The 222,824-nt window shown below is 37.6% G+C and overlaps 16 protein-coding genes and 1 long non-coding RNA gene across 37 annotated transcripts; 9 read left to right on the top strand and 8 right to left on the bottom strand.

The window, feature by feature from the left end:
• Positions 1–23,914: 23,914 nt before the first annotated feature.
• On the bottom strand, positions 23,915–25,174 carry LOC124412928 (forkhead box protein D1). Its single transcript, XM_046893157.1, has one exon. The coding sequence runs from the start codon at positions 25,076–25,078 to the stop codon at positions 23,915–23,917; it is 1,164 nt and encodes a 387-aa protein (XP_046749113.1). The 5' UTR covers positions 25,079–25,174.
• Positions 25,175–42,943: 17,769 nt separating this feature from the next.
• On the top strand, positions 42,944–70,325 carry LOC124412927 (SKI family transcriptional corepressor 2). Its single transcript, XM_046893156.1, has 7 exons — positions 42,944–43,089; positions 53,067–53,160; positions 53,702–54,003; positions 54,113–54,705; positions 54,788–55,119; positions 68,152–68,293; positions 70,181–70,325. Exons 2-7 carry the CDS (start codon positions 53,068–53,070, stop codon positions 70,264–70,266), a joined length of 1,548 nt encoding a protein of 515 aa, XP_046749112.1. The 5' UTR covers positions 42,944–43,089; position 53,067; the 3' UTR covers positions 70,267–70,325.
• A 7,007-nt stretch (positions 70,326–77,332) lies between these two features.
• LOC124413035 (endophilin-A) lies at positions 77,333–101,051 on the bottom strand. 6 transcript variants are annotated; one of them, XM_046893339.1, is made up of 13 exons: positions 100,956–101,051; positions 98,820–98,911; positions 91,591–91,659; positions 90,410–90,626; positions 89,682–89,815; positions 89,496–89,562; positions 87,363–87,434; positions 83,661–83,761; positions 83,050–83,153; positions 82,845–82,954; positions 81,310–81,402; positions 80,183–80,298; positions 77,333–80,019 (listed from the first exon to the last, which is right to left on the bottom strand). In XM_046893339.1, exons 2-13 carry the CDS (start codon positions 98,862–98,864, stop codon positions 79,900–79,902), a joined length of 1,248 nt encoding a protein of 415 aa, XP_046749295.1. In that variant the 5' UTR covers positions 98,865–98,911; positions 100,956–101,051; the 3' UTR covers positions 77,333–79,899. The 6 variants fall into 6 exon arrangements, with proteins under 6 accessions (XP_046749295.1, XP_046749298.1, XP_046749297.1 ...); XM_046893342.1 differs by having other exon boundaries at positions 83,661–83,746; XM_046893341.1 differs by lacking the exon at positions 100,956–101,051 and adding an exon at positions 99,762–100,029.
• Positions 100,034–101,696, top strand: LOC124413042. The gene is made up of 2 exons (XR_006929841.1): positions 100,034–100,127; positions 101,017–101,696. It is a non-coding gene; the product is annotated as an uncharacterized LOC124413042 (long non-coding RNA).
• LOC124413039 (uroporphyrinogen-III synthase-like) lies at positions 101,491–103,070 on the bottom strand. Of its 2 annotated transcripts, none has more exons than XM_046893353.1 (3): positions 103,033–103,070; positions 102,572–102,795; positions 101,491–102,418 (listed from the first exon to the last, which is right to left on the bottom strand). In XM_046893353.1, exons 2-3 carry the CDS (start codon positions 102,759–102,761, stop codon positions 101,784–101,786), a joined length of 825 nt encoding a protein of 274 aa, XP_046749309.1. In that variant the 5' UTR covers positions 102,762–102,795; positions 103,033–103,070; the 3' UTR covers positions 101,491–101,783. The 2 variants fall into 2 exon arrangements, with proteins under 2 accessions (XP_046749309.1, XP_046749308.1); XM_046893352.1 differs by having other exon boundaries at positions 102,907–103,063.
• A 1,109-nt stretch (positions 103,071–104,179) lies between these two features.
• Positions 104,180–108,239, bottom strand: LOC124413034 (zinc finger protein 888-like). Its single transcript, XM_046893338.1, has 4 exons — positions 107,930–108,239; positions 107,159–107,426; positions 106,319–107,056; positions 104,180–106,163 (listed from the first exon to the last, which is right to left on the bottom strand). The coding sequence occupies exons 2-4, from the start codon at positions 107,408–107,410 to the stop codon at positions 104,427–104,429; spliced, it is 2,727 nt and encodes a 908-aa protein (XP_046749294.1). The 5' UTR covers positions 107,411–107,426; positions 107,930–108,239; the 3' UTR covers positions 104,180–104,426.
• A 116-nt stretch (positions 108,240–108,355) lies between these two features.
• Positions 108,356–114,105, top strand: LOC124413041. The gene is made up of 6 exons (XM_046893357.1): positions 108,356–108,517; positions 109,070–110,800; positions 111,035–112,017; positions 112,139–112,361; positions 112,437–112,639; positions 113,028–114,105. Exons 2-6 carry the CDS (start codon positions 109,092–109,094, stop codon positions 113,411–113,413), a joined length of 3,504 nt encoding a protein of 1,167 aa, XP_046749313.1. The 5' UTR covers positions 108,356–108,517; positions 109,070–109,091; the 3' UTR covers positions 113,414–114,105.
• A 2,258-nt stretch (positions 114,106–116,363) lies between these two features.
• On the top strand, positions 116,364–129,863 carry LOC124413029 (dynein axonemal heavy chain 7). Its single transcript, XM_046893330.1, has 24 exons — positions 116,364–116,529; positions 116,630–116,903; positions 117,053–117,433; positions 117,542–117,635; positions 117,836–117,990; positions 118,139–118,424; positions 118,585–118,746; positions 118,908–119,119; positions 119,311–119,428; positions 119,568–119,808; positions 119,943–120,189; positions 120,281–124,350; positions 124,543–124,796; positions 124,874–125,170; positions 125,285–125,780; positions 125,883–126,024; positions 126,235–126,838; positions 126,933–127,289; positions 127,371–127,837; positions 127,993–128,150; positions 128,259–128,505; positions 128,583–128,988; positions 129,098–129,361; positions 129,445–129,863. Exons 2-24 carry the CDS (start codon positions 116,638–116,640, stop codon positions 129,793–129,795), a joined length of 10,275 nt encoding a protein of 3,424 aa, XP_046749286.1. The 5' UTR covers positions 116,364–116,529; positions 116,630–116,637; the 3' UTR covers positions 129,796–129,863.
• A 422-nt stretch (positions 129,864–130,285) lies between these two features.
• On the top strand, positions 130,286–143,806 carry LOC124413030 (histone-lysine N-methyltransferase ash1). Of its 6 annotated transcripts, none has more exons than XM_046893335.1 (15): positions 130,286–130,403; positions 131,452–131,689; positions 131,818–132,038; positions 133,503–133,553; positions 134,486–134,608; positions 135,749–139,164; positions 139,318–139,650; positions 139,850–140,130; positions 140,219–140,721; positions 140,892–141,313; positions 141,431–141,757; positions 141,842–142,014; positions 142,211–142,377; positions 142,497–142,718; positions 142,890–143,806. In XM_046893335.1, the coding sequence occupies exons 2-15, from the start codon at positions 131,518–131,520 to the stop codon at positions 143,031–143,033; spliced, it is 6,555 nt and encodes a 2,184-aa protein (XP_046749291.1). In that variant the 5' UTR covers positions 130,286–130,403; positions 131,452–131,517; the 3' UTR covers positions 143,034–143,806. The 6 variants fall into 6 exon arrangements, with proteins under 6 accessions (XP_046749291.1, XP_046749289.1, XP_046749287.1 ...); XM_046893333.1 differs by having other exon boundaries at positions 130,287–130,516; XM_046893331.1 differs by having other exon boundaries at positions 130,287–130,516; positions 131,273–131,689.
• A 1,506-nt stretch (positions 143,807–145,312) lies between these two features.
• LOC124413040 (ras-like protein 1) lies at positions 145,313–148,018 on the top strand. 2 transcript variants are annotated; one of them, XM_046893355.1, is made up of 5 exons: positions 145,313–145,469; positions 145,949–146,161; positions 146,298–146,441; positions 146,825–147,028; positions 147,112–148,018. In XM_046893355.1, exons 2-5 carry the CDS (start codon positions 146,033–146,035, stop codon positions 147,214–147,216), a joined length of 582 nt encoding a protein of 193 aa, XP_046749311.1. In that variant the 5' UTR covers positions 145,313–145,469; positions 145,949–146,032; the 3' UTR covers positions 147,217–148,018. The 2 variants fall into 2 exon arrangements, with proteins under 2 accessions (XP_046749311.1, XP_046749312.1); XM_046893356.1 differs by lacking the exon at positions 145,313–145,469 and adding an exon at positions 145,588–145,875.
• On the bottom strand, positions 147,523–154,420 carry LOC124413033 (ras GTPase-activating protein 1). The gene is made up of 15 exons (XM_046893337.1): positions 154,219–154,420; positions 153,616–153,797; positions 153,163–153,344; positions 152,549–152,946; positions 152,240–152,385; positions 151,826–152,159; positions 151,409–151,752; positions 151,095–151,286; positions 150,865–151,014; positions 150,518–150,566; positions 150,122–150,340; positions 149,767–149,999; positions 149,524–149,665; positions 149,284–149,427; positions 147,523–149,193 (listed from the first exon to the last, which is right to left on the bottom strand). The coding sequence occupies exons 1-15, from the start codon at positions 154,264–154,266 to the stop codon at positions 149,116–149,118; spliced, it is 2,841 nt and encodes a 946-aa protein (XP_046749293.1). The 5' UTR covers positions 154,267–154,420; the 3' UTR covers positions 147,523–149,115.
• Positions 154,421–155,109: 689 nt separating this feature from the next.
• On the top strand, positions 155,110–157,278 carry LOC124413037 (histone RNA hairpin-binding protein). 3 transcript variants are annotated; one of them, XM_046893351.1, is made up of 3 exons: positions 155,110–155,454; positions 155,752–156,353; positions 156,514–156,606. In XM_046893351.1, exons 1-2 carry the CDS (start codon positions 155,379–155,381, stop codon positions 156,348–156,350), a joined length of 675 nt encoding a protein of 224 aa, XP_046749307.1. In that variant the 5' UTR covers positions 155,110–155,378; the 3' UTR covers positions 156,351–156,353; positions 156,514–156,606. The 3 variants fall into 3 exon arrangements, with proteins under 3 accessions (XP_046749307.1, XP_046749305.1, XP_046749306.1); XM_046893349.1 differs by having other exon boundaries at positions 155,118–155,454; positions 155,752–156,346; positions 156,514–157,278; XM_046893350.1 differs by having other exon boundaries at positions 155,122–155,450; positions 155,752–156,346; positions 156,514–157,278.
• A 1,253-nt stretch (positions 157,279–158,531) lies between these two features.
• On the bottom strand, positions 158,532–161,713 carry LOC124413036. Of its 3 annotated transcripts, none has more exons than XM_046893347.1 (4): positions 161,370–161,713; positions 160,416–160,610; positions 159,926–160,205; positions 158,532–159,830 (listed from the first exon to the last, which is right to left on the bottom strand). In XM_046893347.1, exons 2-4 carry the CDS (start codon positions 160,580–160,582, stop codon positions 159,333–159,335), a joined length of 945 nt encoding a protein of 314 aa, XP_046749303.1. In that variant the 5' UTR covers positions 160,583–160,610; positions 161,370–161,713; the 3' UTR covers positions 158,532–159,332. The 3 variants fall into 3 exon arrangements, with proteins under 3 accessions (XP_046749303.1, XP_046749304.1, XP_046749302.1); XM_046893348.1 differs by having other exon boundaries at positions 159,926–160,200; XM_046893346.1 differs by lacking the exon at positions 161,370–161,713 and having other exon boundaries at positions 160,416–160,809.
• A 1,234-nt stretch (positions 161,714–162,947) lies between these two features.
• Positions 162,948–164,448, top strand: LOC124413028 (phosphoglycerate mutase 2). Its single transcript, XM_046893329.1, has 3 exons — positions 162,948–163,127; positions 163,504–164,001; positions 164,100–164,448. Exons 1-3 carry the CDS (start codon positions 163,028–163,030, stop codon positions 164,264–164,266), a joined length of 765 nt encoding a protein of 254 aa, XP_046749285.1. The 5' UTR covers positions 162,948–163,027; the 3' UTR covers positions 164,267–164,448.
• A 1,444-nt stretch (positions 164,449–165,892) lies between these two features.
• Positions 165,893–167,901, bottom strand: LOC124413170 (ras-related protein Rab-24-like). The gene is made up of 4 exons (XM_046893564.1): positions 167,515–167,901; positions 167,104–167,192; positions 166,684–166,958; positions 165,893–166,461 (listed from the first exon to the last, which is right to left on the bottom strand). The coding sequence occupies exons 1-4, from the start codon at positions 167,638–167,640 to the stop codon at positions 166,337–166,339; spliced, it is 615 nt and encodes a 204-aa protein (XP_046749520.1). The 5' UTR covers positions 167,641–167,901; the 3' UTR covers positions 165,893–166,336.
• A 2,501-nt stretch (positions 167,902–170,402) lies between these two features.
• On the top strand, positions 170,403–220,027 carry LOC124413485 (alpha-1,6-mannosyl-glycoprotein 2-beta-N-acetylglucosaminyltransferase). 5 transcript variants are annotated; one of them, XM_046894089.1, is made up of 9 exons: positions 170,403–170,566; positions 201,450–201,498; positions 208,380–208,412; positions 211,631–211,817; positions 211,932–212,351; positions 212,971–213,277; positions 213,818–213,988; positions 215,580–215,830; positions 219,762–220,027. In XM_046894089.1, coding segments are annotated over exons 3-9 (1,344 nt in total). In that variant the 5' UTR covers positions 170,403–170,566; positions 201,450–201,498; positions 208,380–208,405; the 3' UTR covers positions 219,763–220,027. The 5 variants fall into 5 exon arrangements, with proteins under 5 accessions (XP_046750045.1, XP_046750041.1, XP_046750043.1 ...); XM_046894085.1 differs by lacking the exon at positions 219,762–220,027 and adding an exon at positions 216,138–218,681; XM_046894086.1 differs by lacking the exons at positions 170,403–170,566; positions 219,762–220,027 and adding exons at positions 198,481–198,499; positions 216,138–218,681.
• LOC124413487 (protein D3-like) lies at positions 219,086–221,474 on the bottom strand. The gene is made up of 5 exons (XM_046894094.1): positions 221,389–221,474; positions 221,097–221,209; positions 220,883–221,003; positions 219,789–219,999; positions 219,086–219,656 (listed from the first exon to the last, which is right to left on the bottom strand). Exons 1-5 carry the CDS (start codon positions 221,405–221,407, stop codon positions 219,518–219,520), a joined length of 603 nt encoding a protein of 200 aa, XP_046750050.1. The 5' UTR covers positions 221,408–221,474; the 3' UTR covers positions 219,086–219,517.
• Positions 221,475–222,824: the final 1,350 nt, after the last annotated feature.

Here is a 222,824-nt window from a genome sequence, read left to right as displayed (position 1 = left end):
TTCAAATTAGTGCAGAGCAGTGTTCAATTCATTGGCTTTGATCGCGAAAAGGAATCACATTCACTTTATCGGACCCAAGAGAGAATAAAAAAAAACATCAGAGACAAATTATAGAGATAGAGTGGATGCTCGATTTGTGGTCACTGTATCATTTGTATCTATTTTTACGAAATTCTATAGATACTTCTTCGTTTGATTTTCAATCTCATGATTGAAATTCGACATTGAATGCACGTTTCGGATCAAAGTTTTCAGACTTGGCGCAGTTAATTGTTGAAAAATTAGCTTTGGCTGCACATTGAAGCACTTCTTACGATTAATGACTAGGACATTTACTCCGTCGTGCATCGTCTTTATTACCACAAGTAGAGATTCTGAGAAATTTTGTATTTTTAAAATCACGGTTATCATTTGAATAAAGATCATCATCGAAAGTTGATCTTTGTGATGAACAAAAATCTAATTGGACATAGCTGAAATAATTCATTCAAAAGTTTCCACATTTCTTCTCGTCGATTCTGACGAGAGAAATTTCCCTTTGAAAATATTAACCTCGAAATATGGAACGAGTATCAGATTGCTTCCTCTATACTTTAGCCACTTTCCACCCAGCCCGAGGGTCCCGTATATCGTTATAGACGATAAAAAGCCGCGGGTTCATCGAGTCTTCATCGTCCCATGAAAATTGGCGCAATGTAGTATTCGAAAGAGACGTTCACCGATCGGCACGTGACTCTTACAATACGGAAATCTTGATCCTGGTAGGCCTGACTAATCGTTATTCGTTAAGGTATTCTTATCGGTTCCCTATCCCCCGCGGTCTCACAATGCCGGGACAAATTTGTCGCGTGTGTGTTGGCCCAATAAACGACATGCGCCAGGGTGAATCCGGAGGAATCGACGGAGGGGTCGAAGGGGGAGAGACTTTCCGAGTAGGATAGTCAACTGTATCGCAAGCGAAACTGAACAACCGAACAACTCGACTCAATGGGCTGAATTGTCGAGGAGGGGCGAAGCTAACCTGTGAACGGAACAATGGAACCACTCGGGCAGGGGTATTTAATTATTTCCGGCTCTGGATGCTCCCGGAACCCGGTTGCTCGTTAGGGAGTTCCTTTCCTAGCGGAAGACGTACGCTTCCTCGCGAACAACTTCGCGGTCGGTACCGTTGCCTGACGGTATTTGAATACCTGCAGCAGTCTTTGCAAGGAAATTGCGCCTAGCTCGCATTCAACGTACCTACGCTTACCTTACCACGATCGTCGTAGCTTTGGCGATAAACGTCTCCTTTCGGACGTCAGGATCGAGGGCTTCGGTAACGCGACAAAGGTGTAGCAAAAACCCGTCTTTGACAGGCACTTGGCTGATGCAGAGGGAGAAGTTGATATCGGGGACAGAAACGGCAAAAATATGAAGCGTTTCGTGCCGGCGGAATATTTCATGAGGAGTTCTCAGCCCCTCGGGCATCGCGAGACGGAGGTTGGGGGTTGGGGTTGGGGTTGGGGGTTGGGTGAATTTCACGCGCCGATTCACACGCGAACGCGGTATGCAAATGTGTATAAAGCAGCAGGAACGTTTCACTACTACGGTGTTCTCTGTTCTCTGTTCTCTGTTCTTCTGTCTTCTCTACCTTGTCTGTAAATTTCGTGTATATATACGCGGGAATATCGGTTTATTCACACACTCCCCTGTTGGTTCGTACACAGAGAAATACAGACGTGGGTGCACGTATCCGTGCGCTAGATATGGTTGGTACAGGAGGTGGTCCACCTCCACCCTCGCGACGCCCGCAGGGCGTCGCTTTGCTCGAGACGCGCGCGCCGTTTCTACGAGTTATGAATAAAATATCACACTCCTACCAACGAAACGCGAAGAAGTTTCGGACGAACCTGCGGCTCGAGCCTCCGGCCAAAAATTTTCCCATTTCAAGGTATCGGCCATTTTTCCCCACAATTATTTACTTATTCATTTCTTGTTTGTCACTTCGAACCAGCCCGTGGCAGTTTGTATTAATGAAAACAGATGCAAACTCTGCGTGCATTGAAATATTTTCATGCTCTGTTGGAAGTTATTTAGCCCGATTGTAATATTCGGGAATCACTAAATGAAATTAACTAATTTGCGTATTCCGAATGAGGGATTCCAATAAATATTTTTGAATTCTAAGAATATTTTCAATTCACTTATATAGAGCAAAGAACATAGGTAGAGGAATTATAAAAAATATGGACGATGGCTCGGATTTGATAAGCTCTTATCGGATGCTGTTAATATATTTTAAAGGCACGCCCTATGAGACCGGCGTCAAAGCCGATGCAAAATATGATCAAATAAAGCGCTGGAAATTTAATTTCACGAGCTTTTCGCTGCGTCCTGGTACAGACTGTCAGCCGGCAAATTGTGTCAAAACGTTGTCGCCTCCATCCCCCCTTCCATCTACCCAACACCCACGAACGCCGCTCTCAACCCTCGTTTCGCCACTACCCTCAGGCTACTTACTGGTACACTAGGTACACCATATATACGTGTATATACTACGGTGCATAGGTATAAACGGTGTTGATGAAATTGTCAAACTGACGCTAGTAGGTATATATGCACAATAACGAAATTATGAAGGGACAATTAGTCCACCGTCCGCACGGTTGCGGTAAATGCGTTTTACAAATGCAAGAGTTGTTGTTGTTTTTTTTTTTTTTTTCATCTTTTTTTAGGCACATTTTGTATAACTAATTCCCAAGATCGGACAAATTCTATGATCAGAGTAAGTCAGAGAAATTATTTGAAAACGTAAAACTTGTTAGAGATTTTGAAATTGCTTATAAAAAGCGAGAGAGAGAAGAAAAAAATACGTGAAAATACTGTAATGGTTCAACGTCAAAGGTGAATGTAGGTATTTTTTTTTTTTTTTTTTTCTAAATCATAATATCTGTGCGAAGAAGCGTAAGTTGATTCTCAAATTAAAAATTCTCAATCAATTTCGCACTCTGTCCGTGTGAAATTCTCACTGTAAACTGACCACGGAAGAAATAGAATCTCAGTTCTGAACAGTTTAGAATTTTTATTTTCCCAATGCTTTCATGACTCGCTATCTTGGACTTCGATACTGCTCGGAAGGCATCGCTGATTACGACTTCCGAATCATCGAACCTAGATTTCACCTAGCACCAAGAAATAAAAGGATGTTTTTTTTTTTTTTTAACTATCTTTCAGGAACGAAGAATGCAGAACGATCGATCCGAAGGTGAATTCCTGAAGCGGTGTTTCGGGTTTGTCCGAACAAGAGAGACATATTCACCTGTCCATGTGCTGCCGCGTGTCGAGTGTGAGGTGAAAGGAGGAAGAGGACGAATGGTGTAAAAAGGGGGGGTGGAGGGTGGCGTTTACACGTTTACGCGTGTGTTCCACACTGTTATGTGTGAAGCTGCAGCGGGGCGCCGTCAAGTAGAGGGCGATGGGGCGAGTTGATGTAATTTTTGTCCGTTTGATGTCTTTAATGGAATCAGGCGCGTTGCCTGGCTGGCTCCACTCAATTTGCAGCGCGCGACTAATGGTTGGCGAGAGATAGAATATAGGTAGACACTTGGTTAGGCGTGCCTCGCTCCTCACCGTCTCCCTGACTTTCGATCGGCGTAAAACCAGCGCGATCTATGGGCCAGTGAAGGGTGTTGGTTGGTGGTGTCGATCCGTAATTCGCCAGGGAAGTATGATAATAAATTGCCCATGCCCACCTCGGCCCCCAGCAGCACTTCCTTTGTAATTATTCTACATCACAATATTTATACCAACCAACGCCTGAAAATTCATCTTGTTATCGTAACTCGGAGTTGTTGTTGTTTTTGTTGTTCAATTGCGCCGAATGAATTTCATCAAGCAGGATGATAGACATGTCGAAGACGTGTAGTTACGGTTTCCTCTGATTGTGACATCGAGATTAAGAAAGCTGTGGAAAAAAATCCCTCGAAAGGTGAGAACCAGTGACTCTGGTTATAATTCCCGATATATGCACGGAGGTGTTGGATGATTGTCAGTCGATTCCCAGGAACGTAATGGAACGTAGCAAACTGGATTCAGGATGAAACGTGGGAAAGCTCGAGTGGTACTGTCGAGAAGAGTGATTCGTTCTCTCTTTATCTCTCTCTCTCTCCTTCTCTCTCGTTATCGAGTGATTCTTCAGGTTCGATAGCGTGGAATGATAGGCCGCTGAGTCGAGTGAGTGTATTTAGCGCTGTTCGATCATCCAGATCGACGTTATATATCTATATAGACATACATACATACATATATATATACGTAACATAATAATGTTCACTTACTGCTCGTCGTCCGCCAAGTTCCGCGTTTCGCGTTCCTCTTCTTCCGTTGGATGGCCGAGTTCGGTGTTAAATGTTTGACATTGCAGCATAGGATGGAAGGTGCCCTCATCCCCGAGGAGTATTAGAGTCATGGTTCGAGGCGGGTTTTCACACCAATTTGTCCCCTCCTATCTCCCGGCCGTTCGCTTCTCCCTCCGGAAGCTTTCACGAGTCTTTACACGACTCTCCCATCCAGCATCCTGAAACCTGGCAGCAGCGATAGACACGTGGAAACTCACGCGTTGACCATGCGCCGATCGTGAAAGCTCCAAAAACCGAATGATGAAAGTTGAGAGGTTATCATGATCCGTGCAGGGTGTAGAAAATAGCCGAACTGAAAACCCCGTGCAGTGTGGGTATATTCCTCGTTTGCAGCAGGACTTGATGTATATTTCCCTTGGGCATGTATTTCCGAGGGCTTAGCGCCCTGCCCGACGTTCCGAGGCTTTCTGCCGGGCTCTAGTCGGTGCACAGAACAGATCATATCGAAGCAGATAATTGGTTGGCAATCCGCTTTAAGCCCCACCGCACCGGCGCGGCACTCTGCCTGCCATGCCGTTGCTGCTGCTTACTGAGAAATCACAGTAACTGCCGGTTTGTCTTTTAATTAAAAGCCATGTTCCATAGCTTGATCAAAATAACACGAGGGGGAATATTATTTCATCTTATATACGCTGTTGGACAGCGTTGTTGAAATTCAAGGGTAGGTATATAGGTACATAAATTATATCTAACATACGTCCGATTGAAAACGAGATAACTTTTATGTCTGTTCATACTTGTGTTATTAATTAAATCGACAAAGTGTATCTATGCCCGAGTCTAAAAATAAGTAGTCAAATAAAACTGGACCTAATTCTGCTTTATTAAAAAAATCACTTTAAAAAATAAATCAAGCCTTCAATTATTTATCGTCTCTGTTAAAAACCGATACAATACATTTTTTCTTTTTTCTTTCTTTCCTAATATTTGTTTTTTCAATATCTTTGATCTCAGAGATAAATCTGTGCCACAAATTGCAATTGCGGATTATTCCGTATTTTGTGAGCAATCGTAGTTCATTTTTCGCCTGGAAGATCGCTTCGCCAGCGTCAGCGGTAGAATCGCCGAAGCTGGGATTCCGCGGACCGTGACCTGCAGCTGAGGATAGAAGCCTAAGGTGCAGGCAGGCCGATGAGGGAAGAGAGGATGACTTGCAGCGGCGCATCGGCGAAATAGAAGTCTACAAGATGAGAGGGCGGCGCACCGGGTTTATTTATCCTGTCCGCTTCGCGCTGAGAGCCTCTCCTCCCCCTCCCCCTTCACCACCCCTTCCCCCTCTTCATCCTCATTTTTCCACCGCCTATTTCATCCTCCGCCGCGCCATCTCCTTCTCGCAGCATCTTCACGCCTGTTTTCATCTCGCTTGTTCTCCGTGTTTTTTCTCCTCGCGCTCTTTCTGCTTCTCTCTTTCTCTCTCCTCTCTCCTCTCGAGGCCCGGTTTGATAGGTATCGGTGTGTCTCGCGCAGGCATCTGCGAACACTCGAGATGCGTTGTATGCTCGCGCAATGGCGTTCCACACCGGCCTCTAATCATTCGAGATGCCGCCGAGCTCCTCATGGCACCAAAATCACCTCACGAACCGCGGTCTTTTCCACTTCTGCGATGTCAGCCCCCCCTCCCACCCTTCAAAGCCCCGCTGAAACCAACCAGGATCGAATCTTTTTCTTACTTGCTTGCTTGCTTTCTTTCTTTCTTTCTTTCTTTCTTTCTTTCTTTCTTTCTTTCTATCAGCTCTCTTGCGAATTAATTACCCACTTGTTTTCAGCAGAGAAGTTATCAACTGCTGCAGTTCATTCACATTGAAGCGTATTTGGCGAATAGCTCGAAGCACGTAACGCATATTCACTTACGATGTGATTCGGGATTTTATACATATACTGTGCATCTACATTGCATCGAATATCAATCATAAACATTCACTTGAAAACAAACTGTTAATCGCCAAATCATATTTAAGATTGACTTTCTGTCAATTTAACTTTTTACACGGTAATAAAATTGGTGTTGCACTTCTTATTAGAATCTCCAAGAAAATCGAGGAACCGTACAAAAAATTTATACTATCAAAAACTGTAGTAATATCATAAGCAAAAATGCATCAACCTCTAAAGCAATTTTTCCGTATAAATATTACAATTGATTAGTCAAACAATGTTTATATTTTCAATGCGAATATTGAACGCTATTCAAATGTAATACAAACAATTGATTATTCGCGTACTTAATAGATTCAACGATTTGTATAGTTTATTTGATCATTGCACGTAGTTGAGTTATTGACTATTTTCTCGAGAAGATACTGTGTGCTTTGCGTCCTCACAGGGATAGTTATTATCGACATAGTTAAACAAACTACGTTACGAATAGTCAACATAAAGCCTCACTAAAGTTTCTATACTTTAGTTAATTATTATTATTATCCGATTCTTTTCTATACACCCTGAACTTATTCATATGATGAGAACGTTTAAAAATTGTATTTATAGATGTGACCATAAGAAGCCGGATCAATAACGTCTCTGACTGATAAGAATTAAGATGAATCAGAGCCGCAAGTACAGTACTAATCGCTTGCATTGGTGGCAGCCGACGACACCTGCGGTTCGGACAAGTTGTTGACAGAGAATCGACGTGTTTGTAATGCGGAGAAATTAGTGCACGTCACGCCGTGGTACCTGTTGGTTCCCGCTGTCTATGGGCCGAGAAAAGCAGAGGGAACCTTTGAATTTTAAGCCGCATAATCGGCTTGTAGAACAATAAATTACTCCCCGGAATCCGTGAGGATTGTTCTCCCTACCCTCGGCTAAATAAATATTTCAACCCAAAGTGCAGCGACGGTCCGACCAGAGCCAATTTCGAAAATACTTAGGTAGTCGCGTAGATGCTGGTACGGTCAGCGACCAGCGCTCCGCGCCATTTTTACTTATCTTCGACTCGATCTATACGATCTCACCCCAAGATAACGGCCAAGTTAACTTCAACGATGTAGAAAATCGTGGCTTATCTTCATCTACCGCGAACTTCGATGCGAGCTACACCTTCTCTAAGAATCACTCGCTGCCCATTGACGCGGTCAAAACCTGACAATCTGATCGTGAGATCGAAAGTTTCGCGACTTGCAAAAAACGTTATCCTCAACTAAGCACCCCGTGCAGGGTTCCACGTCTGGACCAATGTTGGTTGAACGCTCGTGCCAAGACTATTATTACCGTCCAGTCTCTGTGGCAACAATGAACCATTGATGGTTAATCCCTGAATGATATGGTCGTACCAGAGTCTGTTAAAAATACCGAGCAGCCTGCAGCGGTGACGTATGCACCAAAGTTTGCCAAGCCATGAACCATTACAGTGTTAAACACCGAACGTCCAATATTGGCTTGGCCTTGACTATACCAGCCATATACTGAGCCAAGATGACGTTGCCAGGACTCGGTCAACAGCAGAGACTAATTTCAGACTGGTACTTCGGCAATAATATTGGACCACTGGGTCAGTACTTACAGTACCGTATATCCAACGTTGGATGCCAAAGCTGCGTCGACTTTGGCTTGGCTAACCCACCACGAGGTGTTGTAACATTTGCTTTATGCAATATAGTGTAACTCCATAAGTACCAACGATATGACGATGTAAGGATAAGGACATAAACTGCTTTGCGAGGAGCATGGCGTAAAAGGTAAAAATTCTCTTGCTCCGTACGAATAGCGTATGTACGACCGACATTCAGGCGATATTCGATATCGGTCTTCGGGTAATTTTCGTGATTATAGCGGTGTAATGAACCGCGTGGACACCGGGCAATGCGTGTAGGTACGAACCCCGTTGTTCGGTGACCAGCGTCCGGTGTCCGTACTCGATCCGTCAGAGTAGGTACGAGATCGTGCAGCGTTGGCGACAATGCACGCCTCATTATCGGTCGGTATTGGCCCATTGTTGCCGCCCGAATGCCGAGCCAGCCGGGCCTTACGGCGGCGGTCAGAAATGATACGGTGACCACACGTCCCGGTGGTCCAGGGTGCGGAGAGCCATTTTAAACGCGTCGAAATTCACCCGATAATTCTTGACTCCTTTTGCGAAATCCTTTTCGAACTAGCCTGTGATTCCGCAGTTATTTTCCGTTGCGTTTCCCGTAGATATTGCTAAGATATAGTTTCGATCGAACCAACACAAATGATTTATAATTTCTGATGAATTAGCTTCTCGCCGTCACCTCGCTACCTCGTAGAGACGGAAAAGCAAGGATCGGAAAACGCAGACGGACAGGGAAAGCCGTTACGGTTGCACCGCGAAGCGCTAAAACATGCAAAATCATGCAAATTACGTTCGTTCAGAGCCCCGACTCCGTCCTCCCTCCTCCTGCACCCTTCGAAATCCTCCGTTGGTTCCCTGCCGTCCCGAGCACCCCGGGATGAGGCAGGCCGTCGCGTCGACGACGTCGCCGCCGCATCATCCTGCACCCTCTGTCTCTCGCGTCAAAAATGTTTCAGCAATTGTGTGCGGCGCCGTTTGTCTTCCTTTATTTTTCGTCGGGGGAGGAATACTGGAAACGCGGAGGGTAACTCGGAATGGGCGGGGCTACAGCTAACGCCCGCAGGGATGAACCTTACCACGCCATATTTACATCTCTGGCGTGAAAATATTTCACCTTTTCAGATACGGTTTTCGCGAGTTATGTCTTCGAGGGGAATATCGTAGTGTAGAGGAACGAAACCTATCGCACGCAGCGAGCGGTATTGTTCAAAATTATGCCAATCACTCGTTTCGATCCTACTTCATACCTATAATAAGAATACCGATGAAGAAATATACACGTCGTGGGTATAAACGGTCAAATCTGTTTTGGTTTTAACCTGGAACTTGACAATATAGATCGAATTATAGGTCAAAAATTAGAAACATTGTGATTTACTGCTGCATGTTGTATGCATAGAATTAATATTAAGATCCTCTCTTAAAATCTAAAGAAAAAAAAAAAATGTGTGTATAAAATTTCTTCTTGTAGGCTCTGAAGAAGGTTGACCTTTTGCACTGACCGAAACGTCTTCAGCCAATTTAAATACAACAGATTTGACCGTTTACACCCAGAAAGTGTATCTATATTTCTTCTTCCTTATAAAGTATTTCTATGGTCAAGAAAAATTACACGTATAAGACTACTTAAGCAATGATCAGATTACTTTATATCCATCAGGTATTCCTGTGTGACCATATCGCGCCGTGATGGATGAGGGATGGCGTTCGTTTCCTGCGGCAGGCGCATCGATTGTGCTTAGAAAAGGAAGGCTTTGGGTATTATAGTTGGCACTGCGCGAATCGCAAATCGTATATTGCAAATCCCTGCTGCTGCTGCTGCTTCTTCTGCCGACTGAATCCGACGACCAATGGGAATTCAAGAAAAATTCACCGCGTATAGTTCATGTAACTGTAGGTATATTTATGTAGCTACCTTGACTATACATGTTGTAGGGGGGATTGGAAAAATTCGGTTATATTTCCTCGGGCACACAGTCACGGGCTGCGGCTGCTGCAGCTCTGAGGTTGACGTTATTTCAACATTTTCTAGGTTCTCGGTGCTTCGGTAATACCAAAGAGAGATCCGCCTGGATAATCCTACTGCTGTCCGCTAATGAAATAAAATATAAAAAAAAAAAAGGTTAGAAAATACAAAACGAAGAGTGTCCGTAAAAAGTGAAAAAGGCAATGCCGAGAGGATTTGCACCGCGTTGATTAAAACCGTGCCAGCGTATGGCTGCACGAGAGGATTGCAATTTTATTTTATTTTCCGTACCGGGACGTCGACGCGTTAATTATCTACCAAGTGCCATTGATTGCTCTCGAATTTCAATATCTTTGATCACTCGTATTTCGATATATATCTGATCAAATTTTTAATCAAAGATCGACCTCATTGAGACTAAATCATCGAGGTATAAGAATCGGCTTTAAAGCTGAGATATATAATAAATAAGCATGCATGACGATAGATATATAATAAGCAATGAGCTTTTAAAATGTCACTGGCCTTTCGACTGAACGAATAGATTTAGCGTGTGTAAAGTGTCAATTTGATAGATCTTAACGCGATAGAAGAAGAAGCTAATTGAATTATACCCATTGTGTTAACCGACAGGCGAATCCACAAGGTTGGACTGGCATAATATAATTTCTGATCACTTTTACAATATCCCCTTGTCCGTGCAATAATACGTATAATCATGGCGAGAGTTTTGTAAGCAGTGTCCTACATAGCCCAAGGCGTGTCTCTATTGTGCCCGATTCGAAACCCAACATGGTTGGACTACGCGGCATAATTCATAAAATCGCGATATCACCATTCAAGCCCGACACGCCAATGTTTAGCGACACAGTGGCCTCTGCAGTTGAAGTGCAAAGACACGCGTCTCCTTCTTCGGAACAACTGCACAGCCATCCGATCTTCAGTCTGAAGGGTGCTGTATACACATTGGGGCGTTTTTGAAAAAAATAATTTGCGATTTTCCACCTTGGCACTCCCTAATAAGTTTGTTTAGGTTGAAAGAAAGGCTCTGTCAAAAGGTGAGCGATCTACGTTAGGTGGAAGACCGCGGTCAGTTGATTTTTCATTTTTATTATACATTTCTTTGAATATATGAAGTATCGTGAAGAAAATTTTTGGTTTTATTGCTTAAGTCAATCGTAATAACAAGTCAAATCGCAAGAAAGACCCGAATTTGTAACATTAAGTCTGCACTTTTTCATTATTAATTCAATCTCATGAAATAGTTATATTTCGATATGAACTTTCAATTTAGGCGAATAAGATTCCAGGATTATATATACTTGTGTTAGGGATCGTGATCTTTAGGTTGAATATAAATGTCAATGAAAGAAATACTAATTGAAGTGCGGCAACGTGTTTCTTCAAAAATTCAAAGAAATGTGAAAATAAAGTAAAAAGTCAAACGAGCGCGATCATCCACGTAACGTAGAACGCTCATCTTTTCACAGAATATTTCTTTTAACCTAAACAAACTTTTTTTAGGGTGTGCCACGATGTATAGAATCGTAAATTATTATTTTTTTTTTCTGAAAAACCCCAATATATATATATATATATATATATTAGGATGTTCGTTAAATGGAAGATCATGTCGGATGATCATAAATCGGTTCGAAATATAGAAAAAGCTCTCTAACTAATTTGTCCAATTTTTTATTCCGAGTCCTTCTTAATCTCCCTGTAGATCGTATATTCCACACGAGTTGGGGGTATTTTAATTCAGCGTATTATTTTTTAATCATATTTCAAGCTATATACCATCGTATTTTATACTTTTTTTTATCATCAGTTAAATTTCGAGTCATCGTTATGTTCGATTGTATAGAAAAAATATGTCTGAGGAATTTAATTCTAGTGCTCAAGAACAAAGTACCAAAAATAAGAATCTGAAAAAATCAGAGATTCCTGAATTTTTTTATATTCAAAGCCGATCTACCACCGTCCAAAATTGAAACTCCAAAAAAACAAAAAGAAAAAAAACCATTTAACGACGACCCTAATATACATATAGATACATATATATATATATGTATATACACGTATATTGTAGGATATAGAAGAATAGAGGCGGGGAGCTAGAATCGAAGAAGGAATTCCACGCGTCTCATCCCGATGAATTACCAGCACTTTGCTTGTGCAGCGTTCAGAGTTACCCGAAATTAGTCGGGATTTTCTCCGCGCATTGTTCCGGCAGCCGCGCTCTGACATTGATCCGGGTCTCTCTCTCCTCGCGATCGCCGGTGTTGTGGGTGTCGGCGTCTGCATTAATCGTCAATCGTTGAACGGAGGAAGAAACGCCTTACGTTAGAAACGAGGGGAGTGCAGTGGTTGGGCATCGACGGGCGTCCCGGCGGCGAACAAAGGCTCTCGTGTTGTCAGGACACCGCTACATAACACGCGATGTTTATTTAACTAACAAACCTGCAGGACGGGCGAGCCCTTCCTCGGAGCGTGACGTTATAGCCGCGAGTTATAACTACGAGTTTTAAACGAACGGTCAACACGATCCTCATATTCTTCCTCCAATGCAGTGTGCTGCTGCTGGTGTGCTCGCCTTGGAAAGAGAAGCAGCTTCCCTTGGCCGTCGTATCGCGTGTCATATAGTTTTCCGCGCAACTATTAGCAACTATCGGCGAAGCTTGTAGATCGGAACGATTTTCGCTAATACTTAGTCTTTAAAGTTCGTAAGATGGTAAGATGAGAGATTAGGGGATTCGAGAGGATGTACCCTCGTTTCAATTGAGCTTGACCGGTTGAAAATCTGAAAATCCTTCCGCTCGATTAGCTCCGTCAACGTTGATCCGTCTTAACCTTAAAGGAAAGGCTTTAATCTCTGACCACCGGCTACCGTCAGTAGAGAGGGAGGATTTTTTTTCCGCGATTTTCAAGTATTTCAAGTTCAGGAAAGAGTCGAGGTAAAGATACACAGGAGAAGAAGAAGAAGAAAAAGAAGAGGAACGCGCCATGCAGGGCTGATTTCGAATCCTCGATCCAGGATCGAGAATCCAGGATGGCTGCCGGGCGGGGAAGCAAGTATTCGAGTATTTGTTGGGCTCTCCTGTACATATCGGTCTCTCAAAGCAGTGGGCTAAAGTTTTGAGCAAACAGAGGACCATGTTGACAACGACATACATATAAATATAGGTAAGGCTATACTATATGATGTATCCGGCCGAGTATAAGTCGGAGGAATTCGAGTGGACACTCCATTACGCCCAGTAGCAGTGACTGGTGGCACACAGCGTTACACACCGGTAGTCGGTATGTTCACACGTGTATATAGGCACATGCGTATGCCTATGTATATGCAGACGACATACCTACACAGTGTGTATGAGGGGTACGAGGTAGCAAGTACGCGGACGCCACAGCAGCATCAGCAGCAGAAGCAGATGACCGAGGCCCTTATATTCCACAACGCGGTCAAGCGATTGTTTGCTCGCCACACACCCCGGCATCGTTTACAAAAACTCCGACTTTTAGCCACTCATTGCCCTCTCCGGCACTCCATACCCGAGTCCGTCCTCCACTCGGGACCGAACCGAGCATTTAAAATAGGTATCCTCGTCTCAAGCGGTTCGGAAGAAATTCCCGGATTCGTAACGTTCGGTTACTTCGGAATCGGCTAAAAGCCAATTAAATTTAATTAAGCTTGTTTACCGAATGGTTTGTGACTCAGCACGATTAGTCGATGTATTTAATTAACGAATAAGCACTGCACGTCTTGCGCACATCATCGATATACCTAATTTCGATATGTGTATATATAAGAGGATACGGTCGAGCAATATTATGCTCTCCGATCACGTCAATGGCGTACTTTTACTCCGCGTAGTTGTGTTTTGAAGTAGAGCGTGCCAGAGCTGAACAAACATGATCCAGACTAAGTATAATAAGATTGAGTAATTCCCGAATATTTCGTGGGCACAAATCGTCTCACGGCTACCCTTAGTAAACTCAAAATTAGCTAAATCTTGGGTGGATTGAATTCAAGAAGAAACTATTAAAGACGGTTAAAAGCATCGAGGAAGAATTCTCACTGTACATCCATTAAAAGACATGAAAGTTATTTTACAGTCAACCATAGTTGTTTACGTATATATCCGGTAAAACGTACACGAGAGTTGATTCAACGTCACGCGTGTCGGTTTGTCCGTTGCGCGGAATCTGGAGCTCTTCGGGTCCCAGGATCAGGCTGTGGATGTGCACACGTAGAGACGAAGGCACAAGGGCGGGCACCGATTCATCCCTTTCGAGGTGACGTACAAGTTGTCTCGCCAAATTGTTCATCCACCGACCCGACTCCGCGTGAGCATGGCAGCAAGTTGTCGCATGTCGGGGTGAAATTAGTATTCAGAGCTACCTCCAACCGGCGTTTATTTTATACAAAGACGCGCAAATAGCTGTTCACCCCCTCCCAGTTGGCCCAACCCCTTCGTCGAGGTCCTCACACCACGCGACCTCGAATCATCCGGTTCTATTCCCCGACGAAGTAAACCCCGCCAGGTCTGTACTTCGAAGTGAAGCACCCCAAGCCTAACTTATGGGCTTCTGCTTCGCTCCTCCCGAGCGTAATGGGTATGTCGTCAAACTGTTGGGACGCCTAACCAACACCGAGCGCGTCCCGACGCCGGTATCTCTGCCCCCGAGAACGGGAGCGGCGAGAAGCGCGCGGTGCATGCCGGGAGCAAACTACAGCCGCCATCTTGCACGTGAACCGAATCTCCAAGCGGAATTTGGCGCCGAGTTGTTACTACGGCGTGACACATCCGTCATAGCGAAAGGTTTCGGGCGGGTCCATCGTTCGAAATTAGATTTTTCTAATCGAGATTAGATTGGAATAGACGAATACTTAATCCCCATCAATTTATCGCCATGTCGTTTCATCCTGTGCAAATTTTCGCATAATTGCGTGATTCCAAAGAAGTTTTCCAAGGCCTGCGGTGATAACGTCAGGTTTTGAATGGTGTCGTTATAATTGGTATCGATCCCATATTGAATTGCAGGTTAGCAAGATAGAGGGGTTGGACAACGTTATGTAAAAGTTGAGGCAATACATTCCTGAAACCGGTGATGAGAATTACGCGGACTCGAGCCTGTCCCTAAACACTGTACCCTATTTAAAGTAAGTCGGTAATCATCAAGGGTTCTGATATTCACTGAGGGTGAGTTGCCGGGCTCGTATATTGCCTAAGGGTAATTACAGGCCCGATGGCACTGAATGAAATCATTACATTTTTATACCCGTCTATACATATTTCTTCCGACTAATATTCATACTCTATGAAAATGGAAATGAATATTTTTCGGTAACGTTTGAAGTCATAAACAATTTCCCATATTTTGAGCTCTCTTTTTCTCTCTCGAAAAAATAAAAATAAAAAAAAAAGAATAAAAACCTCTCAGACAAATTCCGTATCGTTAATAACTTACGTTCAACATTACTCAGACTTTGGAGTTGTTTTCCAACAAACTCTTCAGCTAGAAACGCGAGGGATCAACTCAATTATTTATGAGCTTGCTTGACGCGCGGGTAAACATATAATATATCAGTACGTCAGATCTGTTGCTGTTGTTCGTCCTTGTAAAATAGAAAATAACATGGCCTATACGTGGAGAAAGAGAGAAAGGGAAGAGAGAGAGAGAGAGAGAGAGAGAGAGAGAGAGAGAGAGAGAGAGAGAAAGAGCCATAATAAAAAAGGAAATATGGACGAATTATCGTTTCATGTGGATGCAATTGAATTAAACCGGGCCCGAGGACAACAATGGGTGATAAGTTGACGCAAAATGTGTTAGCTGGATAATATATATTAGCCAGCTAAACGCTGCCTGTGGCTACCCCTCGGGATTCATCGAGAAATTTCGTACGGAGGATGGCAACCATCTTCTTCCCGAGGGACGCGTCACCTCGCTGAATCAAGCGATCAGGTTTCGTCGACGGGTAAAACTGCCTGCTCTTGTTACTAACCTTGTAACCAATCGGTAATGCTATTGCGTGCCGAAACTCTGCACTGCAAAATTAAGGCTCGCCTTAAGGTAGCCGGAAAATAAAGAAATTCCTTGCACTATATAGTTTCTAACTCGGCAGAGATCACTTTTTGATAATTTAATTCGCGCACAGCTTTGGGAGTCAGCAATTGAGACCGTAAGAGTGAAGACTGGTTATTATTCATCGATTGTTGTTCATGCGGAGGAAAAATACGACGAGGATTGTTTATAATATGCGGTTCGAGAACAGAAGTAGCGACCGTGGACGGGTAAGAGTTTTGAAAAGCCTGGCGACGGTGTTTGCGTCTGCAGAAGTAGTCTCGAGTGGATCCATTAGCCGAGAGTCTGGCTGTGTGCGCGTGTAAAAAATAGGGACGTGTGTAAAGAAATATTGTGGGGACACTTCGATCACACAGCTACTGGTGGCCGCAGTTCAAACAGGAGATGCATACAAAGGCTTTATAAATAGCACACCTTCGGCCCATTTTTTCTTCTTTATATTCTTCGGCTAATATTTTTACAATCGGACTCACTTCCAACAGACATCTTATACTCAGAGCGTAAGAACGTTTTGTCCATTTATTTTATGCGGACCAAGTACATAACTTGGCTAGGTATTCCTTATTATGCAGGGAAAAAGTATCTAAGAATAATAGTTACGGTTGAAACGGTTTTTAACTTAAAAATCATAAATTTGCTAAAGAAAAGAAGATACGGAACACACAGTCATCGTCCAGCTGATTTACAGTTTCTGCCTTCCTTCTACGTCTATGTGAATTTGTTTACATTGTGCTAAAAGTAAGGCGAGTGCTTCGATTTACCTAGATTTTAACCTCAGCCCCCTTTTACTCTTGTATCTCATATTTCATGTGTATAATATCAAACTTTTCCACATACAGATGTAATACAATATTGACCTATAATTTGAAACATCTTGAAATGTGGGATAACCGAGTTGTTTGCGTGGCTTGAAAATAAACAGGAAGACGATTCGGTGTCGACTAATTACAAACAGCGATTAACAATCACCGTTTGTTCCCATGCGTCTGAATACCGCTGACGACTATTCGCTTGCCATTTACTCGTCTTACTACGCTCGTCAGTATGGGATAGGAATGAATCAAAATTCAGTTTGCATCTGGGCAAGGGAACGCCCGGAACGCGTCACGGTCCTCAAGGCGAGACCCAAGAGGAATCCTGAATCCTGAATCCGGAATCCGGAATCCGGACTCCCGAAAGCCGAGTTCACGCACGAACGACCCGAGCGAGTTCTGGACGTGGAAAAAGCTGCGAAACCAAGTTTAGAATCCTATTCGAATTTGTTTCTAATTCAGGTTTGCCCGGCGGCCGATCGAGGACACTCGAGAACTCGAGAACTCGAGAACTCGAAAAGCCGCAGCTAACACAGACCCCACAACATTCGATCATATGCTCGGTTACACACCGAAGAGTCCTCACCAACCAAAACGAACACGATTGATACTTGATCACGTGTACCGTCTGTGCCTTCTACGTGTACATGCATATCGGACGAAACGAAGCTGCCAACGTTCTTCTCCCTTATCCATTTAAAAATTTCTTTTTCTCTGCACTATTACACACATGACTAATGAGTTCATAATAATTCTAGCACTATGAAATTGGTAAACAATAAAATTGGAGGTATCTAGTTTGGACTAATCGGATTCTTATCGGTTTGCCCAGACATCAGCGAGCATTTTTTTTACAGTAAGGATGTTATAAAATATTTTCTAGTGATATGCGGGAATTAGATATTTTTGGTAACATTTATGGCTTTCGGTGGAACAATGGCAAAAGAGCGTAATAGGATTTTATAATAATAGCTGTGTGTGGAATGGCCACATTGCTCACTACACCGCGGCTGCGGACGTGGTAGAAATTCACGAGTGAATGCTTTGGCACAACGTTGGTCACAGGTTTGCAAATTCGAAAGCTTTTAGCCAGGCATTACGAGCTTTGCAGTTCGCGCAGCTTTGTATAATATGATAATCTTCGAATTTTCGACGAGGTCGACGCTGTGCTGTGTGCGCCAATGCGTATTATATACACAACGTACATTATACACATTTGCCAAACTTCTATTATCTCCAGATCTTTTTTTAACCATAGTTTTTATCTTTCGCGTCAACAATAAATGTTTTATATTGTTCTACATTGAACTTGTAAAATTATTCAGCTTTATCTTCGTGGTGAAACTTGATAAAACAAAAAAAAAAAAAAAAAAACACAATCAACGATTCAACTTCAGAAATTTATGTTAAAAATATTGCTCAGGTTAGGATAAAAGTGTTGCCTGCAATCACCTGAACCGTAAGTTCGAAGCGTTGAATCCGAACAGGCGTATTATGATTGGTCCGATGAACGATAAAGTAGTTTGTAACAATTATTATTAAACTCTGACCGATTCCTTTAAATATTTTGATCCCATTGTCACCGGTTGTATTTATATTTGCACTAAAGAACAGCTGCTGTCGCCGCGGCAGGAGGTAGAACCTTAGAGAACGCTGCCCACTGTCGTTACCTAGGTAGTATTTCCACTGTTCGACACGGGGAATCGCGGTGTTAATTGTACGGATCTATCCGAGCAGCAAAGTCAGTCTAAAGGAAAAATAATTATTCTACTACTCACGCCCAAATATAATACCTATTGTGGATCTAATAAACTCGAGCCCAACCAACGCGTGTCGAGCATCCCATGAACCGAGAAACGTGCAGACTGCATTATTACATATATATATATATATATACATTTTTATCGACAACTGAAGTGAAAATAAAATCGGCCGTTTGTTGTGACTCTTCTCACAAGTAATACATCGTATATATTTAGTTCCAAAAATTTAAATCAATAAAAAATGTGCAGCACTTACCGAACGATGCACGTCGTTGGTCTTTGATTCTTCTTGCCTCCTTAGCCGTATGAACTGAAAAAGAAAACAGAAGAATCGAAAATGAATATTAAAGATTTGATTTGATCTGGCGATATAAATATAAGACCAGAAAGAGTGTTTAATGAGAATAGTACTTATATGCTTGAGAATCGGAATGCGAATTGTAGTGGGATTATTGAATGGGGGAACGGGACTGTCGGCGAGAGATTTAAGAGTCCTAAGAATACAACTGAGGTAGTCAGCCATTGAGGTGAATGCAGTACCAAAGACCCATAAATGGATTATTAGGCATTACAGCGTCACACGTGACACCTGACCTTCCGACGGTGGTGACGTCGAGGTTCGGTTGGGCCGGGTATACACCTTGATCTGGGAAATACTTGTGTCCTTTAAAGACCCGAGAAAGAAATGAATGAACGAGTGAATGGGAAGACCGAGTCCTGCGGTCTATCCCCAAGGCACTCGAAAATCGAACGGACCGTTTTACCTGAAACCGTAATGCAGTCGAGATTGCCACCCTTGGGGCTCAACAGACATCCAAGAAGCTCAAGAAGGATACTCAATGAGAGTTACGATACGTTTCCTACCTCCAGGATGACCGGTATTGTGTCACAGATAAATTCGTGGACAGGACTAATCACGGACAGAGAATAAACGTCGATCGATTCCGATGTGAATAAGACGTTGAGGGTTCGAGGACTCGAACGGCACGGTTTTTACGGAGAATCCATGTCGGATGTAATAATCGCATCGCGATACTCGGCGTCGGCGTCGAGGAGAGATGGCAGCCGAGAATCATGGTGGAAGATCGTAATCTGCGCAGCCGCAAATCCATTTACAGGCAACAGCGAGGGTAACGAGATCAGGTCGCCTGACGACACATCGGCCAATATACACAACAGCGGAACGACCGCACATGTCCGCCGATTCGTGGAGATTGATGCACTACCGTGGTGCAAGAAACATGCAACACCCGGTGAACCTGATCTGCATACTCAGATACCATCACAAAGAACGTTGGTCACGACGTGACGATTGGAAGGTTCAGAAGTGGGCCTAATTCGGAAGTGGCGTCTGGTTTTCATTCAGCGATGAATGACGTCGAAATAGCTTCAAGCTGACGGGCAGTTCCTGTTTACTCGATCTTGGTTGCTGTGTAAAGATGGGTGGCTGAGATACGCCGGTCGGGTGTTACAAGCATGCTATTTTGGAGAGCGTTGGTGAATTTTGAAAAATAAACGCAAGAAGAGGCTGGGAAAATCCCTGCGAAGACTCGGCTCTGCAAGGGTGGAATTTTTCACATGGTCCGTTGCATGCGTGTATGCATATTCAGGTATATAGGTGTGTGGATTCTGCGTATATTTATTAGGTATATTTGGTGCGAACCGCGTGATAGAAAAATATTGTTCCCTCGTCAACAAGCCTGCACCGCGAGTGAAGAGAAGCTGGATGTTTCCCTCCAGGTAAGCCGGACGAGGTAGTTTCACGCAAGTCGGGGCTCCGATCTGTCTGTGCAGTCCGAAGACCGGCGAGATCTGACAATGGCAGGTGAAGAGGAGCCATGCACGACTGCGCAGTCATTATTTGTTAAATATTCGAAAACTTGAAGACACAGTTCTATTTCGCGTGGAAAATCAACAAACGCGATGCCAGGATCACTGTGTACAGAGTTGCTCTAGTCCACAAAACGGCGGGTTATTTTTTCAACACCCCGTGTGCCGATCTTCAACCTGATCTGCAAGGGTGGATTTCTACGGGAGCGGATGCGAGGCACGATGGGAATTATACGCATTTCGAAAAACCGAAGTTATCGCGCTTTGAGGTTCGTTGCGCAAAACTCGAAGCCGATTTTTAGGCTATTTTGAATTCATCAATCGTTAGACTACCGCACGGATCAAACAACGCCCAAGTGCCGGTGGAAGTCTGTAGCTTATATTGTGTTAACATTGTCTTTCCGTTCATCAAATGAAACCCTACAAACGTAATATGGATGCTATTCCCGCACACAAATCCCAGCAGGGACCGGGAACTGCCGAGATGAAACCCGACGACCGAATGAAAGCAATTTGTTAAATATTGCTCGAAATACCGTAAACAAGAAACCGTACGTGTACGCTACAGCTCCAAAGACGAGAAGAGAGAGAGAGAGATAGAGAGAGAAAATGATACAGGCTTACGCTATCTACATAAAAGTTGAAAAAAAATTAAGAAAATTCTATATGATTGAAAATTGTAAATGACACGTCAGAAAACTCTACTTGAGAATGGAATAGGATGAACTTATTGTTAGCTATTCGACATTGAAGAGAATTGTCTCAAAGACGACGGAGTCACATAGATTTACGTTATTTCTGACAAATAGATCGTTTCATCGAAGTAAGAAATTTTCCAGGATCGAGGATTGGCAATCGGTAAAGTTTCGAGTAGATTGGAGTAAAGTCCACGATTAAGACTGAGGTCACGAATCGGACGAGACTCACTACTGATCCAGTCCAGCATGACGAGCAGAATTAGGAAAAACCAAATACTAGGTTGATTAGCCCGGACTGGGAATCAACTCGGGTACCTACAGGTTATACACTTAGACTTGTGAACGAAAAGTAAGAAGCTTTTGCCAACTTAGGATCCTCTCTCGGGGTGGTAAATGCCTCGACGACGCTACGAGACAAATCGGAAATCTAAGCCTGCAGGAGCAAACTATTTAGCAAAAATAAACAAACCAACGGAGGTTGGGTTTGGGCTAAGTGGGTAGGCAAGTAGTGATTAAACGATTAAATATGAACCACAAACCGTATTTACTGTCGCAAGTTTTTCGAGCAAATAAAAACAAACCATTAGGCGAGATCGTTAACTTATCCCGTTGCCAAACGAAACGTGCACATTTCAGTTAAAAAAATTGATAATAATATTATTGATATTATTGTTATTGTTATTATCATTATTAAAAATAATAATGGAGCGAAAGTAGCGGTTGGCGATGTCGGCCTTCGTGCCAGGAAATGCTGGCACGGGTAAAAGCAATGTTTAAAAAGTTATACGAAGCGAGAAGTAGCGCTTGGTAACAACGCGGTTTTACCATGCACGCAAAGTTTTCTACAGTTTTGATATTCACAAAGCAACGTTGAGGTTCAATATTTGAACATGACAAACCGCGGTGGCAGTTTGTACAACCTCGATGTACATAGTTTCTATTAGTTTTGGGTGGGCTCGATTATACGCATAAGCTGAATCATCTATATGCCCACGTATAGACAGAAATCAAACGATTTTACACGCAAAAAATAGATAATCAGTCAAGTCACTTAATGTTCAACTTTTGAGTTGTACACTTTTTGCATATTTACACTTCTGCCGTGAAAACGATGAGGACTTATACCGTATATGTTAAAAACTAATATAATTTATCGCGAACGCTCAACGATAGATACCTATCTACTCGCCTTTGGAGAAATTCTTATTTGAAACAGATATATTTTTATTTGAACATGAATCTGTGAAGATGCAATTCATTTTTTGTAAAGTACATTCTTCGTCCATTATAGACCCAAATTAATTTATCAAAATAGATGCGCAAGTAGGTAAAAATTCTATCGGTGAAATAAATTTTATAATAGCTTCAGGATTACATCAAATTTCTTCTAAACGTGGGAAGTTTTTATTCTTACATGCGAATAACGGACTGTTAATTCGTAATCACTCATTTAGATTCGGCGATGAACACGAGCTGGATATCGGATTATCTAATTTAAATCATGCATATCTTCAGCAAATTTATTCTAATCCTCCACTTGGTTTAGGTATAGTAGCTAAGCTCGTGGTCAAACAACGTGTCATGGTGTTTTTTTTTTTTTTTTTAATCTTATGTCCCGTATAATGGCAGCGGGTGTTATATACCAGAGATCGTAATCAAATATCAAAAATACTACATAAGATATCGAGTGTCTATATAGTTTTTAAATTTACAGAGAACGTTAATTCCGCTTCGATAGCTTAATGAATTTGAATCGAATCACTTAAAACTTAATCGCGCGAACTGTAATAAAACTTAGTTGGTTTGAAAACAAAGGCTTTCTAGTTAGAAAAATTACTTGTAGCGCACGATTCAGTTTTGTCAATGAAAAATGCGTAGGTAAGTACTTGCACATAAATTCGTTAGATTCAACGAGACTTTATTTAGATTAAATAAATAGACGATATTGCTCCGCCATTTTTGACAACGATAGTATAAAAACTTGACTCCATCATCAGCCAGTTGCAATTGGTTCGGATAAATTAAGGAGGAAAGAAGAATTCATCGAATGAAATATAAACCTATAATAATAGTATCTAAAGCTGATATCGTGTAATTACGAGAACAGTTTTATTAAATCTTTTCATATACATGTGCTTCGCGCGTCTACGGTGTCAAAGTAGTTTTATTATATTTAAAGGCTGAGCGGAGCGGACGCTCTGCTAAAGGTAATTCTAAATTTCAATTTTCTCATTGACCACCGCGTCACGAGCCGGAGTTTCGACGTCGCGTCAAATTTTACCCGATTATTATATTATAATATAATATAATATGTACATACGCATCTAGTTTGATATTATACACATAAGGATTAATTTGTACATAATAATAATAATAATAATAATAATAATAATAATAATGTATATATATAAATATACATTTTTCATACACTCGTTACCTAATTGTGAATTATACACACATATATTTGTATGTATCATATAGACAGTTAATAAAATCTAAAATTCTTATCTCCTTACATTTTATCTACATATATAATATATATATAACATTTTAAACAGTCAAGATCGCGTCAGTCTCACGTAACACGTATTATTATATACCGTCTTCTAGTATTTACATCGTGTATATAACCGCGTGTATCTATACAGTTTTTTCGAACAATTAATTTTATCTGTACAATCATTCATAAATATATATATATATATATATATATATATATATATATATATCGTCTGACGATACGCTGCACGAGTGTATTTCACGTCAACAATACCGCAAGCCAAGTAAAAAGAAATTATATACATATATCCGTAGATCTAAGATCGTTTAAATACTCGAACCCGAACCGGGATTAGTTGGTGTGTAATAATTCCTAACGTGTAAATGATTGTGAAGATGAATGGCGGAGAAAGGTGGCGACGTAGTCTGTCCAGGACTGGTCCAGCAGAGATTCGTCGGCGACGCCTTGGAAACGGGGCTGCTCGAGGGCGGGCTGGGTGGCAGGACACTGGGTTCGGGAACGCCGTCGACGTCCACGTCCTCCTCGTCGTGGTCGATCTCCTGTTCCGGTTCCTGAAGCTCGTGCTCGTCCTCGCTGCAGCTGAACCTCCGAGTCTTTACGGGTCTGAGGGCGTCGATCTGATCGTCGGGGGCGAGGAGCGAGGCGACGTCGAACTGGCGTTTCCTCGACGGTTGCGAGGCCTGCATCGACTGTCCATGGAAGTGATGGTGCGGCGTCCACATCCCGGATATCGCCTGGGCAGTTACCACCGGTGGTCCCAGCGCCGGGGGCGGCGGGGTTGCTGGCAAGGGAGGCGGGCTGGGACTGTCAGGTTCCTCGTCGACGGCGAGGCCCATGTGTCTGCGGACCTTGCGCTGGGCCTTACGCCGCCGGAAGTCACCGCGACGAAAGTCCTCGAGGTTGGCAGGGTGGATGGCCCAGTAGTGACCCTTGCCGTTGGCGCTCCTTCCGGACTTCACGAAGCAATCGTTCAGCGATAGATTGTGCCGTATCGAGTTCCTCCAGCCTGGTCCCCGCGTCCTGAAGTAAGGATAGTGCTCCAGGATGTGCTGATAGATGTCAGAGAGGACGAGCTTCTTGTCGGGCGACGATAGAATCGCCATTGCGATCAGACCGATGTAGCTGTGTTGAGGCTTCGGTTCCTCGGGGATCCGCTGGTGATGAGGGTGTAGCAAAGCCATCGACAACGCCAGTCGACTCGGGTATCCGGCGGCTGGATAGAGCGGCAAAGGCGCGGGAAAGCCCGCCGTCATTCCCAGGTGAGCCGACGGACCACCGGCCGATGGATGTCCGACGCCCGGATGCTGGGGGTGAAGTTGCTGGGCCAGACGCAGCCGCTCGGCCATCGCGTAGTAGTATTGGAGCCGGTAGTGTTCGAAACCGGGCAGAAATCCCGCCATGGGGTTGCCGACCCCGAGACCAACGGCGAGTGGCTCCTTGGTGGGCGGCGGGCTCTCGTTGCTGCACATTTCGACTTTGTCTTCGTGTCGCGAGAAGACGAAGCACAAGCACGCGGGTATCACACACCTTCACTGCACACGTCCTAATCCACACTCGCAACAATATAAACTATATATAATATCAACGTCCCGATGCGACGGTGATTAGAGTGAGGCAACGTTCATCGGTGGTAACATCGGACCATCACGAGATGCGGATTGATTGGAATAGTCGCTTGGACGCCGAGCGTCGGCCGTCTTCGAGGGTTGAGAGAGTTTAGACGATGACGGTTATCGAGGGTGGCTTTTCTCGGTGTTTTCGCCGGCATGCACCAAGCAACTGGATGGTTATGATTTACGAGCTGGCTCACCGGCACCACGATGCCCCTCCATCATCCCCGAGGCCCGGATGTCTCCGCCTCTTTTCCGGAACGGCAGCGTCGCCCGGAGGGACCCGTCGCCCAACCAGACCCGAGAACCACCGCGGTTCATGCCGAAGCCACACCCACCGCGTTCAGATATTGATCTCAACCTTTGCTTCTACCTGCGAAACGATATGTCCGACCTCTTATACTCCGGGAGCTTTGTGCCGGCCTCATATTTGCTCCTTCTATTTGCTCCTATTTGCTGCTATTTGCTCTTCTCTGCTCCTACTTCGAGCCCAGCTTGCGGCGAGCTCGATCCATGGCTGCTTTTATATGTCGCGTGTCCGGCTTGTACGGCAAGATGAAATCCGCCAACTGCAAATTAATGCTCTTCTGCATCTTCGATTACCGCGACATTGGTAGTCGGTCCAATACTCAGCCGCAATTCGTGCGAGGAGCATTTGCATCAGCGTTAAGCAACCCCAGGACGACGCGTGTCTTCTTACGACTCACGGAGAAGAACGACACTTACATATTGCTTTGCAAGGTCAGTCAACGTTTGCGACACACCCACCTTAAAAGTCTGAAGGCTGGAAGAAGCTGTTCGTAAACCTTAAACACACACCTCGCGATGAATTATTTATGATGGGAGAACGCCAGCGTCGCAATGGAGAACCTGGAACTTCCAGTTTCTGATTCACTGATTGCAGTTTTTTTCATGAACAGCTTTTACTTAGTGCAGCGGTTGTAGGAATACTTTCAATCAGAACACGTTCTCCGCGCGTATAAAACACGGCTATTGAAATCAGCTTAAGAGTTTTATTTTTATCGAAAATCGGCTCATCTGGACGTCTCCAATAGATGAGGAACTCGACGTTTCTGGTGGCTGCAATATTTATTCATTCCGTCAGCCTTATACCCGAATTAATTCTCAATTGATCCGATGAAAGTGAACTCACGTCATTGGGATTCAATTGACGAGTCTGACATCAATTGGTTTGTCTTTGCGTGTGAGTCAAGATACAAAATTCTAGAACGAAGGAAAGATCGGATATTCTCAGATGATCCAAGAATTAAATTACCGGAAAGATTAGAACCATCGTAAGTCATGGTACGAGACTGATGGCGGTTGAAAGGAAATACATGTGCCTTAATATAAATAGGAGTGAAATACGGTAGGTAGGGGAGGTGGGAGGACCCCATACCCCATACCCCATACCTTCGCATTCGTTCCCTCGCGCGACCTGAACCTTTCTCACCCTCTTGCTCAACCTCGTTTAATTCTTGCACAAAAGAAAAGTGTATTAAAAGCAGTAGCGTATAGACGGGGTGCCGCCCTTTAACTATTTGTAAGCATCCGCCATGCTGGTTTCATGTCTACCGCTCGACATTTACAAAACACAATTTTCATCCGGCAGGCGGCTCTCTCCGGCAAAGTTCATATACAAGCCTCGGATTGCAGCATATATCCAGATTTACCCCCCATATACATGCCGAACGGACCCGGGCGACTGTTACGTTTTGTTACAAATAACAGAGACTCACGCCCCACACGCTTGCGGAAATACAATGGATCTCTACCGGATATTAGCGCGGTACATGCGCCATGGTTACAGCATTTCACGCGTGTAGCAGGATCACGCGGACGCGCGTGATAAAAGGGTTGATATGTGTCAAGCATTAGGCAGGGATAGACTATTCTCGCGATCGGTAAAAATGATCGAGTCAAAATTATTACTGCTCTTGAAAAGTGCTTGAGAATGTAGATGTAGAGAGACTTTTCATTATCTTGTATCCTTTGATCTGGATAGAGCAGAAAGTAATCAACTTTCATCTTTTTCGAATCAAAGCGTAACTCATAGTTCTGGATAAGATTAGAAATTGAATAACTTTGGAGATACCTACGTTAGAAAGCAAACGTCATGCTTTTACTACTTACAATTAATTTCAATAGTCGGATACGAAACTTGAACTTCGTATACTATAATGAACAGGTTTCGAATCTATTCCGAACGAAGTAGGTAAGTGCCGTTGCCGGATGGTAACTAGGGATCAACGTCGTTTATTTTTATATGTATTCATCGAATCGCTGGGGACAGTGAGGTTAATAATTACCCACCATTGTTTTAATTATAATCACGGGGTCTTTGTTGGAGTTTGCTACCGTTTAACGACTCGACAGCCTTTCGTCCTTTTGTTAGGTGCCAATAATTTGATACATCAACGCGACGACGTATAAACTAATTAAACCCAATCGTAGCTAAAGTTTCGGGATCAACTTCCGAATTGGTTGTCAAAATTTCGTCCGTAACTTGTACCTTCACTTTAATAGATCATGCAAGTGATCAAAACCTGGATCTACTTAACCCTTGCTCAAAAGTCGTCAACATCGTCCTTCTCTTTCTATCAATAATGAAACTATAATCAATGGAAAGTAAATAAAAAAAATTAGTCAACGACGTATAGCTACGAGAACGAATAGAAGCTACTGGAATAATTTCTAAAGCGCGTGTGGTTCGTTCGGGTAGTGCGATAATAATATTAGGGCATATTAGAATAACAAATGTGTTTGTCGACGGGACAAAGGTTTGTGGGTAACACTAGCCACGATCAGATAAATAGAAAAGTAGTTCGGACCTAGGTATAAGGTACCTACCTACCTACTATCCGCCCAGGTTCACACGAGATTCGAGGTAGTCATCGCCGTTCGGAATCTACGGGGTTGCGAAGAAGAAGAGCGGACGAAAAAATCGAATGGTTACGAGAAACCAGACTCGCTACTGTCAAAACACAATAAAAATCTCTGAAATCACTAAAAACCAGAACCATAGGATGTTACGCGCGAAGACCTGGAGGTACATTGTGCTCCCAAAATGGGCTAAATCGTTCTCGCTTTGCTCCAATAATGGGGATAATTGTAACAGAATGGCGAGAGCCATTGTGGCTAAAAAAAAAAAAAAAAAAAAAAAGGTGAAGGAAAAAAAAAGTAAAAGTATTGTAACAGTCGAGAGAGGTTGGACGCGAGTAAGTGGCAGATGTATAGAGGCAACTTGGCACCTATCGAGTGTCCCATAGTCACTGGAACTTTAGAGGGGTTTTTACATTCTGCACCGGAGAAAACACCCATCCACGTGTATATATATATATATATGTATATATAATATGCATGATCTGTGTGCGCGTGTTTCGTTCGCACATGCGTGTTAACTGCATTGTATAAATTAGAAGCTATGAGGCAAAGGTATACTAAATTGACGAAAGAAATGAATTTTCAGATATTTCCTTTTTTATATGAATATACCGTCGTGCGGAAGTTGCAACATTCGAGAACATCTAGTCACGCGATTCTATGTCGAATTGGTTCAGAAGCATGATTATATGCTTAGAAACTTGGCAATAATAATCTGGAAAAGGACAATGGTTCGCTAATCCTAGCGAATAATGAAAAGGGTCAGGTTTTGTTTGCTTATCTTATATATGTTGTGAATCACGCGATTGGGGACGGGATTCAAGCTGCGGGAGTGTATCAAACTTCGGATATATTTCTATGATAAAAGATGAAGTTTTTTTTTTTTTTCATACAAAATGGACCATCCAAAATTGCATTGATCTATAGAAAAGAAACTGCGCGAAAATATAACTTTGAAGGGGGTTAATAAGTGAAATTTTTTACAACGGTTCGAACTTTATAACATTTAGATTGAATTTATGAATAATTTGATAAATTGATTTTCAACGAATTTTGGAAATAATAAAAAAAATTCTTAACTTCATTCTTCGTCAATTCCTGGTTTAAATCTTAGTGTCAAAGGTCAGGCAATGAATATTAGGAATTTGTTAATATAACTGAAATATTCGTTCATTTTACAGAGACATAGAATAAAATGAAATTTCATACACACAATCAGTAATACAATGAAGTATAAATTAAATGAAAAAACACTGAAAGCAAGAATCTATGTATTAATACACTGGTAAAAATAACTATAAAGTTGATACCTACAATATTGTAGATAAATAATACATTAAAATAAAACTAATGAGACTAGAAATGACAGTGAGAATATTTAATTATTTAAGTGGCAGTCGTCAACGGAGCTGTCAAGAAAAACTAATTTCAAGACAGTTACGACGATTAAAGAAAGAGAAAGAATCAGTTCAAAATTGTAGGAAATAAAAATTCACAAAATAAGGTGCCCTGGTTAAGAACCCATTTGATACACGGCAATTATGGTTTACGCGTTTCTTTTTATGCATGCGTTTCGTACGTCAAGTAATCGTTTCTACGGCAACACAAAAAAAGATCACCGAAGTATAAAAAAAGCGCGTTTATTATGTCCTGTACTACTAAAAATTGCTCTATTTTGTAGTCCACTGTGAAAAAACTTTGTAGACCATACTTTTGTTAGGTAATGTATCGCGTGCACCACGGAGGCAAAATCTTTTTGATCCCGCGTAGGTATTTGCAATACCTACTCGCCTTTGGCTTTATTATTGCAAACTCATTCTGGGTGTAAAAAGACCTGTTTTGCCTCCTTGATGCACGATCTATTATCATAAGGCAGCTTTTTTTTCACTAGACCGCTCCTTAAAAAATTTTCCATTCAAAATTTAGATACTGGGAAGACTCAAAAAACATGGCGTTAACGGAGAGGTGAACAAGAAGAAAAAAAGGAAGAAACGATCGGCTGCTATAATCAATAAGACGACTAGAATGGCCAGCAAAAAGTCTAAACAATAGCGGTTATTATCTCAAGACTCCGCAGGAGTTTTTGAATATCTATATATGTGTATTCTATACTAATACCTTTGTAATAAGATAAACGAATGTCTCAGTGTTTCTGAAGAAGGTTCCCTTCAGGACCAAAACGTAAAATATGTACCTTGTTTTTATTGCCTGACCGTCGACACGAACCGAGATTCAAACTAAGAATTTAAAAAGTCTGATAACTTCGTGTGATAATAACAATCGCGACTTTCTTAACCAAAAGCTTTTGCCGCTACGGTGTGGCTTTGGTCGATAATCCTGAAGTGAACGTTTCGGTAGACAGGTATAGATAGAAAACACAAGGAACTGTGATCCTTAGCGCAGGTACACATATACACGGAGAAAGTTAGCGCAGCCAGCGTGGTAGCGCCCCGCAGTTTTGATACCGTTCGTAAACTTTCCTAATCGGTTTTCAAACTTCGTAGTAAACGAAACTTATACAGAAGCAGACGAGGTGGCAACGTGGATATCTAGAGTCCCGCAGTGTTGCGGCATTGGTGATTATCTCAAGGTACAAGGGTACCGAGGTAGGCACAGATATGTATAAATAAACATGGAAATCTTGAATTTGCATATACATTATACAAGCTCAAGAATTTACGCGTATTGTGAACAATTGTACAACGATTATCATCAGTCTAGGATCGATGATCAAGTTTGTGTTAATAAATCCACTTGGGAATAATTTTAAATTGTGAGAAAGTTTTTTTTTCTTTTAATAATTATTATCATAATCAATATAATGTAATTTTGGTCAGTGGTTCATATATGTTGTCACCTTAACGTTGCGAACCAATCTTGTATCGTCTATGGTTCTATTTTTCTTTAAAACATCATCTTCAGGTAACGAAATCTTCACGTTCCAACACGCCGAACTATATCAGGAGTTTAAACAAAGAGCAGTGTAGTATACCATCCGCATAACATAAATTTATGTAACGCATTTTTGTTATAATGAGCTTGCGATCAACTGGGGCTAAACAAGTTTCGAGCTTCGCTTGAATCGCCGAGCTGGAAGTAGGCGACAGGCAGCTAAAGGGCGAAGACGAGGAGCGGAGGATTGAGGGATGGGGGAGTTCAAAGGGGGGGGGGGGGGGGGGCAGGGGGAGAGGGTTCCTTGGTGGAGTCCATTAGCCTTGATGGAGCTTTGGCGCTTCAAAGGGCTGTGCCGTTTTGACGCCGAGCTATATGTGTATATGATAATACATATACATATATATATATATGTATGTATGTATATATGTATGTATGTATAAATACGTATATACTCGCGCAATGTATATACAGGCAAAGGGTGAGCGCCGCCTAAGCACCTTATTTTCCAGCGTAAATATGTCTGTAAAAGCCCCGCGGCTTGGCGTGCTGCTGCTGCTGCTGCGGAGAGATGCTCCTTAAATATTCATAATTTATAAACTTTACCTTCCGTGGCGTATAAAAATTCTCCTCGCTTCGGTCCTTGGCTCGACGAAGATCATGTTTTCAGGGGAGGAGGATGTTATTTTTTTCCACCGTCTTAGAAGTAAAAACTCTCTCTCTCTCTCTTTCTCTCGGCACGCAACGTATAGAAAGGAATTGAGCCCCAACTTACTTACTAACCTACGCATATATACATATATATATATGCCATACTCTGACCACGGAGGGAGAATTTCCGGCAGTCACAATATTGCGGCCGCTCACGCACTAACCGGATAAAGTTCTGATCAAATGCTACGGACTCTGGGAGCCGTTGTTGGATCCTTGAGTGCTCTAGGTACTCCCGAAGTTAACAGGCGGTCAAAATCTCAGCGGGAATTCCAGGAGCCGAGGGCAGAGGGCAGAGAAGTGAATCGGCTCGTAAAGTGGTAAGTGTCCTTAAATTGGACGCGTTTTTGAGCAGTGCGTCCAACGTGTTTTGTGTGGTAATAAAGCCGGAACTAGATTTTCTTTGTCGCTTTTTCTCGGGAGAAGGCCAAAAGGCTCAGCCAACGAGCAGCGGAAGTCCTTCTGGACACCTTCTTGATTCCTCTAGGAGGAAGACCACTGTATAACCGAGACGTGACCGCTTGGCCGAGTAACAGGATTACCACGAACAATTGGAAATATTTCACGCTTCTGAATGCACGGATTTGCCAATATTTTGGGTGTTTAGCTTTGTCCTCAACTCGAGGCTCGGCATTGTCGTTCATTCGGGGCGGCTTCGGACTCCAGACCATGGTCGGGGCGTTCTTCAGATAACAGATCTGCACGTGGCAAAGGACCTCGAAATTCAAAACTCGATTCTACGGCACTTCACTGCAGCTTTCTTGTCACTTTTACAGTTTAGACTGCTGGTTCTTAATAAACGATATCCGTATTGGTTTCAACGTTTTTTCGACACAAGTTATTGGATGAAGATATGTTTTCGCTCAACATTACAGTTGAACAATACTCTAAAAGTGAAATGTGATTTAAACTGACTTCGATCTTCATTTCAGGTCAAGATAAGCCATTACGAGTCTCATCGTGACCATGAATTAGATAAAAACTACCATGTCAATGACATTTATACTCCTATTTTCAACCATTGTGAGTAAAAAAAAATCGATAAAACCAATCACGCGATATCCTAACACATTATCCAGATCCTAAAACACAATAAAACCTCATAAACCCAACTGCGGTAGATTTCATTTGAAACGATACGTTACACGTGAGGTGCGAGTAACAACACATGACGAAACATATCCATAGGCAGGCTATACAATTTTTGTTGATATTAGAAACGTATTCGAATATTGTAATTATAGCAGGCAGGAATCCGATCCTAGTGTGAACGGGACGCACCGGCAACGGCAGCGAGGATTCTTGGTTCAAGGCGGCTGTTGCAACAGCTTCGAGTGTTTTGATAGGTCGTCCCGCGAACAGACAGGACAAAGCACCTTTGGATTCTAAGCGGTATCAATATATCCCCATAACTGACGAAGAATAATATTTCTCGTCATTGTGATTCTTACAATGGCTCGGACGTGATTGCAGCGGTACGACCGCCAGCGGTGTATCCATAGGCTGGGTGAGTTCACGACTCGAATCCACCGACACGACTCCGTGTCAATGATTTGATTCAGCCAGAGAAAGAAGAAAAAAAAAAAAAATGTGATTCAGGCTGAACCGAATTCGTTGTTTGAATATTAAATCGCGAAATTAGTATGTAGTCGCGTAATGAATTAACAATTTTTTCAAAACTACGGCACTGCAGCCCAATTGCATATCATAGATAGTTGCATGTAATGTAAATCACATGCATCTGTGCATTGTGTGCACGCGTTATACACGTCCCAGTCGTTTCGTGGTCGGTAGAGTCCTTAAGCGGATTTTAAGGCTCTAACGTTCGGTGAAACGGAATCGAAGCCGAGCGTAGTTCGTGGCTATTATTACATATACAGCAGGGCCGAAACCCCCAGACCACCCTGGACCAGCACCCCGAGCTTAACCAACCGCATAAGCACCTCACACGACAACCAAAGGGCTTCATCCCGGAGTCCCACAGCGCGTACTAATAGATTACACAAATGGTCTTCGCTCGTTGACAGCGCCGAGGGCAGCTTTGAAATATTCATTCGAGGGGATCGCGGCGACGCGACACTCGGGTGAGAATTACATCCACGTGCTTCACTGGGCTCAGGCACTTCGCAATTACACCATCGAAAGAAATTTTTAGAGAATACTCGAGAATTGACGGTATAAATGGAGACGGGGAAGAAGAAACATAACGATCATGGGAACCATTGTTGGTACCTTTAACAAATGATAAGTAATGTATCTTGGTCAAAAGGTCCGATAAGAATCGGGTGACGAATGAATCTGAATCGGTTGATGAAAGTATCGGTAAAGCTCTCGATAAAATCGGACAGCTGTCGCGTGGCGAACCGCGATAATATGGTAGGCAGATAGGCAACAATGGATGCCGGTCGACGCGAAGTTGTAGCAACAGAGACATTTCATCCTGAATTATGAACCGACAGACAGGACGAATAGACCACGTGCAGAAGGGGTTTTCAGCCTGTAATAACGTCAATAGAATCCACAGGCATAATGGATGTATGCGGAAGCGAACATGCTGCGGGGGTGTAACTCTGTTTGAAATAATAAACGTTTACCGAAGGATATATGGAGGCTCGTGGCTGGCAAGGACCAGGCGGTAATCGACCCTGGAGCGACCTCTGATTGGATCAGGATTAGGGAAGGAAGGGTTCGTTTCGGCTGGTTCTGGCCAACTGCATTCACATGGAAGACCACAGTAGCCTTGCGTCCGCTGGTAGGGTTATCCGTCACTGCTCGTATTCATTTATATATTGATGGAACATATTTGCGTCATTGGAGGTCTTTTTGAACAAACACCGCAAGTTCTGACACATTTTTTGCTTCCCTTGTCTCTTCAACTATAAAACAAACATCGTTCAATATTACTTAATTAGTGTGCTACTCTTCCGATCTTTATCTTACTTAACTGTCCAATTCAAATGAAATTGATGGAAGAGTTTGGAAAGAATGGTAAGAGCAAACAGAAATATGTGCCGGACTAAAAATTGCGGCAGATCAATGTTTACCACGTGTTAACGGTTGGAAAGTTACACAACTTATCATTAATATTTTCATGGTGCTTTATTTGAGTCGCCTAATACTTTTTAATGTACAGTAACGTTCGTTAATGGGTTCCCAGCAACTCACCATTTTTTTTTATTAAAACGGAACGAGTTTTCTTTCCGGCAAAATTTTATATGTCAATCACTTACATTGTAAGTCACAGGAGAAACAAATTATACGTTGATCATAGACACATCAAATCTTCACAGAAAGAGAGCTTCTTTCTGTTTTGATTCCAAAACAAAAATAGCAAGTTTTCAGAAACCTGGGAACTTGGAAGTTATTTGATGGAAAATTCCTCGCCCATCTGTAAGTCCAATCAATCAAAGACGGAGCTTTTATTGTTAGTTAAGAGAGAGAACGGACTACCCGAGTTGATTATGCCATATTATCAGCGACATTATAAATGCTGTACCGTAAGCAATAACTGTAATTTCGCACGCTTATAGGACAGATGCAGCGCCATACGTGCTTGGTAAATCCACTAGTCCTGAACCAGTCCAGTTTCGAATGTGAGCCGCGTTTACTAGACTGTTACCAGATCCTTTACTTTGCCGAATGAAACTATACAACAGCGTATTTCTCGTATTACACCCACATACTGTTAGGTAATCATCACGTAATAGCTGCCAATACGTCCCGAGGGTTCGTCAAACGGAGGGCGAGAAGAAGGGGCCGCCGCGTTAAGTCCGCCACGAATCCGCCGCAGGCGATAGCCAATATGCGAGACTATCTTACGATTAGATTCGCCGTCGACACGTCAGAAGCTGACATGAACAGAATTAGACCTACACCTCAGTTCATATCATATTCAATTGCGATTTGTTCGATTTGCTTAATTCCGCTTTGGCAATTAATCTAGAAATTCATCGTACAATCTGTATAATGGCACGATTTTACCATTGCGGATTCCAAGCTTAAACTGCACTTTTAACTCCTCCATTTTAAGCGATAGTTTCACACTATTCCGGATCAAGTGACAAGATTGTACTTGTACGAAAAGGCATGTGATTTTCTTGTGGGTTCTAAGGATTTTGGAAGGCTGCACCTTCACGGATAAAAAAACATCTCAACAGCGGGGCGAAGGTAGTAAAAAGTAGAGCACCTCGATTCGTAGAGAATTTTTCTGTTTGGGCGGTCTTTTCTCCGCCATCGAATGCTCCTTGATACATTGTGGTGGGATAAGGAGGGTCCTTGGAACTTCACGATGAGCGGTAACCCAGCTGACGGCATTCTTGTAGCGAGAATAGAGCTTCGTTGATACTGTGGACGACATTTTTCTAGTTCTGATTGCGATTTTCCGTATTAGAATAGTTGAGCAACTGTAGCTCCCAATGGAAGTTATCAATGATCCTAGACTCTCGCAAACTCCATAAAATACGTCAAGAGAAAATAATAATTGATCAAAGTTCAGCTGGAGATGAAGAAATTTCTTAAAAGCGAAAGTATGATGAAATATTTGCACTGACATTGGCTGGTGAACGTTAAAGAGAAAAATTCGAGCTGTCTCTAACTCTAAGTATTATATAGAAAGGGTTGATCTAAACGATCGGCTGTTACAAGCGTCAGTAATGACTGTTTTGACAGCGCCTCGTGTCCGGCATTGAAAGAGGTATGAAGAAGCATTGAAGAGATGGTATTGTAGTGCCAACAGATTGGAATCAATATTTACACTCTATTCCGTGTAAGCCATGGATTATCAAGAGATTAAGAGATCCCTCAACCCTTTTTCAATTCGTATAGCCTATGCGGTTTCCGAAGGCGCAGTCTTTCGAAGGCCGTATTCTTTACAACTCTTTGCGCACCAAATCGATGCTACTGCAGGTATACTTTAGTGCACATAAGAATTGTACGAGTGGATGTGCGTGCATGTACACGACGTCCATGTGCTCCAGAGCCGCAGACATGAAACGTCAGGAACGACTGTCCCCATTAGAGGTGTAGGGCGTGCCGAGGACAGTATTTAGTTAGGGATAGCATTGAACGGTGAGCGTTGAACGGTGCACAGTGAATATTAACAATGCATCCCGTGCTAGGCTGAGTTCTGATTGTATTCCTTTGTAGCCGAGAGGGCTACGTGTGATTATGATGTCGGTTTAGGGTGGCCCAGCAATGCAATGATCGCTGGATGCGTACCATGGATAATTTTGAATTAAAATATCCAGATCTGTATCCGACGATCTAAGCTCACTTTCCCATGTTCAATACCACCCTCGAAAGGAATGGTATACATAGTATCCGTCCATGTATCAGCTATGGGTAGAACGATAGTTAGTATAAAAGTTTAGAGAGAAAGAGTGATTAGGAAATAGGTACTTAAAGACCTAATGAAATATAAGTTTGACAAAAAGACGATCACACTATTTGTTGTTCTATGAGGAAAAAAAGCGTAAACATAACGTAGATGCTATACTTGACAATATTTGACATTGGAGCATCTAGTAAACACATTTCAGCTTTCTAAATCGAGTAGGTATGTATACCAAAGCCAAAGGAGCCGGCTTACTGGCAACGTAGGTAGGAGGACAATATTAGAGTACACAACACTTGACTTATGGTTTCCATAGATACTTTGGCCTACAAAGGTAATAATCCAGCACGAGAAAGGAGATATCTACGTTATTGGTTGATGGTTAGAATTAACTGTCGAGTATAAACCTAGGGTGGATACAGTTCGTGACGATATGATCAGAATTACAGTCAGGAAACAGAGGGGAAGTTTTCTACGCAAGGGTTTACCAACACAAGGCCGTTGGGGCACCCTTAGGTTAGGTCATTTAATTCTCCACAGATGGCTCTGGCCACATTAGTCGTAGGTTCTGTTCAAGCTGCTGGTAAAGCGGACTACAGCTTTTCATTTTTTTACCGACTGATGATGAGCTTTTCTTGTTAATTCTCGAAATGCTGAGTCTTTTTTTGGTGGCACCAAACCGTGGCACTTAGTTCAAAATGAATGAGTTGATAGATTAAGGAAAAATTAGTTTCCACGATCAAATAACCCCTGACAATCTTTTAACATTACACTGTAAATCTTAATGTATAAATATATGTTATTAGCAGAGAGGATTGTTAGAGACAATAAAATTTAGTTTCCCTTAAATTCTACCAATGCTTGTGGTTCTCATCCTCTATAGAAATAGTTACGAGTCTATGGAATTGAAACTTTACCGCGCAGTACCCCGTATTTGTGCAATTTTGTGCAAAGCAAAGTCGATTAGACGATATTTGCCGCATAATAATTCTATTATGAAGCGGTTTGCATGCGGGCAGCCTAACACCAGTTATTTACGAGGAAAGGTGGAGTCACTCAACAATGGACCTAGGATCTCTTTATTATTATACGCCACGGCACGCGGCCGTCGTAACTCGCTATTGATGGTAATATTCCATTGTGGCCACGGCCCATTAGGGTCTTTACGGCCTTTCGAAGCCGAATATTGGAATAGTAAATACTTGTTACAAGCTAACTGTTATACTCTCACGATTTCCAAGACCAACCGTACGATCCTTTTCTTACTTAACAGAAACAAGTCATCGTTCCATGGATAAGAGAACACCTAAAAATTTATTTTCCGATCCATTCATCTTCACGCAATTTCAACAATTATAGACAGTTTGATACTTCGGATAAAGCGTTATACCTTCTCGTTATAAAATTTACGGTGTCTATAAAAGTGGACACCGTTTTGGTGTAAAATACACCATCAATCGAAAAAGAATGGACAGAATAACATCCATCGATACTTGTTTTGACATCAAACAGTGTTAAAATTAACACCAAATGGTATCGACTTACAAGGAATGTTTTCGGTGTTGCACTAAACACCACCGTTTTAGCCTCAGGCTAAATGATTGGTCCACCTCTCTGCAATAACGCCAATGCTTCCGAATAGATTTGTGGAAAATTAGTACGGGTCTAACAATGCGGCGTCAAAAAGTGCGACATATGTTTCGACCCTGATCTCTACCATCGTTTCGAGCGGGGATCACGTATGGGGAAGAATCCCCAATGAGGGGTGGAAGAGTGAGAGAGAGAGCGAGAGAGTCCACCCAAGGGGGTTTCACGAACCAGAGCTAAACCCCGGTTAAGTGTTAACTGTGACAACAACCTTGATCTATAACTCTTCCAACCCTAACGACTAGGTATTGTTCGCAAATGAACCCTGCACACACACTTGAAGTAAGAAGAGGTCCCTGCAACCCTCAAAAAATGATCTCGTTTAACGTGTCCATTGTTGACCTTTGGAGTAAAATGTCTGGTAGATATCGCACTTGATGTATAATTTAATGATTGATATTTTATGACGAATGACATTTGGATATTTTTACGTCACATATTGATTTTTAGATATCTTTAAGAGCAGGATCATGGACAGTTTTCTATTTCTTTGTGCATTTTCATTCATTCGTACAAATTCAGAGAATTTCCAAAGAATCACGTAACCACTCTACTACCATAGTACCATTCCTCCATTCCGTAGGACAGCTTATACTCAGCAAAAGACTAAATTGTAATAAAGAAATAATCGAAAATCCGTATATACGCTGACTGTGGCAAATGTATCGGATTGGGTTCGCGATTGTTTCAGATTGCTGTTGCAGAGATACACCTTACGCGGAGGGCTGTAATCTGTATTATCCTCTGACAATTAGTGTTGAGCGGATTCCAGATACACAGATTACTGTTATTACAGAAGTTACTCTCTCTCCGGCGAGTCCTCGACGCAGTCACCCGTAGTTCGCATCATGGAACCATGCGATAATGCTCAAGTTCCGTGAGTTCAAATATGTATCCACGATTTGCCAATAATAATTTTACCCCTCTTGACAGTGAAAACCTTCGACAAACCTCCCTTGCAACTTTCGACAAATAAAATCCCTCAACTTGGGTCTAAATTCGCACTTCCAACTTTTTTCTTTTCCGGGAATTCTATCTAAATATTCGATCTAAAAATAATATCACTTTGTGTAAAAGTTAATTGCGTATCGAGTCCCGCGATTTCCGTATAGATTACACTCGTCTAATGGCAAGTCGAGTGTGTATGCATAGCAGGCGCAAGTATTAAGTGAGCAAGTCAGGTCGCCGTTCCGGTGAGGCGTGACTCTGTGCCTCGTCAAGAAGGGACGTGGAGGGACACTGGCAACAACTGTCATCCTATTAAACTAATTGACTGAGCAGTATGTTCCCGATACCGCAGTGATTTTAGTTATACAGACGACGCGACGGACGAAAAATGCTGAAGCATTCTGTTCCTGGACAGCTATGGTATAACGTATACTAAAGGCACACATCATATACACGCCATTATAATTCACAGCCATTATACGATACCCCGGTATAAATACAAGTCCCGCAAACTTGGCACCCTATTACCGAATTATACACGCATCGTCGCTTTCACAAGCCGATTCCCTGCCCCTCCCCCCCCCCCCCCCCTCTAATTTTGGGTCTGATCCTTGTATAATAAATTAAATTCTGACGTCACAGGCACTGACCTTTGACTCATCTTGAATGATTATTTTTATTAGTCGAGTTTTCTCCGCACTGCGTAAATGAGTTGTATAAGACTGATTTTAATTCTAGTCTCTTGCTTGAATTTCGCTCCATTGATAGTGCGTGATACTTTCAGTATCCCTGATGCGAATACTGTCCTATTTGGTTAGCAATCAGTAAAGCACAGAAATTCTTCGGACTTCTAATTATTTTGATGTTATTTGAAGATCTATATAAACTTTTGTAAAGGATACTGCAGTTCGAAAATTATTATTTCTCACAAGTTCGCAACAATTTATTGATAGTAATTAATCACGTGCCGTTTATGGTATACGAAAAAAGCTTTTCTTACCACTGATGGTACACCATGCATGAGCCGCAACCCTGCGTGACACGAGTAGACACGTTGTTGAAGAACAATATCTCGCAGAATATATTGCATGAATATTCTTATATCGATATTCTGGTCGTGGAAGCGGGCTGAACGTGCAGGAGACATACGAATGCACTTTGCATGCATCACATACAAGCGGATAAAGGAGAGACACAGTTTAATCCATGGCACGCGACCCCAATGCGGCTTAAGCGAAGACCTTTCTGCAAGGGTCTATTGAAAATATACGTTCAACCACTTAAATCTCCCTTAATAACCCGAGGTCGACGATCCGTCGATCGTTGCTTGTTACTCGTAAATGTTCAGGGTGTTTACGCGTGTGTACAACACGTAAATTATATTATACACACATACGCGTACGTGTAAATCTCGCCTGGTATACTCGCTGGATCATTAAACTTTGCGGTGTACATAATAAAACCAGGTTTAATTTTATCACTGGGAATCAAACTTGTGCAATGGCATAATTGGGCGGTCAAGCCTGTATTATACAGTGGATAAAACTTTTATGATAGATACGTGTAGACTGTGATTTTTTTATTGCGTATTTCAGTCGCTGTTTCAACTTGAAACCAAATAAAATAAGGTTGTTTTAGAAAAAACATTTAACGTATCGAACGTAAGAAACTTTTTGTTATACATATGTTATACCCATCGTACATGACCCTCTTCAAGCTCCGAGTCACAATTTGATACTCAAAGTACAAAACCTACCCTATTCACAGTGACTTGCTTAAATGTGAACCGGAAATGAAGAGCTTTGATTTAATTAAACGGCACGCGTCGATTTGCGATTTCCGTCATACTGAGCCTGTATTCAAACAAGTTTTATCAAAAGTTTCATAACGTTTCTATAGTGAACGAGAAAAAAAAGTATGGAAACAAACATAGAATGAAACAGCGGCAAACGACGTTGATAAAATAATAAAGTCACGGTACTTCGAACGCACGATACATCCAGGGGGTGCTGCTATAAGGGAGGAAGGTAGGTAGGTAGGTAGGGAGGGAGGGAAGGAGAGATGGAGAGGAGACAGCGTATAGCTGACCGTATGTTCGCACATTGTGATTTCTGTATCGAACGCCTCCCTTCGCCACCGAATATAATTGGCAGGGGACAAGAAGCCGAGAAGGATATTTATTGCTTTTGAGGGTAGCGGGAATCGTAATAGGCTGTGAAGGGTGGCTATGGGGGAGTGAGGGACACCAGCCTCTTTTGCGGTTCGTCGAATTGTGCTTTCTTAAAAAAATTCACCCGTATGGTACCCACGCATGGAGTTATAATATTTTCCGCATTCAGATACTTATCATGATTCGTTTCGCGAAAAAAACGGCACTGAAACTAATTTACAAGATGAATTCCTTCAATGATCGGTAAAACTAAGTAATAAATAACGACAATCGCATATAGATGAGCTGTCGGATATAGACGATTTTCATAAAATCGTTCAATCTCAAAACTGTAATAGCTTGTTCTTCTACAATAAATTCAAGGCAGTATTAAATTAAATTAAAGAGCAAAAGGGAATTCGAAAAATTATAAAAACACTAACGTAAAAAACGAAACCTTGAAAATCGTAAATGGCTACATCAAGAATGACTTCCTTTATTCACTTATAGATAATTATTTTCCTAGGATTCTCAAGTCGTCGTTCTCAGATGCTGAAATAAATAAAGTATAAATAACCAATAATATGAGACAAGCTGCAAAGTGCAGGGACATAATCGAAGATGGTCTTGTCACAGTCATAGGTTTGAATTAAATTCTAAATCCTTACGCCCAGAGTTGACCCAATGTGCAATAGACTGGTATACAAATGTTGATCAATTGCAGCAAATAGGCGAAGTCCAAGAAAGTGTTGGTGGGTCTGGTCAAGCATCGGTGTGCGAAGTTACCAAAAGCATTGAGAGAGAACAAGAAGTTAAGGGACGAGTTCGTTCGGCGTTCCATGCCGTAGATAGCATGACGAGGATGATAATAATAACCGCGATCTTCTGTAAGTACGTGTTTGTAGTTACCCCGAAGACGATCTAGGAGCCACGAGCCACCCCGTCGGGTCGGGTCGGATCGACAGACTCCGCCCTGTCGCTATCGCAAGCCAAGGGTTGGTTCTCCCGGGGGTGGCATAATAGGGGGCGGCGCCTCGGCTAACTGCCGTCGAGGGTGACTTTGCGTCACGACCGGGGCGTCGGTGTTTCGCGAGGCGCCGCGTGGACAGTCGGTTTGACATCCGGGAGCGAAGGGGCCGTTCATTTTTCCCAATTCTTTTATCGAGTGCACTCGACACGGTCCCATTCCGAGTTGTCATCGGCCGTCTCTTTCTCTTATCAAGGCCTCAAATCGAATCAGTAATACTATAGTGATATTGTGATTTGTTTGCTCGAGTAATTCGCAGCCCTGGATTCCCCGCAGGCAAGGTAATTTTTAAGGAATCTATTTTTAAAATAATAATATTCTCGCTGTACTTCACTAAGAACTTGCAGGTAAGGGAAAAAAAAAAACTTATCGCATACTTCGTTAGCGTTAGTAATTCTTATGATACTATGGCAGTGAACTGAGTTCGTTGTATGTACTGTCAAAGTGTAAACATACATGTGAAGACTCAAAAGTTGAGTAAATAGATTTGCATTGTGAAAATTGTTTATTTATAATTCGCGGAATAATGATTTACGTAATTGGGGATCAAGAGTTAAAAAAAGGCTGTACCGAGAAAAGAGTTTATTTACTATTAACAAACATACCGATCCAGGTAAATAAATATTTCGTTAGATATTAGATCAAATTTGATAATAATAATAATAATGATAATGATAATAATAAATTTCTTTCCTCATATCCAAATATACATTTGTTAACAATAAATAAACTCTTTTCTCAGTGCACCGTATTATACTTAACTATAAGTTTTTTAATACGGTGCAGCGTTTCTACGAGAGGTGGTTTCCTAAGGGTTTGGTGATGTTAAAAATTTCTTCCCGAACGGTCCGACTTTCTGCAAACTAAATTGACCCCCAATAAAAAAAAGTTCCGGGGGTAAGAAACGGCAAACTGCACCCGAGGGATCGTCGAGTGAGCCAGGGTGCGTCCGTCGCCGCCGCCGGCGTCGCCAAGAAACAAACACAGAATTCAGATCATACGTCGGAAGACTCGAAAATTGGTTTCTATTTGCAATAATAATTATAATGAGACGCGTTAATTCTGAAAAATAATAATCGTCATAATTGATAGATAGTACAACGTCAATGGCATATGAAATTCCCTGAAATCTCCTGGGTTTCCAGACGAAAATAGACAATTGTCCAGGACTCGTTGCAACCTAACTTTACTAACAAACTCTCTTTTTCATGCAAATTAGTTGAAAATCAGACATCCAGATCTCTCCACCGTGAGTTGAAATAGTCCAATTTTTCTTTCAGTTTAATTTTCCGAAAAATTGCATCAATAAACTAACGGAAGATTAGGATTAGTCATTCTTTCGAAACACGAAGGTAGAAACGTCAATATGAGGATATCAACTGTTTTTGGTACTTGTTTATATTTTTCATAAATTTTACATAGCGTTTAGCATCGATTTATCGATTCTAAAAATTCCTTAAAATAGATTGTTTTCGTCACTTATACCCTTTTTACAGTAACCCCATCAATTGTCTCACGGACAATAATTTCTTACATATTAAAGAATCGTCCAGTAGTGAGGAAGAAAATACTAAAATTCCAGGATACAATCTTGAATTCCCTGACATTTCCCGATTTTTTCAGCCGCGTAAAAACTCCCTGAAAATTCCCGGTCTTACAGCTTGAAGAAAATTTTGAAAAATTGAAGAAAATGTAAGAAAATCTATAAAAACTTTGCGTGCGTTTCAAAAGCGTTCGAAGCTCCGTAAACGATGAATATCATCGTTAGCTGATTGTGAGCAAAGATTATGATCGTAGGCCAAAAACTGGCCGAGGATCACAGTAACCAAGTTTAGAGGGGTTCAGGTGATTCGAAAAAGTTTCTCAGGGGTATAGTTTAGGTTTAGGTTAAGTTATAGTTATAGTAGCAGAGCGAGCGAGGGGATCGAATAAGTTGTAAGTGGTTTTTATTTCTCCGACAAGGAAAGGGGAGAAGGAATCCTAGGGGTGAATTCATTTCTCTTCGCTCACCGATTGCAGGAGTTCCTCCGCAGTTTTTACCGGTCCAAGAAATCGTTGGATACCAACAATAAGGTGAATACCCAGGGTGCACCTAACCAATTTTCTTTATTCTATGACATCTTGTCATTGTACATAAAAAAATATGACCGTTTTCAAGTATAAGAAACTAGCCCTAAAGCTTACTGAGTAAATAGATTTTTTATGATTGCTTGATAATAATGTATAATTTTTTAGGAAAATCAATCGGAAATTGATCATTATCAAGACACGATAAAATAGATGCACAGTGTTTTCACAATTAGAGGTTGCATCCCTTATTTTTAGGGTAAGCTGTTAGCTTGCTTTTGACTTCTGAAACGGCTGAATTATAGTATCTACGTAAAAAGTAGGCGTCTAATATGTTTTCGCGTACTCTAATATATCACAGAAAGTGTGATCTTCAGTGAGCTACACTTCGGATACGTACTTAGCTTGTAAATTACGCTGCTGAATAACCACCATCTACATGAAATCCAAAAAGGTTCTGAAGAAACTTGAGGCGATGAAAAGTCCGAACCGGTTTTATCCCTCTTCAACGTTATCTTGTGAAATGTGACACGCTTATAACGTTACGTACACGCGAATGTAGAAATCCACTGCAAATACAAGAATCGGATTGATACGAATCGAAATGGCGTGCAGACCAGCGTTGAGGAATCAGCCATGCAACGATTATAAGTATTATAACACGTGCACCATGTGTGGGGATTCATTAAATAAACATAAAACTGCACACCGTACGCGAGCAAAGTTGTACCCTAACGATCATATCGCTTTCGTGCGATTATTCTTCACGCTAATTCACGGTTACACGGCATTGCGTCTCGAACAGTGGACGAGATGCATAAACGAGGCAGGCAATGCATAGACTGATATCTTTTTTTCTCTCTTCGCATCTGGATTCAGATTCAGCCTGCTGTTTCAGACATGAAGCTGAAGCTAGTAGCCAAGAGTTAGTAACCAAACGTGACAAACTTTTTGCAAATACAAAAATATTAGGGGTTCAATGTTTTTCATAAAATTTAGATATTCGGACTTCGCTACCTCATTCGAATGACCGTTAGAATATTTGCTGCTAGTTCCGTCTGCTAGCTTCAATCTCGTATTTCAGTCATACATATATCCTTCGCTTTGAGCTCATCTACAAGGACTTGTTTTTATCATCACACGTTCACACTGCACGTCCAGGAAAAAGTGACTTAGAATCATCCCTGGACTTTGTCCTGCTACTAAAGAAAAAAAAATCGAATGTGCTACCCACAAGTATGTTTCGTAGAAGAGCAATTTAATTATTAAATTTTTTCATCCGCTTGACTTAAGAGCCACTGTATATAGTTAATCTTTTAATTCCCTTGGGGGAAGCCACGGTATAATATAAGCCTTCGGACTTTGATAATCGTTGTTTGATACGAGTTTCTTCTTCCTAGAATGAAAATGCTTGTACGGCTAATGAACCGCCTTTTTAAACATGTATCTAAATATAGCGAACGCCGCATTTATATCACAACGATGATCCAGTTTCCTAGGGGATTGAACAGCGATTAATCAGTTACTTATCATTACACTTTCATTTCCATTCACCAGAGTAGTTAGGATCGAACAAAAAACTGCACAGAAAGAAAAATAATCCAGATTTTACATCTCCTGTAGTGAATATATGGAAAGCACTTTTTTGAAGTTGAATCTACAGCATTTGTGGCAAGATTTACCAATCGACGTAGATTTGACGCGTTTACCCCACAGACATAAAATCTGTATTAAATTATTTTTCCGCGTGTGAGTAACTCTGAGAGTAAAATATTTGTTAACGAAAGCGATCGAAAGACAGTTCTTATTCATTAAAAATCTCTTCAGAACAACAAGCAGTAGTATACCTAGTGAAATGGTTCAACTCGAAGAAGGAGTCATTAATTATACCCACGCAAGCAGACGTTGAATTGATGTGATCGAATTTTGACGTCCAATTTGAAGAATCGTGGGGAATCTAATCGTTGATTAATTGGAGTCAACAAATTAGCGGGAAAACGACAACACAATGGACGTCTGCCCGTTGTACGAAGAAAACAGTAATTCAAAAGAGATCCTGCATGTAGACGACGGTGCGTAACATCAAAGCTGTATAATTCTACGAGACGGTCTAGCGTGTGCGTCAATTTCATTACGCTAATTGTAACCACCACCCCAAAAAACCGTACAATACATTGACAGATACGATCGGCCCAGCAACGACCCTCCGCGGTAGCGAGTTAATATTTAATTGATAAAATCATCAGCATAATTGCCACCCTCCCGTGTAAGCACCTGTACGGAAAATACAGAACACAGCAGGCGGAAGGGGAGGAGGAGGGAAAGAAGAGAAGTGGGATGGGGTTGGAAACAAACGGCGTCGCGTAATTACCGTTAAATTGTTAATTTTCAACGCAATGCTTCCTCTCGCCGCGAATTAATCAAATCTGTCAAATGATCAGATCAATTCGTGAACGCCGAATCGTATTACGCAGCGTTTCCGTAAGACTTTGATAATTGAATTCTCCCCAGGCAACGTCCCTGCACCGCAAGACGACAATTGTGTTTTTAAAGAACCTGAAGGGGTGTCGCGATTGAATTTTTCGACAAAGCATTCTTGTGACAATATAATTTAGTTAGTGCTTCTCGATTTTCTTTCTTTTTTTTTTTTTTTTTTTAATAACAAATAAACTTGCAGTCGCAATAATATATATATATATATATATACTTATATTACATATTTTTCAGTATGCGTATAACAAAGTTAGAATTCTTTACTTCCGATCTGTGCATAGCGTAAAAAAATTTCGATCGCGAAAGAAGAGATCCATAATTTATCGACGGTATTTGAAACTCGTGCAATTTCCCGGGATTGATGATTAAAATGTCCAAAACGCGTAGCGTGTCGAGTAAGGGAGCGAAGAAGAGCTGCAGGTGCCACAATTGGTGATACGACGATCCTCGCCTCTGTTGTAACTCGAAGCCGGATCAGGTTTCGCCGGTAAACATTTTAAACTTGCAGAGTTCATCGAAACTGAACTCTGGATGTATAATTTTCACGAGCTTTCATTAGATTACCTCATAAACCCTCTTAGCGATTAAAGCGGATATTAAAAGACGGCGTGTACGAGAGACTTGGATAAATATTAAAAAACAGGTTACATAAAATTTCGCGCGTGTGTAAATCGAAATGATTTGTTCACCGCTGAGTCTGTGTGTACGTGTATGTGTATGTGTATGTATGTACCTGTCTTTAACAGAGTTCACCGTGTGTGCACGGACTGTAGGATATTCAAGGTAAACTGCAACCGTATTGGGATGTGACACTTTAGTGATTGAAACGTTTTCGGGGTTGAAAGAGAATTACTTTCTTAAGTATTGAAAGCTACTACAGGCAGCTTTGTATACGCATTTTCCGGGGTTAAGCAAACATTTTTATCGGTATTAAACGTACACACGTCAAATCGCCACGCCGCCGCCTGCTCTTGAACCTTTCATACCGTCGATGAACGCAAGTCACGGTACCAAAACAAAAAAAAAAAAAAACACCTTCTATATGTAGTCGGGGAATCTGTTCATACATTAATGTACAGGCGTATCGAAAATAAATTAAGCTAATTTTATTGTCCGTTCGATCCAAGTTCCGAAAATTATAAACGTCGATACGGCTTTGAAATAAATATGTTGTTGATGTTTTTTTTTTTTCAAATGAGACGCTATTTAATTTAAAATTGAAATCCAAATTCACTTTTTAATATCGGGTATGGAGTCTATAAAAAACGTTCATATGATATTCCGTAATATAGCCCAAAATGTTATAGAATTCTATGGTCCAAGTACAAGTGCCAACTCACACATTTTAGGTCTTGCACATGTAGGTTATAAGAATAAGGTGTGAGTCTTGGTTTACCTGTAATTTGGCAGAGCGGTGCAGCAAGACTGTTAAAAACAGAAGAACAAGAAGAAATGAGACATAAAGACTAAAGGCGAGGCTCTGTTTCCGAGTCATGCAAATACTCGAGAGAAGTACAATTACAGGGATGAAAAGAGAGATGGCGGGAGGGGGGGGGGGGGGGAGGAAGAGAGAGACGGAATCGGATGGAATATAAGAAAAAGAAGAAAAAGGCAAAGATTCCCGGAGGTACAGGACAGACTCATGATGGAGGCACGGAGACTTAACGACGTCACAATGAACGCTCCCGCCCCTGTCGACTTTTGCCGGCGGTGGAGGAGGACGAGGACGAGGACGAGGACGGGGCTGAGGTCGGGGTAGGGGGTGGAGGAGAGCTGGGGTGGAGTGGGGTGGGGTGGAAAACGAAGCCGGGCGACGAACGCGAGCACAGATTGAATTGTAAAATAACCGGGATGGAACAATGTGCCCCCCTCTGCAACTTTGTGTTTGCATTTAAATAATCTGCGAGCAGAAACTCGCTTATTCTCTAACTTCGTGTACATTGTGATCTACGGCGCGAGAGAGATTTCCAGGACAGTGGATCGAGATGGAAAAGACTGGGGGCGAAATATTTAACAGCGAACGTTCGTACTTGTGCAGCTTCTTCTCCAGGAAGCTCGACCTGGAAATTTCAGATGGATCGGTATTTCGCTGAAATATTTTAATGCGACTGATGAACCGAGTTACGTCTAATTGCTGAATATCTCATGTGATCACCTATAGTCTTCGTAAACACCAATTCAAGTATAAGCTGTGTAAAAATTGGTTGGGTTCATTTTTATAACTCGATTTTGTTATGTCAGTTTTTGCCGAAGCGGAGACTCCCGGACTTTATGCTGAAATGCATTTCAATATGTATTTTTCAAATTCTTGCAACTTCCAATTTCGAGTAATACAGTCCGTCTTCTAGCTAATATTCTTCTACTGCGACTGTTGAAATTATCGGAAAATTAGTGACTGGCAAATTTAATTAATATAATTTAGAACAGGTGCTGGACCACCGATAGGACTTGAACAAAATTAAATTTGATAAACATTGTTGGGTTGCAGAACTAGGTTAACCACCGTTTCAAAATAAGGATCAAAATATAATATTATACGTTTATTTTTCATTTCCATAAATCTCATCCAGTGAGATTGCTTGTGTTGGACGTTTTGCAGCTATTTACATTATTTGTTATCATTCCGAAATCAATTCCAGTTCTTTCGTAATCATTGTAAAAGTTCAATTTCTGTATACGGTCATAGCTGCGAGTGAGAAGTTTAGCTGAACTGAAAGAAATAGCTAAGATAGTTCATAAGGACAGAATCTGAATCATGGTCGTTCAATTATTACTTCCGTTAATTTTCACTCAGGTGAAATCACGATTTCGTATTTACTCTTTGACAGTCTGCTCTCGCAAGTAAGAAGATTCAAGGGAGTTTGAAGGACGTTCTCGAGTTAAACGAAGTTTCGAAGTACCGGATTGTAGGCAAAGCTCATGCAACATTTGTACAGATTTATATACAGTGTTCCTTCCGAATAGGGCCGCACGAAGGAAGGCTTCGAGGGGAATATGATTGTCGAAAATTACTCCCCCCCCCCCCCCCCCCCCCCCACCCCCCACCAATAGTCCGTAACGACTTAAATCGTCCGCCGGCTTCGCCTCTGAATACGGCTGAGTGTCATTTGCGTCAATTGCATTTTGTTTTTAAGGTGACAGTTTTTTTTCCACTTGATTGTTGGTGAGTATAAAATATGGAACGAAGAGTTTATATCGATCAAGAATCGATCAGTGAAATAATAATAGTTATTTACTATAATTCTGAGTACGCATATGTTTTACAAAATATGTGAAAAATAACATGACGGATCGTCAATAAGTGATGTGAAACGTTTTCCATCAGCGTCCCTACACAGAAGTGATCGTCGAAACACTCGTAAGCAGAAAGTAACGGGGAAAGCTGCACAATAATTCTTCAGCATTTAGTATAAAGCGAATTCGAAGACCTATACATGACGGATGAAACCTCATCAAGACTCCGAGTGGTTTTTAACTTGAAATTCCGTGCAGATTCTCAACTATAGGCTGTAACCTTCTTCCAGTCAACTCGCAGCCATTCCGTATATCAGTGTAGAATGTAGCCGAAGAATTTCCAAGGAAAAATTCACCCACCTCGCCACCCTCCCACTGAAACCGTTGATTTTAATTGAAAACCCCTCTACCAGGTCGGACTATCCAAGCATTTTACCCAGCCGACCACCCCGCGTATATACAGTATACACCCAGGGTATTACATGCATGCGCACCTCGACACAAGTACGAAGTAGGACGCGTGTATACGAGTAAGTTGTACACCTACCCAAAGCGGAGGTAGAAATACCGTAGACAACCCCCATAGAATGTCCCGTAGAGCGCTGGCGCGGGCGGGTTGCCGTCGGCATCCCTCGGGAGCGTTGGACGGGGTGGGGGATAATTCAATTTGACACCCCCACCCGCGCTTAAACAAGGCAGCACCCGTTCCTCCCCCTCCTTTTCTCCTCTTCGTCCCTCGCGCTCGCAGCCTTCCGTCCCTTTCGCGACCTCGTGCAAATTAAATTCTCATCCAGCGTGAAACAATGCAGCACACTGCCTGGCTTGGTGGTGGTGGACTCGTCTATGGGGTAGATTTTCGATGGTCAGTGAGCTTGCGTTGGGTGCGTAGGATGTAGGAATTATCCGAATTGACCGCATTAATTAACCGTTCCTTACACGATGGGGTGAACTCACTCTAACTGAGGATAATTAAATTGTAACGAAGGTAGATGTAACGAAAGATGGCTGATTGTAATTTTTGTAAGATAATGTACGATGTGCAACATGATAAATCAATTTTGTATAACGGTGAGGAACGGTATGTTGTAAGGGAAATTTTATATTTAAAATTGTTAAATTTGACGTGTAATGGTTTGAACAGTTTAGTTCCCAGATTTAATATAGATCTGACTGAATAATAATAAATTGGCGTTGCAAAACAAGGAACGTCACCGAAGTGAGATGCAAAGTTTAATTCGAACGCCCGCTTAATCCTACGGAGATTTATTTAATCACCGTCCAATCAAGAGATGATCAAGGAACCCGGTGGTGTAAGCTTTCCATGGACATTTCAAGCCACGACAATGTTATGGCTTAATCACATTCAATCAATTCACGCGTTTCCCGTTGCTCCGAAAGCTCTCGCGGACGCCCGGATCAATCCATTTTTTTCTCTTGTATAAGAGTTTGAATATTTCCAATCAGCATCGCCACCATTGAGCACTTAAAAATCTTTACCGAAAATCGGTGTAACGGAATTCGTACTTAATCAAGTGTAAATGCAAAAGAAACGCCTAAAGAGATCCTCCGTCTATCGTCACGGTTATAATTTATCGGAGCAAGTATTTGAGTATCAGATCCGCACTACAGTTGGCGTCTCAAGCGCGTCTCATTTGTACAGAAATCCGAAACGAGCTAATCTCAGTTTCGAGTCGTTCCCTAGGGTGTTAATTCCCTGGAGATCCAGGTTAGGTACGTCGTACGTGAGCTCATGGGACCGTTGAAGCAGCTCGTAGAATAAATTACACCAACGAATCGATACGCTTATGGGTCATTATATGAAATCCATTTAAGCTGCTTACACGTTGAGCATTTGAAGATGTAAAAAGGCCGTTTCGGTTAAAATATTTCGACATCTATAATTATAGTAGATACACATGTATACAATTGGAAGTTAAATCTGAAATTAATGTGTTCACTAAATGAGAATAATTGAAAAGAATTTCTAAAATTTTCTAGGATAACAATTAAAGCATGAACAGCTATACGCAATCAAGTTGAAAAATTGATTTGCGAACGCATATAACTTGCAACGTTTGTCGCGATTGTTATTCACATATTCCTGATTATTGCGACACGTCGATTCGATTCAAATTAAATGCACGAATGAGCTTTACATATTTAATAACAACGTGTGTATTTTACGGATTTTACGAAGCGTACTTGACAAAATATACCGAATATAAATAGCGTCGGGTTGAGGGGATTCCGATGGTGATGGTTCGATATATCCATACATGTGCATTGTGCAGTATTTCACCTGCGGTTGCAGAACGTATTACGCGAGAATAGTTCCGGGAAAATTCCAATTAATTGCTTCGCGTTCCATTGTCCTTTATACCTTTTGATATTTGTGCAGTTTTATTCGATGGAATGATGTGAAACTGATTTATTCCGGTTTTATACATCGTTTTTGTTTTTTCAGAATGGACGGGCCGGCGGTATTGTCTCTGCCTCCGATGTCCAACCAAAAACCAGTTGCGTCGCCGCAGCCCCAGTTGCATTCCAAACCGAATCAGGTAGCGACCGATTACCTCACGTTTCGAGTTACGCAATCCGAAAGTCAAACACGTTCATAAATATCAAACATGACATCCATTAGTGCCTCCATTTCTGTATACAGAGAATATCACAAATGTTCCGGAATGCCATGCAGATTGAATATATGTAATAGATGTTTTAAACTGTCTTCAGAAATCGCAAACATCATCGATTATTCACGCAGCCGGAACACTTGCGGAGTTAAATGTTTTTTTCTTACCATCTTCACACATCACGAATCTAATCATCAATTATCCTTGGACAAAAATTCCTGCCTGTAGTAATTATAATTACATCATTTGACCATAAAAGTTTGGTAACAGTACCTACACACACGAAACATGGCAACTGATAAATCGATCCAAGCACTAAACAGAGTTTCCTAAAAGTTCGAATAACTGCTCGTCACGTTTTACTCAAGACACATGATTTTTTGAAGCGAAAATTAACCTAGAAACGATCAAAAAGTCAATTTTAACCCAACGGCTTCAGAGCTGCGTGGTGCATCTAAGCTGATAGGAGTTGCAGGTGGGAACAGTGTCGTTATACGGGATCCACATCGTGTCTCTGGTGATCGAGGGTCAGGAACGATTATGCCTGGCTCAGATCAGCAATACACTGCTCAAGCAGTTCAGCTACAACGAGATTCACAACCGCCGTGTAGCCCTGGGCATCACCTGCGTCCAATGCACACCGGTGCAGCTTGAAATCCTCCGAAGAGCCGGTGCCATGCCAGTTTCCTCAAGAAGATGCGGGATGATCACGCGACGGGAAGCCGAACGACTCTGCAAATCTTTCCTGGGCGATAACGCGCCCCCCAGGTGAGTCGCCATTCTTGTACGGATCGAAAAACCGAAAAGGATGGATAATGAAAAAAAATCGACTTTATCCTTAATGTTTCCTTGACTCGTTTCCATCTTTGGACCGCAGACTTCCCGAGGACTTTGCGTTTTCGGTACACCACGAATGCGCGTGGGGTTGTAGAGGCGCATTTTTGCCAGCACGGTACAACAGTTCCCGAGCAAAGTGCATCAAGTGTGCTTACTGCGGTCTCTTCTTCTCCCCGAACAAGTTCATATTCCATTCTCACCGTATCGGCCCAACGGACAAATACGTCCAGCCAGACGCTGCGAACTTCAACTCTTGGCGAAGACACATGAAGCTATCAGGTAGCCCCCCTGACGACGTGGTCCACGCCTGGGAAGACGTGAAGGCGATGTTTAACGGAGGAACGAGAAAGAGACTGCTGTCGAATCCCACGGGACCTCGGTGCACGCCAACGGCCGTTAAGCGTGCCAGATCCTCGCCACCGACGCAATTGCCCTCCCCAATACCCTCGCCGACGCATCCGCGAGTTCCTCCGTTCCCTGAGCTGCCGCTTCCACTGTCGAGAAATTTCGTCATGGACTACGTGTGGCATCAGCATCAGCAGGCGGCGGCAGCAGCGGCGGTAAAAACTCCCGGCTTCTCATTTTCGCAGTACGCTTTACCATGGCTAGCAAAAAGACCCGTTCTTTTCCCAGGTAAGACAACAAGCCCAGGAGGTCCACGACGATCGAGGTTGCATCGATCCGTTACTCCATGGATCTCGTTTCACATTTTCAGGTCCACTACCTCCGCCGTTAACCGGAGCAACGACGACCGAACCCATGGCACCGCCAGTCACGTCGTCCTTACACCAGTCCGCTTTTCACCCGGTACTTCGGGCAGGACCCCCACTCAGTGAATCGGGTCAAATAGTCCAGGAGTCTACCCCTGAACCAACCGCTGAAAAGGAAGAGGATTCCGACGACGAGGTGGACATCGAGACGACGGAGGACGAGGTCAAGGCACCCTTGAATCACCCTCAGAGTCTCAACTCCGCGTCCAACTCTGCCCTGAGTACGCACAGTGGACACAGCACATCGCCCCAGTGTTGGAGTCCTCCGAGAGAAACGGTAAGTTCACATTACTTTACCATGTTTCTATGTTCTCGCAAGTTGTGTTCGCATCGGGTGTTGAGGACTATGTAGTATAACAGATTGCGGAACATTAACTAAGACGGTCTTGAATGTCAGTTTGATCATTCTTTATCGGTAAAAAAGTAAAGCGATCCGCAATGCGATTAGTTATTAATGATCGTGTTTGCGCTTAGGCTTGAACAGCGTAATAACGTATAGATCAGCAAACATTGTGCAAAAGTAGATGGGTAAGAAAGGAGGAAAGTATAGTATCCTGCATGCGCGAAGTGGGAAGCACGCCTCCTCCTCCATATCCAGTGCCACTCGGTCACGCGGCCATTGTGTGGCGGTGAAAACGTAGTTATAACACATTGTTCGAGACACGCGTCATTACTCCTGATTACTTTGTAAACACTCAACGTCAAATACGAGCGAATATGTTTAGCGTTCCACGCTTTGTAAGCCGGGCAGCAGGTCGCGCAAACACGTAACCCTGCGGCAAACACTTTGCGACAAATGACAATCACGGCACCCGTTCCGAGGTTCAACACGATGAAATATGTTGCCTGCCTAGAGTAGAATTTGTCGTTCAGGAACGGCGGGACTCGAGCCGCACGCGACTCCTAGACACGCGACGCGTCGTCCCTCTGGCAGAAGCGTTTTCGTCCTCGACAGAAATCGACGAGTAGATAGATAACGCGATTCGTGTGACACGGTAATCCACAATGCTTGTGTGTAACATTCATTTGTACAATTTCACTTCTTTTTACATGTCCAACCGTCCACGCTATGGAGGTTAACGTGATTTTCCCTCAACCTTTTGGAAATGACTGAGTTTCGATCTTTGACCGTGTCGAATTTCACCTGAGAAAAGGCGAGGAAATGTTTGCCTCTTAGGATATAAATATGGAAGAAAAAAAAAATCATGAAAAATATTCATAGTTGGCAGATTAATTATACAGCAATTACGTTCTCGTACCTTTAATCACTTAGTGGTGACTGAAAAGACCTCTGCCTACTACTGCAGCTAGTACCGAAGCAATAACAGAGTGTATTTGGATTGTAACTAAAGGAGCCAGGCCCTTATGTACCCTCCATGCTCCATACCCATCATTTTGCCTCATAATCTAACCCACCTAGTCCCACATTACCAAGTGTGCAAACAATTATACGCTGAAGTTAATCAAATTAACGGTCTCTACACGATACGAGTAGGATGTTTCCACCTATACCGACTGATTGTCGCTTTCGTATCTTTCAGATTCTGAAGTCTGTCCAGGTATAGAGCAATGCCAGTTTATGAACTGTATAAATGACATTGAAATTCACGAGAATCGTTTTGCGGAATCAATAAATCTGTAACACTTTCTAAATTGCATATAAAAAATCCTGTTTCAGTCAAAATATAAGGGTGAGCCAACAGCTCGACTTGCATACAGTAGTATGCCATGTAAAGGATCTACATAAATTTAGGCCAACGTCAAGCTGTTCGCGGTTCAGCCCTTCAGTTTGCTCTGCGGTTCGATTGTTCATTGACTGTTGGTCGACTGCTCACACGACCGTCCTTTCCCGTCAATCGTGATAATTATTGTGTCAGTAAATACCTGCGTACGTACCGTACTATGATCCTCAGTCGATGGCTAAACACGCGATCGTGTGTCGAGAGAGCCCCACCCCCCGCCGCCATTCTCTCGACTCGTGAGGCTCTGTAATATAATTAAATAAATGACCGCTACATTATTTTGACAGGGTTTCACGGTTCAACGAACTTATTATTTGACGTTGCCGATGTTCGCTGCTCTATGAGTGACGACTTGTCCAGTTTGGTCTAATCACTTAGTAGAGCGATTCTACTTGCCCCCCCCCCCCCCCCCCCCCCAACCATTCACACCCACTAACGCATCCCTATTTTCCCTGGTATATGACTACTATCGATCATTCGGATCATCATGATCCCTCTCTCTCTTTCTCTCTTTCTGCCTGTCACTTCAAGCATTGATCTTAACTTGTATACATCATCGATTCGTTTCTACGTGAGGACATTTAACAATATTTGTAAAGTGTAACAACAATTTATGTGGACAGTATTAGCACAGTCATTTCAAAAGTTCTGACCATAAGTTACACAAGTAGTGAACTGATAAAAAGTACTTCGGAAATTAATGAAGATGAAAGTCAAGTGATTTTTGGCTGTTACTTAGACGTCATATTGACAGTAATCGCACTCGATTTTTTTACAGAAAAAAAAAAAAAAAAAAAAAAAAAAAAAAAACTTCATACGTGTAAATACATTGCACTCTTGATGTTTCTACTCATTGTTAGACAAAATCTGAACTAATTTTGAAAAACGCTGCGTTTAACTGTTTCATGCGTGATACCGACGTATCGTTTGAGATAAAACGATTGCGGTGAATCCCGGATCGAACAGACAATGAAATAACGAATTGCAGCGAAAAAACTCGACGAACCCTCATTATCTTTCGTTTATAAAGAATATCAAATTTCTGGAAAACGCTAAAGGAACGAGAGACGCAGAATTGGGAATAAATTATTAACAGCATGCAGAAATCTTAAATACCCCTCAGTTGATACCAAAAAAGGCCCAAATTTCTGTTCAGGCTGATTTCCCAAGTTATCCTTGTTCAATTTATTTCTGAGAGTGCTCTGCCAACAGTGCTGCCAACACCAGCATAGCGATATACATAAACGAAGTATAAAAACGTTCATAATCACTTTTTATAGCATGGTTCCACTAACATGATGTACGTCAACAATTATTCATTGGCAACCGTAATTTTTGATCGTGATTGAGTCGACCCACCAATGCACACGGTGTCAAAGAAATACCTCCTCAACGTCTACTTTTCATCAACACAAGCTCTAGTCCGAAACTGTAATTGATCACGGTTCAATAATCTTGCAATACTAAGGGTCGATTCCAAGCTTTCATTCAACGAGCCAAAAAAGTCGCCCAAAAACAGATAGAAGCTCTCGGTCTCTCTTTCCTCGCTTCTTCCGTCTGTCCTCTGGCCCGGAGCCCGCGGATTTGACGAAAAGAGCCTGGATAAGCCTCCAGGATTGCTATAGACAGCTTTTCAATTCCCCTCGTTGGCGAACGTGTTGAGTGGGACGAGGGGCAGGGGTTCCTGTATTTTCTCCTCGAACCTGCTCGCCCCCATCTCCTGTTACCCGAACACCACTGCGTCGGCTGGTCCCACATACGAGACAGAGAAGGGTGCGCGATACAGACATAAGTGCAGACACTACAGACACGCACACAGTGAAAGGGACTGGTTCGAACCTAGTTACCACGATACAAACGGGAACCCCCCGCAACTGTGCTGCGGTGACTAAGTAAGTAATCCCCAAACGTTATTTGTAGTTATTTGTCGGTCTACTGGACCAGCAACCGAGTATTTTCATTTTCGCAACATCTGGATATATTCGCGTATCTTCTATGTATACGACGACTGCCAGAACTCCGGCTCTGCAATCTCAATATCAAACAAGTGGGGAAAGTGGTGTAAGATAAGGTTTCCTCAAGTCTTCGAGCCAAAATATCTTCTAGATTCTTCTAGGAGTGAAACTTTACGATTAAAATTATTTCACCACCCAGAAGAATATTGCTACACACTGATTTGAACATTCCGAACCCCCTATAGTTCAGTGTACCGCGTAAGTTGAGAAGCACTTCCATTCGAGAGCTTTGGACTCCAAGGGTAGGTTCTGGTGGAGAGCAGCTCAAACTGCGTAATCCGTAACCATTTCGAAGCTCAATTGTTTCCTAATTAATTACGCACCGGCACCAATTAAGAGAAGCTCGTTGAATTAATCAATTCAAACGACCAGCCCTTACTTTTGCCGATAAATACTAAGGAAATATCGACTGTGAATAGGATGTTTTTATAAAGAGTTATTTGGTAAATAAGCACAATAAAAAATTGATTTTCCATTCCGTCTTTATGTCAGAGGAAAGTATATCAACCCTCCTAAACTAAAGCCGTGATATACATTCCTGGCACCCGATCAGGTGCAATTAAATGACGTCACGTCCGGCTGTTCCGTACTCGAGAAACGTCCCGTGTTCAGCAATCCGGGAACTGGAAAGTGGCAACTGGGACAGCTCCATTTAAATCACACGATGGATACGTTAGTTAGTTTCGGCGGCAACTTTTAATTGCACCTCGACCGAGTGGAGGGTCGTCGTTAGACGCCCTCTGAGGACGGTAATTACTTTTTTTCTTTCCTACGTGACTTGTTTGGCGACAACGTTATCGGGAAAATTTAACAGTCAGAATCGACTCGCTGGTAATCTCTTGAAAATATTGCTACCTTATTTTTCCGCAAAACTGGCTGCTAGTGTAGTAATAACGTACAACGCGTTCATGATAAATTAGTTATATATATAAAGCTGGTCCAAGTTTTGGAGAGAGTCATTCAAGCCTGTCTTGCAATTAACCTCGAATGGACGCAACGTGGAACGAACTCGACGAGCCTGCGTTAACGTCGCGACAACTTGACGTAGAAAACAGTGCGCGTTGGAAATGTCATTGGGTTATTTGAGCCAAAGTAAAAGCTGGGTGTAGTCACGGCTTTCAATTTAATCACCGAGTCCCGAAGGGTTTCTATAAGGTCAAGAGTTGGCATTTCACGTATAGAGAGGAGGAACAGGATTAGATCGAGGAGGGACAATTTTAGCTGTGCTCACCACTATACCTTTAAAAATGCCAGCGAATTTTTTAATTAATAGTTACAGATGACTGAAGATAATCCCCAGACTAAATGCCACGAGCATATTATTGCATTCTCAATAAATTAGAAACACTATCGATATACTTGAACCAAGGAATAGTCATAAAGGTTCAATTCTCTGCTTTACATAATAAGTAAGAGGTTCAAGCCTAGAGGTTCGAGTACTTCATTGAACGTTAACTATAGTCCACCATTCAGAAAGTAGTTAATTCAGGACCAACTAGTCTACATTTCGAATTTACTTACTCACCTATAGCACAATGTCCATTACATTATATTTCCGGGTTATTTTTCAAATAATGCTACAGTTTTTCCAAGCAATCTGTTTTAATGTGACCTATGGAAAGGATTCTCTGGTTTTCCGTGACCACTCGATACCAGGAAACCCCTTTACGAGTGGTTTCAGGAAGCTGTGACACACTGTACCGCAAAACATGGAGTCGGGGACGAGGGCAGATGGGTTGCGGCATGGTGTTGCGTGGGCGTTCACCGTTGATTCAATTATGATCGTTGCAGCACTGGCTCCGCCCTTCGTTGTCTACCCAATCCAGATACTACTCTTGTAATCTCGCCTCGCCAATTCGAATGGAGATGAACTTCTCCGCGTATAACCGCTGAATTGTTCTCGAATTAATAATTCCACCGCAGAACATTCTCACTCCAAGTTCTATCCAATATATTTATCGATAAAAATGACTCTAGATTTCATTAAAATCCGTTTAAAGCTATGGCTTCGAACCTGTTTACTTGAACTATGAATTAGGAGAATCCAAGGCAATCAATTTAAATATAAGTATGTCTAGACCTGTACCTTCTACCGCAGTGATGCATGTTGCGAAGGAATTTGAAGAAAATTTAATAAAGCCAATACACGCCGTCTGTGATTCTCAATCGCTTTTCTATGCGCCAGTAAAATCAGGATATTAAACAGGAGCAGCGTATGATGGTATCCAATTTGTGCAAACGCCGTTTCTTCAATGGAAAAACTTTTTGCCTTGTAAACGTGGCAGGATAAGAGTCGATTACAGCGAAATACGCGAGTCTTTCAGATAGAGCGCCTTGCGCGAGTTTTCTCAGCCACGTAGATTTTTATTGCTACAAGACCATTCCAGCAGTTCTCTCCCCCTTTATCTCTTCGTTTTTTCCACTTCTTTTCTGCAACGAGAACGGAGAAGAGGAGACAGTATTCCGAGATACTCAGCCAAGCGTTCGATTCGAATCGAGTTGAAAATTTCAAATTAACGTTACTCCACGAAGTCGGTGGAACCCCAATTCTCGCCAAACAATTCGCTCAGTTTTGCAAGTTACGAAACTTTTCACATGGGACAAACAACAACATGATTCCCCCTACCGCGATAAATTACCGTTGCATAAATACGAGAGAGAAATCTGCAGTTTTAGTTCAAGCTCTTGAGTGTAGGAAAACTATCTTTGAAACGATTTAGGAATTCATATGAATACTAAAACGCTGCAAGGCGATGACTAAGGATTCCAACTTCCGGAAGAAGTGAACGAAATAACCCTTTGCACATGGATAAGCGTGGTGTATTATAACGGAACTAAGCCGTAACTTGGCAAATCCATTATAATCCAGAGTATAATCAATTTCCCACAATGATGCTGTATCTAGCGGATGTATGTAGTAGCTGGTATGCATGTACCACTAGCGAAGCTACGTGCTTCACTATTTCCTCCATCCGTTCGTCCCAGCTGTCTGCTGCCCACTGCGACGTCGAATCGTCGAGACAAGCCAACCGAAAGTGATGCGACTAACGCGATTGTGTACTAACTCCGTGCTCAACGAATACTCTGGGAATTAATTGAATATAGGGGATATGGGCTTGGCTAGCTACAATTGCATTGATTACGACCGTCGCCTATTACGGTTTGGCGAAAGGCTGCATGTCGAGCCCTAATTGACTCTACTTTTGCACCTATAACTTTTGCATGGAATAGACTACATACATGACACTATGATGAAGTGAGGAATGTATTATGTATATTGGATACACCCCAGACGTTGCACCCTCTTTTGTTTGATTCGTGGCTACGCTGATTGACAATTTTTTTTAAACTACGACAGTATATGTTTTTGCACCATGACGTTTTGAACGATGAATCCCGTCGGAGGTTATAAGATACCGTTTCATTTTCAAAATTGAATCAAAATTACTGCAGTGTTCATGAATCTTCTATGTCAAACGTCTGGATTATCGAAAATGTAGTTCAGAACCGAGCACCGGATCTACTAAATAGACAAGTCATGTAACCGACATATAAAAATCATCCTCATGGCCTAACCTTCGACTCCATGGCACCCGACAGGAAATTCCTCACAGGCATCACTGTCATAAGCGAGAGTTTGGACAAGATACCAACACAAACTACGAGAGAAAAGTACAAGTTATACTTGAAATTGATTCATTTGTCGCGAATCTTAGAACTGCGAACATTTCCTGAAATGCCAGATAGATAGATAGATAGATAGATATATTTCAAGTGATGATAAAGATCGCTTTCAATAAGTTTTTAAAGTAATCAACGTAAAAACTCTTTGTCATTATACGGTAAAATTTTTAAACTGTTTGTGACACTATATATTAAATTCATAGTTACGTTAACCGATTTCAAAGCGATCCGTAGTCCTGTTTTAGCGTTTCTTTTTGCGTTTCGTTTTACCAAAAGCCCGGGTGGAACCCGTCCTAAAACCGCATTCGTCTAGGATCCGCGGTGTCTGCGCCTACCTCGGAAGTTTGTCACGGTATAACACGCCGAACAAGTATCAGCCGTGTCCAGTACCTGAAGAACAGAATCAAGATTGCAGTGAAGGTATTCTGCGTTATACTCGAAAGCGGAAGAAGATCGAGCCGGAAGTTGATGCAACGAAAAGAAAGCTACGCTGCCGTCAATTCGACGACCGGCCACTGAACGCAACGTCTGCAAAATTGAAGCAAGCCGCAAATAAGGATGAACCGTGTTTATGTAGTACGACAACTACTACGGGAGAAGCAAATCCGCAACAACATCAGCCTAAACGGAAACAGGGTAAAATAAGGAATTCAGAAAAGGGCTCGGCTAGAACTAACCTCAGGATAAACGTGGGGTCGATGAAGTCACCAGAAACCAAGGCTCCAGCGGCTCCTCCCCCAACCCCTCGTGCAGTCCTGCGTAAGGACCGTCGCAATTTAAGCAGCTTCGTTAGGGCGGTGGTAAAACCGGACAAGGAACCGCGATGGCGTGAAAGCCAGAAAACTCCGAATGACACTCAGCCGCCAAAGATGTCAAGAATTTCAGCACCCCATCATGGTAAGAAGGCTGACCCCAACGATCCTGGTCAAGAGAGTAAAACGACGAAAAATAAGGTTGTCAAAGTGCTGTGGCACTCGAAGAATTTTTCTGACCCGGAGTAACAAGGCTCAGGTTAAGGAAGGAACAGCCCTGAGACGTTATTTGAAATTTGGACGTTGTAGTATGTCGGTGAAATAATAAATACATTGCACGGAACTTTCAACGACCAGCAGGATTAACGTAACTTTCAATATTGATTCTCAATGCTAGTAGTCTAACAGCATAAAATGTTTCAGTGATTTATTGCGGAAACACATTTTACCTCCCCATATACTTTGCTTTGTCAATGTATGATTAGTTTTTCCTTTTTGAATGTTGATACAGTAAAGTCTTTATGACTTCTTATCACGAAGAGAGTTTAACAAGCCAAAACTGAAGGAAAGTCTATTATATTAGCGTGAGAATTAGAGGAAAGAAGAAAAAAAATTATTAAAATATATGGTTAAAAAGATTCATTTTTGTATGAATAATTATCGGAATTTTGTTATAACAGTGGATGGTCACAGTAATAGTTTCAAGGATATCAATATCGCGAATTAAGCTCGAAATTCATTGGTTTGTAGAATTTTTTAAAACAACGATGAACACTGTGTAAAAATCGTGTACATAACTCTGTAGCATCACGGGGTGGAGAAAAAAGCGTCTAGCGATTTTGGCTGCGTAAAATCCAACACACGGTAGAGTTGTTTTACCCGTAATCCTTTATTGGATCAACGGGGCTGAAACAATTGAGCGGGCCATAACGCGCGGGTTGCCGCGGGGGAGGAAGGAAGGAGGGAGGGAGGGTTTCGGGCGCTGTTTGCCCGTTTAGAAAGGGAGGGAAAGGGATTTCTACCTACTTTAACGGCTGAGCGAAGTTACAAATGGGACCACGTGAAACTCATCCATGATACGCGGAGTTTGCGCCGACGTTGTTCGGTAGGTATAATCTGTGCGCTGGTGATTCAGTATGCTGTTGCTTTCCAGACTTTGCCTTTTCCGTCTCTCCGCATCGTTCATTCTATATCCTAACTCAAGGGTATACCTACCTACCTACCAACCTACCATAGTTTCCACGACTTATACCCATTATTTTTACAGGCGACAAAACCTCACGTACTACTTTGGTAAATTGCAGACAATGTAACGGCCTACGCGTCTTGAATTTCCTTCGGTACTTACAATCAATCTCACCCTTACACCAGGCGAGATGATCACCTGCCACTTTCTACGCCGCGTTAAAGTTGGCCAATATCTGACGCACTCAAGTTTCTCAAGCCAACGACGATGAGCTATTAGGTACACAATTTACCTCGCACGCCTCCGACAAAAACTTTTGCAATTTATACCGCAGCTATTTTAGCTATTCGCAATAATCGCGATGTTTAGTGTTACGCATGAATTCTCCTCTTGACACATAACTAGATGGTCGCAATTCTACTCCTGTACGTTTGACCCTACCAAGGTTCATATGAACCTACTCTGAATGTGAAGGAAACTGAACCTAGAAATTCTGTATTGACCCTCCAAGTCCTGAAAATTTAAGAACAAACCCTACGTTGAACCTCCAACTCCTAAAAATTAAGCTACCAAACCCTACTTTGACGCTCTCAGATCTATATCTCCTCCATTGGACCCATAATACCTCTTCCCTGTAGATATGTTATTACAGGGACATTCAAGTGTTCACGATGAATAATCCAAGAGCAATTTTAACATAATTTTGACAAGTTTCAATAACATTTGAAAATTGAGTATGGCATTCCCACTGTATTTAACAAACGTTCTTGATAATACAAAAACCCTTTCAACTGGTTAAATGTTCAGAAAATACGATTAAACGCATGTGGAAATCAATCCCTATTTATCGTGATTTTAATTTGATTTCATACGTTTCAATCGTGTTTTTGTACTTCAATCATAATCAATTCGAATCGATGGACCTATATCAGCGGAGTAGGATTTTGAGCGTTAAAGGAGGCTTTCGAACAAGCAGGTTCAACCCTACCTCTGGAAGATTCAAGGAGGTTCCAAACAGACTCTACCTCGAGTCTAAACTTGGTAAATCGGTAAATTTCGGAATTTTTAGCCTCAAATTAGGGTCTGATATTGCATTGAAATGAAGCCTACTTTGCTGTCTTTAAACCCTACATAAGAGCTCCTATTCATGGTTTAAACTAGGCGTTAAATTTCAACTCGGGTTTGTAAACTAAATCAGGGTTCGGAAACTACTTGTATAAATATTAAAGAAGCTTAATCCAGAACGAGGAAGAAGATCTCCTATCGTAACTAATCGATTTAGCAATGCCTAAGGGAGGGGGGGGCCTCGTCCGGGGGCGTCTGCTGTTTGCTGGTCCGTATTCTCGTCCCCTTTCCGCTCGGAGGCATGGTTGCATGGGTATTACTGCACATATGCCTAACCCTAATATTTTGTACAGCGCATAAACATAGGTATAGGCATACAGTCATACAATAGACTTGCCTTTCCAGCGACCACCTGTTCATCGAGAGGCTCCTTTCCAAATCCTGCCTTCAATATCCGCCTCTTCTTAGCGGGACGAATTGTCGACGAGATTAAACGAGCTGGTTAGTATATCGTAGAACACAAGAGGAGAAGAAAGGAAGTTTAATATTTCCACGACCATGCCCAAATGGAGGAGGAACACTCTCGAACTGACAAATCTGCCGATCCAAGGCTCGGTAACACTGATCGCATCTGCGCACACCCTTACATTTCCGGCCAATGTTTTACCTTAACGAATTGCTTCGCCACGCACCCCCCGCTGTATACACGCAGAATATAATTACTCTAAATCCCAAACATCATGAAACATTTATAGCGAACATCATGACGGTAGTCGTCAACACCCTTGAATGCTTGATAACAATTTACATATGAACAGTGTACATAATCCTTTCGCAAACAAAATTAAATCTCACTATATCTACACACGCCCTGCAGAGAGGCAAAATCCCCCCCCCCCCCCCCCCCACCCCACACCCTCATCTATTACAACTGGCATTATGAATAATTGAACACGATATCTGTGCAGGTGTATTGCTACGATTATATTGTTGCATCGTTATTTATTGTTACCGATTGGAATTCATACCGCGATTTCGAATAACACGGTGCTTTCTTCATCGCGTGCTGCATAGGTATATGCGACGTTCCGCATTTGACACGGTAATGTTTTATACGTGCGGCAGTCTTCTCTGAACTCTGAATATTTAATCACAGAAAAGTGAGTTACATCGACTATTATAACCAAGGCTCAGTGCGGCGTGTTTACCGTTGATAACGAATGCACGGCAACATCGTTTACCATCGTCGCAAATTTCAGGTTTCGTATCTCAATGCATGGATCTCGACGGGCATATAACATATGCAAATGGCACTGCATATGGAAATTGTGGAGAAATTTTTCAATCTGAGAACCTGCACAACATTGAATTTGACAATAGATTATATTCTTTTTCCTATATATAATATAACCAAGAGATGAAAACGTTGCTCATTCACCATCATGTCATGCATATAGTTATGAGTATCAGAAGAGGATTTTCCAACCAAGTGCTTTAGAGATTACGATGCATCATTGTATATTTATATTTAATAGCTAAAGCATTTGAAAAATTGATGACCGCATGTGATGCCGAACTCCTCGTAGCTGGCAGCGGTTTAGAGTTTATTCCTGAAGGGATACAAAAGTACAAAACACGCACACCTGCACATAGTACTTACAATAAACATCTTCGACTTGTATACAATAAACGATTATAAATTGCCTTGCACGTTTCTCCTGTAAATCGCACAGATTATTATGCAGCACAGTAAAAGTTATTTTTCTTTTAAATGAGTACGAAACGACACAAGACTCGTTGAAATTCTGAACATTAAAGCAAAATTCAGAAGAGACACGATACAAGGTGAATAATGTACCTACGAAAAACGTGAAAATGCAGTTTGCACAAGTTAACGCAATAATTACGTTTCAGGTGAACAAAAAAAAAAAAAAAAAAAACTTAAACGCAGAAACGAATCGCGAAGGGTTGTAGTTTCACTCGAGACTTACTCCGAACAATTACCACCCCGCCAACCCCCGCGTGATCTGACCCCTCTCCCCCGCCGTGCTGAAATATTTAATCCTAATCAATTTCATCGCTCGCGGCCTTAATTTAAGTAATTTCACGATTGCTATCTGAACAGGTTAGCCAGCAAGCCAAGGGTGTTTTAAATAAAGCACCGTGTCCCATTCCGCATTATGGATTACCTCGTCCAAAGTAGATTGCTGGCAAAGGGTCTATTGGACAATCGCAATAGCCCTGCCTAGAGGGAAACAATATCATAATAGTATAGGCATATGTATATGCAATGCGACGTAATACTCGAGACATAGACATAGCCTACGACAGTTAAACTACATCGTATAGGCGGCACAGGTGTAAGCCAGCTATTCGTCGGTGTAACACTACGACTTTGGTGGTCCGGAACACGCACAACCGTGTCTGTAGAATATCTACGGGTCGTAATGTAACTACGGCCATCACTGCATAACGGAGTGGGTTGATCGCGATGAGTGCCGCAGCGTAATAACGGGTTGAGGAAAAGCTATGCCTCACTTCCGAATGTCACGATATAGTCTAGGAAACAATTCATCCGGTCGTTCGAACGTAATTGGAAAAGTCGACGCAGAGTATTATATTGTAAAGTTGGAAAATTGACTGGCCTGAAAGGAACGATCCTAGATCGTCATGATACTTCTGTTATTTTGAATGTATAAAAATACAGGTCCGTGTACCCCAAAACGTAAAGAACTGTGAGAAAAACTCTAGTCCACCTATTAATTTTTACGTAAAAATTATAAAGCCCGTAAATTTTTTGTTGAATAAATATCTTATACCGATATCGGAAAACCATCGAACGAAACTTTTTTGTTCCATTTTTAGGAGCGAGAGGCAGAAAAAATAGCCGAAGAAGCCGCGGCCCTGAGAGAAGTGAAACCCGAGGTCTCTAGAGTGGCTACGACGACCGGAAGTCCAGAGAGCTGGCATGGAGGAGCACTTTATAGGCACCTACATTTACTCAGAGGTAGGTAAAAACACACGAGTATAGATTAAAAGTTCAAAGATTGTGATCTTTTATTGTTTATTTATACATATATGTATAGTAATAAGGATACTCAAGTGACATCGATATCTCTTGCAGACCGTGTCAAAGGAGAATGACTCTAATCCGATCAGAGAATTGATTACGTCTAGTTCACGTACAGCTTCACGATTTACTAACAATAAGTGAGAATACTCTGTTAAGTGAATTTCTATGTCGACTGAAGTAATTAGTCGGGAGTGAAGTGTTAACTGGGAATTCATGTTGTTGGGTGAATCGAGGTGGTACAAATTAACAGGAAGGAATCCAGACAGGGGTGCAGGCCAGCGAGGGATTCAAATGGCGGCGAGGGCGAGGAGTAGGCGGCTTAAAGATTACTCGAGGGCGTCCCCGACCTCGACGCTTGCGCAAAAGAAATATTCACTTCAACCGTTTCTTCCTCGCTCATTCGCTCCTTATTTCCTCCTTTCTTTCTTTCATGCCGTCATCCCTTCGTCCCTTCATTTTCTGCCAATTCGCTAGCAGCAACTGTTACGTTATTAAATCGCATCGTCATCCGCATTCATCTGACGTAATATTTCAACAATAATGGCCTCGAGTTGCAAAACCAAAAAACGAAAAAATGCACGACGAATGTGATTTTAATACTATTTCGAACTAATTATTTCAACGGTTTCCGTTGCTACGATTTTTGGTTTTCAAATCCGAACTGTTATATATTTATATATATATATATATATATAATAGATACGCGGTATAAGGGATCGAAAGAGAACTATTTACGTTAGCATTTTTTTTTTTTTCGTCTTCAAATTTGTTATGCTAACGTTTATTGCCGTTGAATATGCACCTGACGAGGACTTTACGTTTTCAAAACATGATCCTTAATCGGCCACGGACAGAGTTTCAATACCTGTCAGAGGATCGGCAGGCATTCAGTGCAGGCGTAAGCCGAAAATAACGAGGTAGGTGCTGCTGCGTGGTATCGTGCTGAATAAGCAACGACGGGGATCATTGCCAATGGCAAAGAGAGGTCTCGCAATACATGTAACGCCGTGTATTCAAGCCTTCAAACCGTACCTACGTTCGTTTGATAAATTATCCATATCGTAGGTATACAGCGGTCGACCAAAAGGCTACTTCTGTGTTTACAATTAGAGTGTTCACTATTCACTAGCCGTGTAGAAAATCGACGAGTACAGAGAGGAAAACATCAATTAACAATAAGATGATTTCTCAGGTGAGAGAAGTAAAAAATGATCCTTTTATTGTTACATTGTGAATAGACTAATGGACGGAATAGAATTTTGAAAAAATGCATTCAAAATTTACAAGATTCCGCTTTGAACCTAGAAAAAAATTCTTCAGAAATTAATAAAAGCGTTTTCGACAGTTTAAAAACGACACGAAATCTGGTGAAAAAAATCGCAGCCAAGCCAAATTTCAATTTATCAAAAATCCGTTCCGTAGAAGCCTAGAGGCTATATTGACGATTCTAAAAAGTCTCGGTTATTGTATTTCGGATATTTCGTTCGCCTACAAACGTGGTTACAGTCTTGCCAATCGAGTCAATTTTTAAGATAATTTAAAAAGTTTTTAGTGTTTTAAAGCGAAAATTCGTAACTTTCAAACACGTTTTGGTTTACTCTGTTCCGTCCGTAAGTCTAATCACAATAAAACATTGAATAAAACGATGATCATTTTCTCTAGCTCTTACCTGGGAAACTCCCTTAAATTCAACCGATTAACATTTGAGTCACAGTAACTTTCCTCAGGACTAATTGCAAATGAAAAATACGACGAAAATAAAATTTTCAGACAAAATCCAGCTCACCCTAATTTTCTACACCGGGTTGAAATCCGTTTCAGGTAGCGACGTGTCCGACTGCTCTGCTTGCAGGCCTCGAGGCGTCTTCTACGGACAAGTTCACAGCCCCTCAGCTCCCACAAATTAATTATTGTCATAATTATTCTCCACCGCTCTGTAGTGCGTTCTGTAAATTACGTATACATATATAAATAATATATACACATTATAGATATATAATTACTCGGTGCAGGTAATTCGTAAGTAATAAAAGTAAAACATGCCTGACGAATTACGTTCCATATAATAAATGTACAACGAATACGAAAAGAGCAACGCGAACACATCAAATCGCACACTTACGTGCAGGATTATAATAAGCTCCTCGTCCTTTCTGTAGATATATACTCTACAGTACTTAACTATGACCTCCGTTAAGCTGGATATTCCAATATAGCATAACAAGTAAATACAAACTCAAGAATCAATCGCTAATTAAACGCTTCTTAATTGTTGAAAGACGAAATTCTTCGCTACAGACGTTATTAAAAAAAAAAAAGGACAAAAACTTACAATTAGGCTAGCATCGCCGCATGGTAAAAATAGTGCAAATCAAGCTGAATTCGAAAAATTTCAACGTAAGATTTATTCGCTAATTAATCGCTGTCGATTGACAGTAGTTTCGTACTCCTAAAACCACCCTCACCCCTGATATTCTTACCCCCCCCCCCCCCTCCACCACCCAGCGAATCATTACGCAAAACTTTTTGGACGTACGTAAATTTATTATTATATCGACGCGTGGATTATTTGCTAATTAGCCGCTGTTAGTAGACGTCGATCTACAATTGACTGACGTCATTCGACAGCGATTAATTAGCGAATAAATCTCACGTTTGAATTTTTCTAATTCAGCTTGATTTGCACTATTTTTACCATGTGGCGATGCCAGCCTAATTGTAAGCTGGGTCTGCCGCGTTTTCTTTTTTTTTTCATTTTTTTTTTTTTTTTCAAAAACGGTTAGAGCGAAAAAATTTTTTTTTCCGCAATTAAAAAGTGTTTGATTAGCGACTGATTCTCCAATTTGTATTTACTTGTTATGCTACATTGGCATGTCCAGCTTAACTGAGGTTCAACTATGTTTACTATTGAAAATACCTATTAGATACCGCATTCAGCAATTGCGTACAGGATTATACACGGTCAGATTATAACAGGACCAACAATATTTCCGCACTTTAGTGGAGGTTTGATCTTTTTTGCAGTTTTTTAAGGTTAGAACCTCTGAGGAACTGTGACATCTCTATGAGGGAATATTTTTGGTAACGCATGACGAGTTCTATTGTATCGATTTAGAAGCGTTTGAAAATAATAACATCGATATAATGTAACGCTCGCGAAAAATAATTGTTGTACTTGATCCCTAACAATTTGGATTTGAGCGAATTTGGGGTGAAAACGTGTGTTAATCTCACCGAATGACTAAGTACATACATACCTAGATCTGAATTATGCTGAGAAAGGAAAAAAAATTCGCAATTAAAATAGCACTAGTTTCTATAACGACACGCGAATTCGATTATAGTTATAATACTATTGTGAAAAGTTATACGAGTTGATTTCTGGCGTCTGATGTTAGTTTTAGAGACTGTGTTATAGATAACTCACTGTCATTGCACCCGAAATGTAACGAGGCTATAGTTATATTTCCAGTTTGAAAATAATAATTCCAAACTGCCAGTCGCAGTAGGTACGATGTTTAATTCACAAAGCCGCCTGTTAGCAACTTTATTCAGTATAATAATAAGTATCCAGCTGAACTTGTTAAGCAATTAACCCTGAAGATGAGTAAGTAAGAGAAAATAAAAAGATTTCCCATTTTAACCTTTACCTTGTTCATTGCACGTAGGTATACGTAGGTATACTTTTTAAACAACGATCACACCTATACCGAGTTACATATTCAAATTATAATAAGCATTAAAAAAAAGTACTTGTGAATATCAATACTGAATTCCTTTATCAATAAATAGATATTGCAAATCGCGAGACTATATATATATATATACATATATATAAAACTCGTATGTATATCAAGATAATAATATGGTTTACTATGTAGTCAGTCAAGTCACGCTGTCTGCATAAATATTGTATAAATATTACATAATATGATAGCTAAAGTTACTATACAGTTAGAGAGTGATACTAATGTTAAAAATAATTACATTAACAACGTACTACGGCGTCAGCCACAAGGTATATGTATACACACATTATAGCCAATAATATTCGAAGATTATGTAACCCAAATTATAATAAAAATGTTACCGTATATTCAACTGTAAGTCTTGTACAATCAAATATTCTTTCACCCCTTTCTGTGTTTCGGTAGAAATTTAAAAAAAAAAACAAAAAAAAAAACAAGAAAACGTTTCCAACTAGAATGCAATGATCTACTTTTTGCGAAGCAAATTCGATTATTCGACCAAGAGATATTTCTGCACAATGACGTGATCCGAGTCACCATATCCCAGGTATAAAACCCTTGGGGAGCAGTTCTGTGTAGTGTAGACGGTTGAGTGAACAGAACCCCTTAATAGATACAGCCCTGACGGAGGTCCCTGGGTGATCGTCAGCAGAATTTCGGATTCCGACCACATACGCCGGCCCGAGTATTGACACTTAACTGAATCTGACGTAATATATCCCGGAAACCAATAACAACATTTTTTTAAGGGGGTATAAGCACCTCGCGGGGCTCTTCGGGTCTCGACCCCTTTTTCGGGCTGAATAAAGTCCTTCGGACGAGCTCAAACAGCGATAACACTAACTCACCTCAGGTTACAAGGGGAGTGAAATAATTTTTCACGTCACTGTACCTTTCGCAAGCACTGCGCGTCGTTGCATTCGGAAATTTCGAGGGTTGCATATAATGGCTGCAAGTTCTTGTCTCATTTTACCGTCTTAATAATTGAAGAACACCTTTTTCATTCGTCGGTTTTCACGAGGAAGCTGTAGCTTCCACACACGGTGCATACTTTCTTGAAATTATCGAGCGTATCAGGTCCCCGAGGAGGAGAGCGGAGGATGCCTCCAGCTAATGTTCCGGGAAATTGGCTTCGCAAATGCAGAAGAAAAAGAGATGGAACAAAGATTCTGTTTCTCGTGGCCGTGCTTCGAGCTTTTCTTTTTTCACCTCGTGCGGTAATTTCATCACGTTCGATACAACACGAGATCGGTAAAACGCCGATAGAACTTCTGCAAATGTTGCTGCACCTGCTCGCTCGAAGAAGAACATTGCATGTCTAAAGTTCAGACCGATAGATGGGACGAAAGCTTTCTACGAAACACAGCTTTCGAGATTTCTCTGATGAGCTTATTTTTTAAAAGATTTTGCTTACCATTAAAAACATATATTTTGATGAGGCAAATTTTAGTTTAAGTAAAATAATGATCGACACGAATTTGTTAACAGTTGACAAATCATATTAGATTCAACTAAAGTTTGTTAATAATACGCAACGAAACATTTATTTCACCGGATCCAAATATACGTTTGTTAACAGTAAATAAACACTTTTCTCTGTGCATAATTTCTTCGTACACACAATGAATCCTTATTTCCGCAGTAATTTATTTCAGAAGTTATTCGAATCTCAACAGAGATTACTGTTGAAAAAATAATGCGAATATTACCTCGCTGTGATGAATTAAACTGAATGCAAATACGTCGAGAGGCAATTACGGCTTTTATAGTATCAAAGTGAAAAAGAAAAACAATTAAACAGAAAATTGCCCATGCTACGTTATGATGGCTTAAATAAAGGCCTAAACGATAAATGGACCTAAGCAGGCAGTTGAGGAGAGCATTTTAATTGCAGCGAATAAGCAGCTTAAGTCTCCCCCTTTGACAGGTTGTTAAAAACAACCTTCTTTCAGAGAAGAAGCCAAAAAGTAAGAAGAAAACCTCCAAGAAAATACAACCACACGAGGTAGAGTCAGGGAAACAACCGCATTATATCTACTATATCAAAAGCAGTTGGTTTGCATTAGACATCGGAAATATCTTCATTTTATTAAATTAATATCAGACATGCCTTATTAGTGTTTAGTGAATATAAAATTGTACCAAGACTGTTCTAATCGTCGTTCTTGTAAAGTTCAAAAACAATGACAACGATCGGCTTCGGTAATAAACTCTCAACGACGAGGCTTAAAAATCTTATGAGCCAGTGCGATTGAACTTTATTTCATCCAAAGTTCGTTGAAATATCGCGATAATATAAATCGAGGGAAGTTATTTTTATATATCTATTGTTATTATAGTTGTTATTATTTCTATCCCTGAGTTGGCACCCCTCGCATTTATTATCATATCACCAGCGTATAAAGCACTCTAATACAGGGAATTGGCGATATAAAACACGAGCGCCCCTGTAATTGGGCATCAAAAGGCAATATTTCCACACAAAGCACCTATATACTATATTTGCAGACTGTGGTGTGTCGACTGCAATAGCGTAACTAGTCACGAAGAAACCTGCGACGAAATTTCAATCTTAAGGTATTTACTACCGTTGTTTTTTTTTTTTTTCTTTTTTTTGTGTGTGTCTGCCTATTTCTTTTTCCAGAGAAAAGTTCAGCAAACATATTTATTAATGAAAAAAATCCAACTCGCACCATAGAAGGATTTCAACTAAATGAATGGGTATATGCTACACATCTAGTCGATTTAGTAAAATATTAGTTTTTCGTTCTCGCATGCAAGAGTCAAGACTTGAATTAAATGGACAATCACTTCATTGAATACGATGTGAATAAACGCATTGAACGTATAAATCTGATTCAACGTATTGGCTCGCGAGACAAATGTCTTTCCAAAAACATTTACTTACGCTACTGCATTGAATTTTTTTTGATAACCGGCCAAATTTTCGATCAACCTTTTATACTATGCGAATATATTAGTAATATGTACATACTAGTGGAATATATTGATGATGGCATTATACTTACGTCACAGTGATGCTCACTTCACACGAACAGTGGATGACGCGATTATAATAAAACACGTATTCGCGACTGGAATTTTTTATTCACTGAAAACACATCACTACTCACTCCACAATCGGTTGCACTACTAATCGGTCAACTTGTTGAAATTAACACACGATACGGGGGGGGTCGCAAATCAGACTCAAAAACACGCGACAAACTAACCTTATTAATTCGTCCGAACTAAACAGTTGACAATCACTGATTCGTTCGCGTTTAGTACCGCGGGCGTCCGTTAAAGGCGCCACCGACGGCGCGACTTGCCAAAATGCAAAGACGTATATATATACATCGATGGCGACACAAATAATCCAATGAAACAAAATCGTATCGCTCAGAACACCCGATACGATTTCAAATAAAATCTTATGTCATTATTCTTAATCCAGGAGTCTAATTGCGATGAAAAGGAAAACAGTTTCTCGAACCTGAGAACCCTCTCTTACGCAGTTTTTGAAAGCTCTCTCCCTCTCCCTGTTTCTATGGGAGTATTTGTCACACGACACGCACCTACGCGAAGGTTTATGAAGGTGGCCGAGTCCCGAGTTGATGGTATGCCTTGTTACCGCGGAACCCCCGGAGTCCTGGCACCTCCCTTGGGTAATACCGCATACAATTATATCCACCGAAAACATGCATTATGTATAGACCGCTGCCCGCACAACCGTAGATCATGTCGCAGGGTTGGTTAACTCTGCAAATGATCCTCCTTCCTTCCCGAGTACTGCCAATCGAATGTGCCAACTCCGACGGTTGTTAGTTTACGTCGCCAAACATCCGACTGGAGGTCAACGTTGAGCTTCGATACGTACGAAGCAGAAACAAAATACGATCGTTGAAAGACGTTGGAAATTCGAATCGAGAGGCGATGCTCTTTTGTTGCGGACCACACTTTCATCTGTTTTTTAATCTCGACACCGCGGGAGTATTTAAATTTCACTTTCCCGACTATCGCTATTGATTATTGCTATGAAATATTAACTAATAACATTTTTCTACAATTTGTATATATTTATTTAATTTAACTATGTATCAAGCGTCGAAATTTTAATTACCAATAAATCGATTGCAGATATACGAATAGCTTGCTTTATCTGATAACCGGAATAAACTTTCTTCAATGTACATCATGCCCTTTAATAAATTAAATATTAGATTGTTGATTTAGTTTTAGTTAAATGAAATTTGACATAATTGTACGTTTACGGTATACGTGTATGTATTCGTACTCGTAGGTGTGAAGAAAAAATGAGAACCACACCATACACCCAGTGATGACATAGAGCACACTTTATTTTTTAATTATTTATAATAATCATTTAGCATTGACCGAAATTGTATGTCTTATATTTTCTTTATTCAGAGTTTTAATAATTATATAGTAGATTAATTTACCAATAAGTACAATTAATCGTTATGTATTGTCTTGAAAGTATCACTGTGCTGCATCCCCTGGTCATTTCATTGACTACAGTTAATAACAAGTATAATCGTAGGGTTATATTTATTATGTATGTATAGTTATTAACAATTGAGATAAACTGACGTTACTTCTCAGCAATAAGTTCTCAACAAATATAGAATCAAAATTAATAACGTCAAATGTTAAAATTTGATATGGGCAACGGTTTCTGGTTCTTAACAGAACCAGACACAGAATAATTGCAGAAATCGGTGACCATGGATGCCCAGTGCTTTACAACTTATTTACAGAGACTAAGCAAACTTCAGTTTCTTCGGTCTCCAAGCAGTTAGATTATAATTAGATTACAGAGCGTTTCGCGACTTAAATACAATACGGGTTCCTAATCTTTGTTCATTTAATATAGCTACCTATGTGCACTCTTCGAGACTGTAAAATACATTTGAATTTATGTTTTCATTTACTTTTTGCTTGCCGTATACGCAACCATAAAATTATCAACGTTTCATTTTTCTTAGTTTACTCGTTTGTTTCCAATTTGTTTCTCACTTTTTTCATTTTCACATTCATATTATTTCTCTACAATATTTTTTCCGTAGAAATACGATACCAAACCATAAAACTACATTATCAGACTTTGTAAATGATCCAGGCGAAATGTCGGTAAAGATTTTCAAAACAAGGAAGCAATTTTGCTTCCACATCTTTTTCTGCATAATTGTGTAAATTGTACTTTCTGAGTGAATCTACCCCGTGCTATAATTAACTTACGAAACGGACCATAGAACAATATTCAACATTTAACAATAGCCAACATTTATAGAATAAGATACCAATTTAGTATTTATAATTAATTTCAGTGTATATCTTTATAGTAGTTAATTGTTTTCTTTAATTGCTTCAGTTCGCGGCAAATCTGACAATAATATTAACTTTGCTTGTGATTTGATTGCTCTATGTGTTATTCAAGTATTAGGTATTGCAACGACGTCAGTAAATTTTCAAACAAATCCTTTCTGGCAGACATTATTATAAAGACTGTACACCAAGTGTTCAAGCCAATCTTAACACACAGTTTGACGTCAAATTACGGACTTTGCTTTGCGTTTTTAGGAAAATTTATCTGTATTCATTCAGTAACATATGGATCACTAGATTTTCAGAATGTTGTATTTTTAAGTTTTCTTTAAAATGAGCTACTTGAATTTGAAAGTTTTCAACAATTATTTTTTGGTTTCCTCTTATAATTCTAATTTTGGAGTCCAACTGTATGTTTACAATTAGCGTAATGTTTATCATTTTTTCTAAGAGTAAACCAGAGAAACTTGAGCCAAGTTTAGTAATCTCGACGTCGTTATATGTTTAAAGTTATACGTGGATTGAATAACAATAATAATAGTAATATTAATAATCTTCATCATTTTCCCGAAACAGCCTTGAGGGTAATTTTATTCAGTAATATTTCATTTTATTGCTAACTATGCAACAATTTGACAGCCGAATTGACCAGTTACGCGACTGAACGTTCTCTGTTCAACTTTTTATATAATATATATAATTATTGATTTATGGCCTATATAGGTATGTATAACATTACACAATCATTATGTTTAGCAAGTATCGCTCAAAGTATACATCCTCCTAACCACGTGGCGTACGAATAACTAAAAATTACTTTCATTGTTCTGACAGGTGATTCGCGCAAGTTTGTATATTATTAGATATATATTATATATGTATACACTATATGTATGCATATATTATGTTTACGTGTTTGTTACTGTAATACATGTATACATATATGATATAAAACTGATCATTTGTATTTTTCTTTTTATTCTCGTGTTTGTTTTTGTTTTTTTCGGTTATTTTCTGTTGCTTTACCTTAAACGCAATGCGATAATACACTCTAATCTTATTTTTCGTGATATAATGTCATATAACATACATGTAAATGTGCCCTCTCTTTCTCTAGCATAACAGAGTACGTGTACTACGTACAAACTAAAGAAAGCGGGACGCGCGACACTTTCGACGAATGTGTTGTCATTTATTATATTTTTGTACCTATTTAAATATTACTATGTAAATATGTGTATAAGAGGCGTGAAATTGGACAGCAGCCTTCCTGATCCAAAGCCTGGATCCAGGAGATCAATAATGATTTTCCCATTGTATCGGGTAATGATATTCGGTTTCTATCCTTGACGACACGGTTTTGCAGATTAAGAGCGAAGTAGATTTGGGAGAAAGAAGGATGTCCAAATTACATTAATCAGCGAGAGTATCACGCGTCAATTTGCTACATTATATTCTCAATAGACGCACTGCAAATTGTGATAAGGTATTATAACTTCACTCCAATACTCTGGAATTACGGATTCAGGGACAGGTGAAAATTATCCTAAAACTATATGTATATATGTATATAATCCTGTAAGATCTACCGGATTGTAATTAATAATTAACTAATTAATTAATTAATCAATTAAAATTGATCTACCTAATTATCCTAAATAAAAAACGTCTATACATATACGATCAAAGAAGTCGACTAAAATTATATCCGGTATTATCTTGTAATTCCTTGTCACGGTATATACGCCTCAGCTCGCCTCTACAATGACAAAAGTTGATCCCAAAAGAGGAGTAACTCTCGTCAAACAATTTCCAAAATGTATGGAAACTGCCCGTTGTGCAGCCAGAATAGCGGAGCACGAATAAACGTGACAAGATTGTCGAATTAATATTACAAATGGCGAACATGTAAATGAAAATGCAAAAAGAAGAAGAGTGCAGAGAACTCAACGTATGAATATATAGTATGTTTATGAGCAAGGAATATCCTGTGTTCGACAAAAATAGGTAAGAGGCATAGAAAGTGTTCGAGGAAAGGAAAACGTAATTTCAAACTTGAATGTGTCGGGTTAGGAAAATGTAGTACATATACGTAATATGGAGTGAAGAAGAGTATAGAGATACAGTATATGTATGTGGGATTTCTTACGTCGATAAAAGATATATATATATACCAATTGTAAAGATATAAGGTATAACATTATGTACACATAACATGCGAAGAGAAGTTGCGCTTCCTTGTGTTTGTAGGTAATAATAACTGCGGAGAGGATGGAAATTTATACGTTATAACGTAATTAATAATCATAATATGATTGATTAATTAATATTAACGAATTAATCAATTATATAGGGATAATAGTCGTAACTGGTTAGGTTATTTTGGTGGTAGACATGAATAATACGCGGTTTTCCTTTGGTTCATCAAGTGACCGTCGTGTTTTATGGCAACGGTACGACGACTTGGACGTAGGTCACTGGAAAGTATCCAGTGCGTCCATTCACACTGCCTTCGTACCAGTTCTCGTCGATCTTATTGAGCAGGGTAATTGTATCATTTTCCTGAAATAGAAAAAAGGTGCCAAAAACTTATAATCACGTTCCGTTTCTCAATATTTGCACAGTAATAATTTGGAAGTATAAGAATCCTTCAGGTAAATTTTTTTTCTCTTAACAAAATTTTAACAGTAAAATCAAATTAAGTTGAAAATGAAATACGCTCTACCTTAAATCCGAGTTCGCCTGGATTTTCTGGTTCAAAATCATAGAGGGCAGTGCAGCACGGCTGCCTGTTCATTGGCGTCCTGGCCGGTGACTTACTTGGAGACGGCAGTGGCGATGCTAAAATTTATTGACCATTAGTCAAATATTAATATCGACTTTGCTATATAAATTGATCAATAACGACATGGATAACAGTGACGAAAATGGTACAGCATTGATCACAATGAACGTAAAGTGCGAAGCCTGTGACAAATTGGGTACTGAAATAATTGTCCATTTTGAGTTCCGTTATATCTAAAAATTTTTAGGTACTCCTTTCTACGCGTACGCACCTTCAACTCAATACCAATTTTCAATAAGCTGTATCGATGCTGGAGTTATTACAAATAAAATAATGCATGCTCGATGCTCATGCTGGTAACAATATCATATCGATAATAATGATACCGAAGAGCTACTGTAATATTATGAAAACTGACTACGTATGTACTGATATATTATGAGTGATATAAAATGTGGCTCGATTGGATTGATTTCTAGAACGATTGTCGCTGCAATTTCTTGCGCGCAAGGAAAATAGAGGGAAAGCAGGAAACAACCAAAACCTTTGGAGCTAGTAAAAATTATCGTATATATATATATATGCAAAGAAGGGCTGATCAATATCGTATGACCAATTGGAATTGTAGTGCCAAGCGACACCTCAATGAACATAAATTCATTTACTAGATAACTGATCGAGTCCTGTGGACTAATGTATGATCTGAATAATTGAGAAGTAGGCAGACCGGCGGGGTCAGGGACACGCATGCACGTGTCTCCAGTGAAAGAAGAAGAGTTTGTACCGTTACAGCATACCAGACAGGGTGTATGCGTGGATGAAACGTAGAGAAGAGGTCAATTGCAGACTTGACTTCTCTTGTTGAGGGGAAAAAAGGGACAGAGAAGGAGAAGAGGAAGGGAAAGAAATTAACGAGGAATAAACAAGGGTTTATGCGTGTATAGAAGAAAGGAAAAAAAAACGTGAAGTAATAGAAGAATGGGAGAACGAAGGGGGGTAATGGAATCATGAGAGAAATGAGATTAAAGATCTAGTGACTTCAACAGCCCCATGCAGAAACAATTTACCATTAGCGGACTGTGGCGGTTGTCCAGCTGGGAATAATTCGAGCTGCGAACGCTTTGCGTCCCCGAGAACCGGAGATCCGGCCCGACTTGACCCTATGGTGTGTCAGAAGGACAAAGAAATATAAGTACAGATACAGTTATGCATACAGAGCGGTAAGTTGAACGAAATATACCATGAAATAATGCTAAAATTGTAAAAGTTTTGAAAAGTGGGAGGTAAAAAGAATTGAAAGGTTCTCAATCGAAGAAATGATCAACGTCTATTTTTTGTTTTAGCTCTGTCTAAAGAGGAGAATTTTCATTTATCCTGCTACAGAGTGCTACAATAACAAGAGCAGAAACTTTAGAAGATGTAAATTTCAAAACGAGTATCAAAAGATTCAGGCGGAGATAAAATATACCTGAAGAAATTGGAGAGATTAGGACTAAAATAAAATAAAATAAATAGAAAGAAAGCATAGGTTGCGACTTGTAGAACCTGCAGATAGTAAACTTATAGTGCAACAGACAAGTGCTGCTGGATAAAACAGCTATCAATGTATAAGGAACCAAGTAATTCGAAGAAGGAAAAGATTAGAGATCGACGAATTGAACGTAGATCGGATGAACAAACTCCATTCATTATTGTTCTTCAAAAACACTCCAGACGGCTTGTTAGTCACGTTAAAAACGGGCCACAATACTGTTAAACGGGCTCGGAACTGACGAATGATATGTTTTTTCTAATCGGGAACAGGTCCGTTAACACGACAATCAGCATGGGCGGTTAACGAGTACAATGACATACGTGTACACAAATACATCATAGATATAATATTTATGAAGCAAGAGAGTAAAACGTTTTGTTAGCAGAACATAATAGACATAGGGAGCGTGGAGAAAAGTATAATCACGCTGGTAAAAAAGGCTGTGAGGATGAGTTGTCATATCAGTTAATAATATGGAAGTTACGGATTATCAACGATCACTTTTCTCCTCGCGATAAATATAGTTTACACAATACATATGATAACTGATAGCAAGGATGCCCTGTACCAAATATCAAACAAGTTGATTCACACTCAATGAGTAGTTGCAAAAAGTATAAATGAAAAATACCATAGTATAGTATTGTTATATGCAAGACACAGGAGAATACTTAGGTCTGGGTGTACACCTGACTGTACAAAATATCGATGAAAGATTAAGCGTTTTAAAGTAGCAGCACGTGCCAGAATCATCTCACAGACCTTCCACGCAATTTGAATCAAACCACAAAACTATATCAGTGATCAGATTGATAAAAAAAAAAAATTTAAACGTCGAATACATCAAAAGTATCAAGGTGACCATAAAGAAATGACCTGTGAGAAAAAAAAATTGTTCAAATCAGTTTAACCGATTTCAGTGGAAGGCCTGTAATATCGGATAGCAAAAATACAAACTCACGAGCACGACGTGGAAGTAATGGGCACATTTAAGTGGACCGATATCAGTGACCAATATACGCAAATTTGATAAATTATTACACGTACAAAGACTCGTGCAGTTCTTACCGTGTAAAGAGTAATTCCCACCGTTCATGTCAGAGATTCCTTCAACGTTCAGATCGGCGAGTGTTTTCGGAACGAATTCCAATTTTGGTCGGTTCGCCGCCTCGTCTTTCCTGCGCAATGATCACAAAAGTAATATTAGTGATTTTGATTTACAATTCGAGTGCCGGAGGTTCAACCATTGCGATATAACAACATGTCTACCTACTTAATGAACAATGTTTCCGTAAGCACTTTCAGAATTTCGGTACACTGCTGATGATACTCGAGCAGGGCTTCGCTGAATGTGGCCAACTGGGCGACTTGCTCCACCTGCGGACACAGATTTCAAGATTTATTTTCTATCCATAATAAACAAGCATTTGCAGGGCTTTCCGTGTCAATTGTACTGAATTTTTCCATCCTGAGTAGTTTGACGTTTCAACGAATGAGGACATGTTGATTTGAATTTTTAATTACAGTGATTCTCAACGTTTAAACGGAGAGTCATTGACAAAAGAAGTTGAGATCTTTAGGGTTGTAAAATATTTCCTCAAAATTATAACGAAGAATTATCCTGATAATTTTTTCATGTCGATGGTAGAAAAGTAAAGGTCATATTTCTGCGGGAAAAAGTAGCACAATTGACGAAGAAAGAAAACGCTGCGATAGGTGTGTGACAATTAATCATAGATCAACGAAGCGGCCAAATAATCATGATTCGTTTTCAAGATTCAAAGAATTAATAATGCCCGCGAGGACCAAAGTGCCAAGTTGGGAAAGAAAAATGACATAGAAACGAAAAGAATGGTGATAAAATATATTCAAAGTGCAACGTACATCATTTTCTAGAAGATTGAACATCCCCATCTGAGCAAGATGCAGGCTTTCAGCAAACTTTTCTTCAGCCTGGCGTATCTCGTCGTCTGAAACGTGAGAACCTGTACGCAAAGGTTGCGCCATAGGAGTGTTAAGTGTTGTTCTACAAGGTTGCCTACTAGCTATTATCTATGATCTATGTATTCTCTATCATTCTTGATATCTATGAATATGCATAGGATGTATGTACACGTGATGCTGCGATGGGATATAAAAATGGCAAAAAAACAGCGCGTACGAAACATGATGAGGAAAGCTGTGGATGATGGTTTCGGTGATCAAAGCATCCGCATCCACCGTTTCAAAGTCGACGAAACGTCTTTTCATCTTTCTCTACATATTTTTGCACTGCTGCGATGGTGACAACATGAAATTATGGACTTTGGACAGCGTGCAGGATTGCGGCAGCTTTGATCACAATTACATCATTCGTGCTTGGAAGTTGTTTCGTGTCTAACTGAGGAATCAACGCCGAAACGGAAAAGATGGTGGCAAGTTCACCCCAATTAAACGAGTACGTATACATATTATAGTATACGTTTTTTTTTTAACCCAGCTGCCGTTGAAACGGTGTAAAAATAAACCTCCTTAGCTCTCTTTCGTTACATCCCAACGTTCTGCATTTCACAGAAGAAACCCTTGACCCAGTGGTTGTGGTGAAAAGTGAGGAGCTTTCAAGATTTCAATTAGTAAAAAATTGAATCCGCACTCAAAAGTGAGAGAAAAATAGATTCTTGGTTCCTATTGAACACAACGTCCAAATAACGAAAAGGAATGTCAGATTCGATTGAAATCTGCATTGACCTTTCAGGCTCGTTTCTGAATTTTACTTGTATCGTTTAAGCTGTTATGGGACGTATATTCCCAACCAAAAGTGAGTCCCGGTGAGAATATTGAACACTTCGCGATGAGATAAAAATCTGAAACAAATCAATCGTAACTAAGTTGATGAGATAATTCGTGTTGAATAATAATAACACCAAAAAGTTGTTAATAAATTGTTCAAACAAAAATATGCGCAAGAAATCTCTAGTGAAATTTTTTTTATTTCGTATAGAATGAATTCAATGATTTTTCAACTTAGTTACGATTGATTTTTTTCAAATTTTCATCTCATCGCGAAGTGTTCAATATTCTCACCGAGACTCACTTTTGCTAGGGAATATCCGTCGCAAACATCTTAATTCAGCTTTGGCATACTTTCATTCGGAATAAGCGAGGACTCGAGTGCTCCTCACTTCAACGCTACCAGGTTTCGGGATCCTTTTGACGAAGCAAAACTGCGGGCAACGTGCAGGCAGACAATCCGAATCTATATATCACTGTAGCACATACTCCGAATATCTCATTTACCACATGCCTGTATCGGGTTTTCGCATTCCAAAATGTTTTATAAAAATGGCAAACTACCAGTTTTCACCAATGTAATCGCATCGACCTACGTCATACTAGTGTATCAGGGGCTTTTCTCGGGATGCTACTCGTGCTGGGAATCAGTATAAATATCGAGGGAGCCAAAATGCCAGTCTTCAAATAACGCTCTCTAAGGTCGAAACTGAGTTTGATTCAATGAAAAATGCATCATTATGAGGAAACGTAAATCCGTGCTCTCTAACTTTGGTAACTGGGCTGCTAGACTTGCGGTGTATTCGAAATTCGCGCGCAGTCATATCATGAGAAACGAAACCGTGTATGTATGTATTTATGAGTGCTGTGCGATTAATCGATTAATCGCACGTACTAATATTTATTGCTTTTATCCTGGTAGCAACAGAGAATCGACTCATTTCCCGTATTTCAAAAATGCCCGCATCCATCCTTCGACATTTTATATTTGCTTCAATCTCATACTATCCGTAAAAAAAATTTCAATCATAGGGCAACGCTCAGATACACAGGAAAAAAATTGCAGTTCCATTTACTGCTTTGGGACTGGCGCCTTTTTCGTTGATAACGTCACTACAATTGTTATAACTAAAACTTTTCTCCATAGTAAATTCTACTGTCGAACTCGGACTGCATTTCTAGCTGTAACTTCACGAAAAAACTATAGTAACTTGAAAATAAAATTGCGCCAGTCCCTCATTTTTTCAAAGATGAGGGTGAATCCAACAGTCATTTTTTTCCGTTTACAAATCTTATTTAACCCGCGCTACTTTAATCGCAACTTTTTCCACTCGAATCTTATTGTTTTTGCTCATTTTTCTTTTTCTTTACTTCTCTTTTCGCTCTAAACTTTTTTAGCCGTTTAATACCGCGCCGATACCTTATATCTACTTTACGTTTCATCTGCAATATTCCTCGTTTCGACGACAGTCTGCATCTCCTATTTTCTTATTTCTTTTCTTCGCGCAGAAAAAAAAATATTAAAAATAAAAGAATACAACAGAACATTTCTCTACTCCGAACCGTATAATAGTAACAATTTTTCTCTTTTTCGTTTCTAAAGCCTGCAGCAGTCGGCATCGCCTTTCGTCTCGTCTTTTTACTATCTCGTATATTCCGAGATTCCTCCTGTCGTACGTACATTTCTTATACCTTTCACTGTGCTTTTTACGTTTGTACCTACTTTATTGTACTTTATATATAACTACGTTTGTACAATTGCACATCTCGTCCTTTTGCAATATCTTTTTCACACCAGAGTCTCGTTTTTCTCGACACGATCGAGCATGGAAGATTTTCGGTCTTCTATCATCGCGTAGAGAAAAGATTTACGGTTCAGCTGACGCGAGGTAAGATGACTGATGATGAAATTTTTGGCTCTTCGAAATTCTCGGGACTTTGGAAACTCGATTATTCTCCTTGTCGAATGATATTAGGAGAAAAAAAAAAAAAAAAAAACCATCGCACTGCTGGAGTGTATAAAAATTCTTTATCGTAGTTATTTGAATTTGATTTTACACCCGCGGCGTCGCGTCGTTTAGTAGGTTAGCTGACATAAGAGTTATGTCAAAGTACGATTAGCATCACAGCAGTTTTTGATCGATCAACTTTATACACGCGCTGCACAGGTCGTCAAAGGGCTTCACGGATAGGCGAGAAATCATTCACTCCATTCATTCGTTGTTTATTTTTACTTCCACATTTTCAGTCTCGGCACCGGCGTGTAAGCGAAAATATTTACAGCGAAAGAATAATTTTTTATTTTTTTTTTTACTCTTTATTTTTTGTCCTCGCAAAAACTTTTACCTCACGTTAACAACGGTTTTTCATCAAAGTTTAAAACATGCCCGTCAGGTACAAAAGACGCGGCCTATACTCGAAACTCAGTTATAACTTCCAACGACAAATGCAACTTTTAATTAGGGATGTATAATACTCATATTATATATATATACATAATATGTATGTACAAAGCTTTTCCTTTTTTTTTTCTTTTTTTTTTTTTTAAACATAACACTTTTATACACACGGGGTTTGGGTCGGAATGAAAATTACCTCCGTAACGGGGAAATATCGCTAGACTTTCGAGCTCCGACACAAGCAATGCAGCCTGCACAAATAGCTTTTACACTGCTGGTACTGCGAGGAGATGATATTATACGGGATACAACAAGCATTTTCAAACTACGTCGTTTCACTTAATCCTGGCGATACGACCCCTTGGATATTGCAGTGATAAATTTGATTCGAACCACACCGTGTATATACTCAACGTACCGACAGAAGTTGATGCGGGGCTTGATCGAGCCGGACTTCCGAAATGTGGACTAGCAGCCCTTTTCCCAGCAGCTAATTTAAGTGTTTAATCAGCACGTTTAGTAACGAGAAATCATTTAGGAAATAAAATATTTCAATTTTTTTTTATATAATCTTTGAATAAAATTATACAGATCAAATAATTGTAGCAATAACGTGTGTATTCCGCCATATACTAGGGGTGTACAAAAATAGCAATGGGATTGAATCGAAGAAAATATTCGACCATTCGTATAGTTCGAATGGTTCGAATAATTAGATTAATTAGAATATTTTGAACGGTTCAAGTCTGCGAGTAAATTGTGTATGTTTTTTTTTTTTTTAATCTTTCGAATAATTGTAATACTTCGAATTATTCAAATTATTCGTTTGTTCGATAATTTACAGCCTTAAGAAATTTCTGAAGATTATTTTACACCAACCACATTAGCGAAAGAATTAGTGAAAACATTTAAATGATAAACGATTTAGAGACTCGAATAATCGAATATCACAATTTAATTCGTGTCGAATTATTTGCACACCCCTAGTATACATGCATGATGTAATTAGGTACGACATGCATCCGCAGTGAAGATATGTACAGGATGAACGTGTCGAAATAAATGCGATCATTCACTATTCTGCAGCATATATGACAATAATGTAAACCGCATGCGATAAAATTGTGTAGAAATTGTTTTACAAGTAATATGTGTAGGTATAGGGTATGTGCACTTGAGCTATATATTGCAGTGAGAAGTAATGAAATATTACATCAGCACGCTCGGTTCATGCCACGTGCATAAATATAGGATTGAAAAACTGAACCATTTTATTATTCGATTCGATTCAAATCTCGAAGCGATATCAACGTTTAATGTTTCCATTTTCGAGTTTTTTTTTTCTTTCTTTCTTTCTTTTTTTTTCTCATTTTTCACCGCCGCGACAAACAAGGTTAACGAGATCAAACATATATGATATAAAACCCTGTAAGTGACAATAACGTAAGTGTATATATGTTCATATAAGAGCGTTATGCCGTAGCCTTCGACTTCTGCAGCCGCTTATTGTACAGGTTATACCTTCGAGAAAATCCAATTCACGTTATTCGTTTTGGGCTTTAACACATAAAGACACACACTCACACACCCCTCCGAGTGAATTGAAAGTATATTGGCTCTGTTACTTTCCGATTCTTTCTTTTCAATGGGGGGGGGGGGAGGGGGAGGTTTCTAGTCAACGCTCACGCAGATCAGCATAGGTATAATAACAATGCAACGGTTGAGTTTTACGGCATAAATACGACTATCGATCTTGATCGTTATACAACAGGGTATCCGACAAAGGAATTACCCTTTAAAATCCAGGATCTGGAGTAAAAGAAATGATATTTCCAAGATCCGAAGGTGAGGCGGTGGTTGAAATTGCGAATTTGAAAAGTTCCGAAAGCGTCAAATTTTTTTTTCGTGACGAAACTTAAAGTACGGAAATCAAACTTTGACGATACATCAAAGTTTCGAATGGTCCGAAACCCGACGCTCGAAGTAGCGAAAGTGCAGAGTTCCGAAAGTTGAAAAATGAGAAAATTAAACATCTAAGACATTGAAATTCCAAATGATCGAAGATTTTTAGTTCTGTGAATTTTTCGCTCGGTGAAATTTCACCATATTGATGTTTCTTTGTTTTGGATTTGCGAAATTTTTAAGTTCAGAATCCTGGTCATTCGGATTTTCCGCTTTTCTGATTTTGTACACCAAACGTTGAGTGAACTACGCTGCGTAACCATACCTTAATTTTTGGAATCTTGCATTTCGAAATTTTGAGCCGTCGTGTATCCGACCATTCAACCAACTTTGTTGTTTCGTAAAAGTTGGATTCCTTTACTTCAAGTTTCGCCAGCAAATAATTCGGAATTAGACGCTTTCGGAACTTTCCAAATTGGAAACTTCAACCCCACCCCCTCGAGGGTCGTTTGATACCCTGATATATAATTTCTTTATATAACGTATTAGAGTATAATGCTTGTTAGTATACCTCGTTAATCGACGACTGGTCAAGTACGTTCTTAAAATACTTGCAAATATCCGCGGCCATGTTGAGTCCAAATCTTACCTTTCGCTTGCCGCCTCCGCTTGCAGTCAAAGTCCAGTCTTCGCCCTTGAAGTTTCTTCCGATGATGCTGAAACACAGTGTGCAACAAGAACGGTGTAGACGACGGACGCCTGTATGCTCTGCTTTCGATTATCTACAAGACATCCTCGAGAGGCGGTTGGAACTTTTTTAATATATCTCGCTCACCATGACTTCCTTCAGATCCTTCGTCTGCAGATGGTGTAGAGGCTCGAGGAAGTTTTGTTTGATGTTGTCGTCCAAAGAATATTTCACATCGGCCATCTGCTTCATCGCGTCGCCCATTTCGATTAACGCGAGACCTGAATAAATAACTCTTCGTAAAAATGATGGCTTCAATCGGAGTGAAGGGAATTAAACCTTACACTCCCCAAGCGTTGATAATAAACGGGTTAATAAAGAGAACAATGCTCCAGAGTTTATTCAAACCGGAGTGCCTGTATAGTGGCATGTAACCCCCCCCCCTCCCCCCCCCCGCAGTTTATTTCCAGGTTCTATAAAAAAGAAGCTTATAGTCATTCAACCGGAATAAGAAACGTCGTCTGATTTTCCCAAAGAAATAAAAATTCAATTTCTGATCTTGAGATAAGCGATTTTTTTCTCTTGTTTTCATGAAATATCGTTCCGAAATACTTTTGCCGTTCTATATTAATTGTATAAGTATATAACATTCGATTTTTCCGACGTTATTGAAAAATAATACTTGATAAAGCTTGGAGCGATTTTGCACGAAGAAAAATAAGAAATTTGAGGTAAACCGGTCAATTTTCCTTGCTGCAATAAAACATTGCAAAAGAACCACCCGAGGCCCAGAATATTTTTCTTTTTATATACGTGGGATAAACGACGATTCTCAGAATGACCCTTACACGGGGTGAAGCGAGTTTTTTACTGACCAAAAATACTGTCTTCGCCCATTTTCTTCCCATAAAGTTGCATGCATTCGCCGAGCACCCCTTCGGGCTGAGGATAAGTCGAGGCTTTCGCTTGTCCACTGAGTTTGCTGATACCCTTGACGGCTGCCATTTTCGCCCTCGCCGTCGGATTTGGTTGTAGAAATTCTTTAGTTTTCATCTGGAGTTCTTCCACCAGTTCGCAGGTCACGTCCGTTTTCTAACGACACGAATATTCCATTTCATTTGAAATTATACAAATATGCCGAGTTTCTCGTTTCCTCAGTTTGGATTTTGAAGAGTCCAATTGCAATTGGACTAGCAATAAGCGCGGTTCGTTTGAACGGTAATATTACGATGCTAACCTAATTAAATATCTTCGTTTGCGTGTCTGTTTTGGAATTTTCATTCAAATATTATCATCTATAAGGTCTAATTACTCGTGTGCAATATACTCGTGAAATACCTTAATTATAAAGGAATTTAATCCTCGGCGTGAAAATTTAATTACAAAGACAGCAAAATCAATGTATACTAAAAACTAAAAACATCATGAATTATTGGCGGTGTTTGAACATATTTTTTGAAAAAATTGAGTATTCGATGAAATACATTATACTCGAGGCTGAAAATTATGAGGCTGAAGTGAATATCTAACGTTATCGAAAGTCTGAAATGCAACAAATAATAATAAACTATAATATATTGATATTTCGAAACGTCAACTGAACTTCGAAGTCATTATAAAATTACAAAATAGTGATCCCCCCCCAAAATGTTACGCTCTGTTAACGTTATACGAACTTGAGCATCATTGGAAATTACATTTATTCCTTTATTCAAATTCCGAAAATTTTTTCGACAATGGCATGCCATTCCTGCTTTATGGTGTACCGTGAGTAACCGACAAGCTCAAGAATTCATCTCATGGATGATAAATTTACGACGAATACCGCTGAGACCCAGACTTTTCGCGCAGATTAAAATACTCGGCATTGTAAAAAACACCGAAGGAAAAAAAAAGGAAAAATCAACGAATAAAAATCGTCACGCGTTTGTAAACTGCTGATGGACAAGTAGTTTTTTCCTCACAGTGAATAGGAAATAAATATGACGAGTTGATGATCCTCGTGCTTTGAAATATATATATATATGTATACATATATATGTGTGTGAATACGAACCCTTTCCATGTCGACGAAGTCGACGTCGAGTTTGGTTCCCTCGGCGCCGCCCATTTTCTCTGTCATATACTGCAAAGAAAAGAGGAGAATAATATCACACATGTGTATATACCTATATATACAAGTACTTGCACGACATTGCAGGTGATGATAATCCCATAAATAGTTCAAATTCCCCTTAATGCATGTTCAAGTCTAAATCCTGCTGTTTCGTTATCGTGTAGGTTTAGCGATAAGTTTTAAGACACCCGCTCCCAAGCTGACAACATGAGAGTACGAATCCTCTTCATATATACCTATATACATATGTACGCAAATCTGCGGCTAATTCTCATCGCGCGAGTTAACTTCGCATGGTGTTAATTCTCACACAGACACACAGGCACACGCAAAAACATCGCGGGTGTAGTTGCAATAAGATCTAGCACGATTCTGTCAAAATCAATTTATGCGTGGGTTGGCTGCATCTGGGTATTTGATGCACATAATACTCCCGCACGCTCCGCAAGATACAGCCTCTCGTATGGAGAAACCTCGTATAGAGCGATGCAGAAATGAAGACATGAAAGAATCGATTATGCGATAGATCTGCTCGCATCAAATTCGATTTCAAAAACTCTGCATGAGAAATAGAAGTTCCTAAAAGATGCAGAATTTATATACCGTGCGTTATAATTTCCGTGCGGAAAGAAGAAGCCTTCGTTTCCGTTGACAGATGATAATTGACGTTTGAAAATATGAACAAGATTGCTTTTTGAAAGACGACGAAAATCCTGCCACAAAGAAGGCGGTATAATTATTCTACCTGGTGTACCTGTGTGAAGCTTATCGAAGAGAAAAAAAACGTCAGATCTACCTGACTTGTATCTCTTTGTGTTGAAAAAGTAATAATTCGAGGAATGAAAATTTTTAGTATCATTATATCCGTGCGGTACGAACGGTAAGACGTCAGGTCGAGTAGAGGAGGTGGAGGAGGAGAAGAAGGAGGAGAGAGGAAAAAAATTTGTCAGACGAAAGGCATTCTCTACACAGTTGCGAAAATAAGTTGAACAGTGTGCAAAGAATAAAAACGAGGCCGAGCCGAAATGATTGAGTGTTCGTTCTACATCGACCAATTGTTGCAAATTCTTTGCGAGTTTCGGGGTTGCGATTATTGGGGGTGAAATTCAGTTTATAAAATCGAATGGTGGAGGCGCTGCTGTGCACGTTTGAGAAGCTGGTAATTGAATTCCTATTTCGAACGACGTATCGCGGAGGCTTCCCTTGCTCGACGGAAACGGAGCCTCGCAATAAGAAATAGAAAAAAAGGCGAAAGAGAAGTAAGAAAGAAAGGAAGAAAGGAAGGAAGAAAGAAAGACAAAGCCTAAGCCGAGTGCGAGAGAGAGGAGAGAAGAACGAGAGCGAGAGTAAATGTAGGGAGAGGGGCGAATCGGGATAAAGAGAGAGAGACAGAAAGAGAGAGAGTTTCTACGCAACTGCAATTGTTGTTCGAAAGGAGCTGTAAGGACGGAAAACGAGGAGGAGAGAATCTCTCTCGTGTAGCCGGCTAAGGAGAGAGGCGAGGGTTGGATCAATATCTCTTTAGGTTGGATCTAGCGTGAGTGAGCGTTCAGCCTTCTATATATGCGATATTTGAAATGCTGCCAAAAGTCGATGCCACATTCGCGGGTTCGTTCGTATCACCGGAAGGTGCCAACAACCCTGTCTAGCGAATCGACCCCGGTTCTTTTGCGCGAAAATCGCCAACTGAGCCAAGTCTCTGTTTCTCTGGCCAACGCGGAAATCTTGTGGTCGCAATTTTTTTTCCACTAAGATAATTATTAAAATATGTACCGTGTTTTCTTTGTGCCTCATCAAGCTCATGTTTCCCTTTATCGAACGCAAAAACTTTGCCCCTGTATGGATATACCTATGAAGAGTTAGACCGTGTAGTTAGTCCAAGTTATAACAAGTTAGACCAAGAGTTAGACCGTGGAGTTTGGCCATGGACACTCCCGTTTCTTGGGTTTATAATGATCAGTAATGACGACGGTTGTCTATTTCTTTTTGTTGATTAATAACGCGCTCTTTTTCAATAACAACATCTCTAAAAATTGTAATGGCGCGAGTTAAGATATATGTATATAAGCAATTTGAGAAAAGGGCTTGTAGGTGTTTTTGATCCGATTTTAATGTTTTTTAATCATTTTTCTTACTTACCAAATCACCACAAATTGTCTAAAAAACGTTTAACAAATCTCATATTACATTTGTTCCACCGTACTTAGAAAAATTTGTTATTTTTATACGCTCCGGAGATCATTATTTGTATAATATGTTTTAGACTATCTCTGAAGATCTCTATGGTGAAAAAAATCAATCCAAAAATATTAGAGTATCATAAAAAAAAAATCAGGGTATAATCATTACGAAAGTTCTAAACATAAAACCTTTTCTCAAATCGTTGATATCTCGAAGCATGCGTTATTCGAATTTGATCAGATTTATTATATGATATTTTATTCTAGTTTAGCATCATCGACGCAAACGAAATCGCAGGAGCTTTTGTTACCATTTTTCCTCGTTTTCTAACATTTGATTCAGATTATACTCGGGTCGATTCACCCTAAGAAAAATCGTTTTGCATGTTCTTAGTTAAAGAATTAGTATTACGCAAGCAATCATACAATATACTAATTATTTTCGTGGTAATTGCGCATAAAATAGGGATTTCTTAACAAGTGTAAAGTGCCGCACACGAGTCAAAAAGTCCCTAATTTCTGTGCTACCTCCTCTCAAAAACGAGAATATTGTTTAGTTTTTATAAGCACCAGTGCTTAAAAGTCGACTTTTAAGTACTAGTGCTCATAAAAAGTCCAAAGTACATAGTCGAGCTGTTGAGAACATTCTCTTTGAGGATAGAATTTAAGAAATTTGCGGCGACGTTCTCCCTTGACAAAGGTAAAATAAAATGTAAACTCTATACCCCCGCAGTCTTGGAGGGCGATAGCTTTGAAATAAATTATACATAAAGCATGACAAAGATCGTTAGTCATCTGGCAACGAGCTTTGGCTTGAAACAGGAAAGGGGGAAAAACGAACGTTAAGAAAAACAAGGTAAATTAATTATACGACAGAAATTCGCCCGAAGTTTTAGCCTCATTTTCTCCTCTCTGTTATTAAACCCTTCGTCTGCTATTCGAATGCTCGCCAGTCGGAAAATACACGGATCGTATACAGCACTAGGGTGTAAATTGCAGTGTACAATGTCGCGTGTTGTAATTGCGCTAATGGCAGTGCCGGTCAACGATTGAAACGAGAGACGGGGAGTGTGGAAATAAAACACGATGCAGTAATAAACTGAGTATTACATTGCTGACTGAACAAACAATGGAACAACAAATAAATGGTATAAAAATTGATTAAATATCAAAACTCCCGCGAGGTTTAATCCTCCTGTATAAAATTGTTCGGCGCAAGAATCGCGTTCGATAAAAATAATTGCGTGATGAAGAAGTCGATAATAAGTGGCAAAAAACAAGGGAGCCAGTATCGTAAAAGAGAGAAGAAACGATAGTAAGAGAGAAATGGAAACGAGCCAACGTCACCGTTTTAGAGCAGAGCGATATTACAGAACAAGTCGCAACCCCCTGTAACGAACTCGACGCCATTAGTCACGTACCTACACGTTATACCTCGGTTGCATGTTCCATGAATAAACAGGTATATACCACATACAAATAGGATTATACAAATTAGAATTCGTGCAAATTCAGTGTTACTATTTTTTTCAAACATTTTTGCGCTCTCCTTTTATTCGGTTTCTCTTCGATATTTTTTTACAATCGCTACTCGACACGAGATATCATCACCAAAGCCTCGTTAGTGGTAATTACAAAAATTCACGAGAAGATGAAAAAGAGCAACGAGGGATAAAGATTATGGGGGGGAGGAGGGGGTATCGAAATGCGGGGAATACGTGTATATACATACATACATAAGCTTAAGCCCTAGGTACCTACAATAACGATTGCAAATTTCTGCAGGGATTGGCGTGGGCGCGAATATTATAACCGCGGCACAGCTCTTACAGCCGTGCAGAGGCAGAGCAAAGCACCCTCCTCTATAACACGCAGAAGCGCAATTCTGTCCCGTTTCCGCCCCCGCCCCCGCGACCATGACCCATATCCCATCACCGAATGACCCAGATAAGGTATTTCCACCGTGGAAAACCGTGCCTTGGTAAAGGTCACTCCGGAGTAAATTTGACCCAGATATACATATTTTGGTGTTTCGGATACAAGTAATTTACGATTTTCCATCATGTCACCACCTGAAAAGTTTTTCTAGGTTAAAAGAATGATTCTGTAAAAAGATGAGCGTTCTACGTTACGTGGAAGATGATTTTTCCCTTTTTTCACATTTTTTTATTTTTAATTTGTGAAGAAACGCTTCGTAACATTTCAATTATTTTTTCTTTCCTGACGTTTATGTTTAACCAAAAGATCACGATCGGTAATACAAGTATATATCATCCAGGAATCTTACTCTCTTAAATTAAAAGTTCATATAAAATTATAACTGTTTTGAGATATTTAATTAATAATGAAAAAATCGTCAAGATAAACTTCTCAAACATTAATTGGAGACTTGATATTACAAGTGCGGGTCTTCCTTGTGACGTAAATCGTTATTACAATTGATGTAAGCAATAAAAAAAAAACAATTTATCCACGATACTTAATAAATTTTAAAAAATGTATAAAAGTGAAAGATCAACTGACCGCGATCTTCCACGTAACGTAAAACGCTGATATTTTGACAAATTCTTTCTTCTAACCTGAGTAAACTTTTTACGCATCATCGTTAAATCCGACATCAAGTTATAGACAATTCATATGAAAATAACAATACGAATATCGCATTTCAATCAGCATGGAAAGGATGAAGAAAATAAAAATCATCGAGCGAACGTCTCGGTTGAATTTAATTGTTCTTGATGCTGCCTGCTACAGGGTTAAGTGCAAATGAGCAGCTGCGAGGGTCGGCGGAACCCTAGTCTTATCGCATCCCAGAAAATAAATCGAATTCGCGGATACTTGAAGGGGTTGAAACCAGCCAGGCGGATATTCGTTGTTCGATTAGAATTGAGTCAGTTGGGCATTTTCCTCCGGGTGGAATTCACGGAAGGGGAAATATCTAGGTATATATCACTACTAATTCACTGTACCTACATCATTCCGCATCTCGGTTCAGACCGATACTAAACATAATTTTATAAAACTAGCTTTTCGTGCGCTGGAGTAAGACACACAGTAAATGTAACTAATCGCCGATGTGTCAAGTATTACGTGGTTTTATTAAGGAAAACATCATATTCATGATGACGTCATACCCATTCGCTGATTAAATGACATTTTCAATGGGGGAATATTTGTTTGTACCATTAATTGTGTTTGTAATAATAACGAACGTCGATAGGACGATTGTTAGGGAAAAGTTGTATAATCATATGGTGGTTGTGACGACGAGCCTATACAAGTCATAACTAAAAATCAATTACCAACTAGTTTCGTAAAGTTGGATAATTGAATGGAAATTCAATGTCTGGATAATGTTGAAGGTGCTTTGAAAAATAAATCCTTGCGGAGAATTCCATGAGTTACTTTTAACGTGAAGAATTGCAATTCAAGTGAATTAAAAAATTGAAAACAAATAAGCAAAGCAGAGTTAACGCAGCATAAACGCTGACAGAAATATGGTGAAATAAACGTAGCGTCTGTTTTCTTCAAACAACAAGGTTGCGATATGGTCACGTTTAAAAAAAAAAGAGATTATTTTATGGATTTCATTATTGTTGGCTACTGATCGCGGTTGGATGTTATTACAGCTTATATTATAGGTGTAATGCACATTTTGAATTTGCTGATTATTCGTATTAAAATCTTGCAGAAAATGATGAAATTTGGACCATGCTTTCAGATCCCGAGAAATACTTCAAGTGAAGTTGTATCCGCGATCGGAACTTCATTCGAGGAGGATTACGTTTGCTAACAATAATTCGCCGAACCCAGCTTTCGCAAGCTTAGCCTTTCTGAATGTCACGCATCTTTTTTTACTTATTTTATGTGTGTAACCAAAATAATAACGTTTTATTGGACTCGATCAGACAAATGCAATTATTACATAGGTTATTATAATGGAAGTAAGGTTATAAATAAAATACAACGAAGAACCGAAGTTCTTGTATAAGAATATCAAAGTAACGAGTTTCAAGAGATGCTGTTTGGAATGAAACCTAAGCGCTTCACTAAAGCCTATATATTAAATTATGATAAGAAATTACTAGGGGGTTGATTGTTTTCAAGTAACGATGGAAAATGAAAGTGAAATCTGAAACTGCATGAATTACGGTAAACTTCTGATGAGGGTGAAATTAGTAACGTTATTATAACGATGCATGTTTAGGAAATTTAGTAAATCTCGATAAAAGAAGCATACTCTTATGTTGAAGAGCTTGACTTCTTGAAAGTAATCCTAAAATTTTTCAATAATGATTTTTTCCCTGAAGTTTCGTTACGCTAACGTTACTAACTTCAGCCTCATCACTTCTTGGTTATACAAAGAGGTTTAAAATTGCAAGAAGTAGATGTAGAAAATGTGAATTTCCGAACATAGTCAGCATTTTTTAAATTCTGCTTTGCTCATGGCAAACTTCTGAGGCTGCTAATGTCGTGACTTCAGCAAAAACACGTGCCAACATTCTGCAGGTATGACAGTGCGACGTGTTCTTAGCAACAATACGCGTGGTTTAATCTCGAGTAAAATCCAGAAGGTTAACGAGAAAACGTGCTTCCTGGTCGTTGGTGTAAGTTATAATCAGGTGATAAGTTATGTAAGCAGCGAGTGGGCACGAGGTGTAATGAATGAATCGCGATCAAGAGTTGGAGAAAATTTCGAGTTAGCTGAAAAAGTCAATTAGTATACTCGCGTGGAAGTTTATAAATAAATTAGTAAGCCGCGGAATATTAATTAGACCGTGAGTAACGTTAATCGATTGCCGGATTTATGCAAGAATATGTATGTACAATACCGGATCTATATTTATACATGCGTATAATGCAATTCAATACAAAAGATATGAACCAGATGTTGAAATTGATTCAGCTGGGAATTATGGAGCAGATCTGTTCCGAGTTCGTTATGGCGAATCCATTTCAAGGGTATTACGAATTCGTCTATAAACTCACCTGATTAGCCTTGTTAATTTGTTTCTTGAGCCCAGCGAACGCCATGATTCTGCCGTGGCTATGCCAAGTCCTCCTTAATTAGTCAAATAAGCCTGAAACAGAAACAGGTTTTTTCGGTATTATATTATATACTCAACTTGTCATTCTCCGAGAAATTGTCTGGTGAAATAATGATCGCGGGTCTAGCTTATATACGAGAACTGAGCACACTCGCGTGACAAAAACAGAGGCTGAATGTGAAGCTGGATAATAATCGTGCCATATGTGGATGGCCGAAAATGAAGGAAGAATCGAGAGCGCATTCTTCTAAATTCGCATGACAACCGTACTTCCAGAGTTGCAAAACATTCTTTCAAATTTTCTCAAAGCACCTTTTCGTAACTCGAAACGGATTCTTCTTTATTGCTTGTATGTATGTACATATCAATATGTTAGATATCGAGATGTTCCGGCGTCTAAGAACCGCAGCCGGGTTACTCGTCGGCAATGAATCTAAATCTTTATTATTAGATATAAATAGCTAGCTCGAGTGTCGGTCGGAGTGAATGATGTTCGCCTGACATCATCCGAACCCCGACATCCAGACGCGAGCCTTAACCGTTGGTAAAAACCGACTACGATTGCACTGTGCCCGAGAGGAGAAGAGGAATCGTAATAATTCTGCGGTGAGGAAAACGAAGTCGGGGAGAGAATAACGCCATTGCAAAAGATCGAGCGAGCGGTTAAAGACAGACGAGCGAGAGTCTAGAGGGAGCGTAATTAAAAGTCGAGATATATTTCAAGTCCAAGTTTACGCTGTACCCACTCGTCAATGAAACCGATGCCAATGCCTTGACGTACGACTGCATGCTTCTACGCAAGTCTCGTTGATCGGGTTACAGACATGTATTAGGTATTAGGCATAACGCATATTATGTGGCAAAAAAATTGGATAATCTTTACCTGACAAAAATTGTGGAACGACAAGAAGCAAATCTGCGCGTGATCAGCCCGGTACTTCGTCTCGTTATTATCCCTTATCCTTCGGTCTTGATAAACCACCTGACCGACGGACTACTGACGCCGGGGCTTTATGCCGTTCAGAAATTGACTCCGTCGCGTGGATTTAAGCACTGCAAGGCTCCTTCGGGCTCTCCGACCTCGTAGGGGTAGTTTTAACCGAGCGATCGATAGCGGAACGGCTCTCTCGCCAACCCCCATGCGCCAACCCTCCGGACTACGCTGCTGTAGTACGCGGTGACTTGGAAAGGCCAGCCACCGTCGCGTCAGGAGGCTTCGATGCCGCTCTTCAATTATCGCCCGACCACCGTAAGATAAAGAATACGACGCTACGCCCCCCGATGACTGTACATACATCCGTTTCGAATACACCCCCGCAGATTCTCAGTACGGGTAGTTCGGAATCACGTACAGATGCGTTTACGAACGCATTCGATTTTTAAAACGTCGAGCCAATTATCCGTTATCTGTTATTAATAAGACGGTGAAATCCCAATATTCACAAATTTAGGAATTTGCTGGCGAAATGACGATCCGATTTTCCGTTGGAAGATTTTTTCGCTATACGCGCTAGGTTTCTGGAGTTCGGATTATGGACGAAATGAAGGGGGGGGATAAACGTATAATGTTTCGTTAGACCGATTGAATGAGATCAACGATTCTTTATACTCGTCTCTGCACGGTTCTTGCCTATTCATCTTGACAGTTCTCTAACGCCGATAACTTATCTTGAAGTATTATCATCGTTTCGGTCGGATTACGGATTGGGAATTATAAACGGTACGAGACAGCCAATCAAAGGCGGGCGGTGCGTCGGTAGCTAACAATGAGATGGTTAGCACGTTGTCTAATAGCTATCGGAAGCGTTGTTTCTTCGATATTTAGTATGATATATGAAACGAGTCACGCGTTTGCAACAATTAATTCAAGGCGGAGATTATGGCCGATATTATTTACGCTCAGATATTTAGATGTGATAATTTTCGTTTGTGAAAGGATGATACGGAGGAAGACTTCGAATTGTTCGAATTATTCGTCACGGATGATGTTGTATTTCACGAAAGATAAATTCTCTCGTTACGCAACTTCTCGGGAACATCATTTCACTACTGCTATACTCATTTTTATTTAACTTACCTTATTATTTATTTGATATACCGAGTCCTGTTTCAATTGTAGTTTCTAACCCCCCGCACAGATTTGACACACAAGAAACAGCTGTTTGTTAGTTCAGCAGTTGATTACCAGGAGGCCTTCTCTCGAGCATTTTCCTAATAATTTTTACAACATCCGACAGATGGAACTGGTCGTCACGGTCACGTGATACTCTTCAGGGTCAATTCGAACTATTTAAAGCGCTGAAAAATCAAACTTTCCATGCGGATGATTATTACGGGTTGCAGAATTGTATTGCAAACAACTCCTTGAACGACTTTGATTCGTGTGATTGAGTTTTATTGAAATGATAAAATATCATTAATCGCACGAAGTTTTACTTCGTTTATTTTTTGTACAGGAATTCTTGTGCAATATTCACGCCCGCGAATCAGCTTACATAAATTATTTCTTGACTTTCGGTACATCAGGACCCCGATTCTGACTTGTTTTTGACTCGTGAAAACGTTAATAAGCACCATCTAGACCAATCAGAAGTCAACTCATGTTCACAACTATTATTACGTCTGAATTTTGCTGTATATTACAGCACTGTTTTAGAATATGTGGATGATTGTGATTCGAATAAACTTGTAGACAACCTGCCGATATACCTATATTACCAATATACACCTTAAGAAATCAATAACTTATTAAATTACCCACTCTGCGTGCCAATAATCATAGAGAATTCTATTTACATGAGATAATTTTAGTGGATGAGCGTTCGTCAGAATAAAAAATGTGGTCTTTGTAGAACTTCCTGTAGTTCATTAAAGTACAAGAAAATTAGAACCACAGCTCTCCTAGTCAACTTGTAACCAACATATTCCGAAGCGCATTTGATAACGCAACAGGATCAGGTTGGCGAGAAGTTGCGGATACTTTTAAGCCAGCATCGACAAGAGCTTGTTCAGTCACAGGACCAATAGCTACAAATTTGATTTCTTCCATTGATTTTTCCTGTCTGTTTCGCTTGATAACGTTTGTAACATACCTCACAGCAGAGGGACTGAAAAAAACTAGATACTCTGGTAGCGAATGGCCAAAGATATCGCTTAAATCTGTTTCTAACGTTTTGCTGGGTAGAGTTTTGTAGACAGTTAATTTCTGCAAAGGTATACGAGCAGCTTCGAGTGTAGTCGTAATGGTATCTCTTGCAATAGCACTGCAGGGGTACAAAAGTGGCCTCACTTCAGCATTATTCCTTGCAGATTGCATTTCGTTTATTATGAACTTGGCCAGCTCTTCGGCATTACCGGTTTCAGAACCACAACAACTTTGTAAGCCGAGAATGTTTCTAGCCACTTGTTCAGTCGCTGCACCTACGCAGTAGATGGGCAGATTTTTCCAAATATTACTAAAGATCGACTCTGACCCCGCTTCTCCCTGTTCGAGAGAAAGTTTCACAGCTTCTGCGCTGCGAGGACTCGTGAGAATCAAACCTGGTCAATTAAAAAAATTGAAACTGTCTTAATTAACAGGCAAGTAAATTATTAAGTTGATTTTCATGCTTTTAAAGCAGCAATGTTACGTCATAATTCAATTTAAAAAAATAGAAGTTATTCAATACCAGCTTCGATGGAACTTTTTTGTACCTGAGTGCAAATTTTGAACAAGGAGAACCCGCAGCTCCTCAAGATTGCTAAATTCGAATCGTAAAACGGATAGTTGCGTGCATGAAAATCCTGCTGATTCGAGAACCGTTGCATAGCTTTTCTCCCCTTCCGCTGATTCTCCTTGCGCCTTGGCTTTACAGAGTAAAACTTTACTCCGAGCTACCGACATCCTATTCGATTGCTACTTCAGATTAGAGCGATACCTGTTTTGAAAATTGGTGTTAGTAGTGCATCAAATGGCCGTATAAAAATTGAAATACGCTAAAATGGAATAATTTTCACAGTAGGTCAAACATAACCTAAAACATCTTTACCAGTTTTTCAAGTTCCGGATTTTAAAATCGTGGTTGACATAGAAATATGGTACTGTTGCTCTTCAGTGGGGAATAAACAAATACGTAAATAGGTTAAACTAGATTGCCACAGTACTCTGTTCAAACAAGTAAACAAGTAATATTTTTAGTATCAGACTCATCCATACGGCGAATATTCACACACACACAGTTGTGTGAGCTGTGAACTGTCACATTTGAATCGTAGAATTTGAATGACAAGTTATGATTATAGTAAAAGTCATAGAATTTTTCAAATCGTTTATTATGAAAAATATACATCATTGTTACAAAAGAGTTTATGCGTGAATTAGATCCTACAGTTAGTCAGTCGGGAATAAGAAATTATGAAGTTTTCATACCAATTGTCAAATTTCCAAACATTTTATTTATCTCCAAGGTAGTTCCTAACTTGACCAATCACAACTTTCCTCAGATTTAGTTAATCTCAGATCCTTTCAGCAGATCGAGGAAATTTTAAACATGTATGTACATACCTACATACTGAATTGTGTATTTTCTATTTCGTATTACTCCAACAATTAAAATTGTGCAATTAATAAATTTACGAAAAATTACATTACATGTTCAGAAAACAGGTGACCTTTGTCATGTTTTCTTCTGAATTATGAAATAGTATATAGGTTTTTGTACACTAAATTACACACATCCTGAAAAAATTTGGAATCACTGACTTCAGACTATGATTTTTGTTACCAGTTACTGTAGAACTTGTTTTAGTCTAGGTATTTGAAGAACAGTATAATAAATTTTTCATCCGTTATATACATGTACATTAAAAATAAGCTTCACAATTTACAAATACTTGATTGCTACACCTGAAATTCACCAAGAATCAGAATAATAAAATAAAAAAATGACCTATCTGCATAACAAGATGTGAATTTTAATCTCTCGATAAGTTAACATAAATAATATTTAAAGTTTCAGAATTGAACTACACACAGCATCTGGCTAATTTTTGCCTCCATCATAAGATCATAAATTAAATAAACTTACGAATTCTAAGATTCAACTTAAATCTTATCAAAAATTACTTTAAACATCGTCCACAATCAAACAGACTAACCAAGTGCAGCATTAGTTTGTTAGCTAAGAAAATCAAGATGCTGCAGGTATCCCGTTATATAGGTCAGGTATATATCAATACAATAAAACGTATAAATAGGTATGGTAAAAAATATGCTTAAATGTTAAGCAATTATAAATCATAACAGAATTGTCTGTATCATTGTTCTCAGTCAATCTAAGTAAAATTACTTCTTCTATTAAATATTCATGCAAATTAAAATTCTAAAATAAGAAGTACATTCTAATCACTAGCAAGGGTCAGTGCCGTATCATTTAATTATTCAAAAGAAAATGTAACTCGCCACATGGCAGAATAACATTTTCATAGAATATCATTGAATTCAAATCTAATTCATAAACTATTTGTAATAATTACTGTAGTATGTTTCAATGTGTTGAGGAAAACTTCCTTATTCTTTAGTTTTAGTGTGTAGACGCATATGCTTTTTCAAGTTATCCAACCTATTGCAACGCCGGTCACAAAAGTCACACTGGTAAGGCATGGAATTACTATGAACAACAACGTGACCATTCAAGTGGCTGACTTGTTTAAATCGTTTGTTACAAATTGTGCAAACATATGGCCGTTCGTTCATGTGTGCAGAAGCTATATGAGTTTGGAGATTAGTCTTCCTTACAAATGTGGCTTTGCAAACATCGCATTCAAAAGGTCGCAGGTTCGCATGTATCGCCAAGTGTGATTTTAAAACATTCTTATGCTTAAAATTTTTTTCACACAGGTGACATTGGTACGGTCGTTCATCCGTGTGAACCTTTTTATGTACATACAAATGTGCCAACTGTTTAAACATTTTAGCACAGATCTCGCACTGATATGTCCTCCCATCCTCGTGAGCTGCGCTTATGTGACGCCTGAGAGTGTCTGCAAGGGTATATCTCTTGCCACAAATGTTGCAGGAAAAGGGTCGTTCATTTGTATGAGTCATTAAGTGACCATTCAAATTTCGTTTTTCAAGAAAACGAGCACCACACACGTCGCACTGATAGGGCTTCTCACCATTGTGAATGTACATATGTTTTTTGAGGGAGTTTGAAAGGCTAAATCTCTTTGAGCAAACCGTACACTCGAACTTACGCTCCCCTGTATGTACCAACATATGAGACTTAACGTGGCCAGCTTGCTTAAACCTTTTTCCACACACTTTACAACCGAACTGTCGTTCATGGGTATGTGTAAAGATATGCCTTTCTAGAACGCTTTTGGTAGTGAATACTTTTTTGCAATTATCACATTCAAACAAACGATATACTTCTTTAGGTCTGTACAGCAGAGAATCACCTCGATGTGATTGCGTGTGGATCTTCAAACTGTCCAATGATTCAAATTTTATGTTACATGTCGCGCACTGGAAGGAACGATAATCTGTATGGGTCAGAGAGTGCTGGCTGAGGTGTCCCAATTGTTTGAAACTTTTATTACAAACTTTGCAGACGTATGGGCGTTCATTAGTATGCGAACGAACATGCCTTTTCAAAACACTCGGAAAGTCAAACTTCTGCTGGCAATAGCTGCATTCTAATAACGGTGAGCCATTCAATCTGGTAGATCTGATCTCCTTTGATAATTTCTTACCAGATCGACTCGAACCTTTTCCAACATTATTTGCTTTTTTACTACGATTGTGTGTCGTAGTATTGTCACTTTTTTCCTCAACTTCGAGTATTTTTTTTGGGTCCGAATTTTCTTCTGTACCACTACCAAGGTCTTCTTTAGACCCAGCATCTGTGACGTTTGATGAAATTTCATCTGAATTGTGGAACCGCCGCATATGCTTTTCGTAAACCGTTAGGAGACGATATTTTTTGCAACAAATTGTGCATTCGTAATCATTTGCTTTTGTATGTGATCTCATATGATTCTTTAGATGGCCCAACTTCATGTATCGTTTTTGGCATATTTTACATTTTAACTGGTACTTATCACGCTGTTTTGGTTTAGTCTGACAAGTTACGCTCATTTCTGTTTCTGATTGTGAGTCGTCTAGTTGTGTAATGTGCAATGGGCTCTCATTTTTAACATTTACGAATTTAAATCCACTGGAGTTATCAGAATTGGCGAAGGATCGTCTAGTCCTCTTTTCAATTGTATTACTAGTTTGATCGTTGCTATCATCCTTTGCGAGAAGCTAAAAAAATAAGGTTTCATTAGTTTGTATCAACATAATGTAAACAAATGCACTAATACTGGTGATAACTTTTTTTGCAATAAACTTTCAGCTTCCTGAAATTTTTCACCTAATAAATAGAAAAGTGAGAATTAACGATTGAATGCCATACTTACATTCCCATCGTTTTCAATAACCAAGCAACTGTTCATGTGTCTTCGGCTAGAATTATCTCCGAGTAGTTTTGCATGATCACTGTTTGCTGTACTCTGCTTTTGATCATCCATAACTCTTTGCCAATCTTCCTCGCACCATATTGTTTGCATAGTTTGGTTTGTACCAATGGAAACATTAAAGGTACCATTGCCATTGTTGAGAAATAACAATTCGTAAGGAGTTTTATTAGACTCAGAATGCGATGTTGTATTTTCATTTATTTGAACAAACCTCAGCCCATCGTACCATGTTTTACCAGGATTTTGTACAAGCCAGGTTTTTAGTAGTTTAGTAAAATCTCGCTTAGTACTAGTAGTAGACATCTGAACATTACCATGTACTATTAGTAGGTCTATCCACAACGATCTCAACTCATGAACGATTTCACTGGCAAACTCTCGACCATTTCCACTCTGCAAAACTCGAGGCGGTCCAATAATTGTTAAGATATCAAACAATTCTGTTACCACAGCTTTCATATCTTTACTTCTCAATGGGCGAAGTATGACAAATTTGGATGCCTGATCTTCATAAACAAGAATAAATTTGTACTCTAGAACTTGATCATTCCTCATATCAATGATATCAACTTGACATCGAGAATCTATCCTTTCGGCCGAAACATGATTATTTTCGTGCCTATCGTTTGGTACAATTTCATCAACGTGACTCATTGTCTCGAAGCTCGAATTGGCAGCCTATAAAATCATGAATAATCGTAAGTAAGTATTCTATATTATAAATCTAGTTGTTCCTTTCAGTTTTAACTGACGAATGGTAATCTTTGATTATAAACTCACAGTAATTTGATTCTGGTTCTGTATTGGCGGTAGAGTGCAAGTATTTTGTTTAATTTTATGCTTTTTCAAGCATTTAAGCGAATTAGTTCGTGAGTTAAGATGCTTTGCACATGAAATTTCTTCGAAAAAGTCTACCTCTTCTTTCACGGACACGAAATGAGGTTCAACCCCATTTATTAAAGGTTTTATCTTGTTCGATACAGTCAGTTTATTTTCCAACCATTCGCTATTCACTGAGGCTGTACTTTCCATCGTCCACTGTGAACACCTGAGAATTTTAACATGTACTGATTTCAAACCTCTTTAAACATATTGGTTGGTTATTGTTCAAAGTTGTGAAAAATTATAGCTGTTCTTGATAGAATTCTCATAGAAATAATATCAATTGATTACCACACATCTATAACTGGTATTCAGCGATGACATGAATTATGTAGTCAACAATGAAACGATAAAATAAAAAGTGTACAAAACTCGGAGAAAAATTAATTAAATCCTTTTTTTATTGAAAACTTCTGACCGAGAAGTAAACATACTTCAGGTGTGCAGTACAGTTAAAGTAATCGGTCATTGTTTATGAATTGTTCCTGACGCCCGTGACGTTTATGTACTTTTGAAAAAGAGCGAAACAGTGATTTTTCAAATCGTAAGTTCGATTCGTAAGATTTTTTTTCAAACTGAATAACAATACGAGTTCAAAAAATTTATAGTTCTAAGCGATAGGGAAGGGGTGACTTAACCTGAAAATAATTCAAACACTTGTATACTCACGCTCCGATTGATGAAATAACGTCCGCTCAGGACGATGCTTAAAAAATACCTCTTAGTAGAGACATTTCTTCATAAATATCACGTGGATATATCATCTTGAAACATGTCGTTGAGACTCTTTTAACATTACCACATACAAATCAATCGATGTTTTCTCTTGTTTTTGTGTACATGGCGTCGTGACACATTGTTAAAAATCCGAGACGTGATTAAAGTGATTGAAGACAGACAACCACAAACGCGAAAGAACGCGGAGTGTGTGAAGGTAAATAACAGTGTCCTACACTGGCTAACTAGGCGGCTGCTTTTGTCTAGTTAGTCTATTATCTGCCTCACTTTTCGAAACAGCCGAAGGCCTAAATGGCCTAATTTTTGAACGCACTTGGTAAGCGTCCAGCATGTAACACGAACACGGTTCTGTCCCTGTTTCTCAAAACATGCGTTTTGCACATGAATTATGTTTATACGTCAGAATAATAGTCTGCACCACTCCCAAGTGCAAAGAGGTCGTGGACGCCGGACAGTGAATGTGATAATCATTAGGACAAGCAAAGATTCGAACTTCAGACTCAGACTGACAATGAGATGGTAAATTTACATTTAAATTCTGATAATATCGAGCGCATATATTGCGGTCTATACCAGCAAACAAAACGTCATTTCCGTGATTTTGTGTGCAAAAAGTACAATTTGCATCCAAGTAAAGTGCCGATGAGTCTGAGAGGTTCTTTTTGTTTTTCTTCAGGGCTATTGTCATTCACCATGTGGTGACATGTGTCAATAGTCTCAAGCGGTTAATGAAACCTATACAGAGCTTCCTAATACAATGATCAGATCACGTAAAATTAGCTCCAGAAGTAATTGTTGCTAGACAAAGGCAAACTTGACTTCAACTTAGCTAGAATAGTTTCTTCCAAGTAACAATATCCATTTATAACAATCATACTAATTTTCATCTCGTACAGTTGTTTTGAGAAACTGTTATCAATATTCACAATTGTCAATACACGCTCTAATAATATTTCCCTTGAGTCTTGTTCCTCGCAAATAAATTAGATTCTGCATAGTCAGAGCATGTTTTAACTAAGATTGTCATTATTATTTACTAGGTTTCATAACGGACAATGTTACCATTTTCAGATGAAATTGAAAAATAGCTGAAATGGATACGTCATCGATATTACTTACAACAGATGAAGAATCATCAAGGCTCAATGCCAGAGGCATTTTTAAATACGAAAAAACTTATTACTGTTTTATTTGCAAACTCTCAGTGAAAGGTATGAAAAAATGCCTGAAGCATATATCGAAAACTTCCCATTGTCAAGCCATTGAGAAAGTCATCACCAGTTGTGTGGAAATTCATGGAAATGTTGGCTGCAAGTTGTGTACCAATTACGTGGCGAGTAGTTGGAGACACTTTCTTGTTCATTTCAATGAAACTGGCCATTCTAATCTTATTCAAATTGGCGAGCCACAACAAACTTGGACCTCAAATCTTATACTGGTAAATAATCAGATAATTGAAGAGAAACCGGGAACTTTTTTCTGTTGTTGTTGCAAAGAGACAATAGTTGAAGGAAGCTCTGTCCCTATGCATATTGAAGAAGAAAAACACGAAGAGTTTCAAAAAAATCGTATGGAAATGGATTCACCTGTAAATCTCACGGAAGGTGAATGTAGAAAACTGGTTAGGAATTTTATCTTCAAACTACGTGGATTAGATTTTTATTGCATTTTATGTGACTGTTCACTACTAGGGAAAAAAATTAGTAAACAGCATATTCTTTCTAAAGATCATGTACAAAACATACTTAAAAAACATAATATTATTTACCAACCCCCTCACAAAGAAACTGGAAGTGTAAAAAATGCCCATAAAGAATCTCCTCTTCATGCTATATGCGATGATACAATACCTTACAACATGCTATCTACAACAGATCAAATATCACATAATCTCAATGAAAGAGGCATTTTTAGAAATGGCCTAAGTTTTAACTGTATTATCTGCAGCCTTTCAGTGAAAAATGCTAGGAGTTGCCTGAAGCATGTATATACGAAAACCCATTGTGAAAGAATTGAAAAAGTTATCACGAGTTGTGTAGAAATTCACGGAAAAGTTGTCTGCAAGTTGTGTACCAATTACATGGCTAGCAGTTGGAAACAGTTTCTTGTTCATTTCCATGAAAGTAACCATTTTACAAAGTTTACTGATAATGATGAGCTACAAAATACTCCGGTTTCAAATCTTGCTCTGGTAAATAATCAGATAATTGAACAAAAACCAGGAAAGTTTTTCTGTTATTGTTGCAAAGAGACAATAAATGGTGGGAGCTCCGTCCATATGCATATTGAAGAGAAAAAACACAAAGAGTTTCAAGAAAATCGCATGGATATGTATCCGCCTGTAAAATTCATGGAAGGTGAATGTCGAAAATGGATAAAGAATTTTACTATTAATCTGTTCAGATTAGATTTTTATTGCATTTTATGTGATAGTTTGATAAAAGGGAGAAAACCTACGAACATGCACATCCGTTCGGAATATCATGTACAATACATGCTTACAAAAGATGATGTTGTTCACCAATTTCTTTGCAAAGAGACTGCTGGTAGAAAAAATGCCCACCAAAAATCTTTTCTTCGGGCAACATGTGATGATACAATAACAGTACCTTCAGGGACTGGTCAATTCAAACGCGAGCTGTTTGAATGCGACCTTGCTGGCCTCCAAGTTGTATCTGAACATTTATTGGGGCAACGAGACAAAACTTTGATTTCTACCAACGAAAATTTGAAGTCAACTCCTAAAGGTGATGTATCAGTAGATCATTTATCAAGTCCAATAGTAGCCAAGGAACCCAAGCAAAAGACCAGCTTAGAGATATTTACAAATGAATTAGAAATTATAGAAGTAAAGCCAGAAAAACTGAGTACGAGTAGTTCTGATATAAAGATGAAACAGAATCTTACAACAAAGTTAGAAAATCTTGATGAAGATGATGATGCTGGAGTAACGAAAACAATTGTCGCTAAGAATCCGAAGTCCTTGAAAAGTCAGAAATTCCCAAAAGATCAATTACAACAATCAGCCGTCAATCGAAAGATAAAAAAAAAGCCTTCAAGAAAAGTGCTCAATCCACGATATTTCGATAGTGATATGCAGTACATTTATGACATGAATCAAGAAAAACTGAGAATTATAAAATTGAGCTGCGAATTGTGCTTTCCAAAAGCATTAAATGAAATATACTGTTTGATTTGTCAGAGCACTGTACCTAGTCAAGTACAGACTTTTTATGAACATATTCGCAGCTCTTCACATGCTGATTGTTTAGCACAAATGGAACGAGATAATCAACATTTCATAAACTATCCAGAACAGTTGAGCGAACTGATGCTTTCCAAGGAATTTATTCAAGAAATTTCAGATGATACAGTTCAGTGTTTCGCTTGCGACATATCACGTATGAAAAACGACGATGCTGTAATTCTTCAACACGTTCAAGAAGCTTCTCACAAAGATCAAAAAGTGGTGTGGAATGGAGCAAGCGACAAATTTCTGCAAGATATTTTGATACAAACAGAAAGCACTTGGTACAACATTCAGTTTTATTGTTGTCAGTTTTGTGACGTACAGTTGAAAACGGAATTTTTCTTCGCAGAGCACGTAGATAGTAAGAAACACCGGAAAGCCTTGAAAAAAATTGGCTCAGTTAAGAAGAGACCGGTTTATGATACTTGCATACCGTGCGCAACGTTATGGCTGGGCTTTCCTGAATTTTACGTGCAGCATTGTAAACATCCATTACACAAAGCCTTGGTGCGAAGTGGAGACTACTCAAGATGTGTATTGCCAAACCAAGCAAAAGCTCTGTTAAAAAATGCTGAGGTAGAAGTTTCAAGATTTATTGAATCATCCAATCAAGTACTGACTGTCCAAAAAGTAAAAGTTAACTCCCTGTTAAAATGCTTGGAAAATACCATAAAACGGCGCTTTTCTGATGCCAAAGCATATCCATACGGATCACGGGTTTCTGGCTTGGGATTTCCAGATAGCGACATTGACGTTTTCCTAGATTGCGGTAAGCAATTTAAATTGTGTACATTTTTTTAGGTTTTTTCCTCTTCCATTCATCAGTTTTGATATCAAATCAGTGACAGTATTAACATTGATTTACTTAATTTTTCTGTAACTTATTATAGGTACATACAATGGAAGCAGAAACTCTGACGATGAGGCATATCAAAAGCATTTAATAAGTTCTGTAGAGCAATGCTTATATGACCATACAGAATTATGGGAAATACATGAAACTCTGGTGTCGTCAAGGATACCGATTATCAAGCTTCATCACAGGCCCACAGGACTAAGCTGTGATGTTTCATTTAAAAATGGACTAAGCGTTGAAAATACCAAGCTAATGAAGTAAAAAAACTTGAGTCTGCAATATTTTCCAGGAAATATTCTCAAATTCGTCATTCTAATATTTAATTTTTCCAGATGCTTTATTAAGAATTACCCGCAATGCAGACAGTTAATGCTATTTTTGAAGAAATGGCTACATGTATGCAACTTATCAGGGTCACGCTGCATAATAAACTATGCCATTTGTTGGTACGTTATTTTCTATCTTCAAGTTGAAGAAATTCTACCAAGCGTCGCCAGCTTGATTGCGAAGGAGAATAGATCCAAAGTAATTGATAGTAAGTACATTGATAAATATTTGTTCATTATATGCAAGTATTTAGAAATACATTGAACATTATTTTAATCGAAAAATAAGGAACTCTTACTACTATTTATATTTTGCAATACTTGTATTCGTCATCTGTTTCGTGAATTTAAATGTAAATAAACACGTATAACTCGAAATATCAAAGTTACGTAAATGTGTGATGTTTAAAATACTATTCAATACTACAAGAGAGAATTGATTAAATGTTTAGCCAAGAATCATACTTAAGATGTACGCAAAGGTCAAGTTTCCCAGACAGGAAATATGTAAATTATCTTTTTGTGCATTACCAATTCTAAGCCTGAATAATAATTACATTACATTAAAATTGAAATATGTAAACCTTTTAATTTCAGATTGGGAGACTGGAATTTGTGAAACGTTTGAAGTTGATGGAAAGAGACTCACATTCACGGAATTGTTGCATGGTTTTTTTATTTTTTATAGTAATTTTGATTTTCGTAATTCTGTAGCCTGTCCGCTTCTAGGCAAGACTATGTTGAAAAAAGATTTTCTCAAACTTCATTTACTACCAAAAGAAATGACACCTTATATCGAGCATGTCACTGCAAATAACAATGATGACTCTGTGATGTTCAGAGTCAATTCAGAGATGTGCATTCAAGATCCTTACGATTTATCACATAATTTGACAAAGGCAGTAACCAAGTTCACTTTGAATCGTTTTAAGAGGTTGTGCGCAGCAAGTGCAGATACTGTGGAATGTGTTTGGCAACACTGAGATGCAATGAATCTATTCTGTCACGTTTTTAATTTTATTTCTGTTCATTTCGATCAGCACAGAATTGTTTCATACTGATTTCACATTTTGTTACAATAGATATTCGAATTTTGCCAGGTGAACAAGTTTCTGGCACTAGGACCAATATTGTGTATTGAAAATTTTGATGCCTTTATCTCTTCTTTATTTCTGTTTTAAATATTTATTCTACACTGTAATTTACAGTGAATTTGTAGCAATCTTATGATATCAACCATTTACAATGGTTATTCTAAAACAAGATTACCAGAGCTTCCCTAATGTCAAATGCTAAAAGTTTTTCCTAACAAAAAGCACACTTTCGTTTTCAGCTCCATGTATAAAATACAGAACTAATTTTTACAGCTCATGTAATAGATATGTGAAAACGATAATTATTCGAATAATTCACATACTGCGTTGTAGTTCCATGTGTTTAGTATAGAACATTTAAGCTTATGATTAAGGGGAGTAAAATCGTTAAACTTTAGACGTGTATGTAAATTCTATTGGCTACGACATCAAAATAAATTTCATAAGCAACTTAAATGTCAGTGAGATAAGGGTATGTTGGCTTCAGTTCAATATGGCAAACATCCGTGCATATTTTTATACCAGTTATGTAATATAAAGGTAATAAACATATCTGTTTTATCAATGTATAATTTCTTGTTTTCCCATGTGTGTATTCTTTTGTAACTATCATACTTCAATACACACTCACACCAACTTATTATCATTATGAAATTCAACTTTTTTTATAACGACAGTTCATGTAAACAGATCGTTTACCTTGTGGTACACACAAGAAGCAATTTGTACAGACTAATCATAAACAAATAACTACAAAATATTTGGATAATTTATATGAAACAAGATGTCGAATGGACAGGAATTGTATAATCTTTTGCACGGTAAAACGAAAGCTGTCAATCTAACTCCAATCCCAGATATTCATCAATATGACAATGAGAAAGCATTCGAAAACCCTCTGCGTATCTTTCGCATAAACAAGGTACCACCATTTAATCTTTTCATGGCCTTATTTATCACAAAATCGAATGAAAACCCTTTTTTCTGGATCAATCTATGCTAAACAATTTGAAAAAAACATTTGAATCTGTATAAATAAAGCTACGATAGTATAAAATGAAATTTTTCCTTTGCACTCAAAGATGTATGCCCACCAAGTTCATGATATGCTGGAGGGAATGGCTGCTAAAACAAAAATCCGACTTCATGCTCATGTGGCAAATCGCAAAGAGGCAGTCCAATGTAAATTACAACCCCCGGAAGGATTCTACTATCAAAAAATGAGAAAACTTGCTGAGAATCTACCTACCCCTGGACTTTTACCAGTAATGACAAGATTTATTACAAATGTAAAATATGTAGAACGCTAACTCTCACAGGTGTAAAGTGATCTGGTAACCCATAAACCTTTCACTGCCCTTACAAAGGAGACGATGAGTCAGATGATCTCTATCATGATCTGATTACAGGATTGGGAACAGAATATAATATCCCTGGTCCGAAAGAATTATCGAGATGAATACCCGGAACTGGTTGACAGATACTTGATTGATACCAAAGAAATGTATTATCAAGTGGTTCATGAATTGGGAATGAGACAAATTATTGCTGTAAGCTGTACCTGCGACACGCCAAACAGTACTATAACTCCACTTAAGTACAAAGGTAGAACAGAGCATCGACAAAGATTTTTGCGCAATCGTTGCGTAATTTCTGAAAAGTATTACCTGCCGCACAAACTTATGCGAAATATAATTGTCAAAGCTTATCATTTACTACCAGAATTGATTTGTGATTTTCGACGATATCATACATTGGGTTACATCGATCCTACCAAGTATCTATAATTTACTAACTTCTTTGTTTTATGCCATGAAAGTATTGATTATGTTTCATTTCATGAAAATATTTTCATAGGTTTACCAGTATAACTGGTTATGATCTAAAAAAGGGCGCAATGGTCGTCACACAGAATTATTACAAGGAAATCGTACGTCTTATTTCACAACCACGATATATTCATGATGTGCCACTAAAAGTTGTGCAACCTTTCTTATGTTGTGCGACACGTATTCTTTCTCAACAAATAATAAACCGTATGATATCCACAGTCGAACATTTACTTGATACATTGCAAAATTGGCAAACACTCCCGCTACTCAAAGTAACTTATACATTTTGATTATCATTCTGACTACAAGGTCACTCAACATTAATGCATAAGCAAGGAAACTTCTTTAATCCCTTTATAATTGCTCAATTTTCCCTTTTATTTTTCAATTTAGCTCAAGCTATTGTGTGAAAGAAATGATCTCTTTGTTTACCCATTAATCGAAGACTTGTATGGCATGTACCATGATCTGATTGACGGAATTGCACATATTGCTGATCACTTGCCAACTCTAGAGTCATGGTTAAATATTAAAACAGATCAAGAATTTATTCCCGTTGTATTACCTGAATGGTAAATTTGTGTAATAATCATCATGTAACCCCGTATTGTAAACCAACTCAAGGACAAAAAGGAGCCATTATTTTGATTTTGAATTAGGTATCTGGAACAATCTCACAAACGTCTATCCAGTATTTTGAGTACTGTATTTGTGCCTCTAAACAATTATGTGGGCAATCTTATTGAACACTTCCAAGTAGTTTACGATCCAGAGACACGTTCTGGTATTGTAAATTATGTTGCAGAGGGACATGATTTTGAAGACTGTTGCACAAAAGTTGAGGACTTCAATCGATTTGTCCGTGATATTAATGGCATGGTATTGTCCAGCGGATATTCATTCAAATTTACATTTCGTCGATAGTGCATTTAAAGTAGGACGAATTGTAAATCGTGTTACAGGTGAAAAATGAGTATTTCTTGGTTGGAAAATTGTGTCAGATGGAAGCGAAACTTGGGCTCAAGGCATACACTTATGATGTACGGGAATTAATTATTGGAGAGTTAATCAAACGTCACAGAAACTACAATATTGAAATATGCAATGAATTTGAAGCTCTGAAAGAACGAGCCTTGAGCACCCCGAAAAATACTAAAGATTTGTTAGCCTTAGGTAATTTGGACCCAATCCCATATTTTGTATTTTCCGAATCAAGAACGTAACTAACTGGACAATATTTTCAATATGTACGATAATTGACTTGGTTTTACAGGTGAATACATGATATATGCTGCAACAACATTAATGGAATATCTCAAGGAAAGAATAACTACATCGTTGCACATGCTAGCAGCGTTAATTGAAATGACTTCGCTTGCTCGAGATCACATAGAGTTAAACAATGTTACAATTAACTGGTTGAAACGTGTGAAGCTAATATTTGAACAAAACAGTTCCATGTTTGAGCAGATGAAATTCGATGCAGAAGAAAAATTACAAAAACGAGTCAGCCTTTTGAATACCGATGTCGACCTTATGTTTCCAAGGTTTGTTCTAACAAGAGTTTATATAGAGTGCGACAATAATTGGTGCTTTATCAAAGAATAATAATTCTCAAATGACTTGGGATGTTTCAGTATAAAACTTTAGCAGAACTATGTTTTATTCTTTCACCAGCTATCAGTGCTTGTTTCAGATTGGTAATAATGGATGATATGGATGACGCCAGTCGTGTACATGAATACATGGAAGATCTACGAAAACTTGTGCGGGGGTTGGATCGTATGGATGAGCAAGTTGAATGGATCAATAATGAAGAGCAACTCTTCCAATTTCCCCGCACGTCGTATCCACGTGTTAAGGAGTTGAAAGACATAATACTTCCATACTATATGCTCATGTACAGGGCTCACCAATGGCAGCGAGATGTTGGTGTTTGGTTGGATGGTCCATTTGAATACCTCGACTCAAATGTAATAGAAAGCAAGACAACGGACTACTTTACCGACTTTACAAAAATCAACAAAACTTATAAGACTAAAATCAAAATGCAAATTGCTATAAATTACCAATACAGGTGATATTATAAAACATTACAATAAACTAAAAATTTGGCGTCATGGAATACATTCACAAGCACGTATTGAATATTTGTATGTATTGAATATTGAATATTTTTTAACAGATTTGCTGGGTCAGCAGATGACCCTGATCCAATGCAGCAGCCAGCACCTAATAAACTCTGTTACCAATTACTGGAGGATGTCAAATGGTTCAAGGTTTCAAGTATAATAGTTTATAAAACATATATATTGTTCTCCTGTCTTCACATGCAAAAGTTCTCGATGTTTCCTCATCTAAATAGTATACACCAAATTTCACAAAACTTGATCATTTCAAGACAGTCATTCAATTTTATGAAATCTTTTACATTTTGCTTGTGAAATTGTTGTTTAAAATTTGACTAAATTTTAAACAGAGTTATGTTCCACTTGCGTCGTGCTTCTGTAATCCTACATTGCGGCAACGGCACTGGAACGATATGTCAGATATTGCAGGATTTGATTTAACTCCAAACGCTGGTACTTCCCTACGCAAGATGATTAATATGAATCTTTTAGGTGATCTCTCCAAGTATGTTAATTCTAGAGTTGAGTCAAAGTCATCTAAAGACTATCCTATATTGGCACTGATATTTGTGTTTTGTTCATGGTTTTGTTGCTGTCATCATTTATGCTGTATTTGCACCATACCTACATTGAATTTATTTATTCTATACTAGATATGAAATAATAACTACAAGTGCAACAAAAGAGTTAGCATTGCAAGAGTTACTCGCTAAAATGACACAGGATTGGGATGACGTCATTTTCTCAATAACGAGATTTAAAGATTCTGGAGTTGACATTTTAACAGGGCTCGATGACATTCAAGCTTTGCTCGAAGAACACATCGCAAAGACTCAAGCAATGCGTGGTTCTGCATTTGCAAAGCCAATTGAAGCCGAAGTTAAAGTTTTCTATGATTTGATTCTCAGAATTCAAAAGACCATAGATGAATGGACAAAGGTTTGAATCAGCAGTTTACTATCATGCAAAGCTACAAAAAAAAGTTTAAGTAAAATATAAGATATATGCAAATCTGTATCACTGAATTGCGCAAAAACTGAGTACTCAAAAAAATATTGCATATCTATAATATCAGTTGTTATCCTATCATGGAAAACAGGTCCAAGTGCAGTGGATGTACCTACTGCCGATATTTTCAAGTAAGGATATAGTTGAACAGCTGCCAGAAGAAGGAATACTCTTTTCCGAGGTAGACGGAACGTTCCGGAGGGCTATGCTGAATGTGGCCAAGGAACCTCATGTCAGAGAAATGGCAGGCTCAGTACGTGCTTTTCATTTCATCACCATAGCTTTGATAATTCTATTTTGAAAAACTCTAAACACAAATCAACAGTCAATGCTGTAAAGTAAGACCAGTACTGCCCTTATAATTATTAATGATCTGTAAGTTGGAGCTTACTTTCGAAATTGTTTTGTCTTTAGTTTGGACTTTATGAAGCTATGAAAGAAGCAAACGAACAAATGGATAAAGTTAATGAAGGTGTAACAAACTATCTTGAAAAGAAGAGATTATTCTTTCCTAGATTCTTTTTTCTCTCGAACGACGATATGCTCGAAATTCTCTCTGAAACCAAGGATCCTTTACGTGTGCAACCTCATTTAAGAAAGTGTTTCGAAGGAATTGCCAAACTAGGGTAACTTTATGTTTAACTGTTTTATTAAAATTCATGATTGAGATATATGCAATCACAGCTGCGAGTGAAATGAGGTCATTCTTCAATTAAATACAGTCGTTGAAAAGAATTTTACTGCAGCTGTATGGCTGTCAGAACTCTGGAATTAGCGTAAGAAATATATCACGTCAACTTTACTTTTATATTAACAGCTTTAATGCAGATTTGGAGATATATTCGATGATTAGTGACGACAAGGAAGAAATAAAAGTTCAAGAGATCATCTCTACAGCCGCTGCCAGGGGATGCGTAGAGAGATGGCTAATTCAAGTGAGTTCCGATTCAATACTTTTTGTAATCAAGTTCTTAGAATGGATAATCCAAAAATTATTACTTCATTTATGTTGTAATTTTTTCAATAGCATAGTCTTTATTGAAAAACTAGTGTCAGTTTTAAGGAATCACATAGGTTGAGGAACAAATGGTGACATCAATAAGACATGAAGTATTTATGAGTATCTTGGACTATGAAGTGAATGATCGAGTTTACTGGGTACGAGTCTGGCCAGGAATGGTAGTTCTCTGCGTCTCGCAGATATATTGGAGTATGGAAGTACAAAACTGTTTAATGACTCATCGAGTTTCATCAATGGAATCTCTTTACGAGAAGTTGAAAGTACAGATTATTGACATGGTAAACTTGGTAAAGGGTAAGATTGTACATTAATATTAGAAAGTAAAAATAATGTTTCAAATTGAGAAGCTACTATCTATTTGTAGCAAATAAGTCAAATAGAACTGAAAATCGTTCTGAACATTTACTGACAAAAAATTTTCATCACAGGACAATTGTCCAAGCAAAATCGAACAACTTTATCAGCATTAATCACAATCGACGTTCATGCGCAAGATGTTGTTAAGCTACTTATCGAAAAAAAAATTGTATTAGAAATGGACTTTGAATGGCTTGCGCAGTTAAGATATTACTGGGAAGATGATGTACAAGTGAGAATCATAAATGCGACAGTAAGATATGCCTACGAGTATCTTGGTAACTGCCCTCGACTGGTTATTACACCACTTACTGACAGGTATATTGCAATCATTTTAAGACTGCCTTTATGCAAGTAATATAAGTGATTTGATGATATTTCTCGATTTTATGTATCATCATTTTTCCAGGTGTTATCGCACATTGATCGGAGCATATGCTTTGCATCTAAATGGTGCTCCAGAAGGTCCTGCTGGAACAGGAAAAACTGAAACAACAAAAGACCTAGGACGAGCCATCGCTGTGCAATGCGTAGTATTTAATTGCTCCGATGGTTTGGATTACAAAAATATGGGAAAATTTTTCAAGGGGTTATCGTCCTGTGGAGCATGGGCATGCTTTGATGAGTTCAACAGAATTGAGCTAGAAGTATTGTCTGTTGTAGCACAACAGATTTTATGCATCATTCAAGCAGTACGTGCCAAATCAGAAAAGTTTATTTTTGAAGGGACTGAGTTAAGACTGAATCCATCAGTCTATGTTTGCATCACCATGAACCCCGGTTATGCCGGGCGATCCGAACTTCCTGACAATTTGAAAGTTTTATTCAGAACAGTGGCTATGATGGTACCAGATTATGCCATGATTGGTGAGATTTCACTCTATTCAAGTGGCTTTAGTACAGCAAGAGTATTGTCTGTAAAGATTGTAACAACTTATAAGCTTTGCTCTGAGCAGTTGTCATCCCAGTCACATTACGACTATGGCATGCGAGCTGTGAAAACAGTTCTGACAGCAGCACAGAATATTAAATTGAAGTTCCCTAACGAAGACGAAATGGTACTTTTATTAAGGTCAATTATAGACGTAAATTTGCCAAAGTTTCTGGCACACGATGTACCACTGTTTCAAGGAATAATCATGGATTTATTCCCAGGAATTACGTTGCCAACACCAAACTACGAAGTATTTTTAAATGCTGTAACAGAAATCTGTGTGAAAATGAATTTACAACCAGTTGATGCATTCCTACTAAAAATCATTCAGACATACGAAATGATGATAGTACGGCATGGTTTCATGCTTGTTGGTGATCCTTTTGGCGGTAAAACCTCTGCCTTACATTGTTTAGCCGATACACTAACATTAATGCACAAATGGGGGGACGAAAATGGTCTTCCAACACAGTACAGGACAATGAATCCGAAATCCATAACAATGGGTCAGTTATATGGCCAATTTGATCCAGTTTCATCAGAATGGACTGACGGAGTTTGTGCAGTTGCATTTCGCCAATTCGTTGCGGAAGATTCTCCAGATAGAAAATGGTTGATCTTCGATGGTCCGGTAGACGCGGTTTGGATCGAAAACTTGAATACTGTCTTAGATGACAACAAAAAACTATGCCTCACATCAGGAGAAGTAATGCAAATGACTTCTACAATGTCAATGATTTTTGAAGTGATGGATTTACTACAAGCATCACCTGCAACTGTATCTCGATGCGGAATGATCTACATTGAACCTCATGTTATGGGCTGGCGACCATTTCTTAAATCTTGGATGAACAAGATAAACGTAAACTGGAGTCAAGGCAATGAGGAAATTCTAAATGCCTTGTTCGATTGGCTTATGGACCCATGTCTAGATTTTATTAGAAAAAAATGTAAACTTGCAACAAGTGCAGGACAAATTAATCAATTGGTTTCAACGATAACTTTATTCGAAATGTACATGGATGATGCTGTGGAAGCCAATCCAACGGATTATTCTACGTACATTGTTCCATGGCTACAAGCAACTATGATGCAGGCAATGGTATGGGGAGCTGGAGGTGCCTTAGATTATGATTCCCGATGCAAGTTCAACGATTTTTATATATCATTTTGGGACCGGTCTAACTTAGATTATCCATTACCGGAAGGAGTGGGTGATCTTGTCATTTCAATTCCTGGTGAAGGATTAATACACGACAACTACTATACATACAAAGGAAAAGGTGCCTGGAAATACTTTGGTGAAATGGCAAAAAGTGCTAAATTATTGGAAACACAGAGCATTGGTCAAATGGTGGTGCCAACAATTGACACAGTCAAATATCAAATGTTATTTCTCCGGCATATTAAACATCGCAAAAGATTCCTGGTCTATGGGGAGACAGGTACTGGTAAAAGTTTTTACATTCAAGATTTACTGATGAATAAGTTAGACGAAGATTCCTTTTTGCCCAACTTCATAACTTTTACTCCAAAAACGACTGCAAACCAAACTCAGGAACTTGTGATTTCAAAATTATTCAAAAGACGGAAAGGCCACTACGGACCTATGGGTGGAGCATACTGTATTGTATTTGTAGATGATGTCAACATGCCTACCAAGGAAATTTATGGAGCGCAACCAGCCATTGAACTATTGAGACAGTTTTTCGATCATGAACATTGGTACGATTTGAAAGAGCCTGAAAAAATCCAAGTGTTCGATACCATGTTCCTCGCAGCTATGGCCCCACCAGGCGGCAGCCGACAAGATATATACCACAGGTTCTTGAGACACTTCAATTTATACACCATCAGTACATTTTCAAGAGAAAGCATTTTCAGAATATTTTCGAATGTGGCACTTGTTGGATTGAAAAGGAATGGTTTTGCATCTGATATTGTGATGACAGTATCGCTATTAGTCAATGCTACAATGGAGATTTTTGAAGCTGCTAGTGCCAGTCTCAGGCCAACCCCTGCAAAATCGCACTATTTGTTTAATTTGAGGGACTTCTCTAGAGTCATAACAGGATGTGCTCTGATAAAGAAAGAATCAGTTGAATCCAAGGTCACGTTTGTTAGAATTTGGGTGCATGAGATTTTAAGAGTCTTTGGAGACAGACTTATCGACAAAAACGATCATAACTGGTTGTTTGAAAAGATCAAGGAAGTAGTCCCTAGTATTCTAAGGGAGTCCTTTGATAATGTATTTGGTCACTTACCCAAATTTAACGATGAACTGACAGAGGAAAGTCTACATGATTTAATATTTGGAAATTTTATGGACCTTGATGCTACACCAGATGATAAACGATATGAAGAAATTTCATCGATAGAAGAGTACAAGAATGTCGCGCTTCTTTGTCTAGAAGAATATAATGCTACACACAAAAGTAAAATAGATATTGTGCTGTTCCGCTATGCTTTGGAACATTTGGCACGTATTTGTCGCATATTGGCCATTCCTTGCGGAAGTTTGTTGATGGTCGGCGTTGGCGGTTCAGGAAGACAATCGTTGACTAGACTTGCCTCTGGAATAGGAGGTCATGGATTATTCCAACCAGAAATTGGGGTTGCTTATGGCATGAATGAGTGGCGCGAAGATATAAAAAAGGTTCTCAAAAATTCTGGCGGTACTGGCAAAGATTTAGTCTTTCTATTCACTGAAAATCAAATTAAAGAAGAGGGATTCCTAGGAGACATCGATGGTTTATTGAACTCTGGTGAGGTGCCTAATTTATTTACAATAGAAGAAAAACAAGAAATTATTGAAATGACTCGTTTAGCCGCTCAGGGTGGGAATAGAAATTTAGATGTCAGTGTTTTATCAGTATTGGCATACTTCGTAAACCGCTGCAAAGAAAAATTGCACATCATGCTATGTTTTAGTCCAATTGGCGATGCGTTTAGAATTAGATTACGTTTATACCCGAGCTTAGTAAACTGTTGTACCATTGACTGGTTTGAAATGTGGCCAGAAGATGCACTTGAACAAGTGGCGGCACGCTACATGACATACATCGATATCAATGAACGAATAAAAGTTGATTCTGTCGTGGCTTGCAAATACTTTCATAAGTGTGCAAAGGAAAATAGTGCACAATTTTATTCAGCTTGCGGAAGGAAAACTTACATAACGTCTGCAGCATTTTTGGATCTAATCCAATCATTTGCTGATCTTATGACACAAAAACAAGTAGAAATATCTCTTGCAAGAGATCGTTATCTCGGCGGCTTGGATAAATTAGATTTTGCTGCCTCTCAAGTTACAAAAATGGGGACTACTCTACTGGCGTTGAAGCCACAGTTAGAAGCCTCTGCAAAATTAACTGCAAAAACAATGCAGCAAATTGAAAGTGAAAACATAACTGTTGAACACGCTACCATGCTGGTGAAAAAAGATGAAGATGCAGCAAATATTCAAGCAGAAATTGCTGGTGCTTTGAAAACGGAATGTGAAGCTGATCTAGCGGAAGCTCTTCCCATACTTGCAGAAGCCACAGGTATATCAATAAAACAATTTTCAATTTTTTCGTTAAATTTAACAATAAGTACAGTCTGATCTATTTTCCATTATATCAAACTTTCACCAATTACAGTATTTTTTTTTTCTTCACTCAAAGTATCAAGTGCCAAAATTATTCTAAAGATTATTATTCACTTTTTAACTCAATTTCGTACCAAATTATCCACAGCCGCTTTGAATACCATCAAGCCAAATGATATAACAATAGTAAAAACAATGAAAAATCCTCCTGAAGTAATCAAGTTGGTACTTGCTGCCGTTTGTGTCATGATGGCCATTACTCCAGATAGAATAAATGATCCAGTAACGCATCGAATGGTCTCAGACTACTGGGGACCAAGTAAGCGACTGCTTGGTGACATGAATTTTTTAGCCAGACTAAAGGACTATGATAGAGACAACATTCCTGTATCCATAATGCAGGTAAGACCTAGGATCAAGAAGCTGTTACGTTAACATTATATTAATGGCATGAGTATAAAACTAATACTTTGTCACAGGTGATCAAAAAGACATATATGACGGATAAGAATTTTGAACCAAAGAAAGTAGCAAAAGCATCATCAGCTGCCGAGGGACTTTGCAAATGGGTACGAGCTATGGTTTTATATGATGAGGTAGCAAAAGTCGTTGCACCTAAGAAGGCAAAATTGGCGATAGCTGAAAAGGAGTACAATGAAACCATGGAATTCTTAAAAGGAAGACGACAGATGTTAGCAGAACTCGATGCAAAACTGGCACTTTTGAATGAAAATCTAAAACGAACACTAGCTATGAAAATTGATCTGGAAAATCAGGTCGACTATCACGAATCACTCATATAGAATCTAACTGTACACCTTCCACATATATAAGATGACGTACATACATAAAGAAAATATGCAGGGTAATTCAGATAAAGATGTTTCTAGGTAACGGATTGCACAAATAAGCTGATCAGATCAGAAAAACTCCTTAGCGGCTTGGGGGGAGAAAAAGGTCGTTGGATAGAATGTGCAGCAAATTTACAAAAGGCTTATGATAGCTTAGCTGGCGACATATTGATATCTTGTGGAATGATCGCTTATTTAGGCCCATTTACAACTTCCTATCGAGTGGAAAATTTAGAGAAATGGCGTAGCTATGTCAAGAGTTTAGATATTCCCACTTCAGATATGTATACCTTTGTTGGAGTCTTGGGCTCGGAGATTAAAATCAACTCGTGGAATATCCACGGTCTTCCAAGGGATTCTTTTTCAACTGAGAATGCAATTATCATGGATAATTCCAAAAGATGGAGTTTATTCATCGACCCACAGAGTCAAGCAAACAAGTGGATCAGAGCTATGGAAAAGTTCAATCAATTGGAAATAATAAAGTTGTCGGATCTAACTTATATGAACGTGCTCGAACGATGCATTGAAACTGGTGAGATTTTGTACACCCAATTCATCCTGGTATTCCTACATTCAACTTTAAATCTTTCAACTACTATTTTGGGTACCTTTAATACATAGAAATTATTTTTAGGTAAACCAGTTTTACTAGAAAATGTTGGCGAAGAGTTATCAACTCCATTGGATCCTATTCTTATGAAAAACATCTACAAATTTTCTGGCGTTTGGTATATTACGCTTGGTGAAAAGTCGGTTGAATACGACTTGAAATTTAGGTAATTATTCATGGCACGTTTATAAATTTGAGTACAATTGACCGAATACCGAAATGCGTCTTAATTGATGACGTAACCATATTACATATTACATTAATGTAGTTACTGAATCATTGGGTAAATATATGCATATATCTCGAGAGTTCGTTTGAACATATCGAAATATGTTAAATGATCTAGTATCAATGTTTTATGAGATTCCTTCTTCAGATTTTACATAACAACGAAGTTGAGAAATCCCCATTATTTGCCAGAAGTATTTAACAAAGTGACATTGATTAACTTTGCGTTAACGATTGAAGGATTGGAGGATCAGCTGTTAGGTATTGTAGTTGCTAAAGAAAGAGCTGATCTCCAGAAAAAAAAGGAATACTTGATTGTTGAAAGTGCAGCTAATAAAAAAGCCTTGCAACAAGTAGAAGAAAGTATTTTGAAGACATTGTCATCATCCGGCGCCAATATCTTAGAAGACGAAGAGGCTATAGAGATATTAGATTCGTCGAAAATTTTATCAGTAGATATAATGAAAAAACAAAAAGCCTCGAAGGAAACAGAAGCTAAGATTGAAGTCTCCCGTCAAAGTTACAGACCAATAGCTAAGCACAGCTCAGCGCTATATTATACAGTTACCGATTTGCCCAGTGTTGATCCAATGTATCAATACTCGCTTGCTTGGTTCATAAATCTATATATAATGTCTATAGAGACTGCAAGTAAAAGCAAGGTCCTAGAAAAAAGATTAATGTTTTTACGAGAAACATTCACTTATAATCTATATCAAAATGTGTGCCGTTCTTTATTTGAGAAGGACAAGGTAAAATCAAACTTCTTAGTGTTTCTAGTAATAGCATAAAATTTTGAGCTATGCAAAAATAATCAATCATACTTCGAATCTATTTGATAAATAGATTCTGTACTCGTTTGTGTTGTATTCGACTATTATGGTGGCAACAAATGAAATTGACAAAGAAGAATTGAGCTTTTTCTTATCTGGCGGAATAGGACTTGCCAATACCATTAAGAATCCAGCAGCCAGCTGGTTGATGGAGAAGTCTTGGGATGAAATATGCAGAGCTAATGATACTTTGTCATCATTTGAAGGATTTATGAGTGACTTTCGTACTCATCTAACATCTTGGCAAAAGTTTTACGACTTGATGAATCCACAAGATGCTCCAATACCACAGCCGTGGGAAAATAAACTAACACCGTTCCAAAAATTGATCGTGATGCGAATGATCAGACCAGATAAAGTCACTGCCAAGGTATAATTTCAATGAATATTAAAAGGACTCAAACCCACAAGTTTCGCACACATTTCTACACGTTAAAAATTTTCATTCCAGATAACACAATTTGTGGATACAGGAATGGGGACTAAATTTGTAACGCCACCGCCATTTGACATTGCTAAATCATATAGTGATTCAAATTCACTGATACCATTGATATTTGTTCTATCTGCTGGTTCTGATCCCATGGGATCTCTTTCGAAATTTGCAGAAAATATGAATTATGCTTCTCGATTCAGTTCCATATCTTTAGGTCAGGGTCAAGGGCCGATAGCGCAGCGCATTATAGAACAAGGTCAAAACGAAGGCATGTGGGTTTGTTTACAAAATTGCCATCTAGCTGTTTCTTGGATGCCTCAGCTGGAAAAGATTTGCGAGAACTTTGATCCAACAAATACATCAATCAATTTCCGTCTCTGGTTAACGAGCTATCCTTCTGATAAGTTTCCCATAACAGTCTTACAAAATGGTGTGAAAATGACCAATGAACCTCCAAGTGGACTACAACAGAATCTTATGAGGTACTATCCTTAGTATGTTGCTCATCTTGCAAAAATGTATTTATCAGCCTTCTGGCATGCACAAATACGTCACTTATATTATAGAATTTGAAATCGAATGATAATGACATGAATAATTTTCATGTTAAATCCTACAATTTCAATTTCATTATTAGATCTTACTTATCGGAGCCCGTTAAAGATCCAGAGTTCTTTAGAGGTTGCCCTGGAAAGGAAAAGGAATTCACGAAACTATTGTATGGCCTATGTTTTTTCCATGCTGTTGTTCAAGAAAGAAGGAAATTTGGCGCTCAGGGATGGAATATCAAATATGGTTCGTAATACTGGAACGGAGTATGTAGCGAATTATTTTGGCAAAATATCATGAACTGCAATTCTAAGTTCATATCTGTTTATTTTTTTCCAATGTGTTATATTGCAGGATTCAATGAGTCAGATTTCCAAATATCAGTACAACAGTTGCAAATTTTTATAAACGAGTATGACGAAGTCCCATTCAAAGCTATCATATACTTAACCGGTGAATGTAATTATGGTGGAAGGGTGACGGATGATCGAGATAGGAGATGCTTGAATACTATTTTGAATGACTTTTATAATCCAAGAGTGATAACAGATCCTAATTACACGTTTGCTAATATTGGACCGGAATATGTATTACCACGAAAGTAAGCTCATTATCAAAACTATGCGCCACAATTGCGAAAATGTAGAGATAAAATTCTAAACATTCTTACTTTCTTAGAGTCAATTACCAAGATTATGTGAAACAGATCGAAGAAATTCCGCCTATTTCACCACCCGAGGTATTTGGTTTGCACATGAATGCAGGGATTACCCGAGATCTTGAAGTGTCAAAAGATTTCTTTACTGCGTTGATACAAATTCAAGGAACTGTATCAGTTGGCGACACAGCTAAACAAGATGAAATGATATTGTTTATAAAAAAAGACATTTATGACCGTTTACCTGAATTATTTGACATTGAAGAAGCTCAAAAGAAATATCCAGTATCTTACTACGAGTCAATGAATACTGTTTTGATACAAGAAATGGAAAGATATAACAAACTGCTCAAAGAGATTCGTGTCTCACTGACCATGTTAGAAAAAGCAGTGAACGGGATGATAGTTATGACACCAGAGCTCGAGGTACAATTTCTTTTTCCTAATCAATTCGTGCACCTAATTGCGAAGAAATTGACAATGATGTGATAAACAAATTATTCAAGGCATTCATATGTATCGTTTGCTTCGACAGGTCGTCTCTAGACAAATTTTGATAGGTAAAGTTCCTACGTGTTGGGAAAAAGCTAGCGCATACCCCAGCCTTAAGCCTTTGTCTAGTTTTGTGAATGATTTTTTGGAAAGAATACAATTTTTTCAACAATGGTTGGACAATGGAAAACCTGCTGCTTTCTGGATATCTGGATTTTCGTTTGCACATGGATTTTTAACCGGGGCGAGTCAAAACTATGCCAGAAAGCATAAAGTCTCTATCGACAGGATCGAGTTTGATTTCGAGGTATAACATTGCAATTTATTGCAATCCTTTGGTCTTTGACAGAGTATATACCTAATGATAGTATGTTGTAAATTCTGTTTCAGGTATTACCATCTTACGAAGTAAAATCTGCACCAAGTGACGGTGTTTACGTATATGGCATGTTCTTAGCCGGAGCAAGATGGGATATTGGAAAAATGATCTTGGCAGAAAGTTTTCCAAAAGTTCTATTCAATGCGCTCCCTCTTGTTTGGTTCAAGCCATGCGAAGCTTCAAAACGAGTAACAGGGTCTCGGTACTTGTGTCCCCTGTATATAACTTCTGCCCGTTTCGGAGTGCTCAGAACAACCGGCCATTCTACCAACTACGTACTGTCTATTCTATTGAATACTCAGGAACCCGTTAGTCATTGGATCAAAAGAGGACTTGCCTTGCTTTGCCAGCTTGATGATTGAAGCTCCTTCCATTGCTGCGACAAAATGAGAGAATGGAATTGATCTTCCGGACTCTTTTCTTCTTCAGACCAGTGTAACCTGAGCAAAACAGAAACGTATCAATTCCGATGAAAGCTAAAAAAGTAAAGTGTACGAAAAATTGAAAATTTTCTACAATACACGGATTTGTATTTGTTGTAACAACCTTGGCATTCTTTTGTTTCGTACATACGTAGAAAAACGAGAAATTCTGCATAATCATATTGTTTTAGTCTGAATTTGACAACGGGTAATGTAATTCATATTATCATTTCGTCATATAGTACAAATAGTGAACAATTAGAATATCTCGTGCAATGTCAGGCGGGTGCAAAATTCGAATTTAAAGGAACGAAAATGATAGTTTGCTATCTTACCGACGTGTACACCTATACCATGGTGGAAAGGTAATCTTATACTTACCGTTTGTTCAAATAGTGATCTCAGTGACCATCGCGTTGCGTTAGTATCGCATTTATCGAGGTACGCGAGATGCGCTCTGCGTTCGATGTCCGAAAAAATATGTGAATAACGAAGTATCCCGATGATCCCTAAGCGCGGGATATCGCGCGTCCATGTCCTAAGATAATGTAAAATGACTATCATATTTATTTAGGATCTGTAAGCTTGTGTAATAGTGATTTGGTGCGGTCAAAGTGTCCAACAGGGTCCCCAACGCCATTTTGTGATCCCTTACGAAGACGTAAACATCACACTTTCTAATCGTATTTATGGCAGCACACAATCCGCTCTGAAATCCTTACAGGCTCGCTCGATCTACGCCGCATATTACTTTTCTTCACTCACCAAAGATCGGAAGCAAATTCTTGTAACCTCTTGCCCGTATACCCTACATTTCGCGCCAAATTGGTGGTTGCACCTGGTGCATCTGCCCGCTTAGAAAACAGCTGTCTTGTGCTCGAACTTGTTATCACTTAACTGTCATTTTTTTCTACTCAAAGACACCTGACGCCTCTACAAAGTCTCGTTCCCCTGGATTCGTAATAAAAGTAGTCCAATCAAATCGAAACATAGAGTTTTTTCATAATTTTCCTACATCATCCTCATACTTATACGGTTTGTTTTATTATGTTCACTTCTACTTGCGTGGTCACACTATATGCGTTCAATATGTATTCCGTATTTTGATGTACGCAACTTAGGACCAGCTTCACACTTCTCCCAGCCACGTTGTAACGTACTTACACAATTTCGTCGCTTTCAGAATTCTGTATACATACGAATTCTCTATACGTACATTAGTCTCTACGTCGTTGAAAACGAGCACAAACATCTATTCGTACAAAATAATCGCAAATTTTTTTCTCGATCACAAGGCTCTTGTCGTGATTCGTGCAAAATGAACAAGTTTTAAAACTATATGTACGCGATTTTCTATTATCTTATTCAGCGTTATGAAATCGGGAATTATATATTCTAATATACACTTGATTTACAGTATCTGTACCTTGAACTCTTGGACATAACCTAATACTTGCCAAAAGAATTACCTGAGACGTATATGACAAAGTTGATAAGTAGATTGCTAGTGCTGGTTTTACTTATTGGAAACATTGATTGATTAACAAATTGTTACGTTTAAACGTGAATGAATAACTTTTATACATCGTTGAAAAGAAACTGGAAGTCGCAAGAGATGCTCACTCTCCATACCTGATTACTATATTAACATAATTTCAAATAATGTCCGGGGATTCGGGGTGGAGCGCGGTTATCCACCGTCCCTCAGAACTGGAATTAGAAAATTGGAATTGGGATGAGAATGACGGAGATCAAGAACGAGAACTCCCGTCTACTGTAGATATGGATGCCATCAAAGGTGGGGGGAGCTGGGATCCTCCTAATGGCACTAATGGTAATTAAACCGGAAATAATATTGGACACACATTCAAACCAAGGATTGAACGATACGACAGTTCGTTCACCTCTTACCAAGTTAGACGAGTTGCAAATATTCCATCCTGGTTTGCTTGGTTTACACAGGCACAGATTCCGTCGATTCTGAAGATGATTCAGAATCAGAGGAGGAGAGTTCTGCTGGTTCAGACGGCAGCTGTTCTTTCTCTGATTCAAATTCCGATTCAGAGGAGGAAAGCACGGCTGAAGAAGAAGAGGACGAGGGTGAAGATAGTGGATCCGATTCTGATTGCACTTCAGAAAGGAGCGAGCAGACGTTTTCCATTCGGGAGACAAATTTTGAGCAGGTATGGCTGGCCTGTGAAAGTACTGGGGTGAACCTTTTTCTTAAAAAAATCAAAATATATATAAAACTTTTCGATGCAGTATTGTAAATCATTGATGCTACTTACATTGTTTTTGGACTATAATCACACAATTAAGGTTATTCGGACAGTACCACCTCTAATCGGATTAATTCAATTATTTATTTACTAATAATAATACACAAATATCTTTTGAGTCAAGTATTTTTCCGCATATAATACATCTGACAACAATGAATATATAACAGTTGTATAATTTGTTGCCAGTGTTTGCTTGAATTTCATTTCTAAATTTACAAAACGAGTGAGGAAACAACTTTGTAGAGAAAAACGAAATTATAAAATGGAAAAAACACTTGATTGAATGATTGAATTTAGAAATTCGCGCTTTTTTTTTGTTCCACATAGCCACACTTTCACGAGTCAGATATAACATTTAAGTATGGCTAACTGATATTTTCGTGAATTTTCGATCATTTAGATGAGAATATTTAAAAACTACACGTCAGAATACATTTTTTTTTATCATTTTTGTGTAATCTATGAGAATTGATTAATATAACTTACAGTTATTTGTATTTTTATCTATGTGCGGTTTACACAAGATTCCCTATTGATTACATCTTAAATATACAATTTTTAATAATTAATTACACTAAAACGCGTCAGATCTTTCTCAAAAACTGATTTTATATGTATTTATGAGTGATTAATAACATATTAAAAATTCAGCTTTTTAACTTTACATTATTCTAATGTCCGAACAACTTTAAACAAAAAAAAATGGTTACCATCAGATTATAACACTTATTTGTGATTTCTTCGGATGGCCAATAGGGCTTACGTAATCATAATGCAATTGTTCCAATTGAAAAGTTTTATCTATACTTTACTGACTTTATATTTGAAACGTGCAGCTGTGTATTTGATCGTATAGTTATTTCATATGTGTAGGTCAGTGGCTTGGAAATACAAACACTCTTATCGACCAGTAGAGAATTGACAATCGCAGTTAAAAATTAAGATACATGTAGCACGTTTCAAAGATATATTGTTTTCTTATATTTGAGACTTGTAAGAATCTTATTTTCAAGTACTCAATAGCGAAAACTTTCTGTAGAAGAGAATAAAAATCTAAGTTGGAGACTATTCCTTGTTGAACTTTCCCTTTATAAATGCACTTCTTGGGGTATACGTCAATTTCAGCCTTAACCAATGTTTCTTGATCCAGCGTAACTTTGACAAAGCTGAAACAATTAATATATTAACTATGAAAAGTAACAATGTTAAAAAACTATTGAATGTTCTAAAATACGCGAGTTTATAGGCTGATAAATATTTGTAACAGTTGTAATGAGTTAAGCGTAAGGTCTTGTTGAAGGAATCCTAATATCAAATTTATCGTTATTTTTAATTAATCTTTGCTGTTACCGTTTGCACGTACAGCCTACTACTATCAAACGTGATGACCACCGGGAGGACTCATTGACTATTCTGGTAAATTGTTTTTTCGAAATTGTTAAGATAAAACTTTTTTTTACTCATAACCAACAAGATTAAATGATATTACCATCTCGATAATACTCTGCTTATTAAAAAATTTGTTGCCCAAAATAAGGAATCATTACCATCATCTGATAGTTACCATGCTATACTTGATTTTAATGAAACAAAGACTATTGTATATGTCTATATTGTCTGTTTCATTCAAAGATTAAAGTTTTACTGTCATTATTGATTATTACTTACCAATCATTGGGACTGAAAACAATGGGCCGGGAAATTCTGCATGGTATGTTTTTGATTTACGAGGTTCAAGTTTGTAATGTGGATGTAATAAATATATAGCAAGGAAATGTAGCCACTGCAAAATTGACCACATGACAACGAAAATGAATGTAAAGTTTATTGTTTCAGTGTTAACTCATATTTTTCACATCCTTTTTCAAAAATTTTAATAGTTGATGTAATTCAATGTTATGTTCATACTATGTTGAGTTGATGTTGTAAACTTGTACCTCATTCTCGAAATTGGGATATTTATTGGAAGTATCAATCTTAAGATTCAAACTCTTGTTCAAGCCTGTATTATTTATGTATAGTGAATTTTGTACATTAACATTATTCATCCAACCATCAGCCTCTATATGTGTCCATGTATATTACATGTATGCATCTGTATGTACTCGAAAATTTTCATTCGCCTAAGATATATTGCATTACCAGTTTAAATTTGTCAAAGTAAAACATATGTCAGATATCAAGAATCATTTCGATACATTTAGATTTCTTTTAGCTGTCACTTAGTAGTCATCATTTGTTGTAGAAACAACCCACATTTTGAGTATTTTTTCTTATCACTTTTCCAACTGAAACTCATCCATGCTTCTTCAGAAGAATTAAATTAGTTGAGTTATATCTTTCTTCAGGGTGCATTAAAGCTGAAAATTGCATTGAAGGCTTCTAAAAAAGAAGATGTGGATAAGCCAAAATGTGAAAAACCTCGAAGACCTGCCTCCAGACGACCCAAGGTTTCTAGTCGTAGTACTAAAGTAAGTAGCTGTAGTGACAGATGACTCATTCATACTTAATCTTCAGTATTTCCATCAAATATGGTAACTCTCTTGAATACCATACTGATAATTAAGTTTGCAGTATGCAGTATGCTATGTGAACTAAATACTTTATGCATGTGTCAAAATTTATTCCTTGGTTTGCATTTATTTTTTACTTTAACCATTATCATACATGAAAAGTGTATTTCTCAGGCCACTCACTTAACTGTGCATAAATTACTCATTGAATGAGGTGTACACCTGCTTAAACTAACCACATGCTCCACTGTAAAAAAATCAATAGGGTTCATGATTCATACTAACTTAACTTTTCGTCAGAGGCATAACGCATGAGCAAGAAATTTCCATGAAGAAAAAATAACAATCATTGCTGTATTATTATACCATACTTTTATTATTTTCATTAAAAATTCATACATACATTATCTGTAGTTATTATTGTCTTTTCAATGCAAATAATTTTGACATATGCCGAGATTTAAAATTGTTGAAGGTTTTCAGCTATGAAAAATATCTGCAAATGACAATAACAACTGTACATGATTTTTTAAAAAGATAGAGCCAGCTATTACATCAATTTTTTTGTGATTTATACTGCATGCTTGATTTTACTAATGTCACAGTTAATACAAAATCTGTTGGCTTACCAAAATGAGGTTGACATTAGTAACGTTAAAGTAACGAAACTTAGAATTACTCAAAATTACTATTTTCCAACTTCAGAATAAGTTTGAAGAAGTTGAGTTTGCAAAATACGAGTATGCTAATGCTATACTATAGTTTACTTAATTATCGAAATACCGGTTTTTCATAAAAATGCATTATCAAAATGGCATTACGGTTCTATTTCCAAAAAGTTGAACACGTCTTTCTGCTTACTGCGGCTGCCAGCATATGTTTCATGGAAATTCAACATAGTAATAATCCAGAGAAACAGGATGCTTATATACATGCATCAAAATTTAGAATACATTTCACAATCAATCAAATGTGCGAATTTTTAACAGTTTCGAAAATAAAACGTTTGAACTTGCATGCGATTTCTGGAGCATAAAACCAAAATGTATATTATTTGAAGTGACTAAGGTGATCACACTTTTTAATTACCATAAATAGGTATCAGAGTGCAGCAGTGATGAATCCGAGACAGCTACTGCACGTCCAGCACCCCAACAGCAGCAGCCTCTCCAAGAAATAAATCAGGAAGATTTGGCCGCCATTTTACCTGACCAAGAACACGAAGATGCTCCATTTGATGGTTTCGAAGATTCCGAAAGTGGACGCTTGGTTTCTAAGGCAATTGAAAGAATGTCTCTTGGGGCAGATTCTGATACCAGTGAAAATACTGACCAGAATCCTGTGCCTGTTTATAGTTCTACGTTGCTGCAACAGTTTGTTGAAAAAACAGCTATGCTTTCAGAGCCTAGGAAAAGGCGAAGTAAGCCTTTGAAGAAATCAAATGAACCCGAGTACGCATCAGTATCTAATGTATCTCCTGACTCAGGGATTCAGTCAGTTAACAACAGTCCCTTGCACTTAGGTGTAAGTCCTATTAGTCCACCACTACCGTCTCAATCGCCGGTTCAAGTAGCTCAATCAAAACCAGCTGTCAATGTTGATAGAATTCTGTATCCACCTAAAAGGAAACCTGGAAGACCCGCGAAAAGCATTTCTACCCAACCTAGAGGACCTGGTAGGCCAAAATTAAAACCAGAAATCATTGAGAAAATTGAAAAAATTGAAAGAAATGAAAGTCCAGGAACAAAAAAAGCCAAGGAAATTGTAATGAATGAAAAGCGAACGAAAGGTAGTAGCACTCAGGGTAATAGTAAAACGTCTGAAGAAAATAAAGATGAGTCTGTTAGTAAAATGAAAAAATCTAAAAATAAAAAGCATTGTCAAGATAAAAAATGCACCTCCCTCAAGACCACCCAAGACAGAATGTCTTCGAAGTCTGAAAAAGTTCATTCTCCCCAGGATAAGTGCCTAAATAAATCCAACAAACAAGCTAAGAATCCCTCACAGTGCGATGGAAATACCTGCAAGAATGTCCGGCAAGAAAGATGTACTGGCTCCTCAAAAACCACGTCACCATCACAACAGAAGTGTACATCGAAGCAGAATCAGATTGAAGATAAATTGAATCATAGTCAAAAAGTTTCAAAGGAGAACAGGGCTGATGCATCGCCTGCATCGAGAAAACAAGGCACTGGTAAAAAACTTACGACATCAGCTCCAAGAAGAGTTTTGAAAGAAAATAAAAACAGTAAAAAGTCTGCTGTTAATTCAACTTCATCTGGGGTTGGTCACTCTGTAGAGATGGGTTTGCTCATGGATGAGAAAATGAAATGTGAAAATCCAGAAAACGATTCAAAGCAGACTGTTAAAAACCCACTTCAGAATCACCGCCGTAAGCATCATCATAAGCATAAAAGACGATATTTGGTGCCACCAAAAACCCCTGTGCGTATAGATCCATGCGTTATTCAAGAATTGGAGAAATTAATTGAGGAGTTTTCAAAATGTTGCAGCTTGGGACGAACAACTACAAATTCTGTGCACTCCGAGTTGCCACAGATTTTTCGTGTGAAGAAAATTAATAAAAAAAGGAAAGGTGGAGACGTTAGTTTAAATGATGAACAAAAGTTGAAAAGACGTCTAAAGAAAGAGAAGGTTTCATCTGGTGCTGAATCAAAAAATAGCACAAGCACCAATTCAAATTCAAATTCAAACGAACAAAGGCTGCCATTAAAAAAACGGCATTATCATGTATCAAGCCCGCACAGTTCCCAAAGTTCTAATGCCAGTTGCACCGACATTAGTAACATTGAAACAAATTCTACCGAAAGTCATATCGAAGAAGCCATAGAAGCTACTATAACAAGATACAGCAGTAGTCCTTCATTGAATAAAGACTCTATTCCGGTAACTCCTAAAAAGAGACACAGAGATATGGAAAACATTGCACTGGAAAAACTAGAAAATGAATCGTTTGACCTGGCAGATGACAAGCCCTTAAATTTACTAGAATTTCAACCTAGGAGAAAAAAAAAAATTCTAAGAGATCTTCGAGTCACTGTTACCAAATTGGATACAACAGATAATTATACACCTAATGAAAAACAGGAGAAAATGGAGAAAAACTCAGGTGAAAAAATTGTAAAACAACAACTTGATAAAGGGAACAAAAATGAAAAACTGCAGTCAGACAAATTAGGAAAAGTTGATAAGCCTCAGTCTGAAAAGACCGAAAAGAATCAGTTGGACAACAAGAACGAGAAATTTCAACTGAAAAGTATTTCCAATGGAAGTGGGTTTATATCAAAAAACACATCAGAAATCTTGGACAACGATAATTTGAGCTCCGATAACAAAATCACGACTAGAAAGGAATTTAGTTTAAACGTTCCGAACCCAGTCAATCCATTGGCAGCCTTAATTTTAACAAAAAGAAAAATTCGAAGAAGAAAGGCTATAAATCGAACTGGGTTTCCAACTTTGAAAAAGAAAAAGAAGAAACTCCCGCTGTCAGCTAACGGTATTATATTACAGAGTACATCTTCCATTACTCAAGCATCAAAATTTAAAATCGCAAGGGAAGATTTCAAATCATCCAAAATGGAAGATGGCGAGTCAATCTTGAAGCAGGCAGAAGCCCAAGATGTACTTCCAATTCTCGATCACCTAAAGATGCAAGATGTAGATGGCGAGAAACCTGATGATACTGAAATCGATATTAATGATTCCGAAGATTCTGCTTCTCTGCAAGACCACTGCTTGAGTAAAAACTGTTCTGAAAAAGTGTCCAAAGGTTTGACTGGACAACTCCGAGTGCGAAAGGATTTAGTTGAATGTGATGGCAGTAAGCCTTGTGATAAATTGTGCCCGATTAAGTATGAAAAAGTACAAGATTCTAGAATTTATGATGAGAATGCAACTTTAGAAGAATCACTTGAGAGGTATAATCAAAGCCAGAGAGTGGCGGAATTGAGTGAAGAAAATTTGAGGAAATTGGAACGTGCTAATTCGCAAGATACAGTAAAACTGGAAATCTCAGGTAATCTCAACAATAATCACAGTCACAAAAGGAGAAGAGGTTCTGTAAGCCCTTGTAACTTGACGATTAGAAATTTGAAAAGAGTACGGAATGCTGGGTATGATACTGAAAGTGACGCAATACCTAGCAGTGATGTAGCCAGTGACGATCATGAACTTGGAAAGCATCTAGGATCATCTCATAGCCGAAAGAAGCAACCTAGGTGGAAGAAAAGGTATCTTCAGGCTGGACTTTTCTCAGATTATTTCAAAGAAGATGAACCCAGAAAAGTTCTCAGTTCTGATAACAATTCTGGGAAGAACAAAATGGCTTATGACCCTGCAGAACATCCCCATGGGTTGTTACCACCACCGTATCATTGTGGAAAATTCTTACGCCAGAGAAAAATACCATTTCAATTGCCTTACGACTTGTGGTGGCTTCACACACATTCAAGATTGCCTGGTAGAGATTTAGTACCATCATGGAATTACAGGTGAGCTTGAGAAAAATTTTGAAAATCAAGTTAAATAAAATTGTACCTAATAAACCTGAAGTAGCAGAAAAAGTTACATAGCCTGTTTGCCAACATCGAAACTTAGAGGGTTTCCTTTCGTTAAAATATTAACTAGATGATATTATTTTACAGAAAAATTAGAACAAATATTTACTATGATGTTAAGCCAACAACGTTATATGAAGCTCAGGCTTGCGAGTGTAAAGCTGAAACTGGATGTGGAGAAGATTGTATAAACCGCATGGTATTTAGCGAGTGTTCACCACAGCTCTGTCCTTGCGCTGAAAAATGCAGGAATCAAAAAATTCAAAGACATGAATGGGCGCCAGGTTTACAAAGGTTTATGACTGAAGATAAAGGATGGGGAGTCAAAACCCAAGAGCATATTAGATCTGGTGAATTCATTCTTGAGTACGTCGGCGAAGTTGTTTCTGAAAGGGAATTCAAATCCAGAATGGCAACGAGGTATATTGTTACACTGCTATTTGTACATAAGTGTAATTTGTAGCCAATGTTAATGAAATAACTGCTTTTATTTCCGTCCACTACTGAATAGTTATATTATTAGGAATTACTTGTCTTCCTTACTAATTCCAAAATCCAGTCTTACAATCAATTGGTAGTATTTATATTTAAATACATTTATTATTATATATATCCGCAGATATGCTAATGACACTCATCACTATTGTCTGCACCTTGACGGAGGACTTGTTATTGATGGACATCGAATGGGAGGGGATGGTCGCTTTGTTAATCACTCTTGCGAACCCAACTGTGAAATGCAAAAGTGGAGCGTACATGGATTACCAAGAATGGCACTATTCGCGTCACGGGATATAAAATCAGGAGAGGAACTGACCTACGATTATAATTTTGCACTATTTAACCCATCTGAAGGTCAACAGTGCAGATGCGGGAGCAATGCTTGTAGAGGCGTAATTGGTGAGTAAAATCGCTCACAGATGAGAGATTCTGATTTCAAACTTCTATATTTCTTATACTCTTGATTACAAATTTATTTTCATTGTAGGAGGAAAAAGTCAAAGAGTTGTCAGGCCAGTCATCTTGTCTGCTTCCCAATCTCAATCAGAGAACAGCGAGAGACGGTCTGTAGGACGACCTCGAAAGAATGTTAGAAAATCGAACATCGTTCATTCGTCAAACTCTAAAGGAATTTGTAAATCGCGAAAATTGGGTGATCCAAGTGTCATACCTACCCCGCTAGTAAAACCTATGTCGCATCAACAAAGGTGTTTTGCTCAACAGCATCATTGCTTCCTCCTTAGAAACTTGGAGAAGGTTAGGAGATTAAAATCTGTTTTGAATCACCCTCAAGCTCAAACAGGAAAAGTCAAAGTAAACGTGGCTCAAAATGTTAAAGAAAAAGGAAACGGAGATGCGAAGACACAATCCGATGCATTTTTTTCACAACTTACTGCATTGACTAATACAAATCCTAGAACAGTAAGAACTCGACGTCTCGCTCAAGCACAGGATGATCCAGAAGTAAACAAGACTGCTAAACTGGCCAAGGTACTTACAATATTTCGACAAACAAGAATTTTTTCAACTTTATCCAGAATGCATATTGGTGTTACCTTTTATGTTTCTGTGCTATTTTATTATACTTTGATTTATCTAATTTCTACATTATTTGTAACAAGAAATTTTTATTGTAAACCATATTTTTTGTATTATTTTAGGTTCTTAAAGACTTGTACACTTTGGTGGCAACTGCTAAAGATGAAACAGACCAACTACTATGTGCCCCATTCATTAATTCACCACCGAAACGGAAACTACCAGAGTATTATGAGAAGATATCAGATCCAATAGACCTTAGTACAATAGATCAGTGCATAGGTACTGGTCACTATAAGACGGCAGAACAGTTTGATCAGGATATGATCAGACTTTTTGACAATAACGTCAAATTCTTTGGTCGAACCTCCGAAGTTGGCATAGCTGCAGCTAGATTAAGGAAGTTATATCTGGGTAGTAAATTAGAATTTGTTGATGCTATAACTGAAGCAATGGGAGTGCCACCATCTCAAGGTTTCTTGCCACCTAGAGGTTCGACTGCTGGTGAAGAAGATGTGATACGCTGCATTTGTGGATTGCACAGGTACTTGTGTTAATGCCGCGTTAAAATTGTAATGGAATATATTAGTTGAGAAACATGTATTTTGTTTCAACGTTTATTGTGTATCGGCTCTAATAACGTTTATAAATATACTTGTAGGGATGAAGGAGTGATGATTCAGTGTGAACGCTGTCTAGTATGGCAGCACTGTGATTGCGTTAAGGCAGATACCAGTATTGAATCTTATTTATGCGAGAGATGTCAGCCTCGGCCTGTTGATTTAGAAATTCCTCTAGAAGCTGAGGAAGAAGAAGAGGGCAAGCGGCACTACGTAACACTCTTGAGGGGTGACTTACAGCTGCGCCAGGGTGACACTGTATATGTACTAAGAGATACTCCTGAGAAACACACTTACAAGACAATACAAAAACCGGACTACGAACAGATGGACATTTTCAGAATTGAGAGACTGTGGAAGAATAGCAAGTCAGTACACTTTTGATTACAAAAAAATCACTAGCAGTGTCACTCTGACTGGTTTTAACCTATTACAACTTTTCGAATTCACAGGGGTGAGCGATACGTCTTCGGTCATCACTACCTAAGACCTCATGAGACATATCACGAGCCAACACGTAAATTTTATGAAAATGAAGTGGTGTGTGCACCTCTTTATGAAGCAGTACCTTGCGAATTGGTTGCCGGACGTTGCTGGGTTCTTGATCCTCACACTTATTGTAAAGGTAATTGCATAATTGCATAATTCACTCTGCTATTTAGTTCCTTATATGGCTAAGATGTAAGTACGCATGTGCTACTAGTTTATGTAAGCGTCGGAAGTCTGCTAAAGTTTATTGAACAATCTAAACATGGTTTAGAGATTTCAAAAAGTCTAGGATTCGGTTCTCTTCCGTATGAAATGTTTTTGTGTTGATACAGGCCGCCCAGTTGGTTCCACACCAGAACATACTTATGTCTGTGAATACCGGGTAGACCGAGCTGCTAGATTATTCACAAAGGTCGCACGTGCCAGGCATCAAGTTTGCACAAAGCCTTATGCCTTTGAGACCTTTAGTCAGCGAATGAAATACTATCGAACATATTTGGTAAGAATACATGTTTTTAAGTTTACTCTAAAATATGACTGGATCGAATTATTATAATTAAATCATGTCTGTCAATACATATTTCATACATTACTGATGCAAAAAAATTTTGCACCCAGCCACACAGCCTGGAAGGTGTTTCAACGAATTCGAGTCACAAAACGCACAAGGATAAAAAGAAAAACCATAATCACGACTCTGAAACACACGTCAAAACAGATTTAAATGTCGAGATAATGAAATCGAGTAATAAGGATCAACACAAGGCATCTAATAGGAGAATAAGGCAACATTCGAACGATATGACACAAATGGCTATGTCGTCTATCAACTGCCGACAGGTAAGACGTGGTTTTGTTCTAAAGTTAAAGTATCTTTTACCAATAAAACGTGTCATCAATTATCTCATAGTATCTATGTGTATCTGTTATCTCATAGTAACGTGAACATCAGTTTGTTCGAAAATGAAAGAATTTTTGTACATAATCAGTATTTGTATTTCATAACAACAGCGTGGCGAACAAAGAAAACGGTTGAACGGTATTTTGGTTGGCCTGCTGCAAAGAATGCCGAATAAAAAGGATCCCCTAGATTTGTCTTTCCTCTTGGAGCGAAATAGACGGAATCGTAAACGACCGGGTGGACTTAACCCGTAACATTGGTTGATAACCCAATGATAATGTCACATCATTACAGGTAGTTAATAGAGTATCGTTTTTTGCATTACAGCCAACCCCGCGTTTAATAGGCGTGCGTATTTGCCGATTTAATATATTATTACCTAGAAAATATTTTAAGGTTGACAATATTTCACAAATTTCTCTACGTGCTGTTTAAGATTTGAAAAAAGAAAAAAGAGAGAAAATGAAAATGTCCAGCTTTTGCTAGTTGTACAAATTAATGATTATTTAAATACTTTGGAAGAGGGAACTTTTGAAAAGAACTTGATTTCGAAACCAGAAATCAATAAAATGCTATTTGTTGATTAATGTTAAATTAAATAGCAGGTTTGGCTGTTACGATGTTTATTCTTAATTTATTAATTATCAAAATTGTACAGAATTGTTTATAAATTATTTTTATTATTATACAATTCGATATTGTTAAGCATATAGTTAATTAATTGTACAAATTATCGAATACGTGTGAGAGAAAAAGAATGAGTGAAGCTTGTTGCACAAATTAATAATTATATTTTTCATAACCCCGGTGTTAGAGAAGACAATTGTATAATATAATATTATATCAAAGATAGGTACATTATTGACTATATTGTATTTAAATCATTATTCATATTATCATCATAACCCAAAATGATCGACGAATTTGATTAAATCGAACTGTATATACATCTGCGATTGCATATTTATTACACTATATTTAATATTCTTATTAATAGTTTTTATTTTTTATTATATTCATACCTTAGGCTAACATATTTTTTATGTATAAACTTTTGAAGTAAGTTATATCACATGTAAATTTATTTTATTTTTACTTTCTTCCCTACGACCTGTAGTAGAATTTTAAGGGGTAAGCCTAATCTTGTTTGAGAAACAGGTCTGTTTTCAATATTTCATTTCTTACTCATGTATTGGGATGACAAGATTGAGTTTTTGCACACAGTTTGTACATAGTCTTAACATGTTTGTTTCTTCCTTTTTTTCACAAACAATATAGTTATTGTTATGTAAGCAAAGTGCTGTAGTTGCCGCACGGTTCGTTCGTGTACACGATTCCGGCAACTGGAGTCATGTAATATCAAAAATGGTAAAATCTACTTTTGCTTCAACGATGAAACTGCAGAATCTTTGATTACTTTTTCGAAATTTTGGGAATAGCGAAAATGGCATTTGTGATGAAAAAAAACTTCGATTTTCGACCAAAAACAGCAGCTCTAAATATTTCTATGACGACCGTCAAATCGTAAAACATGGTTTCGAGATAATCACAAAAAAAAAATATGCACAATCCACATATTTCGTGTATATTTTTCGTAAAAATTTTGGGGCCTGCTTCATATCTTTGGTGGCTCTTTAGATTTTTGAGTGCGGGGAATACGAATGTGATTTATTTTGCCCTTGAATATTTTTTTCATAAATTATATATAGATAATTATTCAAATGACGATTCTGGCGAAAAAATTAATTTTATAAAAAAAAAAGAAGTTTCACATAATAGATGCTCCTTTTTGAATTTACAATAGAACAGGTCTCCTTCATTTTTATGTTAGCTCTATTAGTAATGGTAAAGAGGAACGAACACCTTTCATGTGAAACTTTTTTTACAAAATGTATTGTTTCGTCGCAATTGTCATTTAAAAAATTTAATTGCAAGAAAGTGCCTCGATGTGTGGACTACTGGTTTGAGATAGTCACAATTCTCTTTCGTACTTTCGATCTGCGCTTGCTGCAGCTATGTCCTCTGCTTCGTTTTGTGATGCTCAATGAAGTTGTCACACTTCTTTTGCTGTTTTCTTCGCACAATATTCAGCCATGGCTTCTGCGATTGCAGATTTTAGAGAGGTGTAGTTTTGTATTCTTTTCATTGATCCATAATCAATTATCTGCTCCGTGTTTCCGAGACACACTGTAATACGTTTCCGAATTCAAAGCAGGCCAAATTTGACCGGCAAACGTGTGTACAATTAAACCACATGTTAGGGTCATCGAATACGTGTTTCTTTTTTCATGGCTCAGAATGGGGTGCCCAGGAATAAAAATTATTTCATTGATTTCATTCTCCTATTGTTTTACCGAAAAAGTTGGTATCTCTCTGATAATACATGAAAAGTGGCCGTTTATTCCTGTGTATCATTCGGAGAGTAGCCGATTCCTACCTTGTTGACGAACATGGAGATGGCAACGTATCTTGTTATCTATTTTACCGATAGTGGTTCGGACTGGGTGAGTTTTTCGTGATCACCACTCACTAATGGCGGTGGCGAAGTGGGCTGTGGCAGGCGACACTCATCAAAACAATTAATTTTATTAAATTAATCTATACTTTTGAGCTCGAGCGAGTGACTAAACAATTGTCGCAACAAAAGAATTCGAAAATAAACTCTGTAGTGAGATGCCCTGCTAGCTTTAGTAAGTATATAAAACATCTTTATCTTCAACTTCAAGTTCACTCTTCCCTGTTTAGTGTTACTTTTTTTTTCTTTCTTGACAAATCATATCCTATTTCTCACTTACAGATCGTTGACAGATTAGAAAATGTAAATCTGATGTAACCAATCGACAGATAATAACAAAATATCGTTTATCGTCATCGTAATCGTAACTCTAATCAACTACCGTATTATACAATACGATTGTGCGAATAACCTTTAATGAGTTTTTCATTAGCACAAGATATTCAATCAATATAAAATAAACTTAAATACCTCTTTCTTATTTCTCGAAACAATTGCAAGATAAATTTCAACATTTCTCCTTTGCTTTCGCAAACTTTCTATAGGATACTTCATAATATCCATCCTTGAGACATAAATAGGTAGATGGAAAATCTCAGTGAAGATCAATTGCTCTCCATCATCTTTGTTGAACATTCTTTTTTCACTATGCAGGTATCTTTTTTCAACCAGTGTACGACGTAGGATCCTTCAGGTCCGGTACTTTGGTTCAAGTTGAGATTTACAAAAAGGACCGCCATGACGGAATACAAGCTAGTCGTTGTAGGGGCTGGAGGTGTTGGCAAGTCTGCGCTCACCATACAACTAATTCAGAACCACTTTGTAGATGAATATGATCCAACAATAGAAGACTCTTACAGAAAACAGGTAAATAATACTTGGATTCAAAACATCCGTCGCATAAATTATAGAATTATTTTTTTATTATCATAGGTTTTTTTTAATGCATTAGAAATTGACAAACAATCTATATCTTTTACTCAATTATTTTCATATTTTTCAGGTTGTTATAGATGGAGAAACTTGTTTGTTGGATATTTTAGATACCGCTGGTCAAGAAGAGTATAGTGCAATGCGGGACCAATACATGCGAACTGGTGAAGGATTTCTGCTAGTCTTTGCTGTCAACTCTGCAAAAAGTTTTGAAGTAAGTACAACGCTGTACTTCGATACATTTATTGTTTAACACGCCAGAAAATTATCAACCTTTACGATGTTTACTTATAAAATAATGTAAGTAGTACAAATCACAGTAACCAAAAAAACCGCACAGTTGCCTTGTCTTGATTAATCTGATCATCTGATATTGCCTCGAGTCTGTAGCGAAGTTTTTAACACTTGCAATGATATCTACTCAGCTTATCAATCTGACAAGTCTTTATAAGTTGAGAGTATAAATCAAGAATTCTTATTATAATTAATTACGGGGTATAGGAAAATTTGTTTTATTTAAACAATTTCTTAATTCTTTTCTTTTTCTCACTGTAATTACACGGCACTAACTTTGCTTGCTTTCTTTGCACTATACAGGACATTGGAACATACAGAGAACAGATAAAACGTGTCAAAGATGCTGAAGAGGTGCCAATGGTGTTAGTTGGGAATAAATGTGACCTTCAGTCGTGGGCTGTAAATATGACGCAGGCGAGAGAAGTAGCTCGTCAGTATGGTGTACCATTCGTTGAAACCTCTGCAAAAACTAGAATGGGAGTAGACGACGCTTTCTATACTCTAGTAAGCGAAGTGATTCGTACCAAAAGATGAAAAAAGTGCGCAAGTGTTGAAAAATTCTACTAGTTATCAATTATATCTTTCAGGTTCGAGAAATCCGAAGTGATAAAGAACAGAGGGGCAAAGAGAAACGGAAGCGTATGAGAGCAAGAAGTTCTGGACGCCGAAGGCATCGTTGCTGTCTTTTGTAAATTGGTTAACTAATTTCTGTTACATTTATATACTATACAAGCGCGAGTATAATGTAAAAAGAAAAAAAAAACTTTGGGCTAATTAATTGTGCCGCACATTAGTGCAGCTCACTTTGAAACGCAAAGTAAAGCTGCCACCACAACATTTTTTAAAACAATTAATGCATGATTGTACAATATTACACAATACATTTTTACTCGTAGTATCAAATCTTATCTTACAAATAATGATAACATTTTAGTGGATTAACTATCTATATTTTGAAACTTTATTTGGGTTTTGACCATTCTTAAGCTAAGTATGAAAAATTACCCCTTAAGAACTTGTTAAATAATGTAATCGTACAATTTAAAATTATATTCATACGCATAAAATCACACAATTTTCACAGTAATATTTTACGCACTATAGCAATGTTGAAATAAATTATTAGTATAATTCATTTATATGTACATGGAGTGCTACTCATATATGGTAGAATTTTTCAACTAATTTTTATGTGAGTGAATATTAAATAGTGATCTATACATTTGAAAATCGTTGCAACTACCCATATTGTTGTGAATATTGTCACACTTGTTCTTTCTACTTCGATTTATGATTTCCAAGGCTTCGACCCATGCAAGTATTGGGTTTATCCAAGCATAGATTGTGTAATCATTTGTTACTTGCGAAAGCTTAATCATAATTGAAAAGAAGAAGAAGAAAAAATATCTTTGGTTGAAAATTATTTAACATAATAAGATACTGCCATTTCGGTCAAACGTGTAAGGGTGCTCAATTTCAATCGACGAAAGTGATTGAAAAATTTTTAAGATTCCGAAATTGAAATAAAAAACGTTGCAATACATTGAAATTATTTGCGGAAAAATATCTAGTAGAGCTGTATAGCAGTAGGATAATTCTGTTAAACTATATATGTGAAAGATAAGAGGATAATTGGCTTCCTCCTTCGTTTTCATAAAGTTCAATTTAATATCTAATAATTTCAAATGTAAAATTCTTTGCCATCAGAGTTTTGATAGAATTAGATTAAAATACTAATTGTGGATGGGTTGGAAGGGCAAATAACTGTATTCTACTTTTTCAGTTTGTAATCAAAAACTTAAGTAGAATATGCACAAATTGAGGTATAAGATTTCTCTTGGAGTCTGACAAAGAAAGAACTGTTTAGGATTTGTATTGTATCGAGAAAAATAAATTTTTTAATTGATATAATAGATTACTAGATTCATATTTAATTATAACCTACTGCCTTTAAATCTGTGTATTATAAAAATATACTATACAGGAACTATAATTGCAAATTAATAGAGTGAAACTTGGAAACTCCGAACTTACTTACATTACTCCACCCAACAGCGTAATTATCCTTAGCTGCGTTACTATGATTTTCCAAATAAAAGACATCGACACAGGCGTTGTATTGTAGGTATCATCTATTATATAGTTTGGAATAGAGGACCGGAAATACGAGATGTAACATGTTTATTTCTTTTTATAAAATGGATACTTGTTACAATTTGCATTCACGAAAACAGCAAAACTTTAAATGCATGAGATATTATATACCAAGGGCTAGAAGGAATTTATAAACTTTTCATTCATTTATTTCTCATGCTTTTATTTTAGAGCACCTAATTCAATATAAAATTGTTGTATGCCTACATGATTTTTTGTTTTAATTTTATCGCATGATTATCACTATATGTATAAACTATATTCTAAATATATGAAATATTAAATGTAGGCTTGTGTATATAATAATATATGGCACGTCAGTCTGTTACTTTTAATTACTTACGTCTAAATATTAAATACTATCGTAGATTACTTATCGTCGTTAGTTATTAATTATTATTATTTTTGTTTTGTGTTTGGCATCGAGGATTTTAACACTACCGTATCATTTCCATATACTTTTGTTTATGTTTACTCAGCATATCCGTTACAGTTACCAGCTGTTTTATAGTTGGCTGAAATGACAAAGATCAGAAGCGATAAGTATAATGCTACAAATTACAGATGGCCGATAGATATGAGATGGTTCCTCAAAGTATAATCACCTGTGATTTAGCAAGACCTTGCAACTCCTTTAAATGGGAAACACATATATGGTGCAATGTAGCAAGATCTCTGGCAGTATCCGACGCACATGTGCTTTTCCCTCTGAGATCAGCACCTTCGGAGTCTGGCTTTTCAATCACGTTCTAAACACAAAAACAAATGATGAGAAAAATCATTTATCGGAGCTCTTATTATTGACACTATGGTAAAAAATAGATCTCAAATACTGCCAGCCTCACCGATAGTTGATCGAGGAAAACAACCATCCGCTCTTTATTCTTGAGAATGAACGGGTTTACTACTTCCATGTAAGGTTCCTTCCCACCAAATTCCACAAGATTGGCCAGGTTTTGTAGACATTTCGCGACCATCACCAAGGAGCTAAATAAAAAATATTTAATCAGAGTTTAAAAGGAAGTGAAAAACGATATAAATACACATTGTCTCATAAAAATTGCTTAGATAAAGTTTTCTTTTAATACCGCGCTGCTGCAGGTGGTGGCGGCTCTGCTATCAAGTTGAATGATCTGGGATTCAAAATTGCTGGGCACAAGAGACGTAAGAATATGAAGCCACTGACAACTCTTGTTCGTACTAGTCGTTCGTGAGGCCATTTAGAAACCACAGCTTGTTGTAAACACCCACATATGTATCTTAATGTCTTTGGGCAGTCGGCGGGACTCATGAAAATACTCAGTGTAACTTCATCCAAAATCTGCACATATAATTATTTTTTTTTGATTCAGTTCGGAAATTAATGGCATACTATAATGATCACATCACTGATCTAATATAAAACAATTCACTTTATGTAATGAATTAATCATATGTACTCACTTGTAACAAAAACTCTGCATTGCTGCATGCGTCTTCAGGGGAATCCATTTTAGTGGGATTAAGTTCACAGCTCTGCTTGCTTTCAATCAATTTTACAATAGTATCTCGCAGGGCAGCTTTCAGAAATGAAGTGCAAACTGACTTCATGTACAAGTCCATAAGAGTTGTTGTAAGGCTTGCTGCTCTGAACAATGTTGGGGTTTCATCTTCTTTGTCTACCTGTGAAAAATAGCACCATACGCATCAGAACGTGGTTTGAATACGAAATGTGAGTGAAGCCGTATGCATTATACTCGTAGCATGCAAGAAATCTTATTTTTCATGAATTGTTTCATCGTGTCGTTGTTCAATTTTTTCCAAATACCCGCAGAAATGCTATTGAAACCTATTACTCACTTCTGCCTGGTTCAGGGACCGAAGAAGGTCCGCCTCTTTTCGTTCGTGTCTGTAAAAAATCAGTTTTTTTTTTGTAGGTGAGTACAATTTTGATGTCAGCAGTCCTGAAATCTTACCAACAACCCTATTTCTTTTTTCAAATAAATGCTGATAGTATTCGAATCGAATCAGCAAATAATTCGATAGCTCAAATAATTTGAATGGTTTGAATAAGGGGATCAGTACAGCCAAAAATTTAAGTTATTCAAAGTCTCGAATTATTCGCATACTCCTATTACCTGTGCAAACATCTTTATCCTGAGTGTAATTTCATGTTACAAATCAAATTGAAAGATCTTTTAATGCACCTGAATATTCTGAGTAGACTATTGGCCAAAGGTATTCGATCCAAGTGACACACATCAGCTAAAGCTCGCACAACATGTAATTCTGGATCCAGTAGCAACTGTTGTAGAGGACTGTATTCTTCTGGTGGCATTGCCAAGTCATGTCTGTATCTGTGAAATTAATTCATCTTGAGCCTATGGTCATGAGTTTAAGTGAATGTTTACCTACTCAATTGTTTACTCAAACTTACCTCAAGCGTAAACGTAGAGCACCCCATTCGCCGATTGGGGTAACTCCCGATAAGGTATACCATTCTTCCATTTCTTCCCCATTAGCAAGGCTAGTCAATTCTACGGTCAATTCTGCTACTTCCGTGTCCTTGCTCCTCTTTCCTTTGTTATACAACGTCAACGTAAAAGATACGACATCAGGTGGTACATCCCTGTAAAATATTGTTTCTTAATTTCCTCTTCTCACCAACTAATGTGATGTTGCAGATCTATCCAAGTATGTTTCTTATACAACGTTGGAAGTTAATCACATAAACACAATAAGTGCACTCACTCAAGGATAAACTCTTCGTCCCACAATGGACTTGCTCCAGTCTTTACTTTTGTTCGTGCAACTTTTACGTTGTTGAGAGCGACTATAATGAATGGATTCGGCACTAATTTGTAAGGTAGCCTGTGTGCGTCTAAAATATGTAAATGCAAGGAACGCAATTCTCGTAACCGAGCTACTTTCGTTGCTCGCGTCAATTGCGAAACGCACAATGGCTTTAATGCATTTACCCAATCAAGAGAGTTTTCGGAATTTTGTGCCGCCAAATATGTTATAGTGGATAAACAAGGCAAAGCTCTTTCCACTAATTGAAAGCAATGTGGTCGATCAAATACACTTTCGTGAACCTGGAAATTATTACGTCATCAGTCGATTATCATGTTCTTACAATTATCCTCAAGTTTAATGGGTAATATTTACCTGGTACAAATAAGCGCAACTTAAATCAATTAGGCCTTTCGGTTTTGTTCGTTTAGGGTTGTCATATAAATACAGATGTGTGTCTGTCGCATCTACTTGCAGTACAAAATACAGTGCCTTCCATTTTTTATTTTTTTCTGACTTCTTCTCCAAATAACCATGCATTTTGATTCCTTTATTTTTCTTCACTCCAGATTGCTCACGACATTCACGAAGAGTTGCATAAATTTTTTCCGCGTGTTGTACTTCTTTATTGACTCTGACACTGCCATCTGGTTCTGTGACCATAGCTTGCACCAAAGTGTGACCTTCAACAATTTGTTCTTTTCGGTACCTGAAAAATAAATAGTAAAGTTTATATGGAAAAAACGTATATGCTCACTTCAACTATTTTCCGAAAGTAAAAACATTCACCTATTTATTACAGCGTCGAGACATTCAAAGGTCCTGCCACCCATTAAATACCTCACCCCTTTCTTTTCAATCCTAAACCTTTGTATCTGATTATTTATATGGAAAAACAAAGAGTAATCTCCAGGACTGTTATCCGAGGGTCTGACCTGTGAAATGCAAATATTCTAGTTGATTGTTGTTGACTACAATGATGTTGGAAATTGTAGCAAAAAGAAAAGAAACCAACAGCTTTCCATGACTGAAAATCTGCAATAGATCATTGAACATCCCTCACAAACTTTTACTAAAAATTTGAACATAATAACTTACTAGAAAACTTCCCGGCCCTGCTTTCACCAGCATGTCAACAGCTTCGCTCTTAGTAACGTTTGGATGGAACCAGGAAAATACGGTATTTGGATCAATTGAATCGTCTAAATCTTCAACCAATTCTCGGAATATCAATCCTTGTTCACCGGTCCGATGAGCAGTAACCCACAGCCATCCATCACCCATATCGTTGTGTACAAAGAATATGTCACCCTTCTGGAAACTTAGTTCATCTGTGTCTGGCATTTTTGTATATGGCAGTATTGCAACTATTCTTTTTTTGTCATTAACGGGTTCAGGTGGAGGTGTTGGGTGTATTAAACGCTCCCGCTTCAACAGATCTGAGCAATGTGTATAGTATGCAACTAAATCAGACAAGCTGTTGAACTGACGACCACCTGAAATAGTTGTTAGGTGGGCAGATTATTAAAAGTAATTAGTTGAAAATCGATCCATATTCGAATTTACATGATTTAACATATGGCAAAATACTTTTAGTATTAGGTTTAAGTAAGTAACACAGTGAGTTCTCTTTCAGATGTCAGATGAGCATAAGCAAAAAGTAATTGGATACACAAGCTTAAAATAAAACGAAATTAAACTGTGCAACGCACCGATGTAGTAGTCTCCACATACAGCTGTAATTCGGAAATGGTTTATTCCAGTGCGCCCCAAATAGGACAATACATAACTTCCGGGTTTTCTTTCACTCTCCCGCACCAAATAGCTTCCCATTTTTGTGGCACCTCGTAGTCTCTCTTCTGCAGTAAACCTGTCCAATTGTCCGTGATACCACCTAATACCATGTGATCAAATTTACGAATTTACAAAAAATATATCGTACGGGTTATAATTTTTAGTCATTAGGCTATACTACATTAGACAAAGTAAGGAGGAATATATTAATTCATTGACTGTTTGCTGATAACTTGTGATAATTCCTCTCAAAGAAACTTTGATGTTAAAAGAAAAACATACTTTCTGTTGGCTATCAATAAGGATATAAATAACTGATTGATGGGAAAACGCCGAACAAGTAAGCTTGTGGTAATAATTTATAAGCTTACTGATTTTCTGGGGGAGCAGTCAACAGTGTTGTATTGGCACTATCAGGTTCTTCTGTATCCTGGAGATCGTCTGGAATGTTTTCCAAGAAAGGGTCAAAGTCATTTTCCACGTTTAATGACTCAATCGGACCACCATCTTCGCTTCCCGTACTAGGTGATCCCCCTTTGCTATTGTGATCAACCTAAATAAGCCAGTTTCAAGTTCATTTTAAAGGTATAACTATTGAAATTCCATGAATATTTAATGATTATGCTAGTAATATGACAAAGGAAATCAGCGAGTGACTTGCATACTGTCAGAATAAAATTGTGACATGTGTCATCAGTTCATTTATACTGTGTAGATTGTAAATAATTGCCGAACAAATGTCGGAGAGAACGGATAATTGTGCTGAAAGGAGTTGACAAGTCGTTCTCTGTAATAGATAAAGAAGGCAGATAAGTTCAAGCCGGAAAATCTTCATATAATCAAAATGTGACGTGTTTAAATACGAAAGTCGCAACATTCCAGCAAAGTAATAGCAGTAATGTCATCGGGTCGGCTTATTGTTTGTGACAATCAAATAATCTGACATGTGTCTACAGTAATAATCGGCTTTTTACCTTCGCACTGTTGGATACGCTTGGACCACCCCGTACAAATTCCGCCATTCCTAACTCACATATAAAGTTACTAAAAGGATAATTGAATACAATTGATCTCACTACCGAAAACTACATACAATTATACGAGAATTTGACACCGTAATTAAAGGAATATTGATATTTTTATATATATAAAATGTATTGACGTTTCCCGACTGCCATTTTGTTATCTCACGGCATTCATTAACTAAGAAGTTTATAGATGCGGACAAAATGTGAATATACAGGATGAATCGAAGGGCGACGACCACGGCCTTAAGTATCATTCACAATCGACTGTACAGTGCAAGTGAGTGCAAGTGCAGGAGTTTGAAAGTACCAATACCATGCGAGCGTTCACAATAAGTGGTTTACCGCTACACTAATCGATCGTAAACGCTCGCATGGTATTCTTATTTCCAAACTTCCGCAATGCACTACCTTTGCACGAAGTCAATTGTGAATAATACTTTACATACAGGTCTGGGAACTCGGTTATTTCCAAGTGGTGGGGATTGTTATAGCAGAGTTCAAGTGGCGGAAAGGAGCACTAGCTTTTGCCACACCATTAGAGTTAATCTCCACCCGTGTGGTGGACGCATACGTTCCTGTCAGGTTCTCGAAGAAAGTTGAAGTATACGAATACGACACCCATAGTAACGTCTACAATTTGACACGCGTTAGCTTTGAACATCTTTACCTGTCAACGCTTTTTAGCGGTCAGACTATGAACAACAAAACCCGCCCCCAGTGACTTTTCAAAAACAATTTCTTATGGCTAGATCCTCTGGGACTACCAAGACCTACTTATCCGCCGAGTACTGGTAAAGAAAATTTACCCTACGGTAAAGGTCTTTGAATTCTTCCGTCAACGACTGGCTTCCGAAATAACGTCTAACTTCGTACATTGTAAGCGTGATCCATGATCGGTGATGGCTAAATTTTCATGGCTAAAGTTTGCCGCCAAATACGCTCGGTAGCATTTATCTCTCTGCATTTACTATATACCTACTTACAATTAGTTGATTTCAATTTTGGAACACGTCGATATTTACGTTATTCGAACTGTAAATATAACTATCGCGAGTGCAGTTATCATGTTCTACAATAATCGCTAAAATACATCACCTTGTACTGTTATGAAAATAGTATTCATCACACCTGGCGCATCAAACCGTGGTAATAATATTCGAGAGTTCAACACAATCACTGAAGGTATACATTATTCATTTTAATATATTCATGCTATTAATGAAATAGTTTTGCCCTTTCATTAGCTGTATGAAATTAGTTATGAAGCGCAAGATATCGTTTTGCCCAGATCTTTGTAGATTTGCCAAAGAACAGTTAGGCAGCTTCACGGTACTTACTCTTCAATATTCCCAAACAGTTTTAGGTTATTGATTCTCAATTTTGTACTGCAATGACCCTCAAGCACTAGCTTATTAATTACAGTAAACATTTGTCACTCAAGATTCTCATAGTCATAATTTATATTGTTTTCGTTCGCAGTCGGATTTCACAACAGCACAATGGATATTAGAGCTGCAACTAAAGTTGAGGATGAAATATCCCAATCTTGGTTACATCTTATTGATGAAGAGGAAGACGCTCTTCTAAATGAAGCTGTTAGTCACACAATCAGACAGTTGAGTGCTGAAATTCGATCAAACAGTACAAAACCCTGTGTTGCTGAAGAGCCAACCAACAATACCTGCAACGATCATGAGACTACTAAGCCAAATGTCAACTGTTTGAGGATGAATGATGAGCCTAAAGGTAGTTTTGCTGATGTGTTACTTTGTAGAAATAAAATGACAGACATTGATGCCAAAGGTAATGCAGACCAAGCATTTAACGAAATAAAAGAAGATAACTCGCCGACCTTAGGCAAAAGGCCAAGAGAAGATAGCCTCAATTCTTTACCAGCAAAAATATCCCGAAATAGACATAACAGCAGTTCTAGCTCAAGTACAAATTCGTCAAATACCAGCAAAAGGAAAATTGAATATGAAACTGATCCCTCCACATTGGCACGAAGACAAAAGGACATTGATTATGGAAAAAATACAATCGGATATGACAGATATATCCAATCTATACCAAAGTAAGGAGTGTATTTGCACAAAATATAGTTTCCCAAGCTTTATGGGTGATTAGAATAACTCAATCGCATGATAAATACTTTCTAGACTAAGAATTTCAGCGTATTTAATGATTTAAAACGCTGTTAATTTTTTCTTCCTTTTTTTACATTGTATGTTAATATTTCAGAAAAAACCGTGCTAAAGAACATCCAAAAACCCCTCCAAAAAACATTAAATGTAGCCGAAGGGGATGGGATGGGATGGTAAAACTATGGCGGCAACAATTACATGTTTTTGATCCACCTGATACAAATGGTGCTAAAGTGGTTCAAGAAAAAGATGGGTCTACTTAGTGATTAGTTTATTTTTTTGCTAAAGCTCTCCACAGGGACATTTTTTTTCTCATTGCCATTATCGATTTGGAATGAGCCGTGAATGGTACATAATACACAAATTGCGATTATGTACAAAAACGTTTTGTATTATCTGTATGTTGTAGCTCTTTTCTTGTTTCATTTTTTCCATTACATAAATTGTGCGAAAACATTTTGTCATTCATAGATCCGACTATCTATATTTTTTCTCGTGAGAATTCATTTGTGCTATGAGCTAGGTCTTTTATTAAGTATGAAAGTTTACTATGCTCCGCTGCAATATTATAAATATAATAAAAGTAAATTTGTTAGTTTGTATAGACATTGCTTAGTTGCATTTTATTCCATAAAAAACAGTCAACTTTATTTAAGCGAATACGAACAATCTATAAACGACCAGTGAAATTCGTCAGCACAATACCAAATTCACCTAGTATTTTTGAGGGCAGTATTCCATTTAATTCAAGTCATATTAATTATTGTTATTGAAAAACCCACAATGAACCTGGACTATGCAAGTAAATCGTTAATTTTGTGAGCATATTTCCATGATTTTTTGATATTTCATATAAAGTCAACAATTCTAGCTCGAAAGTTTATTTTTGTTCGAAAAAAAACAGTCTGTCCCATTCAGGAAACAATGAGTGCAGGCATGATCTATTTATGAATGAAATGAAATTATGAATTCATTCCGTTCTGTAGAATGTTTGCATCAAGCTGTCAAAAAACATTTCACAGTGATTTCTGACCTCGATGCTGAGAAATGAGTTCTCGAAAAAAATGAATGCTGACCATATCGTGCATACAAACTGTTCAGAATTTTTTTTTTTTTTTTTTTAATAAACCGAATGATAACCGAATAAACATAAATAATAGATGTTTTCAAAAGTATTTATTTATATCTTATACTGTCTAAAAACAGCATTCCTTGCTATACATATGAAAGTCTACTTATCTTAATTCAACCTGAGCATGTGGACAAAACTTTATTTACATAAATATCTGTTGCATTGGAAATCGACAATAAAATTATTTCCAAAAACAATTATTCAAAGCCAAATAGTATACGAATCATTATAAATTATAAGTGGTTTGCCAACTGTGGAATGCTAATCGAACCAAAACTCTTAGCAGAAGTAAGCAGTTGTATAGGGATAACTTGATTAGCACTCACCTCGTTATATTTCAGAGATACTACAGCATCTCCTAGTCGATCACAGATATCTTATACAATTGTCACATAAACTATAGAATTATGGTAAATATCTCACTACAGTGTTTCAGTGTAATTATAAATTATTATAATAATTTGGATGGTCATGTTCGAATGGCTGCAAATAGATTTCAATTATGAGTATTCTCTTTGAATACTTGTGAATATTTTTTTTTTTATTACAAAAACCGTATCATTCTGAATTTCAGTCAACTTTGTACTTAACTAATACATGGAGTCATCCTCGTATTACATTCAGAAAACAATTCTTGAAATAAAGTCGGCATCAGAAGTTTACTTGTATTTAAAATAATACGATACATTTCTGTTTTATCCTTGACTCCAATCTGAAATTGATATCCTAAATATGTTGGCCCCAGGTAATTTTTCTGAAAGATATCTCAATCTAATCATAACATTATCGTGACTTACATGGCATTGAAAATTATATTCTACATTTTCTATCAAAATAATACCGAAAAGGGATGGTTAAGGATGGTTCCTGAAATATGACTGAGAAATTTTGCATTATTTGAATGGATATTTGAAAAATTCTTTGCTTCTACATTTTCTATCAAAATAATACCGAAAAGGGATGGTTAAGGATGGTTCCTGAAATATGACTGAGAAATTTTGCATTATTTGAATGGATATTTGAAAAATTCTTTGCTTAAATTTAGATAGAGATAGTCTCAAATGCGAGGTGTTTTAAAGATGCAATTTCTATTTTACTAGCAAGTTGTGTACTCCAATTCCATATTGCAGTTGAACAGTGTAATATTTTTTAATAAATGTTATGAAGCAATTTAGAAAAAAATTTAGACGCAAAAATCTAAACCTGCAAACACTTTCTTACATGTTTGACAATTCGATTAGCAATGTTGCAAGGTAGATGAAAAGCAGTTGTGTTTCATGTTTTATTTAGATAGAAAAATGATTAAATTTCTAATGTATATCTTAGCTTGTGTTAACGGAGCATAAATCTGAAGCAGGGCAATCTTAGACTAGAAACATGAAAAGGGTGGGAGCTACGGGTTTTTTCTAATCCTACTACAATTAGTTCTATCAAAATCATATATAAAATGAACCCTCGGCTTCATATGTAACTCTGATCCGTTCACTCCTGTTTATAAGTACATCATGTAAGATCTAAAGGATCTAAAAAAAAACGTGTGAATAGCAATATGCTTTGCATCAAGTATATGTACAGAATTTGTATAGTATATGTTACAGTACATACTTAATTACATAACGATGTGAAATAACCATACACACAGCTAGAGGAATTAGATAAATGATATACCTATGATGAATTAGTTAAAAATTACTCATTTGTCTATTGATAAACTTTTTACCCTTTTTTCTCCGGTAAATAGAGCCAGTTGGATTTGCTGTACTTTTTTAATGTACTGCAATTATTCAATTTTGTCTATTACTGAGTAATCTGATGATATCATCCAATTTTTCATTTGTTTTATAATTTATTGTGTCTATCCTTTGAGCAAGTCTTTCCTCCATCTCTCTCAGCCTATCGTCAATGTATGTTTTGAAGTTGGAATCAAGAATATCTGCAGAATCACCAATACATTCCACATTTTGTTTCCTAGGTGCAGACGTCCGAGAATCTTGCCTATGATGAAAATGTATGTGCTTCGATGAGTCTAAATTGATGCCCATAAAGTTTTGATAAAAGGAGTCAAGCTCAGGATTTATATTCTCTATTGGAGCCTCTGATTTTTCCAGAATCTTTTTCGCCCAATCTGCAGACTTTGGTGACGATCCAGCTTTAGTTTGCAATAATTCACCTATAACGTTGTAATCAAATTCTTGAGACTTTGTACTTGGCTCAGGTTCTGTAAGAGAAATTCGTATTCCATACAACCACATGGCTGTACTAGGATTCTTCAGTCTGGCAAACTATAAAAAGAGACATAATTTATACCAGTGCACACATTGTTCACCATTATCTTTAAAATTTGTTTGAATAATTAAGGAATGATTTTATAAGTTACCTTGATGCTAACTTCCGGCGTGGGTGGATTCAGACATACGTCTGCAAAATATACAGCACTATGTTCAAATTCATCAATGAATTCCGCATGTGCGGTACTGACATACTCTCCAAATTGCTTGTATAATTCGATTAGAAACGCCTCCGAGACTATGGCAATCCTCGCTATTTTTTGACCATTATTCAACTTAATATCAATGTTGCACGGCTCCCTTTTGTCATGCACATTTCCTTCCAGTCTTATACATGTTTCCAGTGAAACTACATCCTCTAGTTCTGCTCTGCGTAAATAAAAATAGAAATAGATTGAATCGTTGGCGATAAGTAAGCTATATATTTTCCAAGTCCCTTTCTTAAATCATAATCATGCTTTTACAGCACTCTTATACTTATGACATTTATAAGTTGTTTTCAACTTTTCAAATGTGTATTGTGTAATACGTATGTATTAATGCATTCAGTTTCCCAATGTATTACAAAATTTATTTTACCTTCCAGGCGATTGTTTGAAGCTGGCAGTAGAAATTGTATTGTGGAGTAATTTTTCATTGACAATTTTCCAAGTCGAGGTAATATTCAGGTCTCCAGCTTCCAGGTGGCAACACTTTTTCGAAATACTACTCGGCGGTGGTTTCTTTTCAGCACCGCTAACTTCCATTGCATTTACTATGTAACTTGTAAACAAACTGTTGACATAACCGATGTCAGTCATTAAACCATTACAATGGGAGACAGGTTAAACAAATAGTTAATTCTTTTATATATGTATATTAAAATCGGATCTAACACACTGTTCTGTTCAATTATATTTCTTTGGAGGGAAATTGTAGTAATCACGTTAAAATATGAATTCCGCGTAAATTTCTTGCGTCACGCTAAAATAGATTAGTGATCAATGATGTCTAATGCTCAATGCAAAAACTATGCGCGAAATTGACGCGTATCTTAAGACGTCGGTATTTATATCTTATTCGACCACTAGACGTATCGGTGACGTAAGATGACTAAAGGATATTTGACGTGACTTGACAAATCTTCTTTCGAGCTTTCTCTGCATACGCCGTATACGTATGTAATTGATTGACTTCTACTCTTCAACGATACAATGACGTTGATTTAGACGCCGGTAAATGACCCCGTTTTCAATTCTCTAGTGCAGGTATGAATCAATTTATTGACGAGCGGTTTAGTTCGAATTAAACAAGTACTCTGAGGATCGAAAAGAACAATCACGATGATGGTGAAAAACTGTGTGTACTTAATAGCTTGCAAAATACGATAGCTGCAAATTGGAACTCTGATTGTAAATCGTATGCTATATGTACAATACAAATGTATTGCAAAATTATTTTGCAATTCATAGATAATATCCGCACGGACAACTTGACGTTAAATGATAATTTCTCAAATCTTGTACCGTTGAGCGATAAAGAGACTTAACCTACAAGCTTGTCACCCCATGCCATGAAGGATCGTACGATGGTTCTTCTTCTTTTTCTTCTTCTTTCGCCTCTTTTTACTGCGAGCAAAATGGTTACAAAGTCTTATTCCTTCGTGACTGTAGTCCGTTAGCGCAAATACACCAATGTATGTATGTACTATGTGTTTACTTGCTTTTTTAACATTTTAGAGTTTATTGGACAGTTTAATTTTATTTTGTTTCAATCACTTCTATTAGTTTTAGTTTTATTTGTGGTTCATAACACATTCATAAACTTTCAACTGATTCATTTCCGAAAGTACCACGTGGGATTCAATAAAGATGGGTCCGGCTTGTCGAGACATGCATTCTTCGGTTAAGATCACTGATTAAGACTATTTTCATGGTATCAATCCAGCGCACAGCCAGTGCACGGTACCTCTTAGCGAAATGAAAAACCCACTTGCATCCATGTACTTGCATCAAGCTTTGGAAAAGTCCAACAGAGGCGCTAGGTCATAAGTAACGTTAGGTATGACGTGTGGCATCTTCCATGGCGATGTAATACGAATGAGGTAAAATGCACTTTACATTTGGTACCGATTTTGAAATTGCGTAATAAATTTTTTTTCAAGAATGGATATTTATCGCCTATTAATACTCAATGACTGCAATTTGACAAAGTACGTGTATTTTCTGGCAGCTGGGGTGATAAATCAAATTCTGTGCTTTCTTGTAAAATGTAAACTGATTGTGTGGAAACCGTATCAAAGCGGAGCAGCAACGAAAATCTCTCAAAACTCATACGGAGGACGATGATGAGGCGTTCCGATATTCACCTAGGCTAAGAGGAATCCTCAAGTTACAATCTTTATAACTTAACTTGGCATCGCATTTTGTGGAATTTTAGGCTGTGTGTCAATGGCTGTGTGTCGTCTGACTTATTTGTCATGTTTCAAAATTTGCCGTAAATAACGCCTGTAGTTTTGCGTATCGGCAACCCACAATACACTGATGTGCTTGTGTTGTCAAATTTCAAGATAATTTACACATCGCCCTTATACCATAATCCTCACATTGATAAGAGCATTGCTTGGAAATTACCTACACCAATTCCATAACGGATTAGTACACCGTCACGAACTAAACATTATCTTAACAAAGTTGCCAAAGAATACATTGACTAGACGACAAATTGATAAGAATTATCAAGAATATTTGAGAATGTAAATATGAACAAAGCTAGAGATTTCAAATTTCTTGCGCAAGATTTAAACCCAATTTCAAGGAGTTTTTAACTCAAATGTGAAACTGTTTGCGAAAACTTGTTAAATACAATACGTTAACAATTCTAAGTGAAATTCTTTCAACCCAAGTAATTGCACATCGCCAAATGCCGAATCTCTGATTTGATACGTGCAGTTCACTGAAAAGTGCACGCAGATTTTACCACCTGCAAATTTTGAAAATCGGAACTAGAACGCGTGCGTTGGGATGTCTACACCTACGACTCCGATAAAAAATCGCGATGGTGGGAACGCGCCTGTTATCCCCCCTCGAGATGAAACTTTGTCCCCTTCTCCGGCTGCTCTGGGTAGTGGCCTCAGCACCATCTCTACCATCAGTTCACCGAATAAATTTGTGCGGTATAGACGTGATCTGAACTGTTCTTGCGCCTCCACAATGTCCAAGTACAGAATTGTCATGGTTCGCCACGGCGAGAGCGAATGGAATCAGCTGAATCTTTTCTGCGGATGGTTCGACGCTGGTTTATCAGAGAAGGGTAAGAAACTAATTGCATTTTCACTCCCAGCAGAGAAGCTAATTGTAAGACTCCGGCTTTAACTCTTACAATGGCGGGTGTGTACGGGCATGTCGGTTCCTCAAGGGCAAAAGGTCGTCTCCTGTGATTTGTCAAACCATAAGAGTCTTCTGTGAAAACACCGTAACACGACTGAAAACTTGGTTCCTATTTATTTTTAACAGATTACACCATCTCGATACTGGCTTGTTTTTCCAACCAATTATCGATTTACCTGTACCTTATTTATTGTTAATGTCGCATATACATTTCACGTAGAACCGAGTGCTGATCAATTGAACCACTCGGTAGAACAACATTTATCGTAATATAAGAAGATGATTAAACCCAATTAAAGGAAAGAGTGAAGCGGTTGCTGCTGGAAAAGCTCTCAAGGCGGAGGGTTACACTTTTGACGTAGCTCACACGTCGATGCTTACTCGGGCTCAGACGACGCTTCAAGCTATACTAAAAGAAATTGGCCAGGAGAATTTGCCAACTGAAAAAACGTGGCGTCTCAACGAGCGCCACTACGGAGGACTCACCGGAATGAACAAGGCTGAAACTGCGGCTAAGTACGGCGAGGAGCAGGTTCAGATTTGGAGACGGTCGTTCGATACTCCTCCACCTCCCATGGAACCTGACCACAAATATTACGAGACTATTGTTAAGGACCCGAGGTATGCTGCGGAACCCAAGCCCGAGGAATTCCCTAAATTTGAGTCTTTGAAACTGACAATTGAGAGAACTCTTCCCTATTGGAACAACACCATCATTCCTCAGCTTAAGGAAGGAAAGAAGATCATCATAGCTGCGCACGGGAATAGTCTGCGTGGCATCGTGAAGCACCTTGATGGTAAATATTTCCTTGTTGAATTTGCATTCCATCAGAAAAATAATTAATCTCAGTGGTCGAACAAAATGGTAACATTTATGGGATTTTTTTTCTCTTAGAACTTAGCAATGAACAAATTATGGGTCTCAATCTACCGACGGGAATTCCATTTGTCTATGAACTGGATGAGAATTTCAAACCTGTTGTATCGATGAAATTCCTTGGCGATGAGGAGACTGTTAAGGCAGCAATAGCTGCGGTCGCTGCCCAAGGCAAGGCTAAGTAATGTGTCGAGTACATCTCTCCAGCGTGAGATCCGGGTATTATTATCAATAGAATATTTCCCCCATGTGACTATTTATGAACCAGCATAAACGGTACGTTGTATAAATTATTCAATAACTATCTATTGTACTAGTCTGAACGTATCTATGAATGAATGTTACTAATAAAATGAATTTTAATTAAGAAGCAGATTACGTAGCATCATTTTTCTACAACTGTGCATCGAATATTATGGGTTATTTGAATAGAATATTACCTCAGGCAGAGGTCAAGATGTTTTATTGTATCGAGGTACTAATGAGGTACTTTAAAATATCGTTATGATTTTCAAACTGGAAAAATTAAATTTAAACGTTAATTATCGTATATTACTATTTCACAGCGATGAATATGTGATTATTTGATTTCTGAATATGAAAATGTAAGCAAGGAATAGGAAGAATTTTATGGGAAAGATTTTATTATGAAATTTCTTTATATGCGCAGTGTACTCTTATGTAAAAGTCAACATGAATCATGAGGAGAAAGATTATATATTCTATTTATTTTTAAACAGTAGCCACCGGTATAAATTTAAAATCCTAAACTCATTGCACAGGTGAAGAAGCTAAATTCTAGGGATTGCGATGATCCAAATTTTTTATTTTGTCTTTCGAATCGTAAAATAACAAAATCAGGTTTCAGACGAGGATACATCTGTTATGTACAGGTATTCTTATTATAAAAAGCTACTGGTTAGTTCGGCATTCCATAGGAGACTACACATATGAAATCAATAGTTATTGAGTGTAATTCTGATAAGTAATAACTGACTTGTGATAGAACGGTAGCAATATCTTACGATTAATTTGTAAAATCCGGCCACCATAATTTAAAATAAAGTAGATACAAATATAATAAAATTGATACTGATAATGTAATTCTAATATTGAGTATTTTCACTCGAACTTTGTGTCAATTTGAAAAGCAAGCGCGAAAATTTCCTAAATTTTCAATCAGAGTTTGACCTCACAAAAAAAAAGGTAAACCAAGTTTTATTATAAGATAATGCAATATTTGTTGACATATTTAATCCAAATAGCATTAAACATTTTGTCTCCACAAGAGAATCCAATAATTATTAGTCAATGTGCAAACACAAATCGCAAATTGATATTGCTCAAGATACAGATTCTAGTTGATTAGCATGGATAGAAGAAGGCCTAATATTTTGCAACACTACATTCATTTCTAAATATCGCAGATGAATTTGCTTATCTGGCATCAACATAAATATCAGTGAGAACCACACTTATTCCATTGTCTAGAAAGTGTTGGGAAACTATCAAAGTAGCTATAAAGTTTATATCAAGAGGATAAAAATTACTTCATTAAAACTATTACGAATACAACATGGAGTATTTAGGGCACCTTTATCTTACTCGGCACATATTCACTACAATGGTTAATGCAATTCTTTTCAAAGCAAATGAATTTGCTGGATATTATTTGCACAAGATTCATCGAGCACTCTGCTTTGAATAGTCTTTTCACTTGGAATCATTTTCCAATTTCCGACGATCTTTTCTCATCATTTTCCAATCCGACAAATATTTTTTGTGCCTTCCACAAAAAATATTTGTGGTAATTTTACCGAATCTAGGATACGTCGTTACTAGAATCCTTACAAAGCAGTCACTCTTAGGTACGAAACCTATACATAAAAAAGTAAACAATCGAATGACGTTGAATGATATACATTTCAAATCTATTCGATTACACTGCCTCTGGCACTACGATTTGGTATAGTTGAAAATATCACAAGCAACTTTTATTCAAGTGCATAAATCGATGTAATGTCAATTACCGACTACTTGTACTTATCGAATAACCCTGGGTATACATACTTATTTTACGAAAATAATTCTTCATCTCCTTGTCGTACAATGTACGTATCTATACATAACAAAAAATTACAAATTTAAATTTGGGCAAAAATCAGTGCTTTCAATATTAACTTATAGTAACACATACGTTGTTTACATCATCATATCATCCTAAAACCTTTAATGTCATGTTTGATTTCATCCTGTCAACCTATTGTACAGCAGCGAGAATCTGTCTTTGAATTCGCAGTCAAGGTAATCGCCTCCATAACTGAATGTAGATTGTCTGGATCTGAGATGTAGTCTTTGGATATTTCATCGAATAATTCAGCTGTAAGATTATACAGAAAATTATTATAACATGCTATGTAAGTGATAACAATATGACAGTTTGATGCATCACTTTGAAATCATAGTTTAAAAATTTCGAATGTCATGCTACGAAATTAGTAACAATATTTATATGTTTTAAACTGAAAACTTGACATGTTTCTCTTTCAGTAATCCAAGACTTCATATCTAGCTATTCCCTTTGGTGTGCTTTGTAACTTACATGTTTTCTCTCCAGTTTTATTAGATACTAAATAGAATTTGCATTGAATTCCAGCTGCGTAGCTTTTCACAATGTCCAGATCGGGGGTTGCTGTCGCGCCTTCGTCTAGAATATCCTTTTTTGTACCGCAAAGGTATACTACGCACGTCTCTTCTACACTCCTGAGTTCTCTAACCCAGTATTTTGCCCGTTCCCAAGACTCTAAATTCGTCACATCGTAACAGACAATTGCAGCCTTGGCTCCACGATAATATAATTTTGTCATGGATTGGTACCTGCATTGAATAGAGAAAACTTTACTTCTAGTTTGCGTCATTATTAGCTTCTACTTTTGAATTCCCAATGTGGAAAATTAATCTGTAATTACACTGTTAATTTCATCTGTTTCAAAATGTGAATAGATCAATTTTACTCGCTCACCTTTCACTGCCAGCGGTATCCCATACTCCAAGAGTAAATTTAACGTTATTAACGCAGACTTCTTTTGAAGCAAATGCTGCGCCTATTGTCTGTGGATCACATTAAAAATGAATAAAACAATTATTTTCGTGTCAGCGTATAAGAAAAATGGAAAGTGGGTGGCCTCGCTGTGGGGAAACCATGATATATATGTTTTTCTCTAAATTTAAATTGGCATTTTATTTATTTCTGACAATATTTCTGATTTGACAAAAAGTTTCGTCATTGGTTAGGGTGCAAATAGGAAGGATGATACAGTTTGGCAGGTCCTTAGATGGGCTGGTAATTCTGAGATCACCCAGTTCCGTTATCTCGTGACAAAGGAGAACCCATGGTAGTCGTATGTGTGATGTACAATAGTGGGGTACTCACGCTTTGGTTCGGTAAATTTTCATTGAATCTATCGTCTATAAATCGTTCAAGCAGACTCGTTTTACCGACGTTTGAACTCCCGAGTAAAACGATTTTCAAATCTACCTTCGGCATGTCGGTATACATCAAATCACAAATCCGAACTAGCTAAAGACTGTAATGCAATTTCACTGATATCTGTTAGTGGTCAATTTTTGTTGTCGGTGGCATGACATATCGCACTTTTATCTTTATTTCGCAGCGCGCTCCGCAGTGATCAAATAAACTTCCTGGAGGCTGTAACCATGAGGGGCGACTGATTTACATACTACTGATACTACCGAAACAGTCATAATAATGACAACGTAAATTAACCAGACAATAACAATATTCCAACACTTATCGTAAAGTTACTACCTCTGGCGGTAATCTACCTAACCTACGTAAATGCATTTCCAACCTTAGAGCACATGTGCTCTAAGTTTCCAATTTTCATTCAATCAAGTGAAGAGTCTTCTAGCGTATTGTGGATTCAAGTCTATTCAAAGTCTACTTCACTTGAATTCTTTCTTTTTATATAAGCTGCAAGGGTTCAGTGACAAGATATTTTGATCATTTTGTGTTCCGCTACAAATTTTTTTTTTTATTTGACTTCGAAATTGCCTGGCGAACGCGTCGGGTCCATACCGGGCCCATGGACAACGGGCCTAAGCTTGGAAACATGCCATCTCGACGCCTACAAATAGGCAATCGGAGTTACAAATTGCGATCTCACGAACCAATTTGTATTGCCCGGTTGCCTATCTGTAGGCGCCAAAGTGGCTTATTTCCACGTTAGGTACAGTGGACCCGGTACAATAGGTCCATCAGGGTCTATCATGCATTAACCCTTGGATGACCTCTTTGAAGATAAACAGCCCCGAATGAAATTTGCTCTCAACCGCTTAGTCGTCGATTAAGAAAACGTAATATAGTTAGTCATCAGTTGTGCCGGTACTACAGATCTTTGCCATTCTTTTCTGAAAGTTGAGCATGTCTCTTTGATTCACTCAAATCAAGTTAGCACTGAGTAGAATAAAACTGAGCATTCCTCGGCGCTAATATACGGTAATGAGTACACGTAAATACGACGCGAAACGATTCAGAGATAACGGCAGAGTTCCAAGTTACCGTGCGCAGAAGTGATTGTATTCTGGGTGTGTTTTGATATTAACTCCCAATACTGCAAATAATTCTTTATCTCTTTTGCGCTACTGCGCTCGTGAGTGCCTCTGCTTACATCTTGGGGCGTTTTTAGCGCTGCCAGCCAATTCGGAACGCATCTTTGGTTGTGTTCGATCATATAGAATAACCGCGGTTGACCTAAGTCCGAGGGTTAGCTATCTCCAGTAGTGCCTAGTCAATGCCGTATTTCCAACGCTACGCCCCTTAACATCACCGGTATTCACCGAACCGAGCAATAGATGACAGCACTTTAGCTTCAGCCAGATTTGAAGTCAGTCGAACCGGCGGGCGGGGGTGCAGAATTCAATCAGTGAGAATTCATTACGGTAATATATTGCAGCTAAAATAACTTTATAAATAATGGGGCGTCCCAGCTATCTGTGGCCCGTGTGTTGAAATCCACCATGGCAAGGGGTAAGCAATGTTGAAATTATAGAATACGAATGACGCTTTTTTTTTTCTTCCTCGTTGTTTGTATTCATTGTCAGTCCTCATGTCATGATACCTATACAACCTGTTGATTACCTGGAATTACGAAATGGTTTCTAATAATATTAGTACCTCAATCGCTGTTTTGGCTTGCGGTATATAAGTACACCGATGCTAGCGGTCAGGGTGTGTCTAAAGAGCTGGAAAAAGTCGTTTTGAATATACTCGTCAATCGCACGAGCAACGCGATATTCGATAAAGCCTTCTCAGCTCTGACGCTCATAAAAAGCCGAATTCGTAAAAATTGAGCTCTAAATTCTGATGCTAGAAATACTGTTACAGATACGGTTACATAAACATTCGAACATTCGATTGAGATGCTCGATAGATTCAAATCGAGCTATATGGACCCGTCTGTAACGGAATTACCCTTGGCACATATGACAGAGAAACAGAACGACACCGAAATAATGTTGAAAATACTCGATATAATTTCTGAATTAGTTGAAGGTGACTCTGCGATTTAGTTGAATCAAATCAGTAAACTTTTAGAAATAAGAGAGCGAGATTTTCAATATCAAAAATTAAATGTAATACAAGAAAAAAATGACTCCTTAGTTCGCAGGTTATTCGTGCTAAAACATTAATCTATTTAATATTATAATAATACAACTTGCTAACACAAAACGTGCAAGAATATCAAAAAGAAAAACTGCAGTAAAATACAAGCGATTTGTAAGTTAAACATAACATAAGACGTAAAAATTTCGTCTAATTTATTTTGTTTCCGATGTTTTTTGGAGTCCTTCATACATACATTCGTAAGTATAAACTATTGGGAATCGTTATATAATAGTCGTGAAAATTTCTACTACTACGACTTTTCTACAGAAATTGAAACATTTCCCATTATTTCGTACAAAATAGTAGGTAAATATGCATAGTTTTTCGTGAAGAATTGTTAATTTTTGTTCGAAATCGTAGTATCTTGGAGATTTTTTACTCAAAATATACAAATTTTCATAAAAATCTACAAGTTTTCACGAGACACTATGCATATTTTCAATTTTGTACAAAAATAATTTTTTCAATGGCGCCGACAACCAGGCTCTGACGTCATAAGGACAATTTCCAATACATAGGGACTATTGTAGTTGGGAGGTTGGCTACATTTGGTCAGCGTGCGCGCCGTGCGCCTCCTTTCGGCAACTCGCGGTACTATTTATCTAGTAACCCTGTTCGGAGCGGCGCGTCGTCAGAATGCGGCGAGGGTGGCGTCGAGAGAGTAGAGTTGCTCTCTCCGTGCGTCGGGCGCTGTGTTTCCCAACAATTTCAAAGTGAACAGTTGAGTGACAGTTTGAGAGGAACCGACATGATTGTCACCGACGAACTAGGCTACAAACTTAGGTAGCAGTCATGGGTAAGTCGGCCTTCAAATTCCCGGTATTATTATTTCTATTTACGAGGAAGTACCGAGCGAATGAGGAAACCGCGAAATCCACCCGGCAGCGACGGACACACACAGGATTGAGGCGCCCACCGCCTGCTGCTGCCCAGTTTAGATCGAACGTGAAGCGGTCTCACCGCACATGCATAATGCATCGCGACGCCCTTAAGTCTGTGCATACTGACATAGGTACATAGGGGAGTTTTCCGGGGTGGACATGCGTCCACCCTTACCACCCTGCCTCTGCTTGACGGCGGCGAAGCCGTAGAACTGATGATATTTTCACTCCGCGATCTGGATCTTCTCGGCGCGGGATATTATTGCGGTAGAATCAACTTGGGGTGGGGTTGCAACCCTCGTTTGTTTGCAGATCTTGTTTACTATTGTTCAAGCCTGATCGGCCCTGTGAGATGAAGGAGCATTTTATGTACACCTTGAGGCAGGATCGCGTTAAATGTCATTTAGTTTAGACGATATTTCAAGCCTATGCATTACTGATGTCAAAATACCGCAGTTAGCGTAATTCTAACTGCAATACAGGATACAAATGTTCAAAACTAAAGTCAGTTCCACGCGACAATAATACCAAGAAATGTATTCCCCTGTAATTGAATTACCACTCGATGCAGGGATGCATTTGTCGGTGTTATATTCGCAGGAAATCAAAAAGTTATCCGAGAGTTTAGTTCGCGCTTGCATGTTGAATTGCGCTGACTGCGGTCTTTTGATATCGCTGCTGCGTAAACTGTTATAATAGTAAAAACAAGTGACATTTTACTCGGTCGGTAAGGACTGACTGTACCACCTTTTTAGCTGTATTTTAAATTTCATTCGAAGAAAAGAGGCGAACTTATTTTTTCCTCGCCACAAATCTTTCTGATCAGTGTTTTTTCATGGTAGATATTTATGATAGAGTAATACTACGTGTATATAGGTTGGCGATATGTAAATTCGACCACATCCTAGGGTACGGCACTTTATTCGTCAGTTGTTTTTCACGTCAATGTTGTATCGATGTATGAACATATATTTTACTTACTCACGGGGCCACACCGTATAAATTTCTTTGCCACTATTTATAGTATGTATGACCTTGCTTCAGGGTTCCGTATCATTGAAAAACCACGTGCAAGTCGAATTAACGTCGTTGAATTTTCTAATTCTTTAAAACAATGTAAGGCCGCGGATGAATGAATTTGTGAGTCAAAATTTGATTTAAAAGCGAATGTACATATGAATTAGTTGCAGGTATAATATGTACGTACAAATTCGTGCGAAGTTGAAGAGAATTCTAACTAGTGTTTAGCACGGCTGAAATTTATTCAAAAACTAATTACAGAATCCACCTTCGCTACTCAACTGCTAATAAATTCTGCCATTACATTCGACTTGATGAAGTCATTTCACACGATGTAATACGCTGATAAAATATGCGTACTCGTGGTTACATTTGAAAGCAAAGTCGCTTGTTCCTTCTTCATCTTTTCCAAATCTTACGGTTCTCCCACAGAAAAGATGAAACTGAAAGAACGCGTTTTTCACAGGACTCTGATCTTTTTGCTCCTTTGATAACAGAATCAAACGTATTTCCAAAGCGTATTATGACTAGTAATTCGTCAAAATTTCGAAACGATAGAGTTCGATTCGTCAAACGATTCAATCTTCGCTTTATTTACGATTGTGAGTGTAATATGTATCTCATTTTTAAAAGAAAAATAATGTTTCACGATCAATTGAATGAAACATTTAATCACACATTAAATAAATTTCAGCATTTTTTGCCCCTTTTTCTTTACGGCAGAAAGTTCACCTTCCGTAGCTAAAAATTTATGAAGCTTAGCCTCATTAAAGTGACCTCGTCGTTCTTGTCGGTTATATACAGTCAGTCCCAGTGCAGGTGATGACTGAATTATAAACGGCATCTCGTCTTGATGGAATTGGGTGTCAAAATGTGCAAAATATATATGAACGTACTTATAAAAGTGTAAAGAATGTTCGGTATGGTTGGCTGTAATTATTACCGTCAAACTTCAGACGGTATCCTTTATCAGCTTCGTTATATTTGAATTGTCTGCGGCGCGTGATTGTCCATAAATTTAATAAATCCGAGGGCGAGTGAGGAGGATAAGAGCTTCAATGCTTACTGCCGCAGGCATATTTGGCATGCGAAATGCATTTGTCGGGCGAGTGCAGCGTGACGTCCGTCGTTTGGCAAGTGATAAAAATCGATCGCGCTATTTTCAATTGGCTGCATTGCCGTATATCCGAGAACATATAACGAGAAACGTTCTTCCACGGCAATAAATTATTCACGTTATTCATACTTGAAAACCCTGTAACCTGATACTCCTTGATCGATGTGTCGCGTGACCGAGTTCTTCGATTCTCCGATTGAACACTCCAATTCATTATTCACATCTATTTCGTCAAATATTCACCAGTCAGCCATCATATATGTGTTTTCGTTTTTTCTCTGATCGCCTTATTTCCACTTACCTGATTTGGTTCTGGGCAATTATTCGACCGATCAAAGTTTTTGTTTAGAGGCATTTCTATTCCACTTATTCATGTAAGTTGTACTCGTACCTTCAGAATAAAATACTTATCGAAAATTCTACACTTTTCATGAATGTTCCTGCGGAAGTTCCGTTGAATATTTCTTACATTCATTCGAAATAACGCTCGGGCATAAAAAACACGATTGAAGTAAGAATTTCTCAGACAATTCTCGTGAATATTACTCACGAAGTTTGAAGTCAATTTTCAAAAATTAATTATACGTACGTATACTTGATTTTCATAACATTCACGCGGATTAAATTAGTTTGTTTAAAACTTGCCGATGCAGAAACATTACGAAACGACGGTTTAAAAAGTGTGCCTAATTCGCACGGTTGATCCACTTAAATTTATGTCATTGAAACATGGTGACTGACCTTATCCTCGTACCACAGTAAACATTCGAGAACCGCGTGAATAAATTTCAACAAATAAACCCACTCATAAATGAGCAACATTAGATAAGTCATATTATTTTACATTCTTTTCCCCCTTCTCCATCTTCGTGTTATATTTTCAAGCCAATTTCGTATTAATTCTTAATTCTCATCAGGTACGAGCTATAGATTTTTTCTCCAATCCATGCAGTTATGAATTCTAAAAAATCGCAGAGTCGTCATGAAAATGATCAGAAAAATTATAGCATCCTGGTACTCCACGTTTTTTTGTTTTTGAAATCAATTTTTTATTTTTTTTTTCATTGAAACACGCAGTCTTCCAATTTGTTCCTGTATCGATGAGAAATGTCAATTAATCATGAATATATCGCGTTCCATTCGAGTACAGCTAATATATATATGCTTTGGTCTTATTTTTCGAACTTTCGTTTGACAATTTTTAAGGTTACGTCAATATTTTGACTAGACAGAGCAGTGACTGAGCGTGAAATATGCATGACCAAGGTATAAACATAGCTGGGTTCTAACCATCTATGCCAGTCCGCTCGATATGCTAGACTCGAGTCTGTCTAACAAACAAGACTCTTGACCAAACTCTGCGGGTGGGTCTCGGATTTTCCGTATGCATGTGCGAGTGTATGTGCAAAGCGCGCGCTATATATAGGACGGCCATTTTTTATATTCATTTCTTTTCTACCTTTTTCCAACTTTTTCTTTTAGCCTCAAGTGATACTTTTAATCAGAGACATGATCGAGACATAATCAGAGACGTGATTGAATATTCAATTAGTATTAAGCGTATTTTTATCGTCTGATAAAAATTTAGTCACACGTACTACGTCTTCTTGACCCAGGTCAGAATTCGAAATTATTCACGTTTTTTTAATCTATTAGATTTTTCAAATTATTATTATTATTATTATTATTATTGTTATTTACACGTGTAATAATACGTAGGGTTCGAAATTTTACTCTTTGTATGCGTTCAAATGTTGAGAAAAATTTTCCAATATAAATTGAAGTGATAATTGAGATATTCGTTTGTGTAAAATTGGTACAGTGTTCAATTTATTTAGATAATTTCCACGTTTTTGGTCGATTAAAATTTTTTACCTCGCGTTTTTTTCCGATTCTCATATACGTCGGGTTGTTAAAAAATTAAAACCGTCGGTCACGAACACATTAAAATTTTTTTTTTTTTTATTTTACTTTTTAGTATAGCTCATGCAGCGGATTTGTCAGCAAATAAACTCGACTTTCCTGTATTATTATCAATATATATTTCTCTCTGGCTCTCTACCTCCGGTTCTGATGTTTCGAATTTAAATTCCCGCTTTATTGCCTAGAGCAATATCCGTAGAAGGCGGCAGCAGTTGATATACATAGATATATAGGGCGTTCCATGCTGCAAACTCGACGTCTCGGATCAAATCCGCGTTTTTATATATCAAATTATTCTCCCAACTTTAAGACGTTGGTATAGTTGGGAAAACGATGTCAGTAAATTAGAATTTACACGTTTATATATCCGAGATCGTAGAGCTGGCATGGAATGCCCTATACATGTAAGTACGTATCGTATTTTATCCTCGATCGATCTCTCTCTTCGAAAATTTTATCCCCGTACAACTCTTTTTCATGCTTTATTCCGTTCACCTCTGTTCCAATCTTTTTATTCCATCGTATCCGATAGAATCAATATTTGTCGTCACCCCGCTCTTCCGTGTATATTTAATTTGAGGGGGGAGAGGGTAGGATTGGTTGCACTTGCACAGAATAGAAGCATAAAGAAATTCTTTCATTTATCTGATTTAATACAATGCGGCAGATGAAATTGCTTCCAACTGTAATAACAATATACATGTAATAAATACTTTTGAACCGTTCACTTTCCACTCTTGACAATCTTTCGTATCGAAATTTTGAATCTTATAACGACGATAGAGTTATTCTTCTGAATAATAATAATTGTTTAATTTTTTTTTCAACTTATTCTCAATGTCGATGTCATAAATCAATCATGAGAGGATTGTTATAATTAGCACGAGTTTGTCGGTTCACATGTAAGACCTTTTCTTTATGTTTCATTCGTTTTCTTCATTTTTAGACAAAAAATTTTGTATTCGGTGTAATATTCAAAAGTTGCAGTGTGTGCAGATATGTTTAGTATATTAGGAGGACGCCTCAGAACCGTGCATTGCAGTGTTTATTATTAGGTGGGTCTTCGGTGCATGCGAACGAGGAAAACTCTCGAGTATGTATTAATATTTATGTCAGGCATAGAATTTGACGTCTATTATTGATAGAAATTAATCAGTGTCAAATGATTTGACACTGCCAATAAAGGTTGTTTATTTTTATTCTTATTTCTTCGAATATGCAGGACCGTGCCACGAAATCGTCTTTGTTACCTTACATTTATTTACATGTTTCAATTATCTCGTCATTAAAAGCGAAAAATGAAAAAAAACAGACTAAAAACAACTTGTCACTGTAATTTCGTTGTTTTCCCCGATAAAAAAAATTGAAGTTTAAATTTTAATACGTCATACAAATACGACGAGATACTTTCGCGACAATTTTCTATCGCTCAAACGAACAGATTTTTTTTCTATCTTACTTCTCTACGACTCGAACGACCTCCCAGTTTATTATAATATAGGTACATACATATATGTATCGGTATGTGATCATGAATTTTTTTAACTCATTGCGTATAAATTATTCATCGTGTATATAGTGTGTGTATATAGTATATATATATATACCGTTATTTAGCAACTTTGGCTCGGGTTATCTATACACCTTTTCGTATTAACATGTATCTTTTTACCTCTTTTCTCGTGTGTGTAAATATATACACGTAAAAAGATTCACTCGACCATGAAATAAAAGAATATGAAAAACAAATTTTTAATAACAAAATAAGGGAATGGAAAGAAATTTAGCTTGAAATTTTACCTTAATTTTCCTGCAATTTATAACTACACATTTTTTTTTTTTGTTTTTTTTTTTTTATATTAAAAACTTATTTTCGTAATACTTTAACGGTGTAATATTAACTTTCTTTCAACGCCAACTAGCTTGTGTACTTATTACAGCTGTCTGGTTTATTTCTCTGTTCAAAGGCTGAAAGATTTATTTAACTACTTGCGTCGAACGAGTGTCTCGAAAGTTGAGCGAAGACGCTCAAAGAACAAAGTAAACGCTGCTGCTTATCTCGAGTTAAATGCTACATTTTGCGTAGAACTTTGCCTACGAAGTAACTCTTTATATGTGTATATATATACACACGCACACGCATACGCTACATACGGATTAACGTTGACAGATGATCTTAAAGTTTTTGATCTTCTTTGGTAAGGAAAGTAATAGAGTAAATATTATTGTACACTAAATTATGCATCGGTTCTTTCTATAGATCGAGACAATGAAATTCAGTGAATTATAAATAACGAATGCAAAAAATTGATTTCAGTTACTCGGAATTTGTATGGAGGAAAGAAATTTTTGTCACAAAAAATTTATCCTCCGTCCATCAGGTAAATAAGTCGATGATTATAGATTCAGAGATCATGTAACTATGATTCATGCATGTAGAAACTGTGTGAAAATCTTTAAGGTTCATTCTTTTTCACTATCTATAATAATAACGTAAAAACTTTCATCTATGGCATCTGACGAACGATGTTGAAACTTGACAAATATGTACACAATCGTTAACTGACGACACATACGCGAAGTTTATATGTGAAAATTTAGAATGAAAGAAGCATCGCAAGTATTCAAATATATTTTTCTGAATCATCATAGCTTTGACCAAAAAGATCGCAATTATAGGTCTTTGCAAAGGGAACTTCACAATCGAGACTGAACAATTCTGCACTTTTCTGATACAGAGATTGATTGAAATTTTATTTTATGTATGATACTATACGTGCAATTTTTCAAGCTTCATGGAATATTGTTTCAACCGTGTGCGCATTCCGAAACGGAATTATGGTTGCGTAAAGAGATATTGCAATTTTTATATGCAATGCGTTTCTATATACAATTTTGCTTTACCAAGGGAAATGATAATTTATCATGTCTAGGTTTTACTGATCGTCACTCGAATGAATTCTCTCCATATTTTTAATCGAGAAACGTTTCTTATCTGATTGTAAAAGTAATAAATTATAGATTTATGGTGTATGTTATAAAATGAATTAGATAAATAAAGAGAGAGAGAGAGAGAGAATTGAATTGAATTGAATTGAATTTGTGAATAATTAAATTTAGTCTTCGATTCATTTCAATTCTTTTTCAATTCTGGGATATCAAGGTATTCTTTATGCAATTTCATAACGAAACAAATATCAGAGAAATGTCGCGGTTTTCCTTTCTCTTTCACTCAGAAAAAAAAACACACATCAACGCAACTTGAATGTTACATGTTTCTGCTTTCATTCGTATCTTCAATACATCACAAACTGAAAACAAGGAAGCATTTCTATACCGATGATTTTTCGCTACCGTTGTTAATATTTACAACGTTGTCGTTGATAATAATTACATCTCTGTTGATCTTTCTTATTTTTATTTTATCTAAAAATAAAAGACAATAATAACGACAACAACAACAACGATAACAATAATAATAATAATAAAGAGATTACTTTCCCTCTCATCGAAATCAGGTATACCTATACTTATGTATACAATACACGCAGTCAATAGTGGATACATGGAATACATGAACAAGGTTAGACGTACTCTTTGAGGATTGGACTCTAGTTACTATCCGTGGTTTTAACGAGGCGAAAATTCCATCGATAAGAAGGTCAAGCAGCCGTCTATGAGATTGTAATATGATAAAAGAGTCTGTAATATCATCACGTTCCTTAGTTTTTATATCCGCGGTTGACTACCCGCGAATTTTAAACTCTCCTATCATAATATTCACGCGGCGTTTTGGTAATCTCCGTACCAAGGCTTTGCCTTTACTGCTGTAATACGTAATGAAATAATTCTGCACATGATGCTGCTGCTGCTTCTATACCTCCATCATATTTAAATTTCAGTCAACGTACGGATGTGAAATTTTTATGTAAATTAATAATAAAACAATCGTCCAAACAATGATGCTGGTATTAAGGAGAAAAAGGTCTCGAACTTCTTTGCTAGTAAAACCCGACTGACTTGTCAAACGAGTTGAATTCCCGTGCCGTTGAAAAATGTGTATAACATGTGTAATATATTTTGTTTGTTGTTTTTTGCGTACTATGTAATAATCGTATAAACTTTTTCATTCGATTCGTATAATATATATGTATAATAATCAGCTTCAATGTCGCTTCCGTTCAGATTTATCAATTTATTTATGAAGTACATTTTCATACTGTTCCATGATCTGCAAAACACTTATCGCGTTGACTCGCCGTCAGTTTTGTTCAATGTTGGTTAAAAATTTTCGTCAATTCCTCGTATAATATTATTATTCCTTCAAATTTTCATCATTAAAATTTTGGAACGTAATATTTGTTCACCGTAAGGACCAAACGTTTTCTAATTAAAAATTCTCCTTGAATTCATAGCGGTAATTAAAATATTCTACGTGCGGATCGTTGGAATAATTTCAACATTTCGTTTCTCTTTTTTCTGCGAGCGATGTAAAAGTAGCCCAATCTCTGTTGTTACGACATAAATTCCAGTGCAACTGCTTGCTTGTATTATTATACATACCTGATTTTCCTGAAATTTCATATTTCTGGTTATAATTTATAAACTTTACAAATTAACCTCTTACCTCTGGTTAATACAGAATAATTTGCATTATTCAAAGTTTTCCGGTTTACCTTGAATATCGTCTAGAATATACCGCGCAGAGAAACTCTCTGACACTGTATTACTTTGTGTATGTATTTTCTTTTTACCTCATACTTAAGGTTGCAAGTATATATGTATACTTACCAACGTATATACTGTACGTAAATATTATACATATATAGCTTTTTGAAATTGGACTCCGCCTCATGTTTTCGCTCAATCGCGTTTCCAATGCTCGCTATATAATACGTAAAGTATATGTAATGCATATTATTATCACATCTTGCGCTTGAATGCATTCCGTATTTAGTCGTAATGCTGCACACATTAGATTACGATTTTACAAACTGCGTATAACGAGAAGGCCGCACAATATGTCTTTGCACGTATGATGTACAAAAATATGGATTATACTATATGACAAATTATACTTTTAAGAGAATTCATTTTTTTTTATCGTTATTTTTCAATACAGGTATTTTTTACACTTCGATCATATCGGTATAAAATTATATAATGTTGCAGAATTTTTATAAATTGATATTTTTTACTTCTAAATTTGAGGTGAAAAATATAGGGGGAATATAAATTGAAACATTCTGCAGGAGTGTGCAGTTTTTATTTTTTTCCTTTTATGTCACTTATTCTCGTAATAATTTTACACTTTAATTTTCAGCGGATCTATACTCATCAGATTGTCTAGAAGGAAATATCGAATTATTTCTATAAGGAGTTTTCGTTAACTGCAAGTGACAAATTTTCGTTTCTTTTCCATACAAATGCGCAAACTGTGATTTATGAGAAATGTTATTAAATATTTGAAAACATGGATCGAGTCATACCTAAAAGTTTCCTTGACTGTAATCATTGACTTCGCCGTCAAATTTAACATCTAATCAAATAAAATGAAAATTAGTTTCGTGCTGCAGTTTACCGATTGGTTATGTGTTCGCAATCTAAATGGTAATTGAAAAGCCGACTTTAAGAAATCGCCTGAATCACCAAGCGCTGGATTATCGGTACTGCGAGCTTTTTCTGCAGGGAAGAAAAAGCGCTGCATCATCTGAAAACCCGCCAGCACCTCGTCTCGCTATAAAGTTATTTCGGTAAAATTTCTTGCAGACGTAGGTAGGTCTTTATCACACTTATCTCTAAGTGCGTCGTGTGCAGAAGCCTTCCATTTTCAGAGGATGGACCCGTACTATCCCAGAAAGGTTGGCCTGGAATGGGTTGTGTACCCAAACTCCTCGTCTACTTAAGGTTTGGGTTGAATGGAGTCCCTCACTTTGAAATATCTTGACGGACCTAAGCGAGAATATATAACCCATCTTCTTACCGGATGCAGTAACATTTGCTTCCCATGTTCCCTCATCCTGTACGCAGATTTAACTTCGCGTTTCAATGCTTTCTGCAAAATCCCGGATGGATATAGATCGTGGGGTAATTTTTTGTGAGATCTGCACAAACTGTTCTGGAAAGGAGTCACTTTAGAATCGCTTGAGATTACTTGAAATCACTCGAAATTGCGTGAAATCACTAGAAATCACGTGTAATCACTTGAAATCGCATAAAGTCATATGAAACTCTTTGACATTACTTAAAATTATACGAAATCATATGAGATCCCTTGAAATTGGGTGAAATCGCAAACCCTTGTGAAAAGTGGTCACTTGAAATCAGTTGAAATCACTCGAAATTGCGTGAAATCACTAGAAATCACGTATAATCGCTGGAAATCTCACGTTTTGAACTCGTAAATCAGGTTTTAAAATCACTTGAAATCGCATAAAATCGTATGAGACTCCTGAAGGTTATATGATCGGGTGAAATCGCAAACCTTTGTGAAAAATAGTAATTTTAAAATCGTTTGAAATCACGTGAAATCGCTTGAAATCGCACATGTTGAACACGTCGAGCAATTTACATAGCAATCACTTTAAAATCGTTTGAAATCACTTGAAATCATTACAACCGTTTTTCACCAGACCTACGAGCGAATAACCCCCGGAATCATCACTACTTCGTACTCGTAGAGTTGCAAAATGCGTCATTTTCATTTGTTGCTACAGAAGATTGAACAAAAACTTAGTTCATTCTTCCGGAAGTAAATTTCTCGCTTATAAACTTCTTCACCCTTAATTGCTCCTTCGAAAATAGAATCTTTTGCATGTACTTCCTATTCCCGACGCTACTTCCGCTGGATTTTCTTCTTCTTCCCCTCATTTCATTTCATCTCACTTCATCCCCATCAATTCTTGTTACACCACCCACACGGTGGTTTCTTTTCCAAGCTTCTCATCATTAGACGAGCCAGTCGTATAGAGCTATGGATATATAATATATATCTGCACAGACTGAGACGTGTTCGATCACTCGTTCACCTCGCTCTCGATTTAGCTTTAATTTCTCGCGCACTCCCACGGCTTGTCTGTCTGTCTCCCGTGAATTCTTGTTTTCTCACCACTTTCCTGGTCTTCTCACGTCCTCGCATCTCAACCCTCATCACGCCCACGATATTCCCTTTTTTCCAAATCTTCTGCTCTGTGTTACTACAGCATCACCGATCTTGATTCATCTCATGCTTTTACAGCCTCCGTATCATCTCTTCACCGCACTGCTTTCACTTTTCGATTCTCATCATCCACTATGTACGCACGTACTTTTCGTCCTTTTTCGTGGTACAGGGACTTTTAGTCCCACATCCTTTTACGCTACCTTCTGTATTCCGGCGAAAAACGATAGAGAAATTATTTTTATCGTCAAATGCGATAATAATTCAATCCGAACCGCTAGTCATGACAAAAACGTACCAGCAAATTGATCAAGAATCGCAAGGAAGCTCGCTTCCATTCCTGTGTCTACCTACCTACCTGTAACCTATACCTAAATGCGGAACCAGATGTGCTTTTTTTACCTCGTTTTCGTCGTATCTTTGCCATACTATATAGGACTGGAAGGGAAAGAGCGTGACTGATGGTACAATCGTGAGCGAAGAGTTACGGTACGTAGACAGCTGGTGATAGAAGACCGGGCGAATGGAACGTGACACAAATACACTCAGCAAGCAATACAAGCTTCAAGAAGCGCTGGCTCTTTAGTTGACATGCAGGATCTTGTATTCCGGTTTTTCGTCGACGCTTAGATTTCTTTCTTCCTTCCTTCCTTCCTTCCTTCCTTTCCTGACTGCTTATGGAGTTATCGGAGTGTGGCTATCATCACCAACTTTATGGTTATCTGCCTACGAATTTGTCCGCCATTCAATTTATCACTGTTATAACAGACTCGTCATCTCCTCATGACTCTAGTGCTGATCACCAATCGAGTTTTAATGTCCACACCAGGTACCTTGACTATTCTTTTAGGTAATGAAGTCTAAAGTGTATTAATGTTTCATCAAGTTCAGGACGTTGGCAAAATTGAGCATTAAATCTTTCTCACTTGTAATTTAAATGAACCAATCTGCGTCTGTGAACAAATTTTACGATAGTTGATACACACAATTTTCGAGTCTGTTTATTTTTAATCCGTTGCAAAATGGAATGTTTATAAACCTACCGTTTGGCCTGTACGATGGTTTCTATAAATTCATAATGTAATCTGCAGTTACGATTTTTTATGACGACGTATAAAGTACGGGGAAAATATTCAAGAACAACGTAAATAACAAACACGTGATACGCTGTCATCTGTGCGGGCTTATAGTCTGTAACATTCGAATAAGCCCGCCTAAATCAAAACGTAAAATCGACTAATGTAGTAAATATTTATAAAGGCTTGACCTCAGTTATGAAGTTCACGATTTCCGTTCTCACTATTTCTCGATCTCACTCTTTTCTCGAGTGCCAAACAATAATACGTTCCTGTTAGAAACATGCAGTGAGCTATTCGAAATCGAAAATTCAATTCCATTCCACTTTTGTAACATTTATGTAAAGACAGCGAAAAGGTAATCCATAAAATTATTTATTGAATAAATGTTATTACTCTGTATTGCGATAGAAGTGGGCATTTCTGTTACATTATTAGCATTTTCTTCTATTTAATTATTCGATTGAAATCGTTTTTATATACCAAGTACCTCGCTACACGATTTCACGTATTCCGCAAAGTATCTGCGCTGATAAAAAAGCGTTGATAATTTACTTGTCAAGTGAGCCGAGAGCGTGACCCGCGAAGGGCGTGTTTTGCTGTCAAAGACACGGCTGTCATGTCTGCGAGGCGTTCAGGAAATTGAACGTTCTATGCTTATACTGTTTCACGCAAGATGTGTACAGGAAGCGTTGCTCGAACTCTTCTATTTTAGTCGCTGTTAACGTCGGTCTAAAATTGATCGACGAAATATCGTGTCTGTGTACGTGAACATACGCGATACCTACCCAATGTGTTTCGTCTCGTTATATACCCCGTGAAAAATGTCTTTTGGAATAGTCGTTGGCGTTATTTTTGGTTCCGCAGTTTTTGCTTCAAATACTATCGATACAGCTGCGAGGTTAACTTTACCGGGGTTTCGGTGTTTTCTATTTTACCATATTTCTGTAACACACCCTCAGAGAATGGATCTCTACGTCCTGCCTTTTGTCGTAGCTGAGACTCATCGTACTTATAATTTTTGCCTTTATTCTCTAGCGGAAAAGGAAGCGCCTGAGTGTTTAACGCCGTCGAGTTTTATCCCGTAATTAATAAAGAAAAGTCATTTTTTCAGAGAACTTATTATCAAATCTTGCATGAATTAATCGCGCAGACGTTTTTTGCGACAAATCTTCCAAGGAAAGTTCTCATTATGCTTGCAAAAAATATTCCCAACGTAAGAAATTCTTACTAATAATCAGCTTCTAGTTTTACTGAATTTTAATACTTTCAACTTTTATCCTTGACGATCTGATATGCGACAAATCCAATGGATTGTAAAATATCTGAAAGCTCTATACACTCAAGTCCTTCCGTGGAATGATTGGGGCACGCACGATGGGTACGTTGGCTGACGGATGTAGTTCGAAAGCCATTCTTCACCCTGGTATATACACACATATATATATATATGTACATGTATACACGATGCGTGAGTAGTTTACTATAGGGAATTCTATATCAGCTCTTGTACAAGATTGAAGGGCTTCCTGATAGGTGGAGAGTGACGCGGATAGTTTTTTAAATCGAGGGAGTATTCACCAGAGTACAATCGATCCAAAGCTAAAACTGAATTAGCTATTTATTTTGCTAGTGTGATGCATAATAATGAACATAAATAAATCGCGTGTCGATTGACCTGGAGAATTATTACGAAGTAACTCCGTTCTATCGATTAATCGAAAAGAGTTGGACAGTCTGATAGGAAATCGTAAAAAGAAAGTAGTCCAATAATATTCCATTTCTCATTCTTATTGGCGAGTTGCAATTTGAGATGAAAGTAATAATATTTCGAAAAATTTGAAAGAATCTATCACGTTATTATGACGGTTCCAGGAATGCTCTGAAACCACTTGGTGAACACCAGAGCCCACTTATCTCTTATACTATGTCATAAAACATCTGCTTCGTCTACAGAGTGCTGCTCAATTACTATCCTCTCGCCTGTCAAAGGCGGGCTGCTTAGTTTCGAACGAGGAAGAGTGCACAGATGGTTATTAAAACGAAACGTGTTCCAATGCAATGTCAGAATCATAATGCTTCGCGTTCTTCTCAGTAAACTCGTTGATTTCGAATGTGTTCACTTTGATCCATCCTATTTCGTTTCTAGATCCTCGATACTTTAGCGAACACTCGTGTTACTTCTTCTCTTTCTCTGATTATACTTATCAGGTATGTAATAAAAGCCTGGCACTTTAAAGGGCGATGCTCCTGGACGATCAAGACCTCGCATAAAGCGTCGATTGTCTTTCGTATATAGTTTATAATTACACAAATGTATGTACTTGTAAGTAATCTTTTGTTGTTTCATGCTCTCCACTTACGCTATTTAACTCGACAATTTCTTCCTTCGTATGCGTATTAATCCTGAGAATATGGGTCAAGTGTTTTTGCTAGTATCGAAATACGAGACTTTGATGACATATATCTATGTATAATTCATCCATGTTAAAACGACCGTCAGTTTTACCAGTCAAGTTTATTTCATATTCCATCGTATAATAAATATCAAACTAACATTATGTACTACAGCTTTTTTTTTTATATTTTCTTTTGCTGTTCTTTTTCCCGAGATAAAAAAGTTCAGCTTCATCGATTCACGATGCTGTTTCGTTACACACCAGTTACGAAATTATTTTCAAACTATACGACGCGACGTAGCTGTGCTTCGAACGGTCAGAATTGAGTTAGAATAATATAATTCGAATATAATTTAACAGTTTCAAACTATAGTAACTTACAGGCAAAGAATAGGTATCAAGTTTGTTTTTTTGTCGCAGTATCGTTGATACGTTCTTAATATAACTTCAATTCGTTACAATCAAGTGGGTCGATGTATAAAACTACGTTCAATTTACATTTTTTCTATATCAAACTGACATGAATATTCCACAGTATAGATAATTGAATGAACGTCAAGGTTTTACGAGTTCATATTTCGCACGGTGTACAAGATACCGTTGTTTTACGATTCACACATCAATGTCGTATATCATCAAATTCTTACTGTAGTAGCTCGTTTTTTACAATTCAATGCGATACGAGTGCAATTTATTATTTCATCGTTTATCGAACATTAGAATCATTCGAAATTCCATATTGATGCAGGGGCGGGGGGGGGTTACTTTTTCCAGAAGGAGATGATTATTTGCGCGCAGATTTATGGCGGCTGCTTGTAGAATATTCTCACGTCTTTCAAAAGCTCACTTTTATCACTATCGCGCATTCTCAATCCCCCAATGGCACTTGGGACTGAATTTTCTCGATCCTTTGCCACCGCAGCCGTACGGCGGACACGCGAGGTACATGAATCACTTTGCGATTGCGCAATTTGCCATGCACTCCCATGATATCGCGGAGTGTATGCACATACATATGTATATCCATATTTGCCGAGGGTGGCAGCCCGCATATAAGGAGATTTCGTGATTCGCTGATGTGTGAGAATAAAGGAAGGTCGATGATTTCCGCCATCTTCCCACACTTCAGCTTCCTCCTCTTTATTCAAACTCATGCATACTTCCGCCGTATGCTAATCTTCGCACATATTACATTGTACTAAGGTTACGAGATTTTGCCGAGGAGAGTTCTCGGCTTCCTGACTCATCTGCATCACCTGGAGTTTAAATCTCTTTCTCTCTCTCTCTGATGAGGATGAAATTAGCAACGTTACTACGACGATGCATTTTTAGGTTAAATTTTTACTTCGAAACCTTTCGGAATGTTTGAAATTAGGTGTGGAAATGAAAAATTTCATCAGTATCGTCAGATAGAATGTCGAAAAATAATTGACACGTATTTTTTCTTTTTTTAATTCAATGTTTATTAACAAAGATTTAGCAATTTGAATTCCGCGTGACGTCATAATGTTTTTTCATTGTAGTATATCTATATCTAAGAGCATTTTGACGTCACGCGTCAATTTCAAACTCTTGTTTATATATCTTTGTTAGGGAACGTTGAATTTAAATAAGAAAAAATACGTGTCTATTATTTTTCGACATTTTATCTGACGATACGAATGTAATTTTTCATTTTCACACTTAATTTTGTAAACAATGATTAACAAAATATACTCTTACAATAAAAATCTGACTTGTTGAAAGTCATTCTAAAAGTTTGTTCATTCTGATGTTTCGTTACCAACTTTAACCTTTTTTTCTCCGCTCTAAGCAGTGCAGCGAAACTCACACGCGATCTCGTTGTCTTTTTATAATCTCTCCTTCATCTTTTTGTTTTTCTCTTTTCCTCTTCTCGTGCAGCTTTTTCTTTCTCGCTCATTCGCGCTTAATTTCTCCATCGTCTTGTCTTCTTTGTACATACTCTATGCCACGTATGTGTACACATATTTTCTCATACTCATATGTACTATCTTCATATCTTTTCCTCTAATTTTCTTTATCCCCTTTAATCGTAGAATCAATTGAATCATACTGCGTAATTTGCCTGTATTCACTTTTCACCCCTGGAAGCGATAGATAATGAGGAAAAAACGGTGTGTGAATTTTTACAGATTTTTAACTTGATCGGAAAGGGCTCTGAAATTGATTGAAATTAAAAATGAAAGTCAAGCAAAAAAAAATCTCAATTTTCGAGTCAGAAAGTCGAAAATTATCGGTTAATTCACTTTATTTGCTTTGGCAATTTGAAATTGGAAAAAAAAAAAATTCAATTTTTCTGATAAAAAATAGAAGAAAACTATTGTTTAATCCATTTTTTCGCGGGGGAAAAAAATAAATAAACTACTCTTTGTCTCGAAGTTGGAAAGGATGTCGAAATAAATTTGAAAAATGAAAAATCTTTTAGAGGCCACCGTGATGCATTTTTTTTCTTTTCCTTTTTTTGACCAAACGAAATGAATTGAACAATTCCTTTTTTTTTCCCCTGATTTCAAATCGATTTCGGCACCGTTTCGAATCGAGCTAAAAATCTGAAATAATTCACACACTATTTTTTCGTCATTGTCTATCGATTCAAGGGTGAAAAGTAGGTATATGTTGGAGATTAACGATCACCCTAATATACATAGTTTTAAAACATCTATATTGAACGGAATTTATTATTTGGACTTTGGCGCAAAGGCGGAAGACTTGAGATTACGTTATAAATCAACGGACCGGATCGAGATTATCGGAACGATGTAAGAAAGTAAAAAAAGGTCTTTTAATATATATATATATATATATACAAATATTTCTCTTGCATCTCGTTGGTAATCAGTGAAAATTTTTCATATGAACTTTGCAGCTGTAGTTGGATTATAATCATTATAGTTATTATTATCTTCTTATCCGAATAACACGCAGGCAGTTCTTAATATTACGTCGCAAAAAAAAAAAAAAGCCGGAATCTCATACGTAGGCATATAAGATAAGCGAATGAGAATGGAATAATATTTTTCTTTAACACGTCGCGTGTTCGGGGGTTCATTATCCATACATCTCGAAAAAGAACTTCGTCTGTACAAAATCTAAGACTGCGAAAAGAGGTCGTCGTCTCAACTTGAAGAGAGAGAGAGAGAGAGGGAGGCTTTCTTTTTTCTTCGATACGATGATCACAATATAAGCGATATGCTTGCTGCAGGGGTGAACGGAAAATCCCTTATGGATGCAGAAAACAAAAGCTGACTGTCGAGATCAAGGGAATGGATGGATATCCATGTATGATTGCGTATCTACATACATATATACCTATGTAACGTATATTCCCATCTTATATATCTATGTTATGTATAACGTGACGTTCGTACAGCTTCAGATCATCTTCTTCTTCTTCTCCCTTGTTTTTTTTCTCTTTTTTCTTTTTGCCACGTTTCCAAGAGAGTGACTGAGCACCTAAAGTTCCGATGAAATCGCGCCAAGATGAGAAGCAAGAGAGCGTTAATTATTTTCCCAAAACTATTAACCCGTGAAGATCAGCTTCGCTTTCTAAAACCCCGCCAGCGATTTCTCTCCCTTTCCGTTAGTTTCTATCCGTGCAGAAATTCCTCCGTATTAATGTACTTGATTCGTTTTGTGTGCAATTCTTACAGGAAAGAAGCTCTCCGGAAAAATCACGATTTAGTTTTTTTATTTTTTATTGCCGATGGCCATTTCATTAATTCATGAAAGAACATATATATATATATATATATAATAAGCAAAGAATTACGAAAGTGTGGCGAAAAAAGCGCGGAGATTAACTGCGGGATAATTTCTTTGCGACGGGAGTTGATGCGGTAAAAAGATGAGAGCGAAAGAAAGTGAAAGAAAAAATTTTCAAAGTGGCTGATTGCTTCTTAATTCAGGGCTCACAATGACCTCATTGGGTGTGTCCTTGGCTGCAAGCTCAGGCTTCGCGAAGGAGCAACAAGATTTGCTTAAAACCGGGGACTCGAGTGCTACGGAAGGATAGGCGCAACATTCGCGAGTCGAGAACTCAACAGCTACTCCAAACAGATGGAGGACCCTTACTGTGTAAACTTTGGGAGGGCCGAAGAGAAGAGAGAACGAGGGAAGAGTTTCATCAGCGATTATAATTATTTCGTACACCGGAGATAATGTGTTGAGAAGAATATTCGAACTTTACTCAAAAACTGTCAATTGCACAAAGCACAAAGAATTTGTGCAAAAACTTAACGCAATTCAATCGCCTTCGTTGTATTCAGTATAATCCTTCCGGAAAATAAGTTGTTCCACGAAATGTTGGTGCAATGTGGATACCATAGCAAGGAAATTGCGCGTTTCCGGTGTACGATTGAACTGCAGTCGGACGGTTGTTCCTTATTTATAGAGTATCAGGACTCGGGACCGCAACTCAATAAAAGCACCTTATCGCAGCTTTTGTAACGGTGTAAACGGAGAAGGAATATACCGTTTTGATTGCTCCGTTCCGCGTGTATCGATCACTAGACATTGATTATCCCATCTGAAACGTCGAGTACTTGTGCAGCTCCAGGTCGTCGGAACGGAAGTCGAATACGGAACAGTGGTTAACACTGCCGTTTACCAATTGCGGAATCGTGTTACAGGTTGGTACTGGAACGGTCTGGAGAAACGGGATCATTTTTACTGCCGATATTTTACTGCCGCATCCGTTTCGTCATTTTATTGTGGCGATGTTGCAATGGCCTCGATCCGTCAAACGGTGAAAAGTATATCCTTCGGGTATACGAATGATGAATGTGTGTACGTCTACATCGTCTTACACGTCTTTGCGCGACGTTCAATAGATCCGATAGACACCCTTGCTTATTTTACCCTACACATTCAGTCACAATTTTAATGTCTGTCTTGGATAACTTCATGGAGTTTTTCTTCTGCAGCTTTGTGTTACGAAGTTTCAGGTGCAACTTTAAGTTCAGTTTCAACGTGTCACATTCCGAAGAAAGTACTTGTGCTCACAATCAGACAATAATTTCGAATAGTTTTTATCTTTGTCTCTTTTCTTATAACAATATCGTCGGCCCTGCTGTATGACACGTTGTCGAGAATCGTTTTTCTGATCTAAAACTATAACAAAGGACTCACTTTTCGGCAATCTTTATAATATTATTATAGTTTAGGTATCCGTAATACAGAAGGAAAATATGCGAACCCCTTCTCCAAGCTGTGGTAATTTCGTCATGCACGCGATATCGCATGTGAGAGGAGTGAAAACAAGTAGTCGCCTATAATGCAAATCTTATCATACATACGTGTGTATATACATTTGTATGCATGTACGTAGTGCAAACTAAAGCGGTTTCTTATAACCATCGCAGATAATATATTATGTCAGGTTGAATTGTAATCAAACAAATTTCTACAGCGCTCCAAGGGGGTTAAGACTTGACAATGTACCTGGGATTTAGTATTTTTTTTTTTTTTTTTTTTATTGTAATTATGTTTGAAAACGAGTGAGGATGTTGTCGACACTACGTACAAAAATTTCAATTTTTTTGTTCTTTTCGTGATCCTTTCACGTTACTCTCATTTTCAGTGCTTTTATACTGTTCATGTAATATACAAACATGCTTTTATTTTAAATTATTTTGTAATAGATTATTTACAATGTAGAAAATTACTATTCGTGAGACAATTGAGGGGGTTTAGTGTGAAAAAAGTATAAGCGACGAAAATTATGGTTTTTGGAGGAATTTTAAGAATTGATAAAATGATAATTATCTATAATTTTATTGCGTAAAATTTATGAGATAAAATAAATCAGTATTAAAAACAGTTAATACTTTCAGATTGAAGTTTCTACCTTCATGTTTTGAAAGTAAGGTTAACCCTAACCTCCGGTTATTTTTTTAAAATTTGAACGTTTATTCATATTCATATAACTGGTAATTGACTGTAAGCAAAATTGAACCGAAAGAAAATTTGGACTGTTTAACTTAACTTACGATACAGACCAAGTTTTAAATAATTTGTAGAAAAAAGAGGTTTTTGTTAGTAAAGTCGGGTCGAAGTAAGTCCTGGAAACGTGTCTATTTTTGTATGGAAAATCTGGAAATGAAAGGAAATTTCATGTGTGCCATTGACACTATGGACATCTATCCTGTATAGTTAACACCGTTGAACAGAGGAAAATATAGGAAGTGAAGAATGGCCATGCATGGGAAGTGAAGAAAGGGGTATAAGGGTGGGAGGAAACACGACGTGCCATTGTGCAACCTGCATTGTTTCATCCCCTAGCCAACTCAGCTGACCTGAATAAAACGACCACCGAGCGAATATTGGCTATATATAATAATACTGGATGTCCGTCTATAGAAAAACCACTTGTATCAGGCATCTCGTGCTTGGCTCCTCACCTTGACTGCCTTTTGCCGCTTTTGCCCGTCTTTTTCCTCTTTCCTCGGTCTCTCCATGGAGCCTATTCGTCACCATCCGCTTCATTGATCGCCTCGAGGACTCGGCTATAGTACACAACTTCATTCCGAGAGACTGCTTCAGTGTCAATTGCTTTCCCCTGACTTTGTATCGCGGGTTGGCCAATTCATGCCGAGTCCTCGATAAGCCGATTTGACGTTGAATGGGCGAACGACAGTGAATCGAAAGTTAGGGAAACAGAAAATACCTTGAGTAGTCTTAATGGCGACAATGATTTTACCGAATATGAATCTAAACAACACCCTTTATCGTCTACAATCTACATATAATAATGCAAACCAATTCGAGGATCTTTAAATAAGACAATAAGATAGGATGTCGACAATCTGAGAAAAGGTTTTATAAATCCGGATATTTGAAATAATTATAGGATTTAATTTTTTTTCAATCGACTTTAATTTTAGTGTACCGTACTCGACAAATTTTTGATTTTAATTTTTTCTCGCTCTGAATATGAATACTTTTGAAAAACTTTTCAAGTCTTCTCTGAATATTTTTTAATTGCTTTTTTCTTTTTTTTTTTCTACTTCTCTCTCTCTCTCTCTTTCAACCTCTTCGATTCAGATGATCCGGGCTTTCATTAAAAACCTTTTTTTTTTTGTTTTTGTTTTTTAAAGGGAAACAAAAATCAGGGAATCAAAATTTGTACAAATTTTCTTATCATTTAGTGCAGATGGAATATAGTGAAGAAAAAAGGTTATCAGCATGACGATCGAGTTTAATCATTTATAGGTATTTTATATTCGTTGCGGGCGAAAGTCGTTCACGGTGAAATATTTCGTGCGTTGTTAGTTTATTGCCGAAAGGCGTTGATGCCCTAATTTATCGCCTTTTTTTATCCTGCCATTTTCGTATATCACGATGTACAACGCGTGTCGAATCAATCATGCTTTCACGTGTATCGTTGTACAAGTTTTGACATGATGAGTGAAGTGTTGCTTGAAAAAAGTGCTAGATTTAATCTATATTTGTATTATATATACGTATGGGGCATTCCAATTGATCCTAATTAGCCAACGGAAAATATTCCTTCGTTTTTCTTTTTTCTTCAAAAATAGCACAAAAATTTATATTTTTTTTAATCTTGAAATTTTTGAATATTCATCACAAATAAACTTGAAATCTAAATGTCACAAATATGCTATTTCACGTAAACATTCACGTTTGTGAGTAGTTTTGGGAAGACTTTGGTTGAAAAAAATATGTATTTTTTTTGTACGTGTACGTGTATAAACTTGATGATATTTCGTTTTGTTTGATTTTAAAGAGAAAAAAAAAAAGAAAAATTCTCGCTAATTTTCCGAATAGAGAAGGACTTTGAAGAAGTTGAGTTTGTCAGAATATTGATGTACGCATTTTAATTTATTACAGTTTACTGAATTTCAGACAATCATACTCTGATTTCCAAAATCATGATTTTTCAGAAAAATGCATTGTTACTGTAACGTTACGAACTTCGGTATCGTTTTTTGTTTCCATCACACTGAATTATCCCGATTTTTCCATCTATATATGTATATATATATATATATATATACATCCAGAGATGTCTCGTCTACAACATTAGTGTATTCAAATTATAACGGTGCAAATAATTGTAATAATTTTAACATCGTCCATGATTTTTCACCACGCGTTAAAAATAATATACCGTATACGCATGCAAGTATAACGGAGAATCTTTAATCATTCGCTGATTAACGAGTTCAACGACTTTGCAGAGACTGTCGAGCGGCGAACTGGGGCAGGCGCGAAAAAAGAGATGCGAAATTATCCTTGGATATACATATATACAATATATATAACATACATACATATATATATATATATATATATATTTAGCATTCTCATTCCATTTTCAAGTCATGACAAAAAAATGTATTTTCGAGTCCCTGATCTTACAAAAAAGTTTCGTCGATTTTTAAAATGTCCATCTTCATGTCAACGATATTTACTCTCTTCGTGAGGTCGCCACACTTTTACAAAAATCGTGGAAAAATTTGGAAAAATTACTGGTATTATTTTTATCCGAAAAAAAAAAAAAATTTTTTTTTTTGGATATGCCCCATGTATATATGCGTGTGTGTGTGTATACACTTCATTTTATAAATGATTCTATTGCATTACTTGAAAATCAAAGAAATAGTTCAATAAATTTTCCCCTGCACGTCATGAGTGACGTAATTATTCGGAGTGAAAGAAACTAGGGAAAAAACGCTTGTATAATACGATTTTTCACTTTCCGCGGTTTCACCGCATAATGCATTAATCAATTACCGTCATGTATGTATGTAGGGGAAAGTGAACGATCGTTTCTAGAATTTTTTACCTCAAGATAAATGTGATTCAAATTTTATTTTATACACTATAGTTATTGTACCGCGGACACTAGAATCACTTTGTATGTATAACAGCGATGCCTTTTTATTATGTATCTAAATACCTACATCGCACGTCATCATATTATACCTGGAAATATTTATACAAAGAAGAATATTTGTCGACCACTCTCGTATGTTATCAAGATCGAGGAAATCATCGTACGTAACGCACGCGACAATGAAAAACGCGGAAAAACTATCCAGCAATTGGAATCGATGGTCAATTACAGACTTCTGTATATGCGTCTTTTCTTATATTTCCGTATTGTTTTTCTACTTATTTGTTTATTTATTTATTTATATTTATTTATTATAAAATTCGATATAAAAGTCAATATTTCTTTCAACTGGGACACGTGATTCAGAAATTTTTTCGAGTCGATTAACAAAGAGAAAGAAATATATATGTATAGATATGTAAGATTCATGATTAATGATATGAAATTGAGAAGTAAAAAACGAGATGTATTTATCCGGGCTTCGGAGAAACAATCAGATTTGTATGTCGTTTGGTACATACGAACCGATTTTATTCATTAGAATGTACTCCGAGTTCGGTGGACTAATTACTAATTCAATGGGGTTTTTTTGTTTCTGGGAATTCATTACGAAAATAATAAGCTAAATCTTTCTGTTCAATGTGTTATTCACTTCGCGTTATCGGTTTGATCATGTGTCGTGAGGCTATTGACCAGATGGATCATTTGATTGTATCATCGAGCGGAAGATCCTCGAGCTAAAGAGAGAATTGACTATTTGGAAATGGCTTGAACTCGTACTGTCCTTTCTATTCGTGTTTAACGAATTAAGACTTAGGCATCAGGCAAGTAGAGTATCGATGAAAATTTGCGCTCTATTTGAAACGATACTGTATTAGTAGTTGAAGTGATCAATTTTCAAATCTGTATTTCTTTAATCGTCAAAACCGAATCGAGGATAAGTACAACCGGTTTCCTTAACAAAACGTTTTGCTAAATACTGAATCATGACGGTCTCCAAGGTGAAGATGAAAATAACGTCACCTTAGCTTACGTAACCATCTGCATTCTCGAATAATCCTAAGAGTCGCAAATTTGTAAGGAATAATGCAGAACGCCGACGTCTGGATCAGAGTTTATAAAAAGAGAAGAAACGGTTTTAGAAGTTACCAGCTTTAAATTCAATTTACGCCAATGATTATGAACGCGAATGAAACGGTATCTCTACTAAGAAATAGAAAAGAATCTGAGCAAATTGAAACAGTTATACCGTGTGTTCGCGAGGAAAGTGCGCACTTTGTGCGCATGCGTCAATTTGTTCGAATTTCATTGGTCAACGCCAATCACGACTCTCAGAAAATGTTCCTAGGAGCCCACAGCTAACTGTGGGCTCCTAGGGATAATTCCTAACAGCTAACTGTGGGCTCCTAGGGACATTTTCTGACAATCCCGATTGGTGTTACGTCAGCTGCTCAATCAGACGATAGCTATCGGTCAAGAAAATTCGAACGACTTGACGCATGCGCATAAGCTGCGCACTTTCCTCGAACGTTCGAAAAGCTTAAACTTCAGATGATGATCATAAGTTGACAGATATCGTATCTTTGAGACTGTGCGCAATGCTTTACCGTATTGGCGCAAACACGATGTAAATTTAAGCTTTCATTGCGCGTCTCTTTTTCCAATGTTTTCACAGTCTTGTCCGAAGTTAACATTCAGACCGGCACAACGTTTGAAAAGCAGCGATTCGTTACGCCCGGTGGGCATCGTTACTCCCAAGAGATAAAAGATCATACATACATAGGTATGTACTACATACATGCTTAGCCATGATGAGTTGAGTGAGTGAGTGATCACGTTTTCGCGCTCCAACGGTAGTCTTGACCATCGTCGCCGCCTACCTACATGTAGAGATACGTTACACGTAATCGTCTATATACAGTGTGAATTGCCGACGAGGGAGAAATAACTTGAGACTTGAGTTGCACGATAATTTTTTTAATCGAATTAATTCATTTGATTCGACTTGTTTTTTTTTTTTTTTTTTTTTTTTTATTTATTTATTATTATTATTATTATTATTGTTGTTGTTGTTGTTGTTGTTGTTGTTGTTGTTTCAAACCATTTGTTTTTAATTGGACTTGATTTTTTTGTTTTTTTTTATTTCAATTTAATGTCTTTTCTCTCTGAACAGATAATTCTGGTACGAATCATATGTAAACTAATTTATATCAACTTGACTTAATTTAAGCCAACTTAATTTTCTATAGTTCAGTTATATCCTAGTTAACTTTTAATTTTTTCTTAATTAATTTTTAGTAATTCAGTTAATTGTGATTAATTCAAGCGAAATAGAGTTAGTTCATTCATTTATTGAAACATCAATTCAACGCGTTATTTTCTTCTCGGTTCCTGGCAATAAAATCGTTCATCTTCTGCTATATTCCGTTTAACGCGCATTCGCTACAATCGGAGAGCAATTGTTTGCAGGGTGACCAACCGTCATGAACGTAATCTCAAAAATTCTGACATTTGTCGCTGGCAATTCTGTCCATCATCTGACAGCCGTGCAATTTGAATAACAAAGTAAGGACCACCCTAATATGCATATGAGTATGCACGCGGTGAATTTCTTATACGCGTTACATGTTTCGCATCGACTTACTAATTGTTCTCGCGTTTTATTTTTTCCGCCTGCTATGCTTACTTGGTTTTCCTGACTTTATGACGTCACATTTCTGACGTCAAATTTTTAACAACTTGTCGCTTATACATGCGGACGAATTGCCTTTAGTTATGTCAAATTAACTCCGTTCAATTCAATTCCTGACGTAAAAAGTAAACGAGATTTTTAAGATTTTAAATTATTTTTTTCTACAAGTTGAAGTTCGCAATGATGGTGTTTTTTTTTTTCGTACGAAAACTGACGGTTTTTCTATTTCGGCATTGTCTGAAATTCAAGAAAACGCTTATGAATTTGTGGATTTGTGTTTTTTTTTTTTCCAAACTTTCGTTGCGTCAAGTTTTTTCATGTCGTAATAGAAGTTTTGATTTTTTTCATCGGATAACTTGAGGAAAAAATTTTTATGGCATTATCTGTACTCAGGCCTTCTGGTATTTCTCCGAATTTTATATGAATTAAAATCCATCAATATATTTGAGAAAGTTATGAACGACACAAAAAACTAAAAACTGGAATGCAAGATGCATAAGAACGTGTTTAGTGTACCGAGGGAATTATCTTATGGCAACGGAAATCCTTTTCCTTCCTCGCTTTATGTAAATAAGGTTAGGCACTCGAGTATATACATTATTTATAATGTATGTACAAGTACTTTGCAACTGCTGATTAGTAGATAATTAGCGCCGAGGGTTGTATATTATTATGTGAGGCGGAAATTGGGGGAAAGGATTTAAAAGGAAGGAAAGAATAGAATAGCAAAGGTGAAGAAACTGAAGATTAATTATATAGACTTTATATAATATAATTAAAAAAAATACTATACATAAATTTCATAGAATATTAGATAAATATATTTACGTACTAATTACTGTGCACAGTACGCAAGTGAGTTGATTAATATTGAAAAATAATCCTAATCATTTACTATTTTGTACTGTTTAATTTTATCCCGTTGATTTTTTACTTGCAGTGTTATAGGGAAAAGAAAGAAGGAAAGAGAGAGAGAGAGAGGGAGGGAGAGGGAAATATTCGGTCCAATGGAATAAGTCTTGTAATGAATTTGCGAAAAATTTTCATAATTCTGTTCGCAAAGTGTATTAAACAAAGTTAGCGTCACCCACGTGACTGTTGAACAGTTATTACCGAGCAACTGATCCACGGAGAAGCCGCAGGGCCCGGGTAAAGAGCTCCGGTATATAGTAGGCGTCAAATCGAGTCTGAGAGAAGCATAGATGGTAGAAGGTAGAAGGTAGAAGGTAGGTAGTTGTAGTAGTTAGCTGCGTTAGTCCTCAGTGTCAGTGTCAGACATCCAGTTCATTTCTGTCTGCCGAGGCAGTCGGACGGACGCAGCCGCGAGGCGATTGTCTATCGGAGGTTTTTTTTTTTGTTTTGTCTTGTCTTCTTTATCGGTCTACTTAAATTCAATTTATATTTAAACAAATTTTTTGATCATTTTTTTTTTTTCCACCATACATCAATTGTTACAGTAATTAATTATTGTGTGTGTATATATGAAGGTTAATATTAAATTCATATAAGTTGCTGCACATCGTGGATTAAATTGTTAAAATAATTATTTGACAATGAATGATTGACAAAACAATTGCGGTATAGGTAAGAATTCCTATCTGCAATATATATATATATATTTTTAATTTCCTCTATACTGATTAAAAATTGACGATGTTATTAATACTGCCATTTTTATTTATTTATTTATTTATTTATTTTTTCTTTACCTTCTATTCTAATTTACTCAACGTTTGTAATCTAGAAGGTATGTAAGTAAAGCTGCGATGTTATATGTTATACAAATTTATTATATACCTGTATATAGATATTATATTATAGTTACGATGCAACGGTAAAATAGACAGCTTTGTATCTCATATATGTATACATTCCTGAATCAATGTTACCGTGTTTGTTTAAATTATTAGGGCAGATTTGTTTCTTCTTTTTGTTTACTCTTACTTCGCGTGTGATCGGCTAATTTGCTTAACGGTTGATCGGAGATCGTGAACAGGTATTCGAAACACAAGACGTTGTTATTATGCAATTTACAAACTTTGATTTTTCACACCTATGTAATTTTCAATGTATTTTTAATTTTTGATTGCATTTATTTTTCTCATTATGCCAATGTTATAATTTTTTTTATTTATTCAAATTTCATTCTTGTCTTGTATTTTTTTATTCTATTGTTGGTTTCACAAGTTGTAAAAAAAAAAAAGTTCAACAGGCGATGAAGATTTGAAAATATATTTACACTGTTTAGGTTCTATTTTTTGTTTTCTTCACGTTTTTTTCACGTTCTAAACACGATTAGAAGGTCGCAAATTAATTATCACGTTCCTTTCTTATCATACTTACCACATTTTGATAATACTTTCGATAGTGGAAAATACTGTTGTATACATTCTGCGACGTACGTATAAACAAATTCTCGTCGTCTGGCTGCCGTTGCTTAGAAAAAAAAAACGTCTTACAATTTAAATCAAGAGTTCACAGATGCGGTGATAAAAGTTTTCTACTATTTTATACCTTTATACGTGCTATGGATTTCAACAGGACTGATAGTGACAGCGATAAACTTCACCTTGATTCTGCATTCGGGAATATAAATCATGCGTTGGGTTCATCTTTCGACTATTCCTCAAGAACCATATAAATAAAAAATGAGATGGAAATTCGTCGATTCGGTGTATATAAATCGAATGGGTTATAGCTATACGTCCCAGGATTGTAAATTTTTAATTTTTTTTTTTTCTCAACGCTAAAAACAAAAGCAAATTTGTACCTTTCTCTCTCTCTCTCACACACACACACGAACACTTCTGTATAGCTAAACAATCAATAATTGTTTATGAAATATTTAAATAACGGAAATTCCTGGTGTTATCGCTTATCTTGTCTGTGCATTGTTACGTATTATAAATATGTTTCATAAATATATACGTACATACATGTACGTATATTAATTTTTGTTCTATTCAAGCTGATACGAACGAATCGGCTATTCATTGCAAGCAAATAAACGTGCAGAGGAATGTGAAACCTGTTTTGCAAAGAGCATGACGTGTAGATATTAGTTGAAAAATAAAATCGAAGCAATCGGTTAAAAATATTCCACATCATAGGGAAAGATCAACGATAAGGAAAAACAAAGATCAAGCAAAGAAAAGAAGAAGAAAAAAACACTAAACTAAACTAAAGGAAAACAACTATCGGTATCAACTAATGTTTGCACGGTTATCAATTTTTAATCCTGTCCCGCAATCGTGCAACCTGGTAATTATTACACTCGTTTGCCATCGGCGCTGCAGTTTGAGTAATCATTGCATATGGGACATTCCAAGCGAAATCGAAGAGTCATTTGCCTCATGTCATCAGATCCTTGTAAAAAAGGTACGCAAGGATCTGATGACGCGAGGCAAATGACTCCTTGATTTCACTTGGAATGCCCCTTATACAAACCTGAAATAGGTATAGTATGTGTAGGCTGACGAAATACTTGACAAATGATATTTGAATTGATCATAGTATTTATTTATCCACGCTTGCCGCTTGCAGAGAATTTATATAATCAATCGAAACAAATATAGCAAATTCTGAAACCCATTATGAAGAAAGGAAAGTCTAATTAATTTGTTCGGTCATTCACCAACTTGAAAATGAATTGCTATTTCACTTCAAATAGGTATAACATTCCGATGTGATAGCAACGTCTCTGAGACTAGGATCTTACCCAGTAAATAATCACGAAGTGAAAAATGGGGGGGGGGGGGGGGAATTTATAGTGGATGGAGAAAATGGCCAAAGTTGATGAGTTTCGCGATTCTTTTTGCTCACATTAGCTTATTGAGCTAGAAGAGAGGATTGAAAAAAGAACTAATCCATGAAGATAATATTTTTCTCTTTTTATATAATTGAATTACATCGTACATTAGTTCTGCGAATATTATTTTATAACAATTTTCCAAATGTGGTTTAAAACGAGTGATTGGTAAGAAAGTTTTTTAAAAAAAGTAGAAAAATTCAATTTTAAAAACAAAAAGACGAAACTTTTCATTTCAAACTCGATAAAGTTCACAAAAAAGCTATAAAAAACGCACGAAACTGGTTTTCATCTTGACGGTTATTTAATCGAGGAATTCACAGATGAGTGGATAAATGGCAGATTTTATGTGGTATTAAGTTGGTTAATATAGCGTTGATGGTTTTGTAATAGCGAGGATAATCAATTTATAAAGGAAGGATTTTTTTTGCGGTTGAAATCAATGCTCGGTTTTTATTCAGCAGTTTGAAACGTGATGGACTAATCATTTTCCAGACGTCACCGCGTCTTATCGAATTCCAGTGAAAAAAATTGAACGACAGACGTTTTTTGAAGAAGATAAAAAACGTAAATAAATTAGAGATACGGAACAGGATTCAGGTTCTTACCAACGGATGGTAAAACAGATCAAGCTACATGAGACTGAATCTGTGTGCTTACTGCTCGTTCTATTAACGAATCAATCGAAGGCAAAGAATAATTTTTTCCTCTTTTTTTATGTTACAGATTCCATAAGAATGGAGGAGGGTCATCCATTTCCGTCGTTCTCGTCAAGGTGAGTTTAAATTGTTGACGGAAAAACCTTTCTTGCCATTTTTAATAGACTTAAGAATAAATCTCTGTCGTCCAATCTGCAGGAGCGCAGGAGCTGATTGTTTTTATAAAATATCTTTTATAACCTATCTCTGGGGATTTTAATGCGGTCTAAATAAGCCTGAAAACTTTTGAATCCTATCAAAAATACCAGAATTTAATTTAAACGGTTTATATTTCTCTGTTCAAAACTTTAGATCCTAGTTTATCTCTGCACGCATCATTGCTTTGACCATTCCCCTTTGATTTCGTCAGGATTAGTACGAGGAAAGAGTATGATTGGCTTCTTTGATCAGGTGTAAGATATAATTATATGTATACTGGTTAAACAGGAGGAAGAGAGGCATTCAGCTAGCAGCTGTGCCAGATGGGGGTTAAATTGAAAATCGATAACGCGTTATTGTACATATACGTGTATATGTATATATGAGGCATTCCACCTCAGACCGATATATGTTTGATTCTCGTTGTCAGCGATTTGATTTATTTTTGAGTATGGTGAGTAGAGTATATACAAAAATCGTCTTTCACTGAGTTTTAGATTCTTTGGAGTACCAGTTTGATTTTTGTTACTCCCAAAAACTCAGAAACAAAAGAAAATTTTTATACCAAGATGGAAGTGGGAAAACTTTTGGTTTAAACAAGTAATTGAAAATTGACAAAAATCGAACAGATTATCAATTTAAAAAATACATATTCATGTTCAATTCGATTTTTCTTACTCTCGAGCTCTTGGTTTAGAAGCTACAGGCTAAACAAGTTATTGAAAGATGAGGAAAAACGAATAAAATGTAAATTTGTATTTTTCAAATTTATATTCATTCCGATTTATCTCAATATTTAATGACTTCCTTCACCTCTATAGCTTCTAAACCAAATGATTTTGCTGGAATGCCTTATATGTATACGCGTATACGTATACGTATAAATTTTCTTTCTCTCTCTCTCTCTCTCTCTCTCTTTCTCTCTCTTCCTCTCTCTCTCTTTCTCTCTCTTCCTCTCTCTCTCTTTATCCCGTGTACAAGTTTAGAGGGGAAGTAACAAAAAGTCGCCACGCAATTCATCAACAGCTTTCAAGCCGCCCCCTATAATTATCGAGTTTACGTATACAACCCGATTTGTTAATTGACTCCTTATCCTCGTCCTCCTCCTCCTCCTTATATTCTACGACCTCGGATTAAAGAGGTACAAGCTTACCTCACCGTCGTGCGAATTTACGAGCTTACGTTTACCTTTAAGCTCATTATCTGCCCAATTCACGATTCCCTCCAGTCACGTGTGATCAGAGCTTTTTTTTCTTTCGTCTTTTTCATTTCGTTTGAGGAGGGACTCCAATGAAATATTGATAGTATCGAGTTTTTGATTTTTGAAACGACTAAAAAAGGATGTGATGAAAAATTTCTTGAAAAAAATTTACGACTATCCTAGTATGTGTAATGAAAAAAATTATCAATCTCTTGCGATGAAAGTGTATGCGCAAGGAACTTTTTGGAACGATACGCTGGAAATTTTCTGCCAAAAGTTTCTTGCGCATGTACTTTCATCGCAGGAGATTCATATTTTTTTTTTCAGGACACAAACTATCATAACGTAAATTTCGTTGGAAGAAATTTTCTTTATCACATCGTTTTTAGTCATTTCAAAAACAAAAAATTCGATCTTATCAAAATTTCACTCCGATTAACTGCAGTTATTAGTACTTTGATTATTTAAGTACGAGAAAACGTGTTTCGATCGTTTCTGATTATAATTATAATATATATATATAATACATTGTAGAATTTCGAAGAGAAATCCGACGTGATCGATTGATGAAGAAAAAAAAAAAGGAAAGATTTACGGAAAAATTAACCCCTTGTATCATATTTAATGCCGGTCGTTAAAAATTTCAAAAGGAATGTATTATATTTCCGCACGGTTTTATATTGTAGTAAAGCTTTGTAGAATTCTTTTCGATGCTGGATTATTAATTGGGTGGGGGTGAAGGAAAAAAGAAGAAAAAAAAGGAGAGAGAATGACGGATTGATAGAAGAAGTAAAATGTTGATTTGTCAATGATTTTCAAAAAATTTAATCCGTATAATTCTCAATATATAGAAAGTCAAGGTATACGCGAAAATTGAAAATACAGGAAGTCGAAATATCGAAAGACAAGGTAAACAAATGTCAAAAAATAGAATCGCGAAATCTTACGATTCTTGGCATTCTACATTCTGATCTTTCTATTTCATACACGTGTTCAGTCGAATTTTCGAAAGTAAAGTGAATATAATTTTCACGTGTATTTTAACCTTATTGTTCGAAAATAGAATTTAAAAAAAAAAAGAGAAATAATACTAGCGCGCCAATCTGTTGCGATTATTATTCTTTTTCTTTAGATCAAATGATGTTACCGTTTATACAGCACTGCGTTGGTATTTTAATCGTTTGTAAAAAATTCAGCGAATGCAATCTGTTAACTGATGCAGTATTAAATTGACGCGGAGGAAAATAAATCTGCAATTCAAGTGTCTTCATAAAGTAATTATAGTTGTCACATGAACCTACTACTACTGTCAATATATTTTTCGTTCATTCAATTAATTTCCAGTTCATAAATTATACCTATATATATATATATATATATATACACGTAATACCTATACACAGATGTACAACGCATTTAAGGTGTAACACACATTTTAATTATAAATTGCAGACAAGGAACACACATTCCAATCGAGATTATATGTTCTATATTTCCGTTCATTTTCCTGGCATGTGATCAAACTTTACCTTTACCTCGGGTATTGAATAGCCACGTATAACGAACGCCGATGAATCGAAATTCCAAACTCTGAAACCCATGAAATACTGCATAATTGAACTAAAAATAAAATCAATCAAGTATTGATTATCGGTTTCCTTCAACTTTACACTCTTATCTTATTCATATTGACATATATATATTATTTTATTCAAAATATACTATATTTAGATATTAAAATAATTCACAATGTGTATATAGATTCCGACACTCTTCTGCCGGAAACCGGAAGGATAAAACAAGGAGGGAAAGGAAGTGGTAGCGTTGCTTGACTGATTACTGTAACGCGTGTTCGTACACTTGTATAATAATTTTTACAATTACCTATTCGGTAGAAAACTAGCTTATTATATGCTAGTTTATTTACAGTACAGAACAAAGCCCTGGCCTATATCGTTATTGGGTGAAAAATTAACCGCGTCAGTTCACATGCCAACATGATGTATATTGTTATAATAATATCTCGTTGACAAGAGAAACCTCAAACAAAACACAGTAAATGTGCATATTCTGCAAAAATTTCGCAAGCTTCTGAACCCTGACCATCTTGGATTTCATACAAATGTTATTTTTATTTTTTTTTTTTTCTCTCTGGCAAGTTTTATTTACTTTGCGCAATTGTTTCCACTCCAAAATACATTCCATTTATATGTATATTTTTTTTTCCTATTCTTTCGAAACCACTGCATTTATCTGCGGTTGGTTTCTGTAAATGGTATAAAAAAAACCTTAGCCTTATAATATAATTTTATTAAAAAGAAAAATCTGAAACTTGTATAGAATTTTCTGTCTTTTTTTTTTCTTTTCATTCAACCGATATTCGTAGTTTTTTTTTTTTTTTTTTTTTTTTTTTTTTTTTTTTTTTTTTTTTTTTGCCAAGTACTGATCAACATTCGTCGAATATTTGATATTTTTTTAACGAAACTCCCACAAAGGAATGATTTTTTTAAAATCAGAAATCTGTTACGTGTCGTTGTTGTTGTTGTTGTTGTTGTTTTTTTTTTTTTTTCTCTGTTCAAATTCGTTTCAGTTTTACTCTCCGTCACGTTTTAATGTTTTTACCATTTTTTATTTTTATATTTTATTTATTTTGTTTTGTTTTATTAATTTAATTATCAGATACCACCGACTTATTGACTCATTTTGCAACTTGTACACGTGTAGAGGTATAGCCTGTCATATTTGCAACTCGTTTTGCATATCTATGATAAACTGGAGGTAGGATTGGTGTGCAGTAAGTTCTCGTCCGCGAATTTGCGTACCGGATATAAGTATGTACATACGTATGCAAAATTTACGTTTACGTACATAAATGAATGTTATGTTATTTTTCTTCTGCATATTTATGCACATATATGAATACAATCGTTAGCTGTTAGTTACGCAATTTTCACGTGACGTGTAGGTGAGTAATTATACAGTCATTGAATATGCGGCGATGGTTAACAAGAAAAATGAAAATAAAAAAAAATAAATGAACTCAATTTTAACCACTATAAGAAAATTTATAACGTATAACCGATATAAATATGTATATATTATATATAAGACTGTATAAAAAAAAAAAGAAATCGACAATTTTTTGTTTTTTTCCAAAAAATACCCGGAATATATTGTTACAAATGAGGAAAAAAAATTCTGTCCAATTTTTAGCTCTATTTAGATGTGCCTCATCGTTGTTTTCTATTTTTTTTTAAGAGTTATACGGGGAAATGGTTTTTGCTCCTTCTGATTTTCGTAACTAGCTAACAACGCGTCGTATAGAAATTTAAAATACGTATTTTTGTAGGGAATTGAACGCTTTACAAAAAAGGTCTGTAGTCATTTCACGACAAATCTATTCTTTCAAAAGTTATTTGAAGTCAAAAATCAACACAGGACCTCAAATAACTTAAATTTTATCAAAGTATATATATATATATATATAAAATCGGGGATTCCGTACCGATTCAATCTGGGTTTGACTCTCTCGACTTTTTCGATTCGGTTGACTGTTCTTTATCTTGATTTTTTTCAACTTTAAAGAGCACGACGTTTTCGTTTAACGTATTATAAAAATAATCATATCTTGATTGAAAAATTGGAGAAAAAAATCCATGGTGATATTTAGTTTGATAATGAGGAAAGTTTATGACTGTGAGCTGTTGTGGGTGGTTGAGAATTATTATTATTTCAGTCTAGGAACGGGGTAAGCCTGATACAACAGTGCCAGTGAAGCATTGAACACGCAGTAAAAATCCGGCGATTTATGTTTTGATATCCATTTTTTACAATGTCTATATAACCTACAAGAGAACGTTGCATCTGATAATTAGTGTATATGTATACCTGTACGTATAATCTGATTGTAAACCGTATAAAATTCTGCAAAATGAAAGTGATAAAAAAAACCGAAGTACGCGACGATTGTACAGATTTTAAGTTATTTGTTCGCGGTCGTTTATTTCTCTACAAAAGCCGCTAATTTATAGTGTGGGAAAAGAATTTGTATCGTGACATTGCAAAAGAATTCTTATATAGATATTGTATAACAAGCAACTGATTAAAGAGCTGAACAAAGTCAAGAGGGGGGGGGGGGGGGGGGGGGTAAAAAAAAACGAAAAATTGTTTAGAATTAATGAAGGTTTGTTCGAAATATTTATAACCCATAATACTTGTAAAATATTGTAATAATATTAAGTTTGATTCAAGAATAATTTACTTGAATAATTTGATTTTACTTGTGATTATTGTTTTGTTTGAAAAATTTTGAATTTCATAAAATATCAATAACTGAGATTTTCAAATCAATTAATACAAATGCCGATTTCGTCGTTACGCAAGCGCGAGACGAGCTGTGTATTTAAAATAGAATCTCCATTTGATATTCTTGTAAATAAAAATAGAAACAAGTATCGAAAGAAAGTTAGAAAAAAAAATGTCGACATGATACAAATTCGTGACTATTTATGAGATGAGTAATTTAAAGAAACGTGGTTTTTTGTTTTAATTTTTAATTTATCGGGCTGATAAATAATTCTTATCAGGTCTCGTGGTCGCGACTAAATCTTGCGAGGCTTGCGTAATCGATTTGCGTGCTGTTTATACTCTTCCAAGAGAAACAAAACGGGGCAGGTGCGAAACCTCAGAAATGTTGTAAGACATTTTACAATAGTGTCGCCTTCCATGGTTACATACAATATATATATATATATATATATATATATATATATATATATATATATATATATATATATATATATATATATATATATATATATATACATATATATGTATAATAGGGATGTATTTATTATTAGCTTTGTTTCCTTTGCTCGCGCTGCACCCTCGACTTTTATCGTTAATGTTTGCAGCTTTTGTGCTTGATGTGTTTAAAGTTCAAATCATAAAGTTGGTCGAAGGTTTTGTTTTTTTTGTTTTTTTGATTTTTTATTATTGTTATTGTTCACTTAAAAATTATTATATTGTGTTTCGATGAATTTAGGCGATATATGTCGATTCGTCAGAAAGTGAAAACAAAACTTTTCACAGTTAAAAGTTGTTCAATAATTATGAAGTGGATTATTAATCATAATTTATAAACGATTTGATTCTCCCGAACTTTGATTATCAGTTTTTCGGTTTCTTGTAGCAATACGCGATATTGGGAGTTGAAATGAAATTTTTTAATCGATGGAATCGGTTGATTTAAAAGCGATAATTACTGCTCTGATAAAATTCTTGTTATGTTAAATGACATTTCATTGAACCGAAAAGAAAAAAAAAGTATTCAAAAAAAAAACATTAATTCCTTCGCCATATTTGGTTAATTTAATGAATCCTTGCGGGGTACTGTGTAATCATTGTATATATAGAAATATAATTTTTATTAATAAGCTAATGGTGAATGAGTAATTTTTGAACAATGTTGCATGCAGGCAATTAAAATCGTGCAAGAGAAAATAAAACTTGATGTCGACCCTGTTGGGATTCTTTTTTCCTTGTACATCAAATACGATCATCAAATTTCTTATCGTATACCGTAAAATTTTGTTACAGAAACGTCACTTAGGGGTCGCCCCACCATGAGAGGTGAGTTTCCTTGTTTTATCATTTCTCGAAGTTTTTAGTAGAAAAACTTTATTCGCTTCGTTGTATTTAAAATCATTCCTATTGAATAACGTCGCGAAAATCAATCAGGTCCTCGTATATGGCGCTTGATGATTTAATTCACCATAAAAAATTATATATATTATATACATTTAATTATCATGTCTATGAACCTGATTGATTTCAACATATATATACTATAATAGTTTAATTAATCGACCATTAATAAATACTAAAAGAAAGTTATATAATTTGAAAAGCCGATTGTCAAAATATTCGCGGGAATGAAATTCATATTTTTATTCGCATACGTAACACTGGACAAATAATTATCAAATTATTCCTTTTTTTATTTTTATTTTCACTTTTATTATAAATTCGGGAAAATTTCTGTGCTGAACTTTTCGGTGGATATTTTCGGGGGAAAAAAAGATCGAATAATTACCGTTTATCAGGGTTTTATTCCGGCAGATGTTAACACGTTATGCGTAACTGCAATTATTTTATAATATCTTTGGGTCACCGCAGCATCTTCCGCAGGAAACGTAATCAAGCTGCAGTAATTTTTATTAGATTCGATTTGAGGGGTTTCAAGTTAATTAACTATAATTGCGTTGAAGATTGTTTGAAAAAGTTAATCATTGCGATAGTGCTGCAGGAATTTCATTTCATTCATAATATTATACAATCGATCTTTTATTTCTATAGTAGGGGGTCCTTAATAGGCTTATTTTTTAATTTTATTCTCCCTTTTTAATTGTTTAAAAAAAAAATTCCGTCAACATTTTGTGTGGATGTGTACATACTACCAAGGTTTTTTACATTTATATGGTACATGCCTACATAATGTCTGTATATACAATGATTACCACAGTTTTTCGACCGCGCTGCTACACGTCGTTAAAAGTATTACAGATTTTTATTTTATTACCTACTTTATTATACATATGCAATAACAAATATCTTTGTTTAAGACCAGATGATAGATTGTATGGCTCATGTTTACATTACGTATGGTGCACCTCTTTCAACGATTGCCCTGCGAATTGATTCGTGACGAAGATTCATCTGGATATACTTATATTATATCTACATGTCTACATATATGGGGTATTCCATTTTTTTTTAAATCTTTTTATTAAACCATTTATTTTTTATCAATATTTGAAGTCAATTGCAAATGCCTATTTTTTTCAAATCTGAAAAAATTCTCAAAAATCCCACGAATGACACAAAACATGGAAAACGTTAAGGAAAACGTGGGCAGAATTTTTTTCCATTTTTTTTTTTTCTCCTCTCATCACCTAATTCGGAATTTTCAAATTTTCTAAACCCAAAATTATCTTTACTAACTAGCGCGGCGCATCATCGAATTGGTGAAATTCGAACATTTACAAGTAAATTGCCTTTTTTTTAACGCTTACGATTTGATCCTGTGTTAATTTTGGGTTTAAAAATTTCAAAAAATTTGGAGGCAGAGTGGGTTCCCTGAAATTTTCTCAATAACAAGGGATAAAATTAACCACCTGAAATTTTTATTAAATATGAATTATTCGGAAGTCATCATTACTATAAAAATTTTATTGTGATTTTAGGCATTATTTTCTCAATTGAAGAATGATTTCACTCGATATGAAAGCAAGTGTTTTTTTTTCATCACTTTCTGTTTCTTCTCTTCATTTAAACACTACTTTGCGATTATTTTTATTCGCCATTTGAATTATGCACGTTTTTATTTCTTGCATTTCTTTTTCTTGCATTATCTGCAATTCAGGTATGATGTATCGATGTTTGTGTCTCGAATGAAAATAAAATGTATAAATGCAGAAAAAATCATCATATTTGTCTTTATCGTCGAGGCAATCGTGTATCGTTATTATCCATCTCTGATCCACGCTCGAATTGCTCATCAAACACGCTTTAAGTAAACTTATCACTCGACGATACTCCAGTTATTATCAGCAAAATTTATCGCCGAGTCCCTCATTCGGTTCCTCATATTTCTAGTCTTTATAAGTCAGTGTCATTAAGTTTTGTTTTCTTTTCTTTCCTCCATGCTTTTTATTAACCGTGATTCGTCGTCAGCGATTAATAATTCGTTCCAACATGACGCTTACTGTACGCCTTTATCGCGCAATAGTTGACCGCATGAAAATAAGCAAACAAAGAATAAACCAAAGAATAAAAGAAATTAAGGCAATCTACTTCCTTTTTTCCTTTTTTCCTTACATCATTTCTAATCATCCAGCATACATACTGCTTGCGGTTTTAACGCGTCATCATTTGTTGACGGAAGTCGTTAATTTGTGACTTTATAAACGTCGAGATATGCGAATAAGTACATATCTATTCCGCGAAAGGAAAAAGATTATTAATAATCTTTTATGAGGGTATAAAAAAAAAAAAAAAAAAAAAAAAAACAATGAGCTTAATATTATTTGCGCGAGACACGCAATTGCTCTTCGGTTTTACAATTAATCATTTCTCGGATTGACCTTAAAAAGTATAAACAATAAAATCACATCCATTTTGTGTAAGTTTTATGCAGGTAATCAACGAGATGGAGGGTAGAATTTCGGTTTTGAAATATCGCACACGATTACTATGCACGAATAATTAAACATGGATCTGGTTAGAAGAGGGTTGTTAATTGACTCGCAAACACATGTCACAAATATATATTTTTTAATCGATGCTAAGGGGGCGTGGGAAACTGCACGATGTGGGTATTCAAATGTTGTCAGTGTCGATCGATACGCAATATACATAGATAGTATAAAGTAGAAATAATTGATTGGTCAATATTTTCGTTGCCGATAATTAAAACTTGCCGTGAAATGTGAAAGTAAATTCAATTTCAACCGAGTCGTCAAACGAATTGCAAGTTTGATTACAACATTGCTCGAATTGATTGCATAATCGAATCGATTATAGGTTTTTTTTTTTTTTCAATTTATATTGTACAATTTTTAACTGTGGAAAATCAAAAAACATGGAAATTCTCTGCAAACTGTAACGTGATAATTTTTCCAACGATAAAACGAGACGATTATCACTTCTCTTTAACAAATTCCAGATATTTGGAAACTGAAAATTATGTAAGAATGGAAAATTTTCCTCTAAAGTCAGCAACGAAAAAAGAAAGCCTTTATTAGTTTTTTTATTTGACCCTACAATTGTCTTAATTTTATTTTCACTAGTTTCGGGGGTGGCTGTCATGGGTGGCGGTCGAAATGGTCGTGGAACCTTGGTGAGAACCCTGGCCCTCGTCTTCCTGGCAACTCTTCTCTGGCTGCAATTCCACGTGGCCAGTTTGACAAGTCGTTCTGGTTCACCGCCCTCAGGAAACGAGAGTCTGCTGATGCTTGTGCCTCAGGAACTGCACAGGTTGAATAAACCGTTGATTCGCAGCTTTTGTTTGAGTGTTTTCTAAATTTGATTTTTATTTAATTTTCTCCACTTTTGAATTTATCTCAATTCCCTGTAACTTTTGCTTCGCAGGTTTCTAAAGGACAGGCGAAACTCGACAGCCGGATCCAACTCGACGGCCGGAATATTTGGGAATCTCACAATATCCGAGCTACGTCGACAGATAGAAAAGGCTAATCTAGAGCAGCGCGTCTTCAACGAAGAGGCGTTTGGTCCCCTGGCTTCCGACGCCCCGGTCATCGTCATCCAGGTTCACGCCAGACTCACTTACTTGAGGCACTTGATCGTCTCTTTGGCACAAGCTAAGGGGATCGAACAAACCCTCCTCATTTTTAGTCACGACGTATGGGATCCGGACATCAATTTTCTCGTCCAGAGCGTCGACTTCTGCAGAGTTATGCAGATCTTTTATCCTTATAGCATTCAGACTCATCCCCACACGTTTCCTGGCGAGGATCCCAACGATTGTCCACGTAACATTAAGAGGGAAAGGTAAATTGTACATCCATGGAATGAAACTAATATTATTCTTGGATGCTTCACCAGTGCTAATCGACATCAAAGTCGACTGCAATTAGTAAATTTTCGGTTTGCTTGTAACTTGATGTCTGATATATGGTCGATGGTTTTCACTGTGCTTTGGCCGAATCATCAACGAAATTGGAATTGGGTCCAACTTGGTTGGAATGTCCCAAAAAATTGTCATTGGTAGTATAAATCCAGAATTTTGACTAGACTCTGCAGTAGCTGCAGGTCGCCATCTTGAATTTATGGCTCCGGTCGGAAAATAAAGACCGTAGACAAAAAAATTGTTACGACCAAAGTTGTAGAGTATTAAATTTCCCACGAGTATAGTTATGGCTCTTTTTAATAAAAAGTTTGAAATGGGCGAGTTTTTAGACATAAATATATTCCTCCATTAATTCAGAATGGCGGGCGGAAGCTACTGCAGAATTTGGCCAAATTTCTGGATATAGATTATCAATGACGACCCCCCTCAACGATTATAAAAAGAAAATTGTGATATCTAAAAATTCTAATTTCAAATGTACACTGGACTAGTTCCGTCTTCCTTTTTTTTGTTCTTTATTTTCTTCTTTTTTCTTCACAGCGCTCTGGTGAAGAAATGCATAAACGCGGAGCATCCCGACCTCTACGGACATTACAGGGAGGCGAAATTCACGCAAACTAAACACCACTGGTGGTGGAAGGCGAATCGAGTATTCGACCAGTTAACCGTAACGAAAAACCACGTTGGTATGGTTTTGTTCCTTGAGGAGGATCACTACGTGGCCGAAGACTTTTTGCACGTACTTAGACTGATGGAACGTACATGTAAGCACAGCTGTGAACGTTGCAACATTTTGTCGCTGGGGACGTACCTTAAAACTTACAGCTATTACGCGGATAACAAAAAGGTAAGCCCTTCCATTTCGACGCAACGTAATTTGTATGTCTAATGATTATTGTTATTTCTATTATTATTATTGTTATTATTATTTATATACGACGTTTATTCACACGGACATATCATTATATGATCACCCAGCTTCTTGCAAGTTACACAATTAAGCCACATAATATACAATAATTGTTAGTTTATGTATTATTAACTCTGCTCGCGAGGCATTGGACATATATTTTATGTCGAAAATCGATTTGTGATAATTGATGTCATAATAACTATTTTAAATGATAAATATTTCGCAACTTTAATTATTTGTTCTTAAATAATTCTTAATTAAGGAAAGAAAAAAACAGATCACATATCAATGGGGGTAAGGGATCCGAACGTCTGATTTCTGTTTCAAATTTCTTTTTGTCAATTTTCGAGTACTCTTGCTTCGGATCAATTCAGCTGTTTAAAGTTCGTGAAAAAGAAATGTGGTGAAATTTCGATGAGACAACGCGTATGATGTAGGTATCTGTATGTGTAATAACGATAATTTCACGCCCAGTTTCTCGGCGTCAATGGTGTCCTGCAAAAGGAAATGCTTCGCGGATTAAAGAGACACAATGGAATCATTCAGGGTGGCTTTTCCACCTATCAAGGTGCTCAATTGGTACAAGCTGCTGCCCCTGCTTGGGCATTCCAGCTTTTGCCCAACCTCTACAACCATTATCAGAAGGTTAAAATAATCTAGCACAGCATCCTAGTAATTTTTACCTCATATTTATTTATAGGCATTTAGATATGCATTCGTTTTCGTACATTGCACGACAAAGAGAGAGAAAAACAAACAGCGATACGCCAATGTCTCAGTATATGCAAAGTATATAATTTGATACCCCAAATTCATATTTTTAAACGAAATAATACTAATAAATGTTTAATAAAAGATATCCTGCTCCTCGCTGCAGCATGCTGTATTCATTGTATGTTCAGTTGATTGATTTTGAATCGTAGAATTTTAGAATTACCTGCCATGTTCTGCGTTATCCACTGAAATTATAATTATTAATAGTATCGTTTTATTTCTATTGCGATGAACGCGCTTCTTTTCCCTCAAACCTTTTGACACCGTATCGTTGAGTTCTTGCCCACTGAAGAATTTCGAGATAATTCGGTTCTCTTAATTTTTTCCGCACTACCGTCTACCCCCGATATTTACAGATTCAATGGATGTGATTTTTAGCTTTTTTTTCAACGTCGTCTCAATAATCTATTACTTCATACCATTTTTCTTTTTATGTATCATACGTCCCTATCGAATTCCATAGTGATTTCTTATTTTTTGTCTAATTACATTTTCTGAATCAGTAGTTGCAATTGAATTAAAGCAGCTTATTACCAAACATTTTTATGGCTAGATTCTTATTTGTCTTTTGTATCTTTAGGTACAAATTTATAAGTACCTACGTACAGTAAATCATGAAAAGCAAATTTTCATTCAAATCATAATTGCATTTTGTAGGTGATGATTGAACGCAATATGTAGGTTGAAAAGAAAAAGAATTATCCAGTGAATATAATTTACGATCTTTCAAAAGCATTTATAGTCAGTCGAGTTTGAAATACTGTGCAAAGTAACTTGAGATACTATCGTGAAGTTTGTCGCAGACTTAAATTATTTTTGCACAAGCTGTAAGCATGATGATTATCTAACGCGTAACATACATTGGTAATAAATATATAGAACTATGAATGATGGAAAAGTATAATAGAGCAGGTGTTGTCAGTGATTACTATTATTATTATTATTATTATTATTATCATTATTATTATCTTGCATGTAGAGCTTAAGTATGATGACTGCAGTACAAGTAGGTATATTTACGACATGCATCTTTACGAGCTTTGTTATACCTGACCCAACTTTTGATATGGCACGACAATATCCTTTATAGAAGGTATATAATACAGTACAAATTGACTCATATGTTATAATTAGATATTTTTCGATTCGTTACTGAACTCGCTTAGCTCAGAATTCAATGTAGAATTCTTTTGCTGAAACTTTTGTAGTCTGAGTACAAGTATCAAATGTATATATTTATGCACAAGGGGTCTTCTACCAATAATATTTACGAAAAAAAATTTGTAGATTAATGGTAATAATAATTATACTTTAAAAAATTTGGAACAGAGAAACCTCAGAGGTTTAACTAACAATGGTATTATTTTAGAATTTGGTGAAAGGCCTCTGCTAAAAAATGTGCATACAGTTATGCGATGATGATAATATTATAAGTCGCAAACAATCATTGAAATAATTACAGGCAGAGGTAACACCGTGGATTTCTAGTAAACATAATATGGGCATGGCATTCAATCGCATTACTTGGAACAAGCTGAGAGACTGTGCTTCCAAGTTCTGCTCTTACGACGACTATAACTGGGACTGGAGCCTTCAACACATCGCTCAAGGATGTATCCCACCAAGTCAAGGCTCCGGTGGCTTATCTCACATACAATCTGGCCTAATCGCTATGGTGATGAAAGCACCTAGAATTTTTCACATCGGAGAATGGTAATAATTCATTTATTATTGTTAAATATGATTTAAAAGAAGGGAAAGACATGTGCGAAAGATACAACCTTTCACGCACTGGTCTACATCCTGCAATTAATTCTTAATTAGATCCATTTGCATTTGTTGATATTTTCTGAAACTCGTATTTGTAAAAGTCAGGCATAAAATTGATCAAATATTGTCGAAACATTTTGAGAATCTCATAAAGCGCTGTCAACAGAAGTACAAAGAAGTTCTCTGTTAAATTTTCACCGTGCACCGCGGACTTGAACAATGAGAATTTAAGGATTTGGTTCCTTTTCAGTGGGGTTCATCACAAGAAAAATAACTGTGAATCAACGTCGGTTATTGAAAAGGTACAAAATGTACTAAAGACTGCTAAAAAGCATTTGTTTCCGTCTCAACTGACACTGACAAATGCGGCTGTGGCTAAAAAGACAAAGTTGAGAAAAGGGAACGGTGGCTGGGGGGACATAAGAGACCATCAACTGTGTTTGAACATCACACTGAATCCTGAATTGAGATTACCTTGATTGTGATGAAGTATGAGAGCCGAGCCTGCCAGTGAGAAATTTTTATAGTTGAATGCGTCAAGATTTCATAAATCATTGGCCGCTCAACTGCAACTCGTTCATGTACAGAAGCATATTGTGTATAAAATTGCTTGGACATAGCAAATCAACGAACTAAGTACTATGTATGAGAGAGCGTTGAATTTAACTGCGTGTAAAAAACACACAGAAGGCGCTTTGTTGCGAAAATACTGTCGTATTATCGAGAATGTAGTTTTGCTTTGGACTTATTCACCCATAGATGCTAAAACAGCATTAAATAGCATCCGAAACAAGTCCATTACAAAAGAGGAAAGAGAAAAAGAAAATTTGTATAGTAGTCATTTCGACTGTAATGAAATTATACGTTAGGTATATGTTTGGACATTTGATATAATAATACCAAGAGATTTGCAAGTAGTTGCGTGCTGAGCCTAATGTAGTTACGACGAATTAATCTCTAGAAGTAATCGCTGGGCGATTACAGAGGGAATGCTAAGAGCCAAAGGAAAGACATATTTGCCACTTAAGATTACCTAGAGAAAACCAATTAATATACATTACAAATATGTAATATAATCAATTTCATGCTCAAGATAGTGTTATAATTATCGTTATTATTATACTTTTATCATCATCGTCATCATCTTCGTCATCGTGTTACTTTTTCATTATACAGTACGGTTAACTTTCTTTCTAGATAGTAATAAATAATTGAATTATTCAGATCTTCTGAGTTGTAAAAGCTTACGAATATCAGTTACTTCCAGGGACTTGAATATGCTTGTATTATTACGTTAATTACTTAACAGCGTACGTAGATATCGGTACAAATTGAGTTGATACTCGCATGTACTTATTAAGCAAATGTAGTGGTGTATTTTTTCAACAATTGCTACTACTTGTAAACACATACCTAAGTGTACACAGACAATTCCAAGTTTCAGATAATTACACACTATCCCAGAACCAGAATCAGGCTCTAATTCAGTTTGTGATTATATTTAAGATGATAGAGAGTGTAGGTTCGTAATCCGCGAAAAAACTGAAATTTGATACATATAGCTCTATCTATGGATACCTATACCTGTTTCCCAGTGTTGAATACAATTTGTTTCAGCGAGTGTGCTACTTCATACAAAGGAGAAAACGAAGTAAGCGAAAAGAAAATTGGCCAATGCTAGTCATTAGACATAAAATAGTGGCTTTTCATCGCGGTAACATCACTAATTCTCACGATGTTAATGAAATTTGTAAACCGTAAAGCTTGTTAAACAGGATTGATGTGTACGTAAAAAGCTGTCAACTTTAGTCGCGATGGTTGAAAAATCATAAACATGAGAATATTGGTATTCTTTTTTATGTTACATATTTATTGATGTCAGTCAGAAATCAAAAAATCGGACACTACTCTTAATACGTGGCTACTACGTCAATGAAGATTGTAATTTTCAGTTTTCATTACATAGTGTTATAATTATTTGTATTCCTTTCTATCGATCTGAGATATTAACTGACATGATATATTATTAACACAAAATTATTAATTACACGTTTGAATTTTCGCGTTAGGATATTCGTACAGTCCTTACCCTCCTACGCAAGTACGAAATAACTCCCATAAATGCCTAATGAAATTTCTTATTTGATGAAAAGTTTTTTATTCCTTATTTTGATTTAATTTTTTTTTATACATATGACAATATTGTAAACTATGCTGATTACTTGAAAACGCACATTATACTCTAGTCACTATATGAAATGTAATGTAATGATATTTGATATTGAAATATAATAACCTGCTAAGCTTGTAACAGGTACTTCTAACTACATACATTAATTTACAGTTTTAAAATTAGATATAATATAGCGTCACGAGTAAAAAAAATGAAGATGAAAATCTTACAAATATTTCGGTTTCAACGAAATCAAGTTCAACGAAACCATAAGCAAATCAAGAACTATTTTCCGAGTGCAACTTGATCATAATACAAGACAATTATGAGACATTTGAATGAATAAAGATGAAACTCTTCATCTTACTGTATGTTCAAATATACATATACCTATTATATTGAATTGAAATAAGTAAGCTTTTAACATACAGTTTATTTCATACAGCTAACTAAGTTGAAACTCGTTCAATTCGGGTGAGAAAAATATATTATATGCGTTTCAAATAGGTAAATATACGTGCATACTTTCCGTCATGAACAGTTAATAATGCGCATGAAACTTACAAACAATTAGACCTGTGGGGTCTATACTTTGGAGTCCGAGGGTGTGAAAAATAGAGACAAAATGAGCACTGCTGCTATACTATTGAGAATTTTGAGATCTCTAATGTAAATAAATGACTTTTTTAAAGATGTTGGAACAGTATGAAACAAACTCAAGCAGCGTGAAACAATAGCTTGTAACATTTTTTTCAAAGGGAAATCATATCAACATTATTAGGCTATGTGCCTGTAAAAGTCTTTTAACAGTTGTTATAATGGTAATACTTTTCAGAACATTCACTGATTTTCGCTTATTAATCAGAGTAAAATTTTGACGATGTAGAACCTATTTACTCGAATATCTGTGTGATGAAGAATAGCTGCTGCAAACTGTCCGTACTTTAAATTCCCAACCGAGTTGGGAAAATTGTTTGAGATAAATTTAAATACCTACATAGATATAAGCTTAAGTAGTTTTTCACCACCAAAGATATATTACGCATATATCCTTGATACATGCATTGCATTGTTCTGTAATGACAGCTACCTGAATTGGTGTATAAGTGCATCCAATTGAATCTATGTGGCATAATGTACATTTCTTAATCCTATGAGGATTATTAAGTATCTATAATTCATAAATCGTTATTTCATTATCATCTTCCTAGTGTTTGTGTTGGTTGGAGTTGCAAATCGGGATAGTGAGTGTTTTATATTGAAATAAAATGAATGTTCCATAAAGAACAATTTGCAATCAGTTTATTTAACAAATTTTTGCTACACACATTTGTCATTCTCGTACGCCTCCGTATTCCTATATAGGTATAGACATATATAATTTAGTTTCTTATAATGTGTTTGTGTAGTTTACTCGTATTCATAATTAAAAAAGCAGATTTTTCTGAATCTCGTGATCAGAATCCAAGCTGTTTGTGAACGTTGGGGACATAATCGTCATACTGTGCACGGTAAAAGTTTCCTGCAATAGGGCCCTCCAAATTATACTTTTCGGCGAACTTCCGAACTGAATATCGCATCCTTTGTTTACCGTCTCTGTAAATACATAGGGGCACAATGTATTAGATAACCAATTACCTATCTACCATAATTTTTGCATGCATTTTGCCGGATTTGTTTAATTTCATTCAAATTTTTTAGATTGGATTGGATGAATTGCATGGTCACCTTGCGCTCAAACGTCTCTCGTCGAAAGTTATGGCGCCCTGATTTTGCCGATAAACAAGGAAAACGTAGCGATGTAATCCTGTGCCTTGTGGTGGTCCAGAGCCAACATATTCCGCCAGGACTTCTCCCTTTTCGACAGAGTCCTCAGGGATGTTACCAACAAGCCAATGGTTGAATTCACGATTGTAGCCTCGTGTAGGTACGTCCGGATCTGAATATGAAAGAGTGCGAAAAGAGTACTATTAACATAATTTTTTTTTTTTTTTTTTTTTTGTAGAAAATTATATATTACGAAAAATTGAAAGTTGATTGCTCGTAGATATTCAGTGTCCACGGACATTGAATTGTGTCGTTGTAAATTGAGAAATTTTCTTACAATTAGTAAAAGTGGAGAAAGTCGAGGTGCAGCAATAAACATGTTCGAAGTTAAATTCTTTCTCGGGAAGTAAACGTCTAAACGTCGTAACAACGAAAGTCTATTCTGACGTGGTTTATTCAACAGCCAACATTTTGCAGTCTCATTTATTGTGCGGTAAACTCTTGTATTAGCAGATGTTTAAACTTCAAACATTTTCGATCGAGAAATCGCAGATAGCTTTCATTTTACAACAGTATATGTAATAATATTTTATAGAGAATTGTACAAGATAACGTGGCTTATACTTGTGATTGTACATTTCCTATAGCACCTTATGATGTAGGATAAAAACGACGTAGGTACATCTTATAGATTTTTAAAGCAATGAGTGATAGTAAAAGAAACTTTGAAAGTTAAACGTTAAACTGACGATAATGAATTTAAAAAGAACAGCCATAACCGGCGGCTTATGTATATTTTTGACGATGAGTATGTACACTTTTAAACTGGCAACATGTATAGCAAACAGGTTTTCTACCGTATGGTGAAAGTGGCTTGCCCATGTATGCCGTTGCGTCAAGGTAATTGATTCCTAAGGTCACTTTAAGGTGGCCCGTGCAATGACACTACCAAGACTAAGTTTTCCAGTGCTTTTGTTCAACTGTGCGGAAAAATGTAATTTCAAATCGCGATAATTGGTTATTGTAACGAATACGGTCTATAATCATTATTATACCTGTCATTGCCAGCGTGTAAAGAACACCGCCTTCATGTTTGAAGTGGACCTCTGGAATATCCTTCACCTGTGTCGGCGTCAGCTCGTTGCCCAGATTTACGACGTTGTTTCCATACTTCACCTATTTTACAGATGGTCAAACGATTATTGATTATTTGATGGTAAAATAGCTAATTTTCTGTCACCGAGAGTTGATTAAAGAGATTGCAAATACCTCGATCAAATCTATCGGATAGCGACCTGCCAAAATGTCAGACGTAATGTTTGCCGCCTGAAACTCGCTCGCAACGTCGGCAAGCGCGAATCCGATTGTGCAGAATAAAGTTGCTGCAAATAATGAATTCTCGATCGTAATCTAATATACAACAAACGAAATATTGTACTCGGCAAATTTGTTATTACCGATGCTTTTTTCCACGTTTTTTTTTAACTCTTTTTCTATCTGATAATGAGATCATTAATTAATTCTATCGTTTGAAATTCAGGTTCAATTATCTTTTCTTTACCTGTTAGCAAAGCCTTCATTGCCGCTGACTTGTAGTCGTTTAAACAATTCAACCGACTCCGAGAAACTGCGACAACGTCGGTGAAGGTATCTCGTATTTATAGAGCTATGCTCTCCCCACTGGACACCTGCTGCTAGGCAAAATCTTTTTACTTCCATACAATCGAAAACCGGTGTTCCGTGTGTGGTAACGCCTGATATTATGTTTTCTGTATGTTTCCGTTGTTACAGTGTAGTGCGAAAAGAGACGTCGAAGGCGACGACCCGTGGATCCAGCTCTCTGCCACCTAACACAATACAACACAATTAACCCAAAGCAGCAATTAGCAATTATCGTAATCGTGTATTCTTTTGCACAAAACTTGGTACCATGACTTGCTAAATGATCCACTTCATTGGCAGCCTTGAAAAAATTATAAGTGTAGTTTTTGAAACTGTATGATTATTAATGTGTTTATCATACGAGTATATACCTGTACTATATTTGTATTCTTTTGTACAGTCACTGACAGTCACCGCGTGACTATTCAAAATGTTTATACCAGTAACATTCATCTTCAGCTATCGAGGGAAGAGAGAAAAAATTTGCATCTTATGTAATTATACAGATTTCGTACTTCGAAAGGGGCCAAAACTTTCGTGTATTTCTAATTTAGCGTCAATGCGTATCCGGAAGCCTAGGTTGTCCATATATTCCATGGCCTTAATCAAGACTTACAATGATGACGAAAACCAATTGATGCCAACAAGAAGTAATCAGATTCCTGAAAATTCTGTGAATCTATAAAATATTTTTTAACTCATAAATTTTTCGAAAGTATCCAGGAATATTCTAGTATTTCACTTATAGTTTCCTGAAATTTCTTCAATAATTGTTCACATCGATTTGATTTTTCATTACTCTTTGATTTCATATTACTATTTGACGAATCAAGTTATTTGGGAAGATATTTCTTAAAATCGAGCCTGTCTTGAAAAAATTCCGTAATTCGTTGCGCCAGATTCACATAGTAGGCTGAGTATTTTGATAGATTTGTCACACAACTGTTTTCAATCGAGTGTAGTAAAACCAGTCTACGAATTTTCATTTTCGGCAAATGTTACTTAATGATAGTTCATGGATGACACGCAGAGGCGATTTGTTTCCTTAAAACCAGTTATCAAATGCATTGAAGGTGTCTGCCGTATTCAAACATGTTTTTTCTCTCTTTTACAATCATACACTGACACTCATGCAAAGCTAGCACGACTAATTGAAGCCTAGCGTTTGACTGGAGAGATACCATTAGGCAAAATAATACCCCTGGAGCAACTGCTTCGTCATAGGTGTATTTAGTCGGGTAATTGTTGACAGCGGTTTTAAAATTTCTTCAATGATAATCTCGCGCCTACGTTTTTTTTTAGAGGTTCATTACATTGAACAGACGCAAAATGGCC

The sequence above is a fragment of the Diprion similis genome, chromosome 12, assembly GCF_021155765.1.
Source record: "Diprion similis isolate iyDipSimi1 chromosome 12, iyDipSimi1.1, whole genome shotgun sequence".
In the NCBI taxonomy this organism is placed as follows: Eukaryota; Metazoa; Arthropoda; class Insecta; order Hymenoptera; family Diprionidae; genus Diprion; species Diprion similis.
Note: the sequence above shows the minus strand (reverse complement) of the source record. Positions and strands in the feature narration are given on the sequence as shown.

Bases quoted from the DNA above. Each gene is read 5' to 3' on its own strand.
- LOC124412928 (XM_046893157.1), bottom strand. From the start codon at position 25,078: ATGTGCAGCAACGAGAGCCCGCCGCCCACCAAGGAGCCACTCGCCGTT.
- LOC124412927 (XM_046893156.1), top strand. From the start codon at position 53,068: ATGGACGGGCCGGCGGTATTGTCTCTGCCTCCGATGTCCAACCAAAAA. The intron at 54,004-54,112 runs GTGAGTCGCCAT...TTTGGACCGCAG, and splicing joins GGCGATAACGCGCCCCCCAG to ACTTCCCGAGGACTTTGCGT. The intron at 68,294-70,180 runs GTAGGTAAAAAC...AATCCGTTTCAG, and splicing joins GCACCTACATTTACTCAGAG to GTAGCGACGTGTCCGACTGC.
- LOC124413035 (XM_046893339.1), bottom strand. From the start codon at position 98,864: ATGGCGTTCGCTGGGCTCAAGAAACAAATTAACAAGGCTAATCAG. The intron at 89,816-90,409 runs GTCAGTAAAAAA...TTATTTATTCAG, and splicing joins GGGCGAAGACAGTATTTTTG to GTCTCGCGTTAATCGAAATG. The intron at 80,299-81,309 runs GTAAATTGTTTC...AATAAATTTTAG, and splicing joins ACCGCCACAGTCCGCTAATG to CATCGCCACTGCCGTCTCCA.
- LOC124413039 (XM_046893353.1), bottom strand. From the start codon at position 102,761: ATGTCGGTAGCTCGGAGTAAAGTTTTACTCTGTAAAGCCAAGGCGCAA. The intron at 102,419-102,571 runs GTACAAAAAAGT...TTAATTGACCAG, and splicing joins TGTTCAAAATTTGCACTCAG to GTTTGATTCTCACGAGTCCT.
- LOC124413034 (XM_046893338.1), bottom strand. From the start codon at position 107,410: ATGGAAAGTACAGCCTCAGTGAATAGCGAATGGTTGGAAAATAAACTG. The intron at 107,057-107,158 runs GTGAGTTTATAA...ATGATTTTATAG, and splicing joins AGAACCAGAATCAAATTACT to GCTGCCAATTCGAGCTTCGA. The intron at 106,164-106,318 runs GTAAGTATGGCA...TTATTTTTTTAG, and splicing joins TTATTGAAAACGATGGGAAT to CTTCTCGCAAAGGATGATAG.
- LOC124413041 (XM_046893357.1), top strand. From the start codon at position 109,092: ATGGATACGTCATCGATATTACTTACAACAGATGAAGAATCATCAAGG. The intron at 112,018-112,138 runs GTAAGCAATTTA...AACTTATTATAG, and splicing joins TGACGTTTTCCTAGATTGCG to GTACATACAATGGAAGCAGA. The intron at 112,362-112,436 runs GTAAAAAAACTT...TAATTTTTCCAG, and splicing joins GAAAATACCAAGCTAATGAA to ATGCTTTATTAAGAATTACC.
- LOC124413029 (XM_046893330.1), top strand. From the start codon at position 116,638: ATGATATATGCTGCAACAACATTAATGGAATATCTCAAGGAAAGAATA. The intron at 118,425-118,584 runs GTTTGAATCAGC...CATGGAAAACAG, and splicing joins CCATAGATGAATGGACAAAG to GTCCAAGTGCAGTGGATGTA. The intron at 128,506-128,582 runs GTAAGCTCATTA...TTACTTTCTTAG, and splicing joins GAATATGTATTACCACGAAA to AGTCAATTACCAAGATTATG.
- LOC124413030 (XM_046893335.1), top strand. From the start codon at position 131,518: ATGTCCGGGGATTCGGGGTGGAGCGCGGTTATCCACCGTCCCTCAGAA. The intron at 140,722-140,891 runs GTACTTACAATA...GTATTATTTTAG, and splicing joins AGACTGCTAAACTGGCCAAG to GTTCTTAAAGACTTGTACAC. The intron at 141,758-141,841 runs GTCAGTACACTT...TCGAATTCACAG, and splicing joins AGACTGTGGAAGAATAGCAA to GGGTGAGCGATACGTCTTCG.
- LOC124413040 (XM_046893355.1), top strand. From the start codon at position 146,033: ATGACGGAATACAAGCTAGTCGTTGTAGGGGCTGGAGGTGTTGGCAAG. The intron at 146,162-146,297 runs GTAAATAATACT...CATATTTTTCAG, and splicing joins AAGACTCTTACAGAAAACAG to GTTGTTATAGATGGAGAAAC. The intron at 146,442-146,824 runs GTAAGTACAACG...TGCACTATACAG, and splicing joins ACTCTGCAAAAAGTTTTGAA to GACATTGGAACATACAGAGA.
- LOC124413033 (XM_046893337.1), bottom strand. From the start codon at position 154,266: ATGGCGGAATTTGTACGGGGTGGTCCAAGCGTATCCAACAGTGCGAAG. The intron at 153,345-153,615 runs GTAAGCTTATAA...ACATGGTATTAG, and splicing joins ACTGCTCCCCCAGAAAATCA to GTGGTATCACGGACAATTGG. The intron at 149,194-149,283 runs GTGATTATACTT...TTGTCATTTCAG, and splicing joins AAGGTCTTGCTAAATCACAG to CCAACTATAAAACAGCTGGT.
- LOC124413037 (XM_046893349.1), top strand. From the start codon at position 155,379: ATGAAAATAGTATTCATCACACCTGGCGCATCAAACCGTGGTAATAAT. The intron at 155,455-155,751 runs GTATACATTATT...TTTCGTTCGCAG, and splicing joins GTTCAACACAATCACTGAAG to TCGGATTTCACAACAGCACA. The intron at 156,347-156,513 runs GTAAGGAGTGTA...TTAATATTTCAG, and splicing joins TATATCCAATCTATACCAAA to AAAAAACCGTGCTAAAGAAC.
- LOC124413036 (XM_046893346.1), bottom strand. From the start codon at position 160,636: ATGACTGACATCGGTTATGTCAACAGTTTGTTTACAAGTTACATAGTA. The intron at 160,206-160,415 runs GTAAAATAAATT...TTATTTACGCAG, and splicing joins TTCAAACAATCGCCTGGAAG to AGCAGAACTAGAGGATGTAG. The intron at 159,831-159,925 runs GTAACTTATAAA...CTCTTTTTATAG, and splicing joins CGCCGGAAGTTAGCATCAAG to TTTGCCAGACTGAAGAATCC.
- LOC124413028 (XM_046893329.1), top strand. From the start codon at position 163,028: ATGTCCAAGTACAGAATTGTCATGGTTCGCCACGGCGAGAGCGAATGG. The intron at 163,128-163,503 runs GTAAGAAACTAA...ACCCAATTAAAG, and splicing joins CGCTGGTTTATCAGAGAAGG to GAAAGAGTGAAGCGGTTGCT. The intron at 164,002-164,099 runs GTAAATATTTCC...TTTTTCTCTTAG, and splicing joins CATCGTGAAGCACCTTGATG to AACTTAGCAATGAACAAATT.
- LOC124413170 (XM_046893564.1), bottom strand. From the start codon at position 167,640: ATGTATACCGACATGCCGAAGGTAGATTTGAAAATCGTTTTACTCGGG. The intron at 167,193-167,514 runs GTGAGTACCCCA...TGTGATCCACAG, and splicing joins AAAATTTACCGAACCAAAGC to ACAATAGGCGCAGCATTTGC. The intron at 166,959-167,103 runs GTGAGCGAGTAA...TATTCAATGCAG, and splicing joins GATACCGCTGGCAGTGAAAG to GTACCAATCCATGACAAAAT.
- LOC124413485 (XM_046894085.1), top strand. The intron at 213,278-213,817 runs GTAAGCCCTTCC...TTTCACGCCCAG, and splicing joins ATTACGCGGATAACAAAAAG to TTTCTCGGCGTCAATGGTGT. The intron at 213,989-215,579 runs GTTAAAATAATC...AAATAATTACAG, and splicing joins TCTACAACCATTATCAGAAG to GCAGAGGTAACACCGTGGAT.
- LOC124413487 (XM_046894094.1), bottom strand. The intron at 221,004-221,096 runs GTATTTGCAATC...TCTGTAAAATAG, and splicing joins ATCCGATAGATTTGATCGAG to GTGAAGTATGGAAACAACGT. The intron at 219,657-219,788 runs GTGACCATGCAA...ATGTATTTACAG, and splicing joins GAGAGACGTTTGAGCGCAAG to AGACGGTAAACAAAGGATGC.